At 40.4% G+C, this 218,045-nt stretch overlaps 3 protein-coding genes across 6 annotated transcripts; 2 read left to right on the top strand and 1 right to left on the bottom strand.

Moving 5' to 3' along the window:
• Positions 1-33,191: 33,191 nt before the first annotated feature.
• Positions 33,192-38,817, top strand: LOC130921966 (uncharacterized). Its single transcript, XM_057846371.1, has 2 exons — positions 33,192-33,685; positions 34,990-38,817. Exons 1-2 carry the CDS (start codon positions 33,284-33,286, stop codon positions 35,917-35,919), a joined length of 1,332 nt encoding a protein of 443 aa, XP_057702354.1. The 5' UTR covers positions 33,192-33,283; the 3' UTR covers positions 35,920-38,817.
• Positions 38,818-69,191: 30,374 nt separating this feature from the next.
• dbx1a (developing brain homeobox 1a) lies at positions 69,192-75,173 on the top strand. The gene is made up of 4 exons (XM_057850896.1): positions 69,192-69,553; positions 69,625-69,726; positions 72,020-72,219; positions 74,750-75,173. Exons 1-4 carry the CDS (start codon positions 69,199-69,201, stop codon positions 75,026-75,028), a joined length of 936 nt encoding a protein of 311 aa, XP_057706879.1. The 5' UTR covers positions 69,192-69,198; the 3' UTR covers positions 75,029-75,173.
• A 269-nt stretch (positions 75,174-75,442) lies between these two features.
• On the bottom strand, positions 75,443-217,340 carry nav2a (neuron navigator 2a). Of its 4 annotated transcripts, XM_057831890.1 has the most exons (40): positions 216,586-217,340; positions 185,205-185,322; positions 174,010-174,062; positions 166,377-166,449; positions 164,407-164,659; positions 164,141-164,197; positions 156,108-156,241; positions 149,388-150,597; positions 147,915-148,024; positions 147,724-147,832; positions 141,403-141,807; positions 134,070-134,192; positions 109,440-109,569; positions 105,011-105,323; positions 103,711-104,389; positions 102,970-103,189; positions 98,582-98,862; positions 96,150-96,215; positions 95,682-95,726; positions 95,009-95,169; positions 94,645-94,827; positions 90,604-90,656; positions 88,640-88,663; positions 88,241-88,315; positions 87,169-87,252; positions 86,976-87,099; positions 86,682-86,866; positions 82,282-82,454; positions 81,862-82,015; positions 81,596-81,779; positions 79,943-80,040; positions 79,723-79,818; positions 79,450-79,627; positions 78,992-79,227; positions 78,738-78,889; positions 78,425-78,496; positions 78,137-78,333; positions 77,935-78,053; positions 77,641-77,841; positions 75,443-77,440 (listed from the first exon to the last, which is right to left on the bottom strand). In XM_057831890.1, the coding sequence occupies exons 1-40, from the start codon at positions 216,796-216,798 to the stop codon at positions 77,315-77,317; spliced, it is 7,467 nt and encodes a 2,488-aa protein (XP_057687873.1). In that variant the 5' UTR covers positions 216,799-217,340; the 3' UTR covers positions 75,443-77,314. The 4 variants fall into 4 exon arrangements, with proteins under 4 accessions (XP_057687873.1, XP_057687881.1, XP_057687900.1 ...); XM_057831898.1 differs by lacking the exon at positions 95,682-95,726; XM_057831917.1 differs by lacking the exon at positions 164,141-164,197.
• Positions 217,341-218,045: the final 705 nt, after the last annotated feature.

Here is a 218,045-nt window from a genome sequence, read left to right as displayed (position 1 = left end):
GGAGGAAAGTAGAGCCTAGTTCGGGCCTAAAAAATCCAGCCCGATCCGACACGGCCCGCTGGTATTGAGGCCCGACCCGGCCCGAGCTCGATCACTTAACTAGATTTGCAGGCCCGAGCCCGAAAAACCCGATTTTTTTTTTTTTTTTTTTTTTTTTTTTTGAGTGACGCGGAAAAAACGCAGCAGCAGCAATTTATTTTCATTTCTTCGAGTTGGCAGAAAAAAAACGCAAGTTTTCTTAATGTTTAAATAATCTACATATTTTTTTGAGAATTATCAAAGCATTCACACAACGAAATAACGCTTGTAAAGTTTGTTAAACATATTTCTGAGTGTGTGGGATATTGTTCTCACATGGACGCGCCTCTCTGACAAGGAAATGAAAATGAGGGCGGCGCCTCAGCCGTGCGCAAATGGTACAGCGGGAGGACAAGAATAAAAAGCGGCCGGCGCCACGGCGTTCGTGCACACGCACAAGCAAAAGCGCAATACAGAGAGCCTGCTCTCCATTTTTTTTTTTTTATTGAGTGACCCGGAAAAAACGCAGCAGCAGCAATTTATTTTCATTTCTTCGAGTTGGCAGAAAAAAACGCAAGTTTTCTTAATGTTTAAATAATCTACATATTTTTTTGAGAATTATCAAAGGATTCACACAACGAAATAACGCTGGGAAAGTTTGTTAAACATATTTCTGAGTGTGTGGGATATTGTTCTCACATGGACGCGCCTCTCTGACAAGGAAATGAAAATGAGGCACCTTTCCTCAGGAAAGGTGCCCTGTTTTACCGCACCTAAAACAGGGACCAGCAACATTGCTTTGGGTACTTGCCACATGGTGTATTCTGCTCATAATGTTCAGTTGTTGAGCCTCCTTTGAAGCCATTTCCATAGCCACGCTTACATCAAAGGCTTTCTTTAATGTCAGTCCACTTTCTGAGAGTAACTTCTTTTGTGTTGCTTCATTTCTCAGTCCACATACCAATCTGTCTCTTAATGTGTCTTCTAAAACATCACCAAACTCACAATGTTCAGCCAGCTTCCGCAGCACCGCTACGAACATAGTGACAGATTCCCCCTCTTCCTGATTTCTCCTGTGAAATCCGAATCTCTCTGGTATCACAAGGGGCTTGGGTGAAAAATGTCCATTAAGAGTTTCCACGATTTCCCTGTACGTTTTACTACCAGGTTTATCGGGTTGAAGCAAGTTTCTCAGTAAATTGAAAGTCTTTGGCCCAATAACGCTCAAAAACGTGGGCACCACTTTCTCTTCCGCTATTTCGTTAGCTTCCACGAAATAGCCGAACCGCTCTGTGTACGAGCTCCATTGTTCCACAAGCTCATCAACTGGACCAACAACGCCGATAACCCCCGCCATAGCGCCTGGTTATACAGCACCTTCACGCTCCTTTTGAAAACTCCGCTCGTCCTCCCCACGAAGTCACGACGTGGAAGCTAAGGTCGGCGCAGTCTGTCCCCTGGAGCACCGCGACCCGCAGTAAACTCCAAAAACAGCACGTCCAAGCTGACGCAGGTCCAGACGTCCTCGTCGCCACTTTTGTTATGTACTTCCTTGATCTAAGTACATGTAAGGCCGAGACTTGAATGGAACAACACTTCTTTATTCAGTGTGCTTCTCAGCATATATGTCACAGAGACATAACAGAGATTCCTTTTTATACTGTAATACCACACCCACAGGAAGTGCACACTATGGCAACAGCAGTGTGACATAAATATGTCACATGGACGATTTAAGTTCCTCTTTGAACCCCAAGGCTATAAGGACCAAAAGACATTGCAAACAATACAGCTTGTGTTGAACATAACCCTGAACCTTTCAATTATTATTTTTGTTGTTGTAAATTGTTGTTTGTATGTAAATGGCGTACCGCATGTATGCTATTTTTAGACCGTGACGTCGCATCGTAAAGCGAAGTAAAGCAGAAGTGGGACATTATAGACCCGCCCTTGCATAGAAACCGTATTTATTCTGCTACTTTACTTAATCTTTCAAAAACGAACATGCCGATCACACACTGCTTTTTTAGAACTTGTAGAAACGACTCTACACATTGCGACATTTGAAGGATGTTTTCTTCATACGTTTCCCAAAACCAAAAACTCGGGAGGAAAAAATGTGAAGAATGAATCAACTTGCGCAGACTTTTAACACCAGCTCGGTGAATCCATTCACATTTCATATGCAGTAAACATTTTGTTGGCATGGTCTTACAGAGGACAAAGAGGTAAGCCATTTTGATATTTTTTACTTATCTTTTAGCATGACGTTGTGCCGTGCTGCTTCTGTCTGACAATGAATGACCTGAAAATAATTAAAATGGTATCTGACTGCCACCGTTACCTTTTCTGTTGTTGAAAAAAACAACTTTAGTAAGAGGGAAGTGTAAATAAATTATAGAATTAAAATTTGTTATCATTGAAAAAATCAGAAGTGTTCGTATCTGTCACTGAGTAGCATTTGCGATCGCTACACAAAATATAAATTACCCCCAAGAATGGTCAGAGACGTAGGACAACCAGAGGATATAATATATAGGAAGGACAGGGCTGGTGATAAAGGATAGCTTGTTGAAACAGGAGAAGGTCATTGTCAGTCAGTCGGGTAGGAAAAAGGTGTCGAATAAAAAGCTAAGACTATGCAAAGGTCGGCTCGTTTTTTCCGTCTTTTTCAGCCCTCAACACTCAAGCCATCTCTTTAACTGAATATTTTATGTACAGTGCCTTGCAAAAGTATTCGGCCCCCTTGAATCTTGCAACCTTTCGCCACATTTCAGGCTTCAAACATAAAGTTATGAAATTTAATTTTTTTGTCAAGAATCAACAACAAGTGGGACACAATCGTGAAGTGGAACAACATTTATTGGATAATTTAAACTTTTTTAACAAATAAAAAACTGAAAAGTGGGGCGTGCAATATTATTCGGCCCCTTTACTTTCAGTGCAGCAAACTCACTCCAGAAGTTCAGTGAGGATCTCTGAATGATCCACTGTTGTCCTAAATGACCGATGATGATAAATAGAATCCACCTGTGTGTAATCAAGTCTCCGTATAAATGCACCTGCTCTGTGATAGTCTCAGGGTTCTGTTTAAAGTGCAGAGAGCATTATGAAAACCAAGGAACACACCAGGCAGGTCCGAGATACTGTTGTGGAGAAGTTTAAAGTCGGATTTGGATACAAAAAGATTTCCCAAGCTTTAAACATCTCAAGGAGCACTGTGCAAGCCATCATATTGAAATGGAAGGAGCATCAGACCACTGCAAATCTACCAAGACCCGGCCGTCCTTCCAAACTTTCTTCTCAAACAAGGAGAAAACTGATCAGAGATGCAGCCAAGAGGCCCATGATCACTCTGGATGAACTGCAGAGATCTACAGCTGAGGTGGGAGAGTCTGTCCATAGGACAACAATCAGTCGTACACTGCACAAATCTGGCCTTTATGGAAGAGTGGCAAGAAGAAAGTCATTTCTCAAAGATATCCATAAAAAGTCTCGTTTAAAGTTTGCCACAAGCCACCTGGGAGACACACCAAACATGTGGAAGAAGTTGCTCTGGTCAGATGAAACCAAAATTGAACTTTTTGGCCACAATGCAAAACGATATGTTTGGCGTAAAAGCAACACAGCTCATCACCCTGAACACACCATCCCCACTGTCAAACATGGTGGTGGCAGCATCATGGTTTGGGCCTGCTTTTCTTCAGCAGGGACAGGGAAGATGGTTAAAATTGACGGGAAGATGGATGCAGCCAAATACAGGAACATTCTGGAAGAAAACCTGTTGATATCTGCACAAGACCTGAGACTGGGATGGAGATTTATCTTCCAACAGGACAATGATCCAAAACATAAAGCCAAATCTACAATGGAATGGTTAAAAAATAAATGTATCCAGGTGTTAGAATGGCCAAGTCAAAGTCCAGACCTGAATCCAATCGAGAATCTGTGGAAAGATCTGAAGACTGCTGTTCACAAACACTCTCCATCCAACCTCACTGAGCTCGAGCTGTTTTGCAAGGAAGCCATTCTTCCTTGCAAGAATGTCAGTCTCTCGATGTGCAAAACTGATAGAAACATACCCCAAGCGACTTGCAGCTGTAATTGGAGCAAAAGGTGGCGCTACAAAGTATTAACGCAAGGGGGCCGAATAATATTGCACGCCACACTTTTCAGTTTTTTATTTGTTAAAAAAGTTTAAATTATCCAATAAATGTTGTTCCACTTCACGATTGTGTCCCACTTGTTGTTGATTCTTGACAAAAAATTAAAATTTTACATCTTTATGTTTGAAGCCTGAAATGTGGCGAAAGGTTGCAAGGTTCAAGGGGGCCGAATACTTTTGCAAGGCACTGTACTTCCAAATCTTTGCAAGCGAAATTGGCACCAGGGACATAATTTTCAGAGAAAATTGGTAGGTTTAGCTTTGTAAATATCTCCTTCGTACACGTTTTCCATTCATTTCCTATTGGGGACAAACGGTGGCGTATCCTCCCTTAGCAACAGTAGCTAACGTCATTAATATTAATGAGCGGAAGTCACATGTTGCTTGCGGTACGCCATTGTCTGGCCCTATGTTTGTATATCTGTATTTTTTGTTAATAAAGTTTGTTTAAAAAAAAAAAACGTGAGGAGGCAAGTGGCTCTGAGTGCATTACTGAACTAGTGAACAAACCCTTACATATTTGACCAAGACATCAACTGAGAAAACAGACTAAAAATGCTTCCTAAATGGTGTTATGGTGTTATATAATGCTTTTCCACCTTTCAAGGCGCTCAAAGCGCTTTACACTATCTCGCCATCTACCTACTGGTGACACAGCACCAGGAGCAACGTGGGGTTCAGTATCTTGCTCAAGGACACTTAGACGAGTTGACGGCTTTAGCCTGTTTCGCTAACGCTCAGTTTAGAATGTGTAACGTGTCAGTCAAAAAATGTGACAAGTGCTAAACTGCTTCAAATCAAATTCATCATTTTATTACGGGTGAGTTGATTCATAAATAAACGGTGTAGAAATGTGACCTGGTTAACATACAGTAATCATTGACTAAATGGCAACATACATTGAACCTTGCAGTTTTTTGTGTGCTCTGAAGAGGAAAAAGTCAAATTTCTCTTTTTACAGGTTTATTCTCCTAATGAACAGGAGGTGACTAGGCATGTGCCGGTATGAGATTCTGATGGTATGATAACCTAAAGCTTAAATATCACGGTATTGCAATTACAGCTCTAAAATGTGTTACTTTGAATTATCTGGGTTTAAAAAAAAAATCATTGAAGAGGATTTTTTTATTTTTCAAAACATATTAGCAAATTGGAACATAAGTATAATGTTAAGTTAAAATAAATTAAAAAATAAATAATAATAATAACTGAAATCTTCAAAATAAAATTTGAATAAATGCAGTCCTTTAGGTGAGTGTAAACCCAGAGCCACAGCTCAACATTACTACCATCAGAACAAGAATAACGGAATTATTTTCCATAAAAAGCACGTGTGTATGACTCGTATCATGTTTGCATTATACACACATTGTTTTTTTTCAACACAGACAGTTGTATGAGAGAAAAAAACACGTTTTACCACTGTAAGACACTAAACATGCTGGAATTAACTCTCGTAGCTGGTGGACACGTTCATGATACTGTTTACTAACCTTTAATTTTGCATAAATGCGAAATCAACGTCAGGAACTTTTCTGTAGCCGACATATTCCCATACCAGCGATTTCTTTTTCTTCGATTGGGGGAAAAAGTTACAGTTTCACCTCCTCCAGCCATTGTGTTGCACAGCTGACTCACTGACACTTATCAACAACCGGTGGGGGAGGGTTGAGCCTTGCAGCTTCAAGCGAGGGATTTCTCCCTGCATTTTGGGGAAATAAAAAATAGCTAATACCCTAGGGACAGTATGACGGAAGATTTTTGCGGTTTTGAAACCGTGACATTTTCATACCACGTTATACCTTGAAACCGGTAATCGGCACATGTCTAGAGATGACGACACACAATTCAGGAACAAAAAAGCTATTTAATCTTATCAGGTACAAAATGATTTAAAAATAAAAATAATACATTTTATTTGAAGGTGCCTCTCTGGCACTTAAGGTTGCCGTACGATAATTTAAAAAAAAACAATTAAACAAACTAAAGACTTAAAACAGTAAAAAATAATTAAGTATAGAACGTTTAAGGCTAATTCAAAATACTAAAAAGATTTTTTTTTAAAAACAAAATAAAAATACCGATAAAAATAATTAACAGAAAACTAAAACACAAATTAGAAATTAGGGATTATTATTAACAGGCGAGTCTGAACAGGTGAGTTTTGAGTTTGGATTGAAAAAGGGAGAGTGAGTCGGTGTTCCTGAGGTCGGGTGGTAGTAAATTCCAAAGCCGGGGAGGAGTAGAGCGGCTGAATGCTCTGCTCCACATAGTGCTGAAACGAGAGGGGGGGCAGACAGGTGAATGGAGGATGAGGGTCTGAGGGCACGGGAGGGAGTTGTAGCATGGAGGACGGGGCAAGGTTGCAGATGGCCTTGAATGTGAGGAGGAGAACTTTAAAGTGGATGCCAAAGTGGACTAGGAGCCAATGGAGCTGGTGGAGGACTGAAGTGATGTGGTGAATGAATGGAGTACAGGTTATGATGCAAGCGGCTGAATTCTGGACCTGTTGGAGTTTATGGAGGGTCTTTTGAGGGAGGCCAAAGAGGAGAGAGTTGCAGTAATCCAGGCGGGAAGTGACAAGACTATGAACCGGGATGGCAGCAGAATGGGGGGTGAGGGAGGGGCGGAAGCGGTTGATGGTGCGTAGGTACAAGTGGACAATCCGGGTAATATTATTGATGTGTGAATAGAAAGAAAGTGTACTGTCCAGGATGACGCCCAAGCTCTTGACTCGGGGGGAGGGTGAAACAGTGGAGTTGTCAATGGTGAGGGGATGGCTATGGCATTTGGATATGGTGGCTTTGGAGCCGATGAGGAGCACTTCGGTTTTATTGCTGTTGAGTATTTGTGGGTAAGCCAGTTTTTCATTTCGGTGATACAGTCAGTAAGGATTCAGTAAAGTGGGCGGGAGAGAGGAGGAGGGTTCGGAGGTGAGGTAGCAGGGTGTCATCGGCCTAACAGAGAAAGTTGATGTTGTAATATTGCCAATGGGAAGGAGGGAGATGACGAAGAGTAGGGGCCTGAGGACAGAGCCCTGACGCACACCAGAGGTAACGGGTGAGGGAGTAGATTTAATGGACTTGAGTTGTATATCGTGAGAGCGTCCAGGAAGGTAGGATGAGAACCAGTTCAACGGGGTGTGGGTGATACCAATGGTGGATAGTCAGTTTAGGAGGGCGGCGTGACTAATGGTGTCAAAAGCTGAAGATAAGTCCAGGAGGATGAGGATGGTGAGGAATCCAGAGTCAGCTGCAATGAGGTAGTTGGTTATTTTGACAAGTGCTGTTTCAGTGCTGTGGAGTGGACGAAAACCAGAGTGGAACTGTTCATAGAGGTTATTGTGGGATAGGTGAGAATGGAGTTCAGTGGGAACAGTTCTTTCAAGGATTTTAGAGATGAAAGGTAGTTTGGATATGGGACTAAAGTTGTTTAAATTTGAGCAGTCGGCACCAGGTTTCTTGAGAATTTGAGTGATGGCAGCAGTTTTAAAAGAGGTTGGGAACACTCCCATGGTGAGAGATGGGTGGATGATAGCGGAAATGAGTGGGACCAGGGTGGGTGAGCAGGCTTTGGCCAGTTGTGTGGGTATGGGGTCTTCTGTACTTCTGTTAGGTTTTGTGTTGGTTCCCTCCTAGTGTGTCCCTGTGATTGCCCATTGAGTTCACCTGTTGTGACTGCTCCTAGTATATCCTCCAATCTGCATCCTCCTGTGTTACCCACCTGTTCCTCGTTGTCTCGTTACCCCTTGTCTGTGTGTATATAACCTCTAAATTCTTGTCCACTCCTTGTTGCGTCATTATCCATGTGCACGTCAGCGTCTGTTCTCAATAGTTTTCTCCATCCATTCCTTGTGTTCCTCAAAGTAAGTTTTCGAAACCAAACCTTTTGTTAGTGACCTGAGTTTTGTTTGCTAATATTGGTTGGTACTTTGTTTTTTTTGTTTTTTTTGCCTTAATTAAATCATTTGCCACTGCCGGTCTACCTCACCGCTTTATTTTCCCTGCACTTGGGTCCACACACCACCTGCCTGTCTGCATTACTTGACAACGTCACACTTTGTTTTAATTTGAAATATCCCCAAAATTCTATTGTTTATTTTTCTAATAACAATAATGTGAAATTTGAGAAACTGTCAAGGTAAGAAATATCTGGTGATTGACACTGGCAAGGATGAGTGAAAAATTAAAAATTGTAAGACTTTTCAGTCATATAAATGGAACAACAATATAAATACATTCAAAATAACATGGAAATTATGATTTGATTAATCCAACAGCTAGCCAGCTTGAGTTTCAGGTGAGGGTTTTTGGTCAACGTTGAAAATGAAATGAGCAGAAGGCCATTTAGAGGTCAAAACTAAAGCAAAACAAACACATAATAAGACATATAGTTTTTCTATTCAAAGTTTAAGAGTGAAGAGTTTAAGAACCTGATCTCAGACTACACTGTAGGTCCATTTTTAATATAAGTGTTGAGAGAACTCTATCAGTGTGTGAAATGATGTCTGCAGAGAACAAATCAAACCCTCGAAAGGCCTTTCACTTTCTCCAGACCTTCGGGGGGTTTCATTAGGCAAAAGACTCACACAAAGAAGGCAAATCCAGTCACATGCAATGAATTCATCAACTCCCCATGTTGTGAACACCCCATACCATTTAGAACACAACACATCGACCCAAGCTAATAGAATATGATGGCGCCAGGGATGATCCTTTAAAGATGTCAGCAGTAAGTGACAGAAAGAAAAGAGGCCTTAAACTGGCACTCTGCTCAAATGAAATGTCGTGTCTTTGTTCCTTAACCGCAGGTGCTAATTGGGCCTAACGGTGGGGAGGAAAGCTGCTGCTGGGCTCCTGTCTGTTACACCTGTTGGGTCATTGTCTCAAGCATTGATCGGACAGGAAGTCGCGGTAAGAAGGCTTATGTCTCACTGATTGCATGGCAGAAACGTGGTTCAATTTCCTTTTTAAAGCCTCGCTGCTGGAGCTAGAAATACCAATGGTAGTCAGTAGTCAATCACGTTTGACCATTGTTGGGCTTTTACCAAGGGATGTATAGAATTCAGGTTACACCACTTCATTCGCTGATTTTTCTGGCTCTTTTCAACATCTAACATACGTTTGTTGAGTAGTAGGCCATTAGTTAATACTTCAATCTACAAGAGACTAGACAGCTGTATGGTTTTGACTTTAGCGATTCAATGATGTGGCTTTTTGAATTTATTGTTCAAGATACAGTATACTATACTAAGTACTGTCTATGTCAATTGGACGGACTGTAGATGAACAACGCTATAACAATTACATATTGATTTTCTACAAAATTAATAACAAGCTTCTTTGGCCCTTCAATGTTATAATTTGCACCTTCGGAGTACTCATTATAAAATAGCAAACAAAAGACAATTTTCCCTCAAATAAAACCAGTTTTCTCAGAGTTGGAAAGAATAAAAACTGTAATCACATTGTTATTATGTTATTAAGATCATATTATTATTCTAATAAAATCTTAGGCCCTAATGGTAGAGATGTTTGTGGCGCAAGTTAATGTTATTGCTGTCCTTAGCAAAGCGAATCCGTACAGCAAAATGTATTTTTAATTTGCTGCAAAATCCAGTACAAAAAAGATCCATCCATTTTATTATCCTTATTGGGGTTGATGGTGAGATACACCCCTTTGGCAAGCAGTAGGGTCCATCCACTCGTCAATCACAGAATAAAAACATTCAGAGTTAAGGGTTCATTTGCACATCAGTCGCCTACCCCAAACTATAAAATTGTGACTGTCAATTTGGTTAACATTATAAAACAATGACGTTGCACGGTTGAGCATTTTTAGAAGTTTTCCATAAATTATTTCTTTTGATTCAATTTCTATAGGCATAAAACAATCTTGCATAGACACACCCGCTGACACGTGAGGACACCCTGTATGTGGCACACATGAAGATGTCGAGACACACAAACGAAGCTTAAGATTCAGGAGTGCTGTTCACAGACCCTGAAGTGTGATGCTAATGATGGCAATTAATGGAGCCTGACAGCACAATCTGCTACCCATTGTCTCCCAATAAACAGCCTTACAGTCCACATGAGCCACAGAGGGGACAGCGCTTTGAGAAGTAGTGAGAGCAGCAGACTGAAGCCTGGGTGGAGGGTCACACCTCAGGGGACAGTCCTGATCCCGAAGTAGGGATTAACTCAATTAGAGAAGCCCTGTTTGATCAAGATGCAGCGATGGATGTGAACCTATATGAGGCATGCGTTTTTGTTATGTGTTATTGTTTCTCTTATTTGTTGCAGCTGGTGACAATGACGTCACTTGACTCTGACCTCCAAGACTATCCATTTTTTATCATACATTTTATCAGTATTCAAGTTCCACCTCATTTCATTCTGCATTTGATTGCCCATCAGTTAATGTTCAGTACATGTACAGGTAGTACCTGGGTTACGATCGAGTTCCGTTCCAAGGCTGGCGATGTAATCCGAATTTCGGCATGAATCAGAAGTAACCCGTTAAGTACCTCTAAATACAAAATAACTGTCCAAAAAAGTGTATTATACATCATCAAGTAAAAAATAAGATACTGTGAGGTAAGTTGTGTTAAATGCCGTTACATTTAATGACTATTCAGGCTTAAAAATATATATATATTTGAGCTTTACTCGCGAGTGAGTCGCTTTGCTGAGAGAAAAGGGCATTGTGGAAAGAGTAGGGAGGAGAGTGGGGATATCATAGCCACTCAGGTCGCCTCTTTTAACGCAAACCTGCCGTCCGAAAAAAAAAAGAAAAAAGGATCGTGACTCGCAAGAGGGAGAAGCAGCAGCAGCACAAGAATAAGGAAGTGGGAAGTTCGAAAAAGGCGCATTTTCGGCTGCCAGGGAAGAACCAGCGGTTGGGGCGGGCATCATGTCGCTCCCAAGCCGAAAAGGGCGCGTCTCAGGCGGACATATAAGAATCGGAGATGACAGCGGGGGGCTGCTTGAGCCCAGTCCGAAATATGCGCTTCATCAGGGGTCAAAGGAGAACTGGAGGTTGGGGCGGGTGTCATTACGCTTCCAAGCCGAAAAGGGCGCTTCTTGGGAGGACACATGAGAACCCAAGATGACAGCGGGTGGGACCTGACGCCACAGGAATTGCAGGACTGGCGCGACGCTGCATAGTGAGGAGGCATGTCAAGAACTACACTCTAAAAAAAAATCCACTGGCTCTACTTAAAAAAATTGTTGTAACAATTTGCATTTAATTTTTTAAGTAAATTCAACTAAGCAATGATTAAGTACTTCCCTTATAAATTTTATAACTGGACTAACTCAATTAGTATAGTTGAACCATCATTATTTATTGTCCTCCACAAGCTTTATTGTGTAGAACCAACTCAATTTTTAAGTCCAAGTTTTAGCATTAATAAGAAATAAAACTACTTCATTTAGGTTGCTATAACTCCTTCATTTTAATTCCTCAACTCAAAAGTTGATGCAAAATGGTACTTAAATTTATTGAGTAAGAGTAACTCATTCATTTTCCATGCCGCTTTTTCCTCACGAGGGTCGTGGAGGTGCTGGAGCCTATCTCAGCTAACTATGGGCAGTAGGCAGGGGACACCCTGAACTGGTTGCCAGCCAATCGCAGGGCATACACTCATACCTACAGACAATTTAGAGTGCTCAATCAGCCTACCATGCATGTTATTGGGATGTGGGAGGAAACCAGAGTTCCCGGAGGGAACCCACGCAGGCACGGGGAGAACATGCAAACTCCACACAGGAAGGCCGAAGCCTGGGATTGAACCCTTGATCTCATAACTGTGAGGCGGACGTGCTAACCACTCAGCCACCGTGCCGCCTAAACGTAACTTGTTTTTCTAAAATAAATTGGACATGGCAACTCCAGTTTTATTTGGAAAAAAATATATATTTCAAAACTCAAAAGAATGGACAAAATATAAGTGCAGAGCAAAACCAATATAAACATCCTAAACATTGTCAACAGTTCACTTCAGGTGCAGGTATAAACGAAAAGTGTACTTCCAGTACTTTGATACACAGATATGGCACAACAACACACAGTGCAAAACAAGTGTACAACAAAATGTTTGCAGATGTACAAACAATATAGGGTGATTGAAAAGTAACTCCTGTTTTAAGATAATTTATTTAAATGTTGTAAACATTTTTGTAATTTTTTGAGTATGCTGCTTGATGTATGGTAATGAAATCTGTTTTCATTTTCTTTCAAGCTGCAAATATTGTAAGGCAGAAAATGGCCAATTCTTTTCCCGTGGTAATATGCACATGTGATGGGAATTTAGGAAGTTGCACCAACTTAATAATGGAATAGAAATTAAATTTCACTCAATCTTTCCCTTTGTTACGTGAAAGCAGAAAAGCTTATTAAAAAACAATATACTTTTAAGTTAATACGTCTTTCTTAATATTTAATTTTGATTAACTCCATAAAAGAAGTTACCAACTTAATAAAACAATGAATAGTAAAAAAAAGTCATTTTTATGTTGAAAAAGCTCATGTTTTCAAGTCATACCAACTAGCCTCATGAATCATTTTTTAGAGTGTAGGTACTGTTTACGTGCCAAAAAAAAAAAAAAAACACGACTGGTGACAGATTGGCGGACGGGACTTCAGCGTCGTAAAGTTGAAATCGCGTAAGCCATGTACGTCGTAACCCGGGGACTACCTTTATTGTTATTGGTAACAAAATTGCTTTATGTACCTCATCAGGTCACCCATGATAAACAGGTCCTTGGGAGACCAGATCAAGCACATCTTAAATACCCCATACAATGATAGCAACTACTGGAACCCGTTTTCCCTCCTTCTGGAGCCTGACCAGGAGGTGCAGCACGTGGCGAGTACAGACTGGTTGAGAAGCTGCACCTAATTATTGTCAGGCTTCTCCTCCACACACAGGGTGTAAGCTAGAGACTCACTCATTTTCATGGAGGACTGAAATGTTCGAGTGGGCAATGACAGTAAGCCCTGGAGGCAGTGAGTGAGAAGAGTTTCGGCGGTAGTCCCAAAACAAGGATCCGGGATGAAGTCCTCTGGCCTTTTCAGGAAGAAGCTGATGAGTACCAGTCACTGTTGAAAACCCATGAGTGGGAGGAGTCGGTCAGGTTATGGAAAAAATCTTTTCAATGATTGTGGTCGTAACTTTTATGGACTGTACTTGTATCTCAACCAGTGCGTTAAGAAGACCAATTTGGAATCCCCCGTTTTGAAATCCCTGCTTTTTGCAGATTATGTTTTGTTGGCTTCATTAAGACACGATGTCCAATTCTGACCGAAGCATTTTGCATCCAAGTGCGAAGCAGTCGGTATGAAATTCAGCACCTTCAAATTTGAAACCCTGATACTTAATCGTAAATGAGTAGAATGCCGTTTCCAGGTTAGGGATTGAGATGCTCCATCCACCCATCATCTTCCGCTTGCTCCGTGGTTGGGTCACGGGGGCAGCAGCTTTAACAGGGAAGCCCAGACTTCCCTCTCTCCAGCCACTTCAACCAGCTCCCCCAGCGGGATCCCAAGGTGCTCGCAGGCCATCCGAGAAACACACAGTCTCTCCAGCGTGTCCCCGGTTGTCCCTGTGGCCTGGAACACCTCTCCAGGGAGGCGTCTAGTAGGCATCCGAACAAGATGCCCGAGCCACCTCAGCTGGCTCCTCTCACCGCAGAAGAGTAACGGCTCGACGCCAAGTCCCTCCCGGATGACCGAGCTTCTCACCCTATCTCTATGGGAGAGCCCGGACACCCTGAGCAAGAAACTCATTTTGGCCGCTTGTATCCGGGATCTTGTTCTTTCAGTCACGGCCCACAGCTCGTGACCATAGGTGAAGGTAAGAATGTAGATCGACTGGTAAATCGAGAGTTGCGCCTTTTCTGCTCAGCTCCTTCTTTACCACTACGGACGGTGCAGAGTCCACATTACTGCAGACGCTGCACCGATCTGCCTGTTAATCTCCGGCTCCCTCCTACTCTCACTCGTGAACAAGACCCCAAGATACTTGAACTCCTCCACTTGGGGCAGGATTTCATCCCCGACCCGGAAAGGGCACTCCACCCTTTTCCGACTGAGGACCATGGTCTCGGATTTGGAGGTGCTGATCTTCATCCCAACCGCTTCACACTCGACTGCGAACCACTCAGGTGAGAGTTGGAGGTCAAGGCTTTATGAAGCCAACAGCAGCACATTATCTGCAGAAAGCACAGATGCAATGGTTAGGGTTTATTTCCGTGCTGAACTATTTTATTAAATCATTTAAATTCAAAAAGCTTGAAATTGTGGGTGAAAATAACAAAAGCACAATGAAGTAACAGTAGGGCACAATGTATACTCCTCAAGCTTTGTTCCAGGCTCAGACCTCCAGCCAAAGCAGGTTATCAGTGGTGCTCAGTGGCGCTTTTCTTCTCAAAGGGCCATGGCTAAGCACTGATGAGACCTACTTTTCTCATCTGAGGAACAATGAGCTCATTAAAGGAGCAAACAGATTATAAGTGTTTTTCAATAGGCCACCCTAAAAAGAGTCTTGGGGGCCCGACAGCTCGCAAGAGGTTGAGATTAAAAGACACTCGCACATCTGGCTAACCACCTGACTTCCTACTGGAAAACTGCCTGAGAATGGCCCTTCTATAATAGGGCTGTTGTGGAAGTCATATAATTGTGGCTAGTAAAAGACTTGTCAGATGCAAGAGCTCATGAAATGGAACATTTAGGGAGTAAAATTGTGAGTTAGGGGAGTTTTCTTTTATAATGTCTAAACAAGAAATAACGCTGAATAAATAATACATGTAAAGGACAAAACAGATTTAACAAGCAGCAAGATAAAACAATGTTGAGAATTGTTTCCCCTTGGCCTCAGAAAAGTGATGTGGTCCCATTTGTATTAACTGAAGTCCAATTCCTTTAAAGTAAATTGAAATTAAAGCATGTTCAAATGTGCTGTTATTTACACCATAAAATTGTGTTTTCTCATTGGACCACATGCTGCATTATACTGCTGAGAAAAATAATCTCATTGTGAAACAATGTGTATTGGCCTGCTTTTAACCTGAAAAGCTTTGTCTATCCACATTTCCCTGTCAATTGATTCATTATTCAGACGTCATTTAAACGTCTTTTTTTTTTTTTTTTTTTTTTTAAGTCATAAACTATTATTTTGAAAATGTGATTATGCATGACCACACACCTTTTAAGATCTTCATGTTTTCACGAATTGCTAGAATTTTGGATTTGGAGTAATGTCAAGATCAGCTTCTCAATAGACAGCAGGAGAAAGGAGGATCAAATAATAGTTACAATGGGACATTCCCAAGTAAAAAAAAAACTTGAAACAGTTAAATCTGCATGTTCTTGTATGAGGTAATAATAGTATAATGCAGCAAATCCTCTTAGCTAAAACTCAAAGCCAAACAGAAATATCCATGATCAGATCTATTTGCAGTCTCAAAATCTCCTCTTTGTGGAAGAAGCGGCAAGGCTTAATGACTCCTTTGAACTGGCATCATCTTTAACAGAGTGGCTTTGGGAATGTCATCCAACTAACCTTTCGTCTTGTTCCCACATCAAACAAGAGTAATAAGTATCCTTCAATTTTTATGCACCACTGATATTTGCTTCTTAATTTTTGTCTACACCACATGCAAACATGAAGCAATTATGACATTAATTGCTCTGACCAGATGAAAGCCCTCATCACTTAATTTTCTCAGAAATGCAGTCAGAAAACAAAAATTAACTAAGCAAGAGTATTTGAGACTGAAAACTTCTAAATACCATCGCAGTTTTTTTTCTTCTTTTTAGTTTGCTTCATACCACATTATCAGTAATTATTCTGCCAGTCTTTAACACCTCCTTAGTTTTGATCATTATGTACAACAAGTTCTTGAGTCAATGTTACAGCCTTCTGCAACTTTAAAAAGTGATAGAATTAAAAAAGTTTTTTTAATGAGCCTTGACTAATTTTATTGTCTTGAGTTGTAAATGTCATCTACTGTGAAAGCAAGTTTTTGCAAAAACTAAGCATAAAAAAAAGAGAATTATACATTGTGTACACAACTAAACAGCGATAACTTATGAAAGGCTGCTAAGTCGCCCAATTAAAAAAAAAAAAACACACACACACAATACAGTACACGGGGTCTTGAAAGCAATAGGTTTCATCTTAATGCATATTTGACTGGTAGGTCTAACACACATTTTTTTTAAATTGCGTATGACAGTGTACTCAAATGTGACATCAAACGGAGAAAATTTCAAGCAGATACCATGCCATTCATCTTGTCTTTCATCTACTCTCATTTGTGCTTTTCTATGTATTGGTGGGATACAGAGATTTTCATCACAGTACTCCCTTCAATGTGATACTGCTCTGTTTTAACTGTTCATCCCCATAATGCCATTTTGGTTTGCTTCTGAAATGGAAGAGGCAAGAAGGGAGATCATGTCAGATCATGACAGACCCACCACAGCACAGAGACCTCCCTGCTGATGAGCAAACATGACTACAAATGGCAGAGCCCGCCAGACAATCACTTGTTGAATGGTGGCTAATTAGCTGGAGGCTAATGCCAGTTTACTAACACCTGTATTAGCGTGCTTGCTCGGCAGGGTGTCTGAGATGGTTAACATGCACTAATCCCTCATAAGCCCAAAGTACTCCTCCCTAGACCTACGTTAGCATATCATCATGTTTGTATGAGCTTTTGTAGAAGTAATTTTAGAAGGAGACATAATAAGTATCATAGAGTTGTAGATATTATACGCATTTAATCTATCAAAAGCCATCATTTTAAGTTGCCCATTTCGTCCAATACTTTTGGTAATACATTGGCTGCACCCGCACGAGTTGGTGAAAACTGGGAGCATTTACATGCACAAAATGTATTTGTACGACTTTCCAGGCGCAATCAATGTAAATTTTCATAACCCATCTGACTTTGGTTTATACCCAGGGTTAACAAACAGAGACCCACTTCTTCGTTTTCATATGGGATGCAAATCCTAGGACAAGATACATGTCCCTTCTGCAAGCAATCGTTCCCAAAACACTTAGGAATAGACCAAAGGAGTATGTAAAAGAGCACGTAAATTCACCCAATTGGAGATATGTATCCAAATGGGGAATAAAGTCCTTAACATTCACATTTCGTTTCCCAAATGAAATATTAGAATCATAGCACACCATGATTGCTAATCGACAGTTTTCACCAATGTAAAATGCAAACAGCAATAAATATTTCCCAAGTGCTGGTTTTCATTTACTATTAGTGAGTGGTGGTGTAGCTACAGGACATCACTTTTACTTTTACCTAAACATGTCTGATAACATTGTGCCTGACTGAACCTGTAATCCCAATCACAGACTCAGAGGCCAGGAATATTGAATATGCTTGTCTTTAATAACAAAAAGTAAAACAAAGGGAACGCGCCAAAAAAACGCACGTATAACAAAAAACAATTAAGGGCGCACACGAGAATAACAGAGTACAACTAAGTGATCACAAAGTCCAACAGAATATAGAGCACAAAAAAAATCAAAGCAATCAAAACTAGGACACAACCATAGTAAAGTCAGGGAGCACGAAGATGATGACACACACAGCTGTAAGCAAGGCAATCGTCCAACACAGTTGATAGTCACAGGTGTCCTTAAATACAGCGTGCTCCAAATGCGCCACAGGTGTGTGGCATGACACTGCCCATCCAGCTCAATCAGATTCTGGAATCAAAAAATAAAAACAGAACACAGACATGACAGAACCAAAAAGTAGCATGCTGTAACACTGTTGTTGCAGTCGTTTCATTTAGTTAGACAGAAAAATAAAAATTGCTCTGGCTAATTTTCTGTGAAAGCTGCTCTTAAATTTAATCTCATAAGTCATGTGTAATGTGTTTCGGAAAATTCAAATTAAATCTGATGTATTAATATTATTATTATAAAATATTTTGCATGTCAACATAGGAAGTCAGTCCGTGTATAGTGTCTGAGACAATGTCAAATCATTACATTTAACCTCCGCACTAGGGTGACCATGTTTCGGAAAATTCAAATTAAATCTGATGTATTAATATTATTATTATAAATGTTTTGCATGTCAGCATAGGAAGTCAATCCGTGTATTGTGTCTGAGACAATGTCAAATCATTACATTTTACCACCGCACTAGTGTGACCACCTGTCCGATTTTAGGATGGACACTCAGCTTTTTCAGTGATGTGTCCTGTGTCGGGCACATCCTATTAGTCGGAAGCTTTTAAAGAAAACTGGCAGCGGTTCAGTTTATGTGACATAACTGAGCCACACGGTTGTCACAACTGGTCTGTGATTGGCCAAGAGGGGCTTAATTTAAAAACGTCCCATATCATTGGTTCAATAAAATGTAAACAAAGCTTCATGTGTGACTACCTGACAGCATCATTTCCTTGCCTAGATTAGACAACAGTGCCAGCAACCATGCCAAAATGGCTGACATCTTTTAACAGTGAATGGACTAAAAGGCACAATTTCCTCGCTAAAAGCAGTCGAGACTCGTTCCACGGTTTCTGCACTCTTTGCCAGGGTGAAATAGACGTGAGCAGCAGGGGCAAAGCAGCTGTAGAACGTCACGCGGAGAGCACAAAACATAAAACAATGAGGCGAGCAGCAGGTGCGTCAACAGTAAAAACCTTTTTTTGAGAATCCTTATCGCCTCAGGATATCAAAATAACTGCACCCCAACTTTGTAAAGTTGTTCCTCTTACGAAGGGTTCACTTCTTTTGAGCAGTGCAATTCTCACATTGTTTTTACAGAAAAAATTCTGTTCTAAAGAATTTTGTTTGTTTCAAATGTTCCTCGTTAATACAGTTTCAAAGTAAGATTTGTTCTAGGGCATGTTGCAATCTGAAACATGGTACTGTAAACTAAATCAATTGTAAAAAAAAAAAAAAAAAAAAGTTGACCTTTAATTGGTATATTTTTTTTACTATTTAGTTATACAAATATGATCTATACACCACGTAAAACTTTGTTGATGTCAGGGAATGCGCGGGCAGGCAGGTTGTATGGACCCAAATGCAGGGAAACAAAAAATGCAGCGAGGCAGGTGGCAGTGAACTAAAAAAAAAACTTTTAATGATAACTAACAAAATCACAAAGTACAAACAAAAGGGCTAGGGCTCAAAAGGCAATGTTCAAACAAAACTTACTTAAGTGAAGGGACGGGTACACGAGGACTTTGACGGGGCTTGACTTGACGATCATGTAGACACGGACATTGACATAGACAATGACGCAACAAGGAGTGACAAGAAACTGGGTCATTATATACACAGACAAGGGGTAACGAGACGAGGAACAGCTGGGTAACACAGGTGGATGCAGATTGCAGGATACACTGGGAAAACACACACAGGTGAGAGCAATGGGTAATCACAGGGACAAGTCACACAAGGAGAAACCAAACACAAAACCTAACAGTACCCCCCCCCCCTCAAGGGACGGATCCCAGACGTCCCGAGGAAACAAAAAGTCAGAAGGTTGCTCGGAGGAGGGAGCAACACCAGCCCGTCACGGCCAGTCAGGCGGGCGTCCAGGACGCCAGACGTGGGCCGATCGCACGGGTCGATCGGGAGGGCGCCCGGGGCGCCAGACATTGGGTGACTGCACGGGCAGATCAGGCGGGCGTCCCAGACGAGGTAGTGCTCGGTCGTCTATACCGCCACGTTGTGGCAGGAAACGGGGAGCAGCATCGTCGGGGCGAGGGTCAGGAACAGAGTCGGAATCGTCGTGCGAACCAGGAACGGAGTCTGAATCGTCGTGCGAACAGGGAACGGAGTCGGGGTCGTCGTGCGGACCAGGAACAGAGTCGGGGTCGTCGTGCGGACCAGGAACAGAGTCGGGGTCGTCGTGCGGACCAGGAACAGAGTCGGAGTAGTCTGCTGGCGGAACAGCTTTTGGGTCGTCTGCTGGCGTGACAGCGTCTGGGTCGTCGTCGTCTGCTGGCGTGACAGCAGCGGAGTCGTCGTCGTCAGCTGGCGTGACAGCAGCGGAGTCGCCGTCGTCTGCTGGCGTGACAGCAGCGGAGTCGCCGTCGTCTGCTGGCGTGACAGCAGCGGAGTCGCCGTCGTCTGCTGGCGTGACAGCAGCGGAGTCGTCGTCGTCTGCTGGCGGGACAGCAGCGGAGTCGCAGGAGTCTGCTGGCGGGACAGCAGCGGAGTCGCAGGAGTCTGCTGGCGGGACAGCAGCGGAGTCGCAGGAGACTGCTGGCGGAACAGCAGCGGAGTCGCAGGAGTCTGCTGGCGGAACAGCAGCGGAGTCGCAGGAGTCTGCTGGCGGGAGGAACTTGACTGCGGGGAGCCGGCGCGGGAGGAACTTGACTGCGGGGAGCCGGCGCGGGAGGAACTTGACTGCGGGGAGCCGGCGCTGGAGGAACTTGACTGCGGGGAGCCGGCGCTGGAGGAACTTGACTGCGGGGAGCCTCGGGAAGCCGAGCCGTCAAGACGTGCCCACGACGTCGGTGTGGACGAGATCGCCGAGGCTTTTGGACAGGGTTCATTGACAGACTGGGTGGTATGGAATGAGGGAGGCCTGAAAAAAACCGAGAGGGTGAAGAAAAGGGCATGGAAAAAAAATCTGGGTCGGAGTCAGAATCAGAATAGAGGAGGTCATATAAATTGTGATCCTCCTCAAAGTCTGAAAAATCAGAATCCAAAAAATGTGTTGTGGTCTGTGGGTGGTTTGAGGGTGTCGGCGCGGTGGCCGAAAATGAATCTTTCCCGCTGGGTCCAGGATTGGTTGCGTCATTCTGTCAGGGAATGCGCGGGCAGGCAGTTTGTATGGACCCAAATGCAGGGAAACAAAAAATGCAGCGAGGCAGGTGGCAGTGAACTCAAAAAAAACCTTTTAATGATAACTAACAAAATCACAAAGTACAAACAAAAGGGCTAGGGCTCAAAAGGCAATGTTCAAACAAAACTTACTTAAGCCTGAGTTATACTCCCGCGTTGCGGTGACAGCGTAGCGACTACGGCGTCATTCGACATTCGATAGTTCTGCGGTGAGGGAACGCGTTGCTCTGTAATTCACCGCCAAGCCACTAGAGGGATGTGGCGTTATGTTTGTACTGTTTTGGAGCATGCTTGTTTACTTCCGCTAGTAGGAGAAAAATAAACAATGCAATATGGAACTCTTGAAAGTAAGTATTCTGCTCATCAACACTGAATAAATATTGAACATACAAATGTTGAGGGGCAGGCGACGCAGAAGACGGTTTCGAGGCGGTCTGGCCGACTTTTGATGCTGCACAGAGTTTTAGACTCAGGTGGAGAGAGCTAGCTGTGGCGGCTAGCTTCAAACTGGCGCCGAGCACTGCGTTCAAGGTCTGCAAAGCCCTCCAGCCCGATTTGTTTGCCGTGTCCTACAAACAGCCAGTGGGAAGCCATAGCAGATTTCTGGCGTCTAGGGAACTTCCCAAACTGCGTTGGGAGGCTTGATTTTAAGGTTATCATAAAAAGCACCGAGGCACTCTCAATCAGTGATGATGTATCGTGTGTGTGAACTGTCTGTTATTGAAAATTAAAGATCAAAACAACTCTTGACACCAAATCTGTGCTTTATTCTTTATATACTTGAAGTGTGACACGTAAATAAGTCACAGACTCACAGCAAACATACGTACACAGTAAATGATGAAGTGCACCAACCAAAAATACGACATAAAGTGATAAAAAGTTGGCAGTTTTTGGCCGACTGGGTCACCGCTTCGTGTGGCCACTCGATTCCGACCACCCACGTCTCGGTGGTTCTTCCATTTATTTATTTTTCGATCGCCGACCTTGCCATTTGGCAATCACAATAATAATTTCTTGACGAGACTTGCTCTTCGATGATACTCCCGTCGGCTTGGTCCATTTTTGCGTGTAGAAAACAATGTTTGATTCTATTGTACAATGGCGGTGTTTTCGCGGTAAACCGGAAACAACAGTCTGAGCGGACCAATCACAGTCCGTTTTCGCTACGTCATACGGGTCTACGCAACGCGAAGGTTACAAAAATCGAGAGGTGCGCGTCAGGCTACGGCGTAGGGTCGTAACTCGATTCTTCCTTGACGGCGTAGGTCTGACGCGGAAGTATAACTCAGGCTTTAAGCGAAGGGACGGGTACACGAGGACTTGGACGGGGCTTGACTTGACGTTCATGTAGACACGGACATTGACATAGACAATGACGCAACAAGGAGTGACAAGAAACTGGGTCATTATATACACAGACAAGGGGTAACGAGACGAGGAACAGATGGGTAACACAGGTGGATGCAGATTGCAGGATACACTGGGAAAACACACAGGTGAGAGCAATGGGTAATCACAGGGACAAGTCACACAAGGAGAAACCAAACACAAAACCTAACAGTTGATGATGAAAATACACCACACGTCTGATGTATCATTTAAAGCAGTAATGTGAAGTAATTTCTTCACATGCCAAATAGGGTCAAAAGTAAAGTAATTAAACATTGTCCAACGAATAAAGCATGAAAAAATAATTTATATGTTGTATATTTGACAAAATAATCGCGTTTCCGAAGTTCGAGCCTGAAAGGGGACGAACCCGGAAGTGATATGTCACACCGGGAACGCGATGGCACCTCCATACATACGGCCGCCATACAAAGCCCTTCAAACAATGATTCAAACAGCGATATAAGTGATAGATCAAGCGCAAGGGAGGAGATCCAAGTTTTTGAAGAGTTGGAGGAAGAAGAGGAGATTGGAATTTCATGTTATTAGCCAGACGCTAATCACGATGCAAACAATGTGCCTAGACTTCCTGACATGGAATGGATACAAGACCCATCGAGATTACAACATTGGTAAGATATAGGCTGTTATTATTTTCATGATTTGAAGATGCTGATATTTGCACATAATTTTATGTTTTGTCTATCTGATGACATTGTTAAAAAAAGATAATAATCAGACTTCATGTTCATTTTGGCAGATCCGGCAGCTCTCGTGCATATAAAATAATCATATAAAAACGTTGGGGGGAAAGAAGGAGATGAGTCATTGTTATATCTTGACCGAGTGACCCACACGACACCTTTATTGGCTTTTACAACTTTATTCAACATCTTGCCAAGTGACTCTGAACAACTTTTGTCTCTTTTAGTGAAGGAGTAAGGCACAAACAATAACACATCTAAATGACATGCGTACATTCTACTGGTGAACTCCCGTATTACAACTAAATAAAATCCACTATATCACAGTCGCCGATGGCTTTCTCCACTTTATTGTGGCAACAATAAGAAAACAAAGTGGCGTCTAATGGCGTGAAGAAATGTAGTTTTTTCACACAAGCGAACAGATTACAAAGCACCACTTCAGTGTTGTCCCGAGACTACATTTCCCATGATTGACTGCGTGGCCTGGGCGCTCGCTGATTCGCTGCCAGACATTAAAAGCAACACTTGTCACCTGTCAGCGGCTCTCGCGAAGCGGCGAAACATAAACTAGAAGGCTTAAAAGCGATCACCGTGAAAGAAACGATGAACCGTACAAATGCAATGCAATGCTTGAAGCATGAAGGTCGAAATACATAATACAAATACAAATAAATAAAAAATAAATAAACAAACTCACCGGCGGTGTGTGTCTCTTACTGCAACGTGACCATGAATTATCGCAACGCCAACCCGCTTATGTGCACATCCACACCCCTTTCCCGATTGACAGTGGATTAACCCTTTCGGACAAGATCGTAGATGACGCACAATTTAAACACGCTTAACCTAGCGAACGCAACAACAACTATGATCGGGAATAGCCTCGGCTAACGTCGCTAGCTTATACTGTTCATTCCACAACAGTTGGGAGCTCTGCTTTGACAAAGTCATCAGTCATCTATCCAAAAATCACACTTAGTTTTTGGCAAATCCTTGATCATAAGCAGACCGGTTAAGGAAGCATCTTCGAAGTGTTTGCAGCAAAGAACACTACTCGATGATGGCATGAAATTCATTCGCTTCGTGCGAACGAAAGATGTCCATTTACGTGCCCTGCTATCCTTTGGCCACTCATACAACTTTTCGTTTGAGTGAGAACAAAACATCGCCACACACCGCCGTGGCATCTTACCGAGAAGCAATGCAACAAACAATACTGTTCTATGGCGGACTTCCCTCGCACTTCCCGGTGTGACGTAATTTCCGAAGATTTCCGAAGATTGCCGAAGAAAAGCATTTTCGTTGTCAAGGGCGTTGCTATGGGTTAAACAAAGAATCTGGAAGGGTTGCGTTAAAAAAAATAATGAAAATATGCTTATAATTATTTAGCCATTGATATTATTCAAAAACATGGTTGGCCAACCTTAGTTCACATTTCCCTTTTGAGAAAAAAAAAAAAAAAAAAATTGTCCCCCATTTTGACATTATGGAAGTGGTCGCCCTGTGCCGCACATAAATTTATGATATAACTGCAAAAGCCATTTGTCATACAGCACACAGACGCGTGGGAACATCAATGCATGCGTTTTGAATCTCATGTGCGCTTTCGCTCTCCCATTCGCTCCTATTACACTGCCTGGGTGGTGTGGAGATTACACAGTCCTTGTGTTTATTAAGGGGACTGCAAGGCCAATGTGTGTGTTCGAGATTAGTAAGATTTAGCATTATCATCAGGACCGGACTGGCTACATTCCCTTGCTCTGCTAATAATTTGAAGGGAGGAGAAAACGGCTGGTCCATTAGCTCAGTCTGTTTGCTCAGGAGCCAGCTCGCTCTGATCCCCTAATTTCTCTCCCTGTGATTCCAAGAGGATCTGTAGCTTTTGTGACACAGGCATGGCATGATAAAGGATGGGATAAAGGGGGGGGGGGGGCATTGATTCAGAGATCACAGTCCATGGGGCATTCTTGTACACTTACCAAACTAATCAGTGTGTGTAAACACAGTGAGACATTTTGAGGGCTGCTGGTCGAAAAGTGCGGGGCACAGGGGTTGATTAGAAAGACCTGTCTATGGACCACACTTGGTGTCTGCATATGCTCTGGGTAGCCTGGTTTCTTAGTTTCTTCTTATCTTACTCACTTTTAACTGTTCTTAGTGTTTTAGAAACATTTAAAATGTATCTTTAACCCTTTAACACCTAAGCCTATTTTGGCCGAATTTGCATGCATTTGATGTTGCCTTTATATTTCAAAGAAAAAATTGTTCACAATGGCCAAGTTGGGTCCCTTTTTTCAGGACACCTTGAACTTCATGTCCAAACTGTTGTTTTCTTCACTGACCAATTATAATCCACATTTTGGACCCAAAAAGACAAAAAAATCCCAAAATATTTTTTCAAAATTTGTAATGTTGGTGTCCCATTGACAACCAAACATGCTCGACCAACCGTTTTGAAGCTTGATAATATTTATTCAACTTGTTATGATAAACATTCAATAGAAAAAAATAAGATTGCATAGTTTTATGTTTGACTATTCCACACAAACAGCAGGTATGGTCATAGGCGTTTTTGGCCTTTACACATACTATGGTCAAAACAGGTTATATACAGTGCAAAATAGTGAGAGAAAAAAATTATATACAGTATATCATCTAACACAAAAAGGGTTTGGAGGATATCTCTTTGTGAAGTTAGGTATTATACCCATCACCTTATCTAAAGTATACTTACATGCAATCAAACTTCTTGAACACACATCTATATAAAAATTGAAAAGATTCATAGTGAAGAAAAAAAAAAATATAACATTGAAAAAACGTATTTTCAAAAATATTGACAAATAGTTCAGTTCAATTCAATTTTTTCAGGCATGCGACCTGATACAGTTTTTCTTTTTTTTTCGCACTCAATAAAGTTTGTTTTTGAACAGGTCACTGAGCTGCATCACGTAGAACGTCACACAGCCTACTCTTCTGCCGTTTGAGCGCTGCTGTCACTTCTACTCGCCGAGATGCCGACTAATCCGAGGAAAACGACGAATACAGCTCGTCGTATTCCTTGAGTTGATGAAAAAAATGCATTAGCTTGCGCTAAATTTAGTTTTCGATTCATTCAGCACGTTTCAAAGTCGCTCGCGCAATCCAACCGGTGTTCATGCCTCCTTTTCCTTAGTTGGCGCCTAGCTCGGCAATTTATTAAAAATGTTCACATTCGGTTCGTCCTTCTTGACGTCACAACGGATCTTGGGATATGTAGTCTTTTGTGCTGTTTTCGGTTTTGAAAAAGGACAAGAACTGATGGAAATATGGAGATAGGTACATGGTTCATGCAGCGTTTTAATGCATATTTATGAGTGCAATAAAACTATAAAACTCAAATGACATTATCTCCCGTTTTTCTTGGTCGATTGACTTCAAATAAAAACTGGTGTGGACATCAAGTTCCGCACTTTCAAATTAGACCAACCAGCGGCACGTGGGTGACGTAATTACAGCGTGACGAAGCTTCAAAGACGACATGCGTAACAGCGTCGCTGCCGACACGTTCGGTGTTAAAGGGTTAAACAATAAAAACATGACAACAGTTGTTTTAAGATAAATGCTTAGCCTTCTTTATTTGTCGTTTGCTCTGGGGCAAGCAGGTAGAAGGACCTAAATGCAGGAAATAATAAGTAAACAAGGCAAAGGGTAGGTGCAGAATCTAATATGTACAGTCAGGTACATATTAAAAGATAACTACTTCAAAAATAACAAAGTGGAGAAGGGAGCGAACAAGCTTACAAAATCAAAACCAGGAATGATGGCAGGGCTGGTTGGGACACAGGAACAAACAGGACGTGACGTGCCATCTACAATGGACCGTCAAAGACAAAACAAAAACTGTGAACTTTAATACACAGACAGGGCTAACGAGATGCGATACACCTGGGAAGAAGAAAGGTAGAGGACGACACAAGGACAAAAAAACAAACTAATAGCCAACAAAACATGCAAAGTGACAGTACTCCCACTCAAGGGACATATCCCAGAACTCCCCAACAAAACCTAAACGCGTCCATAACACGTCTGGTAGAAGGGAGCCCAGAGGAGGGAATGAGTTCAACCCATAAGAGCCGCCATACGTTTGATACTAAATGGGATGGCCGATGAGAGTCGGTCACTGACCTGGTGCCATCAAAGAGCAGAAATGTCTGGAGGCGACCGTTGGCCTGGCATCGCCGGGTGAGCAGAAATGGTGGTAGGCGGCCCCTGGCCTGGCGTTACTAGAGTAGAGGGAACTGAACCCTCAGGGAGGGCCGACCCAGGAACAGATCCCACGGGAAGATGAGACGCAAGGACGGAACCCTTGGGCGAGCGGGATGCAAGGACGGAACCCTCTGGCAGGTGGAACACAGAGAAGGAAAACACGGGGCAGGAGGGCCACAGGTACAGGAACCTGCCGGGCCACAGGGATGGGAGCTTGACAGGCTGCAGAGATGGATGCCTGTCCAGTTGGAGAGACGGGAGCCTGTCGAGAAGCTGCGACATCGAGACAAGGGGCAAGAACGGGGACTTCTACCAGCCGGGATGTTGAGACAGAGTCCCCAAGCAGTGCTTCATGTGGACAGAAGTAGTAAGATGCGAAGTCATGAAAGATGCTTGAGTCTGCTGTTGAAAGAGGGTTATTTATGAGTGAACCGACGAACTAGTGTTTCCAGCAAAGATGGTGTGCTCCTTGCCGACTGCGACTGCAACAACTGTGGTATCCCTTAAGATTAATCATGGATGAAGGTATTTCCTCCAACAATTGACCGGTTGTAAAGGGGGCATTATAACTTCTTTATTTAGTTATATTTGGGAATTAGAGCCCACATATTATACTTTTTAACCATATTTTACCGAGATATATGGCATTGTTGACGAAGGGAAACCCTTCAGATACCATAAAAACACGAAGAAAAATGGTTCAGTAATTAAATAAATGTATTACCTTTTCAAAACCACAAATTAAAACAAGTTATGTGAATATCAAAAACACCCCATCTCCATCTTCAAAGTCCCACTTCCCTCCACCCATAACCTTGCCCCCACCCCAGCATAGACATGTTGAACTTTCACCTGCAGCTGCTTTCTTCGGGGGTCAGTGGTAGTTGGCAAACCAACCGAATTGTGTGTTACCGTCTCTCCAAATTGTTTAATTAGCGAGCATTGAGAGCCGCGATGACCCAGGACCGAACAAGCGGACCTGGGCAAGCTGAGTATACATGCCCAATGACACTAAGCAAAATGTCGCATGCCAAAGCCATCGGGCATCGGCTTCAGTAGTGTGTCTCCAAAAAGCTCTGCAAGTTGCGCCACCAAAACTATTATAGTGTCCTTCCGCCTTCGCACATAACTTATATGCACACCCAAAGATCATGCATGCTGCTCTGACAAACTCTGAACCTTCATGTAGCAATAAGTCCAAAATTAATTAATCAAATCTCTCAGCCTTGAGAAAAAGAAAATTAAAAATTTGGCTCCGAGGATTAATGTACATACATCCCTAGAATCTACCTACCAAATTTCATCCTGATCCGTTTACGAATGATGAAGGATTAGCAATTTAGTTATTTTCCTCACTAATAAGAAGTACAAAAATGTTAAATATTGAAACCTCCAGGCTGTCTAAAAATGTAACAGCGTGTTTTCGTGATTAGTTACAATAAATAATGCTTCTAGAAGTTGGCAATGTTAAGGTAAAGTCCTTTATCAAATGTATGTTGAAATGACATTCAGTATTACGTGCAACAACGCCTTAGAGAACGGGATAGCAAATGTAAAATCTCTCATCCCTATGGGATTTGTATTATAATAAGCCATCAATCATCAGATCTTAAGCTGCACCCCAAAGGAAAACTGTTCCTTAAGCACTCAGTGACTCGGTGACATCCTCAGTTTAAGTGGTCAGATCAGATGTTACTATGAATTCCCTATAGCCAAGACCTCTGCTAATAACCCTCACAGCCAATTAGGGAACATAATGGGAGCAAAGATACAATGACAGAACCAAGGAGTTAAGAAGAGCTACACATGCTACCCTGCTAGTTTGTCAGTGGAGACAGAAGGGTTATGTTGCAAATCAGTCCAAATACATGTGACTCTATTGGGGATTCCTGTCCAGCTCGCCCTGAATGTGCAGCTTATGATCCAGTAATGACTGCTTTGGTGTAGATCTGAGGGGGACCTGAGGGACTTTGGTGTCAAGCAACCTTGGACTAAAAGGAGCTTTGATAAGGAAAGTGGCTTGGTTTTGGCAACATGGAAGTACAGGTTCTCTCTAATAGGATATGGCACCATTGACTTTTAGATAAGCACTTGACCAAAAGATCCAATTTAGACTAACTACATATTTTGATATACACAATTGTATATCCTGTTGATAATACTACTAGTTATTATCTTAAAATAGACTTAACATTTTTAGGGAAAATATCACTTTAAAATCTTAACAGTACTTGAATGATTAACGACATTATACACAATATCTGAAAAAAATATATATATACATTGAGACCAGACAGTTTAATTATATCCAGTAAGTTTTCATTGCTTGTCATTTTTCATGCTTAACAAAATAAAACACTGTAATTTTTATATTTCTCGATATATCATGACATTATTTAAACAAGAATTAATAATCATAAAAGACTATAAAACTGTGTCTTCTGTAACTTGGAAGGACACACTGTATGAAGAAACCAGAACATGAAATACACATTTTGTTTTAATCATTTAAAGAAATGTACAATACAGTATAGATTTGAGAGCAGGAGCTTAAATCAAAGTAGAATATCACTCAGGGAAATGTTTCAAAGTTTTGCCCAAAATATGCAAAATACCATTTAAACAGGTCGAATCTTATTTGATTTTAAATCGGTATGTCACTGGTATTGTGGCAGGCAATGCGTAGGCAAGAACTTGAACAGGAATTTAGTCAAAAGTTTGGCACTATACACACCCACGCAAACCACCGACACCCTCCCCCCAAATGACACACACACGCACCCACGCACACATTTTTATATATATATATATATATATATATATATATATATATATATATATATATATGTGTGGCGGAAAACACAGACAAGACTGAAAAAGCAGTTTCTGCTCTTGCACCCCTCTTTAAAATAAACTGCTGTATTTTAAGCCAAAAGAACTGTTGTGTTTGATAGAACAATATGTCTATATGCTGCCATAGCAGAATCAAGGCGCATTAAGCCCCCAAACTATTTTTAATTTGTCCGTTTTACCCTGGAAACCCCCGTTTACAGACGTCACGCAACCGCTTTTGTTTCAACACAGCCATAAAAAGAAGGTAGGTAATTATATTTATTATGCAAAATGTCTGCCATTTTTAGCTTAGAACCATTAATTGGTCTAATATTGCGTTAAAAAAAAAAAAAAAACCTCTAAAAAATTATTCACTCGCATATTTTAAACATTTAAACAAATTACGTCACAATGAAAAAAGTGGTGTCTGTAAATAAGTCAAGGCCATCTACCTCATAACTATCGCTTAATTGTATTTTTTTTGTTAGTGTCGCATTTTCCCCGATATGTTAGATGATAAATAATCGAACCAAACAAAGGAAAATTGGGAAAAAAAAAACATTTCAAAGGGTAAATGTATGAAAAACAAACTCTCGACCACTCCTTGATGTCTGCGATTTCTGCATTGCGACCCTTGTTATATTACCATGTTTCACCCATAAAATCCCCCAAAAATCCAGCTGTGGCCATTCACAGCTGTGTCTTGACACTGATACCTGAAACATGGAGTTTTTGGATCGAAACAAGGTAGTCCGCGATAACATCTCGTTAAAGTCATGGCGTCTGTAATTCTGCTCTTGCGTGGTGCTCTCACCTCCAGATAGGGTTTTGCTGTTGCGTGCTCTCACCTCCAGATAGGGTTTTGCTGTTTAAAAAAATGTTTTTTTTTCAAAAATTTCCTCCTGCTCAAAAATTTTCTTCCACCAGAAAATTAAGATTTTAAGCTTTCCAATGGTGTATCACACATGCATATCGGACAATTTTGAAATTTGGCCAAATTGGGGGTCTCAGAGCGGAACTTCAAGTCACCTGATTTTTTTCCACCATATATATAATTAAAAATAATAATAATTCAACCAACAACATGTCACTGCATTTCAGTGAATCTTGTATTTTGACTTATTTTTAAGGTGCTTACTGTTAAATTAAAACTATACCAAACAATTAAAAAGGCGTTTTGAAAATCTGAAAAAGAAATACATATTCCTAAATAATAATCACAAAGTACTTCAGTTCATGGCAAATCCAAGAGCCTGAGCTTTGCTGCCCATTAATGTAATGACAGAATAGCCAAGCAGTCACATGTGTTAAGACTGAGCAAAATAGTGACAAGATGGAGAATTGGACTATGATCATCTCCTATTGCTCTTTATTGATTGCTATAATCCTATGAAGGGAACACAAGTGCTGCGTGTGTTCGTGTGTGTTAATAGGGGTGTTGCAGCTGAGTTGCGGGTATTTATTCCGTCTGCTGGCCTTGTCATTGAAGGGGTTGTTGTATAGTGAAGAATGATGAAGGCAGGTGGTGTGACTAAAGCGAGGACAGGACCAAATTGGGCGGATGCAGTCTTTAGCATAGGGAGGAGGAGATGGGACAGGGGTGTCACCAGTCAACAGGGCCGGTTGCAAACATCACCACACACCACACCCACCCAACTGTTCCTCTTTCAATACTCATTTCTCCCTCTTCCCTTCTCTCTCCCTCTCCATGCCTTGCTTTATTTCTTTCCTCTCCTTCTCTTTTCTTTTCTTCTCAAAATGCATTGTTAACAAAACGGTTTACAAACCCTGGCTGGTACATTATCCACGACCGCCTCCTGTGAGATTGATTTAGGCAAATGGATTCAGAAAGAGAAGGAGGGGGCTGCGTGGAAATGGATGGAAAAGGAGAAAGCCAAAAGGGGTGTGTGGTGGCTTTACAAATCCACCACATGGGCCACGTTGAATATTCCTTTTCACTTGCATTTTGAGCAGCCATACATTAAACGCTCATTATACAGCCTTTATGTGCAAGAGGAGCCTCCGTCTCTGGGAGGGCAAAGCGGCTAAAGACGCACTATGATCTTCTTGCATATGCATGCATGGAGCATCTTTAGAGGCTTTCAGAGCTGCGTGGTATCATCATGGCAGTGAGATTTTTATAAGGAGTGCCTCTGTTGCAACACTCACTGCCTTGACTTTGCATCCAGTAAAATCCCCAGTTGCCAGGTTTTTATTTCACTTTTCTGTGGTTAAAAAGCAGGATGACATAACTATTAGTAAATCAAAGAAACAAATCTTGGGCAGTAGAACACAAAGTTTTGCAGTTTTAAATACTGTACTAGCAACTATTCTTACCCATTGCAGTTGGTTTGACTTTTTAACTACTTTCAACTCCACTTTCACAATCCTTTCCTCTTTCCACAAGACAATAGGATCCTTTGCTAGAGGTGTGTGTGTGTCTATGTGTGTGTGCAAGAGGAGGGGGCAAAGGTTGAACTGGGCATCCCATCATGATAAATCACTGCTTAATGAGGAGTCTATTGTGTCTTCACATATTGTGTCGCCCTCCACACCATCCCCTCCTCTGCCACCTCCTTCTTGTGTCCCTTAGAGCGCTACCTTCGGGTTGTTAAGCTGACACAGATAATGAACTGGCCGCTTTGAACTGTCCCCACAATATTGACTGGTTGCACACAGCAGATGTCTCCCTGGCAGAAAGCAACTGGTAAAAGCACATTAGTTTAACAAAGAGATCTTTGCTTTGCAGGGGTGGGGTCTTGAGAAAAGGTGGCAGTGGGTTCGTGTGGGTGTGCTGTGAGGGATGATGGGGGGTGGTTAAAGGAAAGTGCTGGATTATATGTGCTCTATGTGCTATAGTATTTTGAAAGAGCTAATATAGCATACTTCCGATTAGTACACTTTGAAGTTTTGATGCACTTTGATTTATTGCTTAAGAATGTGACATGTGATGAGTCCCACAGTTATCAAGCTGTTCTAATGCTGTGATGAAGCAATAAAGCTCAAGAGTGAAAAGCCATCTTTTATTCGTTGTCCTTATTGGGTGAATTTGGAAGACGATCACCAGACAGGATGGCCAGCGAGGCACAAAGCGCAACAGGTTATGGGCTGTTGGTAGACTGCGGAGCCACAACACACATCATAAATGAAGAGGGGAAATTTACCACCTTTGACAACACATTCAACCCTGAACAGCACTACATAAAACTTGCAGATGGAACCATGAAGAACAACGTGGCATTGAAACGAGGAGATGCTGAAGTGCTCCTGCAGGACAAGAGGGGACGAAGTGTTGCTGTTACACTGAAGAGAGCTCTTTACGTACCAACATATCCTCAGAGCATACTATCAGTGAAAGCAGCTACAACTGATGGAGCCAAGGTGACATTTGAAGAGGGACGAAACAAACTAAAGACTAAAGACGGAACAGTCTTCAGCATGGAGGTACATGGACGGCTATACTACGTGAAAACGGTAAACAAACAACAACATTGTGTCATGAACTCATGTAATGTGAACTGATATATTGATGTAATATACAAGGACAATGTAAACCGTGTGATGTTAAAACACGGCATGGTATTTTGGGCCATTGAAATGTGAATATGTTAAAATTACCCTATTTTTTTGCGGGGATGGTGTGGCTCAGTGGTAGTGTAGTCATTCTCCAACCTAGAGGTTGTGGGTTCGATTCTTACCCTGCTGTGAGGATACAGTGTAAAGCGCTTTAGGGGCCTTAAAAGTGGAAAGACGCTGTAAGAGTGTAACACCATTTACCAAAAGGTATGACAATCACAGGCAAGCACAAAAATAGATTGCAATGTATGTACCGAAGGAAAATAATAGAAATAAGTGATCAGACGTAAAAGCTAATGCACCTCAGAGTTGGTACAGTATGCTATCTCATTCGCAGATGACTTCGCAGGGGCTGTGTTGGTGTATTTCCAAAACTGACACATTAGCAACAGAAAAATATGCTGGTAGTGCACTATATGGCAGTATTAAATGTATCAGATCAGCTAACGGTACAGAATTAGCAGCAATGCCTTTCAAGTACTTTGGGGAGTGAAAGTAATAAGACATGAAACATCATCCCCATATAAACGGGACAGCAGAAAGTGGAGAAAATTCTTCGAAATGGGGAGATGCACAGACTTCAGTATTGGTTGACGAGACCGCTCTTCCAGACATTGTGCGACGGCTTCCCGTAAGGGGCCGGGCCAAGCCAGGCAAAGTTTCATGGTGGCTTTCACTTTGATAAACACAAGCTCCGTTGTAACGACGAATTTAGGTCGAAAAAAGGACGAAATTTTTAGTGTATACAAGCAGGCAGGAGCGTATCAAAAGTGATGTGGTCGACTATTGAAGGTAATTATTATATAAAATACCATTTGTGCACTTTGAAACGTGAAAAAAAAGGAAAAAATTACGTAATGTTAGCGTTAAATTTTACGTAAAATAAATGCTGCCTGTTTTTTTTGTTTTAACCAAGAAGCTAGACTGTTTTATGTTCATATCTATAGAAATTCCGGGATTTATGCATTTCTTTACAAGAATATTCAACTTAAAAAGCTCTTTATTTTGTGACGGCCGCTACATTGGATTTCGTATCTATTCACAATAGGGTAACTTTACATTCAAATAATCAGGTAATTTTAGGCCAACTGTTCATTTTTTGGGCAAAAAAATAGTAATTAGACATTTCTGCGTCCATACAAAAAAAAATACGGCTTTTACGTGTTTCGTTTTACGTAACATTTCAATCTAACAACTTTCAGTGCAGCACCATGGGGAAGAAGTGTTGGGTTGACGGCTGCAAGAGGAGCTACCTGACCAACAAGGCGGTTGAGCAGGAGCAGGCCACCAAAGGGGCCGCTATCACCCTCCACAAGTTCCCCAGGGACGATGACCTGAGGGCCAGGTGGCTCAAGAACATCATAATGGACGAGGAGGATGACCCAAGTGGCAAAAGGTACAGCTGCTCCTTGGACTTCAGAGATAGTGATTTTAACGTGATGCCCAAAGTACATGGAGGGAAGCAGAGGAAGCGGCGTGTTGAGGACGCCGTGCCGACCAATTTTAGCCACGGTACGGCCTACCCACCCTGCATGCAGGAGACGCCGCCCCTCCACAAGAGGTCCATGCCCATGGCAAGGAGTCCGGTACAGGTGGCAGAGGCGGTGAGTATGGAGCACAAGTCCACCTCCCTCGAGGACCTCAAGGTGAAGATCAAGACAGAGATAGAGATTTTTGAATGCATGGTTGAACAGCAAACACAAACAAATAGGTGGGATTCAGTAAAGGTTGAAGAGCAAACACAAACAATTAAGTGTGATTTAGTAAAGGTTGAACAGCAAACACAAACAAATGTGTATAATTCAGTAAAGGTTGAAGACCAAGCACAAACAAATGAGGATGATTCAGAAATCCAAGGCCAGTCAACCAGAATTTCTGCTGAAGAAGACAATATTGACAATATACATAAAGACAGGCAAGAAAATCATCCCCAACTTGAAAATGGGGAAAATAATGTACTGCTTAATGAGGTTAGAGAAACTGCGGTTCATGATGATGTTAGAGACCATGATGACAGTAAGAATCACCGCTATCCAATAAGGGGAAGAAAAACTCCAAAATACTTGAATGATTACATAACATACACGGATGATACTGACATATTCAACACAAATGTTGAGTGTTACTACTAGGGGTGCAACGGTTCAGTTAGCCCACGGTTCGGTTTGAACCTCGGTTTTGGGATCACGGTTTCGGTTCGGTTTTGATTTGCGGTGTGCATTTTTTTTTTTTTTTTAACTGCCTTTATTTTGCTTTTAAGAAAATGAAATAAACACTTAAAATGTAAACCTTTTCCACTGTTAAAATGCCTCTTAGCCCTTTGGCTAGTGTAGTGACTGACTACTGAAATACACACACTGTAGTAAAAAAGTTACTTGGCAAAGTAACTGGTGTTACCGTTCATGTTTTTTTTTTTTTTCATTCAACAACAAACAAACAAACAAACAAACAAATAAACAAAAAAACCTAGTAACCTTTGCTATGTTTGGAGGTCATTTAATGTTGTGAATCAACCGTTAAAAGTTGATAAAATTGCTCCCGTTTTTGCATTATTTCCCTTCTGTCTACCTCCGACATGTGAAAATTTTAAAACTGTTTCATCCTTTAAAGATAGACTCAAGTCAAGATTTGCCAATTTAGGAGTATTTTAGATAAAAAGTTACTTAGGTTCACTAGGATGGTTCACTACAAAAGCGCCTTTCTGAGAAATTTACTGCTCTAAAATGGCGGCTGATTACTAACGCTACCGAGTCTGTCAATCGCATGTTGTTCTATATGCATGAGATATCTAGGCATAGATTGTAGGCTGTCGGCTACAGTCAGTAAATATTGGAGCCACCTAGCCTAGCATCGTGTTTGCTACAGCGTCACAACAAACACTCTTCCCTCTCCATGTCTCTGACTTTTCTCTAACGCACATTGTCTCGTTACCGAAACGTTATAGTGGACCGTCACCGTTAGGTAGTAGCACTCTGTAGCACGGGACGTCCAACTATCAGTGGTCAGGGCGAAACTATGTGCTTTAGCGAAATCATCCTCGATGGCTTTGCGTGCCATTTAATAAATGTCGGGGATTACGTTGTTGGAGAAATATGTTGTAATTTAATGCGTGTCATCTTTGGGGTTGTCCTGCTCTGAGAAAGTGGTGGGTGATGCCGGTTGAGGTGCCGAAGTAATTTTATAAGTGTTGCCATTAGCATAGGGAACAAGCGCTGAGCAATGCTTGCAAATTGTTTTAAATTTTGTTTTCAATATTTTCTCTCCCTCCGCATTGTAGTCCACGGGGAAACCGAAATGTTGCACACCGCAGATTTGAAAGAAGCCGGTGCTTCCTCAAAATTCGGTCTCTCCACTCCTCCGCTCACCATAGCTTTTTGTTTTCTTTCTTGTTTCACTTTCACTTTGCTCGTAAACGAGAGAGGGCGTTACTCGGCTTCTATTACACAGGTGCTTGACAGCGATCGGACATTTCTCCACAGCTATGTGCTTCACGTCACACACAGTCACACAGAGCTCGACCAATTCATTCCACAAGCGTTCGGAATAAATTAATTTCAAAACCGAAAAGGCGCGGTTCATAAAGGCGTATTGAACCGTACAGGGCCAACCGTACGGTTCGGTTTTGAACCGCAAACCGTTGCACCCCTAGCACTATGTGGAGTTCCACAACCCTATAGGGATGCAATGATGTTAGATGAAGCATCATCATGGAAAGAAACAATGTAGGAAGAGATTAAATCTCTCCAAGAAAATGAGACATATCAACTGATTCCTTTACTGAAAGGTAGAAACACAATTGGAGGAAGATGGGTATATGCCATCAAAGAAAATGTGGATAAAAGGAAAATGTAGCAAAGCAAGATATGTAACAAAAGGTTACAATCAAACAGAAGGTATAGATTACATTGAAACATTTGCTCCAACAGCAAACATAACATCAATACGAGCATTGATGCAGATTGCTATCCAAAGCAATCTCATAATTCATCAAATGGATGTTAGACCGCATATTTACATGCACCCATAGATGAAGATATACTCTTAGAACAACCAGAGGGTTTTGAAAAGACCTCAGATGAAGGAGGACAAGCTAAATAAATCTTTTTATGGCCTTAAACAATCAGGAAGAAATTAGTCCAGAATTCTCAATGACCACATTTGGAAGGAGACAATTTTGTGCTAAACCAAGTTGATCACTGTGTATACAGGAAACAGATGGGGAACTATATAATCATTGTCATTATCTGGGCTGATGATTTAATAATTGCAACCAGCAATACCGACAGACTAAAGAAATTCAAAGAAACCATGAGATCGAGATTCCGCATGAAAGGTCTCGTAAAATTGTCTACTTCTTAGGCATACAGTTTGAACAAGAGGATGACCAAATCAAAATGAGTCAGAAAAGGTACATCCTCAAAATGCTCAAAAGATTTGGAATGTCTGAGTGTAAACCCAGATATACACAATGTGAAGCTAGACTTGAGACAAACTAAGAAAGCACCATAAGTGACCTTGTCACGTCACGGCAAAAGAGTACTCTGAAATTGTAGGCAGCTTGATTTATGCTATGACTTGTACTAGACCTGACATAAACTGGATTGTTTTCACAAACATTGTCAAAACCAAGAAATCACAACCTCGTGGCTGTCAAACATGTCTTGAGGTATTGTAGATATATATTTCCATATATTTACACAAATATATATCTGTTCATTTTAGATTGTCACTCATAAGCTTTAATTATCCCATGGTACTGTGTTTTGTCTATTTTGTGAAATCCGCGACGAAGGAGTAGTAGCCTTCTGTTATAGCCCTGTTCTTAATTTAGCTGTTTTTTTTTTCATTGTTTGTGTAGACGGCGTTTAGAAAACTGTTTGAAGTTGAAGGTCGGGAGACCTTTTTCTGGGTAGCACCTCGTTGTGCCGGCCAGTTATAAAATTACTTTTCCCTTAATAAATGTATATACAGTGCCTTGCAAAAGTATTCGGCCCCCTTGAACCTTGCAACCTTTCGCCACATTTCAGGCTTCAAACATAAAGATATAAAATTTTAATTTATTGTCAAGAATCAACAACAAGTGGGACACAATCGTGAAGTGGAACAAAATTTATTGGATAATCTAAACCTTTTTAACAAATAAAAAACTGAAAAGTGGGGCGTGCAATATTATTCGGCCCCCTTGCGTTAATACTTTGTAGCGCCACCTTTTGCTCCAATTACAGCTGCAAGTCGCTTGGGGTATGTTTCTATCAGTTTTGCACATCGAGAGACTGACATTCTTGCCCATTCTTCCTTGCATAACAGCTCGAGCTCAGTGAGGTTGGATGGAGAGTGTTTGTGAACAGCAGTCTTCAGCTCTTTCCACAGATTCTCGATTGGATTCAGGTCTGGACTTTGACTTGGCCATTCTAACACCTGGATACGTTTATTTTTGAACCATTCCATTGTAGATTTGGCTTTATGTTTTGGATCATTGTCCTGTTGGAAGATAAATCTCCGTCCCAGTCTCAGGTCTTGTGCAGATACCAACAGGTTTTCTTCCAGAATGTTCCTGTATTTGGCTGCATCCATCTTCCCGTCAATTTTAACCATCTTCCCTGTCCCTGCTGAAGAAAAGCAGGCCCAAACCATGATGCTGCCACCACCATGTTTGACAGTGGGGATGGTGTGTTCAGGGTGATGAGCTGTGTTGCTTTTACGCCAAACATATCGTTTTGCATTGTGGCCAAAAAGTTCAATTTTGGTTTCATCTGACCAGAGCACCTTCTTCCACATGTTTGGTGTGTCTCCCAGGTGGCTTGTGGCAAACTTTAAACTAGACTTTTTATGGATATCTTTGAGAAATGACTTTCTTCTTGCCACTCTTCCATAAAGGTCAGATTTGTGCAGTGTACAACTGATTGTTGTCCTATGGACAGACTCTCCCACCTCAGCTGTAGATCTCTGCAGTTCATCCAGAGTGATCATGGGCCTCTTGGCTACATCTCTGATCAGTTTTCTCCTTGTTTGAGAAGAAAGTTTGGAAGGACGGCCGGGTCTTGGTAGATTTGCAGTGGACTGATGCTCCTTCCATTTCAATATGATGGCTTGCACAGTGCTCCTTGAGATGTTTCAAGCTTGGGAAATCTTTTTGTATCCAAATCCGGCTTTAAACTTCTCCACAACAGTATCCCTGCCTGGTGTGTTCCTTGGTTTTCATAATGCTCTCTGCACTTTAAACAGAACCCTGAGACTATCACAGAGCAGGTGCATTTATACGGAGACTTGATTACACACAGGTGGATTCTATTTATCATCATCGGTCATTTAGGACAACATTGGATCATTCAGAGATCCTCACTGAACTTCTGGAGTGAGTTTGCTGCACTGAAAGTAAAGGGGCCGAATAATATTGCACGCCCCACTTTTCAGTTTTTTATTTGTTAAAGTTTAAATTATCCAATAAATGTTGTTCCACTTCACGATTGTGTCCCACTTGTTGTTGATTCTTGACAAAAAAATTAAATTTCATATCTTTATGTTTGAAGCCTGAAATGTGGCGAAAGGTTGCAAGATTCAAGGGGGCCGAATACTTTTGCAAGGCACTGTATCTTACATCTTGCTTTCTTTTTGTTCCCGAATTGTGTGTCGTCATCTCCTGTTCGTTAAGACAATTAAAGAACCTGTAAAAAGAAAGAATCAACTATTTTCCTTCAGTATCTAAAAGGTACAAAGGATTATGAACTAATTTTCAAAGAAAAGTAATGAAGATTTAAATTTGGTGGCATTTCGTGATTCTGATTGGGCATCTTCTGTGGAATATAGAAGTACAACAGGTTATCGTTTCAGCTTGACAAAACAAAGACCTGCAATTTTATGGAAATGGAAGAAACAACCCACTGTGGCTCTTTCTATGTGTGAAGCAGACTATATTCCTCTCACAGCCATTACCCAGGAAAGCATGTATCATACACAATTGTAAAGTGGTATGGATACAAAGAATTACACATGTACAAAAATCTATGGAAACAAGGTTCTTTTGCCCTGAGTAAAAAACCAATGAACAGACAGCAATCCATACAGAGGATGTCAAGTTTCATTTCAATCGTGAAGCTAGATATAATTATAAGCTAGATATATTTTACTGTTCATCTGAAAATATGATCGTGGACATATTGATAAAGCCTGTGTCAAAGTTCAAAACTTTAAAATTAAAAAGTTGGTTCTTTGGAATAAATATTGTGATGATAGTATGTGTTCTGAGATGATGAGAGAAAGGGAGGGTGTTGATTATACTAGTATGTGTTCTCATCGTGATTAATATGTGTTATATTTTAAAAGAACTAATATAGCGGCTAGAACACTTTGAAGTTGTGATGCACTTTGATTTATTGCCTGAGATCGTGATGTGATGTGTTCCACAGTTATTAAGCTATTCCAATGCGGTAATGAAGCAATAAAGCTTCAGAGTGAAAAGCCATCTTTTATTCGTTGTCCTTATTGCATGAATTAGGAATGAATCACCAGACAGGATAGGCAACGAGGCACAAAGCGCAACAGAATGCTTCAGGGGTGACAGATCTGGGAGATATCAAAAGAACACAATTGCCAATTATATGATAGATGTGATAGAGAGTGGATATGTTTTTAATGTGAATATCATTGCTTTTATGGTATTGTGAACATGTATGCTTGATCACAATTTTCTAAATGCATATGAAATGAGGCAAGAGGTTTGAATTAAAAAAAAAAAAAAGCATTGCGCATTCGCTAGTTTTAGTAATGGAACCGTAATCAGTTGATCAGTTTTAGTGGCTGTTTAAACAGAAGCCTGCCCAAACTAGAATCCTTGCTGGAAAAAACTTCAAATGCAACAATGTCATTACAAAATGCAAATAACAACAAAGTTACACAGATAGAAAATCAACAATAATTGTTACAATTTTGTTTTTCTTCTTTCTTTACAAATTTCCTACATTAAGTGTCCCATTCCTCCTTATTGAACAATATTTGGTAATGGATTATTTTTCCTTTTCACTTACCCTGTATAAGGCGCACTTATGTGCCTTATGTATGAATTCTGAATGTTTTCATAGACCCCAAACCTATTTTTTCGGACATAACAGGACTAAAACGTTCCAATAAAATTTTCAAGACACACATTCTTAATTCAGATAAAGAATAAATGACTAATGCAGTACATCAATGCACAAATGAGCTTTAAAATAAGATGCATTTTATGTAAGAAAACTACATTAACTGATGGTTCGCCTTATCATCCGGTGCACATTGTAGTCTGAAAATTATGGTTATTTCATTAAAGTTTTGATATTTAAATGAATACAATTTAAAAATTCACTTTGTAGTACAGCATTCCTTATTAAAAAAATATTTTGTAAATTATTATTCCTTTAATTTCGTATGCAAAGAAGTCACTAAACTTTCAAAAGTGCTCAGCTGTATACAACATAACAAGTGTATCAAAATAAACATTTATCGTGGTGAGATTTTCCAATATATCAAAAGCTTATTAGCTGGTGCGTATATGAATGTCACATGCATCATCTGAACAATAATTTAGAAGCTGTATGCCTATTCTCTTTATCCACATGAATATACTAAAATGGCCACATTCATTTTTGCTTTCATTTGGTTGCGGGTGGGTGCAATGTGGCCGGCGAGGCGACAAGTTTCTTTCTGCTAGAGGGACGGCTGTCTAATGGGTCAATAATAAGCCGTGACTAAATGTCCCCCCGAGGGGCAGCTTGGCCAGACATACGCTTGGAGAAAGCAGCAGAAAGGTATGAGCCACCAACACTGATTACCATATAATTGCAGCCATTGTATTTGACATGGAGAATTAGCAGCCCGCTAGGTGGCTAACTGGCCTTTTATTCTGCCTCTGACGGGACAAAAACACACAGACGTACACAATCCTTACAGGATAGAATGAAGCAATATGTAGACAATGTTATATGAGCAAAGATTTTTCCACAGAATCTTCAAATCACCAAAACGTGGGATTTTTATTTATGAGCAATTTGAATAGGTTTCAGAACAGAAAAGGGGTCTGACGTTTATATATACTAATAGATTTTTTTAAATTAATTTTATAAAAGTGTCACTCAACATTAGCCCATTGTATTGAAATGTATCAACCAAATGACTGAATATCTCATAATTAATTTAAGTCACAAGTCTTTGACACCTCTTTAATGGCGGGAGCTAAATGTGGAGGAGCCATTCAACCACAATCTGCCACAAAAAATTCAACCTTCGTTTTTTTTTTTTTCCACTTTGAAAACATTCACATGTAGCCTGTGGTTGTGAGGTTGTGAGCTCGACACGCAAGAACTGACTCTGTGTCCTCTTGGTTTTGAAGCCTGGATTCTAGGCCCTGGAACAATTTGATTTCGTTTGTGGCATGGATCTTGTGAAGTTTAACAAGACCCGCCGCCACGGAGTCCCTTCACCCCACGTGTGTCTAAACGATCACTTCCTTGCATGCCTCGCATCGCAACAAATCTCCTTTCAATGATCACTTTTCACTCTTTGGGCTTTCTTGCCTGACTGAATCTTTTCTAAACTGAGAGGGAGCTGAGAAAGAAGCTGAGAAAGAATTTCTTTTCCTCTTAAGGGTTTTGTGTGATGCTGGATGAGTGAGCGTCCATTATAGAAAACCCAGACCACCACTGGATGACCCTGCTCCAAGTGACAAAACCCAATTGGTCACGGCCGCCAGCAGCTAATGGGCCAGAGTGGAATAGCACTGGGTGGGTAATGACTGTATTCTCTGCTTTTCTCTTTTAGCCTTCTGTTGCCCTCATAAGCTCTGCATTACCCTTACGACCACCAGCTCGTGCGCTGCCTGTATCTCTTCGTATTCACCCGCATGACTCCCTGTTCTCAGTGTCGTTTACATTGCCTGTTCACAAGGCAATTTTTCACAGCGTCTGCGTGGCCCACTTGACAACAGATGTTTTGGACAGTTCACGCAAGGCAATCACAGGACCATACGCTTCACTGAGTCATTAGACCTATAGGCTCTAGAAATTAGGTCCTCACACAAACTCGGCTAAACAGCCATTACACTACTACCAATGGCCTTATGTTCTCGATTGAATAATAAAACTGCATGATTATAGTTTTAGTCTAAGGATGTGTCATTAAAAATAGTTAAAATTGCTTGTACCTTTGTTTAATGAGACATTACGGTTTTGTGCTAATGTATAAATATCATGAGCGAAAAACTTTAGTATGTTTAACAATGTATTAACTCATTTAAAATATAGTATATTGCATTGTTTCCCGACTTGAAATTGCCCAAAGCACATAGTATATTTCATTTGAAAACTTTACAGCAAACCACAAACCAATAACGTCCCCAAAAATATGCATACTAGAATAATAATGAGCTTGTTTACTAACTGTGTGAATTTTAGGCCTGTTTCCACCAGTTGCTTACGCAGCTACTATACTGCTGGATGAATGGCTACAGTTGAATAAACTGGTTTTTGGATCTTTTATCTTGGAATAATTATTAGTTCTAAAATGAAATATCAATTAAATATATGCATTAAAAATAAAGTATTACAGTATTACTACCAAATGAATGCCCCAATTTACAGACCAACATCCTGTGGCACAACTAATGATCCTAACAGCACATGCCGGTGCTGTGGCATAGTGATTGGGAATTTGGGAATATCTATTGTAATAGACTGGATATTTATCAATTACAGTTATGGTCTGTGAAGTTGTTTTTATTTTTTTATTTATTTTTTTGTTTTTTTTGATGCATTTCATTTTTTGTGAATGGCCCTGAGTCATGACATCATGAGAAAGATTGATGGATAATGAGAATGTGAAATGTAACACATTTGAAAAAAACAAAAATCTAGACACACAAAAACATAGGGAGTCATTTCCACCTTAAAATGAGCCCGTACTGTTACAAGAACGTCCCTTTTCATTGTTACAGACGCAGCTGATGTAAACTAATACGGGTTACAGCCAGGAGATGGGGAACATTTACGAAACATTACTTGGAGTGGGCAGTCTATAAAAATGGTAGGTCGTGTTAAAGATGCACTAAAGTCATTTTCCAATATCTTAAACTGTTTCATGCATAAGTATTAGCAGTGTGCCCTGGTTGAAGCATGTAGTTTTTTCGATAGCAATTGCCTTTGCAACTTAGGTCCTTCAAACAGGAGGTTTTAAAATTGGTGACGGTGTGAAGTCACACCGGCCCTTATTATGCAAGTTCATTCTTTCTCCATGGCCACTAATATGTAGCCTGGCATGCCAGCTTGAATTTTACTATGTAGAAAACACATGGGACGGACTGGCAACTTGTTTAGGGTGTACTCCCGTCTTTCGCATGAATTCAGTTGTGATAGGCACCAGCACCCTGCGACCCTGACAAGGATAAACGGTGTTGAAAAAAAAGAGTGGACAACAAGATACATGGCACCTCCATATGATCTTCTATGGCTTGGACTGGATTTCAAAATTGACGCTACAGGTAGCAACAAGAAGAGACAAGCTAACAAGCAGAGACTGAATCTGAAAGAACCAACTTCAGAAGCACGAATGTGACAAACACGCAGTATGACTCACGCTGTCGGTTGTAGTCAATTTGTAGTTCACAAACAATCATGGCATGCTCTAAAATGTGAGTGATAACTGAATTAACGATAACTGCCGTTTTTGTGGGGAAAAAGTGTATATGTGAGGGTACCTGGTGTATTGTCATGTACAATACAGTGGTATGAAAAAGTATCTGAACCTTTTAGAATTTCTCACATTTCTTCATAAAATCATCATCAAATGTGATCTGATCTTTGTCAAAATCACACAGATGTAAAAACAGAGTCTGCTTCAACTAAAACCACCCAAACATTTATAGGTTTTCATATTTTAATAGCATGCAAACAGTGACAGAAGGCGGAAAAATAAGTGAACCCTCTGCCTAAGGAGACTTAAAGTGAAATTGATACCAATTTTTACCAAACAATTTAAGTCAGGTGTGTCCCCAATCACTGATGAGTGGTTTCAAGCTGCCCTGCCCACTATAAAACACACAATTGGTAAGAATAGTCTTGATGAGAAGCATTGTCTAATGTGAATCATGGGGAATAAAAAAATAATAATAATAAAAAAAATAATAATACAATTTTCTTCCTGGCCTGTAATCATTTTATTTGTGTTGCACGATCCCAAACTAAATGGAAAAAGTGCCACTAAAAAGGTAAAAGTTTGGTTTTATTTGTGTTGCGTGATCCCAAACTAAATGGAAAAAGTTCCACTAAAAAGGTAAAAGTTTGGTTTAGATAGATAGATAGATAGATAGATAGATAGATAGATAGATAGATAGATAGATAGATAGATAGAGAGAGAGAGAGAGAGAGAGAGAGAGAGAGAGAGAGAGAGAGAGAGAGAGAGAGAGAGAGAGAGAGAGAGTACAACAGTAAAGAAAAGTGGAAAATAGAATTTCAAAGTCGTGACCATAAACAAAAGTGTTATGTTTCAAGGCGATGAAACAAAACGGGGAAATAACACTTACAACATGTGAACAAACTATATTATATATAGGAAGGGAAGTGCTTTAAGTGGAGTGTAACTTTTCTCAAGGGGGAAAAAAAGCCAGAAATCTGAAAGTCCACTCAAGAATATAATATATTTTTTACAACATGTAAGTTAAACATCAAAAGAAATTAATATTTTTTAAAACAAACAAATAATACAGCATCTGTCTGGAGTGGTTTTAGGGTCGTCATTTGATTTTAATTTCACAATTTAATGAAAATCTATAAACTGCTAATAATGCCCCCCCCCCCCCCCCCAAAAAAAAAAAAACCAACAAAAAAAAGAAACAAAAAAAACTAATGAAAACTAAAAAAAAAAAATTTCAAAAGAAAAATAAGGAAAAACAAAAGTCAAAACAAAAAAAACAAAATATATAACCCTCAAATATCTGTAAAGTGAGTCATGGGCTGATATACTAGTCCTAAAAAAAAATAGCATATTCTGATATAGTTCATTATTTTCTGTAATGTACTGATAACCATTAGACTTTCATATATTTTAGATTCATTACACACAACTGCAGTAGTTCAAGCCTTTTATTGTTTTAAGATTGATGATTTTGGCAAAAAAGTCAAGAAAAACCAAAAATCCCTCAAAAAATTAGCATATTTCATCCGACCAATACAAAAAAGTGTTTTTCAATACAAAAAAAGTCAACCTTCAATTAATTACATAAGTTATGCACTCAATACTTGGTCGGGAATCCTTTTGCAGAAATGACCGCTTCAATGCGGCGTGGCATGGAGGCAATCAGCCTGTGGCACTGCTGAGGTGTTATGGAGGCCCAGGATGCTTAGATAGCGGCCTTAAGCTCATTCACAGTGTTGGGTCTGGTGTCTCTCAACTTCCTCTTCACAATATCCCACAGATTCTCTATAGGGTTCAGGTCAGGAGAGTTGGCAGGCCAATTTAGCACAGTAATGCCATGGTCAGTAAACCATTTGCCAGTGGTTTTGGCACTGTGAGCAAGTGCCAGGTCATGCTGAAAATTGAAATCTTCATCTCCATATAGCTTTTCAGCAGATGGAAGCATGAAGTGCTCCAAAATCTCCTGATAGCTAACTGCATTGACCCTGCCCTTGATAAAACACAGTCTGTTGTTATCCGCGGATGCGGACAACAAGATTGAACCCAAAAACAGACAACAGAGGGGAAGCGTTCGGGGATTTATTAATCACAAATAAAACAAAACACGCGAACGCGGTAAAAAGGGAATAACAAAAGGGGTCCGTGACAAATAGGTCAACGGGGATCAAACACGCGAAAACCGAGCGGAGGGCAGAGAGCCAAAAAGCCAAACAAAAATACACTCAATACCTGCACAAGGTAGAGGATCACAAAACTAAGACGTCCGACGAACTAGAAGGCAAATACAACGCGACTCGAAAGCAGTATGTGTTAATGGCGACCAGCAAGGGAAATATCTCGGCGTTCTTCTCCCGGATAGCCTGCGTTTATATACTATAGCTGACATTCAGGGATTAGCTGCAGGTGCGACGTCGGCACGCCCCCACAGCCGGCTCTGCAACAAAAACAAATTCTGACAAGCAGCAGAACGTGACACAGTCGACCACCAGCAGCTGACATGGCACCCCAGACCATCACTGAATGTGGGTACTTGACACTGGACTTCAGGCATTTTGGCATTTGCTTCTCCCCAGTCTTCCTCCAAACGTTGGCACCTTGATTTCCGAATGACATCTAAAATTTGCTTTCATCTGAAAAAAGTACTTTGGACCACTGAGCAACAGTCCAGTGCTGCTTCTCTGTAGCCCAGGTCAGGCGCTTCTGCCGATGTTTCAGGTTCAAAAGTGGCCTGACCCGGGGAATGTGGCACCTGTAGCCCATTTCCAGCACACGCCTGTGCTCAGTGACTCAGGATGTTTCTACTCCAGACTCAGTCCACTGTTTCTGCAGGCCCCCCAAGGTCTGGAATCGGCCCTTCTCTACAATCTTTCTCAGATCAGAGTGCGGTCACCTCTTCTGGTTGTGCAGCATTTCCTGCCACACTTTTTCCTTCCCACAGACTTCCCACTGAGGTGCCTTGATACAGCAATCTGAGAACAGCATTAGCTCAGAAATTTCTTTCTGTGTCTTAGCCTTGATGAACCCATGATTGCGGTTTTGAGTAATGAAGCCTCAGGAATCTTTCGCAGGGGTTTTGAGTTAATTCGTTGATTCAGATGATTAGGTTAGTAGCTTCTTTTCATGATATGCAATTTTTTTGAGATATGGATTTTTGTTTTTTCTTGACTTTTTTGCAAAAATCATCGATATTAAAACAGTAAAAGGCTTGCACTACTTCAGTTGTGTGTAATGAATCTAAAATACAGTGGGGCAAATAAGTATTTAGTCAACCACTAATTGTGCAAGTTCTCCCACTTGAAAATATTAGAGAGGCCTGTAATTGTCAACATGGGTAAACCTCAACAATGACAGACAAAATGCGAAAAAAAAACCCCCAGAAAATCACATTGTTTGATTTTTAAAGAATGTATTTGCAAATCATTGTGGAAAATAAGTACTTGGTCAATACCAAAAGTTCATCTCAATACTTTGTTATGTACCCTTTGTTGGCAATAACGGTGGACAAACGTTTTCTATAACTCTTCACAAGCTTTTCACACACTGTTGCTGGTATTTTGGCACATTCCTCCATGCAGATCTCCTCCAGAGCAGTGATGTTTTGGGGCTGTGGTTGGGCAACACGGACTTTCAACTCCCTCCTCACCCCGTGGCGTCAAAATGATAACAAGAACGGTGAGCAAAAATCCCAGAACCACACGGGGGGACCTAGTGAATGACCTACAGAGAGCTGGGACCACAATAACAAAGGCTACTATCAGTAACACAATGCGCCGCCAGGGACTCAAATCCTGCACTGCCAGACGTTTCCCCCTGCTGAAGTAAGTACACGTCCAGGTCCGTCTGCGGTTCGCTAGAGAGCATTTGGATGATCCAGAAGACGACTGGGAGAATGTGTTATGGTCAGATGAAACCAAAATAGAACTTTTTGGTAGAAACACAGGTTCTCGTGTTTGGAGGAAAAAGAATACTGAATTGCACCATACCCACCGTGAAGCATGGGGGTGGAAACATCATGTTTTGGGGCTGTTTTTCTGCAAAGGGACCAGGACGACTGATCTGTGTAAAGGAAAGAATGAATGGAGCCATGTATTGAGAGATTTTGAGTGAAAATCTCCTTCCATCAGCAAGGGCATTGAAGATGAGACGTGGCTGGGTCTTTCAGAATGACAATGATCCCAAACACACAGCCAGGGCAACAAAGGAGTGGCTTCGTAAGAAGCATTTTAAGGTCCTGGAGTAGCCTAGCCAGTCTCCATATCTCAACCCCATAGAAAATCTGTGGAGGCAGTTGAAAGTCTGTGTTGCCCAACGACAGCCCCAAAACATCACTGCTCTAGAGGAGATCTGCATGGAGGAATGGGCCAAAATACCAGCAACAGTGTGTGAAAAGCCTGTGAAGATTTACAGAAAACGTTTGGCCCCCGTTATTGCCAACAAAGGGTACATAACAAAGTGTTGAGATGAACTTTTGGTATTGACCAAATACTTATTTTCAACCATGATTTGCAAATAAATTCTTTAAAAATCAAACAATGTGATTTTCTGGGTTTTTTTTTCACATTTTGTCTGTCATTGTTGAGGTTTACCCATGTTGACAATTACAGGCCTCTCTAATATTTTCAAGTGGGAGAACTTGCACAATTAGTGGTTGACTAAATACTTATTTGCTTGTTTATTTAGTACATTACAGAAGTACATTACAAAAAATAATGAATTTTATCACAATATGCAATTTTTTTTTAGAACGGACCAGTATTTAACTCACTGCCCTGGATACTAGTGGGCTACCTGATGGGGACACAAGTCACCACAGCTGAATCGTCATCTCACTAGCCTAGTCGCAATGGGTTTTGCGGTATATTCACATTTTAATCTTTCATTCATTTTTTGGGATAGCCTTCGAAGGCTCTCTCGTGTGAAATTCAAGTTGATGATGAGGCCTGTATTCCCAACGCAAGTTTGGGATGGGTCGCCGGCAGATAGAAGGGGTGGATGGAGCAGAAAAAGAGGAGGAGGGGGAGGAGATGATGGTGGGGAGGTCACAGCAGCGCTATTGAAGGCCTAAGACAACACCACATAGAATGATAGACTCCTCTGGATTGTTTGTGCCTCATGGGCCATTCTCCCTCCTGTCTCTCTCAATAGCACCCCTTAACCGCACATGAGAGACTTTCACAGGTAGTAGAGTGTGTGTGTGTCTGTGTGTGCGTGCGTGCTTGTGCTTGAAGGGTGGAGCTCAGTGGTGGTGGAGTTGTATTTCAGATATAAAGCCTTCTAGTCCTATGCTTGATTGCCCCGCTATTGACACTCTCTCAGTGGTTCTGAATGGCTCCCTTAGACACCAGTGAATAAACTCTTACTCTTACGCTTCCATACATCACCCTCCACCCGGCTCTCTGGCAGATCCTCCCCCTCCTCCCTTACTTTGAATTTTCCAGAGAGTTGAGCACAAGTCTTCAACTCGTCCTCTCTCCCCAAAAAAATCTCCACGCTTCTTTGCAAGTCCTTTTGAGAAACCTTTTCGTGGTCACAAATTCATGACTTACAAAATGCACTGTTACAATTTCACATATTACAGGGTCATTGCTCCTATATGTGTTTGTTATCTGTATCATATAAACATTAGGGCTCATTTTAAGATTCGTAAAAATTATTTGGGAAAATTAGATTTTTTTTTTTTTTTTTTACGGTAGCTTTTATAGTTGGCTGTAATTTAAAACAATACAGAAATATTTTCATCCAAATTACAATAAGTATTATAGGATACCACACTAAGTAAGGTAACAAAATGTGAATAAGATTTTTTTGTGCTCACACATACAGTTAGTTGGGTCAAATTACAAACAGTCTAAATTTGAACTACAGGATTTTATCAATTATTATCGACCAAAAGTAGAAAAGTTTGCCAGTTGACCAGAGTGGGCGGGATGGGGGGGGGGGGGGGCACTATCAATTTACTCCTAGTTGACATCTGAAAGAGATGCTGAGATGGCAACGCTTTTCTGATAGGCTAAACATTAGCCTGCACGTCTAAACGTCTTCCTAAATGTTTTGACTACTGTCAGCAGTTTCCTGATCTATTTTTAAATTCTTGGCTCTAAAGCGTCACCCTATTAGTACTTCAGGCACGTTGCTTTGCAAAGGGTTTCTCCTTTCTATAATGTAAATAATTGGGTTATATCACGAGTTAATTCACAAACGTTATATTTCACAACGACAAAATACTAATTGAGTGGTACCTTTACATACAAATGTAACTAGTTCCAGGACTTGATTTGTAAGTCGAAATGGTCGTATGTCAAGCAGGATTTTCCAATAACAATACATTATAATTTGATGAATTCATTCCACAGCCCAAAAACCTACACTAAATCCTTAATAAATACTGCAGGTATGGTTACTAATGACAATTAGACATAGCAAAACACATACATTATAAATATGAATTGGAATAAAAATAATAATATAATACAAGTAATGATAATAATACTAAATTAATGTAATGAATCAGGTTCTAATGTGGCAGTTGTGTTTTGCATGCTGTTCCTGAACGCACCATGTGACTGACAAGAGGGTGAGAGAGGTGTGGAAGAGTTTATACTTTCTCTTTTCATGTTCTATTGTTGTTGGTTGGGCGTACCAGTGAGCTGCGTTGTCTAGCCAGTTCACTCACATGCAGACCAGGTTCATGTTTTTCTATCATTTCCTTCTCAATTTCAATGGTAAGCTTCACCTTTTTCGTTTTTCACTAACTAACAGTAACATTAACTTTCTCGGAACAAATGTTGATTTCTTTCACAAGAAAATATACCGTTTGTCCGTCTTGTGGGAAAATAATGAAATTGTGACACTGGCATAAATCGTAGCTTTTCGAGCATGTCGTCATATGTCAAGACAAATGACGGGTCAAATTTTACGTTGCATGTCGAAAAGATCTAATGTCCATGCGATTGTAAGAGGACTAAATATTTCAAGAGACACAATGGGAGCATAGTCTGCAAGTTTAAAGCTAAAGGCACAGTGGAAATGCTACCTGGGTGTGGTAGAAAGAGGTTACTGTCTGCAACTACTGTGCGATAGCTGAAGCGAAAGGTGGAGAAAAATCCCCGGGTGACAGCTGATGAACTACTACAGGACATGTCATGGAAGGTATTTTGGTTTCATTCTTGACAATACGACGCACACTGTAAAATGATGGCTTCCATGCAAGAACTCCCAAGCGCACCCCCCTGCTGACTCCAAAGCACAAGAAGTATGCCAAAAACCATGTGGACAAACCACAAAGGTTTGGGGATGCTGTTCTCTAGAGTGATGAGACCAAGCTGGAACTTTTTAGGCCAATGGATCAACGTGTGGAGGTTGTCTTACTTCCTCAGGTATTGGGAGTCTTCAGCGTGTGCAAGGTATTATGAATTCAGATCAATACCAGGAGATCTTGGATGCAAATGTCATGCAGTCATTGACAAAGCTGAGGCTTGGGTGAGGTTGGACCTTCCAACAAGACAATTATCCTCCACAGAGGAAGCCACTGCTGTCTAAAAAAAACATTGTTGCTCGTTTAATGTGTGCAAAAAGGCACTTGGACACACCACATAAGTTTTGGCAAAATATTTTGTGGACTGATGAAACCAAAGTTGAATTTTTCGGGAGTAACACATAACATCATGTGTGGAAGAAAAATGTAACAGCTCAACCACATCATCCCTACAGTGAAACATGGTGGAGGGACCATCATGATTTGGGGCTGTTTTGCTACCTCAGGGCCTGGACAACTTGCAATCATTAATGGAAGAATGAATTTAAAAGTTTAGGGGTTGAATCATTTTGAACACAACTGTACAGGGTTTATAGAATGTAAAGAGATGTTTTTCAGAAATGCAGCGGATCATTACAACTGAGTAAAGATGAGTGAGTGGTGTTTTTCTTTTTTTCTGATTGGTTCTAATTGTTGTTTTATTAATTCGTAGTTTTTCTTTGTCTTTTATTAAACATTATTTACCCATATGTTTTTCCAGCGAGATGAATGCAAACTTACATTTCCCTTCTTAGATGTCATTGCCAGTTAAAAGCCACTATAACACATTTAAATTGTCTCAGCTTTATATGTAAAAGCAAGAGAGCCAAGACGGTGAATGTGCCTCCTTATGGTCAAGTCAGATTGAAACCATTCAAATTCAGTTTGCAATGTGGAAGTGCAGAGCTTTGCATATTCCCCAGTCCTCAGGGACCCAAGCCCAGGCTGGCCTACCTTTGTGTGGACCTCAGCCACATGGACCGTAGGGAATTTGTTGCTCTGATCAAGCTTCTATTAAAACAAATGATACAAAAACATCATTTACACCAACCTGGTTTCTCTATCAGATTTACCTCCAAGCTGTTGCCCTTCTGCTCCTATTGTGACTACTGATTCCTTAAGTCTCAACATTACTTGGGTTTCCTAGATGACTTATTCGCATGCCTTTTATGATGCGCAAACTCGGTTTTGGTAGCAAGTTTTTGACATATGTATTTTATTTTATTTTTACTATTGTTTTTTATTTTATTTTATTTATTTATTTATTTTTTGCAGGTTTATTAGTAGAAAGTAGACCAACGGATGAGTTGTTTTATTAGCGCCAACTGCTTTCTTTTTAATGGCACTTTCAGGTACTTGAAAATCTCTAACAAAAGATCTAATATAGGCTTCCCTAAAAAAAGTACTTTGAGCCCATCTGACCCTCGCCCTCATCACTGTTTCAATCATCTCATGCACTTGTGTGGAACTGTGGCTAAATTAGTCTGCTTAGAAACACACAAGTGTCTTAATTAAAACTTCACCCTCTCTCCAAATCCTCCCCTGCTCTTTATTCTTTGCCACTCATCCTCCTTCCTTGGCCGAAGCTGCGTCTCATCCAGCAGGCAGAAGGGTGACATCGTTGACTTGCTCTCCAACACTTTTACTTGATCACTGGCCTCAATAGAAAGTCCTAGTTAGATACAATGATGTTGCAAATGAAAAAGAATGACTGTCCAAATGAAATCAAGCAAGGCAGGCCCATACAGCTTGGCTCTCAGTCTGAGCTAAGCTCACTCCCCGCTCACCCACCCTTCCTCTGCAGCTCTTCAAGACGTTCTCATAAGGGAATGGTGAACAGAGAGTATGAATGGAGGTTTTCTTCACAGTCTTTCTTGAGATGCTACTTCTTGCTAATTAACTGGTGCTCTTTGTCATCTCCTGTAAGGATGGAGAATCTCGATGCTTTCAATAGCACTTTCTCAATTGGCAAACCCTCGCCAACTGTCTTCTGCTCTCATGCTCGCCACAATCTGCTCTTTGTCACATGTTGCAATAGCACATGAATTGATACCGCTTTTAATTAATTAGATCATTGTACCTCATCAATTGCATTATTTCGGTTCAGCTCTCAGAGTTCTTCAAGGGAAGCGGATGGTGATTATCAAGATTTTTCCCCCAGGTCTCTTAGAAGAATTTTCACATGAAAGCAGTCTAAAGACACTGGTTTTGCAGTGTCTGTGAATGGGAATGCAGCTGTGAGGCCTGGCTTGAGATGGCGTTTCCAATCCTTAAAAATTTTATTTAGTGATGAATGTAAAAAAAAAGAAGCTTATGTGTACTTCTCAATCTGCAAAAATAGCAGATGCCCACATTCATTTTTTTTTACGACTTTCACTGAGAGGATGAATGATTGCAGAGGATTCACAATAAAGAGAAGCCCTGATTAACCATGCATTCCCTCTTCCAACAACTGGTAGCTACAAATTATATTCTATCTGCTGGCGTTTCAGACATCGTCTGGGATCTCGGACACATGTTGTGAAGCTAATCGATTTTTGCTTCTGATGTGATCAGTTAGTCTCTGTACATCTGTGTGTAAGGGCAAACAGAATATTTGAAAGGCAAAACGATGGGAAAGCCAAAATATAGTCATGCTGAATATTTTGCATTTGGTAGAAAACTAACTCCAACCCCTTTCACAAATATATCCCGGTAAATTCCCGTGTAAGGTGACGTAGGATTTACTCGCGTCATTGCTGTCACACGTGTGGAGATATCCCAGGAACGACGCGGGTTGGACACTTTCACGTACTTGTCCCATGCTGGCGCTCTCTGTGCGCGGAGAGCTGCTGGCGCAATTTTATAACCCGGACATTACGTCATTTTTGGTCGGCATCAGCTGTCACAATGTTGGTAAAATCGTGTTTCGTTCCAGAGGGAGCGTTCCCAACGTTGTGACTGCAGCCTATACAAGCTCATCAAGACTGTATTTAAGCCCAGGCGATACTAGAGTAAAGTGCCGAGATGTTAACTTGCTGAGCGCCATTTGACACTTCTGCCACCCTTGTTTTGAAATCCCCTATGTTGTACTGGTATTTGAGTGTATTTGTTTTGTTTTCTTATCGGCTCTCTGCCTACCGCTTAGGTTAGTATTATTGATCCCCGTTGACCGTCACGAACCTATTGTGTTATTCCCCCTTTTCCGCGATCGCGTGTACTTTTGTTTGTATTTAATAAACCCTTGAACGCGTCCCTTTTTGTTTGTATTTAATAAACCCTTGAACGCATCCCTCCGTTGTTTTTTGATTTGAGGTACAACCTTGTTTCCGCAGTTGAGGACCTTAACATCGGCAACAAACTAAATCACACATTTCCAAAGATGGATGATGGACTCTCTTCCTTGGCTCTACGATCCAGTAGCAATTCAACTTTTTTTTTGTTTTCTGTTTAATTTTGATATTTCCAACTTGCTATGTTGATAATTAATATCAATACTTAAATGTTTGTTCACAGCTTTCCGTCTTACTGCGAAGAAAGACGAAGTGCCAATCGGCCCACCATGATATTTACGTCATTAGCCATCATGGTGTGACCTGGGAATTTAACGCTTGCTTTCACACACGCCTTGTCCCGGGACTTTCCCTGACATTATACTAAGACGCTACTCGTGAAATGTTTGTGTAATCTCCGTGTCAGTCGATCCGGGAAATTGCTTCACGTACAAGGGCTGCCCGTTTAAATCCCGTGATTTTAACAGTGTTTCGGCATATGTGAAAGGCGCTTCAGAAGTTTTCTCTCTTTTTAGTTGCGCTGATGCTCGTACATGTTTTTCAAGTCCTGCATATTAGAAAAGAAAGCCAAGGTGTAAATTTTGGGCAATATCCTTCCATCCTTAACCCAACTCATGTTTGACCGCATCCAGAGTTTGATGACTCCCCTCAAATTTTGAGTGAAATGTGCACATTCTTACTTTGGGGCTTGGTGGTTGTCTTTGGAGTGGACTCTCTCAGGCCTTTGTTCTCTTCTTGACCTTAAATGTCTTCTGATTTGGCCCTGCAGAGCAGAGGTCATACTGCAATAGGTGACCCTTCCCCTGGCCTACTCTACAGGGCTTTTGTACAAGTACAAGAGCTCTCCTTAGGACCCTATAGCTAAAAATATTCTGCTGGAAGTAATCTGCGATAAATGCCTAAGCACTGAAGAAAGTGAGATTTGAAATTTTTAAAATTATGATCTCACAAAGTTGTTTTTTAGCAACACTTCTGCACTTCCAATATAATTCTACTGGACTGTCTTGAAGCCACATCTTCATCTGTAATAAGTAAATTGCTTCTAGAGAGAAATTAACAATTACATTGTTCCTGATCTGTATCAATTGGGACATTTCTTGCCTGTCAAAATAGTCAGAGATCAGGAAGCTTAAAAAGGAGGTAACTGACCGAAGAAAAGGGGAATGGGGTATATGCTTGATGGTTGGTGGAACTGACAAGACAAAAGGGAGGGAGTTAAGACCTGTTAGAGCAGAGGGCACCTCACCTAGTGCTTATTAGTGCCCCTTTAAGGCAATGAGGGGATCAATTACAGGCCATGGTGGGATTGATAATCAGCACAGGCCACTGATCCATTATGTGACATTCAAATGAAGTATTGGACTATCGCAGAAATCAGACCTGGGGGGTCTGCTGACTGGAAAGTCAGTCACAACGCATTATTGCTGTTTGTCTGACCAAAGACCCTGACCGTCCCGATGGTCATCATGGCTCACAGAGTTTCAACAGGTTTAATGGACCAGCTGATGGGCTACATCCGGGTTGAGGAAATCCAAAATCGCTGTGTTAGACCATCAACCATCTCTGAGACTACAATGAGTTTTACTCATTTGAAATTAGGTAGGATTATTCAACATACAGTGCACTACAACTCTGACAGTCGTGTTTTACTTGTCCTGTCCATTCACCTTAACACTAATCTACTGTATTGGAATGCACTAAGTTATTTGGTTAATTTGATCAATGTTGTATTTCTTCAGCTTTTAAGTAATGAATGCCTTTAAAATACATCATACAAATCATCTAGCTTCCGTTTTATCATTTATTAAAATTCCTTTTAACAGAAGCTTGGATACATTTAGCCCATTCATAAGGCTTCAAATGTCTCATTGAAATTACAATACATAATATGCAAGCCCTTTATGCATTAAGGGCTGTCACTGTTGATTACTATTAGTATAAATTATTCTATCAATTATTCCATTGATTATTTGAATGACTGCAATCTATTTAGCACTCTTTAAAACAAATATACGGCAAATATAGTCACAATTGTTGTTTCTCAACCCACTATAATAATTTATTTGGTATTGTTCACCGATTACAGAAAACCACATAAGCACCGATTGTGCAATTTTACACAAGATATTACTAGATAATAATGAAAGAGATGATACTCACCGATATTTTAGAAACATCTGTCTGTTGGCTACAGATTAATGCGAAGGGCTTCAAATATAATTTACCCTTCAGAAGTGGGTGCAGTTTCAAATAGAATAGAATAGAATAGAATAGAATAGAATAGAATAGAATAGAATAGAATAGAATAGAATAGAATCTTTATTGTCATTGTCAGCAACGAATGAACATTGTGTTTGGGCCTTCCTTGCCTACCTTCTCTGCATCTGGGTCCCCCGCTCAACCAGAAACGTGAGTGTAAAGTGAGTCAAAAGTGAATAACCAAAGGATAAGTTGCTTGAGTCTGTTAAATCTTTATCAATGACCACAATAATGTTTTATCTGCTCAACACACTCCTTGAATTTGTAAAATACACAAATAGAGACAGCACAGGTTAAGGGTGACCTATTTCAACTGTTTTCCAACACGAAATAAAAAGGTATAAATGGAAATGAGCCAAATGTGTTTTATTGTGGATCTTCGATTAAACACGAGAGGCCAAGTGCAAGAACTATGTCCGGCCCTTTTTCTGCTCAACTAGGACCCTTTTGAAAGGTACGCGCGCTCACACACACACACACAGCAGCACACGCAAACAGACACTTGTGTAGCAGGAGCAGCAGCGGCGCTGAAAAGATCACTGGTTTCCTGCTGTTATGCAAATGCATCAAAACGCTTGAGTGAGAATTATATATGAATCCAATGCAGCTTTCTCTCTCTTTTAGGAATGCTTAGCCACAAGTACTGAGAAGGCTCAATGGCAAGCGTCCGCTTCACTCCCTAGCCATGCGTATTATTCAGCTTGACGAGACGCAAACTGACATAAGCACCCGGGCTCACTTTCACCCACTGGCAATCCGATTATATGGCCAACACGGCATCAATGCTGCAGGGCCAACAGGCAGTGAAGTCCGTCAAGCATCCCCTCCTCCACCCAAGCTCCTTTCCCCATTCATAGCTCCTTCTTCAACTTCCCTGCACGACTACCCCTCCTAAGCACGCACGAATGTGCACACACTGACACACACAGGTAAACCTTAAAGTTCTTTTTTCTTGCCCAATGTTTTTATCTCAAGTCCAAATCAACACATCCAAGTGCAAGACTTGCTTATTTTAAAGATTTATCCCCATCCATTCACACTGACAATCAACAAAACTAAACCAAAAATGCCATGAATCTTACACACAAGCATATTAATACATCTTTCAAACATCTCCAGCGAACAAAGACAGTATTAGGCAGCTGCATGCGGCGGCCTCCTGAACCCTGTCTCAGGCCTGTTCATTCCATATTACTCAGATATATCTATATCAAAAAAAAAAAGGGCTGCAGGTTGGCCAGAGGAGAGTCAAGGCTAATGTCACCATGGGACTCCTAAAATAAACCAGTGTTGACAACCACACAAGCCGGGCTTTTCTAACGTGCTGCGTTGTGACGCTTGGGTGCTCAGACAGGGCACTCGTTGAGGCGGCGGGTGTTTACATGACGCTATAGCCCAAAAAGGCTGCCCGCAGGTGCTGAGAGGGGGCTCTCCTTGCAAATCGGCCTGTGTCCGTGAAACTAATGTAGAGATGAGATTAAACTTGCGAAGGGACACTTTTTACAATTGATTCACACTGTGTCACTGTGACAAATTGTAAGCATGTGTGTGCGTATATGTTGGGGGCCGAGGGGCTCATCAAGGCTCCTCACAAGGAGCTTAATGGAACATCACTGTCAGATTATTGTTGCAACTAAATGCCTTGCTTGAACACCGGTGCACCTGACTCACAGTACTCCTTATCTGATGATAGTTGACATGAGGCATAAGACACAAGTGAATTTAAATATTTATGATGCATTCTATGAATTCTAACATTTGAAGATGGGGCTCAATGAGTTGCAGGAGGATGTAGCACCTGCCTTGCACTTCACAAGCATGGATTTGGAGTCACAGGACGACTATGCTTTCTTTACACCCCTCTGTTTTGTCTGGTATTAATGAGCAATTAACTCTGCATACATGGTCACGGACAAAGGTTTTGTATGTCAGATTATGCTAATGATGGTGGATATGCCTGCACTGTGTGAATTGAAAGGGTTGCGGTGTCCCTCAGAGATGGGAAAATAATATGCAAACTGTAGCAACATGTGCTCTTGGATTAGGACAGCACTCAACATCCATTCTGATGAGAGCTATTCAACATACATTTAAGATAGGGAAGCAAGAGTCCCACTTTGAGGAAAAAGAATGAAGTATTATATGTTTTGGGCTATTTGCGGGGAGGGGCAAAGAGACCTTAGTAATAGGGGCTGGAAAAGCTGACGTTAAATTTTCAGAGCTAAGTAAGAGTGAGAGAACAAAACTAAGAAGTTGAACTCCCTTGGCCAAGTCAGAGTGAACAGGTGCAGCGTGAGTTCATACAAAACGCTTTGTGCACTGACATGGCACCAGTCCATTTGGTGAGAAGGGGAGGGAGGGGGCATGTTTAATACAAAGTTAATATCGATTTAATGCTTGTCACTGCGCCTGTGAGTCTTGGGGCTCTGCTAATTCACTTGTGTTGCGAGGGGCTTTAAGCATCACCTTCACCAGATGCTGTTCAGCTCTTGAGCGCTGCCGGTGAAATGAGGTGAAGCCGCGGCCAAAACACCCTGAGTGGGAATCCATGATAAGGTGAAACCAGGGGAATAAATGGAATTTGCTGAAAGAGACGTTTGGGTAACTTCACGTGGCAGCAACAGCAGCATGCAGCATCTTTATTGTATTGGCAAATTAAGTTACAACAACTATTGTTGATGCCAGTTTGGGCAAGCAGTAAGGCTAGCGAAGTGGCTTTATTTATTTGGTGCAGACTTGAAGCGTTTTAAAAGCTTTATTAATTTATTTGGTGGGAGACAGCATATTTCATGAGAATTACAAAAGAATTTGCTGCAATAATTACACTAGTTTTAAGCTCCGATGTGGGAAACTGAGTCCCCAGTACTGTTTAAAAACATTGCAGTATGGGAGCTTGCCACCAAAGACTGGCATTAAAACAGAGCTCTATGGATTGACCATAACTGGACCAAACTTTGAATTTGGTCTGTGTGGTCAAGTAATTGCTCGTAACCATGGTATGGGGGTTGAATTTTTTGCACCAAAAATCATTCAAGTCATAATGTCGCTGTTTTAAAAAATACAAAAATGGGGGTGCTGTACTATGGGCATCTGTGTTTTCGGACTCATTCATACCCCTTTCGGCACTTTTTGTGGTGCCAATCGGATGTCTAGTGTCTAGTGTAGCCACATGCAAAGCTCAATTCAGAACTTGAATTAGTGACAACTTTAGCCGACGCAAATATGACTTGACTACCAGTGAACTAATCGGTCCTCAAGGGCCACTTTGGGTGCATGTTTCCATGTTTATGCCCAGCCGATCCGCCACAAACAGTTTCAACAAGTTTCTGCTCAAACAAGCAGCACACGACTGCAGTCAAGAACCTACAAGAACCTTGGATATCATTATTGTGGTAAATTAGCGTTGTTTTGGATCATTACTGTTCCCCAGCTACTATTTATACTGTTGAGAGAGGAGGTGGTAGCCTTTCTCTTTGCTTGTTGCTCTAAGCTGCGCACTGTATTTCATCTATCCATTTTCAACACTGCGTATCCTTGTCTGGGTTGTGGGGTGGTAGAGCTTATTCCCACTGATTTGGTCAAAAATAAGACTACACCCTAAACTGGTCACCAGTCAGTCATAGGCCACACACAGTGACAGACAACCACACTCACAAACACACTGCCACTGGGTGGGAATCGATCCCACGCTGCCTGTGCTGAAGTCATGTGAATGTACTACTACACCATCAGCGACTAGTATTTTATTTTATTTTATTTTATTTTATTATTGTAAACATCCTGAACTGCTGTAATTTGTTTATCGTATTTAATTTGACCAAATTCTTTTCAATTCTTTAGTCTCCCCAGTTGTCATTTCATTTATTTCATTTCTTTTATTCACAGCTTTTTTACATATTTTTACCAGAGGTATATGCACTTCTATGCTGCTACAAAATAGTACGCACTTTATTTTACCAGAGGACTGTGTAATTGCTATACATTTTAATGGCTGTGGTTGTCTTTTTATGTATGTACATGTCATTCTGTAATGTGTCTGTGACCTGCTACAAACCAAATCGTCCAACAAGGGACATCTAACAAAGTGAAGTGAACTTAAGTGATTATGTTAATAAATACAAATGTCATTGAATGGAATAGCTTTATTATGCTAGTTGGGTTCATAGTTTTATCTTTGATTGCACAATGCTATTCTTGTCTGACTACAAATAGTAGGTCTTAGTGCATGCAAGGACTTAATTAAAATTTTTTTTAAAAAAGATAGATCTAGTGGTAACATGCCCTGGCCCCCTTCGCAAAAAGTTTGGACACCCCTGCTTTATAATGTTGAATTAGTTGAACATTTCAAACATAGGTGGTATATATTTGTTACGTTAAACAGACGAACACACGATTGCTAAAAAATGTTTCATTAACGAGGTCCTTGTATCTGAGTGAGCCTGTGGTAATTGTAGTTGGCTCGACTTGATATCCAAAATGTAACTTTCTTTTACTAAACAACGCTTATTCAAATTATGATTGCCGTAGTTGTTGTTTGTTTACTGTTAGCTCTCCCATAAATCACAGCAATAGTTGGCGCGTTCAGGTCTCTCGCGTAACGCCCAAACACCCCATATAAGGGCTTCACGAAAACAGGAAAACATGGTACACTCTGAGCAATAAGAAGTGTGAAGTGAATGGAGGCCTGGTTACACTATGGGAAACCTCACTACAGTTTTCCCGGGTATTTATTTATTTATTTATTTATTTATTCGAGTCAATAATTTGAGCCTTCTTATCCGTCTGTTTTTCTTCATTATTTATTCTTTTATAAAGTCTGGGAACAAACCCCAATGTTTGTAAAATGGGACATTTCATTGTTATTTGGACCAAATAACCATCGTGGTAAATGTGAACTTAATATATAACGCACCAGGTTTGGTAAATTGATTCTGCATACCGCATGCGTAATTGTGGCTATAAAAACAAAAGGGAAAGTAATCCAGTGTGTTTCCTGTTAAATGCATTTGCTTTTAAGAAGTTAAGTTGTCTTTTTATAAACTGTCTTTTTATAGAAGAGATCAAGCGCATGTTGGACACCAAACCTTGCGTGGGTGCAGTATTTTTTGATCTGACCATAAATCATGAAAATCTTCTGTCTAAATGAACCTATTTAAATGTTTAATGGCATGCAATTCAATGGATAAAATCTTATTTAGAATTCGTAAACAGTGTGTCTCCATTAAGAGTGTCAAATCAACATTTCTAGATGTCCCTGTTGGCCTGCCTCAGGGGTCAATACTTGACCCACTCTTATTTTATTGGTATATTAATGAATAGCCAAATTAATGTGCTAACGTTGAATTTCAAATGTACGCTGATGACGCCGTCATCTTCACTAGTGCAAAAAATACTCAAGACCCAGCTTCTGCTCTCACATTAGCTATGGTTCCTATAAATGATTGGCTCAACAAATCTTGCCTTCTACTAAACACAACTAAAACTGTATGATGTTTACAAAGAAACCTTTGGACATCAGACATTCAGGTGTATTTTCGGAAGGATTGAATTGTCTCTGAATTCAAGTACCTTGGAGTGACACTCGATTCCACAATGTCTTTTAAAAGCGTAATAAAAGAATATGTAATACTCTGAAATTCAACCATTTTAAACAAATAAGATCTTTTATAACATTTGGGGGTGCTAGAATGTTTCTGCATTCAATGAATTTATCACACATTGAATATTGCATTATTTGCTGGCAACTGGCAGGTGTAATTAAACGCATAACATCGAATCACTCTACAAGAAATTGCTAAAGGTCTTTGCCAGAAAACCATTGTGATTCCATGTTTGTAACATTTCCAAAAAGTACTATTTATTGAGCCTTGAGAATTTGAAAACATTTTAAAACGGCTTGTCTAATGTACAAGTTGTTACATTGAAATGCCCCACCTTCGTGTAGACTTTTTATAATTTTTTTTTTTAAAAAATAAATAATAAATACAAAAAAGTGCTCACAGTGGTCTCAGGATCAGGGCCTCCTCTAGAGGGGACTGTGCTGTGAGGTCCCAGTCAGAAAAACAGACTTTGGTCACAATTCTCTCTCAGTAAAGGCCAGTAAATTCTGAAACAGTTTACCACTCGCCATCAGAGAGTGTCCCACAATACGAACAGGCACATTATGTCGCAAGCATTTACAGAAGTCCTGAAATCATCCCAATGGGAAAAAACACAATCATTACATACAGCAAAACCATAAGAGATTTATTGTTATACTGATATGCATAAAAATACTTGGCAATATAAAATAAGATCTCACAGTTTATTCAGCAAAATTTTCAATATTGTAATGTAAACACCAAAAGCACATATCATAATGAACATTAATTGATTCTAATTAATTATTATTAGTAGAAGTAATAGTATTATAGTGACATATGTCTAAATGCAGGTACTTCAGTGTTCTACCACATCTCAAAAAACATGCATGTTAGGCTGATTGAACACTCCAAATTGTCTGTAAAGTGTGTGTGGTTGCGTGTAGGGGTGCGTGGGGGTGTCTGTGTGTGTGTGTGAATTGTTGTCTCTATACAGTATATGCCCTTCGACTGGCTGGATACTGATTCAGGGTGTACCCTGCCTCCTGCCCCTTGTTAGCCGGGATAGGCTCGAGCACCCCTGTGAACCTCCCCCCTCTTCAGTCCGCCACCGCCTTTTTCTCACTATCACTGACCCCTCCCCCACCCATGACTGGTAGTTCTCCTTTTTTTCGTACAAAAAAATCCCTGCACGTGATCTGTGCGACGTGTCATATCCATGCTATGTTGTATGATATATGTGTGTCTACTTGTAACTTGCTCTGTAATTTCTGAAGAAGAGACAGAAGTGGCGGCGCGGAACAAAATCTGCAGCGGCCCAATGCTCCTCATCGAACGGAATTTCGTTGCATCTGTTGTCATCTTGTGAAAGCTGGTGTCAATGACAAATAAATCTCTGAATCTGTAGCTTCGTGAGAATAAGTGGTTCAGAAGATGAATGAATGAATTAACATTAACAAGTTGCTATTTCCGAAGGTGTTACTCATCAAGACCTTGTAGGTGTTACTCATGAAGACCTTGTAAGTATGATGCCTAGCTGTCACTGCTGCCGTGTCAGGCGCTAAATGGCAGCTATGTGCTTGAATGGTTGGACACAGTGACTGGTGTCACATGAGGCTGCAACCAGTCAGCACAATCTGTCGCTTCACGGCCTGCTGAAAAGACGGGGAGTTCCCTCTATTAGCTGCACCCACGTCACCAATAAGTAATGAGTGAATAATAAACAGTAACCACCTGTCGGACCCACAGCACAATGGGACGACCCATGGAGAAGCTCTCATGCATGTGTAACATTTACTCAGCCCCTTTTTTACTTAATGCAGCAGAAACACAAACAACACAATGGTGGAGTTCATCTATTTACTAAACTGGTCCTGTCGCCTCCGTTTCTACAAAAAAAATGCAACCTTCTGATCAAAAATATTGACAATCTACAATCACCATGATCGTGACTTTTCTTCAATCATGGTCATTTACACAGCGCCGTACAGTCACCTGAATGCACATAGAGCAGAATTCCACCAAGTCCTAACCGTGATCAAACAGGAAAAGTTGTCGTTGAACATCTACCACTTTAACGTGAATCTAGACGGAAAAATTAGGACATTTTCTATGTTTAAAATGCAATATTGATTGTGGAGTGGAGCGAGCTATAAATCCCATATAGTTGTGGTATGGCTGCCCTTGACGATGACAAAAGTATCGACATTCTAAAAATAAAATGCAATATTCAATGATTGTACCACTCCCATTATGATGATTGGGGTGGGGGTGCACTGCTTGATTCACACACACACACGCACACACCTACACACACACACACACGCACACCCACACCCACACAAACGCACAAATAACTTAAAATATTCAAAAATGTAACACATGCACCTTAAATAACGTGTGTGTGTGTGTGGGGGGGGGGGGCATTCAGCCATGCAAATAAAAAATGTTAGCGGATAGCTATTGATAAAATAAATTAAATCAAATTCATTCAATTCAATCAATTCATACATTCATCTCCTAAGCAGCTTATATCCTTCACGAGGGTCACGGGAGTGAATTATAAGTATTGAAAAATCACAAAAAGTAAATCAATCCTTTCATCTTTTTTCAATACTTTTTTTTTTTTTTACAGTAATGCTAAATTAGGCTATATGCTTATTAGTCATCTTCATTAGTACTATTGTATTATTATTATTATTGTTTTTATTATTATTATTATTATTATTATTATTATTATATTGCTGTATGAGTGGCACAATATTTTAAAGGTATCTAAAGGATCTGTGGCGTAATGTGGCGTAATCTGACCATGAACGTCATATATGCATATGATGAGATCATGATTTCATAACCATGCATGCAGATCATCATATCTATGGTCATGTTTCTAACCCCTTGCAATTAATAATTCCTATAAAATGCCCTGCAGGATGTGCTGATATGGGCCAGAAAGTACAACAACTAAAGGCTCTTAACTTGTAGATGTCGCTGATAAATATTGTGAGAGCGGTGGGAGTTGAGAGTGCAGCTTGGTGGGGACTGGGAGCTTGGGTGTTGTTAATATGTCCACGATGTGCTTTTAATGGTTCTAATTGAGCCCCGGGCAGCTGTTTTAAGAGGCCAGTTTGGACGAGGAAAGCCAACAAGGCTCATAGAAATTCGTCTCGGTCAGGCCGGGCCGCCCATGCTTCCTGCAAACCATCTGCTTAGAACTCGTACAAAAGGAGGATTTTGGGGAGCCAAGGAAAGGAAAATGGGCTCATAAAAAAAAAAATCTTTGAAGGCCTTCTTGTTTCTCGGAGGTGTCTGTGTTGTGGACCGAGGGTCGTGGCGGGGCGCGCGTGCACGCAGTGTACGGAGCGCTCCTGATAGGCATTGAGTGATGTGCAAAGAATCATTTCACGGGGGCGTTACCTCGGAATTATTACACCGTGGCCGCATTAAATGGGACTGATGTTAGACCACTCGTCACTATTGGACTTGATCCCACCGGCTGGTGCTTTGAGTTACCAAAGCCTCTCTTGTTTATTATGATTAAAAAAAAAAAAAAAAAAAAAAAAAACTCCACTTTGTTAATGTTGATGGATGCCAACCTTCCCATCTGTGCTCAGATTTCTCATTTGCAACAAAAAAGAGTTGTATTTGAATGTGGTAACTTTCTATTTGGTTTATTTCAAATAAAATAATTTGTTTCATGGACAAAATTTATGATGCACATGCATGGAACCTTTGTCGATTTTTTAAATACCTTCAAGGTGATGAATTGAAATAGGCTTACTTTTATTTGCGATCTGGATATTTCATTGAAATTATAAAATAAACATGTCCACGTGTAAATTCAAATTTTGAAAATATTTGTTTTATCTCTGAAATTGTCAATCGTTTTGTGTGCGCGTAATCTAGTTTAGGCCGAATTCTTTGCTTGAACAGGTTTACGGGGCAAAGCTAACAGAACATGACGATCATGCTCCAAGTGGCATTAATAGGAGTTTTATTTGACCGCTCAGCGTCCGCTCATATGAATGCGTTTTAAATCAAATCACAGATGCACTTTTATTCAGCCGGTTAAAATAGCAGAACAAAACCGTCTTTAGAAATACAGCTTATTTTTCCCCTTCTTCTCTCTTAGAAGCGGGGAGAGGGAGGCAGAGAAAGGCCGGCCGAGGGGCGCCTCCTGCGCAGCTGAGGCTGACAGTTAAAGTTCATGCTCCTAACAGGATCAGGAGCGCACACTTCTCCTGTTGGGCGCGCCGAGCCGCGCCTGTGCACAAAGTGATATTTAACACATCTGTTAAAGCGTTTTGATAGCGCCAATCCCGTTAAGACATTATTCCATGACGAGGGCCAGATTGAGTGTTGAAAATCCAATGAAACCCTAAAAACTCATTTACATTTTGGAAGCGCCTCGATTAAGAGCATGGGGAACTCTTGCTTTTTTTTTCTTTCTTTTTTTTCTTATGCAAAAGATGCAACGAACAAATGTATATCAGGAATCAAATCGTAAATGGAGACTCGAAATGTGTTCTTTGTTTAACCTTTTACACTCATGAGCTCATGCGTGGGCTGGCACTGACTGTGCTAGACGTCCAATTCATTTAAAATGAGGGAGTTTGGCAGTGAATGATTTTCATTCAAATGGGTGGTATACGCATAGCGTCGTCAATGCAGAAAATTAGATAAATACTGTCATGTGAGGGGTTAGGGTTTTGATTTAAAATATTTTTTGTTTTTAATTGATATTTCATTTGATATATACATATATGTTAACAAAGTAAAATTGATCATGTACAAGTCAAGGTTTTTTTTTTAATTATTATTTCTAAATAGTCACCTGCCCTAAAAGGTTCATTTTATTATGTGAACGCTCTTGAGCGTATTCTCTATTATGCAAGTGAATAGGAAAAGTACACTAATGAAAAGCCTAATAATGAGACAATATGTAAAGATTGGTCTTTAATTAGGCAGCTTGCCTCGGCCCAACACAATACGGTGAAAGGAAAGTGGTCCATATGCAAAAGTGATGAGCGGACCCCCTTTGTGGTGGCCACATTGTGTGTTGCTTGCTTATGAAGTCTAATGCAATCATAAATTGCGCCCCCCAGCCAATCGTATTGCACGAGAGGGTGCTATGAAAGCAGCCCAAGAGGAGAACTTTGTTTGGCACCATTGTTGAGCCTGTCAGGCCCGAGAGGGGTGGGCGTCGAGTTGGTTGGGCTTGGGGGGGGGCTGCTGCTATAAAGCTCCTGTGCCCGTGGCGAGGAGACCACTTTCCAGACACTCGACTACAGTCTCTGTTCTCGCTAAAACACGCGGAGTATTCTACAGGCACGCTTGCAAGTCGGGACCATGATGATCCCAAGCGTCATCGCGCCCCCCGCCCTCTACCCGGGCATCTACCGGCCAGCGGCCCCCGCCCTGCCCCTTCACCACAACTTGCCCGTCGCCGCCTTGCCGACCCACTCCAGCTTCCTCGTGGAAGACCTTCTGCGGATAAGCCGACCCGCCACCTTCCTAAACCGGACACCTCCTACCGCCGCACCCGTGACCACCACGTTATCGTTCTCTGAAGGGTGCTCGGACCGAGGGTCTCCCGCGAATGCCGTGACGCGCGATTCATGCTCGCCTAAAACGTCGAGTAACAAGGACCCAACTTTCCTCAAGTTTGGAGTGAGCGCCATCCTCGCGCCGTCGCCAAAGACACGTGAGTAGACCAAGTTCTCAGGGCGCACCTGGCTGTGCCGTTATTCTAACGTATGTCCCGTCCCTCTGCAGCACCTTCCCCCCCGACAGTCCACATGCATTCCAAGACCTTCCACGTCCCCTGCTTTGACGCAACTTTTCAGCCCATGTTCAGGACGCCCTATTTACACGCAGGTATGAGCTCAGCCTCCATGCACCTTCTCCCTGAAATTGAAATACTAAAGAAAATAATGCGTGCTTCTCTAATGGCCTCTGGCCCAGACCCACCCACCTCCTAATTAACCAATTATCCCAAATCGTCACGCTCTAAATTAGAGGCGGGCTGGCCAGTTACAGCCCCCCAGCTTCCCATTGAGGAGCGTTTTCTCTGGTATTTTTTTCCCACAGAGCCCAGGGGGCCACCGGGCCGTAGGGCTGGCAACAAAGGGTTTTTTCGGGACCGTGACCAATTTGGTCAGCCCCCACTGGGGTGAACCACCCACCCCGGAGAGTGACTTTTACCAGTCATGCACTAATTTCCCCATTAGGCGCCATTGAAAGATTTCTATATTCTCACAAGACCACATAAGCAGGGGTGTCAAACTCATTTTTGTCGAGGGCCACACCGATGATGGTTTTCCTCTGAGGACCGATTTGACTGAAAGCATGCGAATGTCATCATATTATTGCAACAAAAGATTGATAAGTCCCTACTTTGAAAACACTAAAGAGCTTGTTCAACTTGTCAATGTTTAACCTTTTAAAGGGCACTCATTTCAATTACTGACCGCCACTGACTGCGGTAAACGTCCAATCCATTTGGACTGGGAGAGGTTGGCAGTGATCATTCGCTGCCAAATCTCTGGGTCTAAATGAATTGGGTGGCGTCAATGCAACTAAAATATGAGCACTGACAGCTAGTCCTCCCAGATTGAATGAATTGGACATCTATTGTTGTCAATAGCAGGCAATGAGGTAAATACTTAGGGGGAAATCCACTTTGAATTGTTATTGGGTGCCATATAAACAGAATGTATTTCTGTTTGTGTTCATTTTTTACCAAATCATTTTGAATGATCCTTAATATGCATTAAATGCCATGTACAGGTTCCCTTTTTTTTTTTTTTTACCCGCTTGCCCTTTAAGGGGTATGTAAGAAAGAATGAAAGAACGAAAGAAAGAAGGAAACCAACGTGTAGTTACTTTGCTGCAAACAATGTTTACAATCTCATAAAACAGTAAAGTCACTCTTTTAAAAAAGCAAACACATGCATTTCTACCTGACTTAGGGCCACAAAATAATGTGGAGAGGCTGACCACTGGTCAGGTGGGACTCAAGTTCCAACCAAAGTTTTAAGCAGGTACTTCTTACACCTCAAAGTACGTCAAAACCTTCCTTCTGACGTTGCTTCCAAACTTTCTCCCTCGTTTGGCCCCAAGCAGGCCAACAGCGAGGTGAAATGAAGAATAATCTCTTACAAAAGTCTATAAAAGTCTTTCATTCAGACTAATCATAATGGCGTTGGAGTCCCTTTTATGGCTTCGGCTGAATGGTCCAACAAAGAAACTCAGCGTACTCAATAGCTTTTCGTGTTCATTTAATGAAAATGATTTGAGGGCACCAAGAAGAAAAAGAAGAAAAAACTCTATTCCCCCCCTTATTTGGGCATCAGTATTCTGGTATGCGGTTGTGTTTAGTTTGAAAGTGTAAATCTCCCTTTGTGGCCGTAATATATGGCCTTCGCCGCCTGTCCAGAGTCTTTTCTCTGTTAGTTCATTACTACACAATTACCGTTCACGCTTTATTAACTCCTCTATCCGCCCACGCAGGCCTCCTTCAAGGAAACGCTGCCTCTTTTACATACCAATGCTCCCAATGTGCTAATTAGTCACCTCGTGCCATTTCACTTGAAAAAATGGAAGCCCAATGCCAACAACTCAATGATAATAACACATGGATATGTCATTAATGTTTTTATTGGACACTCATTGTATTCATTGGCTGCCATTGACGGTGCTAGACGTCCAATACATTTTGATGAGAAGGGTTGGCAGCGAACATTGACCCTCCAGTAGTGAGTAGGACTGTCAAGAGCTCTGAAAACAGAGCATTCACAGCCATTCGTCTGACTTAAATTGAATTGGATGTATATGGCTGTCAATAGCAGAGACTGAGCTAAATACTATGAAGTTATTATTAATATGTTTTAATAATTTAGAGTTTCCATGGGGGCCGAAACCAGAGTTTATTTCTGGTTCTTTAATCTTATACATTTTGTTTTTATTAACATTTTATTGATATATATCTGGCATCTACATATGTGGGTTGAGATTATACCAAATGTTTTGCCTATATGACCCAAAATGTGATGTCTTTGTATGTTTTTGTTTTTTATTTATATTTTTAAAATTACTAAAATGTCTTAAAGTATTAAAGTAGTGGGTTTTTATTTACCTCTTGCTGTTTTCTGTTATGGTGTTCCTCCAGCTTCTTCTGCTGTGCCAATCCCGGGAACCTTCTCGTGGCCGCTGGCCGCCCGAGGGAAGCCCCGCAGAGGGATGCTCCGCAGAGCGGTCTTCTCCGACGTGCAGCGCAAAGCTTTGGAGAAGATGTTCCAAAAGCAGAAGTACATCAGCAAGCCAGACAGGAAGAAGCTAGCCTCCAAACTTGGCCTGAAAGATTCACAGGTGAAAGAATTTTCAAACAAATGTCTAATCAGTGGCGGTTCCTGACGTGGGAGGGTTGGGCAGTTGCCTGGGGCACCAAATTAATAGGGGCACACAAGTCAATTTACTGACTATGCAACTTAACCACACGTTAACACAAGCCATTTTGTGGTGCTCATGAGCCAAGGAGGAACAATTCTCACTTATAAGCAAAGGAATACGCTTTCATCTCCTTCACAACAATGACAAGTCACAGCAAGTGATTAAATCAAAGGTCATTCATTATCACGGTTTCAAAACAAAAGAAAAATATCACATGACAGCAAACTAACTAGCATAACTAGTAATTAATTAAACAACTTGGACAGTAGATGAGTGATTCTCATGAACACTATATGCATTACAGTAATGAATCATATTTACCAAAGCTATCTTAAAATAGCAGAATGCTACGATGACTCAACAAGTTTATTGCATCAACAGTTTGAGCTCATTAATATTTTATTTACAGTAAAATATCAAATTGATCAATGTCTAAAAACATGTAATATTACACATTGCTATGAAGAAAACATTCCAAACACTTTTAACTTGGAGTCATCGTTTGTCTTCCTTTCCTTTCATTATGGGTTAAAATAACTTTATTTAAAAAAAAAAAAAAAAAAAAAAAAAAGAACTTATTATGATCGGAAAACCATTATAGCTCGTCATATTAAACAATATATTAATCTGATAAATTATGTAGTTTTAAACAAATGTGTGTATATATGTATATATAAGTAAATGTTTTTTTTATGAAATTGGTTGTATGTTTATGATGCTGTATTGAGGTGAAAACATCAAAGCTTTTTATGGACCCATTACAGAAATGAATTAATGACTCTAAAATCAGTTAAAAAAAACATACGAAATACAATTTCGGTAGCAAAATGGGGACTGGGCCACATAATAGACATAATCATCTTTTGACTAAAAATTCACTATTTTAGGTTTTCATGACTGTATGCATAAAGTCTTCAAAGACATTGTTTAGGTTAGCTTCATGAGCATCACCCAAATGAAGAAATAAATAATACAGATCATGAATGTTATTTACATCTGGAGCACAGCAATGCTTGCTGGGAGGCATGAGGCATGATGGACGACAACAGTGTTGACAGCAGGTGGCAGCATGGGTTGTCTGTCTCTCCCAAGGGTAGTGAGAAAATACATAAATACATACATACAATACATGAATAATATTTTTTATTCATTTATATTTCGATATAAAAGCTTTCCCACAGTGTTTGACTTTAAACATTTTTTCTTTTTTTTTTTTTTTTTTTGGGGGGGGGGGGGTAATTACACTGCCTTTAGATGATATACTTTCACAGCCCAAAGTCCACAAAATGTAAGATGACTAACAGGCCTTGTGTTTCCCAAAGTGGAACTGAGACAAAAATAAGTTTTAATTACTTATTTTATCAAACACTTTTTGATATCGTATCGTGAGTTTAAGTGGATCGTCCCATTCCTAGCTAGCACCCCCCCAAAACACCCACCGTTTGACCAGTCGTCTTGAGGGGAACGTAGCACCCCACTTCCACCCTCGTCCAGTTGGGCGGACACACCTCTCTTTGCCCAGGGCACCATTTAGGCCAGGACCGCCTCTGTGTCTGTACCGCCTCTGTGTCTATCCTAGAATTGTGACTTTAGAACTGTTGGTGATTTAACTTCTGTATTTTTTAATGGCAACATGCAAGCACTTGGGTTGCTAAATTTAGCCACATTTAATTGACCTTAACAACTTTTAAAATAGTTTGGAAACTTTTGAGGAGTAACCCAATTGTTAAAACGCGGCATTTTTCTTTAAAAGTCCTACAAAAGTGACTTAGGAACTGCCAAATTTAATTAATTCGTTACCAGATCGAATCCAACGAATATACCTATAGATACAGATATATGTTCTTGGGCAATACAAATCTGTGTAGGCCAATAAAATGTGACCATAAAATAAATGTATTGATCAGTTAGCCTACTGGTCGACGTTAAAGAGAATTTTCATACAAAAAACAAACAAACAAAAAAATTAGCTCTCCTTAAACCCCCCCCCCCCCCCCCCCCCCCAAAAAAAAGCTCCCCTTTAGCACTACCGCACAACCTATATTAAAATGCAATGTGATAGACCTTAATGTTAACCCTTTTTAGTGTATATTGGGACGCCAGGTTGTTATTATTTTTTTTAAATACCAAAACTAGTCACTGGCCCTATAATGGGTTAAACACAAAAGCAAAAGAAAGGTTTAACTTATCTTAAGGAAAAAAAAACTTATTCAATAAGGCTGTGAATCAGAATGACTTTATACGCCATATGAACATAACACTTCACATAAATTACAATATATTGCGCAAAATTAAGTTAAAATGCAACAATATATTTGAGGGTAAAAAAGACAGTACACGTATAGTTGACGATTCAACTTTTCGTTTACGCAATTTCCAGATGATGCCAGCAAACAAAGATCGCTTCCTTATGAAACAACTCACCTTCTTCGTTCCTCTTTGTGTCCAGGTGAAGATTTGGTTTCAGAACAGGCGGATGAAGTGGAGGAATTCAAAGGAGCGCGAGCTGCTCTCATCTGGTGGCTGTCGCGAGCAGACGCTGCCCACCAAGGCCAACCCGCACCCCGACCTCAGCGACGTGGGCAAAAAGTCCGAAGACGAGGAGGACGAGGAAGATGAAGCTTTCGGCCGGCAGACGACAGGCTCCTGCGGCGTCTCCTCTCCCTCACTCTCCAGCAAGCACTCAGACTTCTCAGAGTCAGACGACGAGGAGATAAATGTATCGTAGTACGTCAAACCTAAGACTTTAAATGAACAAAACATATTTGGAAGAGGATACCGTCCTGGCTCACGGCCTCCTAGATGCCATTTGATTTTTGAAGAATAAAACAAAGGACAGGATCAGCTTCTGAAATACCATTTGCTGTTTTTGCACAGCTTCGTTGAATTGTACAGTGTTTTGTACAATTTTGCATGGAATTGTTTTACCAATAATATTGGGCTCATATTACCATCACCTTGAATAGAGTTTGTTTATTACTGAAAAGATGTAGTTATTTCATTAATAATTTATATGAATTTTTATTACATGTTGTGTATATATTTTCATTTCACTTGTACAAAAGCCAAATAAACATGTTCACTGTGTACAGTCAAGTGTGTGTCTGTCTAGTATAAATAAAAAGGGACCAGAGATACAAAATCCAACCATAAATAATCTTTTAATTAAATCACAATAACTTAAGACTAGGACAGTGATATCAGAATCTCAGCGATGACAAAAAGCACCAATATGCTCAGATGTAAAGAGACTGTACACAAAATACACCTTTTCAAGTACTGTAACAAATCAGCTAGAAAAGTGTAGTCCAAAACGCTGAAATATTGTGAACTATTTACAAAGTTACAGTATGTTACATAGCAAAGAAGGCTAAACATTCACTGAGCTTGTAAGTTAAAAAAAAAAAAAAAAAAAAAAAAAAACACACACACAACTGGCAAAACTAGTTAAATGCTTCAACAACTTCCACACCTTTTAGAGCAGACACAAGTCTGTTTTGTGCTTACGAGGACCCAAACACACACACAATACGAATGGGTCACCAGAGTGACGTACTTCCAAGCTGCACGTCTCTTTCAGTAAACATTCAGCATTTGGCTTCCACTGAAGATCCCGATGAATGTTGCATAGAATTGAGGACAAAAAACACTGACATTGAATAAAAGCAGTGCCGGGCTAAATGACTTGAACTGCTTGTCTGCGCAACCTAAAAGGCAGCTTTGAGGTTTAGAAACAATGTTCAATAGTCTTCTTTTTGCATCATCTTTAAACCCCGTGTATTTAAATACATTAAACTCCAACCAGTTTTAGCAACATATATAAACACAGCAGCATATACAGTATACTTGTTTCCACACTCCCCGATAATTTTTAAAATAACCAAAACAGTGTGTGATCAAAGGCTGTTCAGATAGGATGAGGTAAAAAAGTAACAAACCTCAAATTTCTCTTACCCAATCACTCCACATTTGATATGGAACAGCAAAAATATTCTCCGTCAGCTTGTAATCAGTGGGCCTTGCATTGAAATTCCAACTTTATGACCCATTCACTCATTCTATTTATTCACATAGTATTGGTGTTGATTAATTGTCGACATGTCACCTCAGAAACTCGGAGGACACAGTCGAATCTGAGCCCTCAACGTTGAAAGCCTTGAAGACCAAGAAAAAAGAACTGAAAGCACATTAGTAAAAAAAATATACCAAAACAAAGTAAGGCATTTTTGTTTGAACTCAGTATAGCACCGATAGATTTTCTGCTACCAATGACCATAATGGTATTATGGATTAAGAGCAAGAAGTGTGGAGGTAAAGCTGTGAATATTAATCATGCAAGATCACATACAAGTGAACATTAAAAGAATGAAAATTCTGTCCAATTACTTGAAGCCTATTTCAATTGTTTTCATCATCTCGTTACGTTTGTAATTTCACCCCAAATGTAGTACAGTGTTTGCCGGTGTGTTTGCTACATCATTATGCATGTTAATATAGTCAATTTGAATGACAAGCTGAATGACTTGAATTGGCGCAATAGTGTCATAATTGTAGTGTGGTGCAGCAGCAAACTGGCCAGTAAACTTTTCAGTATAAGAGCAGACGCAGAGCATATGTCGCCGCCTGGAGGGCTCCTAGCTACATTACCGCCTATGTGCAACTCGTTGGGGCGTTAGTTGACTGATGGCTGGTGCTGATCGCAATGATGCCTTGAACATTGGCAGGCCATGTGCTTTTATTCTGTGTGATGCTGATGTCAAGCTCCTTCACAGAGGAGCCGCGGGCCACAGTGGTGAAAAAGAAAAATCAAAACAAAAATACAACACAGTGCAGCAAAAAACTTTGTTGACTTCTGAAATGCAATTGTTCCTAAATATTTGGGTTGCCTGCACCCAAATTAAGGTGGCTGGATTTTGTTGGCGTGATACTATACTCAAGTTGTCACAGTGAGAGTAACCTGTTGTGTACAGGTAGCTCCTCTTGGAAACAGATCACGAGCGTTGAATCTAACACGTCACAGCGTGGACTCCAGTGAGGTGTCTAGGATGTCATCCTGGTGGCTGTTGCTGTTCGAGTCACTGTCGTAGCTCTGAGGGCTCGACGACGTTGCTGCTTCCTTCAAGCGCATCAGCATGTTCATCTAACATAACGGGTACAAAGTTGCTTGAATTTAATTGGACAACCTGTAAACCCACTCAGAGTGCTATCAAAGGTCATAAATGAGATTATTATGGTGTAGAAGCAGACTGTGTCTGATTGGTGTACTCCAATATAGTAAATGAATGGTTTATTCCTATACATTCCTGTTAATTCCCATAGAAAGTATCACACTACACTCACCAGTGGGTCCGCATCACTGTCGCTTTGAGGCGGCTCTTTCCGGATGCCTTCTCTTGGGGCGGAATAGCCATCAAATCCCACGTCTTCTGGGCGCAGCTGCAGCAATGGGGGCCAATCGGCCGGAGCAGCCGGAGCCGACCATGGATAGGTGTCAATAACCCAGGCAGCGGGATCTTCCCACGCCGCTCTGCGACCATACAACTGTAGCAAGGATGAACCCAAAGCAGCATTACTTTCAAGAATTTGGGAATGATTAATGTCCAGATAAGGGAATCTAAAGTGTAAACAGGTTACCTGCAATCCCTCTCGAACAGCCTCAAGCATGTAGGGAATAATGGAATAATTCCAGAGATCCGTGAACCAAACCCTGGATCCCTCCACATCGATAGGGCACGATAGAAAGAGACGAGGACCTGTGCAATGCATTTACACAGACATTGCATGTCATTTACCAATACTTTTACTCCTACTGACAAATGAGGAAAGCTCTTCTAACCAATGGTCACATCTGAAGAGCTGTGCGTCTCTAGGAAGCGGTTGAGGTGGTGCCACACCCTCGGGATCCAATCTATGATCTTCACCAGTTCTGCATTGCGCGTTCGACTGCCGATTTCCATTTCCATCAGCTTCCTCCGTAGGAAGCGACCCAAGAAGCCTTTAACTGGCTCTGTGTGGTTGGCGCACAGCACCCACCTGATGAAAAGACATGATGAAGTCAAACACCTCGTTCTGCTTAAGAATAGTTTGTGTATAGGTCAACGTGTCTGCCCGAGTTCAAGTTTACCTGAAGTTGTGGTGAAGCTGCAAATTGGGTGCTGATGACGTCGCCTGACTCATGGTGCCGATGATGTACGGGCTAAAGGGAGACGTAATGCATGTGGTTAAGATCTTCGAGACATATTAACTTCCCCGGTTTTACTAGTGCCAGCAAATATTTGGGCAAGTATAGGGCAGAACGAATTCACGATTGAGCATATCTGCAGGTTGATCCTTGGTTTCCTTCTTATTAAAGCAGGCTGTTTCTAACACAACATTAGAGGGACAACATCACTACAGAAGAATCGTGGTATACACATGATTTGTTGTGTGTGCCAAACCTGGTCTCGTGGCTGCTATTGAATACACCATTGAAGATCTCGGCCAGCGAGCTGACATGGTGCAGGTTATCAAGGATGACCACTAGGGGGCTTTCCACGCCAACCACCGTGCTACACTGTTCAGCCAATCCTGACAGATACTGTCGAAGTTCCTACAGGTAGGCCACATTTAAGATTATACGCAATTTAGCTTTTGAAAGGCGGCAATTCCTATATGTACATAAGAACGACACGTGCAGTGTTTATGTGACTACCTTGCTGGATTTGTGGTCCACATTAAAAGTGACGATAGCATGAGGATTTAGAGGTCGGCCCTCTAGAAGCAGCAAGTATCGAGACAGCTGGTTGGCCAAATATGTCTTTCCTGTGCCGCTGGGCCCTGATAGGATGACCCGCCGATGCTCTTTCAGCAGGGAGACGTAGCGCTGAAGCATTGGCTTTGGGATAAGGGTGTCAAACACCAGCGAATCCACACTGTCGCTGCTCACACCTGTAGACACACACAAACATGGGATGAAGATCACTGCAAATGTGCCCAAAAAACATCCTCTGTAACCAGCAAAACATCAACAACTAGAAATTCTCTATCAGTCAACCCTAAACCTAAATATGAAAAATGATTATATCTAGGCACTAAAATCATAATTGGGCACCTGGACCTTCAGTGAGTAAACGAAGGTCAGCATTTTGTTTTCATAAAGTGTTTCAATACCTTTGAGCTGGATGTTAATGGTGTTGCTATCTCCCACAAGATAGCCACAAGGTAGAAGCTCAGGGGTGTGGGCAGCGCTGGGGCTCCGAGGCCGGTGGATGTCTCCAATGTTGTATCCCTCCACGCTGTCTGAGCTCAGGCCCAGCTGGCTGGCTGGGTCCACATGAGTTATATACTCCTAGTAGATAGAGGATAGTAATTACAGTGCATTGTTTTACAACCGTATAGTATATCATTATGCTGTCAGCAATTGCTTTTGATGCTGATGCTTACTTTGAAGAGGCGGCGGACTACTCCATCCAAAACATCCCATTTGGTTTTACCACTGACACCAATGCACCCAATCAGAAAGTTAGGTGACCGAGCCTCCTACCATAGAGAAACATATAGAGTATCTTGGTCGAAATCCCTAAATGCCAACAATAGCAGTTGTGCTAGTACATAAACAATCTGATTAAATCTAATAATTGTTTATTTGCCATGCATATCTTACCTGCCCCCACAAGCCCTCATCGAGGCTGACGACAATCTTTACGTGACGACCCTCCTTTCTTGAACTGCCCTCTCCACCTATGTCATCCAACAGCATGTCTAACAGAAACAGAGTAAAGGCTCAATGGCGACCGCGTGCATGTTATTTTTAGACCGTGACGTCGCATCATAAAGTGGAAGTAAAGCAGAAGTAGGACATTATAGTCCGCCTTCGAATAGAAACAATGTTAATTCTGCTACTTTTCCCTGTTAATCTTTCAAAAACGAACATGCCGATCACACATTGCTTTAATGGAACTTGTAGAAATGACTCTAGACATTACAACATATGATGTATGTTTTCTTCATACTCTTCCCGAAACCAAAAACACGGGAGAAAAAAAATTTGAAGAATGAATCAACTTGCGTGGACTTTTAACACCAGGTGGGTGAATCCATTTACATTTCTGATGCAGTAAACATTTTGGTTGGGTTGGCATGGTCTTTCAGAGGACAAAGAGGTAAGCCATTTTGATATTTTTAACTTATTTTTTAGCGTGATGTTGTGCCGTGCTGCTTCTGTCTGACAATGAATGACCTGAAAAGAATTAAAATGGAATCTGACTGCCACTGTTGCCTTTACTGTTGTAAAAAAAAACAACTTTAGTAAGGGGGAAGTGTAAATAAATTATAAAATTAAGATTTGTTATTAATGAAAAAATTAAAAGTGTTCGTTGGCTGTCACTGAGTAGCATTTGCAATCGCTACACAAAATATAAATTACCCCCAAGAACGGTCAGAGATTTAGGACAACCAGAGGATATAATATGTAGGAAAGACAGGGCTGGTGGTAAAGGATAGCTTGTTCAAATAGGAGAATGTCATTGTCAGTCGCGTAAGAAAAAAGGTGTCGATAAAAAAGCTAAGGCTATGCCAAGGTCGGCTCATTTTTTTCGTCTTTTTCCACCCTTGACACTGAAGCCATCTCTTTAACTGAACATTTTTATGTACTTCCACATCTTTGCAAGTGAATTTAGCACCAGAGAAGAAGAGAAAATTGGTAGGTTTAGCTTTGTAAACATCTCCTTCGTCCACGATTTCCATTCATTTTCTGTTGGGGACAAGCGGTGGCGTGTCCTCCCTTAGCAACAGTAGCTAACGTCATGAATATTAATGAGCGGAAGTGATGTGTTGCTTACGGTACACCATTGAGATTCTCATCTCTTCGTTTCCTCAAGACTCTCCAGTCAAGGGCAAATCTGTATCTCCCCCCACCCCACAGTTTTCCCAACAAAAAATGCTCCATGAAAAACTGGTGCCCTTAAAAACAGTTCTCATTTTTGGGTGACCTTGTCAAAAAAGTATTCATTTTACAATGTTTGTGGTAAAAACAATCAACATTATCACCAAATCTGAAAAAAAAAATATATATATATATTTAGATAATTTCTTCCTTGGCTTCTTGGTCTCAACCAGTTTGTTGAACGCAGGAACCACTTATCTAGTTTTAAGTTTAACTAACATGCATGTTTTCCAAATGTGGGAGGAAGGTGGAGTACCTAAAGAAAACACATATCGATAGGCGATCCGATCGCCTAATTGTGAGGCAGACTTGACAACGACTAATTCAGCTTTTACCATTTGTGCAAGTTCCAGTACAACAGCCATGTCTTACCTAAACTGGTGGACTCACTGGTGGCTAGATTTAGACTGTGCTGTGAGATCCCCACACTGGATGCAGGGGCCTGGCTATGCGTTTGGGGGGTCGAGGAGGAGATGGAGCCTTGGGATCCTGCCCTACTCCCTTGATTCTCCAGCTTCAAGCGGTCATTCTCTGCTTTCAGCTTCTCGATTTCAAGCTGTAAATGCACATAAATGGAAATATTGCACATGGATGTCTGGCGACGAGCGATTTGCAACTGAGTGTCTATATCACCAAACCTGCATGCGGTTCATGGCTTCTCGTAACTGGTCGAGCTGATGGGCTGAGCTGAGAGCTTCCAAACGGATATCAGTTAGTTTCATCTCCTTCTCCCTGAGCTCGCTCCGCAATTGCATCACTGTCTCCGCCTCACTGTCCAAACACTCTGACAATCTTTGTGTGCAGAAAACAACAAAACAGATTAGGAGTCAGATGATGTGCAGGAGGCCAGTGATTCTCAAAATGTGGCAAACAGTCCCTCTAGTGGTATGCAAGAGGATCACTACCAAAAATGATTTTTACCATGCATTTAATCTCTGGGCCTACTATGCTAATGTATTTTCATGTGTGGTAGTAATTGTAGAACCTAGTATTAACTTGGGTGGTAATTGGAGTAAAAATTTTAGATATAATGAGAGGGTACAATCATGTGTACATACAATGAGTTGGAGTGCGTGTTCCTGAGCATGTGATTGGTAGCAGTGGTGCCGTTGTGAGGCAGTTTCGGGGAGGAAGGCAGCGACGAATCGGTCATTTCTTCGATGTCTGAGTGGGAGGATGCTGATTTAGGAGATTTCTTCTTGCTGAACGCCTGCTTGAAAGAGCTTCGCAACTGCAGGTTAAAAGAAAATGAAACACACAAAAAAGAGAGCCATAAGTCTGCTGTTCAAGGTTTGGGAACACTCCAAAAACAGCAGGGAGGAGGTGCAAGGTCATGCCAGGATAAGCAGCGGAGAGTGGCTGTGAAAAACTACAGGTGAGTCAGAGAGAGTTTGATCTGACAAATACACATACGGTATATATTTTAAATATTAATCATTGAGACGTGTTTGTTTGCTATTTAAATCAGGTTATTGTTAAATTAACTATTGTGAAAAATAATGGCGGATTATTTTATATCCCTCTAGCAAGTGTGTGTTAAGAGGAAAAACACCCTGGGATACTCTCATGACTCTCATTAACAATGTAATTTCTTTATTTGGTTCACTCTCCCGCATATTCAAATAAATGGCTTGTCACATTTAGTTACTAATCACTTTTTCAAACATGAATCACGGTGGCCTACATTCTTCACAATAATTGGGACACCTGACAATTTCACTAACAGAAATTGAAAATGGAAGATTTGGAACGTGTCAGTGGGAATATTTGTCTATTCATCTAAGTGTGCCCCCTCCGACCCAAACAGATTCCTTTGGACAATTTCACACATTTATGCTGAAGACCTTTCATCCATACATGTTCTGGAGTGTTTTTTTTTACTCATGTCATGTGTCCTTTTGACAACTCTAAAGGAAATCTATCTCATCAAACCAATAAGATCATTTTGAAAGTGGTAAAGTATTTCAGGGTGTTTTTCCCCTCCAGTTAATAAGCCCTATAAAAATACTGTAAGTAAGGGGTGGCAGTGCTGAGCAGAGGAACAGGCTCAAAGGAAGTAGCAGTGGGAGTGGGAGGAAAAAGAGGTTAGTAACCTATAGGGGGTTAGGCTGCTTTTAGTTACCAGGGTGCACTAATCTTACCTCATAGACCTGCCACATGAAGCGAAGCAAATAAAGACAGAAAGACAAAACAGCACATGTTCATGTGGGTGTGTGAATGTTAATGTGTTATGGAGAGAAACAGTCAACCCATGTTTGGTTGAAAGTGGGTCCATAGACTTCATAATGATATTGACAGGACACAGGGTGCGGGGTCGATATCTCCGTCAAAGCTGACCGAGTGGAAACACAGACAAATAGCTTTTTACGCTGAAAATTCTTGTGAATAAATGAATTCTTTATAGTTATGGACATAAAACAGTCTCGATTCTTTGTTGAAAAAGCTAAGAACCAGGCAGTTAGACTTTATTTTACGTAAAACAGTCTCGAGTCTTTGTTAAAAGAGCAAAGAACCGGGCAGTTAGCATTTATTTTACGTAAATATGTTGAATGTGCTGCTAGTCTTTAAGCCACTGTAGCCTTATCACCACAAAGAGCTTTTTACATTGAAAATTCTTGTGAACAAATGCTTAAATCCCTGAATTCTTTATAGATATGGACGTAAACAGTCTCGATTCTTTGTTAAAAGAGCAAAGATCCGGGCAGTGAGCATTTATTTTACGTGAATATGTACAATGTACTGCTAGTCTTTAAGCCACTGTCGCGCCGCATCATCACCACAAAAAGCTTTTACCTTGAAATTTCTTGTGAAAAAATGCTTAAATCCCTCAATTATTTAAAGATATGGATGTAAAACAGTCTCGATTCTTTGTTAAAAGAGCAAAGAACCAGGCAGTTAACATTTATTTTATGTAAATCGACCCCAAACACGTGACGTCACAACTCCACCCCCCCTGACTGGTGCCGCCATATTGTCCGTCAGCTCATTATGTTTACATATTTTTGCTACGCACATTCCTCCTATTACTGCGCATTTTTCTGCTTGTCTAAGGAATCACCGCCTAGTAAACGAACCTAAAAACCTTCCTGACAATCGTTAACATTGATTAATCAAAATGGTGACGGCATGTGTGGCGGTTGGTTGCAGTAACAGAGAAGATAAACGGTCATTTTAGTAGTTGCTGTGTGTCCATTGTTAAAAGGGCAAATCTCGAAAGCAGCACGGTTTGTTTATCTCGGTCCATGATGCGTTTGTGTCGACAGCCGTTAGCGGCGAAAACATCAATATGATGCCAACACGATCGCAGACATCATCAGACGGAGACTATGAAGCTCGTCGCCACGGACATACAGCAAGAAGGTGAGCGCAACAACAGGTGTTGTGCCGTAAAATAGCACCCCTGCGTGAAATGTCCCCCCTGACGGGAGCGCCCACACAGAAACGACTTTCTTGTACCGTGAATATGTATTATTTTACTCTGCTTGAACTAATAAATGTCATACCTGTGTGATTGTCATTGGAATATGGTCGTGAAAACCTGTAGACTAATACATTTCTGTTTAAAGATGGTTATGTGGCCCAGTCCGGGGTTTGTTACTAAAATACAGTACTAATATTTTGTGTAGTTTAATTATTTTAAACTGATCTTACAGTCGTAAATCCATTACTGTAATGTGTCCATGAAAACATTTGATGTTTTCACATCAATAAAGCGTTATAATTAAGCGCTCCCGTCAGGGGGGACATTTCACGCGGGGCAGCTATTTTTCGGCACACACCGGCCCGTTGTCGATCAAGTTTCATTTTGCAATCGTGACAACGGTGACGCTTAGCTGCCCAAATGTCGGTTTATACTCGGGCCGGTGCCGATTTTGGGTACCAGACTCCTCATTGTGACATAAACTGGAGTTCGATTGGAAATTTTGTGGTCTCAGGACGAGCTCTGACGCGCGGGACGGGACAGGACGGGAGGAAACATCAGTTTGGGCATCAAATATGGATCTGGCGACTGGATCGACCGAAGCTTTTCCAAATAACGGCTTTTATGCAACTCATTCAATGGGTTTACAGCGTCTGAAAGCACCGGGGCTTCCATAATTTGCAAGTGAGTCCACCTTTAGAACTACGATCACTGACAATATGGACACACAATGGCGGACAATATGGCGGCACAATACAGCGATCACGTGATTGTGTGACGTTGGTGATAGGGGTCTATATCTCGAATGTGCTGCTAGTCTTTAAGCCACTGTAGCGCCGCCTTATCACCACAAAGACCTTTTTACTTTTAAAATTCTTGTGAACAAATGCCCAAATCCCTGAAGTCTTTATAGATATGAACTTAAAACAGTCTCGATTCTTGTTTAAAAGCAAGAAAAAAAAAAAACACATCACAACATTTCAAAATGCATGCATGGTACGAAAAATATAATAATTACCCTGAATCCTCGAACAAATCACTTCTGAGAAAATCCTTCCTCTTTGTATGCAGTACAGCTTTCATACTTTTTCAACCTAAATCTGGCGTTGCATCGCATCGCTGCATGCGTTGAATAACTGCAGCCAACTGCGAATAACTGAAGCGGACTGTGGGACGGCACCCCACTTGAAGGTGTGGCGCAGTGTCTGTGGAATTTGTCCCGTCAATATCATTATGAAGTCTAAGGCAGATCATACTTTCTGATAACTGAAGGCCAACGCTAACATCACAACATTGGGTGTTCTTTCTACATCTGGACCTTTGACGCACGTCTCTCAAGCGGCATCGCACGCTTATATAAACACAATGCATGAGCACCTGCATGAGGGAGCCTCCAGCAAGCTCGCAGCTAAGTTTACTACACAGACATGGGGGGTTGTTTATTATCATAGCCAACTAAAGCAGGAAACTTGACACAAGCTCACATCTTTTAACACCAGCACAAAGCACCACTGAGCTTCACCTAGAGTTCTACAACATTATGGTCAGCCTCTGACCACACAGGCAGCTAACACCACAGAATGTGATGACAGAAAAGACACATTAGAAGTTGCATACGTCATCGTCTCTGATTTGTCCTCCGGTGCACGAAAATGTCTTCAGGTAACAAAGAACGAACAATTATTGCCCAAAGCCAAACTGGTCATTGTGTTATCACTACTCGGCGTGCAGATGAAGTAAGCTAAAAGATTTTTTTTCATATACTACATAGTTTTATAATTTAAATAGGTCTAATTCAAAGTGCAATATAAATAAGCAAAATGTTTTGAAAAGATTTCAATCAATGAAATGGTCCTGTGAGGAGTCACCTTTTCCCCGGTGAAAGATGTCTGAAGAGGAAAGCCATATATGCAAAGACCAAGGCACAAAAAGACAGAAAGAAAGAAAAAAAAAACATTCCAAAACATGATATGTCTGGTAGGTTGTATAAATCTAACACTTGGGCCTCTAAATATACTGTATGTTCCTTTTTCTTACCCAATTCTTCTTGTTTTTCTTCTTATTTTTCGCGTCTGCGTCCATGTTGGAACCCACGCTGGAGTGGCTGGTCGCACTGGCTACACTGCTGACACTGTCTGAAGAGTGTTGCCTCCTAATTCGCAGGTCTGGTTGGTGTTGCTGTTGATGATGCTGCTGCTGGTGAAGACTACCGTTACTACTACCTGGAGGAGAACAGCAGTATCCCTCAGAAAGGTGCAGTTACGGGGTTCGTGCTAAAAAAAAATTAAAGAATAAAATCATATTTGTAAGTAAACATAAGCATCTCAGTACCTGTCCTGTCCATTTTTGCCGTGAGATCAGGGGTGTTTATGACGCCATTGATTGCAGCCTGTGCGACAGCGTTCTGCTTTTTCAGCAGCTCAATAGTCTTTCTCAGCTCATTCAGCTCAGAGTCCTTTCCCATGAAACAGGAGATGTGGATCAGAACAACAACACTGCATAGCTGAAGCAAACTTTTTTTCACCTTCTGCTCAGCAGTCAAGGTGAGGCTTTTCAGCCTGATGGTCATGTTGCCGAGACTCTGCTCAAAAGCTGCTACCAGGTGAGCCTGCAGGACATCAGCACATCACACATGAGCTCATATTGCAATATGATCAACGTAAAAATGCAGTTTTCATACATTTTGGCTGAATATGTTACATGAATTGGATTATTGCCAGACCTGGGTGAATGTGTGTGCCTGCTGTGTAAATGACTGTGTGTGCGTGTCTGTGTGTGTCAGTAGGGAAACTGTGAATGATGCATGTGTGAAAGACCCACTGCCTGGTGAGTGATTCAAGATTAGACTGCTGGAAACAAAGACGTTTTTTGAGTCTTGGCTTCAGGGCATTAAGGGATGCTCATTTAATGTGTAATCTTTCTATGGGTCAGTGTTGTGAAATCATACTTTTGAACAAAGACCCCCCCCCTTAAGGCCCTGCACTTTATCCTTATGAAGAGCCCCCTCATACACTCAAACATAACAGCAACAACTGCATGATAGATTATTTCATCACAGACATATACACACAAACGCTCACCCTCCTGCACGCACGTATCCAGGAGTCTTTACCTGTGAATCTTCAGGGCACATCTGGGACAACCTCATAGTAGTGTGCTTAGACACAGCTCTGCTGTAATCTAAGACCTTTGCCTTTGCTGCATATCTCTCATCCACAGCTAAAACACCAACATGCACTGACTCGGGCAGCAGATAAGCACTGAAGCATTGCAAGACTTGTGCAATATAAGTCTTAAGTTGGCATGATAGATTATGATATGAGATGTAAAAATATTTTCTGATACTACATTACTGAGAAAATATATACTAAAAACACCCACTGACTACAATAGGTATCCTGTCCATTTTGATAGCGATCATATTGCCGTCAACGACAGCCAAAGAGTTAATTTCCTCTCTGCAGCAGTTAAAACTGAATGTGTATGTGCAAATCTCAACAATAAGCGGCAATGAAAATGGTTTTCTAATCTCATTATTGCTTACAAATGTGGTGTGGTACTTTAAAGATGTTTTGTGCATTTGCATGTTCACTCACGTTGGCGCTCAACTGTGTTGTTAAGGCAGAAACTTTCTCCTGGGAGGCATCGAGCTCACGGCGTAACTTACGAATCTGGGAGCATGGAAAAAAAATCACTGACATAAAAAACACAGACATAAAAGCAGACGTAGCTGCCTCATAAAAACCTGCAGGTTACACACGCCCCAAACTGCTGTGATAAAAGAAGTGAAACTCCGATATTTGCAGAGATGAAACACAGCAGATGCATAAATGTCGCCATAGTAGTCTACACAGGTGTTCAGACAGGAACATGAGACTATTACATGGTCACTCACACAGTAGACATGTAGCTGTGTAACAGGATACAACTTTGAAAATGCCCCAACTACTGAAAACAGGAAAATTAAAGAGTGGAGGAAGCACAGCTTTCCTTACCTCTGACTGGGACTTTTCCTCATTCTATGAAAGGAGACAATAAGAAAAAGAAAATCATTAAGGATTGTTTCAACTAAATTCAGATTTTGAAAACATGCCAGGTTCACATATCTCAATTCCTGTTCTTGATTTCAGGTTAACATCAGGTATATAAACTAGAGACTGTGTGGTGTACAATATCTGGTAAGCAGAGCTTTCATCCTGAAGGCATTTGACTTACAAGTCCCTATACAAGAGTGTGTGCTATTGTTAACACTAGGAAAGACTAACCAAACACACACACAGACAACGCACCCTGCTGCTGTTCACCAAAACAAAGAAATATGCAACACACTTATTTATAACTGTTCAAGAGTAATACTGCATCTCCTAAACTGGTGATTCTTAATTTTACATACTTTCCCCATTCAAAATTAATTTCACTAGCGGTCATTTGAGACCCATAACATACAGCTTTGATTGGTCTTAAGCATGTTCAGCTGAAAGGGATAAAGAAAGCTGGATACGGATTCAATTCACCCACATTAAAAAGCAGCAGCCAAAAAATGAAATGGCACATTGCCGCAACAGTAATGGGGCCATGTAAGGGTTTGGCCAATATGACATACGTAATAAATCATTATCATCTCAGCAAGAAAAGTAATTACATAGTACAACCTCATCTCAAATGAACATAAAAAAAAAAACTTGCTGTCAAGTCATAATGTTATATTAGGAAGAAAATAGCCTTCCAAGATTAATTTTTGAAAATGAACGAAGCATAAAATAGTAAGGCAGTTCTTTTCCATTTTGTTATTCTTAATACAGAATTGAAAAAATCTGGTTTCTTTACAAAATATCAAGTGCACTTGTATTACATCTATGCGGATGACTTGTAGGTAGCCCCACTAAATCACACGGAAAGCCTAATACAGAAAAGAGAATTGTTATGATTAATGGTTTTCTTCTGGCAGCAGCCACCTTCCATAGCAAAAAATTCCTTTGAGTGTAGTCATGTGAAGTTCAGATGGAGTACACACACACATACAAGAATACAAAAAGCTTTCAATCAAGAACACATGACGTAGATAGCACAACACAACAACCTTTCTAACAAGGAATCACATGCTATGTGATGTAATAAACACACCTACGAACTTAAAGATGTCAGCATGTTCACACACTAACATGTGAAAAGCTTCTAAAAAAACAAACAAATATCTGTAATCACTACAGATTCAACCACACTCTCCTCTTTTCTTTGTAATGACATGTTTATATGCCTTCAAGAAAGCCCAAAAGATTACATGAAATATTTGGTCAGCCTCCTGACTTTCTCAACCCTACCGTTAGTTGAAAAGATGTGACAGTGCCTGTGAAGGATAAAGTTGTCATCATTATACCTCCAGTCTGGTTTGAATGCCAAATGTCTGGGTTGTGGGAAAAAAAACAAACGAACTATCTGAGAGTTTGTGTGCTTCACCTGCCCAGGTGAGTGAACCCGTCCGTGGGACGAGGATGAGGCGGGCTTAACCGGTGCAGCTACTATTCTGATTGGTCATAATGTCAATGTAGGCTGTGCCAAATGAGTGTGTGCAGTGTGGGTGTTTAAGGCTGTGGCTGGTTTAAATACACAGACATCATTTCACCATTTTGAAAACAAAGAACAAAACACGTTAGTCAGGTTTTAAGACTACTTAATGAGCACAACAAATCATGGTGATAGTGAGTCACTTCCTAAATAATTAATTGAAGCCAGCAAAAGTACTGTTACAGACATTTTCCGGGAAATACTGGAGTGACGGCAAAAACTTATGGCCAATTCTTATCTGTCAGTTAGATACAGTATGTCTGAATAAAGTAAAAAACCATCCATCCAAGCGCAATAGGGTCTTATTTCAAAATAGAAACAACCACAGTGACCTCTGGTGGGAAAAATAAATGATGTAACCATAAACTGTCATACGTGTGGTTTGTGTACTCACCGTAGAGTACATGGAGGAGGTGCTGGAGACCAGGGAGAGGGATGAGCCATGAACTGGAGAAACAAGAACCACAAATAAAATCAAGTGCAAATGTACATCTAATATGTGATTCCTACTTCCAGGTAGACACCCACTGGGAAAATGTGCCCATCTAACAGTGATCCTCTCCAATCTGCAGTTCTTCCAGCCTCACCCAGCATAAATCACATTATTCTGACCATGAAAGATTAAAGATAAAACTCCTACACTGTGCAAGCACTGGCACAGCCTTGGCACCTCTCTGCTAATGACTCAGCTGCTAATCATACATCAAAGTGCCCAACCCACAAGGCAACCTCCTCCCGCTCAGAAGCCGATTAGACGGAACTAGGGGTGATGTCATCGCCCGTACCAGGACGCCAGGCAGGAGCCGGTGGATTCAATCATTAACCTCTCAGTTACAAATGCAATACTAAACTTGATTTGAACTGCACAGCAAAGTGTACTGGATGTGCAGTAAATAGCTGCAATATTTGTTAGGCCATCTTATCATGCCAGATGGTCATTGTTTATTGTTTTTACATAGATTACCTCTATCTACAAGAAAGAGAACCCAAACATAGAAATGAGTTCATTCCCAACAATATTTGGACTTTTTCTATATTGACTAAGCAAGGTTGCATAGTGAATAAAGTTGCAGTGCAAAGTTTGCAATGCAAAGCCCCATATAAAAATGTCTCAGTGCAGTACAACACACCCACATGTACATCTATTAACTCTTTATAGGGAGAGTGACAATTTTTGTTCATTATAAAAAATTGGAGCCTGGCGTCCACATATGTGGACATGACATTTTAGGGCAAGTCGGCCAAAATATTAACATTTGGAATACAACAGTATGTGTCACCAGGCAGTGTCGTCACAGATTACTTTACTGATTACGCCTCATAAAAGTAATCTATTTACTTTACTGATTATTTTATTATCAAAGTAACTAAGTTACTTTAAAAGTAATCTTTCAGTTAGTTTTTACCAATTTTTCTCCCTTTGCCACCTTAACAAAAGAGTGACAACAGAAAAATGTCATTGCGTGTAATAGACTTTCAGATAATTGAATTTAAAGGGGAAGATCAGAGAATTTTTCACAAAAGGCTTGATCTTCGAGTTAGCGGAGGTTTAAATAATCGATGAAGTTGATTTCAACCACTATTGACTCGCACTAGCTAAGCCATCCTGGAGCCCTGAAACTAACGAATAACTGACAAACTGCATGGAACTTGTTGAAATATACGCCACTGACTAATTAAACTCGGCTCACTTAAAGATTAAGCCTCATGTGAAAAAATTCTGAATTTTGGGTTAGAGTTAACAGCATATCAGTGCCAATATAAAACAATGCAAATTGACAGCACAATAATCAACAACACACAAATAAATTGCACAGTGCAATAAACACGAAGGACTTAGCGGGAACGGATGTGCGCGCACAACTCGGAAGTACGGCGTACACACACGTGGTTAATTTGGCCACAAAACGTGATAGCAACTAAGCACTCTACACTCAATCGGACTTACAGCACATCCCAAATATGCTAAATGAACACGTCACCTTACGGCATAAATGTGCAACACAAATATGATGTAACAATTGGTCGCAGACTTCGTGAGGACGAGCGGGAGCGACGACTACCCGCCATTGCAACGGCAAAGCTAAGAAACAGCCGCACTTGTACCGGCTCTAACCTATCGCTGGAATCCTCCAGAATGAAGGAAAAATATTCACGTTCGTTCATGGACCCACAGATCAATATTCCCTCGCACATCTTAACAAGTGGCTGCACTCGGCTCGAATTTGCATCCGCGCTGGCACATGTCAGTCCCAAAACACTTTGCGAGTGTGACCCGAGACCAAAACAGGAAGAGCGATGAGCGGTTTCCATGGAAACGAACACGTGGCGAGAACCTTTCTAAACATTTTCTATTCAAAATGCTCTTCGTACATGACTACAATATTCTTCAATCTACATACATTATGAGGCAATAACAAAATAGAAACGAACAGACAATATGGAAACTAAATTTAATCAGATTACTGGTTTGTAGGTTTGTAAAAATGAATGCGCAGGATCGTAATCAGATTACAGTAACGCGCTACTGAAAGCACTGTCACCAGGTCTCTATTACAGTTAAATTTTTGTTAAATTGTTTTAAAATTATTATAAATCACTTAAAAAATAATAATAATAACGAATAAATACAATTGTAAATTAATAACACGTTAATAAAATTAAAATTAATATACTTTGGTTTATGGTTCCAATGACAGTCTAAAGTTTTTTTTCATAGTATTTAATTCATTGTCTGCCATTGACCACTATAGACGTCCAATTCATTTAAATTGGGATGTATAGCTGTTAATGCTCATCTTTCAGTGCCACATGAATAGCAGATGATGAGTTAAGTATGTGCTTTGTAAACGGTTACGGAAAATATTGAAATTAGTTTTAACACATTGGCTGCCATTGAATTGGGAGGGCCGGTAAATGAATGGATGTCTTTTGCCGTCAATGACCCTGAAACATGGCAACCAAGGAGTTAAAACAACAGTGCTGTCATCCTGAGGTGTATGTATTTGTATGGGGAATTTTTGTACATTTGTTGCACACACAAACAGGATGGTATTAGGTGAATGAGGAGACTTTTGTCCTGTCAGTCTAGCTAGCAAAAAGACTAGTAATTCTATACTACAGACATTTACAGTATGTCTATGGACACAATCGTACATCCTTCCACACAAAAAAAGAGGGAAAGCTAGATGTCGTTCGTCTTATTTGTAGGGCTGTCAAAATTATCGCGTTAACGCGCGGTCATTAATTTATTAAATTAATCACGTTAAAATATTTGACGCAATTAACGCACATGTCCCGCTCAGAAAGTATTCTGCCTTTTGGTAAGTTTTACAGCAAGGCTTTTTGTGCTGTCCAACAGCGAACTCTTGTGGTCGTTTTGCGACATGGTTTATTGTTTTCTTGCCAGTACATTATGGCTGCACGACGTCTCGGGCTGATAATGTTGTGCTTATATGATCCTTGGACAAGATTTGTCCGTAAGTATGGTTGTTGTAAAGAATGTACATATTATGTTAGAAAGCCAAATGTTATATTTTTTGTATGAGACGCTTTTTGTTTATGTTTAGTGAACCTGTATAGCGTGCTAAGCTAACGTTGTTGCTAATGCAATGCTTGTGTACTTTTATTTTGTAGTTTTACGACGGTCTAAAGAGGACAATGGTTTGAGGCCATTTTATTAATAAATCAGATGAAAAAGGAAGAAGTCTAATTATTAAGGCGTCGTTCACTAGCTGTCTAGCTTTGGAAAAAGTAGACGCTTCAGGGTGAGGACAGCATAGACAGATTTAAATGACAGTAGAGTGAAATGCCCACTACAGTCCTTATGTACCGTATGTTGAATATATATATCAATCTTGTGTCTTATCTTTCCATTCCAACATTTTACAGAATATATATATAATTTACAGAACAATATGGCATATTTTATAGATGGTTTGAATTGCGATTAATTACGATTAATTAATTTTTAAGCTGTAATGAACTCGATTAAAAATTTTAATCGTTTGACAGCCCTACTTATTTGGTCTCTCACGAACTGTGTGCCTTTTCCATTCAAGAGACCAATCAAAGATAATTTTGCTAGTTTTTGTACCTGAGTTGCCACGGCCTGACCTCAGTCAGCCAGGACCCTGCCTTGGTACTTTTCCCAATAAACAAGCTTATGAAAACAAAAAAGTGAGCAGACCAAAGCCGATTACAGCTTTTTGAAGGTCATAGAAGGCTTTTCCTTAGAGCAGCAGTAATAATCCTTTCTGTGGTTCTCTTAACACATGTATTCATAATTCATTTGGCACTGGTGGTGGGAAAATAAAATTAGATAGAAGCAGTCCTGTTTTTCACCTAATTACAGGCTTCACCAACTTAGTGGATGACACTCAGTCGGTCAAGATTACACACACTGCACTCGGTCCACTATTTTAAGTTCTCGTACCTTCCTCGAAACCATCCCGGAAAGAACCTGATCGGCTCATGGTACGAGTCTTCTCATCGAGGGACATGCAGGAGTTTCTCAGGCGGTTGTCGTTGCAAGAGTCAAAGCTGACATCTTGGTTGGTCAAGCTGTTGTTACGCGGGCCGGTCAGGTTGATCTGAGCTGTGGAAGTCGGGCTTGATGCTGTCAGAACAAAATTGTAAACATACAAAGTTGAACTAGAACAAAAGGACAAGTAACTGCACCCAATTCTACTTGTCAGCAAATTACTAGCCCTAGATGTTTAGATATTAAATAGTAAACAATTTATCTGTATTAATATGAAATATATGAGTAGTAGTGTAGAATGTGTGTTTGTGTGTACCAAGCTGTCCAAAATTGAAGCGCGTGCCGGAGGGGGAAGTGAGACTGGAGCCAGGGGAAAAGGGGGAGTTACTGGCTGATTCCTGCAGCCCACTGGTGGAGTGGGAACGCAGCCAGTCGCGACCCTCCTCGGGGCCTCGCAGCTGAGGGGGCGGGCCATACCTGCAAGAAGTCAAAGGTTAATTAGGCTTTGAGAATACGAAACAGGCAGACAGCATGGATTTTGCTGACAGATTTTTATGCATTTGATCTGATTTTGGAAGTTTTTATTCATTAGAACACTTATTTCCTCTTAGACAGCCAAATTAGTAGCCGAAACCACCAGATGAATTAGATGCTGTAAAAAAGCATTATGGCATAATGAACATGGATTCTCAGCCGTGAGCAACAAACTGTGTGGGGAAATCAGTCCCAAAGAAGTCTCCCAAATGAAGCCTGTTAAATATGACAGATCCGTGTGATGACAAAGTGACAAAGCCTCCTTGCAGAAGCACAATACAGCCCGGTAGGTGCCAAGTGCCAAACATAAATTTCAAAGCACCCAAAAAAAACAAAACAAAGCTTGAGCGCAGGCCCCGAGCAGTGAATGTAGACACAGGGAAATAGTTCTGAAGACAATTTGGCGAACTGGAGTGAAAAAGTGGAACATATCCCGCAAGCAGTGGTGTCAGTACCTGAGTCCCTTCTTAGGTAGAGTGTTTCTACCACAGAGTGGCCCACTGTGGGAGAGAAACACTTCAGACGGGGAGAGGTAGGGGAACGTGCAACTGCTACTGAGCAACACAATTTAACAAAGGCTACATTTAGCTTATATTTCATTTGCATGATTACATATATTTTGCTTTAATTGACTAAAACTCGTGTTATTTCATGCGAGTGTAACATAAAATTAAGAGTGCACCTTCTGCATTTTGACCACAAGGTGGCAGCATAGAAACAATAAAGACTACAGCAGACCACTAAACATTAATGCATGGACACAACACTCCTTTACCACAATAATCTTAAAAACGACCATACATATCTGCACACTTCGACATCTACTCTATAACTCAACACAAACTATTTTCTTTCTCAAGTCTTAATTGCTTTGACTGGTAGTGCCTTATAATAAGCCTAACGCGGCACACAGGTACATTTACCTGTCCTGTTTCCTAGGCAGAGTGTTTCGGCTGAATTTAGGGCTAGCGGAGGGGGAAGAAAGGGGGCTGAGGGAGACAGGGAGGAAAACGCACAACAGAAACAGAGAAAGCAAGTTTAAGACAATTAAATTCATTGAGATAATCCCTTTAGAACACAGTCAACTGTAAGATACCGGGACAGTGAAATTAATGAGAACGCTGTGTGAAAGGGCTGATGTCACAGCCTCAAAACTCAATTAACTTTCCACTGACATACTTGACACAGAGCACATTTAACTCATTCAATGAACATAATTACATTGCTGTTTACACATCAAATCACATGAGTGCTATCGCTATTGGCCTGCTCCATACCATTGAGAGCGGGCCAATAGCTGCTCTTAACCAATGCCGGGGCAGCTTTTTCATATGTAGGAAAAACAAACTATGAGAGGAAAATATCGACCGTCTGGACATATTTCATTTTATAATCTCCTTCGAGTACAATAACAGCATGCAAGATTTGCGGCCTGAAATTTTCGAGAAGTGGAATTAAATCGGCCAGTTTCAATACCTCGTACCTGATAAAACATTAAAATACGAAATGTAAATGAATACAAAGAGTTTGAGGCTACAACAGCAGCAACTGCTACCAAGTGAAAGGGCAGCTCACTTCGTCTACTTTACTTTTATTTTCTTTTACTGAAAGAAATGCCGCAATAATTTGAGACCTGTTTAAGTGCTTTAGAAGTAAGCAAAGTAAGATGAGCTAAGTGGCTAAGTCTGTGTTGCTGCTGGTGCACAGAGAGGGAGGCTAATAGAGAGACAGGATGCTGTGGTCAATTATTATTATTTATAATTTCATGAAAGTTGCACTGTCTGGCCTTTGAGAGCCAAAACTCAGTATTTAAAAAACGTTTATTCATTATTCATTCATTGAATTTTTACTTTCTTACTGTTGGGCTAGTATTATACATGTTTTAATTTCACGAATTTAGCACTATTATGGCCTTTGAGAGCCAAAGGTTTATTTAACTATTGTCACTCATACCAGGTATGCAATAAAAAGCTCTACATACATACATTCATACATACATACATACATTATATATGTGTAAATTTCAAACAAAGTGGTATCGGTCGATACTGCACACCTAGGTATCGGGGCCAAAAAATGGTATCGGTACAACACTATTAATCAGTGTTTGTTTTTGCTCAACAATGTTTATTGTTGTGGATGACTTTTGCAATAGTGTAGAACATATTTTTGAAATATGAAGAGCTAAGACGAGGACAAATGACGATGCGTATGTAGCGTTTGGCTTTTTGCTTTGACTTTTAATATAGTGGGAGACGGGGAAAGTCTGTTTACCGAGTTTAAAAATGTTTGCAGCGGACAGTAGGAAGGCAAAATAATTAAGACATCACTTAAAAACATTAGACCCCAATCACATTGATAAGCCGCTTGATTTTTTTTTTTTTTTTTTTCAGTAAAAACATGCCTAATATTGCCAACAATCGTCCCGCTTTGTCATTGTTACATGAGTAAAACAGCGAGCACTGTTAGCATCGTATTAGGTGGCATACCAGGTTGCTCAGCGAAAAATAACCCCACACCATAGCAAAGGAGCTGATAACGTTGTCCTCTTGAGTTAATGTTGCTAATCAATTTGAATTTATTATTATTTATTGATTTTATTAAATTTTATTTTTTAGAATCAAATGGTCGAAAAATGTACCTTGAATATATTTTTACAGTTTGGATGTGACTTTTTTTTTTTTTTAATTCAGGTAAATTGATTCGCTTTAAGTCTTTTCTGTTACAAACAAAACAATGTTAATAATGTTATACTTTATTGTAAGTTGATCTATATTACTTTTCTTTAATATTCAAAAGGACATAATGTTATTCAGAGGTGTACTTATAATAATTTTATGGACAAATGATGCTACTGTATTTACAGTGACGGCAGAGAGTGGGGGGAAACGGTTACATGTTTCTGGGGGGGGGGGGGGGTGAAACAGAAAATAATTGAGAAGCACTGCATTATAACGAGCGCTGTTTTGAATAATTTTATGAGGTTTAGCTGTGTGATTTTAGTAAAGCTGGTGCACTCTCATGATCTACAATGAATGTGTCCTGTTCTTTGTGCAGATGTCAAATAAATGCAAGTTTGTCTAATACTTTGTTGTATCATATAAGTGCATAATATTTTTCAATTTTTTTTTTTCCACTGAACAACAATAACTGATGCAACCCAAACTAATACAACTCAGGAAGATGGAAGGCATTTTGTTTCTTATGCGCCCTGAAAATATAACACATAAAAAGGGTATGGCAGCAACATTCTTAAAAGATGTGGGATGATAAATATGTCTAAGGGTGTACCAGTATTCCAGCATGAATTTGTAAATGCGCCCCAAAACATCCCATTTCACGACTGTGTGCTTACCTTTCCGACATCTTGACGCTGCCGGTGCGGCCCAAGGCAGACGAGGTGTCCTCCCTATGGGTCCCGTGGCCCCCTCCTCCCCCGGCGCTACCCAGGCTCATGTCAATGGACTCACTGCTAGTGTGCATGCTGCTGACAGAGGGATAGCCCATGCTGCCTGTTCCGCCATGCCCACCCAGTGTGCTCTCCCTGCTCTGGGCAGAGGAGCTGCTGAATGTTGTGCCCCACGTTAGACTGTTTGAGGGGCCAGTGGAGGAATAGACTGAGCCTGGACTGGAAGCCTGAGGCAGGAAAAAGATGGTGTAAATTCTTAAGAAAATCACAATTCTCCATCCTTGATTGTTTTCTAAATGATTTAAAAAATGCCATTGGAACAAGGACAGTGCTTTTTATGTTGGAATAGCACGCTTAACATTTTCCACTATCTCTGGCTGCCCTTGACAATTTAGAAATTGTGACGCATGAATGTTTTCTACCCTATGCTAAGTTTGATATTTTGCTGTTTATTTTTTTTATATTTATCTATCATTACATGATTAGTTTTTCAAAAACATGGTATGAATGAACAAACTCAAGTTGTCGTCATTTCACAGAATCTCATATACAGCTTCATGAATCATGTTAGCATATTACAAAATACACATGCACAAAATGAATCATGTTGGAATATTGCAATAGACACATGCACAAACCTTCTCCGTGAGCCGTCACCTTATCGTGGTGGGGAAGTTTGAGTGCCCTAATGACCCTAGGAGCTATGCTGTCGGGGGCTTTTGCCCCTGCTAGTGTTTCACATGACAGATTGGTCCTAGGCGAAGGGTCAGACAAAGAACGGTTCAAAAGACCCTGATGGACGGTAAAAACAGGAGTACGTGTACCCGGCCCGGAGGAGTACCGGGGCTCCGCCCTGGAGCCAGGCCTGGGGTTGGGGCCCGTGTGCGAGCGCCTGGTGGTCGGGCCTTCGCCCATGGGGCCCGGCCGGGCACAGCCCGAACCGGATACATGGGCTCGTCGTCCCGTGGACCCACCACCCACAGGTTGAATCCACAGGGTCCGGTGCTATGTGGATCGGGTAGCAGACAAAGGCAGGGACCTTGGCGGTCTGATCCCCGGTTGTGGAAACTGGCATTTGGAACATGGAACGTCACCTCTCTGGCGGGGAAGGAGCGGGAGCTTATTGAAGAGGTTGAGCGATTCCGGCTAGATATAGTCGGCCTCACCTCAACACATAGCTCTGGCTCTGGAACCCAGGTCCTTGAGAGGGGTTGGACACTCTCCTTTTCTGGAGTTGCTCCGGGGGGGAGGCGGAAGGCTGGGGTGGGTCTTTTGATAGCCCCATGGCTCTCTGCCTCTGTATTGGAGTTTACCCCAGTGGACGAAAGGGTCGCTTCCCTGCGCCTTAGGGTTGGGGAACGGGTTCTCACTATTATCAGTGCATATGCACCGAATGGTAGTGCAGATTACCCGCCCTTTTTGGAGTCTCTTGGAAGGGTACTGGAAAGTGCCCCGAGAGGGGACTCCATTATCCTACTGGGGGACTTCAACGCCCACGTGGGCAATGACAGTGTGACCTGGAGAGGAGTGGTTGGGAGGAACGGCCTGCCTGATCTGAACCCGAGTGGTGTTCAGTTGTTGGACTTCTGTGCTACCTACAGTTTGGCCATAACGAACACCATGTTCGAACATAAGGATGTTCATCGGTGCACATGGCACCAGGACACCTTAGGCCGCCGGTCGATGATCGATTTTGTAGTCGTATCATCAGACCTGCGGCCTTATGTTCTGGACACTCGGGTGAAGAGAGGAGCAGAGCTGTCAACTGACCACCACCTGGTGGTGAGTTGGATCAGATGGCAGGGGAAGAAGCCACGCAGACCTGGTAGGCCTAAACGAATAGTGAGGGTCTGCTGGGAACGCTTGGCGGAGGAACCTGTCAGACTGATTTTCAACTCGCACCTCCGGCAGAGCTTTGACCACGTTTCGGGGGCAGTGGGGGACATTGAGTCTGAATGGGCTTTGTTTCGCTCTGCCATTGTCAAGGCGGCTGCTGAGAGCTGTGGCCGCAAGGTAGCTGGGACCAGTCGTGGTGGTAACCCTCGAACCAGATGGTGGACACCGGAGGTGAGGGGGGCCATTAAGCTGAAGAAGGAGGCATACAGGGCATGGTTGGCCTGTGGGTCTCCTGAGACAGCTGACTGGTACCGGCGGGCCAAGCGGAGTGCAGCTTTGGCAGTCGCCGAGGCAAAAAATCGGACGTGGGAGGAGTTCGGTGAGGCTATGGAGGAAGACTATCGATCGGCTCCAAAAAGGTTCTGGCAAACCGTCCGACGCCTCAGGGGGGGAAGGCGGCATCTTGCCCACACTGTTTACAGTGGGGGCGGGGAGTTACTAACTTCAACTGAGGACATAGTCGGACGGTGGAAGGAATACTTTGAGGACCTCCTTAATCCCACTAACACGCATTCCATGGAGGAAACGGAGCCGAGGGACCTAGGGTTGGTCGGGTCAATCACTGGGGCAGAAGTTGCCAAGGTAGTGCAATTACTACACGGTGGCGGAGCTCCAGGGATTGATGAAGTCCGCCCTGGGTATCTCAAGGCTTTGGATGTTGCAGGGCTGTCTTGGTTGACGCGCCTGTGCAACATTGCGTGGTCATCGGGGGCAGTGCCTTTGGAATGGCAAACCGGGGTGGTGGTCCCTATCTTTAAGAAAGGCGACCAGAGGGTGTGTTCCAACTATCGGGGGATCACACTCCTCAGCCTCCCCGGGAAAGTCTACGCCAGGGTACTGGAAAGGAGGGTCAGGTCGATAGTTGAACCTCAGATCGAGGAGGAACAATGTGGTTTTCGTCCTGGCCGTGGAACCACGGACCAGCTCTTTACCCTCGCGAGGGTGCTTGAGGGGGCATGGGAGTTCGCCAATTCAGTCCACATGTGTTTTGTGGATTTGGAGAAGGCTTATGACCGTGTCCCCAGGGGCACCCTGTGGGGGGTACTCCGGGAGTATGGGGTGGATAGCCCTCTGCTAGGGGCCATCCAGTCCCTCTACCACAGGAGTATGAGTCTGGTCCGTGTGGCCGGCAATAAATCGGACCAGTTCCCGGTGAGAGTTGGACTCCGCCAGGGCTGCCCTTTGTCACCGGTTCTGTTCGTGACTTTCATGGACAGAATTTCTAGGCGCAGCCGGGTGGTGGAGGGGGTCGAGTTCGGTGGTGGGAGGATCTCATCTCTGCTTTTTGCGGATGATGTGGTCCTTCTGGCTCCATCAAACAGCGACCTCCAGCTCTCGCTGGAACAGTTCGCAGCCGAGTGTGAAGCGGCTGGGATGAGAATCAGCACCTCCAAGTCTGAGGCCATGGTTCTCAGCCGGAAAAGGGTGGATTGCTCGCTCCAGGTCGGGGGTGAGTTCCTGCCCCAGGTGGAGGAGTTTAAGTATCTTGGGATCTTGTTCACGAGTGAGGGTAGGTCGGAACGTGAGATTGACAGGCGAATTGGGGCAGCATCAGCAGTGTTGCGGGCGCTTAACCAGTCTCTCGTGGTGAAGAGGGAGCTGAGCCGGAAGGCGAAGCTCTCGATTTACCGGTCAATCTACATTCCTACCCTCACCTATGGCCATGAAATTTGGGTAATGACCGAAAGAACAAGATTGCGGATACAAGCGGCTGAAATGAGTTTCCTTCGGAGAGTGGCCGGGCTCAGCCTTCGAGATAGGGTTAGGAGCTCGGTCATCCGGGAGGGACTCGGAGTAGAGCCGCTGCTCCTTCATGTCGAGAGGAGCCAGTTGAGGTGGTTTGGACATCTGGTTAGGATGCCCCCTGGACGCCTCCCTCGGGAGGTGTTTCAGGCATGTCCAACTGGGAGGAGACCCCGGGGCCGACCCAGGACACGCTGGAAGGATTATATCTCTCGGCTTGCCTGGGAACGCCTTGGGATTCTCCCAGATGAGCTGGTGGAAGTGGCTGGGGAGAGGGCTGTCTGGGCCTCTTTGCTGAGGCTGCTGCCCCCGCGACCCGGATTCGGATAAGCGGGAGACGACGAACGAACGAACATGCACAAACTTGCCGCTTTTACCCTCAGGCACTCAAATCAACACCAACGTCTGTCTCATATTATATTAAGCACTTTTATTCCAACCATCTCTGACCACACCTTTGTATTTTTTTGAGTCAACTAACGTTTAAAGGGAAATAAATTTCAGTTGAAGTGCTAGCAACCAGTCCAGGGTTTCTCACCCAAGGTCAACTCAGTAAGATCAACCCTAATTTGTACAATCACAGTCAAAAATTGATGGATGAATATACTATGAAGTTCCAGCAAACAGAGGTTCAGTGTCAACTGTCACTGCATAAGAATCAATTTCTTGTACTATTTATCCGAGGGGCACCTCACCTGTTCGCTGCCCAGTGTACCTGTGCCGGACCCAGGCACTCGTCCCCCGAACATTGGGCTGATGGTATCATTGTCCACGCCTCCCGGCCCTCCATCAGAGGACTCAACCACCGCGGTCACATGATTCATGGTAGCATGGGGGTTGGAGATAATAGTAGAGTTCTTCATGTTGTCTGCTGTGGTGACTGGAGCCTGTTTGTTGGTCTTGCCACCAAACAATCTGTGGTGAATTAAGTGTACTTGTGAGGTGAGCGAGTCATTTTAAATACACACAGTCAATATGACGCTTCATTGAAATCTATTTATTCAACTGCATATTAAGAATTTCTATTCCATTATGTCAATTAGAGGAGTCCTTGCTCAGATTTAAATCAAAGTTGACACACAGACTCCTAACTCTCTCCTGTATGTGCTTATCCTGGGTTACAGTTAAATGATAGTGTTAGCGATAGGCTAGAACAGCTCTGTAGAGTTACCACTCCCTGACAATAATGAGGATAGAATGTTGAGGTAAGGCTCTCATTAGCCAGCACTCTCCCCGGACACTTTGCCAAGGCTTTAGATGTTTGGAAGCAAATCATTTAAGATCAACTTCTGCCTCAATTTACTGTGACTTCATTTGACCTTCATGGGGGTGGGTGAGGGCATACAAAACATGCCCACACACGTGATTATTACTCAGTGATTAAACAACAAGAGCACACTTGATTCGTAGTTAGGGTGATGAGTTTATGTGCTAACCTGCGTAGTGTCGGTGATGAAACCGGTTGTCTTCCAGTAAGAGGAACAGTTGCTGATCCTCCACTCCTGAAATTGTCAATTTCTGAGACGCCTTTCTCTCGATCGGTCTGATTTGCCAGGAGACATCCCGAACCATTAGGCTTGGTGATGCTGATTGCATTTTTCCCATATGATGTAACCGAGAGCACGGCGGCTTCAATGCTGCTGGTGGACGAGCGGTTTCCATTACGGGCAGCTGCCCCTGAGCGGCCGGGCCTCGGGAGGCTGCGATATTGAAGGCTGGAGCGGGCACTAACAGGGAGGAAGCCATCATCATGGTGGCCTAGCAGCAACGCCCCATCCTGCCCACCTGTCTTCAATCCCACCAGTGAGCGTACGCCAGATTTTGGAACTTTCCCCAGAGTAGCTGAGCCACTGGTAATGGTGGCCCCACTGGCAGTTACCATGGTTGCTGTGCCATGGCCCTGTTTCTTGAAGCCAAATGTGCTTGTCGGTGTACGGGAGGCATGTGTCTGGGGTTCTGAAAGTGTGTGCGTGAGAGAGGTTGGTGCCGATGTGTGGCTGCTAGTGAGCGATTGTGTCTTGTTTTCATCTGCAGCATCAGAAGGTGAGCGGTTAAGGCCGTTAGAACGTGGAGACAGACGTCCCTTCTCTGAAACCTTGACATCATCTGTTTTACCTGCGAGACATACAGCAAAAATATGATGAGTGTTATGAAATCACTGCAAGATCTTCCTATGACAATTTAGTCAGCTGGTGAATAAAGACATATTGGAAAGAGGGATAGATCAATAGTTGGTTATGCAGATTTTGTAGGGGAAATTAGTCCAAGAGATTTTTCAAATTAAATTCTTGCCACAAATTGAACACTGAAAAACTTCAAGGAGAAAACTTTATTGCAAACATAAAATGATCTACATTCTAAAAGTACGGTATGTGTATTGTTATGTTTAGGCCACCACGTATTCTAGGGAGACCTTGTACTAACATCATCTCTAAACATGTGAATAGTCTGTCCAGTCCACTAAAAATAAGCACTTGCACATTGAATCACTCATTCCTATTAGTCCTAAAAGTAATTATTTGACGAAACAGTCAAATCTGTCAAGTACTTCATTAAAGAAAGGTCAAATTGATCTACATTTGCCAAGTCATTTGCCATTTAGGAAGACAGTTTAGTTCTCTATTTGCATTAACAAATACACACAAATTTATCCAAAAGGTTTAGTTAGTGACTTCAGCAACATGACTGAAATACCATGTAGGCCTATACAATATATAATAATGTAGTGTATGTTACCTGAACTGTGGGTTTTAGTAGAACTTGTGCAACATGTGCTACTGGTGCTTTTGGTCCGAGGGGGCGTCACCCCCACCTGAGTGCTCATGCCTCTCCGCCAGGACCCAGTGTGGGACACCGAGGGGGTCTTTCTTGCTGATCCGCCTTTGTCTGACTCATCAGAAATGTCAGAGGGGTTTCGACGGCTCCACTTGGATCCTGGCTCCATTTTGACACCGCCGTCCGACTCACTGTCTGGCTTTTTCAACTCGTCTCCTGACCAGACCTGGTGCACCACTGTGGACACTGAATGCTTCTCGGCATCTGTCACAGGCTGAAAACACACATATGAAGTATGTCTGGCTCAACACTACTGAAGAAAGCATCTTTGATAAATTGCCGACTGATTCGTACAATACTGTAAGTGGATGTTGGTCTAAAAAGCATGAACACTTTATATATACATACTGTATATATTTGCAAAGTGATATGAAAAAGTAACTGAATCTTTTGAAATTTCTCACATTTCTCATGATATCACCATCAATGTGATTTGATCTGTGTCAAAATCACACAGATTAAAAACAGTGTCTGCTTTAACTAAAACCACCCAAATATTTATAGGTTTTCATATTTTAATTAGGATAGTATGCAAAAAACAAATGACAGAAGGGGAAAAAATAAGTAACTGAACCATCAAATTTAATATTTTGTGCCCCCCCTCCATGGAAGCATTAACTTCAACCAGATGCTTCCTGGAGCTGCACATCAGTCTGGCACAGCGATCAGGACAAATCTTGGCCCTTTCTTCTCTACAAAGCTGCTTAAGTTCAGTCAGATTCCTGGGATGTCTGGCATGAATAACTGTCTTTAGGTCATGCCACAGCATCTCAATGGGGTTCAAGTCTGGACTTTGACCTGGCCACTCCAGAATGTGCATTTTGTTCTTCTGAAACCATTCTGAAGTTGATTTACTTCTGTGTTTTGGATCATTGTCTTTTTGCAGCATCCATGCTGTTTTTAGCTTTAACTGTCTGACAGACGGCCTCAGGTTTTCCTGCAAAATATCCCGATAAACTTTTAAATTAATTCTTCCATTAATTATTGCAAGTTGTCCAGACCCTGAGGCAGCAAAAACAGCCCTAAATAATGATGCTCCCTCCACCATGCTTCACGGTGGGGATGAGGTGTTGATGTTGGTGAGCTTTTCCATTTTCCCTCCACACATGACATTGTGAGTTACTCCCAAACAATTCAACTTTGGTTACATCAGCCCACAAAATATTTTGCCAAAACGTCTGTGGAGTGTTCAAGTGCCTTTTTGCGAACATTAAACGAGCAACAATGTTTTTTTACACAACAGTGGCTTCCTCCGTGGAGTCCTCCCATGAGCACCATTCTTGGCCATAGTTTTACATAAAGTTCATGTGCGCACAGACATATTGGGCTGTGCCAGTGATTTCTGTAAGTCTTTAACAGACACTCTAGGGTTATTTTTTACCTCTCTGAGTATTCTGCACTGAACTCTTGATGTCATCTTTTGTGGACGGCCACTCCTTGGGAGAGAAGTAACACTGCCAAACTCCCTCCATTTTTAGACAACTTCTCTGACTGTCTATTGATGAACATCCAGACTTTTAGAGATGGTTTTGTATCTTTTCCCAGCTTTATCCAAATCAACAATCCTTGATTTCAGGTCTTCAGATAGCGCTTTTGACTGAGTTATGATGCACATCAAAGAATGCATCCCATCAAGACAATTCTTACCAGGTGTGTGTTTTATAGTGGGCAGGGCAGCTTTAAACCACTCATCGGTGATTGAGCACACACCTGACTTAATTTGTTTGGTAAAAATTGGTTTCAGTTGCTCTTTAAGTCTCCCTACGCAGAGAGTTCACTTACTTATTTTTCCCCCTTCTGCCGTTGTTTGCATGCTATCCTCATTTAAATATGAAAACCTATAAATGTTTAGGTGGTTTTAGTTGAAGCACAAACTGTTTTTACATATGCGTGACTTTGACAAAGATCAGATCACATTTAATGGTGATTTTATGCAGAAATGTGAGAAATTCCAAAAGGTGCAGATACTTTTTCATACCACTGTATACGTATATACGTATACAGTGTTTACGTATACAGTGTTTGGAGGAGATATTTTTAAAGAAATGTGATGTCAACATGATGCTGTAAAGTGTTCAAAGATTAGCCATCAGTAATTCGTAAATAAGAGAATAAGCCTGAAAGCATCTTTAAAAAAATGACACCACTGTTTTTCTCCTGTTTGTACCATCTTAGAATAAAAGTTTAAACTCGAATCTTTAAAGTAGCATCATGTGTCACTCCTAAGGCAGCTTAGTTTTCTAAGTGAGTCACTGACAGCACGCGGACACTGATATTTACCATTTCACATGTTTGTTTGGTTTTCAAAACATATGAAAAGTAGGTGAGTCAGTGCTTGACTAGAAATGCCTTCCAACTTGACTGAAGTTGGCTCCTTCTCCGTAGCCTTTAAGACACTAAATTACAACTGTTTGAAGAATGACAGCTGCTTTCAAGCTGCTCTTCCAGTTGCCAAGGCAGCATGTCAAAAAAGCAGTAGTTTACTGTTAAAACACTATTAAAACACACTGCACATGGCATGCAGCCAATGTGAGATAGATATTTCCAGATACAGGCCACATTTACCTGCCCTATATACCGCACAAAACTTTTATGCCCCTTCTTTCTTCTCTTCTCCCTGACCTCTGAGACAATACATGCACTTTGCTTGCTCACTGGCCTTCAGACCCTTTTGTTTACCAAAGTGGAAAAAGTTGGCAAATGTATACATTTTCTCTTGGACCACTGATTTGGTGTTCCTCACTGTTGAAATAAGTATCGAGGGTATCATACATTTGCGCAAGCTGATCATCACTGCATTTCATATACACTTTGCTTGTTTAATAAGATGCTTTAAATCACAATAAGAAACTTCTCCATGAGGCTGGCCCAAACCAGTTTATTCTCAAAAGCAGAAGAAAGAAGAAGTTGGAGAAGCTGCAAACGGTTAATAAATGTTTTGCATAAATGTATTGCTGAAATAGCTATTTGTTGTTACTTGTTGTTTTACACATGTACTAATTTCACCTACATGCACATACATAGAAAAAGAAGTTCATTGGGTGTCACCCTCGCTTTGCTCACCAATTCCTTTAAAGATAAGACACCTCTTTGTAGCTAGGGACATGCCAAATAAAAAGAGATGGAACGGAGGGTTTAGAGCAATTGTGGAGACTGTATTGTGTTGTCCAGTCCAGTGTTGTTTTCGTTAATGATGACTATGATGAAAATATTTCGTCGACGAACAATTTTTTCATAATGATGGCGAAACGATAACGAGCTAAAAACATGTCTTGGGAGACTAAAACATTACGACACAAACGCTAGTTGTCGTCTGACGAGACCTGACGAAAACGTGCCATAGGTTCCGTCACATGTGCGACATTTATGTGTAGTTAGCCTGCATCCTAGCAGTGTCTGGTTGAGTCGCTCATGTGACGTGCTGCACACCCCCAAGTCACCCACTAGTGTCCTCTCCAGTCTCCCCATTGCATGTTTTGAGACACACATGGTATCATCATTTAAACTTTCGGCTTTAAAGGTCTGTGCTGAGTGATCATCACACATTCAATGTAACTCGTAGCGTTAGCATAACATTCACGTTAGAATTAGGCTATTGCTAACGGATTGCTAAATTATTGCTAAACTCTCAGACAGCTTTTTTTACATACAGTTCGTGACATCCAGGTGGGTATAATTACATGAAAATAATTAGTAAGTACTGTTTTCCTGCTGAGTGTGTATCATCACGTGATAGATTTGTAGATGTTTATAGATGCTACAACATGTGCTCGTCTGTCTATGTTCATTCGAAATAATTGGAAACCTTTTTTTTTTTTTTTTAATGTGTTTTTTAATGAATTTATTTTTGGAGTAAAACTTTCAAATTTTACAGACGAAAATATTGAGTAAACGTGAACTAAAACTAGATGTAATTAGTTTTGAATTTTCGTCAACAAAAACAATGAACTAAATGAAGACAAACACATTTTGAAATGACTAAAATAGGACTAAAACTAATAAGTATTATTTTCCAAAAGACTAAGACTAAGAAGAAAATTGAAAGGGCTGCCAAAAACAACACTGGTGTCGTCTAGTATTGCATTGTATAGCTCCCCTCTGTTCTCCTGGAAAGCTGTGCAAAAAATTGAGTGCCTTCTCTCTTTATTTTGATTAATATTCATAAATGTCCTCTTAAGGACTTTTATTTGAACTTGACAAGCACTGTTCATTGGAATGAAATGAGGGAGTGCAGAGAAACCATGTGGAATGAGGCAAGACAGTGTCATTAGAAACGTTAAAAATTGATATTAAATTGAATTGCTCAATATTGTGATAAGCGTATAGTTACCTGCTTGCTGAGTCCCTTGCGCTGTGCAGCAGGTGTGTTGGCATAGGAGGAGATGGACGAACTGGTGTTGATGTCATCAGTGTCAATGTTGTCGCTGATTCCGCTGCTCACTGAGCTGCTATCATCCCAACTAGACAAGTAACACAAAGGAAATGGAAATATTTACAAAAACTGTTTTGTGATAAGTGCCAGTATCACTGTTAGAATCCTTCCTTTAGATAGTAAAGGAAGCATGGCGGACAGGACCAGTTTTAAACATCATCGAGAGCAAAATGGAAAGGCAACATTTGTGTATTCATGAATTCATAATTTAACATGCTCAGCTATACAAAAAATTGCAAATCAGGAAGGGAAAAAGAATCTGGTCTCTCTGACTGCCTGGAGTTTCTTTCTTCTTTCTTTCTTTGCAATCTAAATGATCTACGCTTGGGTGCGCACACACACACAATCAAGCACACAAGCTGAATAGGATTGTCTATCAGATGAACAAAGACTCACAGAAGGGGTGACATCATGGTGCATGCGTGTGTTTGGGGGTGTGACAAGCGCAAAGGGGCTCATCTGAACAGAGCAATCATGCCAGGAGTTGATGGAGAAAAAAATGAATAAATTTGTATTCGTGTGTATGTGTGCTCTCTGGAGCTGCCAGCCATTCATTGGCTGTTATCATCAGCCTCCCTGTGGTTCTTTCAAAGTCACGCTTGCCAGCCACCCTGACTTCCTGTTACTCACTGAATCTCAAGTCTTACAAGCCCACACACCCACACACACATATATATGTACATAATATAGAAGTAAACATATGATTACTTGGTAATTTTGGGTCGTGAGCAACTTGTCAGAATGAAAGTATAGTAGAACAGAACAGAAATGCGGTTTATCCAACAGAAGCTAGTAAATCAAAGAGCGGCAGAGCCACAATTCAAAAACCTTTGGAGTTTAAAGCTTCCATGCAGGCTAAAAGGTGCTTCGAGATTTAGAGCGACCGCAGAAGCCACAGGGGAAAGTCCCACATGGCAGAATGAAAGAAAGACATACACAAACCATAAAGATCTAACACTTCCTAAACAAGACTGAAACAAAGTTATCACTAGTAAGACATTTCCTCTACAAAGTACTACAACTACAGCAAATTCAATTTACACATACACACGCAGACACAGATATCTACCTGTTCAGGCTGCCTTGGTTGCCGTGGGAACCAGAACGCTGCAGGAAAGCATCAGTCAGGACAGAATGCTTCATGACTCCATGTCGCTAAGAGCCAGAAGTCTCACACGCTCTCTCTCTCTGAGCGCCCTCAGTGTCTCTCGTGCTCTCTTTCTCTTTGTCTCTGTCTCTCTCTCTCTCACCTTGGCTGTGTTCCTAGATGGACCTCTTTGTCACTTGTTGCAATGATGCTTCATCCCTCGGGTACTGTTTTTCTCCCACTGGACTATCAGGGATAGACTGAAGGGGGGCAGAGGGGAAGGACCTGCCCTGCTGCTAGTAACATGAGACTCCCACAGGACTGTTAACCGGTTCACTGCTGAGGTCGTGCTACTAATAGAGAACACTGACACAAACACAGACCATGCCCTGAATAAGTCACTTGAGCCAAATTCAAATCAGACGGCAACACAAGTCAAAGCCACATGATCACAGAGTGAAAGTGAAGGACAATCCTCATCCCACTGTTGCCTCACTGCATTTTCCTGGTATGGTTTATGCATGTGTTCAACTGTGCAATTTCCCAGACAGATCCACCCTGACATCTCTAATTAGAGATCGGACTAAACGGCGTAGTTCAGCCCACAGCCTCCTGCTGGCAAAGCTACCCGCCAGTTGACAACCAACCAGCACTTTACAGCCAATCACAGCAGACAGGCCCATTAACCACGAGCTGCTACTTGGAGGATGAACCACTGGCAAGGAAAGGACGGGGTCTTTTTGCTTTCCCTTTTAATGTATTTAATGTACAAGTTTGCTCTAATTGGTGAACTATCAAATTTTGCATTAATGCTCAAAATACATTTACCCTAAAATGGAAATTTGTAACATTTGTTGATCACCTATTGATGAAGCATTTTGAATTTTGGCTTTTTCTAGCTATCGCAATAGAACCCCCTACCCACAGCATGTCAGGATAGTTTAAAGCAGGGCATCAAAGGCACGGCACGTGCCGTCACACATCAGAGTCATCAACAGAGCCTGGGGACCTTCGTACAAAACACACAACAAGAGCAAAACACACATTCATAAAGTTTTATGTCAGAATTTCTGGACACGTCTTTAAGTAGTGTTCCCCTAAGATCATTGGGTGTTTCGGCCATTACCAGTAGACACCTTCTCTCAAGGAGGGTCCACTAAGGTTGATCAAGTCCTAGTCCAGCAGTCAATCATGTATACTGTTGAAATTTAAAGGTATGGTATATTCACCAATCCTCTGGCAGTAAGTCACTGAGCACACATAGGTGTCAGTGCACTGACTGCTTTCCCCTAGTAAGCAATCTAAAGCGAGTCTTCATGCATCTAAAATACTCATACACAAATGGCTTCAAATCCTATAAGTGATTGTTTCATAACGGATCCTTTTCCACTATGCAGCCAATGTCTTTTATAAAATAGCCACATAAGTATGAAGTAGGTTTATTTCATGTCGGTTTTCATAATGGTAAACTTCACATGAAAACAATGCGCAACAAGATACACAACTTGATGGCAGTGGTATGAGTTGAAGCGTACCTCTGGTGATTTGATGAGCAAAAAATATAAATTTTGAGAAATATGTGGTGTTACATAGGCACGTGCCGGTATGATATTATGTTGGTATGATAACCTTAAGGCAAAATATCACAGTTTCAGGGTATTACTGTATTGCAATTACAGCTCTAAAATGTGTTACTTTGAGATATCTGGGTTTAAAAAAACTCATCCATTGAACAGGATTTTTTATTTTGAAAAACATATTAGCAAATTGGAACATAAGTATAATGTTAAAATAAAAAATAAAAAATACTGAAATATTCTAAATAAAATTACTATAAACGCAGTCCTTTAGGTGAGCCTAAACCCACAGCCACAGCTCAACATTATTACCATCAGAACAAAAATAGTGAATTATTTTCCATAAAAAGGACGTGTGTATGACTTGTATCATTTTTACACTATACAAACACTCTCTTTCTCAACACAGACAGTTGCCAGACACAAAAAAACACCACCTGTTTTACCACCGCTAGACACACTAAACACGCTGGAGTTAACTCTTGTAGCTGGTCAGAAACTTTCATGACTGTGTTTACTAACCTTTAATTTTGTATAAATACAAAATCATATTGGAGGTATTGCTTCTTCGGCAACCATCCTCTGCAAATATGTTTTACATGTCGGTTGGCCCTCCTCCTTTAAGCCGCGGTCGTCTGTAACTTTTCTGTAGCCGAAATATTCCCATACCGGTGAATTTATTTTCTTGAGTGTTTATCCTTACTTTTTCATTTGTTATTGAAACATCCATGTGTCTTGCATTCTGCCACGATAGTTTAGAATCCTTTGCGAGCATTTCTTTGAACGGCATATTTGCCTCTCAACGACGCTGTGTCCACCCTCTGCTGACCAAGAAGAAGCAAATATGGCTGCACACGTGAGCGGTCATGGCATCTCAGACAAAAAGTCCCAACGAGTGTTTCTATGTTAACTTTAATCCTACAAGTCTAACTTTAATGTGTTTGGATGCAACTTTTCTTGATCAACGATTTATATTTTTTCCCGGCCACCGTAAGCATAGTTTAGGGTAGGGTTGCCACCTTTCAGAAATAGAAATAAGGGACGCCCCCCTCCCGCCCAAAGTCTTACGGGCGAAAAAAAGGGGCATCCCCAAAACTCCTAAAATGCATAGAAATGTATCTATTTTTAGATGAGAAAACTGTATTGTGCACTACATGGGCATGGCAGTTTCCTTGCAGCAGATTGGTTTTTTTTTTTCTTCTGCAGGTTAGTGAAAACGAAGCTGTGAATATCGTAATTAACATTTGTGTTGTCGGCACTGAATCCGGTCACGTGATCTATTGACAAGCCAAATTTCTTAAGGGAATGTTCCAGGAGAGCTACAATTCCAGCAGCTGACTTGTCTTCATTATCTATGAAGTCCAGCATTTTGTTGGTGAGCCCAGACTCTGGACTGAAGTACTGGACAGCAAGGGGAATAATCTTCCTGCTCAATTTATTCGAGGCATCGGTCTGTATGGAGAATGGGATGGGTGACGTTAAGATCTTGAGCATATCACCCACTGCCTTTGGACCCAGGACTTGTTTTAACAGTGCCTCTTGCTTTGTTCTCCCCAAAGTCATTTTCTTCACCATTTTGGAATCACATAAAAATCTTCTGATTTAGCCTGTGTCCACAGTCAGCACTATTGTAGCTCTGGCTGACTACGTTTTACTGTGTGGTATACCTGTGTCACCTCAGCTGCAGTAATTTAGAGGGTTGGAGTGGGATGATGTCAAATTCACTATCAATAGATAGTATATATCCGCAGTAGGACTATTTATTCAGTGTTTATTTGCTGTTAATCTATTAGGAATGATTCCAAATGAGGAGCATTAGTTAGCGTAACAAAATATGATATTCTTTATGGGTACATACATTCATTCCATATTGATTGATAATAAATGCATGTTTCCAAAAAAAAAAAAAAAAAAAAAAAAAAAATCATTCCTGAAAATAATCAACCATAGTAGCAACTAAAATAGCCTAGCCATGCTCCTATCAATGCAAGATGTATGAAGGTAAATATAAATATAGCCTATATGTTATCCATATACGAGAGCATAATAACATACCAAATCAAGCTCGGGGGATGTTTCAGGTACAAATAATTGTGACAAAGGCTCTTCTGGGATCTTATATTCCGTTTGTGGAGGTCCCCTGCAGCATGCTCCAGGGGACCTCCACAAACGCAGTTCGCAGTTCGCATTATAATCATCATCAGTGACTCTATCGAGCCACGGGTTCCCCTCTTCCCCCTCCACTGTATTTTATGGAGACGTTTCCCCTTTTGAGGATGAGGTAGGTTGTCCTGAGCTTCTGCTGCTGAAGAAGACATTTTTGTTTTGAAAACGCGCAGAGCGGTGCGCTGAACAGAGCGAGCGAGGTAACTAGGCAACTCCCCGCCACCGGAGCCGGGGTCGCGCAGGGTCGCCCCATGGGACAATTGTGAAATACGGAATAAACTGCGTTCCGTATTGAACCAATACGGAACGCAACTTTTAAATTCCCAATTACGGAACGATTCCGTATTTCAAGGGACGGGTGCCAAGCCTAGTCTAGGGATTCATAATTAGAATAATAATTAACAAAAAACGCCATTTATTTTTGGTTTCAAAATACTAATTGATACATTCCTGCACAAATGAACACCCAATCAGATTAATCTCATCCTTACTCATTGTCTCTTGCGCATATAATGGCACATATTATCCATGTCATTTTTCTTCTGCTTTTGACCCATCTCCCAGCAATTATAGACAGTTTCTGGGAAGACTGCAGTTCTTTTAGATGTTGTTGTTGTTTGGATTATTAAAGTATGCATCAATATATCTGCTAGTTTGAAGTTCTGAAACGTTTAAGGAGTTGAAAAGAAGCTTCTAAACGAGTACGGAATTTGAGGACGAAGAGATACTATCAAGACGTCTCTTTTTAGAGCACGTTCTGCTCTCCACCATGGGTCAGAGTTCAGTGCCGGGCAGAGGGGGAGGCAAAATGTCAGCCAATAGGAGTGCCATCACATGTTCTGGGAAAACAGTGTTTGTTTAACTTTTTTGGTATGTTTGTTTCCCTAAAGGCTGTGGCTGGTTGGTCAGTTCTGACGCATTGTAAACCCCCTCCTGAAAAACCTTGTCTGAATCTGGCACGTGTACACAGGAACTCCGGCAGGCCCAATTCTGCACGTGGCCACAACAGAGCTGCAGACCAGAAGTAAGGGGATTTCCTTTGTTGGAGAGGCATCTGCTGGTCCAAACCCTACAGCTAACCCGTATCAACCCAAATTGCTACTTCTGTACCTTTGGACAAACACACAGACAGACAGACAGCTAGACAGAATGACTAAAAGAGACAGGGAGACGAGGGTGCGATCTTAGACAAGCGGAATGCTGGGCTGGATATGTTACAAAGATAAAGCATTATAATGGATCAACCACAATTTAGACTTTAGCCAAGGCATATTAGTGCCAGCTGAGACATGAGACGAGGACTGTTGAACCATTCGTTATCCTCATTATAGTCACAGGTAATTGGAATCTTACGCAGCTGACTTTGGGGAAGAGGGGTGTACCCAGGACTGATTAGCAGCAAATTGCAAAAATTGATTATGGTAATTTTTAATTCCAATAATTACAGAAATTTATAACTGTAACAACTATGTTCTGGCCAGTTAATTTGACATACTTGATCAAGCTAGTGAGCTGGAAGACAAGATCAGTCGGTATTCGCTGAATCATTCATTTTTCTGAACCACTTATCCTCATGAGAGTCGCAGGGGTGCTGGACTCATCCCAGCTAACTACGGACAAGAGGTGGGGTGCACCCGGAACTGTTTGCTACCCAATCGCAAGGCACATACTGTATACTGTAAAAAAAATCAACCATTAACGAGCACACTCAAACCTATGGAGTGCTCAACCAGCATACCATACACATTTTAGGGATGTGGGAGAAAGCTAGAATACCCAGAGAAAACTCACTTTGCCACAGGGAGAACATGCAAACTCCACACAGGAAGGCCAGAGTCCCCGATTGAACCGTCGATCTCAGAATTACCGTATTGGCCCTGATTAGAAGACAAACCCCTCTTTTTCAAGACTCAAGTTTGAAAAAAGACTTTTTGAACACCAAATTAATTTTTATACAGAAAATAATTACAGTGCATCCGAAACAAATGATTATAACGTTATATTTGAGAGAAAAAACATCATGTTATTTCGTCTCATTCAAATCTTAATATCTAAACCAGTGGTGTCCAAACTTTTTGCAAGGGGGGCCAGATTTGGTGTGGTAAAAATGTGGAGGGCCGACCTTGGCTGACATCCTTTACGTAGAACAATATATTTAGGGAAATGTTAACAAGCCATTCTGTGTGTCACATTTGCTTTTTTTTTGTTTTTGTTTTTTTTGTGCTGAAACGATGAATCGATTAACTACAGTATTCGATTAAAGAAAAAAGATTCAAATTAAATTTTGCTGCTTCGAGTATTCGTTTAATTAAAGTGATACACTGCCCTCTAGTCTGCCTCATTTTACATACATGGATGAATCCAGCTGCTCCATGTTAAAACCAACATAAGCCAAGTTTTTGTTTGAGCAATTTTTTTTTTATTTTATTTTTTTTAATGCATTCGTAATTTAGTGTATTGGTATATTTAGCAGTTTTTTTGTGGGAATATGTGTCTGAACCATTTGTCAACAGCATTGTAAAAAAAAAAAAAAAAAAAGTTAGTATTTTATAGCATTTAAGCTAGCAGACATTTGCTATGTAAGTTAGCCATTGTTCTTTTGTCAATCCTTATTTTTTATACTGTTTGAGGCTCAGCTCAGGTACTTAAATTTTTCATGTTCCTTATCCGATTACTCGATTATTCGAACTAACTAGTTCATTGATTAATCGAATACTAAAATAATCAATAGCTGCAGCCCTAATTTTTTAAATTAATAATTTCAACAATCTCGCAACTAGCCTTTGTGGCATTGTCTTTCGACTCTCGAGCTCTTGCGAAATACTGCTGTTATATGTAATGTAATAATGTAATAATGCTGCTGTAAAATTAAACTAGCTTCAAGTTGCTTCAATTTCTTACTTCTTCCCTGTAATCTTTTCGTACATGTCAGCGTGTCTTGTTTGGTAATATCACCTCTGGTAATATTGGCTAACATTGAACTCTTTAAAAACAGCGCACTGTCTCTTTGCAAATGAGGCAGACACAGCTGTTGTGTATTTTAGTGAAGAAATAGTCCAATTTCCACCTATTCCTGAAGTGTCGGCCGTCGCAGTCAACAGTTTTTCTTGATTGTCGCCATTTTAGAAAATTGGGGGTAATGTTGCATAGAGTGCTGCTGCCTTTTAGTGGGTAAATGAGGAGCAGCATTTAGTGTGTAAGCTACTTCATATGCTGGTAGCAGTACTGCTGACCAATATATTAAGTCTATGCAGGCCAGATGTTAATGATTATTATGACAGAGGCTGGGGGCCGGATGAAATTTGACCGAGGGCCGCATTTGGCCCCCGGGCTGGACTTTGGACATGTCTGATCTAAACATTTAAATATGTAAACTAAAGTGCAATTACATTCGTAAATGAATGGCTTCTGGTTTTTTAAATGTAAATAAACCAATCTATTGAGATAAAACAACAAAATTGCAATAACTGCATTAACCATCAAAGTGAAGTCTAAGTGTAACTGTAGTCTTGAAACAAATCTGAATAAGGAAAAACATTGCAATTAAATAATGCAAACTAGTAAACTTGAGAGTAGCTGCGATCTGTCATGACAGAGCATCGCTTAAATGATATCTGGCGCCATCTAGCAACGTAAATGGGGAGAGTAGCTGAGATCTGTCATGACATAACATCGCTTCAATGATATCTGGTGCCATCTAGCGTCGTGAATGGGGAGAGTAGCTGAGATCTGTCATGACAGAACATCGCTTCAATGATATCTGGCACCATCTAGCGTCGTGAATGGGTATAATGTCTAGACCGCGAATATAAGACGACCCCCTCCTTATCAGTCTTATTTCAATGCAAAAAAACACCGTCTTATATTCGGGCCAATACGGTATTAGGTGGACGTGCTACCCGCTCTGGATTGGGAGGGCTAGTTGAGGTAATAATGCTAAGTTGTTACTGACGATTAGTTTGTTTTTTTTGGACTACCAATATTCAAAAAGAAATTGTAATTTGTACTGTTTATTTTCTATTGCGGTGGTAATTTACAGTATTGTCGTATTGTATTACGAGTCGTTTCTGATATTTGAACTCTAATTAAGCTATGAGTAGGTGTGTGACCAAATATTGATATGGTGATTGACCGCCATATTTTGTATCCCAATAAGTCATTGATATACTGGTAGTCCCCGGTTTACGAAGGAGTTCTGTTCCTGCGCTGGCGATGTAACCCGGATTTCCGTGTAAATCAGGCTTAACCTTTTAAATACCTCAAAACACCCTCTAATAAAAAAAAAAAAAAAAAAAAATTATCCAAAAACATGTATTATATGTCATTGTACTGTCCTCGCCAAGACGTTGGAGCTAAGTCCTAGCTAAACAGTGAGGTAAGCTCTGAAATAACAATGTCAGACATCCGTGTGGTTTGCTGGATTTCTTGAGCTCCTCATGACATCAACACTTGCAGAATGAAACGAAAATAAAATGAAATTAAATCAGTCTCATTTTCAATAACAGCAATTCAAATTTGCGTTTACAATCAGCTGCTGATACAGCAATAACAAACAATTAGCATGTATCAGTTAGCATCCGCACATCATTAAAAATAATCATATAAACTCGCCCCAAGTATTCGACCACAATTGAAAATGCACCATAAACAGTACAAAAAGGGTTATATACAGCCGTCGCCTCTGGATGCTTCACAAGCAACAAATGTGCGCGCAGGCTTGCTCCTCTGTCACTCGGCTGCTCTGTGTGTGCGTGTGTGTGTTGTGTACATCCACTCACTTCCTGTTCCTTCCTGCGCCAAAATAAAAGCATGCATCACAAAAGTCAACATTGAAAAAAATAAAATAAATGAAAGTAAAACAACGAGACACGGGTGTCGTAATGTCGAAATCGCATAAGTTGGGTCCATCGTAACCTGGGGACTACCTGTGTAAAGAATCGATATAACATTTTAAAAATATGTCACTGTTTAAAAAAAGTGGTGTCTTTGTTAACTCATTGGCTGTCAATGACGGCGCTACACTTCCATTTCATTTTGACTGGGAGGAGAGAATGAACAAATGTCCACAGATATAAGCGATTCAATTTCATGAAACTGTTGCCTACTCGTGGAAATAGACAATTGTACTCCTGCTTTGCAATTTATGACTGAGTACGTAAGGAACAGGAGGCATGAAATGGGCGGCTGTGATGAGACCTAGCACATTCTGGGCCAGCGACCAGGAGGCGTGTGGAATGAAAATGGTACAGCTGTCCCTGATGAGAATTGGCATGACTGGACGTCACACTCAGGAATGTCTGGTCCTATTGTCTCCCCTCTATTTGGAAAAAAACATTTGCTATCTGCATTCATGAGATCGATCAAAGCCTCTAAGACCCTCCGGTCGCTTCCCTTTCACGCAGACTTCCTTCTGTGTGTTTCGCTTTTGCTCTATTTGATGTGTCAACACAGCCACATTCAAACAACTCACCCGGATCCACACTATAAACACAAACCCCTCACACGTGACATGCATGACTGAATGCAAACGTGCAACTCTGAATAAACTGCTTCAACCAAAAAGGGACATTTAAAAAGTATGCTGCTCCTCTGTGGAATTATTTATAATTACTTCAAAATCGAACAAAAGAAAGGCAAATGATGCCACAGCGCCAGAATGAAGCACAACCCAGAGTTGCACATCTGTGATCCATAGCTTTGGACTCCTGACGGTCGAATAATAAATAATAAGGAGTTGCACTGGTATGTAGCAACACGATGAAAACAAACTTCCTTTCAAGCTCATCTGCTTTCAATGGGTCAAAAATAAAACCTTCACTACTCTACTATTGAGTGATAAGTGTTGAGGCTTTTACACTCTTAGCAAACAATATGTATAGCAAAACATTGCAGTATATTTTAATAGGTATCAACTAAGATATAGACTAAGATAAGGACAACACTTAGTTTGCAGTGTAGGTTAGCAATTAACAGAAACTAACCAAAATAATCCCCGACAAAAACAGTGACGTGGGAGAACGATATCGAATTAAGATTTGTCTATGCATTTAAACAATTCCTCTTCTTTGCAATTATCACTTTGCATCTACTTGGTAGTCTGTTTTCTGGTTGGTCCAGCAACTTGGACACCATCCTCTGAACTTCATGCTTGCCTTCAACCACTTCAATGTATATGTTTGTGTGTCCTGTGCATCCAGATCAGCGTTGCCAACTCCCAAGTAAGGAAATTAGCTATTGGCTGTCCTAAACGTCGCTAGATGATGTCACCAACTAATTTGCATAATTGGAAATTTGCATGTAATTTAATGGACACTGTGGGAGAAACAAAAAGTGAGTAAAAAAAACACCAGAAGAAGTCGCTAGATTTGTCGCTGGTCAATTTCGACAGGAAGACAGGAAAAAAAAAAAAAAAAGCACCAAGCGGCTTTGGATCGTTGCCAGTTTTAGCAAGAAAGTTGCCAAGTTGGCAACAATGATCCAGATGTTCCAATTAAAACAATAAAGAAAGACGCGGATAATGCAAACCCTTATTCTCACCATCTCTGTTCATGCAAGGACAAGTACTATCTGTGTATGGCAAAATTCAAAGCCTTTGTACGATTGCCTGGTGTTGAATCTATTGTGGTTTGAGTAGGTGTTTGGAAAAACAGTTTATAGATGTTCCAATTAAAACAATAAAGATGCGGATAATGCAAAGTCTTATTCTTGCCATCTATGTTCATGCAAGAACAAGTACTATCTGTGTATGGCAAAATTCAATGACTTGGTACGATAGCCTGGTGTTGAATCTACTGTATTGTGGTTTGAGTAGGTGTTTGGAAAAACAGTTTATGTTTGTCCTGGCAAGCTGTACTGACATTCAATATCTCGAAGATAGTAGTGCACACTGTCTCAGACACACACAGAAATGCACACCAAAACACACAGAATGCAGTTTTCTTATAGCTGGAGGCAACTCATTCAGATTTGTAAAGGCGAGAAAATCTCATGTTTTTGTTGGTACAATGAATGCAAGCAGATAGCAACCAATGAGAAGGGGTGGGTGTTTGTATCTCGGAGCAAATATTAACATTCAAACTCAATGACGTAGAGTTGACCAATATATAATATAAGACAGGAATCAATCTGCAATGCCTTGAATAGTCACTGCAATACTTAACAGTATGTGCGTCATCAACAATGTGAATGTTGAGCAAACACTGCAACAAGACAAGTAGAACATTTTCACAAAGGGATATTTTATTTCATTCATCCTGATTCTGATAACATTACAAGTGTTTGCATGTATGTCGAAATGTGCAGTCATCCAGATTTGTATACCGCAAAACACATGAAATATTACCACAGTCACCTTTAGGGTCATGTCAAATCAATAACTAAGAAGTGTGAGATTTTTAAGCGAAAAGATTGGTGACATTTCTGACCAGTACACACAGCAAGGAATCCAGAAACATCAGGTGGGAGTAGTCTAGACAGGTTGTTGCCATTTCCAACTTGCATCCAGAATAAGTGCAACTGAGGTCTTGAGGGAAAGCCACACATACTATTTCTGTAGTATGACCCTGCAGACTCCTGTTTCATAGGGAACAGGCTTGTTCACTCATGAAAACATGACTTGAGGGAAGAAAATGTAGGAAGACAGAGTAAACTTGAAGCGGAAGTTCAGGATTTTTGACTTTAGGCTTAATCTTCAAGTTACTGGGGGTTTAGTTAATTGGTGGAGTTGATTTCAACAAATTCCGTGTAGTTTGCAAGTTACTTGTTAGTTTCAGGGCTCCTGAGTGGCTAAGCTAGCGCGAGTCAATGGCACCATTATAGCATGCCAATAAAAAACAACATATGCACATGTGAAAGTCATCGATGACCCAAGCAATCAATAGCATATAGCAGGGCGGATTGATATCACATCGTTTTTTTTTCACTGCTGATTTTTTTATGTTTTAGCCAGCAGCAAGTGACCAGTTTATATTTTTCCTCGTTCTTTTTGCCATGTTGCCGGCCGTCAGTTAACTCAGCAGACAGATGCTGCATTCGAGGAAGGTGGGAAGTCAAGAGTTTCCAATCTCTGATCTGGAAAAATATCAATAGTACGCCTCCACTATTTGATCGCTTATGAGGAGTCAGGTTTGCTGGAGGTCAAAATGTCCTTTGAAGGCCAAAATAAAAAACAACTTGTGGCGATCAGCCATCTTTTTCTGTTTACATTCGCTTGGAATGCTTTAAGGTCGCAACTGGTACCCTCCGAGCGGGATATGTCCGACTTCCCACCTTCCTTGAATGCAGCATGAGAACGGGTGACCGAAGCACCCCTCTTTATTGGGGTCATATTACGCATCAAAAAAAAAAAAATAGTCCTGCAGGATGACATGAATTACAGCAGTTTGGTGTGACATTGTTTTGGCCGCATGGGTGTTTTGAAAAAATGATCTGTGTTTTGAATTTATTTGACTATGTTGGATCTGTTCGTAGATCTGCATCGTTTTTTTATTGGCATGATATAATGGTGCCATTTACTCACGCTACCTTAGCCACTCCGGAGCTCTGAAACTAACAAATAACTTACAAATGAAATGGAATTTGTTGAAATCAACTCCACCAATTAACTAAACCCCCGCTAACTCGAAGATAAAACCTAATGTTAAAAATCCTGGCTGCCGCTTTAAGGTAAATTAAAAAAAAAAAAATCCCTGGTTCACATGAAGATGCAGTCAAGGTGGTAATTGACCAGCAGAGACAGGTGGAGCACCACGTGCTGTTGGTAGCGATTAGGGAGGGGGCAGTCTCTCTCTTCCTGTACCTGAGGCCAACAGGGAAGCTACTCAAGTCCAGACAAGAGAGCCAACAATTTGACAGAACAGGAGTGAATAGTGTGTGTTTGAGTGTTGCAGTTCAAAACAGCCAATGAATTATGTCGGTAAAATAAGTTTGCATAAGGTTTTTAATTTTACTTAATTTTCAAAACAGAACCACTATGGAATAGCAAAATATTGCATTTCTGTAAGAAAATAAGGCACTGCAGAACATATTTCCATTACATTGGTATGTGTTGTAGCAAAACTTCCCTTTGTTTAAGGAATAAGTCTTTGCACACAAGGCTCACAGAAGTGCATACTCGCGTTGCTGGGAAATACAGTAGACTTGTTAAAACATCATCACAAAGTGCATAAGATTTGGTTTCTTGCTGTATAAATTCTGACATGTTGACAAAAAAGGCAGTGCGTATATGAATTAGGCATGTGCTGGTTACCGGTTTCAAGGTTTACCATGGTATGAAAACGTCACGATTTCAAAACCATTAAAATTTTCTGTCATATCGTAGTACGGTATTAGCTATTTTTTATGTCCCAAAAATGCAGCGAGAAACAAAGCGGCAGCGCTCACATCTACCCCTACGTTTATGGCTGTGTCTGTCAGTGACGCTACTCTGTGCTGTAGACTAGAGCTGACACAATGGCTGAAGGTGGCAGAACTTCACTTGAGCCCCCCCCCCCCCCCCCCCAAAAAAAAAAGTCGCTAGTAAGGGGGTACTTCGGCTACCGAAAAGAAAACACGGCCTCAGCTTAGAGAAGGAAGGACAGCAGATGTGCAAGACATGCTTGCGGAGGGTAGTTTAAAGGGGGGGGCAACACCTTAAACATGATTTCATATTTACGTGACCATCATCTTTGAGGTAAAACGCTGTCAGGAACGTTTCCCATCAGCTACAAGAGTTCAGCGTATCTCGTGATAGTAAAACAAATACATAATGTAAGCTTGTTAATGAGGCAGATAATGTGGCTAGTTAGCATGCCAAGACTGCTAACTAGTTTGCTCTCACTTCACCACTCCAAACCTAACCCAGAAAAGGTGAACATGCTCACATTCCTGCATCATAACTTGGATTGAGAGAAAAATATGGAGAAAATGAGCAAGTCGCTAAAAATGTTGAGATGAAACTCATGGAGCATTAAGGTTTTGCATTTATACATACATATATATATATATATATATATATATATATATATATATATATATATATTAGGGCTGTCCCAAACGACTAATTTTCTCCCGATTAGTCAGCCGACTATTTTTACGATTAGTCGACTAATCTAATAATATATATATATTTTTTTTTTACTAATTTAGCAATGAAATTTTTGTTGACGCTTATCAATTCACAAAAAACATATTGGAACACTCAAATTATTTATTAAAGTACAAATAAACACGTAAATAACAATAATAAATCACAAATAAACAATGAGTTCAAATGCTGATAGAATTAACTAGTGTAGCATCCCGATTGAAAAGATGGTCTCTTAAACTGATGGTTTACAACTTTTATTCCATCCTTGATGTAAACACACTGTAAGAGCTACGGTGCACACAAATAAAGCAACACAATTAGAAATTAACAAAAACTTTTCACCTTTTTCCTTTTAAACCTTATTTATATATCAATGAATTGCCTATATGAATTGCCTTTACCTTATTACCTTATCATTGACAATCTCTCCCTTGAGTGCAATGACTGTATATACTGTATATATTTATGACCTTTTAACCTTATATAATTTTCTATACATTAAAATAAACCATAACATGAAATAAACCTTTCAATTAGCATTAAGAACAATACTAATAGTACTTATAGGCCCATTGTCAATGAAACATTATTATTTAGTAAGGCGACAGCACCCTCTGGTGTACAAAAAATGAAGGGAAAAAAAATTACAAACTGCGTGAAGGCGCTTGAGTTGTTTATTCACGGCCGACGCGCAGCCAAGCTTGGCACTGAACAGACAGGACAGAAGAGTGTACTCTCCTTTGTTTCTTTGAAATAAGTCAATGTTTTGGACACTCTGGTGCGCTTTTTTTTGGCTTTGTGCCGCTTTCCCCGCTTGCAAACAGAGCATCCGACATTCTAACTTTCCACGCATATATATTTTTTAACCCTTCATTAACCGTCGACGGGATGTTGTGCTCGTCGACGGATTTACGTCATCGATGACGTCGACTATGTCGACTAGTCGGGACAGCTCTAATATATATATATTTAATTTGATTTAGAAGTGTTATTCCTTTTTATGGCAAATAATTATTTTTGTTCTTGTTCTAATCTAGAGCAATTTGAGCTATGGCTGTGGGTTTAATCTATAACTTCTTTTTAATTTTATTCAAAATATTTCAGTTATTAATTTTTGGTTATTATTTTAACATTATATTCATGTTGATGTTCCAATTTGCAAATATGTTGTGAAAAATAATTTAAAAATCCTGTTCAATAGAAAAAAGTTTTTTTTTTTTGGCGTTCTTTTTATTTAACACATACATCTCAAAATAACACATTTTAATGATACAATTGCACTACCGTGATACCTTGAAACTGCAGCATTTTTGTTTAAGGTTATCATACCGTCAAAATCTCATACTGGCACATGCCTATATGAATAAATGTATCTTGCAATGACTAATGATGTGGTCACTGCACTGCCGTTTAAAAACCAAAAAACAAGTTGCTCTGAGAACACAAAGTAGCTTGAGGCAAAATTAGCCATGTCTATAAAATATGTAAATGGTTAAACTGAATGTGTAAGCAATGGCTGAATGTTGACAATAGGGATAGCAATTATCTGCATATACAGAAGTGGTAATCATCCCTCCCACCAAATGGTTTTGAGGAAGCAACGTCACCTGTGTCAAAGACATTTGTTTCCTTCTTGCCATAATTGTGAAAATCCATTTTCATGAGATTGTAAAAAAAAAAAAAAAATAATAATAATAATAATAATAAAATAAATTAGATATTTCATAACTACTATACAACTACAGGCAAAACTCTGCATTGTATTTTGCTTTGACATCATCGATTGGCAACAATAATCTGGTCACATAATTTGTAATCATTGTTGATGTTTTCAGAGACTTTTTGAGAGTTACTCTACACATATGGCAAACCCGGGATGTTTTGCAGGTGTTGCAGATAAAAGCGCCATTGAAGTGAGGAAGAGAGAAGAAGAAAAAGCTATTGGCAGACAGCATGCACTTCTGACAATAAACCATAATTCATGGATCAAGTAAGGAATTCTAAACAGCCATCCCGATTACAATAAAATGGTTCTCTATCATATGGGCAGACATAATAATGCCAACACTCCTCCTCCTAATGTTAGCCCTTCTATTGAAAATGGGCTTTCAACTTGCAGGTAACCAATGTGTGGCGTTTTAGTTAGCCTAAACAATCGCTAAGCGTATGATCTACTACTGAGACAAGAAGTGTGGGATACAGGGAAGTTACCTCACTTTGACAAATTCAATAAAAACCCTTAGCTCCTTGGTACTTCCTTGAGTAATTCATTATCTGGCATTAGATTAGATGGTTAGAACTGTGAAGTGACTACAAAGGTTTAAATAAGAATCACATACACTTACTTATTAGCAGTGTTGTTAATCTTACTGAAAAAAAGTAATTAATTATAGTTACAAATTAACTTCTCCCAAAAAGTAATTGCGTTAGTAACTCAATTACCTGAATGTAAGAGTAATTAGTTACTTGTCAAAGTAATTGGTGATAATTACTTTTTTTTTCCCCTAAAAAAAAAAAAAAAAAAAAAAAAAAAAAACATTGGCCACACTATGTGAAGTTTTTTGTGAAGGTTTTTGGTACAATTGGCCCGAGCCCAATTTTTTACCCTAATTTACCCTTTACCCTGAATCAACTGTTAAAAGTTGTTAAAATTGCTCCCACTATTGCATTAGTTCCCTTCTCTCTACTTTCGACATATGAAAGTTTTAAAACTGTTTCATCATGTAAAGATAGATTCAAGTCAAGATTTTGCCGATTTAGAAGTATTTTAGATAAAAAGTTACTTAGGTTCTCTAGGAAGGTTCTCTACAACAGAGCCGTCCTAAAAAGTCTACTGCTTTAAGATGGCGGCTGTCTACTAACTCATTTAGTGCCATGTCTGTCATTTTGCATCTAGTTATATCTATGTACAGTACATGTGATATCTACCATGTCTACCATATCTACCATAACATGCAGGCGTAGTTTGTAGGCTATCGGCTACAACATGTATTATTGGAGCTACCTAGCATCGCGTTTGCTCGGCGTCACAACTTACTTGCCTCCTCCCTACTCCAGCTCTGCTCTGTCGTCTCGGTGAGTCCGTCTCCCTCAGACTTTTCGACCAATATAGTAACGCATAGTAACGCATGCCTTTCCGTCCTCAGTAACGGTAACGGCGTTGCCAAGATGAGAAAAGTAATTAATTAGATTACCCACTACTGAAAAAAATAACGCCGTTAGTAACGCCGTTATATTGTAACGCCGTTATTAACAACACTGCTTATTAGCCACAACAACAAGTACACTAGCATAATTAAATGTGGTCCAATACTGGAGCAGGAGGCCATACCTGTCAAGTTGTACGGTTTCGGCGTAATTTGTACAAGTGAGCACTGATTTTTAAATGTATAAACCGTCCGTTCAAAAGCTGTACGTTTCTCGTGCATTTTTTTTTTTTTTTTCTCCGTTCAGATTTTGACACGGTTTGGCCAACGAGACAATGTGCGTTACTATGTTGGTTGAATGACGCAAGAAAAGTCAGAGACACTGAGAGTGAAGTGTTTGTTGTGACGCTGTTGCAAACGCGATGCTAGGCAAGGTGGCTCCAATATGTCCTGACTGCAGCCGACAGCCTACAATCTACGCCTAGATATCTCATGCATATAGAACTACATGCAAAATGACAGACTCAGCAGCGTTAGTAGACAGCCGCCATTTTAGAGCAGTACACTTCTCAGTAAGGCTCTGGTGTAGTAAACCTTCCTAGCGAACCTAAGTAACTTTTAATCTAAAATACTCCTAAATCGGCAAAATCTTGACTTGAATCTATCTTTAAATGATGAAAGTTTTAAAACTTTCACGTCGAAATAAATAATAAATAAATTACTTCCAAACATAGCAAAGGCAAATGCAATGTTTTTTTTTTTTTTTTTTTGGAAAAAATGAAAGACAAAAAAAACATGAAAGGTAACACCAGTTACTTTGCCAAGTAACTAATTACTCTTACATTCAGGTAACTAAGTTACTCACTCAATTACTTTTTGGGAGAAGCGATTTGTAACTAATTAATTACTTTTTAAAAGTAAGATTAACAACACTGGTCATAAAGATGAAGTCTGCAGAATGAAAAGTGATGAAAGCGGAGATTTTATTCTGCCAGTTTGCTGCTGAACACAATTTGCCTGCAACTATTGCTGATCACTTCTCAGAATTAGCAAAATGAATGTTATCTGACTCAAACATTGCATCGGTGAGTTCATTTTATCAATGGACCTTTTTAATTTATAATTGGACACACTAACGAACTACCTTCAAGTCAAACTGAATTGCGAGCTGAAGTGCCATGAAGTGCAGCCATCAAGACATGATAGAAATTGCCAAAAGTGCTAGATACAATTATAACAAACGTCACTTTTAATTTTAGTAATCATGATGTAGCTGTTGTTCTTTGATTGCTCCAGGTTATATGTTACAATAATACCAATAAATTCATATTATTTTAAAATTTGAGTTTTATTTTTGTTTCATATTGCACGCTATATACAACATTGTAAGATTATTCACCGATTTGTAAGGGCATACGTCACTATTTGTAAGATTGCCAATGGCCTCGGGTTGACAGGTATGGCAGGAGGCTGTGTTAAAAAGTTAGATAATAGGGTTCAGTTTTTATGTTTTGACACTGCAAGAAACACTTGTGTACCAGTTCTCTATGAATGCTAAACTGAAAAGGAGAGAGACTCGGAAATTTTCATTTTAGAAGATAGTCTCAGAGGCCGTGACATGTTTTAGCAACCAGAACTGAAATACCCTGAGAAAGTATTTTATATATCACACCTAATGCTGGCATCTTCATGCATGTAGTTTTCTGATTGCAGGACTTGGTACAGCTTTGTCAAAATAAATGTAACTACAAGTTTTGACACATTTAATGGAAAAGAAGAAATACCAAAATTTACTGTTATGAGGATGATGGGTCAAAGTTTTAGCTATCTCTGTGGGAGGTGTTTCTAACGTTTCGTTCATTTTATTTAACTTTATGGGAGTGGAATTTCAAAAGACTTTCTGACACTCTAGCCTGTGCCCAATGTTGAGGCCAGCCAGTTCATAAAGCAACAGCAATGCAGAACCAGTTTCACACCACACAAACTCTTTTGTCTGCGTCAACAATGAGAATTCAAATCAGATGACACCCTTCTATAGATTGATTCCTCTCTCTACAACTAAATGGATAAATGACACTACCCCCAGCCTCTGTCCTATGACAATGCCAATGGTTCTTCACCTCCTTCCGGATTTAGCTTGCCTGCCAAGTCTGAGATCGTTGTTTTCTTCTGGGACACTGCACCTGTACCTGCCTTTTCATCTGTTCCCTGTCTTTCAACTTCCGACTGCTCACTCATCTTTGAATTTAATCCACGTCTACATGATTATGGAGGTGCACCATACCACTCAACGACTGGAGGGATGCTGCCACTACAAACTCAACACTCATTAAACCCATAATTTTATAGACCACACCATAATTCAAAATACATAACCTTCAATTGGCATCACCCATACCCCAATCTATCATATAGTCAGATAATCTTCAGCCTTATACTGCTTAACACTTCTTTGGATGACTTGCCAGCTCTATTTTTTCCAGTAAACATAGTGTCAACATCCAAACACTTATTTTTTAAATTATAATTTGCTTAAACATTTAAATGATTCCCCGCAAATTTGTTAATCTTTCTCATAAATCACCCAGTAATTCCCAACCCATTCAGAAATTAGCTGCCGGTATAACCACCAGATAATCAATGTCCGTGCTTGTCCAATTTGGTGGACATTGCCAATCCCTTCCGATTTCCACAGGTCCTCTTTTCATCTTTTTGTCCCCTCCGCCTCCCTCACTGCTACCAGCAACAATAGCATTAATTGCAATAATGCTTAATAATTACAATAGCAATAATAATTATAATAGTAATAATTCATTTCATTTTTAAAAAGATTTGTTACATTTTTAATTAAAATGTCTTCTGATTTTAATGATCAGTGTTCAGTTTAACAAAATACAATTTTCATTTCAGACCATTCATTTTTTGAGATTTCACCAAGCAGCACCATCACAGGTTCATACTGCTACTTCCCTTCTACTCTTCTTTAGTCCGCAATAAGTTCAATGTGGAGGAGGCTTTAGTGTGATAGCTTGAATTTTTTTAAGACAATCTGCACTGCAAATGCAGACCCTTTGAAGCCTCTGCTCTCCTCGTGCAGGGGTCACAAGGTTTTTGACCAAACACCTCAGCAAACCCGACACCTCTTCCCTCCCCCCGCATCACGGAAAACCACATGCAAAATAAACACTTTTATACACAGACACCACACCTAGTGAGTAAATATGGAGCACAAACAGACAAAACCGAAGCTCAGACCTACTTCACCTGGGACAACTACATAACAACTATAAAGATGCTCAGAGTCCTTCACCTATTTTAAAGGCACCATAAGCAAACTACTGTGTAGATATGTACAATAAGGCTAGGTTCTACAGCAGGTCTTAATGCACAATTTCGATTTTTTGTCATATCGGATTTTTTGGTGTGCCTGTTGAGACTGCCTTTGTCCATTGAGCCCGTTTAAGTAATACACATGCGCACTAATTTGCAGTTTGACACGTGCTGAGCAAACTGACTCGTATGCGCAGAAGCATCCAAACAAATGACTACACATGCTGGCTCTACGTCATTCTAGGTTGAGCATATTTTGTTTTCCAAAAAGTGGACACGAATAACGGACATAAATAATCCCCTTTTAGTCTGATATTCAAAGTTTATATGGATTGATAGAACGCATGCATGCATGATGCACACACATACGGTCAGTTTGCCCCGACCCTTGGACATGTAAGCAATATTGAAATATTGCTCATTGGCGTACAGAAAGAAAACTGAGCATTCTCAGACTTATCCTTATTTTTCATTTTAATTTTTTTCTTAAGACTGTTCAAACTCGCCTCCTGCCTAAAAAACGAGTTCAAGCTAGGTGCTAATGCTACAGGACAGCTTCATCGCTGCCGTAGCTTCCTGCCTCTCTCGCGTTTTGCTGACGTAATTGCTGCGTGAATACCGACTTGGAAAAATTGAAAGCTCAAACGCAGCCACATTCTGGAAAAATGTGGCCCAGATCGGATTTAACCACATATGAAAGTGACCTAGATCTGATTTGAAATGGTCCACTTCTATGCGACTTGTCATTTTCAGACCGCCAAGTAAATGCCTCACATGAGTCGGAAAAACACGAAAAAATCGGATTTGTGCATTAAGACCTGCGGTCTGAACCTAGCCTTAGTCTCATCCTTTGGAAGAGAAAATACTGCTTTAGTCTACCACTTCCCTAGTTTCTGTTTATGGTGTCAATAAGAATGTCCCCAATCCAGTCATGTGATCAGAAATCAGGCCCAAGTATTAACTCGTTTGTTGCCATTAACGGTGAAAAACGTCCAATCCATTTTGACAGGGAGGGCTGACAGTGACTGAACGATTGCAAAATAAAACTGGACGTCTATCGCATTCAATGGCAGTAAAACATGATCACTAAATGCCAGCTTTCTCAGTTGAAATGGATTTTATGTCAATAACTATCAGTGGCAGTGAATGAGTTAAGGGCTACAAGCAACAAAGTAATCCACAAAACCAAAACAAAATGTCCTTATTACATTTCTGAGGTATCAAACTTGAATGCGGTACCAGCAGAGGCTCAAAATCAGGTTACTCGGACTCGCATGCTAAAATATGTGATCGGGACATCCCTAGCCATTACCGTACATTCCTGAAATGAACCTTACCCTTGCTACTGGTTTGCACATTTATGTGTTCTTTAAAGTGGAAAGAAAGGTAACCCCTTTATGTCTTTCTTCATTTTTTAATAAAAACTAAGTGGTTATTAGCAAGTATGATTAGCTTTTATTTAAAAAAAAAAACAAAAAAAAAAAACATACTAATCTGCTTCCTGGTCAACTAGACCACACAGAAACATGAGAGCACAAATTCAACAAGTTGAAAGGAAATTCTGTGACTTTTACACCATAATTGCTAAAATTGAAGATGAAAAAGATCATTTTTAGGAGAGAAAGATGAAGTGCTCTATGGAACGACTGAGTGAAGCAGGAAGGAGCAAGATATGAAACATGAGCTATGGGACACTGTGTGATGGCCCAACTTTGGACTGGATGGGTTACTATGAAAGCTTGTGGGGGAGTATGTTTATGTGTGTATCTGTGTGTTTGTGTGTATAAGGGGTAAAAGGCAACTCCTAGGGCAGAGGTTAAAAGTCGCAAAGACAGGAAATTAGCCACACCTGAAGATTTACAGGGGGGAATGCAGCTTGCAACACCTGAAACTTTTACCAGAACAAAATGACGTTACATGGAACTATTTAGTTATACGTGATAAGTACCCCAGCACAATTAATTGGAACATGTACATACAGTTAACATTTAATGTTATAATTATGCATATTGGTTGCAGAACTCTTAATCGAAAATCTAAATCGTATTGAATGTTTTTATTATGATGGTAATAAGAGCTGATAAATGTAAACCAGAGCCAATACAACAGAAAACCAATTGATAGTTAAATGAATATCTGAAAGTTTTGCTCAAAACATTTGCTTCTTATTGTTGAATTCTGCACTTCAAACACAGTTTTTGTAGGCAATTGCTACTCTCCACATCTTCTGTCAATAATTTTGGATTAACATGGTTAACAGGTTTTTTTGTTTCTGCCTACATCTGTAATGGGAGCAAGCTAAACGAGAAAACAAACCGAAACCCAGGTTGGACTGCTGGCCTGACGCAGTTTAAAAAATAACAACCCCCCTTCCTTTAGCAGCACCTCTAAAGTTTAACCAATTACCACGGGTGATGACTTCGTACTGTCTAGACATCACTGTGTAGCTGCTAGGCAACCGGGAGAGAAATCCCAGCATTGCGGTAAATGCAATCAAACAAACCCAATGCCTTAATGAGCACACAGCTGCTTTGTCACATGTAGTATTTGGCACAAACAATTTACAAAGTACAAAATGTCAATTAGCTTAAATTTACAAGAATGCGGGGGATAAACAGGCACCTTTTCAAATAATGAAATCTCACAACTAGAATCTTGTTTTAAACTACACCGTATTTTTCGGACTATAAGTCGCAGTTTTTTTCATAGTTTGGCTGGGAGTGTGACTTATACTCTGGAGCGATTTATGCGTGATATTATTTACACATTATCCTATCATTTCACGTTTTTTTTTTTTGGGTGTTTTGGAGTGACACTGATGGTTTGGTAAACTTGTTAGAATGTTCTTTATGCTATAGTTATCTGAATAACCCCTAATAGCTATTTTACGTTAACATACCGGCCACGTTCACATTTCATTGTTCATGCATCATGTAACATTATCATACTGTACACTTATTCAGCATGTTGTTCTCTATTGTATTTTTATTTTAAATTGCCTTTAAAGATGACATATCTGTTCTATGTGTTGGATTTTATCAAGTAAATTTCCTCCAAAAATGCGACTTATACTCCGGTGCGACTTATAGTCCGAAAAATACGGTATAAACAATAAACCAAAATACATTATTGGTCCATGGAATTTTTTAGACTTACCTGTCAGCATCTCCCTGGCCAGTCGATGCATTACGATGCAAAGTCTCTCGAACAGCAGACATGCTGTCAGGCAGCCGGTTCAAGCGACGTGTGTACAAACCCAAACCTCCATCAGTCATGTAGCTGCAAAACACATTGAAATTCACATTCAATACAGTCTTCAAATTGAAGTACAACTTCCTCTGAGTGAAGGAAGCACTTCAATTCATCATGTTTTACTACTTATGTTATATGTGGGACCTCTGCGACAGAGAAGAGAACAAACAGTGAGGTGAAGTGAACATACATTTCTCAAGTAGATGTCAGCAAATAACAGCACTCTCGCAACGAGGTCTGATCCATGTGGGAATATTTGGATTTGCTGAGTGGCTTAAATAAATGTTAAATGAAGCTAAAAACAAACAAACAAACAAAACAATACAATCCATTCAGTAGATAAGAGTACAGTCATTTCAACTGTAGATAATCAAGGCATTCATTTCATGAATTTGAATTCGGTGTTTTGGTTGTAAAAGTTGGATTGACCGTTACCAGCACTTACAAAAAACATTCCCACTTAAACTAAAATAACATTGACCAATCCCCTAAATATTGACACATTTAGGAGACTCCTAATGGTGCTAAATATTGACCTGCTTCTCTCAGGTGTAACTCAATCAAATGTTTGCTTACTTAAATTGAAGCTGGACCGTTGGGTGGCTGAATACTTTCTGTGTGGGACCGTGATGATTATGTTTTTACAGTTAAGTGAGTAGAAAAATAAGCCCAGTGAGATTTGGAAAATACAGTATAACCCTCTCTGGTTCATTTCAGGGTGGAATCTTAGTGTGAGAGCACACAATTTGTACAGTATAGGCTACAGAGCACAGTGTTTCTCTTGTATGTTCAAAACTTCTTGGTCTTGTCTTGGTCTCTGACTGGCCGATGGGGCGGACTCGCCAAAACCAGAACTTCAACTTTCTTAATGCAATTTTAAGAAAATAACTCAAATTCATTATATTTTTTCTGTTTATAACATTCCACAATCCTTGTGAATGACTGCAACCATAACTATGTAAGAGATCAACTGATGACAGGTGAGGTTGAACTGAGTTTGGGCTATGGATGGCCAAGTTGGGTGAAGTCTTGCTCTCGGTAAGTTCTTGTCTCGGGCAAGTCTTGGTTTCAGATAGTGCACAAGGCTGTGTGAAGTCTTACACTTTGTATGCATATGGACTATTTCACATGAGGGCACATGAGAGAATAACGTTGAATAAAATGTTATTTAATGTAACCACTCCAACTTATAATGTTATAATGAAGGTACTTATAATGTTATAATGAAGGCTGTTTTCCCAACAGAGCATAGTGACAATTCCACTGCTATTTTCACTGACAAGAAAAACATTACTGCCTAAAAATCATAATACAATAACAAATTGTACAGCCTATTCTAACAAACATTAAAAAAATCTGACATTGCAGGAAGACCAACCAAGTTAGCGACACATCCTCATAAATACACATGCATTTAGAAAAACACACTGTGTAAGTGAGCTTCTTCCAGGTCTCAGAAACCTGTTAACCTGTAACCGACTACTGGAGCAACGTGCCTAAACAAGACAGTTTATGGGCTGACTCAGCATTAACACTCAAAAATATATCTATAAAATTCCACACAGTTACCTAAGTGAGCACGATGGCAAAACATACCTTTCAGCCTCACACATGATAAGTCCAAAGGAAGAATAACACGTCCAGTTTAGTATCAACTCCAAACCAAAGTTCTGTCTCTCATCAGTTCTGCGCTTCAGCTAGACTTCCATAACTTGCAAAAAATCAGCAGGTGAGGGCAGACTGTAATATCATAAGTGATTGCAGTGAGTCAGTTTAAACTGTTTCAATGTGCAGCCTGAATGTGTGCGAGCTCCGGGTTGGTATGCAGTCACACATGCGGTTGTGTCTGTCTGTCTGTGAAAGGTGGTGGAGTGGGGTGGAGGTAGAGAGTTGTGAGGAGGGAGGGTGATCACAGAGGTTGATCAGGCAACTTAACCCTCAGCTAAAAAGGTTGGGGGGCGTAGAGAGACCATTTGTGAAAGGGCTCAATGGGCATGTAGAAGAGGACGAAAGGAGGGAAATGTCGATCTTTGAGTATGTTGTGTTTAGACATGTGCCGCTATGAGATTTTGAAGGTATGATAACCTTAAGCAAAAATACCGCGGATTAACGGTATAGCAATTATGGCTCTAAAATGTGTTATTTTCTAGATGTATGGGTAAAAAAAATCCATTGAACACAATACTTTTTTTTTTCACAACATATTTGCAAATTGGCAGATGTTTACAATGGCGGAAGACTTTACAAAAGTACGCTAAAGGTAGAGAGGAAACCGCTTAGCATGGTTAGTCTTGACATGCTAACTAACCACGTTGTCTGCCTCGTTAACAAGTTTACGTTACAAAATTTGTCTTACCATTGCTAGACACACTAAACCAGCTCGAGTGAACTCTTGTAGCTGATGGAAAATGTTCATGACAGCGTTTACTTACCCTACATTTTGTGTAAAGTGACGGATGATGGTCACATAAATGTGAAATCATGCAACAAATGGAAGGGAATGGGTGAGCACTGCCGCTCCAAGCCACGGATTTCTCGCTACATTTTTAGAACCTGAAAAATAGCTAATTCCGTAACTAGGGTATGACGGAAAATTTTTGTGGTTTTGAAACTGTGATGTTTTCATACCACGATAAACCTTGAAACCAGTAACCGGCACATGCCTAGTTGTGTTATCAGTCAAGTTATGGAGTGTATGATGCAGACATTACAAAATATACATATACACATACATCCCCACTTATGAATTTTTTAGTTGCATTTCTCTTCTTTGAACTGAACCCAAGAACATTTGTGAATTTTAAGATAAACATTGCGCTTTTAAAGAGCATATGACACCAGAAAAAAAGTCTTAAATGGCATTATTATGTGAATTAGAATCATATTTTGAGACAATTCGACTATATACAACAATTTAGCAAAGCGCAGATGACGAGAAATTAGTCTTTTAATCTGCCGGTTAGCCACGCCTACCATTATAGGGCTTTAGCGTCCCCAACAGGTGGATGACGTCAGCGGTAGACTTGGCTCATCGGTTTTACTATTCAGCCCATTGAGGGGGAATTGTTCAGAACGAGGAAAACGCGACGAAGAGAGCCGCAAAATGTCACTGTTTCAGTCTCTCTACTCCAATATTTTTACAGGATATTCTTTTTATGCAAGTATTTTTCCCCAATAGCTATATAAATGGCTTGAGAAGGACCAGTCAGCCCGTCGAGGGGGAACTATTCACAATGAGGAAAACGCGACGAAGAGAGCGGCAAAATGTCATTGTTTCTGTCTCTTTACTTCAATATTTTTACAGGATATTCTTTTTATCCAAGTATTTTTCCCCAATAGCTATATAAATGGCTTGAGAAGGACCAGTCAGCCCGTCGAGGGGGAACTATTCACAATGAGGAAAACGCGACGAAGAGAGCGGCAAAATGTCATTGTTTCTGTCTCTTTACTTCCATATTTTTACAGGATATTCTTTTTATCCAAGTATTTTCCCCAATTGCTAAATAAATGGCATGGTCAAGACAAATAACAATCTTGTGCTAAATGGAATATGAAATAATAAAAATCCATTTATTCAAGACGACATGGCAAAATTACTACATAATGGTCAAAACTGTCGACTTCACCTTTACTGTCGCACCTCCCGAACGATATTTTATGACACCTAAATCGGACATATGTCATTTCCCTTCCCCGGCTTCGGAGAATGTAAACAAACCAGAAGGAGTGACAGCTAGCCGACATGCTAACCCGAACCGAGTGATGTTTCAAAGTCTTCAAAGCGGAAAATCACACAAAGCTATCCTGGATTTTTTGACATGACGACCCGGTTGTCGAATGTCTTAGCGGATCGGCAAACTGCCCGGCGGAGAGCAATTTACAGTTCGTTCCCCGGAGGAGGGTGGCTGGAGCTAACGCAGCTAACGTGCTGCTGCTAATGCATTAGGAGAGCTTTTTACATGCCTATCAATGATCAAACGTAAGTAGTCCTTCATTTAAAGGAAGTTTGTAGTGTTTACTTTGTAATCGCTGTATTCGTATTTGACATAATACAAAACAAGATGTTTACTCACTTCCTCGTAAGTCCAATGGTCCCACAGTAAATATCCACGGTGAATGGGAACCTTTTGAAACTCCAAAAAGGCGCATACGCCTCTCCCTCATACAGAATGATTTTTCTGCAGCCGTTTGGCTGGCGTGATGCGAAAAATAAACGTATTAATCCGCAAAATCAGCTGAATCCTTCGTCCTCATACACAACAGTACACTGTAGCGTGAAGAGGACGTCTTCTACCGTACACGTCACAGCGCCCTCCTCCTCAATGCAAGACCGAAGCCGGAAGTCACTCATTTTCCTGGCACGGGATTCAAAAAACTAAATAAATATAGCGATCGCTTCCACACACATCCAAGCGGTCCATATCATTCAGGAGCATAAAATACCGCGTGTATTATGAAATAAACATGCTTTTTCGTGTCACAGGCACTTTAAAGTCTTTTAATGATCTAGGCATTTTTATCATCAGCAGTACAGAGGATAATCCTGCCGCACTTGAATTTATTGTGAGAATTCCAAAACATATCTGACAGTCTATTAGTTAATTAAATACGGTGAGGTTCATGGGTTATTTGTTTATTCTTAACAGTGCATACAAATGATTGGATTCAGAATAAAAACGGGGTCAATCAGGGGATGTCACCAATCTTGTAAAGTGTGGGTCCTTGAAACCCTTTGAGAAAAGCTTGTCCTGAATTTTTAGTTAGATGTGTGGACAGTGTAGTAACTTTGAGGTGGAGATGGCTCTTCAAAACAGTTAAAACATAAGGAATAGCTCCTCCTTCATTGTAAACATATCAGACCAGTGTGGACGAACCCGTTTGTGGACGCTGTAAGGGGGTTGGGACATCCATTATTAGGTCACCTCCGTTTTATTCTAGCACTTTTTTACCATTTTGCGCATGATACTTTTTATTCTTGCTGTTGTGTTGTTATGGGCACTGGAAACTAATTTCCCTGAGGGATAAATAAGGGATAAATAAAGTTTATTGAACTGAATTACTTTGTGTCCATTAATAAATGGGTTAAATTCAGGGCAAATCTCAGCCAAATACAGTGCTGCTCGAAAGTTTGTGAACCCCACAGCGATGGTCAGATTTTTTGTAAAAAAAACTAAAATAACCTTATTAAATGTTAAGTTATACCCAAATCCACAATACTGACATTCCAAATAATGGACTGAAACAAAAGAAATAGTTATATTGTCATTCTTTATCTAACAAAAGTGGTTGATTTAAGAAAAACTCAGATATCATGTGTGCAAAAGTATGTGAACCCCTTCAGTTAATAGGATATTGCGCCTCCTTTTGCAGAGATTACCTCAACCAAACGGTTTCTGTAGTGACTAATCAGCCTCTCACATCTACTTTGGGGGATTTTTGCCCATTCTTCCTTGCAGAACGCAGTCAGTTGAGAGAGGTTTGATGGGCGTCTGGCATGAACTGCTCGCTTCAGGTCCCGCCACAGCATTTCAATGGGATTTAGGTCAGGACTTTGAATGGGCCAGTCCAGAACACGAATCTTCTTCTTTTTCAGCCATTCCTTGGTTGTATTGCTGGAATGCTTTGGATCATTATCATGTTGCATGATCCACCTTCTGCCAAGCTTTAACTTCAAAACAGATGGCGTCAGGTTATGTTCTAGGATTTGACAATATTCCTCAGAATTCATGATTCCCTGGACTATGTGGAGTTGTCCAGGTCCTGAGGATGAAAAGCAAGCCCAGATCTTGACATTCCCACCTCCATGCTTCACTGTTGGGAGAAGGTTCTTTTGGTGGTATGCAGTGTTGACTTTTCGCCAGACATGGCGGTTTTGGTTGTGACCAAACAGTTCAATTTTGCACCTAAATCAGTTGATGAAAACTCTTTTTAATTTAGTCTCGACAACACAATTGTTAAAAAAACAAAAAAAAAACTACTGAATTGATTGATTAGGAAATCAGGTTGAAATAATAGAAAATTCCAAAATGTTGAGGGGGTTCACAAACTTTTGAGCAGCACTGTACATAATCTTTACATGTACACAAAGATGATACCATACACACTTCATTGTTTGGCAGCTTCTATTCTCAAGAAATAAATGACATTCACTTAACCTACTTCATTTGAAGAAAGGTAATTTCCCCAGTCAACAGTTTTGCCATACCTTGTGCTTCGGGGAATTAAATACAGCCCCCTGAACATGTGTCACGCACAGATATGCCAAGAGTGCTGATATTCCAAATGAAATATGCTCTTTGGAAATCTCTGTTCAACTGGGTACACAGTTGAGGGTACAGAAGGCATCTTTATGAGTCCCAAGCCTCACAAATATTGCCTCTCGTGATTCTGGATCAAAAAAGCCAGATAAACGCTTTGTGGTGTAGCTAATATTAGCAAATCAAATAATTCTCTTTGAGCATTTTTTTTAGAAACACTATTACCCTTAAACATTTTTTTTTCAGTGTGAACCTCACCTCCTGCCCAGTATCAATACAAGTCAGCTGACATGGGCTCCAGCATCCTCTCAACACTCATGAGGATAAGCAGCACAGATAATGAATGAACAAATGATATAGTATTTCATTAAATTCCCTTTTCAAGTTGAACACAATTACCAATAGAGCATACCAGTGAAGCATCAGTGGTATCAAAGAGGCAATTATGTGAAAAGTTAAAAGCTATTGCAGCCGTGTCCTCGGATTGTAGCAAATTGCAAATTCAGTCTGTGAAGTCCATTTCAGCAGATGCTTTTGGGTTATTTTTTCAGCCAAAAGAAAGGCAAATGAGTATACACCTGCAAAATCTAAAGAAATCAGATTCATAACTTCATAAATACTCTTATTATCTTGGCTGAAATATAACCAAACTTGAGTTTGGAAAAATTAAATGTTTTCTATAATATAGTAGGTAAAAAATATATTGTTTAAGTTACTGCGAAGGTGATTGTAGAAGTAGTGGCACCATTTCCAAAGTATGCAAAAGGCTTGCTCTAAGATTGACACAAGGACACAAGAAGATAACCAGGTTATCAGTATGCCTGCCTTTGTATGAGATTGGTTACTTGAGGGATATAAGAACAATGGATCTGGTTCAGGTAACAACTGGATTCCAAGCAGCAAGAGTATGCAAGGTATATTACTGCCCCCTTCTGGCAACTTGAATAACTCACATTTTTCTGGTGACTTTATCTACTTACCCACTTGTGACATCATCAGTGCGTGACGCATTCTTGGTGAGAACATCACCATCACTCATGTATCCAGTGACCTCCATGGCGAGCCCATCGAGGTCTACGTCTTCCCCAGGTCTGTCTCCAAGGTCCCCGCTGCCGAGGCTGCCACTCCTGCCAGCCAGCTGCCGTCTGAGGTGCCCCGGGTACAAGTAGCGTCCCGCTTGGCCACCCGCCACACGGCCACTGTATCCATTCCCCGTAGAAGGGGCGTCACCCGCTTGAAGACGAGGGCTAGACTGACCCAAACGCCATGATGACAAAGAGGGCCTTGTCGAGGTCAGACTTAAGATACTTCTCCCACCTCCACTGCTGTTGCTGCCACTGCTGATGTCTGTCGTGACATTGCCATCAAAAGTGGTTTCGAGGGTGCTGCAAATAAAAGTAGAATATTGCAAAAAAATTATTTAATTCGACGTCTTTACAAAAAAGCAAAAGACGAAGGTCATGCGCTTCACAAACACTGTACATCTACACAACACAAAGATTTGACCATCATCTGAAAAAAAAAAAAGCGGTTCTTAATTCCTGTAAGTAATTTTATCATTGCATCAGCTCCAAAAACAATGTAACTGTTTCTAGGTTCAGGATCATGTCCAAGCTAAATTGTTGAATTTCTTAAATACTACAAAAACATAGGAAACTAGACCATCCCTACGCTAGCTCTGGACAGCTGTGTCAACACAGAGATGTAAGGCCAGATCAGAGGTCAAGAGTCTGTGGCAGAAAACCAGATTAGTGCTAAACCTTGAATCAAAGGCAGCATGAAAGATGTGCCCGGCCATCAAAGTCAAAGGTTCCCTCTGAAGAAGTCTGAGAGACCAGACAAGAATAACTAATACCTGTAAACGTAGAAGGCACAGTCTGTTGACCGTGAAGCCAATCAGGTACTGTACTCCCTCAAACCAGTCAGCCTCACTTCAAAATCAACCATGTCTTATTTTGAAAATATCCAGCACAATACTGTACATACAAATACAAGTGTGGCCTTAACAGTCAAGTGAAAAATTAGGACACCCCATTAAATATTCAGTTCTTTATAAAGAAATTTTCACATATCAATGTCTGATCTTTTTTTTCTTTATCTTTGAAAAAGAAAGTGATTTATTGCAGGTAAACAACAAAAAATAACATTGTTTTATTCATTAAACCAAATATATTAACAAAAATGCATATTCTAACTGAGGAAAAAGTTAGGACACTCTACCACCTAATAGCTAGTGTTACCTCCTTTTATCCCCTTAACTTCAGTGAGACGTGTTTTGTAGCCATCTACTAGTCTTTAACATCGGTCTGAAGAAAGTTTTCCCCACTCCTCAATACAGAATACTTTCAGCTGATAGATGTTTGAGGGGTTTCTTGCTTGTACAGCTTGTTTCAAGTCGCCCCACAGTATCTCAATGGGATTAAGATCTGGGCTTTGCATCGGCTATTCCACGACCCTCCATTTCTTTTCCGCCAGTCCTTGGTGAATTTACTGGTATTTTTTGGGCCATTGTGATCTTGCAGGGTCTAGTTTTTCTTCAGCTTTAATTTTTTTTCAAGGATTGATCTCACATGTTCCTCAAGCACGCTCTGATGCGTGATATAATTCATGGTGGATTCTATGATGGTGAGCTGGCCAGGTCTTGCTTTAGCAAAGTATCCCCAAACTATGACACTTCCACCTCCATGCTTCACAGTTGGTATGAGGATCTTTTCCTGGAATGCTGTATTGGGTATACGTCAAACATGTCCTCTGTTCTGGTGTCCAAATAATTCAATTTTAGATTCATCTGTCCAAAGAACATTATTCCAGAAGTCATGGTCTCTGTCTATATTCACGCTGGAAAACTTCAGGCTGGCCTTCATGTTCTTCTTGGAGAGCAAAAGTTTTTCTACTTGCACACCTCCCATGAAAGGTTAAACTTTTGAAGTCTGTTTCTGATTTTAGAGGCATGCACTTTCACATCAACAGTAGCAAGAGGCTGTTGTAGATCCAGTGATGACATTTTAGGGTTTTTGGAGACTTCTTTTAGCATCTTGCGGTCTGCTCTTGGGGTGAACTTGCTTGGGCGGCCAGACCTGGGCATGTTGGCAGTTGTTTTGAATGTCCTCCACTTGTAGACTATTTTCCGGACAGTGGAATGGCTGATTTTATATTCTTTTGAAATCTTTTGAAATCCCTTACCAGACTCATAAGTGTCTACAATCTTCTTTCTGAAGGCCTCAGACAGCTCCTTTGATCTCACCATGGTGTTCTCTCTCACTTCATCAGTCAGTCACTGTTAAAAGTATTCTGTGTTGAGGAGTGGGGCAAACTTTCTTCAGAACAATGTCAAGACTGGTAGAGGGCTACAAAAAGCGTCTCACTGAAGTTAAGGGGGTAAAAGAGGGTAAGCTATTAGGTGATAGGGTGTCCTAACTTTTTCCTCAGTTAGAATATGCATTTTTGTTGATATATTTGGTTTAATGAGTAAAACAATGTTAATTTTTGTTGTTTACCTGCAATTAAATAACTTTCTTTTCCAGAGATAAAGAAAAACAAGTTCAGACATTGATATTAAAGATACACGATAATATCGGTCACCGATAATTATCGGCCGATAATGGCAATTATGACGTCACACAGATAATCCAGATAATTAAAAAATTCAACCGATAATGCAATCCGATAATTATATACTTGATTTTGCCTCCAAATGTGCTCAACCGAAGATTTCAGCACGCCGCCTCCTCAACCCCTCCCCTCTCTGAAGCCCCTGAGGGAGGAGGGGTTGAGGAGGCGGAGTTACAAGACAAGAAGTAGTTGAATATTATGGCGGCTGTTACTAATAAAACGACGCTCTCGCCATCTGCGAAACATGTACCGTACAAGTTCCACGAGGCAGAAAGAACGCGTCCTCATTCAAAACCACTAACCCAGCAGCCATTTAAAACTGCATCACAAAGAATTTTGGAACATATACGAGGCTGCTGCTAGCAGGAATGCTAAAGCTATTGTAAACACTAAGCTAAACTACAGGGCTTGTGACGATACAGAGTCAGGCTGTTTGGGAATGCAGCCCAAGGCGGGTGGTAAATTCCGACGGAGCCCGCCGCTTTGGCCAGTCCGGCAGGCCGCCGCCGCCTCGCCATAGGCGGGGCGGGCCGAGCTCGGTTCCCCGGCCTCTGGACCTCCGGCGAACACCCCGGTTTCTCGAGCGTTCCCCCACGGTGTGCGAGCAGAGCCAGGACCCGAATACGCCGCGGCGAACCGGCCGGGGCGGATTATCCGGTACGAATGTAGCTGCCGCCGAGACGAGACACAGTTTTTTTTTTTTTACCTTAATGACACGAGAACCAAAGCCCTGGATAAAAGAAATAATGCAGTTTATATGACCACCATTCTTCATGAAAAAGTGATGTCCGGTAAGCAAGCTTATCATGACGGCACAGTGGTTATAAGATAATTTAAACATGGAGAAAACGAAGTCAGCCAGTCAATAATGCATTCAGAATGTGAAATGACGAGCGGTCAGATGACTTTATTTTCGGCTTAATAAAACTCAGGCACAAAACAACACGCACACGGATGCGAGCGCAAACTCCGTCCAAATAGTACTGCCGTGTAGCAGTTTAGCTGCTGTAACGCAAATGTCGTGAAAGCCGCAAATGTAAACAAAGCGCTGCAGAATGGGTACATGACATCTCGCTCTTTTGAGGTAATCATTTTCACATTGTGCAACAAAGCATATAACATTAGCAATCACTTTTCAAATTATTTAACTTATTTCTTTGCTCAATTACAGTCACAGTAGATAATCAAATTCTTAAATCAATATTCTGTAGCCACAAATATTATTCAAAATCTTTCCTTCTTCAAGTTTTTTTTTTTTTTTTTAGGATTAAGTAGAATAACGTATTGCTTAAAACAAGGCTGTTAAGATTATTTTCAGCTAGCTATTTTTCTTCCAAGAAATCTGAGAGAAATATACTTGAAGCGATGGCAGATAATTTCACTTATTGCCAATAGATTTACACTTAAAACTGACTAGTTTTAAGGAGGTGTGTTTTGCAGCGGATTAATGTTATATATGTTAGGAATGGCTTACTTTTAAACGCATTTTTGTGCAACTTAGGTATTTACTCTGTAAGTAATTGTTGCCAAAGGTTTACCATTACACAATGTCAGACAATCTGTCATTATTTAGATGTTTGAATTGACGACTTGTTCATACATTGTGTTGAAAAAAAGAGCAATAAATTATATTTTTGCACAGTAATATTTTCTTTTGTGTATACTTTAAAATTTTACATAAATCTTTTAATAGAATTATCGGCTTGACATTATCGGTTATCGGTTGGAATGAGGAGGAAATTATCGGTTATCGGTATCGGTTGAAAAATGCATTATCGTGCATCACTAATTGATATGTGAACATTTCTTAATAAAGAAATGAATATTTAATGGGGTGTCCTAAGTTTTTCACATGACTGTAAATTCACAGGTGAATTTATTTGCCATACATGAGTTTAATATGTATGCACAACACGTCTGTATTACCATGATTAATCAAGTGTCCTTGAGATCCTTGGAGAAACTGATTATAAATTATCATAATATCATTGTTATTAGATGTAATCATAGTAGTGGTAGTACAATAAGCAGCACAAAATAAATGCATGACCACAAACAAATCACTAGACACAAAAGTTTTGCCTAAGGATGTCACCGATCCAATCACGTGATCAAAAATCGGGCCCAACCATATAATTTTAGAGAATCTGAATCATATGAAATAGAATGGGGTTTTAAGATATGTTTATATAGATATACTGTATATATTACATTTATATATACATAAATATTATAATCATATACATACATTACAAGGATATTGCCAAAAGAAACAAAAATATATATGTTTGATTCTATGCAGGAGAAGAAGTAAACCGCTGGTAGGAGAGGGCTCAATCGTAAGAGGCTAACAGTAGGATGGCATCATGCGAGAGTCAAAATAGCGGCAGTATGGAAATATATTACATTTGGATGTGTGTTTTTTTTTTTTCTCCTAACTCATTTGCTCCCAAAAACGTATAAATATGTTCTATTTTTAATTGTTTCAGTGTCCCAAACGTTTTTTTTTTTTTTTCCCTTCCAAAAAAGACATCTCTGGGTCGTGATTCAATTTAGCTCCAAAGCACAAAGCTGAAAATCCATTTTAAAGCAATAAAAACTAGCCACTGGAGGGCAGTAGCGCATTTGGTAACACCCGCAACACGATTCAAGGGCAACGAACGGCCAAGCTGCACGGCAGGGCGCCGGCGGAAGACAACCGAATGGATGCCACGCGGCGGACGACCGAGCAGGACAACTGGTAGCACACAAGGGATGCCAGGCGCTGGACGATCGAGCAGAACGACTGGACCACTAGTGCAGCGGACTTAGCCTTTGAGCCCCGCTGCTCGCGAGCAGAGCCCGCAGAGACTCAAAAAAAATCATGTTTATGAGACAGACGGCGGTGAGAGAAAAGTTTAACCGGCTGCCGCGGCCAGAACAGCGTCATCTTTCAGTTAGTTATGTGTAAATAAATTGTTGCTTTGCTATTAAAAGCTCTATTTGTCTTGTTGTTTATCTTATTTTGTAAAAGGAAAACATTATTCAGATGTTTGGGATGTAACTAAAGCAAAAATAGCTCCGTATAAGTCAAAGTTATGTTATGTATGCTTTCACAAAAAGCTCAATTTCGCTGTTTTTTCATCAGAAATTGGAAAATTGCTCAAACTAAGCTATTTTCTAATGCTGATTTCTAAAGAATGGAAAAAGATATGAAATGACTTTTTTTTTCTGCTGAAAGAAGAGAGTCTAATCTTTCTTTTGGTGGGCTCCATGTTTATATAGCAATAGAACAGAATTTTCTGTGGGCCTTGCAAAAACAGTCAAAATCCAGTAAAATGGCCAGGGAGCGAATGGCCTTGCTCCGGTGAAAATGGCTGGGAGTGAATGAGTTAATATACTGACCAGGTATCGGATCAGGACTCGATATCGGCAGATCCTCAAAATCAGGTGAATCGCAAAAATATGTGATTGGAACAACACTAGTTTTGTCATTACATATGTTCCAACCCTGTTGACACGTGTTTTTTTTTAATGCCGCAACACACTATTATACCTTAAACAAACACAAAAGGTTATATGAAGAAAAATAATAAACTTCCCACTTGTGGTAAGAATGTACCCCACAATGAAACATTTTAAATGAACAAATACAAGCCTAATGATTTGCAAACCTTGTCTTTGAAGGTTTACTAAAACCTAGAAGTTACCTGTGTGTGACCTGAGCTCCGCGTAGGCTGGACATGGTCTCCTCCAAGTTCTGCCGCAGGTCTGCAATGTTTTTAACAGTTCGCAATCGCCTGGTTTCTGGGTCTTCACCTGTCCATAGAAAGCAAAAAAACATTTTGATTCTGCGTTGAAAATGAGGTGGGGGGAAAAAAAGTTAAAAGTTGTCACCAACCTGAAAGGTCCTCGATGGAGGGCTGGTTGTTCTTATTGAGAGTAACATCACCACCTCTTCCTACTGAGCTGGACTCGCTGCTCACAACTCCCTCGCCATCAGTTTGGGATCTACAGGAACATATGGAGTCATAACTACGAAATTCGTACTTCTGAATTACTGTGCAATAAAAAAAAAAAAACAGATATTTCACAAAAGGGGATAAATCTGATTAACAATTAAATCTGCTGCATTTCCCGTCTTGTGACCGGGTCCAATGTGAGCAGCTTAGTCCCAAACGCCAGTCAATTGTGTTGATGCATCAGACCTTTGACTTTCATGAAGACCACTGACTGGTTTCTTTCAAAATTCACACACAATTATGTTTTAAGTGAGCAGAACTGGTGACAGGCGGCTTGTGATGATAATTATTTGTGAAAAAAATAAAAAATAAATATGAACATTAAATATCATATTTTTGCAGTTTATTCAATTAAATATACGTCGAAAATGATTTGTAAATCATTGTATTATGTCTTTATAACACAATGTCCCAATTTTATTTGAATTGGGGTTGTAAATTTTTATTTCTAACGTTTCATGTCGTTATTGTGATAGTTAAGCAGTACATTTGTACATTATCTTTTAAGTATGAGTAGACCATTTGAAAGGAAAAAACAATTATGATCAGGTTGGATTGTTTTCTTTTGTAATTGTGAGACCAGCTGGCCACAATATAGTTTAGAATATCAATAATCTTGCTATTGTGTTGTTGTAACACTACATATTAAGAGGTCTTTGCTTTTAAGGTGCTTTTAAGTGCACGTCCAGTGGTCAGCAAGAAAAGTTGCATCCACAAAACACATTAATTTTACATTATTGGGAATAAAACTTAATTTAGAAACACTCGCTGGAACATTTTGTCCAAGACGCCATGACAGCCATATTTGGTTAGCCGGGGCCAGGCTTGTGACACAGTGGCATTGAGAGGCAAATCTGCCGTCAAAAAAAATTCCGCACAGCAGTCCTGGCTCGGACAGGATTTGGAACTAACATGGCGGAATGCAAAACGTCGCAATGACAAGTTAAAAAACAAGGATAAGCACTACTTTTCTGTAACTAAATAGGATATTCCAGAACATGCTTTTGGTCGTGGACAATATGACTTGAACAACGATCTGGCATATCACTCAATAGAGTCAAAGGCGTCACATCCATTCCTAATAAGGCGGCGCGGAAGAAATTTAAACCAGGAGGATAATTTAGACACAAATATTGTAATCCCAAACATTTATCAAACTGTGCAATATTTCTCTGGGAACACATATATTTTTTAGTTTAGTTTAATTTGGCCTTGTAAGAACAGACTGGGTATACTACCATCTAATTCTACAGTACTGCAATTACCGTACAAATACTGCAATGTCACTAGTGGGCGCGTGTAAAAGAAATATCAAGTGATTATGTAATGCAACAAAGAGTGTATGAGGTCACCTGTACATGAAAGGTGCCACAGTGGCCATATTGGGGTGGCTGTGGTGCTGTTGGGTCTGAGGTAGCTGCACACTGACTGTGTTGCTGGCTGTGCTCTGTGTGTTGCTTCCTCCAGCCACAGGGGCAGAGCCAGTCTTGCCCTCTGTAACATGCTGGCTGCAGGTCGTGCTTTTGCTGTCCTTCTCCAAATGACCTCGGTGCATGGCGAGACCAGTGCCAAGCCTCATGCTCCGTGGTCTCTCCCCAGAGTCCTTCGTCCCTATCGAAGAGGCTTTAGCCCCAATTCCTGGAATTTTACCTCCTGGCTTTGGTATTCCGCTGTGTGCAGAGGTGGAGTTCTCCTTTTTGGCAACTTTGCCCCCTTTGGGAATGAAACTGGCAATTTTTGAGGTCTTTTTGTTTGAGCTATCAATGTCTCCACCTACAGGTGTTATATCTTCTTTTGGCTCCTCTCCTCTGAGTTCTGTCCTTTCCTGCAAGGTGAGCCGTTTGCTCGCTTCCTTTCCTTTTTCCTTTTCCTTTCCTCGCTCCTTGTCTTTGTCAGGGCCTTTGGCGGAGCTCTTTTTGGAAGTCAGAGCTTTGCTAAAAGTGCGCTGGGCGATGCCTCTTAAGGCCATTTTGGGGCTGCTGGCAGTATTGGCAACATTGGTACCTGCAGAGGGAACAGCTCCATTACTGTTTCCATTCGTTCCCGGGCGGAGATTGCCATCATCTTCCTCAAGGGGGTCAGTGTTTGAGCCAGTCTCAGCTTTCTCCACCTGCCCTGCTACATGCTGCATGCTGGTTGCAGCATTGTCACTTTGGGCACTTAGTCCATTGGACGAGGGGGAGGATTTAGAGCTTCCTTTACTATTAAAGAGCTTAAGCTTCTCTAGCATTGACTTTTGCGTGACAACTTTAGGAGGAGCTTCGGATCCTAAAGTAACCTTAGAGGAGGTCTCTTTCTCCTGCTTTGTTGATTGCATGGCAGACGGGAGGCTGCTCATGGAAGAGGGACCTGGAGAGACGTGTTTAGAGCTCATGGATTTGCTCCTCCAGGGCTTGTTGCTGCTGCTGTTGGGGTGGGGAATGGCAGTGGAATGCGTGGATGAGGGCAGAAGCGGGGCAGAGTTGGCAGGGATGCTGGTAGAGGAGCTGACTGTCACTGAAGACAAAGTGACATTGTCATTTGTTATCTGCGAAGGCTGTGAGACCATGCCATCCGAGGAATCTGTACAAATAAACATATAACTTATTAATATCAAAGTATAGTGTCGTGGATGTGTTATTTATTTTTTTTTTTTACTTGCCCTGTTCAGCTGCCTAGACACAGAAAATGGGAATCTAAGTGTATGGACAATTTTGATATGCCGTATTGGAGTTTGATATACCCGCACTGTGGTTGTTCATTTTGTTTATTTATTAGGAAATGGCTTTTGGTGTGACAAAGATAAATGAAGCAGACAGAAAAGGAAAAGAACAAACAACAAAAAAATACATCATTTAACACCTACGACACCACCTAAGACACAGTGGTGCTACTGTAGTGTAATTACATTTACCCGTGAACACCATGTGGTGGTCGTGGTGGGGGTGGGTTTAAACGAGGGAAAAGAAGAGGGAAGGGAAGTCTAAAAGAAATGTGATTAGGCAGAGTGGGGAAGAACAATTACGGCAATGAGAGGTGGGGGAACCCAGAATTATTAAAATCACTTTTAAGTGTTGATAGGTTGACATCGTACTCTATGCTACCTGATCGCTAATCCTGGCACCGACAATCTTATTTACCTGAATGCGCCTAGTTGTACATAGTCATGTGTGAACCTACTTCAATGTAGTCGAAGTAGGTTCTGATAGTCTGGCAGAAAAATGGAAATGCTGCGTAGGGGCCACCAGGGGGCCTCGGACTGCCCCCACAACCAGAGATTTAACCACACACCCTTCTTCCCGCAGCTTCGGCAAATGGCTATCCTCCTGGGACCAAGGGTGGGCCCCCCGACCATCCATGCCCCCATCAAACAATTTTCAGGGAAAGGACGAGGAGGTGGGCCACCACCCCCCACGCCAGCCCCAACCTCCACCCACCCATCCAGACCCCCAGCCACCTTCGCAACCCCCCGCCTGATGCTGCCCACAGCAGGGCTCACCAAACCCCGGGCAGGAGAGGACCCCCATCCGGAGGGGGCGAAACCCTGCCGGCACCCAGCAGAAGGGAAGGGAAGAGTTAGGCGGAAGTGTGAGAACACCGAGAGGCCACTGGAGTGCGATGCAGGCAGTGGATGATTTTCATTGGAAAGAAAAGTGTGGACGAGACTCTCAGGAGACGAAACCAAATGCTGAGGGACCGTTTTACTTTACCCCACTCATACTGGCCTTATATGGCCTGACATTGCTGTGAGCTGGTGCTGCCAAATGGGCCATTATTTTACTTTGAGCAAGCCACCAAAACTGTTAAAACCCCTTTTGCACTAACAATGACAAGCTCCCGTCACAAACTGTTTAAAAAAACAATGAAAAGCAGTCTCAAGCGCTTTAAAGTCTGGCCAAACAGGCTGAGCTCGAGAGCAGTGTTGCTGTCTCACGAGGCTTGCACTTATATGGACTGCTTTAGTTAAGCATCTCTCAGTGCTCAGTTCAGTTGTAAAATCCTAAGAAGATCAGAGACGTTAGAAAGAAGCGAAATCGTTGAAATGACTGATTTTTATACAAATTAAACAACGAAGTCCAGTCAACTCCTGCAGCAAATTTCTCATCTAAGAAAGAAAGTTTGGAAAATTGGCCTCTCAACTCAGCTTTAGCTCAACTTACCAAAGACTTCACTTTCTTGGCTGCTATACAGTAAATAAGGTGTCCTAAGGGGTGCACACTGTGTGCGTGTGTGCTGCTGAACTGCCAGCAGGAGCAGCAGCAACATTTGAATATTCAAACACCAACGGCAAGCCAGGGGAAGAGAGTATTGGCTCTAATGGAGTGTGCGCAGGCCTTATGTCTTATTTGCATAAATACACAAACAGTGCAATAAAGTTGTCATTTGCAGAGCACACAGCCTACTTGTTTACCTGTTTTCACCTAGCTCTCCTCTTTTTATTTTCAAACTGCTTTTATTGACCCTAATTGGAAATAGGCACCCACTTGGTAGCTTTCCTCTCTCCATCCAGTTAGCACTTAGTGAGAACAGTCCTGAACAATGCAACCATTAGGAAGTGTTTAGGGCCCAATTAGCCATGCTAGCAGCTAGCGATAGTGAAAGTGGGTCAGTTTGCTAATCGGTGGCATCCCACTAGAAGAGGCTGAATGAGAGGAGCACACACTGTGATTATAGAGCAGGCAGAGGGGAATAAAAAGCACTGGAAAGGCAGGTTCGGGATGAGTGAAACTTTGATCTGGTTCAGGGATCCGTCTGTGCTGTCCATGAATGGGCTCATCTCAGCGCTAAAGTCATGGAGGCACTGTGGACATTGGGACAAATGGCTGTTGTCATGACTGAAGCCAATGTCAAGGCCTGCTCCATTTAAGCAGCCATGTATAGAGAACACGGACCAATGGTCCACATGCTTGATCAAATGTGACTAAATTTACTTTTGAAAGGTTTTGTATCAAAGATGGGAATTTAAATATGTCTTGGACAAAATGCTTTCTAATACCAGTATAAATAAAGCCCCTTTCACACACACATATCCCGGTAAATTCCCGTGTAAGGTGACGCAGGATTTACACGCGTCATCGCTTTCACGTCTTTCATGTGTATTTTTGTTTGCATTTGATCAACCCTTGAACGCTTCCCTCTGTTGTTTTTTGCTTTGAGGTACAACCTTGTTTCCACAGTTGCGGACCCTAACATCAGCAGCAAAATAAACCACACATTTCCAAAGATGGACGATGGACTCTCTTCCTTGGCTCTACGATCCAATAGCAATTTAATTTTGTTGTTTTTAGTTTAATTTAGCCATTTCCAGCTTGCTATGCTGATAATTGCGATGTTTGTTTACCCCTTTTCGTCTTACTGTGGAGAAAGAGGAAGTAACGATCGGCCCGCCATGATAATTATGTCATCAGCCATCGTTATGTGGGTTTAGGGTTAGGTTTAACGCCTGCTTTCACACACACCGCTTCCCAGGAAAGTCTCGGACATTATACAAACATGCGATTCGGTAAATGTCTGCGTCATCTCCGTGTCAGTCTACCCTGTAAATTACTTTCACATATCAGGGCTGCCCATTCAAATACCGGGATTTAAACGGTGTTCAGGTGTATGTGAAAGGGTTCTAAGTATTAGGGAAACAACTTCCACTCTAAAAACAAAACAAAGAATGGATACAATATGCTCTACGAATGGGTCAGAGACCTAATGAACTTTAGGACAGCTCACTCCCCCAAGACATACTGAAAGAATTACAACTCAACAACTTAATTGCAGCCGTAATTAGAAATTAAACTTAAGTGCTGGAAATGACAATTGAGGGGTTTCTCGGGGCAAACCACTGCACTTCCTGCCAGGCGTAAAACATGTCTCATAGTAGGGCAGGCCTATCCTCCACAGCCTCCTGATAGCATCACGGTATTTCAAGGAAACAACCAAAGTTAACTTTTCAACATACTTTTCTCTAACCTCTTGTCTCACGCACTGTTTTCTTGTCTGTTAAAACCAGGAGATTTCATCCAAGTGTTAACATGTATGCAGGTTGTGTGAAGCTAATTCAGCCACTTGAAAGTGTATAATCTCCAAACGTTAGAATGTTGGTGGCCAGATCAACAACTGGCCTTGGACCTGTGTGAAAGCTGCTGTAAACAAGCAATAAATGTGTTAGCGTTAGCATCAGCAGAGACTTTTTAGACTTCACAGGCAGCCTGTTTGCTCTCACGGTCACCTTGGTCACGAGACATTTAACCACAGCCTTTCAGTTAAGGACAACAATGATGGTCACACATTACTTGGACACACTAGTCGCACACATATAGAAGGGCAAACAAGATGTGGAGAAGATTTTTCACGTGTTGAAAAGGCTGAGTGATGAATGTGTGTTTTCAGCTAGGTTAGCGTACTGGCACTTTCTTGAATTGGGCAAAAGTGTTTAGACACCATACTGGAGGAAGAGTTTAATGTGTATCAGGAAAAAAAATCCTCAAAGAGATTGGTGTAAAACAATCTTCCACACCAACTCCATCAAAGCATGACTTTTTGAACCTTGGGTCACAAATTCAGTCATGCAAGAACTCAAAATCCTCTTAGATAAGTCGAAATGATAGCATATTGGTTAAGAAAAAGAATTATGAAGGACAGAATTATCCATCACCACTCCAACTGATGAATTCCTTTTGCAAACATGACCATATTTCAACAATATCACAACTTGATATTGCAGGTGTTTGCTTACTCATCAGTATTTCTGATGTTTGTCTGCCCTCCCCCTGCCTCACTGCTCAGTTATTGTACCCTCAAAAGTGAGAGGGACAGGCAGCCTTTGTGTGAAGACGGAAAAACTTTGAAGAGTTTCTCCACATGAATTAACTCAAACAGTGACGTTACAGCCCATTAAGAAGGCTATTCATTGTGCAAGGGAAACAGCTTGACAAATTAAAACACACACGCACAAATGCTTGTGCACACATTAGCGTGCACTTACTCAAACACAACACAACACAGACTGCTCTTTGTCACCCAGTCTCTGTCACTTTGTGTTCATGTAGTCCAGAAGAGAAGACGCAAGCCACTTTCACTTGTGTACAGACACAAGGTAAGTGACTCTATTCTGGTGTCAGAGCCAATGTCACGCAGGCTGTATAATGCACCCACTGCATGTTGCAGGTGTCCACTTTACCATCTTAACCTACAACACCTCTCAACATGCATTTCTTGAGCATAAGATCCAAACATATTGTGAATTTATGCCAAAACGAATATCATATTTAGTAAACATCGACTTCAAACTGTAAAAAACAAAACACAAACTCCACATGTAGGCATTTCAACAAACCTGAAAAACTGACTCAACCTGCTCAAGAAAGCCTCCCTAACTTCTTAAGTAAGACATTGATTTTCCTGCAATTGTAAGTGAACCAACCTCATAAGTGCTGCAAGATGTCCAAGAAGAGCCGAAAAAGGATGGGCAGCAGAGTGCCATGCCATGCCGAGACATCATCAGGCTAAGAGGGGTGGTGTGCTACTCTAAGGGGGAGGGACTTGGCATCATGTCAAAGTAGGGAGAGAAGGGAGGGCGGACAACCAGTGATTAGCAGCCTATGTGCTGCCAGTCAAAGCTTTTCTACAATCTAAAAAGTTTAGCATTTGTAATTTACATAGGCATTCTATTCTTTGATATATTTCATTCTCAATTATAGTTGGTTATGTATACATGTTGGGCCTGTATACAGTCAGGACCCCATATCTAATGGCGGGTAATGAGTTTATACTGTTAACACTAAGACTCAAAGCCCTGGCCTAGTGATTAATAATAGAATATATTTAAACATGGGTCAAACTGAATATATTGCACTGCAATGCCATTCACTGTGTATGCGTTTTATTAAAATTCGTTCTTAAAAGTTGGGAATCACACAATGACAGGAAAAGAATGTTTCATGGGTGAAACGATCTCAATTTCATGCTTATGATTTACAGTCATTTCTGATTTGATATTGTATTGTGGTTTTCCTCTTCCATTAAATGAATATTGTATAACGGCAGAATCAAAGCTATTCAAACTAAACAGAAGATATGTCACTGCTTGACATGACACCTACCTTTGTTTAGCTGTGTGCTGGCTTTGGTCTTGTCACTGAAGGCCTGGCTGCGTCTATTTCCAGCACCACTGACCAAGCCTCGTGGAGTGGTGTCACCGCCCGCAGTGGACACTCTCGCTGAGGGGCCAGGAAGTCTGACCAGAACCGAATAAGTGAAAACAGAATAAAGTGAATAGAGTCTACAACATCACAAATCCTATATCAATCAATTCATTCATTCATTTATTTTCCATTCCGCTTATCCTCAGGGCGGATAATTTACGGAATAAATTTAATTAAAACATTTTGCCAAATGAGTACACAATGCAAAGTGTGGACCAATGCACACATGGTTTAGTTCAGGGGTTGCTCATTGTAATTGGCTCTTAGATCTACTTTTCAGGGAGACAACATCCTGCAAGCTACCTTAACAGCAGGGGGGTTGTGAATGTACATAATTATGTTGTGTGAGCAACATATGAGTGTGCATTTAAAAAGACACTGTGTGTGTATATATATATATATATACTGTATATATATATATGTGTGTGTATATACATACAGTAGTGGTCAAAAGTTTACATACACTTGTGAAGAACAATGTCATGGCTCTCTTGAGTTTCCAGTTATTTCTACAACTCTGATTTTTCTCTGATAGAGTGATTGGAACAGATACTTCTTTGTCACAAAAAACATTCATGAAGTTTGGTTCTTTTATGACTTTATTATGGGTGAACAGAAAAAAGTGATCAAATCTGCTGGGTCAAAAATATACATACAGCAGCGCTAATATTTGGTAACATGTCCCTTGGCCATTTTCACTTCAATTAGGCGCTTTTGGTATCCATCCACCAGCTTCTTGCAAGCTTCTGGTTGAATCTTTGACCACTCCTCTTGACAGAATTGGTGCAGTTCAGTTAAATTTGATGGCTTTCTGACATGGACTTGTTTGTTCAGCATTGTCCACAAGTTCTCAATGGGTTTTAAGTCAGGACTTTGGGAAGGCCATTCAAAACCTTAATTCTAGCCTGATTTAGCCATTCCATTACCATTTTTGATGTGTGTTTGGGGTCATTGTCCTGTTGGAACACCCAACTGCGCCCAAGACCCAATCTTCGGGCTGATGACGTTTGGTTATCTTGAAGAATTTGAAGGTAATCCTCCTTCTTCATTATCCCATTTACTCTCTGTAAAGCACCAGTTCCATTGCAAGCAAAACAGCCCCACAGCATAATACTACCACCACCGTGCTTGACGGTAGGCATGGTGTACTTGGGGTTAAAGGCCTCACCTTTTCTCCTCCAAACATATTGCTGGGCATTGTGGCCAAACAGCTCGATTTTTGTTTAGTCTGACCAGAGAACTTTCCTCCAGAAGGTCTTATCTTTGTCCATGTGATCAGCAGCAAACTTCAGTCGAGCCTTAAGGTGCCGCTTTTGGAGCAAGGGCTTCCTTCTTGCACGGCAGCCTCTCAGTCCATGGAGATGCAAAACACGCTTGACTGTGGACACTTGCCACGTTTACATGGAGCCAAATATTCAAATTACAATCGGAATATTTGTTCAAACCGAATAAATGTGTTCCATATAAACACCTCATTCGGAATGAACAGGCCCAAACCGAATGGAATTTCATTCCGATTCACAGGGGTGGAATATTCCTTTTCCCAAACCGATTAGAAGTAAAATTATATCATGTAAACAGGGAAGCGGAATGGTGTCTGGTTGCGTTCTTTCTGCGCATGCTCCGTACTGACTTGGTGACGTCACTTGGTGACGTAAGTAACGTCACTTGCAACATGGCTTCCAAGCACACGCACAGCGCACCCACACAACTTTTTAAATGAACGGCGTGTCATTCTGAAGTTTTGTTTCCACTCGAAAAGTTAAAACAGCAGCTGATCTGACGATCGATCTCCATGTTTTGCAACGTGATTCTTTGTTTTGATTAATCTGCGCATGTCAGACGGCAGTTGTCAAACGTCCTTTCGGAATAAAGGCAGACACATGTAAACGCTGGATCGGAATAGATGAAGCGACATGTAAATAGCTGATGTGAAATTTCCATTCGGAATGATTTGAATCGGTATGAATAAAAGTCAGCATGTAAACGTGGCTACTGACACCTGTGTTCCAGCAGCTTCTAATTCTTGGCAGATCTGCTTTTTGGTGATTCTCGGTTGAATCTTCACCCTCCTGACTAATTTTCTCTTGCGCTTGCGTTTTCTTCCTGATCGTGGCAGTGACAAAACAGTGCCATGCACTTTATACTTGCAAACAATTGTTTGCACTGTTGCTCTTGGGACCTGCAGCTGCTTTGAAATGGCTCCAAGTGACTTTCCTGACTTGTTCAAGTCAATGATTCGCTTTTTCAGATCCATGTATGTATATTTTTGACCCAGCAGATTTGATCACTTTTTCTGTTAACCCATAATAAAGTCATAAAAGAACCAAACTTCATGAATGTTTTTTGTGACAAATAAGTATCTGTTCCAATCACTCTATCGGAGAAAAATCAGAGTTGTAGAAATAACTGGAAGAGAGCCATGACATTATGTTCTTCACAAGTGTACAGTGCCTTGCAAAAGTATTCGGCCCCCTTGAACCTTGCAACCTTTCGCCACATTTCAGGCTTCAAACATAAAGATATAAAATTTTAATTTTTTGTCAAGAATCAACAACAAGTGGGACACAATCGTGAAGTGGAACAAAATTTATTGGATAATTTAAACCTTTTTTAACAAATAAAAAACTGAAAAGTGGGGCGTGCAATATTATTCGGCCCCCTTGCGTTAATACTTTGTAGCGCCACCTTTTGCTCCAATTACAGCTGCAAGTCGCTTGGGGTATGTTTCTATCAGTTTTGCACATCGAGAGTAGTGCTGCAATGATTAATCGATTAACTCGAGTATTCGATTAGAAAAAAATATTCGAATTAAATTTTGTTGCCTCGAGTATTCGTTTAAGTGGTGTTGTTTATTTTTAAAGTGTTTGCAGACCTCTGGTCTGCCTCTTTTCAGATGGCTGAATCCAACTGCTCCCTGTTAAGACCAACGTAAGCCAAGTTTTTGTTTGAGCTAATGTTTTTTAATGCATTCATGATTTAGTTTATAGGTGTAATTAGCTATTTTTTGTGGGAATATGCGTCAGAACCATTTTTTTAGAGCATTGTAAAAAAAAAAAAAATCGCATTTTATCGCATTTAAGATAGTGGACTTTTTCTATGTAAGTTAGCCTATTGTTCTTTTGTTTTACATTGATCCTTATTTTTTAAAATTTATACTGTTTGAGGCTTGATCAGGTATTTTAATTTTTCATGTTCCTTATCTAATTACTCGATTATCCGAAATAACTAGTCCAATTGTTGGCTGTTTTCAACAATATACATCAAAAATAAAGACATTGATTGACTGAAAATGGTTCAAGATTAGATGAAATGTCTTGTTTTCTCATGTATATTTATAATTGCTCTTCACCTAAAATTATATTTATTTTATCCGATTAATCGATTAATCGAAAGAATTTTCAGTCGATTACTCGATTACTAAAATATTCGATAGCTGCAGCCCTAATCGAGAGACTGACATTCTTGCCCATTCTTCCTTGCAAAACAGCTCGAGCTCAGTGAGGTTGGATGGAGAGTGTTTGTGAACAGCAGTCTTCAGCTCTTTCCACAGATTCTCGATTGGATTCAGGTCTGGACTTTGACTTGGCCATTCTAACACCTGGATACGTTTATTTTTTAACCATTCCATTGTAGATTTGGCTTTATGTTTTGGATCATTGTCCTGTTGGAAGATAAATCTCCGTCCCAGTCTCAGGTCTTGTGCAGATACCAACAGGTTTTCTTCCAGAATGTTCCTGTATTTGGCTGCATCCATCTTCCCGTCAATTTTAACCATCTTCCCTGTCCCTGCTGAAGAAAAGCAAGCCCAAACCATGATGCTGCCACCACCATGTTTGACAGTGGGGATGGTGTGTTCAGGGTGATGAGCTGTGTTGCTTTTACGCCAAACATATCGTTTTGCATTGTGGCCAAAAAGTTCAATTTTGGTTTCATCTGACCAGAGCACCTTCTTCCACATGTTTGGTGTGTCTCCCAGGTGGCTTGTGGCAAACTTTAAACGAGACTTTTTATGTATATCTTTGAGAAATGGCTTTCTTCTTGCCACTCTTCCATAAAGGCCAGATTTGTGCAGTGTACGACTGATTGTTGTCCTATGGACAGACTCTCCCACCTCAGCTGTAGATCTCTGCAGTTCATCCAGAGTGATCATGGGCCTCTTGGCTGCATCTCTGATCAGTTTTCTCCTTGTTTGAGAAGAAAGTTTGGAAGGACGACCGGGTCTTGGTAGATTTGCAGTGGTCTGATGTTCCTTCCATTTCAATATGATGGCTTGCACAGTGCTCCTTGAGATGTTTAAAGCTTGGGAAATCTTTTTGTATCCAAATCCGGCTTTAAACTTCTCCACAACAGTATCTCGGACCTGCCTGGTGTGTTCCTTGGTTTTCATAATGCTCTCTGCACTTTAAACAGAACCCTGAGACTATCACAGAGCAGGTGCATTTATACAGAGACTTGATTACACACAGGTGGATTCTATTTATCATCATCAGTCATTTAGGACAACATTGGATCATTCAGAGATCCTCACTGAACATCTGGAGTGAGTTTGCTGCACTGAAAGTAAAGGGGCCGAATAATATTGGACGCCCCACTTTTCAGTTTTTTATTTGTTAAAAAAGTTTAAATTATCCAATAAATGTTGTTCCACTTCACGATTGTGTCCCACTTGTTGTTGATTCTTGACAAAAAAAAAAAAAATTTATATCTTTATGTTTGAAGCCTGAAATGTGGCGAAAGGTTGCAAGATTCAAGGGGGCCAAATACTTTTGCAAGGCACTGTATATACACACACATATATATATATATATGTTAGGGCTGTCAAAATTATCGCGTTAACGGGCGTTAATTAATTTTTTAAATTAATCACGTTAAAATATTTGACACAATTAACGCAGATGTCCCGCTCAGACAGATTTAAATGACAGTACAGTGAAACGCTTACTTGTTGTTATGGAGTTTTGCCGCCCTCTGCTGGCGCTTGGGTGATACACTGCCAATGGGAAAAACCCATTGGCAGTGTATCAAATACTTGTTCTCCTCACTGTAAGTATCGTTTAGTGAAAGGAATATTATTTTTGTTGTGCTATCTCTCCAAAAAAAAAATAATGTTCACAAAAAGAAAAGCACTTCAGTCTATAGTAATGAGGCCCTATTCTGACATAGTTTAACAACAATGCAAAATGAACTGGCATTCCATATCAAAATAGCTATGCAAAATACACGTAAAACTTAGACTTTGGTCACTCTATTTTTATTATATTAACTCTACTTTTGATTGAAAATTTTACAAATTTTATTAAAACGAAAACATGAAGAGGGGTTTTAATATAAAATTACTAGCCTGGCTCTGCCAGACTATTCTCCCTGTATTTTTCCAACACTGAGAGAAATAGTCTGGGAACCATCCCATTAACGGCCTTTTCGAGCAGATACAAAATCAATCGACAAATCAGATTCGTTTATTTGTGTGACGTGTTCTTCACGAGCAACGTCACACTTGCGCGTCGAAAGTCGTCTCTTCAACAACACAGATGGTGAACGGCAGAGCCGAGAATATGTTCCAATCCACGGTAAAATCAGTTTTAAATGACCAAAAACACATCGACACGAGTCATTGACAACAGTCTGTCTCGCGCTAGCCATGTCGAATAAACTCCGCTCTCTTCGTATGTTTACTTCTGTGCGTAAGTCCCTCGTCCTGCCGTCGCCATTTTACTAACGTCACGTCTGCCCGTCGCTGATTGGTCCACTCCGCTGTCTGTTTGCTGTGGCTTGCTCCGCCCTGGAAATTGTTTCCGTGGGAATGGTGGCCAGACTCAATAGCTGGAACAGCGTTGAGTCTGGTGTACCAGGCTATAAAATTACTATAACTTGTAACTATAACATTTATCGTTTAAGAACTACAAGTCTTTCTATCCGTGGATCACTTTAACAGAAGAATGTTAATGCCATTTGTGGATTTATTGTTACAATAAACAAATACAGTATTTATGTACAGTATGTTGTATGTATATATCCGTCGTGTGTCTTATCTTTCCATTCCAACAATAATTTACAGAAAAATATGGCATATTTTAGAGATGGTTTGAATTGCGATTAATTACGATTAATTAATTTTTAAGCTGTAATTAACTCGATTACAAATTTTAATCGTTTGACAGCCCTAATATAAATATATATATATATATATATATATATATATATATATATATATATATATATATATATATACAGTGGGGAGAACAAATATTTGATACACTGCCAATGGGAAAACCCATTAGCAGTATATATATATATAGCACTGTATATACTGTATATATATATATATATATATATATGTATATATATATATATATATATATATGTATATATATATTGGGATGGTGGGAGCTACCCACACTAGCGGTGAGATCGACTTAATGGGCACCCCAGGTTTAGTTGCAATCGTTTAATAAGAGTAATACAGTACAAGGAAGCATGACATCGTTATGCTTTCAGTTAGAATATAGGAAACGATGCAGAAAAACAAAAAAAAACAAAGACGCCAACAGTGAGCCTACATGGCATGTATGTATTATGACAAGATGTCAAAATTTAGAATAATATACTCTTATTTCCCAGGGTCATTTATGCATAATTTAAATTTGTACTCCTATTAATTTTTACCAAACAAAGACCAAAGGAGACAAAACATTTACTGCAATTGTGCAGTCCTCACTTAGAGTTTATGACACATTAATTTCTAAAAGAGAAAAAGGTGGCACTCTTGTCTTGCAATTCATCTAAGCCAAAGCACACTAGACAATGAAATTTTAATTCATCCTGGTAACATCATCACTCTGAGACAGTCAGGAAGATGCTGATAAGCAGTTTATACATATTAGTAATATGGCCCTTTCCAAATTGCTTTTCACGTTGACTGACTGATTCTGCCTGCAAAGTAATTGGCGGTATCATAAATATTGATATGCGTGTCCTGGAGTCATTTGACTTTAATTACTAAGGGATAGAGCATTTGCAGGGTGTAGATGCAAAAAATGTAATGGATTGAGAATTGAAAATAATGCTTTGTTTGCTGAAATCATTGGCCGTATTTTCTTCAAACAAATACAGTAACTGGGGATCACAAACATACTGTTCAAAAGTGTATAAAAATCTTAAAAGCTGCATATGTGTCCTTTAAAATGTTAAATATTGTAAGCACTCAATGCTAATGATTTTTTTCTCAAAATATTTCAGTCCGTTTATTTAGCTAGTTTTATGCATCTTTGAAGTGTCACTGAAATAAAATACATGCTGCAATAGACTTTATCTTCTCTTGTAGTTATAGAGATGTGCCAGCAGATGGTGTAATTGCATGGGTATGGGAAAACAGCTTGTTCAGGATGCAGGTGCAATGCAAACTGAATGTGGAATGGGCAGCATGCATTTATTTAAAAATACAAAATAAAAATAATAATCTCAAAATATTATATGGTAAACATGCATCCTCACTGGGATAATTCTGCGCATTCCAGGCACTAAGTCTCTGTTAATTATTAAGGCTGCATTATATGTATGGGGACTTGCTTGCAACCCCCCATCCGAAACACACACGCAAATGCACGATTATTCAAGGGTTATCTAAAGGTCTTCCGCAGTCCATTTAGCAGGCTCGCCAAATGAAGCATGCTGCTAGACAGACAGAGGAGTCCCAAAATGTAGCCCCAAGGTTTTACAACCAGTTTAGCACTCATGCATTTTAGATGGTGCTTGTAGTAGAGCCTGTCTTTAAACAGAGACAAGGAAATGGGAATAATGGGGCAAAATAAATACTTGTCTTTATATAGGGGCAATGATCATGCTACTTTTTCCAAGAGATGAGCAATAGGTGCGGAAGAGGAAAGAGAGGTTGAGCAAAGACACAGAAGAATGCAGTAGAATCTAACCTAGAGGTCTTTTTCTGACCAAGGGAAAACTTGAGTAGTTTACTCTGAGAGCCAATCCTAGAGGAAAAGAAATATGCGAAAGAGGAAGAAAGGTCAGGTCCACATTTATATATGAAAAGAAGTGTGAGCAGGAAGACAGATATGACAAAGTGATGGGCGAGATAAAGTGACAGACTTCATAAAGACAGTGTCATGATTTTGTATACAACTTTTAAATTAATTTGAAGAGTGTTTTGGAATTGGCTGGCAGGTCCCTAATGTCTCACCTGGACTGCATCTCGGCCTGTGCTGCTTTCTGGGTTGATGGGGCAAGAGTCCCATGCGTAGACTGGCTCAGCTGAGCTGGGGCACTGCTCTGCTGGCTCAGGGGAGGGTGGGAGCTCCGAGGCTGTGTTGTAGGGGGGAGGACAGGCTGGGCGTTGTGTCGCTGGGACTGCTGCTGCTGTTGCTGCTGCTGTTTGAACCGGGACAAGCTGAAGAAGAGGCCAAGGATGGCTTTTAGATTGCCATTTCGAATCTCTGAGGGTCAGATGACAGAAAATGTGCCACATTAAAATACTTAAAGGTGAACACCAAAAAGGCAATACGATGTTGCTCTGAACAAAAGAAAGAATGCTGTAATCAGTAGAACTAGTCAAAATGTTTAATGTCTGACAATATGACTTCAGCGTTGTGAGCACACTTGCAGGGATTTGGAATTTGAATGTACGCACTGGAGTTCGCATTACTATCTCCATGCTTGCAAATTTTTTGAGGCGAATGTTCCAAAAACCATGCATGCTTATGCAGTGGTACCTCCACATACGAAGTTAATTCGTTCCAGGACCTTGTTTGTAAGTCGAAATGGCCGCACGTCGAGCAGGATTTTCCATAAGAATACATTTTAATTCAATTCATTCATTCCACAGCCTTCCAGAAAACCTACTATAAATCCTTAATAAATATTGCTGGTACTATTGCAAAGAGCAAAACAAATAAATTAGGAATAGAAATAGGAATAATGATATAATAATACTAATAATAATAATATCACCTGTAATAATGCAATGAATCGGGTTGTAATGTGGCGACTGTGTTTTGCGTGGTGTACCAGAACGCACCGCGTGGCCGACGTGACAGTGAGAGAGGACTTTTTACTTTCACTTTTCATGTTCATCTGCGGCGGACAGTAGGCATGTTGTGCTGCACAAGTTCTGTAATAAATGATTAAAAACCTGATGAAGCTGGCGATTTTTTTGGCGATGTTACAATCATAATAATGGTCACCTAAACTTATGAAGACTGGCAAACAGAGGTCAGAGGAGGCCCATCAAGATCGTAGACATTCTACGGCCGTATTGTCGAGCCAGTTGACAGACGCGCACACCACACTCATATTTTTCTATCATTTCCGTCTTCATGTCAATGGTAAGGCTAACCTTTTTCTTTTTTTCACCACCTGCACTAATACTCTTGGAACCCAAACAAACTGCTGCGCTGTCATAAATCGTCGTATTTCGAGCATGTTGACGGATGTACAAAACATGGCGAGTCAAATTTTACATCGGATGTCAAAAAGATCGTATGTCGAAGCGATCATATGTTGAGGTACCACTGTACTATCATTCATTCATTCATCTTCTGTACTGCTTATCCTCATGATGGTAACAGAGGTGTTGGAGCCTATCCCAGCTAACGATGGGCGGTAGGCAGGGTACACCCTGAAGTGGTTGTCAGTCAATCGCAGGGCACACAAAGACAAAAAAAACAAAACACTCACAACCACATCTATGGAGAATTTGGAGAGTTGAATTACCCTACCATACATGTTTTGGGGATGTGGGAGGAAGCCGGAGTACTCAGAGAAAACATGCAAATCCCACACTTTCTCGGGAGGTTGGGATTGAACCCTTGAACTCAGAACTGTGAGGCCGACATGCTAACCTAACCCACCTGTGCATGTTTGTACTATTAAAATAACTCAATTGTCCAAGGACCATAGGAGTAAATATAAGTGTTAGAGCTTGTTTGCATTTATGTGCTTGCCATTGGCTGGCGACCAGTCCAGGCTCCTCTCACCTAATGTCTGCTGGGATAGCTCCAGCTCATCTGTGACCTTTATAAGGACAAGTGCTATAATGCATTAATATCTGGATGGATGACTTCATTTCTAAACTGCTTTATTTATTACATGCAATTCCAAAGTAATCACGGTTCGTTCAGTGGAAACAGAAGCACATGTCCATGTCCAGCTTACCCTCAGCAGACAATCCCTGAGTGTTGACTCCTTTGGCTGCCAGGAAACTGAGGCAGGCGTCAATGTTTTCAATCTGCATAAGCAAAAACACATAGCAGCTGTAAAAAAAACATTTTGATTTCAATGTGCACATATTCACAAACTGTTTTCCTATGTAGCTATTTATTAACAACGGTAAATGGAACGAGAGTCTCACACCCAATCATGTGCATCAGCACAACACTTCAGCACTTCAGCCAATGGCCCAAGGGTGGTAACAGTAAGAAAATATAATTAAAACTACTGTAGCAAAGCCCATGAAGAATGGAGTGAGAGAAAAAAAAGAAGAAACCTGTAAGGTAATACCACGTGTTTGTCTCTGCTTAGCGCAAAAGGACAAACATCTGATCGGTTCCTTTGTATTTCAGAATAAGTAAAAAACAATTTTTAGAAAAATGCTACAATTACGGTGATAAGGAATGTAGCAATCCTCTTGTACTGCAGTATCATAAATACACGCAGCTTGCAATAACACAGTTAACCATAAAACAGGTCAAGGCAAATGATCTGAGCATGACCAAAGTTTTCTAACTGTAGTTTTCACAGGGGGAACGCCAAGCATTTAATATTCATATCCACCTGTATAAAGTGAAGCAAGGTCCAAAAACGTGTGCTTAAATGGTAGTTTGGTGTAGATAAGCTTGAGAGCCCTGACCCGGACCAATTGAACAAAGGTTCACCCATGCAATTAGACTGAATTCGTCACTGTTCCAAGAGTCGTCCTCAACAAATTGTGCCACTTTGTTCAATTTCTAGTTCCAGTTTAAACTAAAATGATCACATGCTGCCAAGTTTAAAAATTTAAGAGCATTTAAGAGCAAAGATATGAAACATGATGAATGAAATAAAACCATTTATTTTGGGGTCGGGGGTGCTAAACTTTGGCACCAGGCTTTCTGTGTTGAATTATTCATCTTCTTTCTTCCACACATTTTCTCTGGGTATTCTCATTGCCCTCAACAATACAGAAACCTGTAGACTAAGTAAATTATTAGACAAAAAAATGACTTGGTATCAGAGTGAATGTGAGCAATTGCTTGTCTGCATTTGATTAATGTCTCGCAAACATAGGCAACAAGTTCAGAAACGGGATAGTTGTGCGAATAAATATTAGTGTACAGTACACACAGCATAAATGCACTTATTGACACTTACGCATGTTTTGAGTATAAGTTGTATTTTCATGTATTTTTTTACTTCAATATTATTTTATGATGACTTACTAGTAGATGTACTTGTGAGAAGTCTATGAGAAGCTGCCCAATACTGGTGAGTAAAAATTCTGGCTTCTAACTAAGTTGAAACAATAACATAAGACATGTTGTCAGTGTGTGACCTCTGACTCTAGAGCAGCTGTTTGAGTGGCTGACATATGTCGTCTGTCGAAGTGAGGCAGGTTGGAGCAAGAAGAATGCAGGGTATGCAACAACCAAGAAACGCTGATGACACTTGAAAAATAATAACAATTTATAATGTTGTGCAATCAATCTCAGACTACCTAAAAAACTACACTACACTTACTACAGCAGTCAGCAGGGTATGTGCACCCCAACGATGATACCACAACAACAGTAACTGCTAGGCAGTCCTGCTCAAATGAACCCATGCCACACTTGTGGATATTAATATCTCAGCAGCTAGAAATATCGAAAGGCCTCACAGAAGAGGCTGAGGTAATAATAGCCTACATATGACACTAAAATACACTTCCTTACACATACGGAACTTTATTTGCATCTATTGCTGCTCTATCTCAACAGATAGGTAACAGAAATAATCGGTTTGTCATGTTCCTGATACTTAAACAACTAATCCTGATCTGCTCACGCCAGCGAGTGAAAGTCGGGCCAATGTTTATTCTGTATATCCTGGTAGCCTCTCTTTTTTTCCTCATCAGACACAGCTTTTTGTCATTTTTGGTGTTCTGCCATCTTTGAGGAATTCGTGCGAAAGCTTTCGCATCGACTTCTGTCCTTATAGTTAATGGGTAAAGGGGGAACTGACGTATGCCGTAAAGCAGTCAGCACATTTGGAGGTTTTTTTTTTTTGTGTGTGGCCGGGTTCGCGCCACCCTCCTCAAAGTTAATTAGTGCCGATGTAAGCGATACAGACCCCCTCAAGATATAAAACAGGTGTCATTCAACTAGTTGTCAGTCAACATACTGCATTACCACAAATGTTAGGAAAATATTTTATAAAGGTTGAAAAGTTACCTAGTGTTGCTTTAAAGGATAATGAAACTGGACTAATTCTAAGTAGCAGTAGACATTATCAAATATTTCTAAGACACATTGTATTTTATTAGGAAGAAATAGCCTTTCATATACTCTCCCACCCGATTTCGGTCCCTGACAAGTATAACTCGTCAGTTTTCCGGTCCCTAACAAGTATAACTCGTCAGTTTTCAAACAATACTATCTAGACAACAAAGACCGCAAACGATACCTATTTGCTTCGTTGGTAAAAACACTGTGCAGATTTAGAGTGACAATGCACAGAAGCTTAAGTCTGGTTAGTATAGGGTGACCATATTTTGATTTCCAAAAAAGAGGACACTCAGCCCGGCCTCAAGATACTTGAATTTTACTCGAAGTTCACGTAGAGATGCCTATATCACTTTAATATATTTAAAGTGTGCCCCCTCACTCTGGATGGAAAAATGCAGTTTGAAAAAATATATATATATATTTATAGAATGCAGACCCATGGAAATGTAGTCCAGTCAATACACATACACACAGTAGGCTATGTGCCAACTAAACATTTTGATAAATTACTATCACGACAATTGTCCTTGACGAATTGTTATTTCCATTGAATTGATATTCTCATTCAATGTCCTAGATTGCACACAAACAATAACTGAAATAAACTGACAAACTATTCAACCAGCATGTTTTCAAACGTAGCAGTTCAAAACTACGTTTCCCATAATGCCTAGCGTGGTTTAGCTTACTGATAGCCAGCTGAGGCAAAAATCATACTTTGACATAAAATTTTACAATCATCAGCAGCGCAACGATGCGACACCAAACGGGATTTTACAGTCAAAGCTCCGACAGAAGTCAACAGTTGCCATTATATACGTATTTATCGTAAAAAACTTAACAACTGGGCAGGCGTTGTGGCGAAATCGTCAACCCAGTAGATGGCGGTAATCCCTCATGATAGGGGTAAACTGCCAACAAAAACAAGAAGAACTACTCCTTCCCTCCCTACTACTAGGAGCCATGTCATCGCAGGCAGGCGCTGCCACCCAGCGGCCGGAGGGATTCTCTTCAAAATGATCCCGTGAAAAATCATAAAAAACGGACATTTTTATGAATTTATAAAACCCGCCCGGACGACGAGGATACTACGTGAAAGTAGGACTTGTCCGGGCAAAAGAGGACGTTTGGTCACCCTAGGTTAGTAGACTGAGAACGCAGTCCAATGAATGGCCACCCTAACGCAAAGTGGAACATATTTATATTCACTTAACATGCCTTGAAGGGTGGTTTTGTCCATCTGTGTTTCATCAAACCAGGCAAATGAACACATAATGCTTGTTCTTTCTGTGAGGTTCTGGCTCAGTCCAACATCCCTTTACGCTTTGGCAGGACATTTTCCGTTCCTTCATTTTAAGTATACAACGCAAACAAAAGTAATTGCATCATTTATTAATTCGGGATTCATTTCTTATAACCACTGGAATTTTACAATAATCTGACCAAAACGAAAGCAAGACGTGCTGCAACTTTCTAAAAACATGCATGCTAAGGTCTGAACACACTCAAGAAGACAGGGGCCATCTGGCAGTCAGGTGAGTGTTGGTGAGCGCCATTGGCCAAGTCAAAATTGGTAAATTAAACTCCATTCCGTTGCCATTCCAACCAGATTCATGTTTTGGGTAAATTAAATTAACTTTTTTTTAAGAGTAATAAATGAAAAGGGACATGGCTATTCTAAATATTAGATGTTTAGATAACACTACACAGTTTTGTGCACATCATGTGCGTTATGACAAATTTGGAGTGGGGCTGAAGGGATACAGACAACAAGAAGCAAAGGAGCGGCTAGTTGGTTGGACTCTGTTTAACGAGGATGTGACAGCTGAAAAAACAACTACTTCAACTTCGATAGCCAGCATGATAATGATTTAGTGTAAGAATGAGAACAGAGTAAAGCCGTTTATTCAATTGACTGGACATAATTCCATGTTTATTCATTTAGAGACAGAGATTAAACTAAGTGTTGGTAATTGGCAGGCGCTTCTAGAGCTTTTGAGCGCTCAAGCCCCACAGCAACGACATCAAGTACAGCTATCGTGGCTTTCTGCACCGCACCAATTACTTCTGCCAGTGAAACCCTTAAGTTGAGGGGGGGGGGTGCAACTGTGCATGCAAATGAGTGTGTGTTTGTATGTATGTGTGCAAATGCGCGTCTTCTTTGAGAGCACATTATTGTTATGTTTTTGCTAGTTGTTTTTAGAGAAAAAAAGAACCAAACATGAAGCAAACATTTGCATTGCTAATTGCGTATGTCGTGAACTTGCTTCACAATATCATAAAACCCAAATTAAGCATCCAAGAATCAAAACCTCCATTTATGGAAACTCAGAAGACATTCCCAGACTGACATAAATACATATTTGGCGCTAGAAGTTTATTTAGATCTTTTTGAAAACACTTTCTAGATAGCACTTGCTGGTACATTGAGAATGAGAAACTGCGAGACGGTTTCTCAATGATTCATTACGTTCTTTCGATACTGTATTTAATTCAAAGAGTCTAGTGGCACCATTATTTAGATTATGTTCAAGAGCAATCTACTATTGGGTAGCCCATTTGGCATATTTATTCATTTATTTATTTTAAACATAAGGTGGCTGATGATGTAATATGATGTTAGTTATGAATTTACACATTAATAGTGTGGCAGTAGTGAATCACAATGACGAGCTGACTCTACACTTCCAAAGCTCTACAGGCGTGTTGGGTACCTACCCTCATTGTATAAAGAGGCGTAGTTCGACATAACCAGGCTGTGATTAATATGCAGGCCACATACTCAGCATGTAAGCGTTATCTTGCAAATGTTGTACTGTATTTAGATGAAGGACCAAATTATGTGAAGTTCAAGTTGAATTCATGAAGGTAAAGTGTGGAACTTCAAGTTTAACCCTCACACCGCAGAAAAACATAAGACAAGGCCAATGCTATTGGATATTTTAACCACTATAACCTATGAACTGTTCTACAAATACATAGAGTACTTTAAACAGTATAACAAATACATTTATGCTTTTTTTCCCGCGCAAGTCACAGAACATCACGAATAGTTGAGGGTTTTTGATGATAAATCAGATTACATGTTCAAAACAAACATCAACGTTTAACTGTTAATTCAGAACTGCCAAATTGTGACTGTGAAAGGAAAGACAGTATAGGAACTAGAAACTGCAATTTCTGGAGAAATCATGATGGGGCTTTGCTGTGGTAGATACAGATGTATCAGGTCACTTCCTGTTGATTTGGGAACATTTGGGTGACAGGCCCTGTTGATATCAGGTTACTTCCTGTTGATTTGAGGACATTTGGCGGACACGTCCTGTTGATATCAGGTCACTTCCGGTTTATTTGGGGACATTTCGGGGGCACGTCCTGTTGCATGGCTGTCAATGGCATCGACTTACTTGGGCGCCATTTGAATGTCAATGGGCTGTCATGGTAAATGGTCAAAAATTGCAAGGACCTACTGTATGTTTTCCTGTCATTGAAAATGAATGGGAAATTTGGACGTACACGGCTGTCATTGGCATCCCATTAGAAATGAATGGGACAGTTTTTGGTGAATTTGAGGAGAACCGTCGGTTTTTGGCAATTTCTGGATACAACTTTTATGCCGCTTACCTTCCTGGAATTGTTTTTTATTTGTAAATTATGTGATTTGGTCAAAAATTGTAGGACTAGGTACATTTTTATTTATTTATTTATTTTTTTAACCCATGTTTATGGGCGAACAGAAAATTTTGGGGGGGGGGGGGCATTCGAAAAATTCCCTGCGTCGCGTGAAAATTCTGGTGATTTTGATATTTGAACGGTGACGGTCGGTCAAACGGTTTGGGCTGTGCCATACGCCGAAGAAACGGCATTAAAAAACAATAATGGAATTTTACTATCCGGGCCTTTGCCTTGCAAAGCCTCATCTAATTAAAGGTGCACTGATTGATCTGGCTGAGTTAATAAATTTGTCCGCCAAATGGGTCAAGAATTAGTTACCCAAATTAGCCCACTAGCATTTGGTCACGGACAGGTTGAAACAAGTTGTCAATAGGTTAAAGCGAGTAATCAGTACTTCAAAATGAGCTGGCGATACGTTAAAACGAGAAAGCCCTGGTAAAAATGTTTCACTAACACTGGCAGCTCTACTCCTCCGTAAATGTTCAGTGTTTTAAGGTAAAAAAAATATATTGATTGGCATTGCCTGCTGCTGTTAATGAAAAAATAAAATAAATAAATGGGCAAAAATCAAAATCGGCAGGTCAGGGTTTTAAAAACACCCTTAATCGGTCAGAAACGTGGGATTGGTACACCCCGAATAGGAATCATCCTCTATCTTGAACATTCTGCTTGATTGAATTGGCCCCTAACTTGTAAATAAAATCTCCACGTCAAACAGCAAGTTTGATCATTATTCCAAGTGACTGAGAGATAGAAAATAAATATAACTACTACTATTATCAATATTAACAAAAAAATTAACAACACATAATGTGAAAGGTGCAATTATGCATTAAAAAAGGAAACAATATTAGTGAGTGACTTATTTGATAATAAAATAGACTTCAACCTCCAGAGGCTTCATGGGCTCATGATGTTAATTGCAATGAAACAAAAGATTGGAATTTGACTTGGACATACATAAATACAACAACGAGGGATTTTGAGCAAAGAGAATGGTTTGGGATATCTATAGATAGGGTCATGTATGTGTATATGTGTGCATTTCAATGACAAAGGGAGCATTAGGGATCAGCTGTGCTTTTTGCCCCCTTTCAGTTGTTAACTATGGAGGTGTGTGTGTTTGTGCTTGTCACTCTCTGGTGCTTTTGAGAAGCTTCAGTAGTCTGGCTGGTGGCCAAAAATAGCCCCCTCAGCTGGCACACTGGCCCAATTTATGACCCATCACTTGCTGTGGAGGGCAGTCCTGCCTCGGGCCTCCTGTATCATTTCCTCGCTGGGGACCAATAACTGCAAAAATGCTGAAATCTCACTAAAACCATCCTAAATGTCATTGTGCACCAACCATAAAACTGTGGCCACGAGCATTCCTGCTTGTACTTGATATACTAGATATGGGAGGAATGTTCTCTCCAGCCAGTCTAATAAAATGCAACAATTCAAACTAAAAGTCAACGATAACTTCTTGCCTGAGCTTTTTGTTTTAATGGCCAGTAGCCTTCAAGGCCACAAAGGATAACATTTACCAAGCAGTCCCAAATGCTGGCAACTACCTTGTATACAGGTCATCAAAGAGGTGTGTACTTTCAAATAAATGTTCACACTTGCATTAGTGAATTTTCAGAACCAAAACAAACTAAAGGATCACTTACCATCTGAGAGCGGCTCTTGGGGCAGCCATTGATGTCATCTATCTTCTCATTGGCTAAGGACAGACAGAAAGAAGAGGAGGCAAAGACAGATGAGTAAAAGAAGAGAATGAAAGGCGTGTTCAGTGCTTATAATCCTTGTTTCATTCTCGGTAAAGATGTCTATGTGCCCCCTACACTCTCTGGATGAGTGAGGATAGCAGAGGTGCTCCAGCTGATCACTCAAACCCTCCTTGCCTCCCTGCCTGCTGAGAATTGAAACTCTATCTGGTCCGAGCAAATGTGAAGGAGCTGCTGAGGACCCGACTGAGATGGGAGTACTGCACTGCTGCTTGCTCTGCGGGGGCTTGTGATGTCAGGGATTCCTTCTGTCCCTTAAAGGCCCAGCCCACAACAGCTGAGACAAGGCCATCAGCTCAGTGTTGACAACTGTGCCAAAAGGACAGCATGCACAAGGAGGTCCAGCTCAGAAATCATGTGCATATCATCCAGCCTGCGGAAATATACTAATAGTCTTTGATACAGTCTTATTTATTATTTATTTTAAAGAAAAGCTGCAAATGGCTATTATAGTGAATCGCTATTGTTATTGACAAAAAAACTTTTATTATTCAGATTGTTTGTTTTCACAGGGATAAATTGCCTGCATAATATCTTTTAATATAGTGACTTGATACCGAATCAGTATTCCCATTCATATTTCATGTTAATGCGGGGACAAGGTGAGATGCCAAAAAAGAAATTTAATTCACTGTGATGCTGTTTAACACATCATAACATAGCATTAAGCCAGCCACAAACACCAAGGCAATACGCGGCACCACAAGATATTAATATTACTCATGATTACATCGTTATCGCTTACTATATAGCGGTGGGCCAATACATCAATTATTAGATTAATCGAGATTTGACACGTGGCGATTCGATTATGATTCATAAATGTTCAAAAACAATGATTTTCCCTAATACCTTAATGACAGACGCTGCTAGTGGAACTAAATTCAACACACGTCTGCCGCCCGGACAACTTAAAGTGCGTACGACAGGATAAAAAAAAAGTCTTAAATAGCGTTATTATGTAAATTAGAATCATATTTTGAGACCATTCGACGATATACAAAAATTTGGGAAAGCGCAGATGACGAGAAATTTTAATCTGCCGTTTAGCCACGCCTACCATTAGGGCTTTAGCGTCCTCAACAGAAGGATGACGTCAGCAGGGTCATGGTTTTATCTGATTTATGATTCAACCCATTGATTATTCAGAACGAGGATAATGCGACGAAGAGAGCTGCAAAATGTCATTTTTTCAGTCTCTCTACTCCGATATTTTTTACAGGATATTCTTTTTATCGAATAATTTTTCCCCAATTTCTAAATAAATGGTAATGTCATGACAAATAACAGTCTTGTACTATATGGAATATGAAATAATAAAAAATGCATTTTATTCAGTACGACATTGCAAAATTAGGAGCGCGTAGCTGCCACATGTTCAACACAAATATGGCGTAAAATAATGCTTTACTACACGGCGAAGACGTAAACAGAGAGCGGCGTGTGGTTGTTGTGCAGCTAACATGGCAGGATGTGTCTGAGGGGAACTTTTCTACATTTCCGTCCATGATCAAACATAATTATTAGGGTTGTTCCGATCATGTTTTTTTTTGCTCCCGATCCGATCCCGATCGTTTTAGTTTGAGTATCTGCTGATCCCAATATTTCCCGATCCGATTGCTTTTTTTTTTGCTCCCGATTCAATTCCAATCATTCCTGATAATTTTTCGCGATCATATACATTTTGGCAACGCATTAAGAAAAAAATGAATAATACTCGGACGAATATATACATTCAACATACAGTACATAAGTACTGTATTTGTTTATTATGACAATAAATCCTAAAGATGGCATTTACATTATTAACATTCTTTCTGTGAGAGGGATCCATGGATAGAAAGACTTGTAATTCTTAAAGGATAAATGTGACTTTGTATATTGTGACTAAATATTGCCATCTAGTGTATTTGTTGAGCTTTCAGTAAATGATACTGTAGCCGTTTAACTTATGACCAAATGCATGATGGGAAGTGCAACCATGACTGTGCGTCGTGGTACCAATTGATATATCTTCTCAGCGTTGGGAAATAACATAGGGTGTTAAGAAAAAGATCAACTACTACCTTTCTTCCCCACATTGCTTCCCACGATTATTCTAATCGTTGGGAGAGGGATTGTAAGGCTTTAGCTATTTAAAAAAAGGCTCCAAAGGCTGCCAAAATTCTCTCTACTCATTTTACGCTGCCTTTTAGCTCTATATATTGTATGGGTAAAACGGCGCCATTATAGGTTGAACGCGACAATGCATGAGTGGGTCGTGCAGCGCATGTATTATTTGCGTCAAATATTGTAACGTGATAAATGTATATAATATAAATTCTCGCCGTTAACGCGATAAATTTGATAACCCTACCTTAGTCTTAAAATAAAGACTCTGGAAGAGTGTAACACATTATGTCTGTAACGTTAAATACAATTAGAAAACGATTCAATTAAAAATATATATATATTAAAAAAAGGCATTTCCGATATTTTTTTGCCGATTCTGATACTTTGAAAATGACGTGATCGGAGGATCGGGTCCGATCACATCTCTAATAATTATAGTCCTTTATTCAAAGAAAGTTTGTAGTGTTTACTTTGTAATCGCTTTATTCGCGGCCATTTTTAACAAAAAGTTGCCATTTCTGATAAGGGTTGAAAATTTGACAAAACACCGGGCACACGAAGAGGGCAACAAGCCGAGTATAGTGCTCTCCCGGCGAGGGGGTGTGCGACAAGCCGCCGGTCTTCGGCTGAGTGGCATTTTCGGTGGACAATGGGCAACAAAATGCAAGCCACGTCCGTATTAAAACATGTGCCATGATCCAAGTATTTGACATAATACAAAATACGATTTTTGCTCACTCCTCGTAAGTTCAATGGTCCCCCAGTAGTAGGGCTTGTTTTGACCAATATCCACGGTGAACGGGAACCTTTTGAAACCCAAAAAGGCTCACACCGACTCCCTGGTGTAGCAACAATTTTCTGCAGCCGTTTGGCTGGCGTGATGCAAAAAATAAACAAATTAATCCGTAAAATCAGCTGAATCCGCATTCCATCTGCACGCTATAAAGCAATGCTGTATTGTGAGATGCTGACCCGGGAGACGTAACATTCGTATTCATTCTAAACCCGAGACTTAAGCCAGAAGTCACTCATTTCTATGGTGAGGGATTGAAAGTTTTAATATATAGAACGATCACTTCCACACACATCCAAGCGGTCCATTTTATTCAGGAGCATAAAACACTGTGTGAAATATGAAATAAATATGCTTGCAAGGACTCACAAGGTGAGAATTGCGGCAGCGGAAGTTACTGAGTGAGAGATTTACTCCTGTACAAAAGACTCGAAAATAAATTTGTGTATAAGACAGGCAAGCTCAGAGTGGTTGCGCTTTGGGTCCTCTTCTGTGCGCAAGTTATTTAGCGCGAGAGGGGAAGACATATAGTTCACTGCTGCTTGCCTTTCAGTTGTCCAGCAGTAGTTTCAAGTCATGTTATTTGAAAAATGTCCTGAGTGTGTTTCTAAGTCAAGTGTGCGTCTACAAGAAGTGAGTACACGAACCGTCTTGTACTGTTTAGCCTTTATTGTTGTTGTTTATTGAGATGTTAACAGTTAGCGTCTAGCGTTAAGCTAATTAGCAAATTCGCTAACGTCTATTTCCATGTCCATTTGTGCGTTGTGTGTTGGTGTGCCAAAGTTACTTCATATGCAGAACGTGTAAAACCCGGATTAAGTACAGCGGTAACACAACAAACATGAAAAATAGTACAGAAATATGTGAAAACAAAGTATAAAGTGTATTGGTTAAAAGAAGTCTTATTTCTAAAGGGACTTTTTCCAGAAAATGTGGAATTCATTCCACCAGTGTAAATTTTATTGTCTTGTTGACAGAAACAAGTAATGCCTTTGAAACAGCTAATGTTTTTGCACCTTCTTGTTAAAAGGAGCAGCTTAGGGTCAGCTTTGTGTTGTACAGGAATGTTTCCATTGTTCCTGGTGATTGGAAATAAAACCTAATGGACATAAATTTGTTTAGTTGCTTTCATTAATGAATACTGACAAATATACCTTGCTTAAAAGTATGAAGTAGCCACAAAGTAAGAAAAAAATAAAACCTGAAAGGCGGGGGGGGGGTGCATTGAAAATCGTGATCATCGTTAATACCATGAAGAAGATCGTTCAATAATCGAATCGTAGCACCCTAAATCGTAATCGAATCAAATCGTAGGGTGCCTTTGATGGCACGCTGCTATTACTATACAGTGATGACCCTAAAACACTACTGCTGTTCAATAAAAACTAAGTCAGAAAATCTGCTCATTTAATATTGTATTATTATTAAATGTACTATGAAGCTCTATATTAAGTCCTCATATTCACCGGCTTCATGTTTCTACATTTCTCTCTTTGTTAGACATGAACCAATTGATTGACTGCTTCCAATACATGCTTTTCTTTGCCGAGAAACTGACTCTCTGGACTAGACTATGTCATCATTTCCTCATCCTACTTCACCATTATACAGTAGATGCCCTACTTTATACGTTGACACAGAACATTTATTGCTTTAATATATGCTGTCTCAGCATATTAATGTTGGCTTTCATTTTCCGCGCAGTAAATTGCAAAGTTGGCCATTATATCACTACAAGGTCACATAGTGTGTTAGTCGGAAAAAAAGACTAACTGTGAGAGTCATTAGGTTTTACATGCCTATTTTCTTTGAAATGCTGGTAGTGTTGAATAGCGTTATCAGTTGTACATAGAGATTCGATAATGATCCTAAGAGCTTTTACCACATTTAAAAAACCTTTAAGCGGTAAAGCCAGGTGAGTGGAACCTACTGTATGCAGGCAATGGTCATGCTTTCTTTTGGTACTTTATTTTGTTGTAAGACACAAAACTCTATAATGTTTTTGTTTGTCAATATAATTTTAGAATATAAAATAGCATATTGTTCCTATTTGAGGACTGATTAAATCTTTTGTATAGACCTATGATAAATGTTGCTGAATGCATTAACTGAAGTCATGCTATGTTGACAAATTTAAGACCTATTTGTTAGTACTATGAGCAAGTAAAACCTGGGAGGGCCTTGTTGCACAAAAACTGCACTGCATAGCTTATCTTGCCTGCATAATATAAAATAATCGCCACAAAAACTAAATCCCTTGGTCACGGTTAGAGGAAACATTAGGTTTCTGTCAGCCAATTATGCGCATGCAGAAAATTTCTTAACACTCTTTTTCAGGCAATGCTCCTACACAAAAAGGTGAGCACTGGAATATGTTGTCAAATGGTAATATCTGGTTACAATGATTTAACTGGAACCCTTAACTATTTATATGTTCGCAAAAGTGCAAGCTAAATGCTATAAAAAATGCCACACAAATGATCAGCACAACCTAACACAAAACTGAAGAGCAAAATATTGAAACATGGGAATTTGTATTTATCTTTTCCCGTATCAAAACAGTCTGCACTATTAACAATAGCTCCCAGGAAATGACGAAAACTGAATAGGAGGTTTGAACCTATGGTATGCCACTTCATGACCGTTCCAAGACCAAAAGACAGCTCCAGTTTCGTTATCATTGTGTGGTGTAAAGTTTCCACAATGGATGAGACACACATAAAGGAGTATTGCAACAAGTGAAAAGTTGTTTATAGTTTCTGTTGTGTAGAGGTGATCACCATTCGACCTACTACACCTAGCATTTAAAACATGGCTGTATTAAATTCCTTCCCTTGAATTTAATTACCAATTAGGTTTCAAACTATTTGGAAAATCATCTATGATTAGGTTTTATGGAGACGGCAAGAGGTCTCGTGCTTGATGACCATTAGAAACTTGAGACTTCCTGATTGACCATCATAGTTTAATGTCCTACAATTTGTAAAACACAATTTGATTTGACAGGAGGTCAAGGGGATTCTTTTGTTGAACAGCAAATTACAGAAGGTAAACTAATAAACAAAATTAATCTCAGGAATAAAGGCATTAAAGCCTCTAAGTCTCCTGGACAAAAAAAACAATCTGAAATTGTCTAGCCAGTGTTGCTGAGAAGTACATAGAGAGATTAATTGTGATAAGTCGTGAAACAATTTTTTGCATTAGGTTGACAAGTGTTCAGAGCTTTAGCTCTCCGTCTCATCGAGGAATCTAGCATATTATCATTAATGTACAAAAATACAAAAAGTAAGAGCAACCTGCAAACTATTTAAAATGTAAATTTCAAACATGTAAATCAGCATCATACTGTAGATACATCCCTGTACAACAACTACCTGTTGACATTTTTTTTCTTCCAGGAATTACATGATTAATTCATTTACACTCGAAATTAAATTTGTGAAAATCAGGATTATAAAAGAATTAGTAGTGGACATCAGAGGTGTGGACTTGGGTCATTTAACTTGGACTCGAGCATAGACTTCAAAATGTAATTGACGGGACACGGGTGCGGTACCGATAAATAGGGGGCCTGCATTGTTGGCGATGCCGTCAAAGCTGACCGAGTGGAATCACGGACAAAGAGCTTTTTACGTTAAAATTCTTGTGAATAAATGCTTAAATCCCTGAAATCTTTATAGATATGGATGTAAAACAGTCGCGATTTTTGGTTAAAAGAAAAAAGAAACCGTGCAGGTAGCATTTATTTTGGGCGGCTCGTCTTTAAGTTGACTGTGGCGCCGCCTTACTACAAGTCCACGACAAAGAACTTTTTACGTTGAAATTCTTGTGAATAAATGCTTACATCCCTGAATTTTTTTATAGATATGAACTTATTACAGTCTCAAATTGAGTCTTATATTTAATAATAGAATATCAGATAATGTAATATATTGTATAATATAAGGCATTATCCTATATTCCATGCTACAGCATAATATTAGTACTTTGTATTATTGAAATTTCCCTTGTCAGTGTGACTATATTGAAAATTGAGTATTATATTTAATAATAGAATATCAGATAATGTAATATATAGTGTAAAATAAGACATTATCCCATATTCCATACTACAGCATAATATTAACCCTTTGTATTATTGAAATTTCCCTTGTCAGTTTGACTATATTAAAAATTGAGTATTATATTTAATAATACGCTATATGTGTGCGAGCTGACACAGCATCTAACTAAACTAGAGCCACATAGTTCTGATTTGACAGCAACCAATCAAATTGCAGAATACCCAGGAAAGTAGACATGCTAAACACAGCACGAGTTTGCAAAAATGATACTGAAGATAGTGTTGTTTGGGTACAAAAACTACGAGATGTTCAAACAACAATAACAACAAAATGAGTTACAGCGTGGAAAACGTGGGTTAAAGACCAAAGAGAGGCAAAAACTTTTTTGACTCATCTAAAAAAATTTTACCGTTACGGAGATGGTTCAAGATGACCGACGTAATTTTGGCCATGTCGGTAAATTGTTTTTTGTTTTTTTGTTTTTTAATGAAAGAAATGCGGCTTTTCAGCCCGCTTTGACTATCTGTTGTTCGGCTAAGCTCATTCCCCTTTAAGAAGATTCAGCCCATGTGTGAAGACATGTGACTTTTAGGAGAAACAAACAGAAGCATGTTGCTACCAACCGGTGTGCTAACGCTACAAGTGAACGTGATGGAGTCGGATTATCGGGTAATAGTGAAATGGCTACCGGTAGCCAGGCCACAGGCATTTCGAGTATAGCATTAGTCGACGCTCATAGTGTGGTGTTGGGGCCAAGAAAGAACTCCACGTCGGTTGTATTTTGGATTCAAGAAGGACAACAAACCATAGAGGACTACATCAATTTCACGGTCCATTTCAAAGACAACAAATGGAAGATGCGCACCCCGACTGATGGATAAAGCCTATTTCTCGGACGACCACACGGTTGAAATGATTGCTTAGGCCAGGAAACAAATGCTCTCTACGTGGGATGTGAGGTCGCCATAAACACCGACAGCGGCTCTAACATTGTCGAAGTCGCTGAACTCAATGAGTTGATGCGGTAGCACTGCTTTTGGCTCTGACTGCAATCAGCAATCAATATGTCGCGTTATTTTGTATCTATGTGTGTTTGACTCCTCTTATAGCTTTTACAATGGATCAGCTCATGGGTATTTCAGAAAATGCTCTAAGAAGAAAAAAAAAACGGAGTTAACATGATATTTTTTCGCAGTAGGAACTTGAAGTAAACACATTTGTTGAGTGATCATGTCACAGCAGCCATTAACAACAATAAGTTGTCTGATACTCAGTCCTCTGAAGTGCACTGTTGAAGCCCCTCTTGCTGTAAGTCATTTGTGTTACAATGACATTTTTGCACAGTGGCCATAGCAATATTTACAATGTTGTACATTGTTCAATTCATACAAGCCGTTTTAAATATTCATACTTGAATGATTATTATTTACAATATATTTTTATATACTTAAAGAGCATACGACACGAGAAAAAAAGTCTTAAACGGCATTATTATGTGAATTAGAATCATATTTTGAGACGATTCGACTATATACAACAATTTAGCAAAGCACAGATGACGAGAAATTAGCCTTTTAATCTGCCGGTTAGCCACGCCTACCATTATAGGGCTTTAGCGTCCCCAACAGGTGGATGACGTCAGCGGTAGACTGGGCTCATCGATTTTACTATTCAGCCCATTGAGGGGGAATTATTCAGAACGAGGAAAACGCGACGAATAAAGCCGCAAAATGTCATTGTTTCAGTCTCTTTACTTCAATATTTTTACAGGATTTTCTTTTTATCCAAGTATTTTCCCCAATTGCCAAATAAATGGCATGGTCATGACAAATAACAGTCTTGTGCTGAATGGAATATGAAATAATAAAAATGCATTTATTCAGGACGACATGGCAAAATTACTCCATAATGGTCAAAACTGTCGACTTCACCTTTACTGTCGCACCTCCCGAACTATATTTTGTGACACCTAAATCGAACATATGTCATTTCCCTTCCCCGGCTTCGGAGAATGTAAACAAACCAGAAGGCGTGACAGCTAGCCGACATGCTAACCCGAACCGAGTGATGTTTCAGTCTTCAAAGCGGAAAATCACACATAACTATCCTGGATTATATGACATGACGACCCGGTTGTCTATTGCCGTCGCGGATCGGCAAACCGCCCGGCGGAGAGCAATTTACAGTTCGTTCCCCGGAGGAGGGTGGCTGGAGTTATTGTGCCGCTAACGTGCTGCTGCTAATGAGCATTAGGGCAGCTTTTTACATGCCTATCAATGATCAAACGTAAGTAGTCCTTCATTTAAAGGAAGTTTGTAGTGTTTACTTTGTAATCGCTGTATTCGTATTTGACATAATACAAAACAAGATGTTTACTCACTTTCTCGTAAGTCCAATGGTCCCACAGTAAATATCCACGGTGAATGGGAACCTTTTGAAACTCCAAAAAGGCGCATACGCCTCTCCCTCATATAGAATGATTTTTCTGCAGCCGTTTGGCTGGCGTGATGCGAAAAATAAACATATTAATCCGCAAAATCAGCTGAACCGTTCGTCCCCGTACACAACAGTACGCTGTATAGTGAAGAGGACGTCTTCTACCGTACACGTCACAGCGCCCTCCTCCTCAATGCAAGACCGAAGCCGGAAGTCACTCATTTTCCTGGCGCGGGATTCAAAAAACTAAATAAATATAGCGATCGCTTCCACACACATCCAAGCGGTCCATATCATTCAGGAGCATAAAATACCGCGTGTATTATGAAATAAACATGCTTTTTCGTGTCACAGGCACTTTAATGTTTACACTGAATACACAGTTGTTAAATATGTTAAATTGAAAGCTTGTAAATAAATCAATGAGAAATTGTTCATTTGTATTTCATGCATTTATTTTGATTTTCAAATTATATAACAGTCGGCTTGGGCGAATTTTACCGTCATTTATCGTTATCGAAGTAAATCTGCTTAATTTACCGTGATAAGTACTAAAGGCCATATCGCCCAGCCCTAGGCCAGTTAATGTCATTTTTACTAATTTCAGTTGCACTTTATCAAATTTTGTTATCATGTAAAGAACAAGTTAAATGGAAGTATGTTCTTGTAGAATAAGAGTTAAAGGATAAGTTGAAAGTGCAGTATAAGTGCAATGTCAGCACTATTTTTATTTTGTTGTTGTTGTTGTAATGCCAATGGCACTTGTTTTTATCAGTTGACTTGATGAATAAATACTGATTTTAAAAGCATAGCAAGAACTCGAAGCTCAAAGTGTACGACTCGCGAAGTTACTTGAGACTTGTCAATCTTGAACTGGGACTTGACCTGGGACTGAGAGCAAAGACTTGAGACTTACTTTTGACTTGCAAAACAATGACTCCCACATCTGCTGTACATACTGTATTATTCTGAATTCTTCCTTGCGCTATTCAACAACAACAACAAAAACTGCATGCATATTGCTGTAACAGCAAATACATCATACCCTTGGAGTGATTAGGGTTGCCGAAATAAGCATGACAACATACACAGCCAGATCAAAAAGATTTGTCATGCAAAAAGCCCCCCGAAGCAAGTGACATGAAAATACGTGACACAGACTACATACCCAATTCCCTTCTCTGCCTATAAGTCCGTCCTAACTCTTAGAGGAAGAGTCACATGCAGACCCAAACTAAATAATAACAGCCTTTCTTTTCCGTGAGAAATGGGCCTAATAAATAACATTAAATATCAAATCAGTGTAATAGCTGTAAAATGCTGAGTTATGGTCAGCTGGTGGTGGCCTACTTCTGCCAGGCTGCTGGCGGCAGACAAGATGACTGTCAGAAGATATGAATAAACGGACAGGAATGATGGCTGATGAAGGGGTGAAGCCCCAAAGAAGAATACAACTATTCATTTTCAGAGTCGGCAACACCCAGTAAACAAATTTTGTTTTGTAAAACAGATAATACACTCACTGCACATAATTTCCAAATTGTTGCAAAGCTTTCATTTTGTGAAAGTCAGCATTTTAACCTTTAAAAAAATCAGTCATAGTTTATAAATAACAACATAGCATGAAGCCATTAAGTTGTGTTTAAAAATTCAAAAAGGTTGCCTCTCCTTACCTACGACCTGTATGATCTCAGCAAGCAGCACTCCATCTGCAACATCTGTCTGAAGGTCCTTGATCAGACGCTTGTGTCCTGACTTGGCAAGGTAATGGTTGGCCCAGTCTGTGTAGATCTGCGGCAGGATACACAAGCGACACAACTGCTTAATCGCTCAGTTATTAGCTGACAAAAGCAAACAAAAAGAACCCATCTTGAGAGGATATGGCACTGTCACATCCTGCTTGTCTTTTAAACACCATCCCCACTTGAAAAGTACATTAGGCATAAATAGTGGAAACAGTTTTATGACACTAATAAAATAACAACACGGGTGAATTGAGCAGAGAGTAGCCTTCTCTCTTTTGTTTGGAGCCCGATCTGGCATATATCTGCGTGGTATTCAAATTGGGGCCATTGTGCTTAGCCAGGGCATTCATCTTGGAGCACACGGCGGCGGCTTTCAATGGGCCACACTGACATCACTCTCTGGGGACAAAAAGAGACCCTTCACTGCCTAGAGGGAGGAGGGGAGGGAGCAGAGCAAGCATGTGAATAATCTGAATAGCGTCCTTCATAATTAGTCGGTAAACTCACTTTTTTGCTTTTACTACTCTATCTTTATTTCCATCAATGGTTTTACGTGTACTTTTCCCCTCACAATCAAAAAGAAAAAAAGCCAAAGCTTAAGGGAAAAAAATGAACATCACACCAAACTGAGAACTAATTGGCTCAACAAACAGACCCCACGTGAATGTTGTTGTGTTGCGTCTTAATTTGTGCCATAACAGTATTCTATGTAGATGCATGACCCTTGCAGATCAAGTGTAAAAACCCCACCCAAGTTTGTCTCACATTCACTACGTGTAACAAAATCACCATTAATATTGACTATAGCCTATATTGTATGGCCTTATGAACTTTGTTGCTCTCATTTTCAGATCAAGTCAGATGACAGGCAACCAGCAATGTTTAAGTCTTCTGATCTTTTTTGATGAGGGCAAAGATATATTTTGTTCATATAGTGTTTATGTCAGGAGTGAAAGTGGGCCGGAACGGTCCGGAACGCTGTTCCGGTATAAGATTCATGGCCGGAATGCTGTTCCGGTATACGGTACTTTGATCCCGAAAATATGACGGCAAAAGTCAAAACCCTATGGGGAAAAAAAAACAAACTGCTAGGCTGCCACACACGCACCTTATACCAAGAAGAAAACAATCTACCAAAGTCAGATTTATATAGACAAGTGTTAACAACAAGCACAATTAAGTGGTTGTGTAGGGTCATCCGTTTCCACTGATATCTAATATTTATTTATTCCACGGACGGCACGTAGCTTCCCCAGCTGTTCCAGTTTACAGAGTCTGACGAGTCGTGTCACTGCCTCAATTAATTGGCTGACATACTTGTGTTGTCTTTCTTCTTATATTAATAAGTACCGGTATACGAGGCGTTGTAATCATGATGACTTCCTTAATAAACACTTTCGATTTCACCTGCGCCAGTCGCGCAGTATAGGCGGAACGTCCTTCAACATAACATCATGTGACTCAATGAGTAATCGCACTGCAAGCTGGGTGGTGTAGTTTCAACTCCTTACACCACAATACTGACATGTGATTAGCAGAGATAGTTTGCCCTGATTGGTTCAAATGTGCATGTTTTCTGGAACGGCGGGGGAAAAAAAAGAACAAAGCTTGTTGAATTGATGCGATAAAAAAGGGCAATGAAACAGAAAATTGATCAGCTCTTTAAGAGACAGGAAAGAGTTGAAGAGGCTTATTTATTTTATCTACTGTCCATCATTTAACCATGTAGACTCGTCAAATGTCATTGTAAATTCTCACAGAAGGTAGAACTATGAATGAACATGTGTGGGATTATGTACTTAGCAAAAACAGGTGTTAACTAAAAACGTATAATATTCTTGTATCTTCAAAGTCGCTCCCTTTGCTCTGATTACTTTTTTGTACACTCTTGCCATTCTCTTGATGAGCTTCAAGAGGGAGTCCCCCAAACTGATTTTTAACTTCACAGGTATGCCTTTTCAAGGTTGATTAGTGGAATTTAATACTTTATCAATGGGGTTGGGACCTTCATTTGTGTTGCATTGAATGAGGTGTGTCCAAACTTTTGGCCTGTCTGTTCTGTATGTTACTTATATTTATTATTATAAAAAAAAATAATAAATAAATAAATAAATAAGTAAACATTTACAATAGCTTCAATTTTAATGTACATCCAATGTACCTAATTAGTTAAAACTGAGGTTTTGCATTTAGGAAATGCGGAGGGAAAAGATTAGGAGATGAAGGTTTAGGTTACTGCTGTTTTTGTGAAATTTTATTTTGCAAATCAATGAAAAAAATTTTTTTTTAATGAAAATAATTTTATTTTGTTTGTATGTTTTATCAGAATAACTGTGCCAAAAGCAGTTATATATGCATTTCAGTGTTTTTAGGAGGTTTGACAATAAAAAATAAATAAAAAAATCTGGATCCGTGGCGACCTTCATGTCAGGAAGTTCCCAGCAAGAAATTCTAGCCTCTTTCACCCATGGTTTATGTGTGCCGCATTTAGCTGCCAACCAATTCAGGGTGTATCCCCCTACTGCCTTTAATTAGCTGGGATGGGCTTAAGCACCCCCGCGACCCTCGTGAGGATAATGGGCACAGAAAAGAATGAATGAATGAGTGTTTATGTGTAAAATTCATGCAGTAATGACTACAAATGCCTAAAATTCATATCAGAACATGCACTGATAAAAGTCTTGCGTCTAGTTACGTACGTCCTTTCAATAAGAACCAGTCATCAGATTATGCAGAACAGGTTTAACATTTGTCCCATGAAACCCTCTGATGACTATGCCCTCTGTGAACCACCGTATAACCTACAATTTTGTGATTTCTTTCTTCCATTTATAATTCAAGTCCATTGAGATCACTGAGTGTGCAGCAATTGAAGGATCATGTGGCCACAGAACATGCACAGTGATGCATATGACACGATTGTGAGCCTTATTTCGCTTGTTTAAACTGTAAACAAAGCTCGGCTTTCCCATCGTGTTACTCAGTAGATCAATCACTACTGTGGTGATGTTGTACAACAGGTGTGCACTTCAAAGGAACTCAAATGCATTCACACAGACTCACCTTCTCACTTTGTTGCAGTACAAGACCGCACATTAGCCACACAACCCGTCAGAATGACGTTTCAATCGAACAGCTTGTTAGAAAAAGACTTGAGTGGCATGCGGGGTAAGATAAATCCTTCACTGCAGGATTAAGCCCAGTGCTTTCAAATCACACATAGCTTCTCATGGGGAAAAAGGAAGTCCAATGTTCACTGGCCATTGTGTGCGTGTGTTTGCTTCCTTTGAAGTAGGTTCAGGCCGGTAAATAGAGGAGTTGGGTTGTAATTAAAAATGAGGTGAAATGGGTAGCTGTCAGTCACATCGTGAGGAAACACAGGAGGGTCACATAGCCCGGGGGGGCGAGCAAAAGCATGGTCTGACTGATTCGTTTCAGAAGAAGGAGGGCAAGTCACAACATTTGGCTTTTAAAACTCTGTCAATTATTGCTATGTTTGCAAAACGTGAGAGGCGCTTGAGGTTTGAAATGGAGAGGGATGTCTCAGGTGGTAAATGACAGAAAATATAGCAGGAGCATTAAGTCACTTTTCACATTAATTGTTGAACCTACAAAGACATTGGATGTTATCGCCACCAGAACATTCGAACTAATGCGATGAATACAAATTAGCCATGTAATGTCAAGAAATACATACATGACAGCACATGTCTGCTAGTTGTGTTAAGGTACACGAGGCTACTGACTCATGTAAACTTAGTTATATGACATATAATCATAACTAAAATACAGTATGTGCCAAAGTATCACAGTATGACTAAAATAAGCCCTTTTCACACACATATCCAGGGAAATTCCCGTGTAAGGTGACACCGAATTTACTCATGTCATTGCTTTCACACATGTAGAGATGTCCCGAGAATGACACGGGTTGGACACTTTCACACACTTGTCTGGTGTTGCCCACTGGCGCTTTCTGTGCGGGGAGGCCTGCTGGCGTGATTTTATAACCTGGACATTACGTCATTTTTTGTCGGCATCGGCTCTCACGATGTTGGTCCAAATCTTGTTTTGTTCCAGAGGGACGTTGTAACTGCAGCCAATTCAAGCACATCAAGACTGTATTCAATCCCAGGCGATCCAAGAGAAGGGTGCCGAGATATTAGCTTGCTGAGCGCCATTCGACACCTCTGCCGCTCTTGTTTGCGCTACGTTGTGCTGGTATTTGATACGGTGGCTTTTAACTGCTGGAGAGCCAGCCCGAAAGCCGCCGGGGAAAGGAAGAAGCCTGCTGGATTCTAACCGCTGGAGAGCCAGCCCGAAAGCCGCCGGGGAAAGGAAGAAGCCCCCTGGCTTCCAACCACTGGAGAGCCAGCCCGACAGCCACCGGGGAAAGGAAGAAGCCTGCTGGCTTCTAACCGCTGGAGAGCCAGCCCGAAAGCCGCCGGGGAAAGGGAGAAGCCCGCTGGCTTCTAACCGCTGTTGAGCCAGCACGAAAGGCGGCAGGGAAGGAAGAAGCCTGCTGGCTTCTATTTGTTTTGTTGTCTTATCGGCTATCTGCCTACCGCATAGGTTAGTATTATTGATCCCCGCCGACCTACTGTCACAGACCCATTGTGTTATTCCCACTTTTCTGCGATCGCGTGTATTTTTGTCTGTATTTAATAAACACTTGAACACATCCCCCCGTTGTTTTTTTGCTTTGAAGTACAATCTTGTTTCCGCAGTAGCGGACCCTAACATCGGCAACAAAATAAATCACACATTTCCAAAGATGGACGATGGACTCTCTTCCTCGGCTCTACTATCCCGTAGTAATGTAATTTCGTTATGTTTTCAGTTTATTTAGCTATTTCTATGTTGCTATGTTGATATTTGCGATGTTAGTTTACCGCTTTTCGTCTTAATGCGAAGAAAGAGGAAGTGACGATCGGCCAGCCATGATATTTATGTCACCAGCCATTGGGCTGTGACCCGGGAATTTAACGCCTGCTTTCACGCACACCGCTTTCCAGGAAAGTCCTGGACATTATACCAGTACTTCTCAAATGGTGGGGCGCGCCCCCCCAGGGGGGCGCAGAGCGATGCCAGGGGTGGCGCGAGTGACCTCGGGGAACATGCTTTTTTTTTTTTTTTGCCGTACTAGAATAAAGTGTACTTGCACATCCACTCCGTGGGTGGCAGTGGCGCTCTCATTTTCATAGTGCGTGCAGTATTTTTGAAGTAAGCAAGAGCACACGGAAGAGACTCATGCAGAGCTGGCCTCACGCAGCGACCCACGGTCATCTCCGGTTCTCACGTGTCCGGCTGAGAAGTGCCGTTTTCGGCTTGGGATCGTCACGACCACCGCCCTCACCTACAGTTCGCCCTCGGCCGCCGAGAATGCGCTTTTTTTCGGGCCGTTTGCCTTTTGGCTTTGACTTTTAATACAGTGGGAAATGAGGAAAGACCACTGTTTACTGAGTCTAAAAATGATTATAGCGGAGAGTCTGAAGCCAAATCAGTTAAGACGCCACTTAAAGACATTAGACCTCAATCTCATTGATAAGCCGCTTGATTGTTTTTCAGCGAAAACGTGCCGAATATTGCCAATTGTCACAATCGTCCCGCTTTGTCAGTGTTATATCAGTAAACCAGTGAGCACTGTGGTGAATCAGCGAAAATGAAAACTTTCCTTCTGTCCAAAGACATCCCCCCCCCCCCCCCCCCCCCCAATTCAGTTTTGTTTTTTCGATCAATTTTTTTGGCATGTTGTCCTGAAGAGTAAATGTTTCTAATCAATTTAAATTTGTTATTATTTACTGATTTTATTACATTTTATTTTTCAGTATCAAATGGTCAAAAATGTACCTTGAGTGTATTTTTACAGTTTGGATGTGCCTTTTTTTTTTTTTTTTTTTTTTTTTTTTTTTACCTTAGGCAAATTGATGCGCTATAAGTCTTTTCTGTTACAAGCAAAACAATGTTAATAAAGTTATACTTTATTATAAGTTGATCTATGTTACTTTTTTTCTTTGATAGAAAAAAAAGGACACAATGTTAGGCTGAGGCGTTCTTATAATCGTAATATTATAGACAAATGATACTATTTACAGTGGCGGCAGAGAGTTGGGGGGGGGGGCGCGAAACATTTACGTCTTCCTTGGGGGGGCGTAACAGAAAATAATTGAGAAGCACTGCATTATACTAAGACGCGACCCGTGAAATGTCCATGTAATCTTCATGTCAGTCGACCTAAGAAATTGTGTTCACCTACAAGGGCTGCACGTTTAAATCCCGCGATTTTCCCGGTGTTTAGGCGTGTGTGAAAGGGGCTATAATGTCTGGTGGTGATACCCACAACTACTGTATTATACGATTACAATCAGTTGCTGCACATGCCACATGTTCATATAATGGTTATGCCACCATTCTCAATTTAAACTTTTTAAGAGCTGAGTTGTTGATCCCAGCAGGACATTCCCACCATCAAAAACATCAAGAAATATCAGGACCTTGTGTGATGTCAGGTGCTGATCTCATGCATGCAGAATTTTTGCTGATTATGAACATGGGCAACACTGTGCAGTACGTACAGTACACAATTCATATATATTTACATTTGTTCTCCTCATACAGTACAGTCTTTTTTTCTTTTCAAACAAAGCAAAAGACAAGTGGAAAACTGTCTAAATGAGTTCTTCAGAACTAGTGATAAGCACCGATGAATCATTCATTGAGACACAAGTGATACGATACACAAAGATGCGAATCAGCCTCACATCAAAGCACTAACCCTGTTTTCTGAGTCACCAGGCGGGGTGTGAGATACAGAGACTGATGACTCATGCTTTGAGGCTCTGCACTGCAGGGCAGCCTGGCATGAGTGAGGAAAACGAGGCATCTCAGTCAAAGATTGCCCTTGAGTTGAAGGAGAGATGGAGGCAACAGTATGGGGAAGCTTTTTTCCTCTCTCAAAATACAACAGCAAAATATAACAGCGCTGCAGTTGTGCAATACAAGTTACTGACACAAGAATCAACATATTCTGAAATATATAACGAAGACCATATCAACAGCTTTGTTAACGCTGCAGGATTCAAAAAACACAAGACAATATTTCTTGCTTTGATTACATTTGCTACTTGTCTTTTACCGTGCTATCAAACAGTGCTATTTGTCCTATACTTTATTTAATCACAATTTCCAATATTCACCATTTGCAATTTGTTTACATACTGCTATTGTAGATCATCAGTTTACAGTGTATCACAAAAGTGAGTACACCCCTCGCATTTCTGCAGATATTCAAGAATATCTTTTCATGGGACAATACTGACAAAATGACACTTTGACACAATGAAAAGTAGTCTGTGTGCATCTTATATAATATAGTTAATTTATTTCCCCCTCAAAATAATTCAAAATATAGCCATTAATATCTAAACCCCTGGCAACAAAAGTGAGTACACCCCTTTGAAAAAACGTACATCCCTAAATGTCCAAATTTAGTACTGCTTGGCATTTTCCCTCCAAAATGTCATGTGACTCGTTACAGAAGTGCTGTCAGACCATACGCTGCACTCTACATCAAATTGGTGTGCATGGCTGTCACCCCGGGAGGAAACCTCTTCTGAAGGCGGTACACAAGAAAGCCCGCCCGTCTCATCAGACCATAGGACATGGTTCCAGTAAGCTTTGTTGACATGTCTTCAGCAAACTGTTTGCCGGCTTTCTCCCAAGGAAGAACACAAGCACGGACACGAACGCATCGGACTAGGTATTGAGAAACAGCTCAAGAATGTCAAGAGACCCACCAGAAAACCTCCAGTGAAAAAAGCCCGTGAGTTTTCACCCCCTTGATAATATACAGTACTGCAACTGACAGGCATGTAGTGGAACGTACCACCAGCACCTTATGCTTTTTCAGTCAAACAAGTCAACAGACATGGTGGTGGCTACTTGACCTTTGCTAGAAATATGAACTCAACCAAAGGCTGAAAATTTAAAACCGTTCGAGTTATGGATCTTGTCAGGTTGTGAAGGCTGAGCTATTATTGTTGCCAGTAACACACCGTATAAATGTCCTATGAACAAGTATGCATGCTTTCATTGCAAAATGACAGAATGGCGTATTGATGTTGTAGCTTTTGTAATTCTGTTATTGGCTTTACTGGATGGTCGTAATTGTTATCAAGCCTTTAGAAATAGCTTATGTAACATTTCTCTTATTTTCCGATGACAAGACACCATTTCTACACTTTTCTCTCATGTGTTAACAGCACAGATCACCCGAAAACCATTATGTTGGTAGGTTTTGTGGCTAATAATCTTACTAATTTCAAGGTCCAGTGGGTTTAGCTAAGAAGTTTTGCATTTCACATGCCATTATGTTGTGATCTTCTAAAATGAGAAGGAAGCACACTAAACAAAGCGGTTAAAAACAGGCTATCAATCACAACAGCCTTTCATTGTGGGCCAGGAATTGTTCATTCACCAAAACCAAAATTTCTTTTCCAGTTTCCTGAGAAAAAACTCATGAAAAAAATAGACATAAGACATCTTCCAATAACCATGAATTGGAGAGTCGTGAGCACAAATGAAATTCAATTTGAGTGTCTGTTACCTGCTTCTGTCTCTTAGGGAGCTTGTATTAAGAAACAAAAAAGGTTCCTCGTGAAACTGCCCCCTCCCCAATAATTCTATTTCAAGCTGACCCTTCTTTGCTTTCTCTCAACTCCATAATTGTTATACAGTGGGCTAGCCTATTGTTGGTCACCCTTAAGTAATTACTTTTGTCCAACACTTACGAAGTCTTATTTTAAATAACACTATCGGTCCCAGGATATACTAGTACTGACAGCAAAAGAAAACATTTATACCCATTCCCTTAATGCGCTCCCTTCAAACTTGGCTTCCTTACCACTTTGTAGTTGTGGCAGGAGAAGCGACTGTAGGTCCTGGTCGGTACCCTGAGGTAACTGCACTCTGCCATGCGTCACCTGGATGAAGACAGGTCGAGGCAAAAACTGCCACAGGTCCAAGAAACATGAGTGCTTCCTCATGAAAGTGCAGAGAGTATATTTAGCACCCCCACATGGACTCGCTCTCAACACTGCTGTGTGTTTCGTCATGTCTCCTCAACACACTGCTTCATAGTTAACACTGACATGCTTCAACATTAGCTTAACCTTTCCCTCAATCAGTCAGACAAAGGCTAGCCTTCTCAATAGTGATCAGGGTATACAACACGTACACTACATAGACTAAAGCACTTGATTTGTGTTTTCATACCAAACAGATTGACCAATAAATTTCTTAATGGATGAAAAAAACTAAGAAATCAAGTCAATTTGGGTGGTGATGAAATGCAAAAACAACCATTCTAAAATAGAATGAAAAGATCTGGTTGTTAATATAAATGTTTAGTTGATTGCTGTTACCATACCTGTCAAGTTGTACGGTTTTGGCGTAATTTGTACAAGTGAGCACTGAATTATGAATGTGTACGCCGTACGTTCAAAATCTGTACGTTTTTCGTGCATTATGGGTTTTTTTCTCCGTTCTGATTTTGTCACCGTTTCGGCAACGAGACAATGCGGGATACTATGCGTTACTACATTGGTTGAATGACCCGAAAAAAGTCAGAGACACGGAGGGAGATGAGTGTTTGTTGTGACGCAGTAGCAAACGCAATGCTTGGTTACATGGCGCCAATATTTCCTGACTGTAGCCGACAGCCTACAATCTACGCCTAGATATCTCATGCATATAGAAATACATAAAAAATGATAGACTCGGCGGCGTTAGTAAACACCCGCCATCTTAGAGCAGTAGACTTCTCAGAAAGGCTATGTTGTAGTGAACCTTCCTAGCGAACCTAAGTAACTTTTTATCTAAAATACTCCTAAATCGGCAAAATCTTGACCTGAATCTATCTTTAAATGATGAAACAGTTTTAAAACTTTCACGTCGAAAGTATACAGAAGGGTACTAATGCAAAAACGGGAGCAATTTTAACGTTAACAGTTGATTCACAACATTAAATGACTTCTAAACATAAGTTACCGTTTTTTTTTTTTTTTGAAAAATGAAAAAAAAAAACCATGAAAGGTAACACCAGTTATTTTGACAAGTAACTAATTACTCTTACGTTCAAGTAACTGAGTTAATAACTCAATTACTTTTTGGTAGAAGTAATTTGTAACTAATTAATTACTTTTTAAAAGTAAGATTAACAACACTGGTCATAAAGATGAAGTCTGCAGAATGAAAAGTGACAAAAGCGGAGATGTTATTCTGCCAATTTGTTGCCGAACACAATTTGCCCCAAACTATTGCCGATCACTTCTCAGAATTAGCAAAAGAAATAGTCCCTGACTCAAAGATCATCGGTAAGTTAATTTTATCAATTGACCTTTTTAATTTATAATTGGACACGCTAACGAACTATCTTCAAGTCAAACTGAATTGCGAGCTGAAGTGCCATAAAGTGCAGCCATCAAGACATGATAGAAATTGCCAAAAGTGCTACATACAATTATAACTAAAGTCACTGTTAAATTTTAGTAATCATGATGTAGCTGAGCATATTGTTCTATGATTGCACCAGGTTATATGTGACAATATTACCAATAAATTCATATTGTTTTAAAAATTGAGTTTTATTTTTAATACATAAAACGTTGTAAGATTAGTTACCAATTTGTAAGGACATACGTCGGGTTGACAGGTATGTGTTAGTGTGGTGCCATCATTATCTGGTATACTCTGCCTCTGGCACAAATTCAGCTGTGACTGCATGCTGTTCAGCAAAATGTACTAGAAGATCCATAGATGACGGGATCTAGTAAAATCCTGGTGGTCAATTGTTAAACCTTAAAGTCACGTGTTAAGTGCAAACACTACACACCTGTGTAAGCCACACAGTCTTGTGAAAGTTGTCGAAGCAACACTTGGGGATCAAGTTCAGACCCACTTGAAGAGTGAACGGCTGCCAAATCAACAGATGTGTTTCACACTGAGCTGCTAACATCAAACGCCATCAAAGTTTACAACCTCACATTTTGGACAAAAAGCATACAAGTGGAACTAGTCAAACATCATGTGCTTTGAAACATCCATCACTCAAACTATTAGAAAAAGACCACAAGAAAGATAAAATCCTAAACACGTGTGGTGTCAACAGTTTAGATGTTCAGTTTGAATTTCTATTGGTCAGTATAACTTGAAGGGTGTTTCTCTAGCTACACTTTACACACATGTAAAGCCGGCAGCATCTCCTTTCTCTGTACTCTATCGTCTCCTTTACCACTAAGCTGCCTAAGCCGCTGTTTTTTCTCTGTCCCCGGCAGGAAGCAGCATGGTTTTCTCTGTGTGGGGCTTATTTTTTCTGTTGTACACACACATCCTTGTGAAGTGGCTTCAGACCGCAGAGGGCTCGAGCTGTCATGTCAATGCTTGCTCTTAGTTTGGCACATGAAAGCTGTGTGGCTTTGCGAGGCATGGAGACTATAGTGGGCACACAGGAGCCCTAACTACTTGGCATTGCAATTTGGAATATTGGAAACATCTATCAGAGAGAGACGAAGTTGAAAATAACCACTGCGGTACGGAAAGACCTATCTCTTAAAATACATACACTTGCAACCAGTATGTATCTTGATAGATTCAATTTCTCCATTTTGGGTTTCCAAAGTTTATGAATGAATTTGATGTCTTTTCTTTTCTATCATTAAATGCATCAAAATTTTTCTTTACAGCTGCATTTTCTATAAGACTCTTATACAAGTTGCAAAAATTACAGTTGTTATCTGTCTTATGTTTTATTGTATCCCTTTGACTGAAACATGCAACAATTGCTGACACATTTTGCCTGAAGCTTATAGTAGTAGTAGTGGTGAGACCTTCAGCTACTACCAGTGCTGTTTTTGGCAACCCTTTTAATTTTCGTCTTAGTCTTTTGGACGATGATACTTATTAGTCTTAGTCATATTTTTGTCATTTCAAAATGTGTTTTTCTTCGTCTAGTTATTGCTGACAAAAACTCAAATCTAATTACTTCTATAGTTTTAGTCTACATTTATGCAGTATTTTCTTCTGTAAAATTTTAAAGTTTCAGTCCAAAAATAAATAAATAAAGGTTTCCAACTATTTCGAATGAGCATTAACAGACGAGCACATATTGTAGCATCTACAAATCCATCTTGTGATAATAGGCACATAGCAGGAAAACTGTACATTATTTTCAATTAATTATACACACCTGAACGCCATGAACGGGATGTTACAATTAATTATACACACCTGGATGCCATGAACGGGATGTTAAAAAAGAAAAAGTTGTCTGAGAGCTTAAGAGGACACTGTTAGCAATAACCCAATGCTAACACGAATGCTATGCTAACACTACGTGTTACATTTAGTGTGTGATGATCACTCAGCACAGACCTTTAAAGGCTAAATCAACATTGCATATTCTCTTTTGCCAAGATAAGAAGGCAAATCTTACCGTGTGTGTCTCAAAACAAGCAATGGGGAGACTCGAGAGGACACTAGTGGGTGAGTTGGGTCGGGCCCAGCATGTCACATGATTGACACAACTAGACACTGCAACAATGCAGGGTAACTACACATAAAATGTCACACACTGTGAACATGTGACGGAATTTATGGCGCATGTTCGTCTCATTCTCGTTTCATCAGATGAAAACTGGCATTCATGTCGTTATGTTAGTCTCCCAAGACACGTTTTTAGCTCGTTGTCGTCTCGTCATCGTCATGAAAAAACTTGTTGGTCGACGAAATGTTTACGTTATAATCATCGTTGACAAAAACAACACTGGCTGCTACCAGCCATCTTCTCAGGGCGCAACCTTTTATTTGCTTGAATAGTTCCTAATACAACTCTAAAAGCTGTGTTGTCTAAACTGAGCTTTTAAATTCGTCTTAACGGAATGCATGGAGCACAATATAATGACTGGAACCTAAAGATCCAAGCAGTGGGAAAATCATAGGTTTTTCTTGAAATACATTTTTCACAACGTTTGCTTTATTAAGTTAATTTAAGTTATCGGGCACAATTACTACTCAACAGATACAAAGATGCGACCATACAGTATATGCACAGGACATATGGACACATGAGCACCTAGACAGTCAAATAATCAATAGGTGAGTAGTGGTGGAGAAAGTATTATAGACATTGACTGCACTTCATAATAAAAAAAGGAGGTTGTTTTAATTTCTGGAAGTGTGTCCGCAGGTTCAAGTGTGCAGGCTTGTAATCTCCTGGTCATTCTTCGCAAACACATGCGCGCGCAACCACAGGCACTCATACACATTGACCCAATGACCCACCAAATACAAGCCCCCCCCCCGTTAGCCATCCTGTGTGGACCTTAGTGGTGTGTAATTAAAGTGGCCCCTCTTATCAACACATCTTTAGACTCTGGTAATAACCTGCTCTGCTTCCATCTTCTTTTCCTCTGTGGCCTCACAGAAGATCCAGATAAGGACCAAGGCTGAGGAACACACAGCGGGAGAGCAGGCAAGAAAAGAAATGTACTACACGTAAATGCAATTGGATATGCTCAGTACAGTATACACCATTAAACTTTCAATTGTATCAGACACACAGAGGAGCTATTACAAAGCTTTGCTTTCTCATCTACTTGCTCCACATGACTGCTAAACACCTGCCCTGCCCCGTTTTTATCACTGAGTCCCAGATCCTGCTCAATATTTAACATCTATGAAGCACTGGATTGGGACAAAAGAGAAAAGACACAGTTCTTTTCTTAGAATTGCTTTGGAAACGAAAATGTACAACATTAAAACGAAGCCCGTTTCAGACACTTTCCTCTCTACACTAGGACAACTGATACAAACGCATAGCATGTTTGCAAGCCAGAACCACAGCTCGTAAGGTTTTCAGGGTGGTGAAGCCAGAGGTTTTGCTGATGTATAAACAAAGACTTTAATTAAAAGGAAAACACATGCAAAGCTCGAAAGTTACAATTCGGGAAACGCATGATAAAAATACAAAGATTAGAAAATGTCATGACTCCAAGTTTGCTATAACGGAATGAACATTTTAAATCACATCCTATAAACAAAATAATGTGTTATGATACCAAGTTAGTTCAGCCTACCAGTTTCATTGCAAGGTTCTGTGGATCCAAGCGGCACAGCATCAGACTCATGTTGCTTCCTGCAACTTCTTTTACAGGCATACACCTGCCTCACATGGAGGAGGGCAGCAGTACGGCCAATCAGGTCTAAGAACCAACCATCATAGCTTGCTGCCAGTGCCTCATTCCAAGTACTGTTTAAAAGCTCCACAGTTCCCAATGAGGAAAAAAAAAAAATAGAAATCCACAGATGATAAAGGGATCCAGAAGATGGCTGCAGGTCTGACCAGGAAACAATCATATGAGAATGCACCTTGTGGAAAATGACTAAAGTGCTATTTACTGGAGCAGGTTGCTATAAAGTAGAGGTTGGGAGTGGCTAAGCACCTACAAGTTCTCTCCGCCCACTAGGACACAGTGGAGGGAAAATAAATACAGAAGGCAAAAGGCAAGAAGAGCGATCTGGCCTCGGCTACCGCTCAGACAGGGAGCCAAAGCAAATTTACCAAAAGAGGAAGGAGGAGTGAAACCTTCATTCTGCACCATGCCCCCACCTCCAAGGACACCCACTGCAACACATTGTACTATTGCTTTTCAATGGACCATTGGTCATATGGGAGGAGAAAGAGAGAAAAAAGGACAGACCTCTTAACCTCCTTCTACCCCTCCCCCGGTGGGCAATCCCTCCCGAAGCCAAAAAAGGGGAGAAAGGACCAAAAAGGGTGATTGGTGTAACCTTGATAACAGTAAAGAAAGTGCACAGCGAGGATCAGACCCAACAGGCCAAACCTCAAAACCCTCGACAGTGTATCCTTTCTAAGTTTCTATTTATTATTTCATAAGCAGTCACTTTGCAGTAGGTTGAAAAAGAGCCAAGATTTATTTTCTCTAACCAAAGACGCAGCGTCCCTCTCTCTGATCAACCGTCACCCACAAAACACTGCAGCTGTGCATGTGGGTATTTATGTGCATGTGAACAGAGTGTTCATAAGTATTTTCTCTATGTGTGAGTGTGGGTGTAAAACAGCACGGGATGCCTTGTGTTTGTGTGTATTCCAGCCCCCAGTGCGCACGCACACACATGCTCTACACACCCTGCATGCCACCAACCACAAATGACAAGCTGAATTTCAAATTTTGGGAAAAGCCCAAGATTCACTAGAAGTTCCCACACTAGGGGGACGCTTGATCACTTCCAGCAGGCTGAACTAAAGTGCTTATAGGCATCAGGAAGTCAAAAATAATAGTGTAGCCATGAATAGACCTTGATCCTCAAAGTGGGGAATTTCCGTATATCAAAAATAGCAAAGTGGTGAATCCTTACACCAATGGCTACGTGCAAAATATTTAATGCATTCAAATTTACCAAAATTAATTTTTCACATATACTGTAATGAATAAAGGAGGGCATTCACAATTTGCTGGGATGTCAGGCCAATGTATGATTGACAACCATTCTTATCTTTGATAAATTGCATATTAAGTGTGAATATTAAGAGATCTATCTCCACATATTGACCTTGTTTTTCATCATAAATGACAAGTTCCAGGTCCAACAAAGTCTTCATCACTGAGGCACTATAACTGCTCCAATTCCAAATGTCAAAAGGACATAGCAATCTCACGAAAGGGTTTTATTTTCCAAAGAGCACTACCACATGAGTAGGCTTAGAGATGTCAGCATGATGGTCGAAATAATATACTGTAGAAAACACAAATAAAGGTAATTACAAGACAAGAAAATAAAAGGGCAGATAATAGACTGAGTGTTCTGTCCTTTGCAATGTTTTTGTTTTTATTTTTATCAATGTCTAATTCAAAACAAACAGAGTCTATTTACACCCGCACAAACACATACCAGTCCATTATTGGCTCTATACCCAGCATTGATTTAATGGCTTCAGCAGATGAAAATATGACACCATTTAAGGATAGTGTTTAACTGTTTTAGCACAGACTTGAACAAACTCATTAAGTTGAGTCACAGTGAATGGGACAGGAATGGTTCCTTTCACAATCTCTGATAAATCTGTGTTTCAGGGACAAAAGAGGGGGAGAACCCCAATGTGGAGGGACCTTTGTGTCGTGGGATCCCCAGCGCAGCTATCCCAGGGAGGGTGGGTGTGTTGATAAGGGGGTTGGGGTGGCGTGGCCCTACTACCGGCCTGTGGTGGGTACAGAGGGGGGAGTGGAGGACATATGGAAGTGCTGAGGGCAAAGAGCAAAACACAAAAGCAAGAGGACATGTTCACAGTCAAAGTCGACACTAACTGTGCCTTTTATTGACTTCCTCTCTCGTAGATCAGAATTATTTTCATATAACAGTGACAATACTCTATCCATCACACAAACTAAATGATTAAAATAGAGGTATGTACACTTGCCTGATCACAACATTCGGTATACCAACACAAGATACTATAAATAGTCAAAGATTACAGGGATGCTAATATAAGACAATATAACATTAGAATATGTTTACCTTTTAAATTTGCAGTGGCATAAAATATGCATTACGTTTATGTATCCAACTTTAATTAACATGACCAGAAGCTACTTAAGTGGAAATAAAAGGGCACAACTTTTTTTTTTCCTTCACATATCACAATTCAATTGTCATTTTTGCTGCTCCATAGTATGACTGAAGACCAAAGGTTGTTTGCTATGAAAACTTCCATCCATCCATTCTTTTTACTGCTTTCAGGTCAAGGTTTCAGAGCTAGAGTACACCCAGAATTGGTCAGCAGCCAGTCGCAGGCTATGAAAACTTATTGAGCAGAAACGCAAATAAGTGGGAGTGCAGACACTTCTCACATGAATATACACATACAGACAGCACTTTCACACGGATGTGATAGTGGTTGAAAGAAGCAAGATACCCCATTTACTGTAAATGGCCACATCCATCAAATATAAGAATGACTCTTTCCTCCCCCAACCCCTGAAACACTGACAATGAACACATCATATTGTATTATGTGGACATCTGTGGTCCATGTAGGGCAGGAAACCCTGGGGCAATCTATGTACATTAGTCACATTTTAAAAGTTGCATGATGTTGTGGGTTCAATTCCTAGGGGAGATGATACCCTCAAACAGCCATGATAGGATTTTTGCAGCAAGATACAATCATCTTTAATGATTCTGCAACATTAAATAACCCACATTAAGGTGACTTTTTTTCTTTTTCAGGTCAAACGTACAGAATTGTTCCGAAAACGATATAAAAGCAGTAACTCTGAGCCAATGACAATGAACAAAGAAACGTATATTAACTCATTGGCTGGCTTTAAGAGCGGTAGATATCCAGTCCTTTTGAACTGGATGATCCACTGCCAACTCTCCCAGTCAAAATGGATTAGACGTCTACTGTCGTCGTGAGGTAATGCATACACCAAACACAGCCCCATGCACATGCAAAAGCAATGGTTTTCACAAAACTATGTTTTTTGCACCTGTATGGTACCACACTTGCATGCTGATGCTTTGTAGCGTCAAATCTCAGGATAACAGTGACATTACTGGTTCTCTGCCAGTTCCATATGCAGAGGTCATATTGGTTTACAAGCAGTCTCTTGGCCTGAGGTGACCTTGGCCACAGGCCTCTTGGGAGGATGACTTCAGCCACTGTGACATCTAACCCTGGCTCCTTTTTTTTTTTCACGCCGCCTTTCGCTTCCATAGCGAGATGGATCTGATTGCGTTAGTTTGAGGGGCCCAGTAGCTCATTTCCCCAGGGGCGCCTCTCACAATGACGTTCCTGTCTGCACCGATGGGCTGCCTGCACCACAACTTTAGTGCATCGAAAGCAGAGAAGGGGAGAAATTGAAGGCAGGAAGGCACCTTGGAGGCGAGATCAATGAGGGGATGCTTCACTCAGGAGAAGCAGATGCTCAACCTTAATTAATATGGTTATAGTCAGCAATGACTTCACACAGGAAGGCGAGGGGACAAATACACAGGAAGTGGAATCTGATCGAGACGCATTTGGCACAGATGAGGTCATGACTGGAGCCTAAATGTAATTGGATTTTTGTATCCTTCAAATTAATTGTAAATACTGTACACTTACTGCCTTCTTTCAAGTTACTAACGCCAGTTTTTGTATTTTATAAATCAATATTTAAAAAAAAAAAAAATTTTTTAAGTTCAAAATAAAACTACGACTACCCCGCTTCCTCTCTAGGCCAACTCGGAACATACAGGCAAAAATAAATCCACTAGAAATTAATGTGATTAATCATGACACAAAATAATTAAAAAACAGTGTTCTGAGGACCGAAGAAAATCGATACACACAAAAACCTACCAAATTTCATTTCGTGGGACGGTGTGGCTCAGTGGTGGGGTAGCCATTCCCCAACCCAGAGCTTGTGGGTTCGATTTGCCACCCTGATGACCTCGTCTAGGATCCTTGAGTATGATGCTGAATGATAAATGACAATATACTATCAAAGCACTTTGAGTTCCTTGGAGGGGCTACCGAAGTATAAGTCTATTTTCCGTTTGATCCATCAGAGAATAACCAAACGATAGCAATTTTAATTCTGCAATGAACTTATCTAAATAACCAGCCCTGAGACAGAAAAAAAAAAAAATCAAAATTCTGGCCTGGATGATCGATGCACATAATCCATAGAATCTACATGGCAAATCTCTATGTGATCTTTTTTTTTTAAATCCGTCATCAAGGATTGATGCGTATACATATCTGGGATATATTACCAAATTTCATTCTGATCTGTTTATGAATAACAGAGGCGCGGCAATTTTAGTTTGTGTCCTCCCAAAAAGAACAAGAAGAATTCTGAGACCTAAAAGTCAGTTATTGTAGAAGGACAGACAAGTTCTCTCATTAAGTTGTTGCACAAGTATCCGAAAATGAATCCATAAAAATATATTAGTACAAATCTGATTTATTCCTTCTGTGCTAAATTGGGATGTGACTGGTTATAACCACACATTTCCCAACAAGTGTATGTGAAACAGACTGGATGGTCATTTAAAAAAACAACAACAACAAAAACGACATAAGAAGCGTTCAATTTCTTCCTTGTCTGTGCCCGTGTGTGTAACTCAGCCATAGCCACAGCCATATCTCAAATAACATTTATTTTCTTATTTTCTTTCAATAAATGTAAATAGCATTAATCCATTCCAGCAATACTAAAAAGTGTAAATTAGGTTTTTTTTAATAGGGAAAGTAACGCTCTCAATGATTGTCTTATGAAAACATACAATAATAATAATAATGATAACGTGGATCTTCACTCATTGTTCGACTTTTATAGGATAGGCTTTGTCCTTCAGTATAGCAGTATAGTACACGGATACGCACAAAAAGTTGGTCAAAATTGTTCATTAGGCCGAACTAAAATTCGTTGCAGAGGATGAAGAATATATGATTATGAGTGTTATAATATCATCAGAATATTATGTCGCAATTGTTTGTGCTCCAAAATTAGTTGGGAAGGGTTAAAATAATGCTATTGGTTAGTCCTTCTATAGCATTTTGCATTGTGTAACTATTAAGTCAGCAAACTTTCCTAAGGCAAAGTTATGTGCCTGTTTATTGGTACAAACTATAGCATTCTATTAAAGAGGATCCAATAAATCTCTTAAAATCACACAGGAAAAACTTGGTATTTACAAAGCATAGAATTAAACTTTTACTTGCTTTCACCTTCTGATGAGACGTATGTGTGGTCTTTGTGATGTTTAAGAAAGACCTTAACTTTGCAGACCCCAAGCCTATCTGTCTTCCCCTGGGTTGGGTGGAGAAAATTAGCAATCCAATGTAGTAGAAAGGTTTTCTAGCCTTTCAATTAGACATTAAGATGGCAATTGAAATAATAAAAAAACACAGTAGAATACCAACGTTGCAAAATACAATAATTATGATAATCACTGTTGTTAATCTTACTTTCAAAAGGTAATTGGTTACTGTTAGAAATTACTTCTCCCAAAAAGTAATTGAGTTAGTTACTCAGTTACCTCAACGTAAAAGTAGTTATTTACTCGGCAAAGTAACTGACATTACTTTTCATGTTATACACGTTATTACATAATCCATTCTACAACGTATTTCACATAAAATATGTTTATATAAACTGATTGAATTAAACTTCCTTTTTCATTCCCCAAAAAACATAGGTCACACTTTTTACATTTTTTTTTTTAATTTCACCTACAGCATGTAAGAGTGTAATGCTATACAAACTTTAACTTTCATATGCTGTGAGAAAAAACCTTTTTGTTTTTCCTTCTGTATTGAGCCCGCACCGAACCGTGACCACTGTACCGAGATACGTACTGAACTGTGACTTGTGTGTACCGTTACTATGTAGATGTGATGCTTTAAATCGCTTCCCTCTCCTATCTTTGCTCTAGTTGTTTTGATTAAAAAAAAAAAAAAAAAAAAAAAAAAAAAAACATTATTTATAGATAGGTCATTCAAGAAAAGTTTAGGGCAAGTGACTATTTTTGGTAACAAAAAACAAAAACAAATTATTATTATTATATTGTAGCATCTACAAGGACAACACACTATTTGTGATGTTAATGCATGCTTAATAGGAAAACAGTCCATTATTTTCAATTAATTGTACCCACCTGAACGCCACGAACTGTATGTATAAATGAAAAGTTGACCTAGAGTTTAAGATGACACTCGCCATGCTAAATGCTAATGTTAGCGAGAACGTGAATGATATGTTAACGCTCGAGCCACCTAGCATCGCGTTTGCAATGGCGTCAAACCCCCCCACCCCACCCGCTCTGCTCTCTCTGTGTCTCTCAGACATCTAGTGTGTGATTCAACCAAATTGTAGTAACGCGTGCCTTCACGGCGTCAGTAACGGTAACGGTGTTGCAAAGATAGGAAAAGTAATTAATAAGATTACTCACTATTGACAAAAATAACGCTGTTAGTTACGCCGTTATATTCTATAACCGTTATTAATAACAACACTGGTGATAATGCACATGCACTTTTAAAAAAATGTTTTAATGACCAAATACTCCCCTACAGTGCCCCTTCCTTATGTAATTTAACATCAAGTGGCTGAAAAACCACAAACACTATCAATTGAACTAAAAAGACATGAATGCTGTAAATTTGCACAGAGGTGGAAATTAGTAACTATAAAGCATTTAAAGCAGGGGTGCTCGTTCATTTTCCCCCCATGAGCTCCTTTTCAAGGAGACAACCACCTGCCATCTGGAGGGGTTGGGGTGCTGCATAACCCCAAAAAGTTGCTCAAACAAAATAATTACCTATGTATGTACATAAAAAAATATATATATAAACATTTAAAAAATTTATTTATTTGTTGATGCCACGAGCTACCTACACTAGCATTGCGATCGACGTAATGGACACCGCTGATTTAAAGAATTAACGAAGAAGCTCAAGAACTTCACATATAAGGCATCGCAAGATCGATTTTTATTGCATTTTGAAAAATAAATTTTCAAATAGAAGACAAATATAAATTTTTTAAAGCATTTGAAGTCATCAAAATAGATCAACATTCTTAAAGCATCGAATCCACTTAATTTCCACAATATTTATTGGGGTCACAAGTCACTGGATATGCATTTTACATAGAAGCAAATCTACTGCTTTGTGAAATCATAAAATGATATAACTAATCATATCAGGCAATTACCCATCTTTAATAATGGAGGATGTTTTATTGATGGACGTCTGTGTCACTGTCCTATCATGGTCTTAGAAAATGCGTGAATTTATTGCCAGCTCCTGCATTGAGGCTTTTGGAGCTGTCAGTTGGGCTTTATTTATACAGTGATCACCTTTGTAAATACCATACAATGACCTCACTCAACTCCCCAATATCTTTTTTATTAATGTCAGTGTGAGATCAATTCCGTTTCCAGATGGAGCTAAGCCTTCCTTGTGAACGTAATAAGGCACATATTTACACAGGGGATAGCTTTTATTGAGAAAGATACTTATCAAGAAAGGAAACCCTTATCAAACGGTCACATGGACAAGTCATTAAATTAGATGTGTGTGCGCATGCGTGTGTAGATTGTGTGTGTGCATGTTTTTTTTTTATGTTGCTGTGCTTGCAAAAGAGTTGGCAGAGCTGCATGCTTCCGCAGGTACGCACAAATATATAAATGTGTGTATGTTGCTCATTAATCAAAGTGTGATTGAAAGTATTTACTGTACACAGTTTTGTGGTAATATACAGTAGATTATTTACCCCAAACATGAGAACATCAAGTAAAATGCTGAAATCTCTAAAGAGTCCAATGAAAAAATCAAGTACACTGGCAAAGAAGAATAAAAAAGGTATCCTTGAACAACAATGTTCTCAGGTTGAATATTAAACGCCATATTAAAAACACACTAGAGGGCAGCAGTGTTTCAGTGCATTTTCGTCTACAGTAGGAGTGACAGTGACATTATGTAGACTGGAAGCCCCAGAACACTTGAAAGTGACGTATTTTCTGGCCTGTAGACACTGATACGAGGGGATCTCCTTGCACGCTCTGTTGGAGGATTAAGTGTCGTGCTACAGGTACACAACATGTTTGGAGCCAAGTGGGCCATCCAGCTGGATGCAGTTCTACTCTTTATCAACTCCACAAATCCTTCAGATGAGTACTGGCACGTTACATTAGGAACTTTCCAAGAGAGAACTTTCAATTCTGCTTTTCCCCTTTGCCTTTTATGTAGTGGTATATATGACCAACATATACACTAAGATACATTAAATTCAATATACAACAAAGACAATTGAGCTAACGTTCAATCTGATTATTTTTGTTTAATTTGCAAATATTATCTCACTTCGAGTGTGGTGACTGCATTGTGTTCCAAAATAGCTGGGATAGGAGCAACAAAAGAATGGAAAATTTGGTTAATGATTAAAAAATAAAAACAAAACCACCTGTTTAGAGCTTTCCACAGGTGAATAGGTTTTCTGCAAAAACAGCAGGGCTAAGAACGCAAAGCGGTATTTGGTATGTGGCAAAATTGATTTTGCCATGTGGCATTTTTTTGGTGTGTCGCAAAATGGATTTTGGCATGTGGCATTTTTATTTTGGTATGTGGCAAAATGGATTTTGGTATGTGGCATTTTTTTTTTTTTTTTTTTTTTTTGGTAAATGGCATTTTTGCAGGCTATGCACATCCATGCCATTGACAGCTATGCACGCCCAAATTTTCCATTCATTTTAAATGGAAGAAAAACATGTTTGGCTATGATTTTTGACCATACATTTCCCATTACAGCGCGTTGACAACTGGCACCCAAGTAAGGCTATGCCATTGACGGCTATGCACGTCCAAATTTTCCATTCATTTTAAATGTCAGAAAAACGTGTGGCTGTGATTTTTGACCATACACTTAAAATGCCACATGGCAAAATACATTTTTCCACATACCAAAAAAATGACCAATGGCAAAAAAATGCCACATGCTAAAATCCATTTTGACACGTACCAAAAAAAAAAAAAAAAAAAAATGCCACAAACACTAAATGGCAAAAAAAAAAATGACACATGCGAAAAGCCATTTTGCCACATATCAAGGTTCATTGACAGGTGGGGGCCATGATTATGCATAAAAGGAGCTTCCCTGAAGTGTTCAGTCATTGACAAGTGTGTGAGAAAATAGTCGAACACTTTTAGGACAATGGTCCTCAACATTCAGTTGCAAAAAAATAATGGATTTCATCATCCACGGTACATTATATTAATATTACTGGATGCCTGTGATATTCGGGCCCTTAAATGGCATGGCACCACAAATAGGAATGCTACTATAAGACAAATCATAGAATGCGCGCAGCAATACTTCCAGAAACCATTATCGATTAACACAATCCACCATGCCATCTGCCATAGCTGGATGAAACTCTCCAGTGCAAAGATGAAGCCATTTCTATACAGGATCCAGAAGCACAGGTGTTTTTTTTTTCTGGGATGGGGGTCATTTAATATGGAGTGCGGCAAACTACAAGTTACAGTTGTCTGTGGTCAGACGATTTATAATTTGAAGATCTTTACAGAAAATTGGAACTCCATGTCATCCGGGCTACAGAGAACGAACAAAAAAGCCAAGTTGTCAGCAGTAGTAAGTTCAAAAGCCAGCATCTGTGATGGTATAGGGCTGCGTGAGTGCTTGTGGCATGGGTATCACATCTGGAAAGGCAGCATCAGTGCAGAACCCTAACCTTTTGGAATTTCTCACATTTCTGTTTAAAATCACCATCAAATGTGATCTGATCTTTGTCCAAAATCACACAGATGAAAATGCAGTGTCTGCTTTAACTAAAACCACCCAAAAACTTATAGGTTTTCATATTTTAATGAGGATAGCATGCAAAAAATGACAGAAGGGGAAAAATAGGGAAGGAAACCCTCTGCCTAATGAGACTTAAAGAGCAAATGAAACCAAACATTTTAAGTCAGGTGTGCGCCCAATCACTGATGAGTGGTTGAAAGCTTCCCTTGAAAGCCACTGCTGTCTAAAAAAAAAAAAAAAAACGTTGTTGCTCATTTAATGTTCGCAAAAAGGCACTTGGACACTCCACGGACGTTTTGGCAAAATATTTTGTGGACTGATGAAACCAAAATTCAGTTATTTGGGAGTAACACACAACATCATGTGTGGAGGAAAAATGGAACAGCTCACCAAGATCAATACCTCATCTCCACCGTGAAGCATCATGATTTGGGACCGTTTTGCTGCCTCACGGCCTAGACAACTTGCAATCATTTATGGAAGAATGAATTCAAAAGTTTATCAGGATGTTTTGCAGGAAAACCTGAGGCCGTCTGTCGGACAGCTGAAGCTAAAAAGAGGATGGGTGCTGCAACAAGACAATGATCCAAAACACAGAAGTAAATCAACTTCAGAATGGTTTCAGAAGAACAAAATACAAAATCTGGAGTGGCCAAGTCAAAGTCCAGACTTGAACCCCATTGAGATGCTGTGGCATGACCTAAAGACAGCGATTCATGCCAGACATACCAGGAATCTGACTGAACTATAGTAGTTTTGTAGAAAAGAATGGGCCAAGATTAGTTCTGATCGATGTACAAGACTGAGCTGCAGCTACAAGTAGCGTCTGGTTGTTAGTTATTGCTGCCAAGGGGGGGGCTAAATATTAAATGTGATGGTTCACTTTCTTATTTTTCCCCTTCTGTCATTGTTTCCATACTATACTCATTCAAATGTGAAAACCTATAAATGTTTGGGTGGTTTTAGTTGGAAGGGGACACTGTTTTTTTCATCTGTGTGATTTTGACAAAGATCAGATAACATTTGATGGTGATCTTATGCAGAAATGTTCAAAAGGTTCAGATACTTTTTCTACCACTGTATATGCAGATTTTGGAGAAACATGCTGCCATCCAAGCAACATCTTTTTCTTCTACTACCCTACTTCTTTCAGCAAGACAATGCCAAACCACAACCTGCACACAATTCAACACTGTGACTTTGTAGGAAAAGAGTGTGAGTAATAGACTGGCCTGCCTGCAGTAAAGAGCTGTCTCTCATTGAAAATGTGTGGTTCAAAAGTGTAAAATAGAACATCCTGGATTGTTAACAGTCGAAGCTGTACATCAAGCAAGAATCGGAATGAATTCCATCTACAAAGCTTCAACAGTTAGCATCTTCAGTTCCTAAACGTTTATTGAATGTTATTAAAAGAAAAGGTACTGTAATCCAGAGTTAAACATGACCCTGTCTCAGCTCTTGTGCATATAGTAGACTTGCTTACTAAAAGTTCAAGATGTGTCCAAGACCTCTTGAATATGTGCGACACATTATGAATTTTAAAATACAATGGAGACTGCCTGCCACGTTACAGAGCTTCATCATTAACTTATTGGCTGCCATTGACAGTGCTAGATGTCCATTCCATTACAACTGGGAGAAGTCAGTACTGAATGATAATACATAGCCAGTTCCCCGAGCTCAAATGAATTTGATGTCTATTGATGTCATTGGCAGGTAATGAGTTAATATACTGTAATGGTCACATGTTTAAGTCAAATGAAAGTTCTCCACTGTGATTGGCAAAATGTTTCGGTGGAGAGAAGAAAAAAAAAAAGAGTTTGCTAAGCTACTCAGCATGCTTGAGTCTGCATGCTAGGTCCTAGTTATCATGGGCTGTGATACAGCATGCAAGCATCTAGTGAACCACGCTGCTATGCAAGCCTGCTCATACTATTAAAATAGAACATTGCCAGTTTTACCAACTCAGGAAATGATTCAAAAGAAAGCCCACTTGTGACTGTATTGATCGAGGTTCACTGTATTAACGTCTACAGTAGGTGTTAAAAGTGGTTTTAGCCTCCTCTGCAACAGAATGACGCACATTGGATGCGGCTGCAGCTAAAAATGCATTATTTTTTCCTATCGTGCCATCTGTCCACAACCATAAAGTAAAAAGTATCATTTTTGCATACAGTGCTCGGCTACAGTAATATATACAGTACATACATGTAGTATATATGTATATACAGTGTATATTTATCTATACATATGTTTTTCAAAACAATGAAGAAAAACAGTGTACTGTTATTCACTGGAGGTAAGACCAAACATAACAACACAACCACACACTTAGTGAAAGTCAGCGTGTATGTACGGTACAACATTCAATGTCAAAGGTTAACCCAGCCGAGGGAGAAAACGGCTGCTTTATCAGCACCATGGGGATGGAGAGAGGCAGTAAACAGAGATAGTCATTGAAAAATAGGTCAGTGAGAAAACGTGATTAGTCGTCAAAGAAGCGACAGCATCAGTGGACACATCTCTTCCCTGGTTGTCATCACATGTTGGTTTCCTAAACAAAGTACAGCCTTGCTTACTGTACAGAAAGGCTGCCAAGCACGCGCTTGCTGGCTCCACAATTCACAGGCACGCTTCTGTTCCTGTCCTCAATGCCTTACAAGGCTGCTGAGCCATCCCTTGCCCTTGCGGCCGTTTGTGTAGGGTTGCTAAGTGCAGCCAACATTTAACAAACACAGTAGAGTGCCCATACTGACACATTCTGCCGACCTGGGCAGCAGAGACACACATTGATAGCCCCGTTTTCAGTGACTGCCATAATTTGCTGAATTGTCTTTTTTCCTTTGACCCATCCATTTGCCTGGGAAATATTTTTGTAGTACTGACAGAAAAACATTTTTTTTATATATATACAATACAATGTGGGGAGAAAACAGCATCTGCATAAAAAAAAAAAAAAAAAAAAAGCTGTGACAGTAAGTTACGTTTTTCTGGAAACCACCCACATTTCATTCCGAGTTCATTCAATAATCCTATTTTGGGTGACTTTTTTGTTTGCTTGTCTTCTCTTAGGTATTTGAATCTAAAATATAGGCCTGAATGATATTGGAAAAAACTATCATTGCGATTTTTGGGGTGTTAACGATATATTGTGATATTAAAACTAGAATAATTTTCACCAGATAACTTGAATAGCTCTGTTTGGGATAGGCCTGAACGATATTAGGAAAATAATGAACATTGCGATATACAATATATTGCCAAGGCTCCACACTTACATTTTGCATTGGTTGCACTGGTTGCACTTTTTTCATTAGGTGCACCAACACAAAATGTAGGCGCACCCACATTTTTCATTGGATCACCCTTAACAACATACTTTTAATCACTAACCGTAACATTCATATAATTCCATCATTCATCTTCTGAACCGCTTATCCTCACGAGGGTCACTGGGGTGCTGGAGCTTATCACAGCTAACTCCAGGCAGAAGGCGGGGAATAGCCTGAACAGGTTGCCAGCCAGTCGTAGGACACATATAGATACACAACCATTCACGCACACACTCATACCTATAGACAATTTGAATTTGGAGTGTTCAATCAGCATACCATGCAGTTTTTGGGATGTGGCAGGAACCCGGAGAAAACCCACGCAAGCATAGGAAGAACATGCAAATTTCCCACAGGAATTGCACCCACGATCACAGAACTGTGAGGTAGAAGTGCTAACCACTGTCCCACCGTGCCGCCTTCATAATGTGAATTATTTTTAAAAAAGAATAACATATAAAAATGCTTGTCTTTATTAAATGCTTCATAGAGTGAGTCCACTGAAATTAACTCACGCTTTGGCGCTCATGCTGTTGAGAACAGCCTCTCACTTAAACAATGAATGAATAGCGTACCGCACGCAGGCTATTTTTAGACCATGACTTTGCATCGTAAAGCGGAAGTGGGACATTATACACGCGCCCTCGCATGCAAACCATTATATTTCAGCCTTCTTTCTCCGGTAAGCTTTCAAAAAATGACATGCCGATTATTTACTGCTACTATGGAACTTGTAGAAATGACTCTAGACATTACGGCATATAAAGGATGTTTTCTTTATACTCTCCTGGAACCAAAAACTGTGAAGGTTGGAGCTACTATGCTACTATGGCGCGGACGTCTAAAAGACCAGTTTAACGACAGTAAGTTGAAGCCGTTCACATTTCATATGCAGTAAACATTTTGTTTGGGCCAAGAGGTAGGCCATTTTGATATTTTGACTCATTTTTTAGCGTGGCGTTTGCCGTGCTGCTTCTGTCTGACAATGAATGACGTGAAAAAAAAAAAAAAAAAAGTGGTATCTGACTGCCACCGTTGTTACCTTTTCTGTTGTAAAGAAAAAACTTTAGTAAAGGGGAAGTGTAAATAAATGAATAGAATTAAGATTTGTTATTAATGAAAAAATGAAAAGCTTTCGTTGGCTGTCAACGACGAGCATTTAAGCTACACAAAAACAGCAATGCCAATTGCCCTCCAAAAGAACGGTCAGAGATGTAAAACAACCAGATGATATAATATATAAAAAAGACAGGGCTTATGATGGTAAAGGATAGATTGTTGAAATGGGAGAATGTCATTGTCAGTGGCGTAATAAAAAGGTGTCGATAAAAAAGCTAAGGGTAAGCTTAGTTCGGCTCGTGTTTTCCGTCTTTTTCAGCCGTCGACACACAAACCATCTCTTTAACTCAGTGCTTCTCAATTATTTTCTGTTACGCCCCCCGCAAGCAAGACGTAAATGTTTCGCGCCCCCCCAAACTATCTGCCGCCACTGTAAATAGTATCATTTGTCTATAAAATTACTATCATAAATACGCATCTGCCTAACACTGTGTCTTTTTTCTAATAAAGAAAAAAGTAACATAGATCAACTTATAATAAAGTATAGCTTTATTAACGTTGTTTTGTTTGTAACAGAGAAGACTTGACGAGCATCAATTTGCCTGAATTAAAAAAAAAAAAAGTCAACGTTCAAACTGTAAAAATACACTCAAGGTACATTTTTGACCATTTGATACAGAAAAATAAAATGTAATAAAATCAGTAAATAATAACAAATTCGAATTGATTAGAAACATTCACTCATGAGGACAATATACCAAAAAATTTGACCGAAAAAAACAAAAGTGAATAAAAGAAAAAAAAGAGTGTCCTTGGACAGAAGGACAGTTTTTATTTTTGCTGCTCACACTCAGTATTACCTCCTTTGCAATGGTGTGGAGTTATTTTGCAATGAGCATGCGATCAATGCTCACTGGTTTACTGATATACCACTGACAAAGCAGGATGATTGTTGGCAATATTCGGCACGTTTTCGCTGAAAAACAATCAAGCGGCTTATCAATGAGATTGGGGTCGAATGTCTTTAAGTGGCGTCTTAATTGATTTGGCTTCTGGCTGTCCGCTATAAATATTTTTGGACACAGTAAACAGTGGTCTTTCCTCATCACACACTGTATTAAAAGTCAAAGCTAAAAGGCAAACGGCACGAAAAAAGCGCATTCTCGGCGGCCGAGGTAGAACCGTAGGTGAGGGCGGTCGACATGACGATCCCAAGCCGAAAATGGCACTTCTCGGGCGGCGACGTGAGAATCCGACAAGACCGTGGGTCGCTGCGTGAGTGAGTCCGGTCGGAAAACGGCTTTCGAAAACGGCGGCGGCGCACTGCTCTTCATATCTGTTTTCTGTGTGCTGAGTGCTCTTCCTTAGTTCAAAAATACTGAACGCACTCTGTAAATGAGAGCGCCACTGCCACCCACTGGGTGGATGTGCAAGTACACGTTATTCCAGTACGGCAAAAAAAAAAAAAAAATAGCATGTTCCCCGAGGACACATGCGCCCCCCCTGGCATCGCTCTGCGCCCCCCCAGGGGGGCGCGCCCCACTATTTGAGAAGTACTGCTTTAACTGAACATTTGTACGTTCTTTCAAATCTTTACCACTGAATTTGGCACCATGGACATTATTTTCGGACAGAATTGGTAGGTTTAGCTCTGTAAACATCTCCTTCGTACACCATTTCCATTCATTTCCTATTGGGGGACAAACAGAAACTTGTCCCCCCTTAGCTAACAGCAGAACCACAGTAGCTAATGTCATAAATATTAATGAGCGGAAGTGACATGTAGCGTGCAGTACCCCATTGGCACAGCACACTTCAGACACGGCTGCAAGTTTAACGATGATCAACCATTTGTCCCTTTGATCATAGAGCAACCGAGGCTTCTCTGGCCCGATCAAAGCTACAAAACTCATCGTTAAGGTTAAGTACCAAATGCCAGCTGCAGTGGTGACCAGGAAAAACAGTTTGGTCGCACTGCTTAGCAGGAGGGAGGTTGAGAGAATGTGGCGCTGTATGAGCATGAAGCAGAAAAACTTGAATATATTTTTTAAATTAAAAAGCCGAGCATTTTCACCCGATTCCGATCCTCTGAAAATGGTGCAATCAGCCCAATTTCCGATCACGTGATCACTAATTTATATAATGCTGTTTAATCCAGGCTTGCTGTATATAAAACGGGTCCATGATCTGCACACTTGCTGCTTTTATGAAGTAAAACAACAACAATTGCACGTACTGCATGTGACTGTTGCACATGTGCATATTGTGATGCCGATGTTCAAACGATATATTGTGTAGGCCTAGTAAAATATATCCTTTGACTCATTAAAGGTTGGAAAATACTGTTGTAATTGATTGAACTCAACATTTTAGTCATTATTGAAGTGTTGTTGCATTATTCATTGGGTCTACCCAAGCCAACCTAATAGGTGGGCCAAAAATTTCTGCACACAGTTGTTGAGAACACACAGTATTGTCTAATTTGATGGGACAGGTGTAAATTAATTAGTAATGTTTTATCCTGACCTGAGCATTTCTTCTGATCTCTGAGACTGTTGCTGGGCCTCGTGGACGTCCCGAGGTCAACTGCTGGTTCAGAGATGGAATTTGAGTCTTCAGTGGCACAGCGGACTGAGTGAGAGCTGATTGCCTGCTGGGGACTTGCGGGATGGGCAGTGCGCTGTGTACCGGTTTGGGGAGTCCTGACTTCATGCTTGAGGCCACAAGGATCGCTGGCATTTTATCCCTGGCTCCACTGGTGATATTGACTGCACACTCCCTTCCTTGTTGGTAGCCCACCACAAATTGGGAAAAGTTGCATTTACAACTCACATTAGATTGAACAACTTCACTTTGTTCACCTTAATGAAGAACCGTGCATCCGGATGGTCGTTCCTTCTGTCTGATCTCAGCAGGAGAGTGAGTTAACCCCCCCAAAAGTACTAACTGGCTTAAAATCCACAGAGTTCATCTGTTTCCTGGTGTCAAGTAGATTTGTATTTCTTTGGTTCATTCATAAAATATCAAACCTCCTGGAATGGACGGTAAAGGGGATGTCAGTATACAATAAAAAACCTAAAAAGTCCACAAAGTATAATAAAAAAATCCAACTTCAGGCTCAGAAAAATCCAAAGTCGACAGCTAAATACAGTGCAGATTCCCCTCCAGTAATAAGCATCATCAATAGAGCTGGGGATCCGTTAAGAGGCAGTTTGATTCCAACAGAAAAGAGCTGACAGGCTGTGCGCGGCAGGGACGAGTCAAGGGAGCAGAAGCAGCATACGCTTGCTTGAGCGAATCCTCAGCCTATGACAACACAGGCTGTAGTCGACTGCCTCGCTCTCTCCCTGCCACTTCAGAGCAGGTGTGGCTTACATGTGGACTGGCATATGTGAGGAAGGCACACACACACACACACACACACATAATATATATATTATATATATATATATATACATGGTGGAAAACACAGACAAGACTGAAAAAGCAGTTTCTGCTCTTGCACTCCTCTTTAAAAGAAACTGCTGTATTTTAAGCCAAAACAACTGTTGTGTTTGATAGAACAATATGTCGACTATAGACCCCAATCACATGATGTCACAACTCCGCCCCCCTGACTGGGGTTGCCATATTGTCCGTCAGCTCGTCATGTTTACACATTACCGCTACGTACATGCCTCCTATTACGGTGTGTTTTTCTGCTCGTTAACATTGATAATCAAAATGGTGATGGCGTATGTGGCGATTGGTTGCAATAACAAAGATAGACAGAGAGACTTGAAGTTCTACCGTATTCCGAGAGACCCGAAGAGGAGAGCGATATGGACTGCTGCAATTTGACGAGAAAACAGGGCACTAAACGATCACCACAGACTATGTAGTAGTCCTTTTATATCTGGTAAGATGCATTTAATATATATTTGGAGGGTTTTGGGCTGACAACCACAATTAAGATCATTGCGAGGCTAATCGCCGACAACATACAG

This window comes from Corythoichthys intestinalis, chromosome 1 (genome assembly GCF_030265065.1).
Source record: "Corythoichthys intestinalis isolate RoL2023-P3 chromosome 1, ASM3026506v1, whole genome shotgun sequence".
Taxonomy (NCBI): Eukaryota; Metazoa; Chordata; class Actinopteri; order Syngnathiformes; family Syngnathidae; genus Corythoichthys; species Corythoichthys intestinalis.
The sequence above is the reverse complement of the archived record's forward strand: the minus strand, read 5'-3'. Positions and strand labels throughout refer to the sequence as shown.

Excerpts from the sequence above, each read along its gene's own strand:
- LOC130921966 (XM_057846371.1), top strand. The coding sequence starts at position 33,284 with ATGGCCAGCGAGGCACAAAGCGCAACAGGTTATGGGCTGTTGGTAGAC. Across the intron at positions 33,686-34,989 it reads GGCTATACTACGTGAAAACG|TGCAGCACCATGGGGAAGAA; the intron begins GTAAACAAACAA and ends AACAACTTTCAG.
- dbx1a (XM_057850896.1), top strand. The coding sequence starts at position 69,199 with ATGATGATCCCAAGCGTCATCGCGCCCCCCGCCCTCTACCCGGGCATC. Across the intron at positions 69,727-72,019 it reads GACGCCCTATTTACACGCAG|CTTCTTCTGCTGTGCCAATC; the intron begins GTATGAGCTCAG and ends GTGTTCCTCCAG. Across the intron at positions 72,220-74,749 it reads TTGGCCTGAAAGATTCACAG|GTGAAGATTTGGTTTCAGAA; the intron begins GTGAAAGAATTT and ends CTTTGTGTCCAG.
- nav2a (XM_057831890.1), bottom strand. The coding sequence starts at position 216,798 with ATGCCAGCGATCCTTGTGGCCTCAAGCATGAAGTCAGGACTCCCCAAA. Across the intron at positions 87,253-88,240 it reads CAACACAGTTGAGCGCCAAC|GCTCACCTGGTAGCAGCTTT; the intron begins GTGAGTGAACAT and ends GATGTCCTGCAG. Across the intron at positions 77,441-77,640 it reads ACAGTGATGCGGACCCACTG|ATGAACATGCTGATGCGCTT; the intron begins GTGAGTGTAGTG and ends CCGTTATGTTAG.